General features: G+C 37.0%; 7 protein-coding genes and 2 long non-coding RNA genes across 18 annotated transcripts; 5 read left to right on the forward strand and 4 right to left on the reverse strand.

Annotated features, from left to right (window-relative positions):
• Positions 1 to 9,652: 9,652 nt before the first annotated feature.
• SPRY1 (sprouty RTK signaling antagonist 1) lies at positions 9,653 to 16,505 on the reverse strand. 3 transcript variants are annotated; one of them, XM_007434634.4, is made up of 3 exons: positions 16,297 to 16,505; positions 14,900 to 15,658; positions 9,653 to 11,377 (listed from the first exon to the last, which is right to left on the reverse strand). In XM_007434634.4, the coding sequence occupies exon 3, from the start codon at positions 11,320 to 11,322 to the stop codon at positions 10,360 to 10,362; it is 963 nt and encodes a 320-aa protein (XP_007434696.1). In that variant the 5' UTR covers positions 11,323 to 11,377; positions 14,900 to 15,658; positions 16,297 to 16,505; the 3' UTR covers positions 9,653 to 10,359. The 3 variants fall into 3 exon arrangements, with proteins under 3 accessions (XP_007434696.1, XP_007434695.1, XP_007434697.1); XM_007434633.4 differs by having other exon boundaries at positions 16,250 to 16,505; XM_007434635.3 differs by lacking the exon at positions 16,297 to 16,505 and adding an exon at positions 16,063 to 16,233.
• On the forward strand, positions 15,740 to 48,947 carry LOC148216865 (uncharacterized). 4 transcript variants are annotated; one of them, XM_088132883.1, is made up of 4 exons: positions 15,740 to 15,929; positions 31,053 to 31,170; positions 47,839 to 48,017; positions 48,248 to 48,947. In XM_088132883.1, exons 1-4 carry the CDS (start codon positions 15,893 to 15,895, stop codon positions 48,259 to 48,261), a joined length of 348 nt encoding a protein of 115 aa, XP_087989009.1. In that variant the 5' UTR covers positions 15,740 to 15,892; the 3' UTR covers positions 48,262 to 48,947. The 4 variants fall into 4 exon arrangements, 1 of the variants encoding a protein (XP_087989009.1); XR_015794581.1 differs by lacking the exon at positions 31,053 to 31,170 and having other exon boundaries at positions 47,839 to 48,947; XR_015794582.1 differs by lacking the exons at positions 31,053 to 31,170; positions 47,839 to 48,017; positions 48,248 to 48,947 and adding an exon at positions 16,242 to 16,378.
• Positions 23,882 to 178,964, reverse strand: AFG2A (AAA ATPase AFG2A). 4 transcript variants are annotated; one of them, XM_088132879.1, is made up of 16 exons: positions 178,761 to 178,964; positions 176,736 to 176,860; positions 174,722 to 174,879; positions 172,690 to 172,748; positions 171,344 to 171,979; positions 169,802 to 169,931; positions 169,490 to 169,546; positions 168,169 to 168,292; positions 166,581 to 166,836; positions 152,707 to 152,861; positions 150,134 to 150,343; positions 146,446 to 146,499; positions 145,910 to 145,989; positions 131,622 to 131,748; positions 52,024 to 52,188; positions 23,882 to 28,365 (listed from the first exon to the last, which is right to left on the reverse strand). In XM_088132879.1, exons 1-16 carry the CDS (start codon positions 178,888 to 178,890, stop codon positions 28,189 to 28,191), a joined length of 2,643 nt encoding a protein of 880 aa, XP_087989005.1. In that variant the 5' UTR covers positions 178,891 to 178,964; the 3' UTR covers positions 23,882 to 28,188. The 4 variants fall into 4 exon arrangements, with proteins under 4 accessions (XP_087989005.1, XP_087989006.1, XP_087989008.1 ...); XM_088132880.1 differs by having other exon boundaries at positions 178,699 to 178,833; XM_088132882.1 differs by lacking the exon at positions 174,722 to 174,879 and having other exon boundaries at positions 178,761 to 178,893.
• Positions 82,128 to 115,454, forward strand: LOC148216866 (uncharacterized). Its single transcript, XR_015794584.1, has 3 exons — positions 82,128 to 82,211; positions 82,604 to 82,668; positions 115,102 to 115,454. It is a non-coding gene; the product is annotated as an uncharacterized LOC148216866 (long non-coding RNA).
• A 1,481-nt stretch (positions 178,965 to 180,445) lies between the features above and the next one.
• NUDT6 (nudix hydrolase 6) lies at positions 180,446 to 198,222 on the forward strand. The gene is made up of 5 exons (XM_007431263.3): positions 180,446 to 180,864; positions 183,913 to 184,116; positions 187,708 to 187,763; positions 193,423 to 193,477; positions 197,674 to 198,222. Exons 1-5 carry the CDS (start codon positions 180,633 to 180,635, stop codon positions 198,069 to 198,071), a joined length of 945 nt encoding a protein of 314 aa, XP_007431325.1. The 5' UTR covers positions 180,446 to 180,632; the 3' UTR covers positions 198,072 to 198,222.
• On the reverse strand, positions 197,861 to 216,683 carry FGF2 (fibroblast growth factor 2). Its single transcript, XM_007431267.3, has 3 exons — positions 216,103 to 216,683; positions 200,409 to 200,512; positions 197,861 to 198,774 (listed from the first exon to the last, which is right to left on the reverse strand). Exons 1-3 carry the CDS (start codon positions 216,293 to 216,295, stop codon positions 198,589 to 198,591), a joined length of 483 nt encoding a protein of 160 aa, XP_007431329.2. The 5' UTR covers positions 216,296 to 216,683; the 3' UTR covers positions 197,861 to 198,588.
• A 25,688-nt stretch (positions 216,684 to 242,371) lies between these two features.
• Positions 242,372 to 260,906, forward strand: LOC112541002 (uncharacterized). 2 transcript variants are annotated; one of them, XR_015794585.1, is made up of 5 exons: positions 242,372 to 242,584; positions 245,497 to 245,695; positions 248,068 to 248,186; positions 258,101 to 258,261; positions 260,776 to 260,899. It is a non-coding gene; the product is annotated as an uncharacterized LOC112541002 (long non-coding RNA). The 2 variants fall into 2 exon arrangements; XR_003085040.2 differs by lacking the exon at positions 258,101 to 258,261 and having other exon boundaries at positions 260,776 to 260,906.
• A 1,221-nt stretch (positions 260,907 to 262,127) lies between these two features.
• Positions 262,128 to 273,659, reverse strand: BBS12 (Bardet-Biedl syndrome 12). The gene is made up of 3 exons (XM_007431264.4): positions 273,516 to 273,659; positions 267,334 to 269,533; positions 262,128 to 266,430 (listed from the first exon to the last, which is right to left on the reverse strand). Exon 2 carries the CDS (start codon positions 269,518 to 269,520, stop codon positions 267,349 to 267,351), a length of 2,172 nt encoding a protein of 723 aa, XP_007431326.1. The 5' UTR covers positions 269,521 to 269,533; positions 273,516 to 273,659; the 3' UTR covers positions 262,128 to 266,430; positions 267,334 to 267,348.
• Positions 273,660 to 273,704: 45 nt separating this feature from the next.
• On the forward strand, positions 273,705 to 286,708 carry LOC103053142 (uncharacterized). Its single transcript, XM_007431265.4, has 6 exons — positions 273,705 to 273,768; positions 274,897 to 275,213; positions 276,279 to 276,437; positions 279,009 to 279,137; positions 279,229 to 279,366; positions 279,707 to 286,708. Exons 2-6 carry the CDS (start codon positions 275,211 to 275,213, stop codon positions 279,794 to 279,796), a joined length of 519 nt encoding a protein of 172 aa, XP_007431327.1. The 5' UTR covers positions 273,705 to 273,768; positions 274,897 to 275,210; the 3' UTR covers positions 279,797 to 286,708.
• Positions 286,709 to 288,358: the final 1,650 nt, after the last annotated feature.

Here is a 288,358-nt window from a genome sequence, read left to right on the forward strand (position 1 = left end):
TTAGACATCAGCTGTCCCCAGACCAGTTCTCTCCAGATATGTTGGGTTGCAGTTCCTGTGATTCAGATGCTGTTCGGAGAAGGTTTCCCCAGTAGAAGACTACTAAAGAGCACCATTAATGACATAATATGCTCTATAAAAATTCCATAAGTATTTTTATACATGCAAGTATTATTTATTGTGGATAAATAGACCAATCAGTGGTCTATGCTTTAGTCGACAAATCCAAGAAATGCAATCTATACTTTTTTCTAGCTCAGGAGTACCATAGGTATTTTCAGCCAAATCACTAATACAAATACTCAGCAGCTAAATGAAGGATGTTGTCTAAAAGTCAACATCCTTCATTTCAGAAAACAGAAATTATCACCCACCCACTTAAAAAAAATCAAACCAAAACATAATTTTAAAACTAATCAAACATATCCCTATGCTGGCACGCAGAATCTTCCCCCAGGAGATGAAACAAACAAGAAAAAGAAAATAAATCACACTTGATAGAAGTTAGTCACGCCACTTAACACAGAGATAGGCAGGATCTCACACAGCACTGTTGTGACAATTAAATCCACAAGGAATAGCTAAGATTTTGATACAGCCAGTGCCCTAATCTAGAGCTCTTGGCCTCCAGTTAGTTGATTTTAAACCTGGAAAGAAAATGGCTTATTATCTTCTTTGCTGTCTGATTAAGTTGAATGAAGTATTCAATTTTTTAAAAACAAGGATATTTAAAAGAAATTGAGAAGAAAAAAGGGAGTTTTGTTGTGCTTGAATAAAAAATAATTTCTCCACAACTTTAGGAAAAAGAAAAATATAATGAAAATAGCTCTATGTGGAAAGTTATGTATGGTGAGTTAGATGTTAAATTTACTTAAGGCAAGCTTTCTATTATGAATGTTTTTACTGAACAATGGCCAACCAATCAACTATATCACAGAATAAAAGAAGAGCCCTGATGGAATAGCCAAGCAATAAAATACTTTATTTCAATCTGTTGTTCCAAACCAGCATAATATTTTTGCTTTCTGCTTTATTATTATTTTGCTTTATTATTTTGATTAATATATCATTTTATGCCCCTAGAGTTCTTTGGTAGGGGCTTTTAATAGTTGATTGCAAATTGAGTATTAGCTAGCATTGTAATGTGGCTGCAAAAAAGACAAATGTAGTTTTCTAGCTGCCTCCAGAAAAGTGTATTTTCCAAACCATGGGAAACAATTGTTCAAGGCATGCTGTCTCTTGTTCCAAGTGCAAGAATTTTAATGATGGATTTAAGTTACAGTAAAGCAAATTCCAGCTGAATGATAGAAAAAAACTTCCTAACACTAAGTGCAGTTCAACAGTGGAGTCAATTCCTCAGAGAGTTGGTGGGTCCAGACAACAGTCTATCCCAGTGTTTCTCAACCTTGGCAACTTTAAGATAGGTGGGCTTCAACTCCCAGAATTCCTCAGCCAGCCATGCTGGTTGGGGAATTCTGGGAGTTGAAGTCCACCTATCTTAAAGTTGCTAAAGTTGAGAAACACTGGTCTATTCTGTTGGACTGCATACATGATGAAATGGGAACCAAAACTTGTGCGTAGAGGCTAAGCTTTCTCTAGCCTCCTCTCTAGTGGCTCCTGCTCCAATTGGGTCACAGCAGTTTATATTTTCATTTTTTAAAAACAAAAGCATAAAATAAATTAAAAGCTGGAAAGTGTCAATGAGCCATCAACTACAAATGGCTGCTTACCAGCCAACCAGAGCTGACCTCAGTCTGATGGGTTTTTTTAGTATCATTCACCCCTGTTGGCACCAGGCTGATTTAGTATCTTGCACAAAAATACTGTCAACAATGGTCTGTCAAGTTCCTAAAAACTCCATTAGTTTATGCAGTCCCTCTAATAGTGCTTTAATTTTAATAAATTAAATAGTATTTTATAAAATTTAATAGTATTTTATTTATGTCATTTATAGCCACACAACCCAACAAAGTCGTAAATGGCTTAGAAAGTGATACAAAAAGTGGGAAAACAGCAGCATAAAAAAACAAACTAGATGAATTGCAGTAACAATCATCTTCCTATTCAACTTCACACTAAGGAATGGCTCCCTCAGTAACTACCAAACATCTACAGCAAGAGTGGGGATCCACTATTTTAGCCATCCTCAAAGGCTTTCCAAAATAGAGAGACTTTATGCCAGTGGACACATTATGTGAAGACCCAGATCTCTGGAGAAGGCTTTAATGCTGGGAAAGGTGGAAGGAAAAAGAAGAAAAGGATGGCCAGCAGCAAGGTGGATGGACTCAGTTACAATGGCGATGGGTGCACCATTGGAAGGCCTGAAAGACCAGGTTTAGGGACAGATCATCATGGAGAAAATCTATCCATGTAGTCGCTAGGAGTTGAAATTGACTTGCTGGCACATAATTAATCAATCAGTCCGAGTTGCTGCAGATCTGACCAAAGGACTGCAATGTCTTCTACTTTTTAATATTTCAGGATGGGATGTTTCTTTCATTATCACTAGCTTTTACTACTTTGCTATTTATCATTGTGCTGTTGTATTCTGTAAGCTGCTTTGAGAGAGTTTCTGCCCGAAAAGGAAGCCTGGATGTTTGTTAACTTCAAAACATGGTTAGAATTTGAAATGAGCTTTTTCATTTTTTCAGAAGATTCACACTGCAAAACTGTTGCAGGTCCCACTTGTTTGATAAATATGAGCCAAAACTTTTCAAAAAATTGGAGACAAAGAAAAAAGGCAGGCTGGCTTTCCTAAGATACCCTATGCCTTTACTTTTTCTCCTTGTATGTTTTCAGGCATATGTGGGTAACAAATGCCAAATTATATAATGCAGAAAGTACTAATGCAAAGGAAGGGACTACAGGAAGTTCCTGCAGTCTTTAAACTGGCCTATAGGAAGGTCTTTTAAGCTTTTATCGGGTCTAAAAAAAAAAAAAAAGAGTGGAGGAGGGGAGAAGCAAACATGATCTATTGTTAATTACCTGTAAAGGAGGGCTTTAGCCACTTGTCCTATTCCTAAGAGTTCTGAAGTGAAACCTGAATGAAGCCACCCATTGTTTTCCATTGTGCAAAAGCCAGAAGCAAACAGGGTTCAGATTGCAGCTCTGAAAGGCAACAGGAAATTGGCACACAGCTAATCTGCCCTCAACTATTCATAGTAACAAAAGGCTACATTCCTGCTCAAGCATTCCCCATTACAAATCCAATGCAGATCTGTTGGAAGGACCACCGAATAAATTTGTGGAAATAAAAGCTTTTTAATTTAAAAAGTTTCAGGAACATGTGCATCAGAAAGTAACATGAGGGGTGTGTTACTGTTCCCCACCACCACCCATTTTTTAAAAATGTCAAATTCAGAAACGCTGATTTCGTACACAGTAAACTAAAAACATTGAATCTCATCACTCAGCTTGCTCTCAAGTAACCCAAATACCTCCACTTCTTTGTTAACACTCTTGAGTGTAGGTAAAATGTTCCATTCCCTCTTCAGGTGCATGCAAGAACAGGAACAAGGAGAACCATGGTTTGTCTTCCATTTTCTTAAGAAATTGTTTGGAAATGCTTGCTGTGGGACAATTCAGAGAGCTAATATGCCAAGTTGTATTATTTCATTTTTAATGCAGGATGCCTTTGTACATAGCTCTATAAAGGAAATCATAGGATATGTATTAGCCATTCAAATTGTTCAGTGTCATGGTTTTTAAATTTGCAGACTAGGAAACTCTGATGGTGTTTACACAACATACTTATTAATGTAGTGAATGGCTACATTAATGTGGCGTGCTAAACTTGGTTAGTTCTTTTTTCAGCACGGGAGGAGGGGTGGCTTGATATGTTATATGGATCCAAGACATCTGGTTAGTTTTGGGGTTAATGTATTGTGCAAGCCAAGACAATGAATTAAACAGGTTAAGCATAGAGTATTGAGCATTTTAACTGTGAATTAATGCATGGATTCAGACTCTACAAGCTCTACAAATGGAAGAGAGACAGGGGAGTAAGATTTTATGGCAGGATTTCTCCTTTTCCCTACAATTTCTCTTACCATTCCAAAGTGCACACATACATGCGCCTACTGATGAAATCCTCAAATACAGATTTTCATGAATGAAACTCAGGTGACTTTCTCACAACTGGAGCAAAGTCAGGACTTCAGCCATTACATTTCAGTTCTCTGTCACTATCCACCATAATGCAGTGTTTCTCAACCTCGGCAGGTTTCAGATGTGTGGACTTCCCCAAGGCTGGCTGGAGAATTCTGGGAGTTGAAGTCCACACATCTGAAAGCTGCCGAGGTTGAGAAACACTGCTTTAATCATTTTGACACATACTTTCAGGAAGTGCTGTATAAGTGTGTATGCAGCCAAACTGCTTTGGATCTGTTTAATGTGTCTGTAATTTCCAAAGCTGGATCTGTAATTATAATTCCCATAACTATACCTCCTTGGTATACCCCTATAGTTTAATACTTTTATTCCAGTGTTCTTTGAGTCTGATTTCACATATGTAAATATATATAATGTAAATTATGGAATGAAAGTAATTTTTGAAATGTATTTAAAGGTGAGCTGATAAACACACTTTGTTGTTTGTAAGAATAACCAAGTGTCTTTAATATGTGCCAACAATAATTTTTACCAGACATAGACGCCATGCTGTCATTCTAAGACTTTCATAGGCAATGAATATAGGTTTAAATAAAAACCTCATTATTGAAAATTGTGCATGACCCACTTTATACTTATCTGACAGCCATGGGAAATTATTAACAAAAATGGAGCATCCATAGACTCAATGACTGCTGATTTAAACTAAATAATATAACCACAACTTGGAATTTCAGTTTTCGACTCAGTAATTGATCAGATGAACAGTAGAGATAATTTAGCTGGATAATACTGAGCAGGTTGATAACACTGTCAGAACTTTAATTGATGTTTCAAGTTGTCCCTGTAGCCAATTAAATAATTTATTTCCTCTGACTTAAGAATGATTTGTTGTGGTTAATATATATTATGTAACAATATACTGATTTTAAGATGTGAAAAAGAAAGAATTGTAATGTAAAATTATGAGTCATTTGCACCTTTAGAAAGCAGTAACTGTTTATCAATATAGACACTGCTGCACTGTCTTCTGAGTCATTCACCTCTGAGTCCCAGGATCAATTTATGCATTCCTAAATGGTGTACTGAGAATTTTCTAGAGCTGAGTGCTTGTTGAAGACCTCATGTTACCATTCAGCATATGCTCAACACTCACATCAAACCAGTTTTGCCATCGTACTGCACACTCTGCTAATATGCTTTATCTACATCCTCAGCATGCAAAAATGAGTGTGTGAAACAGTCTGACTGTTTCAAAGGCCAGGTAACTAAAAATTTTAAACAGTATCTTCCAATTGTAACTTTCTCATAACTGCCAAGTTTAGATTTAAAAAAACAACAGATCTAGCTTGAAAATAATTTTTTTAAAAGCTTGATTTCTTAAGAACCTGAAAATCATGTATGAACAATAAATTAAAACATTACTGGGTTGAACCCAATGGTTTCCTTCTTTTCAAATTTCATCTGAAATTTCTTTTCAGATGACAGGATTTTTATATACACACATAAGTGTATTTCAAAACTTAAAAACTGAATCGTATGGATGGCATTTATTTATCTCCTACTTTATTTGATTTGCAATGAGTCTAAAACCACTTCTAGTGTTTTCTAGCATCCCCCACTCATGGTTGTAGCAATTTAAAGCTTATATCATCGCTATTTTAATAGCACAACGTCTAGATGATGTAAATGCTGCTGCAAATCACTAGTGGGGAAAAGTTCCTAGTGTCAAAACAAGATGCACAGTAAATATATACTTGTATTTTTCCATGGACTGCATAATCTTGACTACTTGAAAGATCTCATCCAAGTTTGTGCTTTGACATAAATGTAGTGTGTTTGACTCTGAAGGGACAACTGGAGGCTACCGAAACCTTTTCCTGACAGTTAACGGATGACATAAATTAGCTTCTCTTTAAATGTGGCTTCCTTATACCTCAGCCATCTGAAAATGTCAACCACTATATTTTAAGAGCTTTAAATCATATTCAGTCCATATTGTCCTAAGCAGGTGACAATACCAAGCTGTGGCTAATATCAAAAAAGTAAACATGGTGGGATGTGATTGTATTTGAATGGGGAGGCCACTAGGAAAATTGAGAGAAATAGGCTATAGCATCCTCCTCCCACAACCCCACAACCACCAGAACACAACGGCAACCCTTTTTCTGTATTATTGCCAAGGAAACTATCTAGACATGCCCACCCAGTATTCAGAAGTTGGGCTATTTTAAAAGATCTTTGCCTTACTGTAATTCCGGGCTTTTCAAATTGTGGGTTAGGAGCCCCTGGGAGGTTAAGAGCAACTTTAGAGGTGGGTGGATTTTTTTTCCAAAAAAAAAAAAGTCTTGGTGCTTGCAGACATAGCAGAAACACTGTCAAAACTCACTCTAGACTTTGCTCCTCATGTTGTCTGTGCAAACACTCAGAGGTCAGTTGTGGTAATTCAATGTTTAAGAAGCCCATGATTAAATTATTAAAAGTGGCATATTTGTTTCTTGCCCAACCCTAGCACACAGGAATTCATTAGTTTTATTTGGGGGAGGGGAGTCACACAAACTCTTAGAATTTTAAGTGGTCATAGTACTGCAATGTTGATAACGCTTGCCTTAATTCAATCCCATATTGAAAAAAAACTACTTCAGATCCAAACTTTAAAATGTACATGGGGTTTTTCTCATATTTTAGAAGCTGTATACTTGCATACATATGTTTAGCCTGATATTTAATGGGGGGACATGTTACGTGTTTACTTTTCCAGGCAAAGTAGACTGTGGCTTTGGAACTGGCATGGACATGCCATGTCCCAATACCACTAGCATATAATTTTCCCAACTGTGTAGCTACAACATCATAAGCACAGCACATCACAGAACATTTCAATATTCCATGTACCTAGCTGGAAACAATCATTTGCCCTGAAACAAATCCACTACAAAATTGAAACAGACCTATTTATTTACAATGTATTTAAAGGCTAATTTAGGTCCAACTTCATAATTGTGAAATTAGTTGAATGGAAAGCTGTGTATATGGCAATTCTATCCATACTCAGAATGCTTCCTAGACCAATACTTATCCTCCATTGTAAGACCAGGGCTTCTTTGTGCCTTTCCAAGTGATGGAAAAGGGCAGGATTTTGTGCAAGTTCTCTGTAGCAAAAACAGTAGTGAAAAATCACCCTTCATGATTTCAGATGCAACAGAGCAGGGAAATCATGAAGTATAGAGCACCTAGAATAACAGCCCCTTAGAAAGAATATTACAGATCTTACTTTTTCCTTCTGAAAAACAAAAGCTACTGGAAAATTGGAAATAAGAAGACTGTGTTTATTAAATATTTTGATAAAACCGGGGCACAAAAATTTGTGTGCAAGGGTTGGAATATAATGCAATATCCTACTATATTCAGGGAAAGCGTGAAGGCTAGATCAGTGTTTCTCAACCTTAGCAACTCTAAGGTGTGTGGACTTCAACTCCCAGAATTCCCTAGCCAGCCATGCTGGCTGGGGAATTCTGGGAGTTGAAGTCCATACATCTTAGAGATGCAAGGTTGAGAAACACTGGGCTAGATAAACCAAATATTTTGAGGTGGGATATTTTTTTTTTTCTTTACTCTCTCCTCTGCATGCAGAAACACATCCAAAGGAGCACATCATGGATGGGATCTTGGCTTTGAGCTTGCCTTTGCTAAACTAAAGTGCTTGTGTGAAATACCAAGACAGAGGCAAGTCAAATTATAGAATGTCGATACTCAGTAATAACTGACTTTTCCTCTCACAAAAGGGATACTGAGTGATTAACATACAGTGAGTGTTTTTACATAAACATTTTTAATAAACCAGTGAGCAAGAAAATACCGCAGGAGCCCATGTTGCTTCTATCACAAGAGCTGAATTTCCTCAGATCCTCCCCATGAATGAGGAGCGCAGTGATCAACAGTGCAGTGATTGACACAAACCAAGAAGGAACTATGGTGCAGAAATACGTTTCCTTGAAAAATGTGAAGTAATGAAGGCAGTTTATATAAACACGTCAAATATCACTACATCCCAGATGATACAAATGAATGCTATGTCCTAATGGCTGGCTGTGGCAAAGGACTTAGAACACCACTGAGAGAGGCAGTGGTTACACTAATTATTATTAAAACTTGTGTAATCATTAGGGAGCTAGGAGAGAACCATGAGCCAGAGTTCAAAAACTAGATTTACCTGGAAACTTCAAAACTCACTCTAGTTTTGCCTTTTTGTTTATTTAGAAGCTTTAAAATAAATGTGTTTTATTAAGCTGGTTGAATTACATTGCACATGGTGCAATTAAATAACACAGGATTTCTAAATATGGACAGGCATGCTTGGTATTTTAGCAAAGCAAGCACTTACACTATGGGTAATGATGTTATTTTGAAAACAGCTTGTAAGGAGCTTAGGTGCAAGATTTTAATCATTGTAAAGAACATCTGCTAACAGGTTCAGTGGCATTAATTCAATTAAATCTGTATATTTTATTAATATTGTAAGCATCAAATAGGTCCACAAGTATCATTTATTCTAAATTCTGGAAATAAAATTAATCTTTTGGGAGGAAATCATGAACATAATTTGAAAAATGAGGTATTTAGGAATTCTCATTTTTCTTTCCCAAACTTTTATTAACGTTTGTTACCTCATTTTCACACCTTTAAAAACTGATTTTCTTAAAAACAATTATGTGTAGATAGTCTATGACAAGCTCTATAGCTGCACACATGTAGCTTGAGGTGTGCGTGTTGTCTACCTCAAATGAGCAATATACATCAATGCTGAAAAGCACTTCAGAGCAAAAATCTGTCTTAAAATTATTAAGAAAAGTGACTAGCAGTGATTTCACAGTCATGGAAACTTAAGAGAAAAGCAGCAGTACCCTTACAGTGAAATTTTATACAAGCCTATTCAGAAGTGAAGTCCCACTGAGGTCAGTGGGCCTATCTCCAAGGTAAGTGGCAAAGGATTGTACAGTCTATTTTCTAATACTGCTAAGAACAAACTGTTTTACCAACAAATAAAGAACCCAAGACACTTTAATTAATTATTATATTTTCTGCATTATAGTTTAACATACATACTTTCCTTGTGTCACCCTTATTTTCATTAAGTGTTGATATTTTGTAATATTCAGACAGGAATACATTTTTGGAACAGTTCTTTATAATAAATATCATAAAATAATAGAGATTCACATAATAAATATTCTTTACAATAAAAAAGTTTTAACAGACCTTTGTCTTAAAAATAGTCAGAATTCAACTTTGTGTTTTTACATAAAATATACAAAAAGCACCACAATATGTGGTTAAGGCAATAAAAATAGAGGAGGAAAATTACTGAGGGTGAGAGTTAACTTTTTAAGCCACAGAAATAGAAGTGTTAAGAGATCAAAGAATGTTTATACAACTTAAACTGTATTAAAACCTGTATTACTCAGATGTGGAGAAACCAACAACTTTAGTATCAAAATAAAAGTGATACATAGGGGGGTGTGTGTGTGTGTGTGTGTATATGTATATGTGTGTGTGTGTGTGTGTATGTGTGTGTATATATATATATATATATATATATATATATGTATATGTATATGTGTATATATATATATATATATATATATCTGAAAACAACAGAAGCTGATGAAGAAACCAGTGATGGGGATAGGGCAATTAAGGTAAATATTTAAAATCTGAATTTAAAAAAAAAAACTGCCAAGGAATGAGCAAAATGCAGGCTGGTTACATTTTTTTTAAAAGGGGACCAGGAGACTAGGTTTGCTAAATTCCAACCAAACTTTCTTTCCTTTCTGCTTTGTTTAAGGAAAATAACTGGATTATGCAGCCTTTTTTTAAAAAGGGGAAACAGGAAGACTTGAAAAAAACACTTGAAAGTCATTAAAGTTAGTTAAAAATAGAACAAAACAAAACAGCATCTTTGGAAAGTTGTTTGCAGTATAAAGGACTTCAGAAAAACCCAGTACCCTCACTACTTCTTTCAGGAGACGATTACTCAGAGTCCTGAGATGACTTGCCAAGATGAGAAAAGACGCCAGTACATGAGCCACACTTACCAAAGACCCATGCGCTCAGATTTGCCTTCATTGAGAAAAGCAATGGAAGCAAGAAAAGAACTTGGGCATGAAAGAGAAAAGGGGAATGAAGACCAAAAAGTCAGCCACAACCTGAAAGATGGTGTCTGAGGAACTGAATCTTTCCCTCCAGAAATCAGGAGGCCTTGCCTTGACCCCTCGATGGACAACTTTCCAGCTTACAATAAACCGTATTGGAGTTTTTGCATCGGCATCCTGGACGATTGATCCAGTCGTAACACCCACGACACAGTTTCAGGCATCCTTTCGCAGGAGGGTAACAGAGCAGGCAAGGAAGAAACAAAGCCATGGCCCCCATGCATAAGTACCGTGACCAGCAATGTGACTGGGAGCATGAGCAAGGACTATCCGCATATGAGTCCCCTTCATCATCGTTGGAACAGTGGTAGAAGATTCCTTTGACCAGACACATACAGGTGCTATATTCCACCATGCTCTCTGCTGAACACAAGCACTGCCTGTTGCAGGCCAAGCAAGAAGGCAAGGCCCTGGGTGCTGTGCATTCTCCACATTTGCACTTCCCACACTGTTCACATATGAACTTATGCTGTGTAGAATCCTCTTTCAAAGAACTCTTCAGGTCATCTACAATCAAAGATGATGGCTTGGGTTGCGTCCTGATTGGCCTTTCAGATCTCTGACCCGGGCCCAGCCTTGATGGCGGTGATCTTAACAGAAGGCCCTGCTCTGAAGAAGCACTGCTGTTGCTTCCAGAACTAGCTGCACTTCCAGTGCTTGTAGATCTATTCAACACAGGAACCCTTGAGCTGTGTTGATGTATCACATGTCCAGGATGGCTGGGTCTGGGCTCATAATTATTATTCACATTTATTGGTAAGATTTCATGAGTCCTTTCATGTTTTTCTTGTCTTGGAGCCGTCTGTGGAGCAGACTTTTTCACCACAGATGGGCCTTCAGTGTATTCATTGCTGCCCCTGAGCGTCTTGATCTGGTCCAGTGACAAGATGGCAGTGGGCTGAACATCTCTTTCATAGTCCAACCTTTGCCGGTTATCCAGCAAAAGCTGCTGATGGACAACTAATGAACTGCTGTTGCCATGCTGACCTGTGGACTCCATCGGTAGTGGTCTCTAATTCTGGCATTCACCAGGAACTGGGCATGCATCTGAAATCCTAAAAGAAAGCGGGAAAAATTGGAAAGAGGAGTAAGTTCCCAGAAGCTTTGGGGGAGGAAAAAATCAAACATTTTACAGCAAGCCACAATATTGCCCCAACATCCTAATAGCAACATCTCAAGACAGATAGAGGCATTACCCTGAGTTAGGCACTGAAATGTGCACCAGTTTAGATGACAACATAAACAAAATATACTGAAAGTCTTCTTGCAGTTAAAAAACCCTAAACATTTTCCTTTTTAGTAAATTGTAATGTCATTTCATTTATAAGCATAATATTATGACACTACGCATACATATTATGGTTACACTGTGTTTGATCAAAGGTAGATTCTTCCCTGTCTCACATGCTAACCCAAAAGTAGTATAATTACTTCTGCTCCATTGCCACCAATTATCAGCAGATTGCAACATAAAACATGCAAAGCCACACCAAGTTTCAGGGCACATTCTGAAAGACTAGTAGAACACATTCAAATTCTAAACAAAAGGAGATTTGAAAATTCTTAATTGGATTTTTGGTAGGCTGTTTTACTTGTCAAAGCTGCATACTAAGACCATTCTTTATTTTAAACATTGTGAGCATAGCAGTATTTTTAGTTGTAATTCCATGATGCCTCAAGCCAATTAGCAATGGGAAAAGTATGTGAATTATTTCTGGGTAGTGTGCGTTTATATAATGTATACACATACATACATATAATGTCTAGCGCTTGTTAGAGCAAAACACCAGATGTAAACAACATCCTGTTACACAACGTCTTTCCAAGTGCCCATGGACCATAAGGCAGGGTGTGAAAGGAGGTGGAGAAAGGAAAGGATATCAAGAGAAGAGATAGGCAAATAACCTGTGACGTTTATCAGATCTTTGCAAATATATGTGCAGTTCTTTGGATAAAAGAGGTGCTAGAAAAGAGACACGAGCATGATGAGAACAGCATGCAGTAAACAAGATTCAAAACACTTCTTTTAATATTAATAAAAAGGAAGGTGGATGGGAAACTTGAATCTGTGCTTGCTTTCTTGAGACCATTGTGATAATATTTAAGACAGGTTTGGGGGAAAGTGCTCTGTAAAAAGAGAGAAAACCATTTTTGACAATGGCTACAACAAAACCAATTCTGAATAGGATGCAATCCACGATCTGGAAAATATCCTGAGAATTTCTCACCTGAGTCAATGAAAAATAAGGGATAATGCTAGGCAACACTTGACCAATATGGCCAAAATTTCACAAACTTTCAGTGTGCCAAGATTCTTTATCATACCTCAGCAAGAAAAAGCTGAAAGTCATCTAGTTTACAGCTGAGAAGAAATCTGAACTAAATACAGATCTAAATAAGGAAAATATTTTGCCTTATGACACAAGCCACATTACTTTTTATGTATTTAGTTTCCTGTATCTTATGTATTTTATCTATCATGTTGTGAGCTGCTTTAAAAAAGCCAAAGCAGTCAGAAACTGAGCTACAGCATTTGAAACTGTGATACGTATAATCATTATAAACTGAAGCTTATCATGTAAGAGTTATACAAATGAACTAAGTAACAGTTTGCTTTCAAGCAAAAAATGCTACCCCACCTTCCACACACATAGGGAAACACTATTATTTTTAATATAGACACACACATACACACTCTACAGGCCAGAACACCAATATAATCCATGCAATAACCTTTCCATAAAGTTCTAGAAACCATCCAAAAAATGCTACTAGGATAAAAGTAAAGAGGACCGGAAATTAGGTTGTTTTTTCTACTGTTGTGGGTTTCAGAAGTCTAAGTACACAAGAAACAACAAGATGGAGCAAAATTATTATTTTGCTCCTTCTTAAAAAAGAAAAGAGTTTACTTGGAAGTAAGGTCTGTATGTTCAAGAGTACTTCCTTTCTAGGACAGTGTTGTGTACTACAGCCTGATTCATAGAAGCAGATGGTTGCTGTTTTTTTAACCTAGAGAGTAAGCTGCATAATTGATACCAAAACCCAGGATTTTTTTTATAGCTTTAAGTCTTCGTGGGACTAAGCCTGACATGGTTCTTGATTTCGTTCATTACTAGCCTTCAGCACGTACAGAAATCTGCCTTGCATGGACTTGAGAGACACGGAGCAGCAGGCTGGTGAAACAGCGGCTGCACTGCCCACATGCAACCTGAGCTCAAAGGCAGCAGTGACTGCACGGCTGGATGGAAGAAGAAAAAGTTATGAATGAAAACAAGGGATTTTTTTCACCCCCATTTGCAGAGGAGGAGGGGAATTGACTGAGGTTACTATTACCTCAGGGGGGCGGACTTTTCAATACTTAAAGCTGCACTGCCCTCCCCTACCTTTCAAGACAAATATGGAAGATTTGTGTGTGCTAGTTTGAGCATGCAGGGATTCCCCCCTCCCTTTTCCCTTCAATGATTTCTAAGAAGGTGGGGGAAGGCGGGGAAGCCTTTTTATCTCTGCCTGAAACACCATTTCCTTTTTGTAGCCTCCATGCCTCTTCAGTGACCCACTACAATCTCACCCATACTGAAAGGGAAAATCCCTCCACTACTGACTACACGCAGTTCATGCACAGTATTTTTAAGACCTGCATTCACAGAAAAAACAGTGTCAGGGATTTTGTAGTAACCCATTTGCAACAAACAGTTGACCCTGCCCTTACGTAAAATCCACGGACTTAGTAGGGATTATTATGACATCCACCTGTCCTCAGCACACTTTACATCCACAGAACTGCATGCACCGCAGAGTGGAGCGCAAATTGGTGTGATTAAAAAAAAGAACCAATCCAATCACTTAAAAAAATCTGTTTTCTACAGCATATAAACATATAGCATATGGCCAGCACAAACACACAATCGTAGAGATTCCCTTCTGAACAGCATCTCTGCTGTTGAGAATATACATGGGAACCCTGACAGGGCTGGGCAGAACAACTTCCAGAAACTTCAGGGCCACTCTATGTACAAGCATGCAATACGGAGTAATAGTAAAAATAAGACCCCACCTGGTAACTTATTTCAGCAACATCCTGCCTCGGTAAACAACCCGAAATGATTTCGTTTCAGTGCCACCTATACCAAATGCGATCCAAGGACTACCTTAGAGCAGAGTTAAAGCAACCAGGCGGTCGCACCGGGACCCCCGAACAGATCTAAGGGTTGAGAAAGGGCATTCTCCTCCAGCCGCAGCAGCGGCAGGTCTCAACCCTTGATCCAGCCATCCCACCCTCTTTACAACATGCACGCCTATTCCTTGTCCGAAGCCACAAGTTCAGAGCCCAGCAAATCTCGGCTGGAAGACCTTCGAAGCCGCCGCTCTTTCAGCCGAGATCTCTCCGAACGAACCATCCAGCGACCGCAGCGTCACCCTCGGCTCCCCCTCCCCGCGCTGGGCCCACATAAAACTACGAGGAGATGGAAACGCCAGGGCACCTGCTAAATACCTGAGCGCCACACGTGCAAAAAAGGCAGCGAGAATCCATTTTGCAAGCCAAGTTAGGGCAAGAAAGGGGACGGGCACAAACTTACGTTTTTGAATGGCAAATCCGCGTGAAGGCACCTCCCTGCTAAGTTAGATCCATAAGGTAGCGTGCGAGGATCAGAGAAGTCTTACAGCGCAGGAAAACTCATTCCAGAGGGGAAGACCTTCTCGGCTCCCCCCAACCCTTGCTCTCCAGCTGTCGTCTGATCCGAGAGGCCAAGTTTGCTCCTCTTCGCCTTCCTTTCGATTCGCGCAGCGCGGTCACAAAATCCTGGTCTTCGAGCGAAAGGCTCCCCAACTCGCTCGCCCCCCAAACAGCTCGCCTTCTGAAGCACAAACATTCAAAGGGGTATCTGCTTACATTGCACGTCCCTTCCCTGAAACGAGCTGTTTGGGAAGTTTTCTCCGAAGAGCAAATCCCAAAGAAGTTTCTTCGGTAGTCAGGAGAAGAGGCCGAACTGGTTTTGCAAATGCGAGCTACAGCTTTTCAATCGCACGCCGCATCCACACGGCCCCGGAGAGGGTCGCTCCTCAGCAGCAAACGACTTCGGGGGGGGGGAGAGGAGTAGCCGCCTTTTCGCGAAGCAAGCTTGCTGCGGCACGCTCAATTCTCCCTCCTGCCTTCCGCCAAGTTGGAGTTTTTCTTTTTTTCTTTTCCAGGCGCACGATTTTCCCCTCCCAGTCAAGCGCGCGTGTAGCAGATAAGTCCAACCACTTCCTCGACTCTAACCTTCTTTCCACCACATGGTCCTTGGCCCGCAGCTTTCCGCTCCAACCTTAAGCGAGTCAAAGTGCAAGGGAAATGCCTGGGGGAGGGGAGGAAATCCAACATCAATAAAAAATGCAACCAGGAGGCGCAAGACATCCTCGCGGGCATAACAGAAGAGGCGAGAAGCAAAGCTACCATGTGCTTCTTGGCGCAGCTTGGTTGACAGGCTGACTTCACCACCAACCTCACTGGGGGGAGGAGTAGCCCTCGAGATCCGCTGCGTCTCCGCTCTCCCTCTCTCTCACGCGCACACCCACACGTACGCACACAGATGGTCTTTGGGTCGAACACCCGTGCAACTCGAAAAGGTACAAAGGTTGCAAAAAGATTTCGGCGGGGGGAGGACAAATGGCGAATTCCCTTTTTTTTTCCTTTGGCACCCATTAATTCTCCCAAGAGTTCCTGGGTCTACATTTGAAGCAACTTAGCTACTTTACTTACTATATATAAAGGTGTTGCAGATCGTTAAGCCATCCAAAAAAAAAAAATACTGGTATCAATTTATTTTGAACGCCTCCAAGGTCCGAGAGCATTTAAGCCAGAAGTTGGTTGCACCCAGGACACGCGCGCATTTAATGACGCTTTCTCTTTCTCTCACTCTCTCTCACACACCCACACAGAGCAGCACCTGAGCGACTTCCGAAAGCCTTGCAAAAACCTCCAGATCGTGATTACCGAATGGAAAGGTTATGAGCCGTTTCCGTCTTAATTAAGTCCACGGCAATCGGAATTAAATCCAAGTCGCCTCGCAGTTGCTTGACTTTGCCCGCTGCGGCTATCACTTTGCAGGCTCTTTTGTGCGGCAGCGAAGCTGTTTCAGATTGAGCTAAACTCCGCACGGCAGCATTTCAGCGCAGAGCCCCCACCTCAACCCTTCCTCACGCCTCCAGTGATGTCAATCTGTCACTCAGAGAGCGACCAAAAAAACCCGGAGTGGAGTTTCTTCCCCGCAGCTACACTGTGTTCCTTCTTACTCATTCATGTCTATGAGTTTCTCAGCTGTAATTGTTGTTTACCAGCCTTCTTCATGTTTTTTCCCTTCATGTCACGAAAAATAATAGAAGTGATGTTGCCGTGGCTTGGATTATTAATAAACACGGGTATTATTATGAGTAATAATCTGGAACAGAAAATTTGAAATGCCTCTCTGAGAATATTAATCTTTATTAGCATGTTGTTAATGCATGTATTTGCATTTGTGTATTCTTAGACAAATTGTGGTTGTACTAAACTCATTCGGTGAGTTCAGAAAGGAGAGATGATTCTCCTCACCGATATAATTGTATGCATATTTAAGTAGGAGTAAATTTGTGATGAGCCAATTTGGTGTAGTGGTTAAGGTGTCAAGCTAATCTGAGTTCTAGTCCTGCCTAGGTACAAAGCCAGTTGGGTGACCTTGGGCCAGTCACTTTCTCTCAGCCCTAGGAAGGAGGGAATGGCAAATCACTTCTGAAAAACCTTGCCAAGAAAACTACAGGAACTGGTCCAGGCAGTCTCCTTGAACAGATTTAAAAATAAAAATAAAAATCTGGGATGCTCCAGAGTTTTGCCATCTTAATTCTGATACACAGCGCCTGCTCTGGTAGTTATTCTTAATAAATCTGGAATAAAATAATATCTAATATTATACTCATACGTTACCTTAGCACACTGCTTACATTTGTGGATTACAGACTTATATATGTTTCTTTTTCAAAGGATTGATGTGGATATTTGTTTTATTTATGCATTTTTATCTTTTGTTATAAACAATTCAAAACAAAAATAATGTTTAAAAAAGTAGAATTTTTAATTAAATGTTATTATTAGAGTCATTATATGGCAGCCTTAAAGTCTAGCCTGTGAACTAGTTTCCCCCCAAATACATGTGCTAAACAAACAAGTTTCAATGAGGGCTCTTCTGAATGAGGTCACTCTACATTTATTTATTCAGCTTATAATATGGTTCTCAGAATGGTCCAGGAAAAAAAGAACTAAGAGAAATTAAAAAGAGACAATATATGAAAAGAGCATGAATAACAAAGTCTGTAAAAGGTTAAAAGACTTAATGTACAAAAAGTCTGCAAAAAAATAGCAAAAGGTTTGGAAGTTGATTGTCTGGGTAGGTCACATTATTAGCGTCATGATCTAAGGTTAAGCATCCTCTCTCAGTCTCCCCATTTGTGTGGCCAAGTGCTAAAGTTTAGCAAGGCAGTGGCAGAAGTATATTTGCATTAGTGCCCTTACAATCTCCTCTTCCTCATCTTAAAGCAAGAGCGACTTAACAGTGTTCAAGTCTGTCATGTCCAGCTCCTGTGGATCATTTTGCAAGGCCCCCCTTGCTGAATATTATTGACCATAATTGGTCTATCACCAATCATTATGCTAAAGAATTTTCTCCCATTATTTCTGTTTCCTCTACCCAGGAAAAAAGAAGAAAACATTTCTTCTAATATATTTGTAATGAGAGTTCCCAAAGTCTGGGTGAGAATTTGGTTTTGAATTATTCTGAATTATTTTATGTCCCCAAGAAAAGTAGAAAAGCTGTCTCAAAGACTGGCAGCAAGTCAGAAAAAAAGAAGGGGGATTCTTGTTCTTTTCCTTTTCCTTTCAGTATATCCTCTTCTCTTTATATCAAAGAAACTAAGTCTTCTTTCATCATATCCAGCTAGCTGAAGAGCCCAGTACACTGCCCTGAACAGACGCTCTGTTGGTTTCCCTCCCTGCGAACCCAGAAATCCTTTTCTCAGCAAGAAAGCAAGCTCTCCCTTTCATTCTCTATACTTCCAAGTTAAGGGATGTCCTGTAATGTGGTCAAGTGCCCCCACACTACTACGAATGTGAATGTTACACCTTTTCGCCTTTGCTGTGGCAAGTAGTTTTAACGTTACACCTTTATATTTTGTCTTATTTTTCTTCTTTCCATATCTACAACTGAACTCTGTTTATGTTCCATCAAAGTTAATCACTTCTGAAATTTCCCGCTTTCCTTTCCTTTCTTTGAGGTAGCTCACTCTTTCATTGAATTCAATGTACTAAACTGACCATTCAGAACTCCTTCAGATTTTTGTGTAACTTCCCATTGTAACTATTCTATTCTTGATTCCCTTGTCTCCACTAGTCTCAAATATTCTTTAATATGTAATATTGATTGGTTATTAATTAGCCAGGGGCTAAACATATGTGAACTATGGACAGCAAGTTTCATTTCTGGATTTTTGGAACTCATAAACTGTCTTGTTTTATAAGCTGTACTGTAGAGGGTCCCATTTTATAACATAAGGAGAACAAAGTGCCCCTACAGAGACTGACATCTTAGTTTACTTGGAATTTTCTCCATTTGTTTTTGACAAAAACCCCCAAGCCTTGTTAAGCAGATGGGTATGATATTTATTTTAGATTGTCCCATAGCTTTGTATAATTACTTGTTCTGTAACACTCTTGCTTAGAGTAGATCCACTGGAAAAAGTGAAAGCCATGATAGTCCTCCAGGCCCCTTGAATGTAATGAGATTTACTTCTCCATAAGGATGGGCAGAATTGCCCTCTAAGTACTATTATTTCAATGGGTGAGCTCTAGACAGGAGCAATATAAGTCACAACCCAGAAAATATAGATCAACATCAATACAGTACAACCACAGTTTAACATTAAATCAACATTTCTCTCACAGAATTAGAATGTCAATCATATACATAAGAAAAACAAACAAGAACAGTCCTGCTGGATCAGATTGTCTGTTCTTGCATCGTGTATCGTAGCAGCTAATCAGGTCCATGTTTAAAATCTACCAGCAGGGATTCAGGTGCATTAGTCCCTTCTAACTTGTGCTGCTCCACCACCTGTTATTCAGAGACATCCCCTCTCTCTTAATAATGAACTTACATATAAACTGGCCATTAAACTCCAACTCCATGAAGCCATTTGAACAAATTATAATCTCTACCATGTGGCAGGGAGTACCATAATTTCATTATGCACTTTACAAAGAGGTACTGACATATTCCCCTGAAACTTGTCAAGCAGTCTAACAAAAGTGTATCAAAGCAACACTTTGCAGAAACAGCTGAAGATGGAGCTTTTCTGAAGGTGTCTGGGTGTTGACACCAGGTACTGTTTTGAGACTTGTATCTAGTGTATTTGTTACTATTTGTGATCATGCTATTGTCTTTTTGTGAGCCTCTGAGAGTTTACTTATGATTTCAGCAGAATATAAATTTGATTAATAAATAATTAACAAATCATTTAAAGTTTAGCTTGATGTGAAGTAGGGTACAGTACAAAAGCATATGCAAAACGCTATTGTTAAATATACAGTATATAGTGGTAGTGTGGGGTGTTGGTGTAAGTTATACCAAGTTTGCTGTCTCCATATGTTCTTGATAGAAAATCATCCTTTGAAGAAAAATAGTAGCAATTACAACCCTGAGAACATTTCTTTGATCATCTCAAAGTGATTTAGTGTTTAAGCACACATGTTCAAGAGATTTAGATTATCAGTGCCTTTTTAAGATACATTACAAGGTCATATTATCTGGGGCTGCAAAAATTGGTTAATGTAGTTAAGGACTGCAAATTTGAATCTACTTGTACTGTGTATATGATGAAATGAGCTGGTTCTTTTAATTACATTGATAAAAGTACAAAGAGGATCTATCAAGACTGATAAACAGAACATCACTTCTAAAACAGCTGAGGCTGAAAACTTGTTCATGAAGTAGAAACCACTCCTTAAATATGAACAATATGATTTAAAAAGCAGAGGGTTAGGACTAGTTTAAATAAATTCTTCTTAGATTTGTGAATTGTCCATCTACTTTTAAAGAGCTGGGTCTAGATCTTGCTTAAGAAGCACTTAAAATACAGATGGCATCTTTGAAGAATGTTTTTGGAGGTGTAGACTACCAAATATATATACCAGTATCAGATGAGTAAGATCTCAAATATATTTTTAGGTTCATTCAAACCATCCATTTGCTATATTAATCCAGTCAGCAAATTGGAAGTTCATTGTACATGACAGTCCACAAGATCCTCTTTGGTGTCAGTTTGGTTCAGGAAGTGGATGCAAGTGACCCTATGCCACTTTAACATGTATCAATGTTATTTATGCTTTAGGATGCACAAATAAGAAATAAATACATTTTGTAGGTTTGATTCTGCTGTTAATAGTGTATTTCAATTTGCAATAGACTCTGGAAATAAATAAGAGCCAATCATATGACTGCTAATTCCATGTGTATAGCTTTGATTCACTTAACCCTCAAATAGGGATTCATTCCATGACCACATTTACAAGTTAGGCAACATTCAAGTAATACTTACCAAACAAAAAGCACCACTCCTGTACTGGAGAAATTATTTGTCCATGAAAAGCAGATCGCTCAAGTTTAACTTGATTCAGGGGAGATTCATTCATTCATTCATATCAATTTATGTGGCCACCAGCAATGTACCTCTAGGTGGCTAACAGGAATTAAAATATAATATAAATACAATATATATTAAAAAAAAAATTCCCAGCCAATTAACACAAGGTGGCTCTCAAACATGCCATTCACCAATAGTATTGGCTTGATTACTCTCCTGGCTCCCTTACCTGTGAAGGTCTTCCAAAAAGTAAGCAGAGTTGGGGCCAGCCGAACCTCAGGCAATATGGAGTTCCAGCGGGGAGACGCAGCTACAGAAAAGGCATGCTTTCTGGTCCTGTTAGATGACAATGTCGAATAGATGGGACCTGAAGCATGCCCTCCTGCCTGACCTAATGGGACTGATAGAAAGTATGAGAATAAGGTGGCCCTTCAAATTCCCTGGCCCCATGTCATGTAGGGCTTTATAGGTAATAGCCAGTAACTTGAATTGCACCCAGAAGCAACCTGGAAGCCAGTGCAGCTTGCAAAGGTATAACATAGGCAAAACAAGACACATCCATAATTGCCTAGACCTCTGCATTCTGGACCAATTAAAGCTTTCATAAGTTCTTCAAGGGCAGCCCCATGTAAAGCACATTAGAGTAATACACTTGGGAGGTGACTGAAGAATGAATGACCATGCACAGTGCTTCCTGATGCAGGAAAGGGGGAGTTAGTACATAATACAAAGCTATACAAAAACCACCCGGCCATAGCTGTCATCTGCTCTCCAAACAGGAGGACTTCCAAATTGTGCACCCATTCTGTCTCGAGTAGTGCAGCCCCATCCAGAACTAAGGCTAGAAAATCAGCAGATCCAGAAGGCCCTAACAGCAAAGCTACTCTGTCTTGCTAGGGTTGACTTGAAGCCTGTTCATCTCCATCCAGACCCCCACAGCTTCCAAGCACGGAGACAGAACCTGCACAGCATCACTAGGTCAGTAATGAGTTCATAGGCACAATCCAATCCAAAGCTCCATTAGCCCTCTCATTCCAAGCAGCAACTAAGACTTTGGCTCAATTGTACACCAAACGTTTGGGAACAACTCCAAGTTCCCTCTGGAAACCCTTTGGGTCCATCAGGTACTTGGAGCAGACCAATGGAGTAGCTCCCACCTCCCTGCAGCAGGGAGCAGTCCCAGAACTCTAAGGTGATCAGTAAGTGATCTGATCATGACAGGGAAGTGAGGAACATCTTCCCCAACTTAAAATCATATTGCCATTGCTCCAACAAAATACCAGATCCAACATGTAGCCACTGCTATGTGTCAGGCCCTTGATTACCTGGGTCAGGTCAATGGCTGCTGTGGTGGCCATGAACTCCTAAACTGCTTCTGACTGTGTCTTCAGAGAAGGCAGATTAAAGTCCCCTAAGACCATAAGCCTGGGGGACTCCACTGCTATCCTGGCCATGGAGTCCAGGAGCTCTGGCAGGGAGATTGCTACACAGCAGGGTAGCTGGTACAGAAGCAACAATCCCTTCTGATCCCTAAAGCCCAACTTAACAAACAGTCCACAGTTCACTTCCAGTCAACTATGGGACAGCACCTCTGAATGCCACCAGACTCCTGGATGACCAGGGCCACTCCACTACCCGTCCTGGGGTCTTGGCTGATGCCACACCCAAAACCCAGATGGGCACATCTCTGAGATGGGAACCACTATCTTGCACCCATCCAGGGCTCAGTAATGCATGTCAGGTCTGCCCTCTTGTCCATGATAAAATCATGGATGAGGGAGGCATTATTACAGGCATAGCTGGCATTCAGTAGCATTAGACAAGAGCTTGGGCCTTCAAACGTCAGTGACCAGTGATTGGGGCAGAGCACAAGGGGCCAAAACATAGCACTGCAACTGCACAGCAGCATCATGTTTCCTAAATATACCCCCCACCATCTCTCACCATACTTCCCTTTATCCATCACCACATTGATGTTCTTTCCTGCCTCCATCCTCAGCATTCACCACTGCCTCCACCCTGCTTATCCATCTCTAGGCTAGGGACCCCTTAGGTCATAGCACTGGTTCTGTCTGCAGCACCCAGCAGATCCTACTGACCCAGCCCCCCCACCCACCGCAATCTCAACCCATATATACACACCTGTCCAACCCATCCTGCTTTCCCCAGACTGCCAGGGCACCCTCCATCCCAACACATCCAAGACAGATCAGAGGCAGTCACTTCTCCTCCACCTGGTTCTTACTGAGGCAAGACCCAAGTAGTGCCCCAAATAAGTCCACTCTCCTCACTCAATCTTATGCCATCCAGCCAAGAGTCCGCAGTTCAGAGTCCTCCAGGGCAGGGTTCCTCAAACTTAGCAACTTTAAGATGGGTGGACTTCAACTCCCAGAATTCCCCAGCCAGGGGAATTCCCCATGGTTGGGGAATTCTGGGAGTTGAAGTCCACCCATCTTAAAGTTGCTGAAGCTGAGGAACCCCGCTCCAGGGAGAGATAGAAAGTCCCTGTAGCTGAGCAACCAGCCAAGGACATTTAAATAATTTAAATAATAAATAGTTTTATGGTGTGGAAATTCCAATCTTATCTAAGATTGTCAACCAACCCCCCCCCCCCAAAATTATCCTGACAGGTTTTGGAATTTCTGCTAGGTGAGGGAGACAAAAGTAGTTGTAATAAAATATAAAATTCATGTGGTGCCCATCTTGCCTGTACCACCCAGTAGCCAGACTTGGGAGACCACAGCAGAAAGCACTGCTGTGGTCTCCCAAGTCTGGCTACTGGGTGGTACAGGCAAGATGGGCACCACATGAATTTTATATTTTATTACAACTACTTTTGTCTCCCTCACCTAGCAGAAATTCCAAAACCTGTCAGGATAATTTTGGGGGGGGGGGGTTGGTTGACAATCTTAGATAAGATTGGAATTTCCACACCATAAAACTATTTATTATTTAAATAAAAAATTCTTAAACATCAATTAGTTTATTGTTGGTTAAGTGGCCAGCTTGAAGCTCATGATGAGGCTACCATGTAAAAACTGCCCTTCTCAGAAGAAAACAACTGACCATGTTGAAAACAATGTGTTGCATCAAAGGATTTAGACTTGTTGGGCTAATGCAAGGTTAAATAAGTTGGATATTGCAACATTTTATCTCTTAAAATGCTAAGTGGCTGCTTTGTGTTAATAGCTGGTTTGGGAAGTAGGATGAAGTTAAGTATCCTTTGGTTTCTGATTAAAATATCCTCCTAAACACCCTTCACTCCCTTTTCTTTGCTGTTTTTCTGTTATCTACACTTGTGTACTAGATGTTTATTTTCTCCAATGTTTATCGTAATTAATTGCTTAAAAAGTCAGTGCTACCAACTCAGCAATTGCATTGTCTCCCAGCTTTCTCTGGGAAAAGAGGAGAGGAAAAAAAAAAAATCTAACAAAGGATTCTGTGGTCAATTGTGTTATCAAGGCACTTGGCACTACCAGCTGATTCTGGCTTACTATTAATCTCTCAGGCAAATAAAACACTCCTTTGTAGTTAAATGCCTAACCAGCTACTACTATATTTTTTACCTTAACAAACACACTTTTTCAAAAACTACATAAAAAGCCTGAAACAGAATCAAACCTGCTAACTAGTTGGTTCAAATACTGTAATACTATTAAAATGCAAATTGGCCCAGTTAAGCAATATTAAGCAGCACTAGAGGAGAGCCAGTTTGGTGTAGTGGTTAAGGCATCAAGCTAGAAACCAGGGGACCCTGAGTTCTAGCACCGCCTAGGCACAAAGCCAGCTGGGTGCCCTTGGGCCAGTCACTTTCTCTCAGCCCTAGGAAGGAAGCAATAGCAAACCACTTCTGAAAAACCTTGCCAAGAAAACTTCAGGGACTTGTCCAGGCAATCTAGGAGAATCGGACACAATTGAATGGATTAAAAAGAAAGAATAAAACTTTAATGAAGAACAATGAAGTTTTCTAGAACTGCTTAATTCTGTTTACATCTTAAAGGCATAACTGAATTTAAATCTGATGACATACATTGAATTTTTTTATGTGGACAAAGAATCAGTATATATAATAAACTTTATGTATCTAAGTTCACAGATGTCCTTAAAATTGTATGTTAGGGACAGTATAAATATTTCTAATACTGAGAAGTAATAAACATGGATCTTAAAAATAACTTTTTTCTAAAATTGAGAATTTCTGACTTTAAAATGAAATATAAAGAATAAGTTGGGTGATTTTTTTCTTTTGCGGGGGAATGTTCAAAATGATTTTTTTTTAGTCATTTCTGATTTTCCAGAAAATACAAGCATAATTAAAGAAGAATCAGGGTACGTTCTGCAATGTGGTGAAAAGCATTTGGAAAAGAGAGGCTAGAATTTACTTGTCCCAATCTTAACTTGGCATCTATTAGTTGACCATTTATTGGCAGCATCTGGACTGGAAATATTTTGCACAATGAACAGCATCATCCACTCAAAGGTGTTGAGAGAGAGATGATGATGATGATGGTTTCCACACTTGTAGAATTCTTCCAGTTGAAGTGTGCATTCTATAGGCCTGACCCTACATACACTCCTTCACCTTACAGCAAAATACCATCAAGTACCTAAGTTTCTAATGCATATTGATAATGGTATATCTAGAGCCCATTTGATTATCCCATCATGCAATTAAAAACATTTATTTCTACTATATATCCTGACAATTAAAGTAATATGCAACTATAAATAAATCAGTGAATAAATGAAACCTTTAATAACTAGAAAAGTTGGCATAACTACATAGGAAGTAAATTATTTTCTGCTGAATTCAGAGCAGTCTCTCTTAAAATTAATGTGCTGATAGGAATCATAGGCCATTACTTCACAAAAGGGATGAACAAATTCAGTGACCTTCTAATTAAATGGCATAGGATGAGTATTCTGATATACCTGTGTATTCAGATTTGCTTTCTTCAAATATGGATCTCTAATGGCAAATAGAGTCTCACTCTCAATCCACCTGGATGAGTGGATTTTTTAAAAATAAATTCTCTGACTTCTGAAATTTGATTAAGACTTTTCACCCATCCAGCTAAAAACTTGCCACTATCCAGTTTTCATAATCAGCTTGGCAAGGGATTAGAAAAAGTCATAATCATTCCAATAATTTGTCTTGATCACCAGGAAACAAGAATGCAATAACTACCCACATTTTTTGTTCAAGTTATAAGAACTTGTTATTTCATCAGATAGGAACTTTATTTTGGTTATAACCATGTGCTGGAAAATGCTTTTAAAGTGCTGGAAATTGTCTCCTTAGTATAAATTGTCATGCTATAAAAATAATGAACACAAAAGAAACAGAGGGAGTACTTCCTTGCATAGAAACAATAAATATTAATCAATTTATTTGATTTGCACCCCATCTTTTTGTTCTGGTGAGCAGTCAAAGCAAATAAAACTTGAAACAAAATTTTAACAAGTTAAAAATATAGATTAGAATTAGCAATAAAATACCAATCAACAATTTAAAGCCTGGTTAAAAGATAAAACAACGTAGGATGTAGAAAAGAGAGCACATTCAGTTGTATACAAAAGTTCAAGTACACCTGTACGTTTCAGTATATCCCTAAGTGAACAGAACTTGCACATGGTATAAAATTAACACCATGTTCCTTTTATATTAACAATTTTGTAAAATTGCATACAACTGCATGTGGTGGTTTGAAAACTCAGTTATGAACAAAACATTGTATATAATTGGTAGTTTTAAACTTAAAAAATAGAAACAATAGAATTTTCTAGAGCTTTTTTCCCTGATGAAATTAACAAAAAATCTAGTTCTGAGAATTCTTGAAGAACTTAAATGCTGCTCTTCTTTTCAGCTAGAAAATTTGTCTCATTACCAAAAGGCTAGATAGTTAAAATAATCATTTTTAAAAGGAGATCTAGAAGGGGGATATGGAAATTACAGGCTGAGTAGTATAATAGTTCTGGAAACAGTAGTAAGCATTATTTTAAAAAATTATTAAGAATCTGGAAGAACAAACCTTTCTGGAGAAGGATTAGCATGGCTTCTGCAAAAATAAATTTTTAGAATTATTTGACAAAGTGTTAACAATCATGGGGATCTGGTTCATATACTAGACACTTGATAGACATGAGGCAGATAGCGCATTCAAAAATAACCAACTTTATTTGGGCATAAGCTTTTGTAAGCAGCATCTTTCCCTAATAAAGTTGAATAATCTTGAAGAAGCTAACAGACTGTATCTATTTTGTTGCACAGAATAACAAAGATTTCCATGCACACACCCATCTCCAGTATGGTAGACACTTGGTATTCAAAATGTTTTCCAAAAAGTTTTTTAATCAATGTGATGAGCCATCTTACAGATCAGTAACTGATTAAAGACTGGAAAGGCAGAAAAAAATGAAAGGCAGATAATATAGATGGTTTAGAAAACCATTTAAAACCAATTCTTTGAACTTGTTTAAAATTATCTGGAATTAGGCATGATCCATGAGTTAATTGGTATTACCAATTTTTTTATGCTGGGAAAAACAAAAAAGAATTGTACAGAACTTCAAAGCAATCTTTATGAATTGGGGAAGAATATAAATTAACATTTCAAATGTGATCCAGTATAATTTTAAAGTGATATAACTTGAGGAAAGAGATTTGAGAGTCATGATGGAGAGCTAAAACAACTTGCAATCTGTATACGACAGCTCTGAAAAAGGTCGGAAATTTAGATTATATGAAAGCTTCAGTTGGTTGTAGTAATGATGGGGGAAATGAATTAATAACAAATATATAGTGTATAGTTTGTATAGTTTATAACAGGATATGGGCAGTTGTTTTGTGAACAACTTTCAATTTTGTTTTGTTTTGCCTGCTTAGTGCTGCTATGGCAAAGGGGTAGTACTATGATGTCATCAGAGGGGCAAGTCTGGGATTTTCAACTGCCCCCCCCCCATCTTTTGGCATGATTAAAGCACTATCAGGGTCTGCTTTAGATGTTTCAGACATGTTTTCACACAGTTCTCAACTTTATTTTTATTCAAAACACTTCTTCAGTTTTTATTCAAAAACCTGCATTTTTTTTAGTTCAAAAAAACTATTCATAAAGTTCGTTTTACATATCTGAATTGAAAGAACACATTTCTTTGGGGAAAAAACCCCACTTATTCTCTAGGAATCAAGTTGTGTGCTGTATGATCATTAATCGCTTTCTCAAAGTGAATGCAATCCACTCTGCTGCTGATAGTCTTCATAAAATTTCTGTAGAGAATCTGGAATTCTAGGGGTCACAATCACCATAGCTTGTTGAAAATGCTCCTTCATGATGCATTTGGCCTCAATATCTTCTTGAAGTGCAAGAAGGGCAGCTTCTCTACAAACTGCAGTTATCTGAAAAAGAAAAACACTGATTACTTTTTAAAAGGAATTTTGTTGGTATAATTTGCTGAGAACTAAAGGCTGTAAAGTCACAACATGCAACAGAAGGCCACATTTTTGGCCTAGCTTTCTTGAACATCAGTAGAAAGAGTCCAGCTGCAACGATGTTCAACAAATAATTAGAATGATAACATGTACTGCTATCAGAGCATCATATACCACCACTTTTATGTATCCGAAATATACATATGGCAGATACTCGGTTAAAAAGCTGAGCAGCAAAGAATCCTGTAACTGTACAAGAAATGAGCGAACGATGAAACTATTTCAGGCTGTAATGGTGACTATTTAAAATCCACCTGTGTAACACTCTCACACGCACTCCAGAGCTATACAATTCAAAGAAGAAATATAGGGAGGAGAAAAAAGGCTAGAATCTTAAAGCTGACTTTTTAAAAGATTTTTGGACTTCGGGCAGCAGAAACAGCCTCGTGTTACTTTCCTTCCGAAGGTACATTACTGCAGTGAAAAGCACTGGTGGAATGAGTGACCATTATTTCAGTGTAGGACAGAAAACAGTGATTGATACTGACTGCACCCTTATGTGCGTAAAAGAAAGCACCAGCTGAAATGCATTTGTCAGCCATTCAATGTATGTTCCTTGTTTGTTCACTTGCTGAAAGGAGTTACACTGCTTATGCTGGACTAATGGCTGCCAAAATCGTTTAGGAGCTTTCTAGGGGATTTAGCATGTGTTTAGTAAAGGCTTCTGAGAAGGGAGAAAAAAGCCAGTGCACCAATTTGGATGTCTTTGTCAAGTTACTACAATATTGCTGTTAGTTCTGATCAGTGCTCTGCTGCTGTGCATTTTAATTCTTTACAGCCCACTGAAGATCACTGAGGGAAGGCGGGAGAAAAATTGCACACAGCTATCTTGTAGTTAACATTTTGTCAACCATTGGCAAGATGCACTGCCACCTTAATTCACATTTCTGAAAACAAATACAATTTCTTGGGGAAAAAAATAGCTTTCCAGTCTATTTTCCCAATAGCTGACTGTGAAATCCCTCAGTTGGCACATTCTGCCCCAGACTCATCTCTCTCAGGTACATGGCACGAAAACCAAAAATGGTAGTCCAATTCAGACTTTGAATTAAAACAAATCTTATTGTTGCAAACATTAATTAAAGACAAACAAAATGGATCACTACAGACGCAATTTGAAATCAGACTTGCGAACCTCTGCTGAAAATCCCTCCTGTGGTAATTTCTAGCTAGTTTGCAACAGCTTGTAAGGTATGGCAGAAAGAACTTAAATACATTTGCAAATCTCAAGACTGCATTCTAAACCAGGGTCACAAAGTAATGCGGCAGGAAGGAAGAATTAATGTTTACCTATCTTAGTTTAAATTTAGTCAGTCATATCCTGCATGTAATCACACATAATTAAAGAGTGAAATATTTTTCCTATATGCTCAAATTCCTAACCATATAAATCCAGATCTATTGATAATACCTATATCACAAGTGATTGCAATGCACTCCGTCCTTGAAATGAACACAATCGTTTGTAAATTTGGGGGGGGGGGTTGTAATGAGTTTCTGATGCTTTAAGTCCATTAGAGTTGGGCAGTTAATAAATTCAAATAAATAAATAAATAATAACTGTGTATCATACATGGGTTACTACCTAGCCTATGGGAGTAGTTCTGGGTTATTTGACTGAACTGTGTGATATCATGTATAAATATTTTGTTCGATAACAGGGAACTTGAAAATACATGACATAATCTGTATACCTTAAAGGAAAGCATGCTTCTTTAGATAGGGCCCCTTATTATGAAGATCTATCCTTTTGGTGCCATGTTGAACTCTGTTGCTAGACTTATAAAGAATAACCCAAGTATTTTCAACCAACACTTCGTAGGGAAAAAAAACTCAAGATTTTTTTTTACAAAGAAATAGCCACCTTATTTTGGATTCTCAGGCATACTTTGTGATTCTTCCTTCAACCGCAGGTATTCTACTCAGATACTGAATATTTGGATTTTTTTGCCCAGAGCCAAATTGTCATGAGAACTATGCAGAGTGTATGAACAGAGGTGTCAGAATATCAATGAGGAGTTGTCTATTTATTCTACTTAGTCCTAGAGGACCTCCTACCTATTTTGACCTCAGATTGATTTTAACTATAGATTCCAAAATTAATATTTAGAGAAAGAATTCAGTGGCAATCAGTTGTAGTATCCCAGATGAAAATCCTCTCAGATATAGCCTATTTTATTTCATGAACTACAGGCTTATACACCGATGGCTAATTTGATAAATCAGATAAAACGAATGGCCAATTCACATGGCCTGAGTCAGGTCCTTTGTGATTTTCAGCAGTTACTTTCTTCCAAAGAGCTGAAAATCTCTTTCAGCTTCTTTGTATCTGAAGTACTCAGAAAAAGCTTTAAAGAACCCTGAGAAAGAGAGGGAAAGAAATGAGCTTCTGTGTTAAAATCTTAGGTATTTTTGTTTTAAGTAGCTTCGTTAATGCATCGTCTGCCAAGAACACCTGTTAACCATTGAATTCAGTCAGCTGCAGCTGGAGCTGAGTGTGTGTGCAGGAACTGGCAGCCTGCTAGGCTGGTCTTTTACATTGTGCTTCCTTTTTCCTTTCCCTTTCTTTCAAACTTATCCCCTCCCCCCTGTAGATGGTTACAAGAGACTATGTGAGAAAGAGATTAGGAACCTGGAGCAGATTGGCATCCTGTGGTGGATAGTGAATAGTGCAAACTGTGGAGCTTTCCTGGATGACAACTACCTGCAAGTGTATGTGCGAGCTTGTGGTATGCACCCTCCCAGGCACTTCTAAAAGCAGGATTAGGGAGTGGGAACTCCAACTTTCCCACTCAGCAGGTAGGACTTTGAAAAGCTTCGAAAATGGAGCCTTTTAAAGAAGGAAAAAAGAAAACCCCAAGAGTCAAATCTTTTAAAAAGTATTTACTCCTTTCCCCTAACTTTCTGATGCACAACTCCTACTAAACCAGTCATATATGCCTCCTTAAATCATAAATAAGCCCAACTCACAAAGACCAAAAGGTAACCTTGCATAAAAATATTAAGGCCACCAAGGAACAGTAACTGTAATTTATGTCTCATTCACTACCTGATTAAAAGACCAACTCTAGCTTCCAATTTTTATTTACTTTTCTATTTTTAAATGCTCTGCATATGTGAATCTTGAACCGATTCTAGTAGTCTTAAGTCTGATTCACAAATTAGCTTTTCCTACCCTTCAGGAGTGAGCATATAAATGAAAACCATAGTAAGTTAACACTTTCAAAGCAGCAACAAAAGCATAACCAAGAATCAATAGCCAATTCTTTTTTAGGAGTAATACATTTATCTCCAAAGAGAAATGAATAAAGGAAACAAATGTTGGGGGAAGGGTAAGAGAGAGAAAAAGTTCATTTTACCCTTCTTGAGTGGATTTTTTTTTTCTTATTCTGCCCCCCCCCCAGAACTAGTTTATAAAATTTTCCATTAAGAAAAGGTGTTCATTTATCAAAACTATTTATTGTCCTCAGATTATGTCTAAAATATATAGGAAGAAAACTTTTATACATAGTATCATTATAATTCTTGTCTTATACATAGTTATCAGTATAATGCTGAAAACAAACAATATTTAGTAAAACAATACACCTTTCTGTCTGCAGCGGACACTATAATTTACATTGAAACTGCCTAGGGCCATTCGGAAGTGAATGGCTTATATATTAATAATTTTTTTAACGTCACTACAGGAGGGAGAATGTGGTTCCTTTTTTCCCCCCTGTGGGCTATCCTGTTTATTTTTACAAAGGCTAGTCAGTTAGTTCCTATCCACTACATGGGGGTAAGCCTTATAGGACTGGGAGTCCATGTTTATAGATTAAAAGCAAGGAATTGCTTGCTTTTATTATTTAGTCAGCCAAAGCAAACACTTGGATTTTACAGTTGCAAGTAATGCTTCTTCTTACCCTGAGCAGCATAAAGGTGCTGAAAGAAAGCACTTCATATTCCTTAACCAAAAATAAGAATCAGAATTCAGCACATTAAATTTTCTCTCTCTCCATCCATCCATATAACAAATTTATAGAGCCGCCTATCTACCCAAGGAACTCTGGGCGGCGAAAAGAAATAAAATCTATGCAAATCCATCTATGGATCTATGCAAATCCAATTTAAAAAATCTGGGTCAAGCCCCCTAAAAATTACCTTATCAACATATCAAACAAAATCACACCCCTGCCAGAGCTCTATCAGCATCCCAACCCCATAGCCTTCCAACAGGCTAGCAGGCTTGGGCCAGGGAGGTGGCTGTTCCACAAGACAGGTGTAATTACAGAGATGGTGTGCCTCCCACCAGATGACACTGCTTCATTAATGGGACCAAGAACATGTGCACCCTGCCAAATTTAGTGGATAGGCAGAACTATCTGGTATAAGCAGTCCCACAACTAAGTTGGCCTCATGGCATTTTGAATTGCCCACTGCGAGCCAGTGCAACTCACATAGCACTGGTGTTACGTGGGTGTCTTGTTGTGTATCCAATACTGCATGTGTCACTGCATTTTGGACCAGCTAGAGCTTCCAAATGCTCTTCAAGGGCAGCACCATGTAGAGTACATTGCAGTAGTCTAATTGGGAGGTGACTAAGGCATGAGTGACTGTGAACAGTTCTTCCCTATCTAGGAATGGGTGCAACGAGCACAAAAAAGACGCCTAGAGTGTCGCTGGAGAAAGACAAATAGTAAGGCTAACTGGGCACAGTTCATCTTGTGTACCAATTGTACCCATTCCTGGACTGGGAGGCCTTGTTCAGAGTCACTCACACCCTGGTCACTTCCTAACTGGATTACTGCAATACACTCTACATGGGACTGCCCTTAAAGATCATCTGGAAATTACAACTGGTCCAGAATGCAGCAGCGTGTGTAGTTCTGTGTGCCCATGGTTTGTCTGTATCATACCATTACTACATGAGCTGCACTGGCTCTCAGTTTCTTCCCTGGTTATCACCTTTAAAACCTGAATGGCAAAGGACTAGGTGTAATGGTATATGGGAATGAACTTGGGAGACAGGGCAGAGAGACACAACCAAGGGAATGGTCAGATAAAAGGCAGCTGACCCTGCACCAGGAATGTGGGCGGGGCAGGAGGCTCAGAAGAGACCCTCCCATTTCTTGGGTGGTAAAAGAGATGAGGGAGAGATGTACTTTCAGACTTGCAAGATTGATGTTAGCTTTACAAGATAGACCAGAAAGGAAACATGACCAGATGTTAATGTAGCTTTACAATTAGCTACATGTAGAATTAGCTCATCTGGTCACATTTCCTGTCTGGTCTACCTTGTAAGGCTGACACCAGGTTATGTTTGGGACTGCCTCTCCCTGAGGGTATCTGCCAGTCCCTCCAGACTAAATAAGGTGGGTGCACTCCAGATTCCTTCTCTTAAATGTTGTCATCCGATAGGACCTAGGAGGCATGACTTCTTCATAGCTGGCCCTGCCCTATGGAACAGATTAGCCTTCTCCCTGAGATCCAGAGAACCCCCACACTTTTAGCCTTCTGCAAGGCCATGAAAAGCTGGATCTTCTCCTGGGCACTGGAGTCAGGTGCAAATGGATTTAAAGCTTTCCTTCATGACTGCTACAAAGGAACCTTTTCTGAATATGACCATGGTTTAACATTCATTTTAGCCTGGTTTCTTGACTTTGAATGAAACAAACAATTTACTTTGCAATTTAAAATGTCTTTTTTTTTTTTTGGCTCAATAAAACATGTATTTGGTCTGTCATGATTAGATCAGTGGGAATGCAAAGTTACAACAAAATTTGAATAATATAAACATTAACTTAGGAGGAGAAAACAATGAATATTATTATGACAAAAAATGAACCCCTATTTGAAATTACAAAAAGAAACGAATTCCTAAATTATCAACAGTTATTGATTTCAAAGGGTCTCAGAAATATGACTTAATTTATAGACACTGACATTATGAACAAAATCTTAACAATCTGTATCTTTGAACTACAACTGGGAAGGCTTTGATCCAAAGAAATATTGCAGTATGAATGTGTTTGTAAAGTCAAATAAATGTTCACATGTGCTTTATAAAATATTTTTACAAATATGTTGTTTGTAAATATTAGCATTCAAATATTCACACAATTGTTTACCTTGGATGACTATTTATTTGTTATGTGTTTGCATAGACACAGTGAAGAAGAGAAAGATGAACTTTGTTGTTGTTCAGTTGTTAAGTCGTGTCTGACTCTTTGTGACCCCATGAACCATATCGCGCCAGGCCTTCCTGTCCTTCACTGCCTCCCTGAGTTAGCTCAATTTCATGTTCATTGCTTTGGTGATGCTATCTAACCATCTCATCCTCTGCTGTCCCCTTCTTTTGCCTTCAATCTTTCCCAGCATCAGGGTCTTTTCCAAAGAGTCCTCTCTTTGCATTAGGTGACCAAAATATCTGAGCCTGAGCTTCATTATCAATCCTTCCAATGAGCAGTCAGGGTTGATTTCCTTTAAGATTGACTGGTTTGACCTCCTAGCAGTCCAGGGGACTCTTAAGAGTCTTCTCCAGCACCACAGTTCAAAGGCATCAATTCTTCGGCGCTCAGCCTTCTTTATGGTCCAGCTCTCACAGCCATACATTACTACTGGAAACACCATAGCTTTGATTATGCGGATTTTTGTCGGCAAGGTGATGTCTCTGCTTTTTAATATGTTATCTTTCCTCCCAAGGAGCAAGCATCTTTTAATTTCATGAGCAACAACCATTTGTGTTTTAATGGATTATTCCACATTCTTCTAGTTTTTGCACAGATACACAAATATTTTGGAAAAATTAGATTCACTCACAATCTTCCAACAAGCTCAATTTTCTTTTCTTCTGATTGTCTATCTATTACTAGACATGGTACTTTTCCAAGCAATATATTAAATGTAAACTTCATTTTAACATTTATAACTACAAGTTCAAAATACCATCATTTTCAAAAGTTATTGATTTGATATAGATTCCATTATTCTGGAAAAGACATAACAAGATTATACCTTTAATAAAAGAATCCTCTAACAACAAAAACAAGTTTGCATATGCTAGAAAAACTTTTACACAACACTCTGAACCAAACGCTTGTTTCAAGTATAAGGTGAAAAATAGCACACACATAAACATGTACCATACACACAGAGAAACACCATACACACACACACACGAGGTTCAGCTATATCTCTGGACACTGTCCTTACATTTATATGTTTTGGAGAAAATCTCTACTAATTAGGATCTTTCCTCTCATATCCTTATCTTATTTTAGGATAAAATATCTGGGCTGCAAAAATTCAGATGATATCTAGATAGCAGCAAAGAGATACAGAAAACTAACTCTAAAAAGAGATTGGATGCAGGTCAGATAAAAAAAGCCTGGCTTTCTTTTGAGAGGTTACAATACCTCACGAGTGAACAGATAAATTGGGATTTACTGTTAAAATAAGTGGAGGAACTAATATGAACAATAGCGTTGCTACTATTTTCTGCCCAGTCATGGAAAAAATGTGGAAGACCATTTGGAAAAATAACTGCAAATGTTCAAGTAATGTAGTGATGGTGACTTTAAAGATTTATGTGTATCTTGGACTTCTAAACAATGGATGTTAATAAATTCACAGCAATGAAAATGAAAATGAAATTAGTCTCTTCCACAGAGATACTAATAAAAAAGTAGCTTCACAGGGGTGGATGGTCCTAAAAAGTTAAGAGTAAATAGCACAATGGAAAAAAAAAAATCAGTAAGGTAACAAAGTGGCAGAGAGCAGAAGAACCCAGTATGGCTACCCAAAAAAACTTTGTAAAGATGTGGGGAAAAAAAAAGACAACTGAAAAGATACAGTATGTCACCAAGTTAGAGTAAATACCGATAGTCTGGAATTTTAAAGGTAGGAATTCTAGAATTTTGGGCTGCAAAAATTTTGACAGCTATTCAAATGGCTATATCTCTTTATCACCATCTAGTGGTCATCTGGATTTCTGTAGTCCTAATTATCATATATTGAACACAGACTGAAATCCTATACCAACTTACTTGGAACTAATGCCTACTGTTACCACTGCAATCCCAACACATTTAGAGAACACCAAGATAGAACAGGCTAGTCTGAGGGCACTAACAGGAGCATCATTCTGAATGAATCAGTGTTCTTGATTGTGTTCATGAAGCCAGGAAAAGATTTATGTTACATTTTATTTAATTTTATGGAAGCTAGAACACTACTACATTCCTGCAAGGATCAGTAAGAAAATCCCTGAAACCTATAGAAATTAAAACTAATGTAGTACTTTGTGTGTGTGTGTGCACACATACTGGATCACATACAGTATACTGCCATTAAAAAGGAATAGAATTCAGATGCTGGGAAGTTAGAGGAAACAATCACAAAGTGGCTTAAATTAAGTGAAAATTAAATGAAAAGAGTATCTCAAATAAATACTTGCATATGCATGTCTCCATTGGGGCTACATGAGAATTTAAAAGAAAATATAGTATCAGAAAAGGCCCTAGGATAGTGATCAAACAGAGTGTACAGTTTCAGGTTGGCAAATATCCAACTCATTTATATTTGGTCTACCTAGTTTGGAATGAGGAAAAGTATGGTATGCAGCTATGATCACCTTGTAAATTTCAGTGAGATGAACTCATGACATATGAAGTCCAATCTAGTCTCCAAGGACAACTGGACATGTAAAAGTGCAAAAAGTCTCCTGTGTGATTTTTTTAGTCATATAGTAACAAGGCATTTAGTAATTAGTCATCAGACATATCAATATTTTAACATGTTTGTTGCAAAGCAGATAGTTCTCTTCAGCCAAAGTACTAAAACTAAACTTTGATCTCTGAAATTAATACATTTCTGCTTAAAAGTGTGTGCCATCTATTTTTACTTTAAATGTTAAGCATGTGAGCTATGCTTTAAAGAAAAGGCTTCATGTCTGATACTTAATTTGTGAAAGTAAAAAAAAAAAGCCTATTTGAGTGATTAAATAGTAGTATTTAATAATTTTCATTTTATTAAAATGTATAATAAATTAATATTAACTAGACTAAATTAATTGGACCCATTTGGCCTAATTAAACAACAATAAAAATTAACAACTCCAACCTTATTTGAAGAACAAAGGTATTAATGATAATAATAATAACCTATCAGCAGTTTCCATTTAGAAGATTATTTTTAAAAAAAAGGCTAGGAAAGCCTAGCCTTCTTCCTCCTGTTACTATTTCCCATCAGCATACATTTCCTCTTCCCATCAGTGTATGTTCAGGAAGCGTGAATGGCCATTTTTTTTAGTTGTCATACCTTCATGCATGCTTCATCTCTGATCAGTGCAAGTTGTTTGTATAATCTTCTATTTCCTTTAATGTTCTATTTCATTGCTATTCATGCGTCCATAAATAGAATAATAAGTGAAGAATAATACAGGACTTTCTTTCCCCCTGAAATTAGATTAGCTCCATCCCTTTTGATGTTCCAGAAGTCCCTCAAGGCCTGGTTATTTCACCAGGCCTCCAGGGAACCAGAGACATGCTTAGATGGCTCCATTGCTGAGGTGGCTATTCATGTTCTCTCATTGCCTAGGGTTTGTATATATTTTATTTTTATATTATTTATCTTTTAATTTTGATTCTTATATTTTTATACTGTTTTATATATGTGTTATTTTATTTGATTGTTGTACACTGCTCAGAGTAGCTTTTTGTGAGATGGGTGGTCATACAAATTTGATGGATGGATGGATGGATGGATGGATGGATGGATGGATAGATAGATAGATAGATAGATAGATAGATAGATAGATAGATAGATAGATGATAGATAGATCGATCCTCTCTATGTAGGTATTTCTACCTACAGTGAAAATAATTTACACTACATGATTTTGACATGTAACACTGACATCTAAATGAGCACTGGGTGACCTTGGGCCGTCACTCTCTCTCAGTCTTAGGAAGGAAGCAATGGCAAACCACTTCCAAAAAAACTTTGCCAAGAAAACTGCAGAGACTAGTCCAGGCAGTCACCAGGAGTCAACGCTGACTCAAAGGTACCCCCTCCCCCAAAACAGAGCACAGCATTTGTGATCAGAGATGTCACGCTTTTCCTAGAAGTAAAAAGCAACTTGGGAAGATGTATGTGAAATAAGATCAGGGTGATGGTGTTGAGAAAAGTTTCCCCCCCCCAATCATTCCCCTCTCTCCACCCCGCAGCATCTCATTTTGCCTAAGTTACAGTGGTACCTCAGGATACGAATGCCTCTGCTTACAAATTTTTCGAGATACGACCAGCTCCGGCCCCAAAAATTTACCTTGGGTTGCGAACTCCGCCTCGAGTTACGAACCGGATCCGTGGCCATTTTCCCTGCTGCCACGCGGTCGCGGCTTCCTGTGGGCGAGATCACGGTAGCAAGGAGACGTTCAGTGAGGCTTGTGGTGTGTTTTGTAGTGTTTGGAAGGTTTTTGGTGTGCTTGTCAGCATGGCTCCAAAGAAAATGCAGAGCAGGCTTGGCAAGAATAAGGCTTTGAAGAAAAAAGTGACGATTGAACTTAAGAAGGACATTATAGAAAAGCATGATCATGGTATTCGTGTGACTGATCTGGCCTCGGAGTACAAGATGGCGAATTTACATTGAACCTTATGGGAGAAATTTACCTCGGGGTGCGACCAAATTCAGAGGGCGGGTTAGCCGTATTTATATTGAACCTTATGGGGAAATTTACCTCGGGGTGTGACCAAATTCGGAGGGCGGATTAGCCGTATTTACATTGAACCTTATGGGAAACTTTACCTCGACTTGCGACCAAATCGAGTTGCGACCAGAGTCACGGAACGGATTAAATTCGTAACCTGAGGTACCACTGGATTTGATACTTTTACTTGCTGATAACTTTAGGAAAGAAGGATTTAAAATAGGGGAAAAATGCAAGAATGCCAGAATCCTATCTGTTGATGCTAATGGCAGCTTCATTTTTAAGGTACAAATCCTATCATCCTATCTCTGCTATCTTGTCTAATTTGGTCCTATGATAAATTCAAATGTTATCATATAATAAATGCATGCATCAATTATTTATGTAACAATTGATCAGTAACTAGTTATGAATTCTAACATTAATAATTTAAACAAAAATAGCCTTTATATCATCTTTAGTTCAAACACAATTTCAGTGAAAAGTGTCTTGTGTCAATTTCCCTTAATTCTCTGAAATATCTTTTTGGAGAAAGGTCTCAAAGAAAATGATAAAGTTTCCCAGCAAACATGGTGTTAGGGAGCTGTCTAGTTTTTCAGTGTGTCTCCACTTTGTAGGGACTTCTGTAGCTAGTCGTAGTCTTTCTTGGCAGAATTAATAAAAGTTGTCAAATGTGGACAAATGTGCAATATTGGTTCTAAAAAATCAAGGGCTTTGCAGATTCTTAACTTGCAAGAATTCCTTCAAGAAATAAAACTGGCCACTGTTCAACACTGTGTTATCCTTAGGTATGTAACAAGAAATATGTACTTTGAGTTTGGGTAGATCTGGGAAATCCTTAATGCCTCTTCAAAAAAGGAAAGTGAATCACAAATATATGTTCAGTGTATATCCCACTCATTACAGAAGTTGGGTTTTCTACTATTGTAAGATCAATAAATGTGTATATGTTTCTCTTAAAAATTAGCATAAATAATTATAATCTGGTTACTGATAAGAAAATTAAAAGGGAAAACTGACATAGACGATTTGGATATACTATGGATTCTAAAAACTGATGTGTTCATGCATGGTTTCATCAAGAATACTCTTTTTGATATTTGTTTTTCGTTGTCTCCTATCACATCCAACAAATACAAGTAAGAGAGAAATTATACCTGTATCTTTCCAAACTGATACAGCCTTTGTGTTATTTTTGTGCTAAAGAAATCTGACAATGTCTTTGAAAGGATCAAGACAGTGAGGCCTCAGAGTTTCTGTCGGCTTGTTTAACACAACAATTCAATATTTACTTAAGCTTGAATGTTAAAGTAGCGAAACAAAACCAAGGACTTGCTTAAATTATAAATGTTATGATGCAAGATAGTATTCTGATTCTGCACATATGAAGAATAGATAGATTTTTCCTTTGTAATGAGTTTAGGTCGTGCACTTTGAAAAATAAAGTGAACTACTATAGTCATTTCCATTAAATGCTGCATCCTGCCACTTTTTGTTTTTATGCGGATAAGTGACCATAAGAATAGAGTAAAATAGAGCATTCTGACACTGCATATGGCAGTGAATTCCCACAACAGAATCAGGAGCAAGTTGAGATGAAGAAAATGAAGGAAATACAGATTTCGGTTCTTATTCCAATTCTAATGACTTAAGAAGAATTAACTGAAGATTCCAAGCATTTGCTCTCTCCCCATAACCAATCTCCAAAGTGTGTAATGAACAGTATTGCTATTGAGCAGAACGCAGAAGCAGTTCCTTGGAACCAAAACTTTTTTTTTTTAATATTTCTGTCAATTCTTCTTAACTTACAATCCAGCATCAACAGAAATAAGAGGTAATAGCTTGCAGCAATACTTGATTTTTTCCAGTGTGTTCTATTATTCTACTTTGCATGTTATATATTTACTTCATATGTTTATAGATAGCTTTTCTTGGCTGTCACTGAAGAAAATATATTGCCCTTCTTGATCATGTACTAGTGAGATGAAACATTTAAGGCTTTTAGATGAATACACAATTCCCATCCTCATGACCTTCCAGAAGCAGCTGAAAAGACGAGTCCAACTAAATGATGTACTTTCAAGAGTTAGTTTTGTATTTCCTGACTTTGCTGCAGATGAAGTTTTCAAATAGAATACATATTCATTTAATGGCATACATGCTTGTTGCAAGAAAGCAGAGACATCATATACAGAAACCTCCAGATTGAATTAACAATTGCTATTAATATCAATAGCAAAGTGAGTACCAGAAATTATTGCAAACCCAGAAGGATTAAAGATATAATATAAGGAGCAACAGACTACTTTCAAGATCCGGTGAATTATAAGGAAAGGTGGGTGTTTTATTCATCTTGCACATAAACATAATGATTTTCTGTTCATAATTTATAACTGACAAAGATGAATAAATGCTACTGAACATCACATTCATAACGCACACTTCGTTATCATAGCTCTAATATTAGCATGTGCATATTTGCTTCTGCTGTCAAATGTTATCAGTGTTGTTCTGACATTCAAGGAACGCATGTTCTATACAGATAGTAACTGGTAGGAAACAACTCCAGATTATCTTCTTAACACTGATAAGGTAACATAATACACTATGGATATCAACAGTGTAGATGACGATCATCTGAAAATGCTCAGGAATAGCTGGGTTCAGGCAAACTTTAGTTTCTATCTTCAGATCGGAAGCAAACAGGACGTGGAAGGTCTCAGAATGCTTTGTATTATCAAAATATTTGAGGAATGAGCTGTATTATTTTACATAGGGCAGTACAATTGAAAAAACAATACCTCACATTATCAATCAATAGACAAGTTGATTTGAAAAGACAGATGCCTAAAACAACACAATAAATTACAACACTGCAAAATAACACATCTATTTTACCAAAGAAGATACAGTAATAGTCAGAGGCTATCATATCACTGGTTTACTTCTAGAATTATGACATTCTCAAAAAGATAAGTATTAAAATCAGAAAATACATCCTCCTGCTGCCAATAGTATATCAGGGGCCCTCATTATTTATGGGGGTTCTGCTCTGTCAGGTATGATGTATAAGCACATATACAAATGTATTCTTTTGCACATATATTTACTGCAGGCAGGGAAATCTCCAGGATTAGTTTCAACTGGAATTAACCACACAGCTTTACAAGGTGGAGTATCATGTAGGAACTTTGTAAGTGTTTTATCATTTTTTCAATGTATTCTTTCTTTTGAGAGGGGATCATTTTAAATTCAGAGTAATTTTCCTTTCTTTCCTTCTATCAGTTCTTTTTTCTTTTAAAAATTCTTACTGCCTGCAGATTTTCAGTTTTCTGGATACAGTAATTTCTAGCAATCACTCCAAAATACTTAGCCTGTCAGGCCCAGAATTCAATTAATTATCATTAATTCAATTAAGCTCTAAAATCACTTGAAAATTTCAGTGTTATTCAATAATGATTAGCTTTTAGCTGATACAACGAAAATGTGTTTCATTGCAGCCCTCCCCCGCCTTTTGTTCCTTGGTTCAAACTTTGCATAAAGCCTACAATTAAGAAATATAATTTATACATAAGATGCTCTAGGAGTTTTAATTAAATGCTTAATCGTATGCATTTATGGACTGTTAAGAATTCTAGGCAGTTTATAAAGCAAAATGGAACATTCATAAAACAAGTCCATGTCATGTGATCAGGTGTCTACCAATCCATTTTATGACATTCTCAATCCATTTTACGGATTGGTAGACACCTAATATAATGAAGCTGCTAATCAGCCTTTTCTAAACATTGTTTGGGAAGTCCAGTAAACATTAAAAATAGCATTTCATTGAGATTAAGGTCATAAAAAGAGATGTAACACTTTTTAAGACTCACTTCCATTGATTCACTTATACAGGATTCTAGCAAATAATTAATGTCCACCATAGCAACAGCCTTTAATTGTTTATTAAAAATATCATAGGTTTAGGATGATCTCAAGCACATTCCAATACTGATAAAAATTCAGTATTAGTTTTTAGAATTTAGATACTGCTAATGCAACTGGATCACACTGCAACCCAAATTCCTCCTGAAATAATTCAAATAGTTTGAATAGTTATTGGCAATAAACTGATCTAAAGTATGTATACCCCAGTTGCCAAATTTCCAAAAGGGGGGGGGGAAGGTTTACTCACAGTTTTAAACTGCTATTATCCACGATGTAAGTCTGGGCTGTTGGCTTTCCTCCTGTCCTCAAGATGTTACTATCATTCCTTTTATATAGTTTTTTTATTTTACACCACACTATGGAAATTCTTATAGTTACAACATTAATATTAAACATAGTTTACCTGTAAAATTTGGTGACACAGTAGTTTTGCATTTCACATTAAGTATTTTTATCTTTAGTTTTAGCCAAATTGTGTAAGTTTCTACTTTACTCACTTTTCCCATTATTATTATTATTGGTCACACAGTCAGCCAGATGTTTAGACTGGATTTGGCATTTTTATCCACCTATCGATTTTTAAAATTATTATTATTTTCTTTTTATATATATATATAGCTCAAGGTGGTGAACATACCTAATACTTCTGTCTCCTATTTTCCCCACAACAGCAACCCTGTGAGATGGGTTGAGCTCAGAGAGAATGACTGGCCCAAAGTCAACCAGCCGGCTTTCATGCCTAAGGCAAGCCTAGAACTCACAGTCTCCTGGTTTCTGTATCAGCACCTTGACCACTACTGAACACCAAACTGGCTCTTATAATCTTAATCTTATAATATATATAATTTTTACTGAAAAAGGATTTTACACAAGATTTAAAAAGTACAGAAACTTAAAAGAAAAATAGAAAAAAGAAAAAGATACAAAAGAATAAAAGAATAAAAGAATAAAAGAAAAAGGACAGCAAAAGACAAAGGTAAAAGAAATCTAAAGAAGTGACTTCTGATCTTTGCAGCAGTTATAGACATGATAGTTACCATCTCTACCCTCCCAAATTACGTATCTTATAATATTAATGGTATGAGTATCATAATTTTATAGTCTGCACTACTGATTTCAATTTTAGTCTTTTCTTATAGTATATAGATTTATTATTATCACAATGGTCTGGTTGTAATTTTATTCTTAATAGTTATGTTATGCCAGTCAATGACCAAAATAAAGATATCATTATTTTGGTCATTGACTCGCCATTTAATCAGCAAAAAATTCATCTGAATTCTATAAAGAATGGAAGTCAAAATATATGCCTAATGAGAAAGCTGAAAATCAGGAAAATTGAAGCCATCATTATATGATAATTGTAGTTTATGTAAAAAAAAAATCAAAGGCCTTGTTCTCCCCATAAAGATACTTCTTAGCATCATAATCTGTTTGAAATAATTTAAAGGAATTAAGATAGAAATACTCTAATTAAATATATCAGCCTTGAAGTAATGTTTGAAGCACATAAAGGGAATTAAGTTAATGTTTAGCACTCATAAAAGCTTTATATAATTCTGAGGTACCTTGTCTTACATTAGTTACTCTAAAATTCCTTAACTTTTTTTTGCCAGATTTTCTTGTTTAACTTCATGATTTATCTTTTTCCATGAAGTATAAGTAATTATGCAACCAATTCTTGGCCTTAAAGTTAACCCAAACAACCAATACATTTGCAGAATGTATAATTTTAATTTTAAAAAATATTCAAATTATTATGATAATTGATAGCATTACTTAAGTATGATCTGAAATAGCAATAGTGCTGATATTACACTTACTGATAGACTCAACTAAGGATCAAGATACCAAAATGAGATTTAGTCAAAAATAATGTTGAAAAAAAAAGATATTTCTGTTGTAAAGGATTTAAAAGTTATCATATATCAATCAAGTTAAACTGCAACGTAAAAACTTGCAATTTTCCATACATGAGATTTAAATTTAGGTGAGGTAATATTTCTGATCTAATAAAGAATCTAGAACCTGATTAATAGTCCAGCCATAATTATCTAATCCACAGCCAAAATAAAAAGACATTTAAAATATCTATGGAAAATATTTGGAATATCTTTGTAGAACCACAGTAATTACTAAGTTACCAATGTTATAAAAAAAATTCCTCTGGAACAATTGTTTCATGTTCCCCCAGAAATTCTGAGCAGTTATTACTACATTGAAATTACTAGATCTGTTGCATCTCTTGAATTTCTACTTATATATGCTCGACTAGCTGATGCCCAGAATAAAATGTCCTTCTCTTGTGGATGAACATGAATTTTTTATTTTTATTTTTTTTAAAAAAGACATTTAAAATTACTCAATTTGGTTGCTATCTGCTTTCTTCTAAAGGGTCTCTTAAGGTCTTGTATATTTCACAAAGATAATAACCATATTGATCTAACATTCAAAAAGTTACATATTTATCTTTTTAACTGAGCTATAACAGGGCTAGGGAAAAATAAGAAAAATATTTTTGAATGAGATAAATTTTTAAAAAGTAAATATAAGAGAAAAATATAAAAAATATGTAACATATAATAAAGTAATCCCCACACACACACACACACACAAAACCAGGACAAAAAAAAGCAAAAACAAAATTAAAGAAAAGCTAAAGAAAAAAACAACTGGAACTTCTGAATGGAACATACTTAAATCATATTACATAATCTCTGCTCCAGAAATGTTTCTGTGGAGTATGTTGTTATGATTTTATATTATTTTACCAATCAAATATAGAGACCTTTAATCCATTCAATGCCATACTGAGGCAGTAAGTGGGCTATTTATTTTACAGAAAAATTAGTTTGGTTTAATTTAGAATTAAAATGTGTTCCATTAAGTCTCTGTCAAAACTTATCATCTTAATTGTATTATCTTATCTAAAAGTAAAACATAATGTACCTGATGCTCAAAGGTAAGAGAACTATAGGTTTTGCAAATTGCAGAGATTGATAGACCTGCATTTCACAGAATTGATTGGCTCAGCTGATGACTTCTGCCAACATGATGCCATCAAAAACTTCTATACATACACAGTGGAATGCAAATGAAGAGTGATGAGATTCCAAATACATCCACCTAGTCAGTAAGAGCCTTGAATACATTCAACATTATTTAAAATCTTTCTGGATATCCTATATTTCATAGTCTCCAGATTTTTACTTCTATCTTTGTTGTATTTAAGTATGACTTCACCTGACATACATTTCAATTAACTGGCACAGAACTAGAAATGCAAGCAGAGCAGCACAATGTGTTCATTGGTAGGATTGTTAGTTTGGAATAAACATCCTATCAAAATATTCCTTCAGGGAGTTATAATTTAAATATACCTAATGCCAAGTAAAGTTAAAAAAAAATGTAAAACTCAGTAGAATCTGGATGTTGGTATCCATGTAACACCTTTTTTATGGGTAAAATCTTTTATGGGAAGTGACAGATAGGAATTTTGAAGTCCCCAGCTTATTAAATTCGATTGCAAAAATAGAAGCAATGGAGCTGCCATTTCAGTAACTTTGAATTAAGTAGCTAATGGCATTCAAATCAAACCTAAAGAAAAATATGAAAAATAAAAATTGTTATTTTTCTTTTCAAAGAATATCAGAAACAGTATACTATTAAATGATTCCTACTCTTTTAAGGTAGCAGTAATCATTGTGCTGAGTGGTAGTCTGAGCCAATCACATTCTTGCCCATGTTTGTAAGAATAATGATTTTTTTGGTTTTCTGGGCACCCTCATTTGGTTTTGATTCTGCTTCTTTTCCCTTTCCCTTGTTGGCTACAATCTCAAGCAAGTAAAAGTTCTGCAGGCAAAAAGGTTTGCATAAACTTTAATCAGATTTGTATGGTGCAAGATACCACACACCAATATGCCATTCTAACATATTCTAAGTCACCAACAGTTTAAGATATATAGGGTAGACATCATGTTTTAATTGGAGGCTAAGATATGCAGTTGCAAACTGCCCAAACAGTACCTTTTCAAAGTTAAGAAGAAACACTGATGGAATCAGACTGAGTTTATTTGCTACATATGTATGCTACTACTGAAACTGATACATAAGGTTACGTTAGCAAACTATGCAACTGATCATAATCTTCTGCCATACGTAGGCAGTAAATACATCTATAGTACTTTTCTAAAGACTGCAACTTACAGTGATAACTTAAACAATGGCTTTATAACAACTGTTGGTTGTAAATTGATCAATAAAATTTTAACATCTTATTATTACTTTTATAAGCTTTTGGAACAGTATCAATGACCCACTTTATAAACCAATATTTTGGTAAACTCAGTGGGTTACAGAAATACTTCATGCAAAAATCACCAGGCATTTCAGTATCTGCTGTATCAGCTAAGATTCCAATTCTGTGGTTGTTTATGATGATGCTAATGATAACAACAATAATAATTATAATAATCTTCAACTATAAAATTGTAACCCCAGAGAAAAGGTCTGCCCTATGTAATTTGATTAGGATCAGAATTGTACAAGCCATGGTATTCTCTGTGATATCTATGGAAGCAAAAGTTGGACTTTGAAGAAGCAGGATAGGAAGAGCACTGACACTTTTGAACAATGGTGTTGCAGAATACTCCTGAGAATATAGTGGACAGCCAAGAAAACAACAAATGGCTCATTGAACAAATCAACCCAGAGTTCTTACTCAAGGCACAAATGACTAGCCTAAAATTTTATCCTATTTCAGACACATTATGCGAAGACCTAGCTCTCTGGAGAAGGCTCTAATGCTAGGAAAGGTGGAAGAAAAGAGAAGAAGACGGCAACCAGTAATAAGGTGGATAGACTCAATTACAGTGGCAATAAGTGCACTGTTGGAAGACCTGAAAGACCAAGTTATGGACAGATTGTCAAGGAGAAAATCTAGTAAGATTAGTAAGATCTAAGGTAGTAAGAGTTAATAATGACTTGATGGTACATAATCAAAATCAGTGTAATTTTATTACAATTATGTATGTTTTATTTTAATATAATTTAATTAAGTAGCTACTAAAATTAATTTGTAAAAACAAGTTGTTTAAAGCACATTTTTAAAAACCAACTTGAAGAAACAAAAAAAATTGCAGTTCTCCAAAAGACTTTCTATTTCCTTCCAGAATTAAATTCCTAACTGCAACATGTTTCTCCTTTACTATAAACCACTGCCAAGAAGAGAACAATAAAGAGGTATGACCCCAGGAAAGACTAGAAGGGGAAAAAAGATGGGAAGCACAGCTGGATGATAGAAAGCTACTTGCTCTCTTTCGTAGCTGGTAGGCGACAGTGGCTGCTGTAGTGCTAGCAATGCAGTATCCTTTTTTTAGATACTATGTTGAAGACTTTTTTTTTACAACTCTGTGTGAACAAATGGAGAGAAAATATATGAAATTAAATATGAAATTAAATATGAAATTAAATAAGTGAAGATTTGTGAAAATCCACTAATATGGTTTGGTTTATTTTGTCTATTTTATAGAACTTCTATCAGTTCCTTGACTGATAGGCAAGGATCTTATTAACTCATTGCTGTGGAATAGCAAAGTGTGTGCTTTATGGACTATAGAATAAAGAAAGGTGGAAGCCATATACTTGTGTCAGTTTCAACTTATTTCATGGCAAATTAGGATTATTTGGAAAAAGTGGAGGAGTACCAATACCTTTGTCAGCATCTGTATATCTGTATCTGTATTGTCTGGTGAGTGTTAAAGCCACTGTCCTAGACGAAACCCAGAACATCCAGGAGTACATCAGTAAGATGGCACCCAAAGATGAGCTGCTGAGAGAATGCCTGACGTGGGAGAAAGTTGAAGCGGAGGATGTGCCATGGCAAGGCAAGACCCTGCATGGGATGTACCATCGAGAGATAGCTGAGGTGGCTGACATTGGGAAATCCTACCAGTGGCTAGAAAGGGCTGGACTAAAAGACAGTATTGAGGCACTGATCATAGCAGCACAAGAACAGGCACTAAGCACCAGATCCATAGAAGCAGGGGTCTACCACCCTAGGCAGGACCCAAGGTGCAGACACATACCACCCATAGGGGTGAGAGGGGATTGTTCTTTTACACATGCACACACACTTCTCACCCATATACCTTTCACACACTTTATATGTAATTTATATGTACATATACATACATTGATTTATTCTCATTAGTTGATACTTTTACACAGGACAGTGAATAAATATCTATCAATTTCTATCTCCTGTTTTGACTCCCTTGTTCTCCATGCAATGTTAAAAATGTAGATGAGGCATATTAAAGAAACAAGAAAGAAAGAGGATATAAAGAATGTATATGGAAATAAAGATTGTATGTGTGCACATCTGTTTATATGTCTATATTTATGTATGTGCATAATGTCATATGGATGGAGCACGTTGACTTCATCAACCCTGTGGGGAAAGAAGCATAATATTTCTAGGAGATATTTACATAAACTATTAGTGCACTGTATTGGCTATGAAGGCAGAAAACCATAAATTCAAAACAAGTTTCCAAGATGGCACGATTATCTATGCATTTCAATGTCATCTTTGACTTCTGAGCATGTGAAATGTATTTGTATTAAGGGGACTGTTCAGGAGTCACTTTGTAAGTCAACAGTCAAAGTTGAAGAAAGTTATTTCTTTTAAATCAAGCTGTAAAATTATTCACCTTGGTTACACTGTGAACTGTCTTTCTGAAAACTTTCTGTATATCGTTTTTATGCATCCTCTTTCCTTCTACTTTTGTCAAGCATACTGCTATAGAGTTAATAAAAAAAGAGTAAGGAGATAATGTTCATTCTTTACATTATTCATCAGAAGGCAGTTTTCCATCATAATAGCATGTTAAGAGATTTTTTTTCAGTATGTAAAAAAGTTCTTTTAAAAGGAGAGATGCTCATAAATTTCAGCCATACATTGTTATTTAATATAGACAGCGTTCTTAATTTTATGGTCATGTACATATACAGACATTTGTTCATGAAACTGCACTACTGTACAACAAAATGGCTTATTATTTTTAATTATCATGATTGCAGTTGACAGATATGAATTCCACTTATGGAATTTGGAAAAAAGGAAACACTATATCAGTTAAAAGGAAAAAGATTTTAAAATATTCATATGAAACTGTCAATATTCATTCTATTGAAATCAATAACACTTTCCTTGATAATTTTAGTTAGATGCTTTTAAGATTAAGATTTATGAATTTGGTGTATGGTGTTGCTTAGTTACATTCCCGGGTATGCAAGATTGAAAGTGGTGCAGCTTGAGTGAAGATATATCACTATATATTTTTGCATACTCTATGTCACCTATATGAATTATTGCCTAACAAAAAAGAGAACATTTACACCAAGTCTTCTAGGTATATAAGCAATAGATTTATGGGCTCTTCTCATATTTGGGGGTGGGTGGGTAAACTGGCTATATGATATACCATATAGCACAATGCCAGCTTTGGCTCCATAAACCATCTACTATAAAGTTAAGACTCTCTCATATCTTAATTTTATATGCATGCAAACATGCATCAACACTCAGAGATATTGCAGTTATTATTAGTATTACTGCTATTATTATTATATTATACTTTCTGGATAACAGAGTTTCCAAATGACAAAATTAGCAGCATGACATCTATCAGGATTCATATGATTTCATTTTTTACTTATACAAAATAGATGAATTTGTAATGAATACACAGAAAAGGAGCAGCAGCAACAGCAAGAAAAAAAATACCTTCAATATTCTATGGGCAAATGTGAGAAAGGATTCTATCTATCTATCTATCTATCTATCTATCTATCTATCTATCTATCTATCTATCTATCTATCCATCCATCCATCCATCCATCCATCCAATCCTATCCTATCCTATCCTATCCTATCCTATCCTATCCTATCCTATCCTATCCTATCCTATCCATCAAATTGATATAGTCACCCATCTCACATATGTAACTCATTTGCATGATCTGAAGTCAGAACCTGACAAAATTTCTTTCCAACATTCTGTTGTGTTGTAAAGAATAAAAAAGTATATACCATATCAACTACTGAATACAATCTGTAAACTAGCTTGGCATTAAAGCATCTTAAGAGCACATTGGAAATCACAGCCAGAGGCTAAAATTCAAAGGAGAAATAACTACAAAAGCTTCTAAAACACCCATTTCTTACCACAGATCTGGATATTTTATAATTCAAGTTGCATTTAAAATAGGAAATCAGGTATATGGAAGCGAGATTGCAAATACTGTATTTGATAAATAAATCAGAAGACTCTAGTTTTAAACACATATTCATTGATATAAGAATAATTATTGATAGTGCTTTTTTGTGTGTTTGGTTTGTTTAAAGGCGGGTAAAAATTCTACATTTGTAAAAGACCAAATACTGATTTTTAAAAAATGTTTTCTACCTTTTCTTTAGCACATTATTTTTATTTAGTTTTCCTTTGAAAAAAAGAGGTTATCTTTCTGTTATAGGCCTGTAACAGTCAGAAAACATAAATGTTACATTTGGATGTTTGAAAAAGTGATTAAAGTTATGCACTCCCCACTGAAGAATTTATGCAAAAACTATGGACGCTATCATATGAAATGATCTCACAGTGCAAAGTACTGCATACATACAACATTTGCATATTATATTTCATTTAACTGCTATATGGAAATGCTTTCTATGCAAATGTTTATCAATGTGCAAAACAGTCTTTTGAAGGGAATACTAGAAGCTGAGGTTCAGTTGATTAAATGATGGTAGATTTTACAACAATCTGTTCCTGAATGCACTAATACCCATTTAACTCATGATATTACAAGGAAGAACACAATAAAAATATAAAGGACAATAGATAGTGATGAATTTCAGGTTTTCATTTAAGAAAAAATTTACCTCTGCTCCTGAATACTTTTCTGTTTGTATGACAAGCTCATCCAAACTGACCTCAGATGATACTGGCATATTGCAAAACTGAATTTTAAAGACTTCTCTGCGAGTGGCTTCATCAGGCAAAGGCACATATATAATTCTGTCAAACCGCCCAGGTCGTATCAAAGCCTATAGTAACAAAATCATAAAGAAGACTCATTAGTGGATCAGGAAAGGTTAACAAATAAAATAAAATAAATATTTATACTACTTATAAAAGTATTTACTTTAAAATAAACACTTATGTAATACTTATGTAGGTTAAACACAAAACGATGTTAAATAAAATGCACAAAAGGTCACAAGTATGTATTTTGTTTCCAAAATGCACCTTAGAAAGTAGAGGCACAAAGTGGAGTCAAAACAGACACTTGGAATCTTGGTTTAATTTAATTTAATTTAATTTAATTTTGCCATAGTATTAATTTTTGCATCAATAATCATAAAAATACAGCTGATTTGACACAATTAAAGAATGACAATCAGTCTCCTTATAATGCATAGGCAACTCATTTATTGTTGTTGCATGCACTTCATTGGATGCCACTAAACTCAACATGATTTTCAATGCAATGTGAAATAATCCTTGAAATAAGGCACAGCTACACTAGTGGCAGAGAGAGTTTACACCATGTGGGAAAAGATCATGTAGGAAGAGCCTGTGTCAAAGTTAGTGCTAACTCAGGTTTCACAATTTTTCTTCGGAAAAATTGCTGAACTACTTATTGTTGTTGTTGTTGTTGTTGTAGCATGCCTCCTGACTCTCAATGACTCTCAGCGACTCACAACAATCGAACAAGGGAATTACAATAAAATCAATAAAGCATAAAAGACAGAGTTAAAAAATGTCAAGCACAATGAAGCAAAGGTCTCACTCTCACTCTCCCTTGCCAAAGGCCTGGGTGAAGAACAGCAGCAGAGTGGGGGCCATCTGGATCTCGGGGGAATCTCATTTCAGAGGGCAGGCATTGCTGCAGAGAAGGTGTGCTTCTGGGGTCCCTATAGATGATATTGTTTAATCAAAGGAACCCAGAGCATACCAACCCTGTGGGATTGAATTGGCTGGGCAGTCCTTCAGGTAACCAGGCCCTATGCCATATAGGGCATTATAGGTAACAACCAACACCCTGAATCACACCCAGAAGCAAACCAGCAAGCAGTGCAGCTCATTAAGCAGAGAGATTACATGGGCATACTGAGGCATGCCCATTACTGCTTCCACCGCCACATTCTAAACCAGAGGAAGCTTCCAGGTGGTCTTCAAGGGCAGCCCCATGTTGAATGTGTTGCAGTAGTCAAACCATGAAGTGACTAGGGCATGAGTGACTGTCTGAAGGGCCTCCTGATTTGTGAAAGGGTGCAACTGGTACACCAAATGGAGTTGTATAAAGGCCTTCCTGACCACAGCTGATACCTGCTCTTCAAAAAATGTAAGAGCAACACCTCAGTAGCCTCTATGTTACTGGATCATAATGATTAAAGTCAACAACATTCATGAACGACTTTTTCCAAGGATTCATAATTCTGATAATGAGGAGGAGGAAATCAGGATATGTACTACTGTAGAGAGTAAGGAAATGACCTTGACAGAGATATGCAGGCTCCATTGTCAAGTTAACAAGGGGTATAATACGTTTTAAGTTCAGAATGTCCAGATAATGTTCAGAAGCACCTCAGACACCTCCCTAATTCACTGAACTATAAGAAGGAGGAGGAAATACAACTCAATCAGATTTGCAAGATTCTGTTATTACAGCTGATTTCAATAAAAGTGGTTTTAGCTTTCTTTTGGAATAGTTTTCTTGGTCTGGTCTACCTGGTAGGTCTATCAGCCAGCCTATTCAAAGACTTGGGGAAGCCACAGAGTAAAATATTATTTTGAGTTCATCCATTTTCTTTTCATTTCATCCCATGTCAATGTAATTTTTTTCTTTATTGTTTTAGTCCTTCTAGTGTCCTTGGATTAAATGCAGGGTTGGGAGTAGACCCAAAACACTGAAATACTTGGGTTTATCTTTTAACAGGTGAATTTTACTGCCTTATGTAGAAATACAGAGTTAAAAACGCCTGGTTTAAGGACCACTCATAGTTAAGAATGGAGCCTATTGTAGCAAAATTCGAGTAAAATACACACAGAATGATTCAAGTTAAATACACAATGGTTTGAGTTAATTACACAATACTACTTATACAGTATTGTACTATAATATTGTTCCGGCTTACCTACAGACTTTAGGAATGGAACTCGTTCTTAAACTGGGGGTTACTACTGTAATCAATCCACTTGCTCACTTCAAATGCCAAATAATATTTTAGACAAAGTTACTTTTTGTGTGGGTCTTGGAGCAATTGCTTCCCTTTCTCCTTCTCCCACCAAGATCCTGTTCCTCCAATCATACCCAAATCTAAACCTTTGTGGATTGACAGGGAGGTCCAAACAAAGTCTTTAACAGCGTTCAGTTATAGTGCCAACCAAGAGGATGAAGCAATTGTGGGCACAGGTAGTATTTGCTTCATTCTTTGTACTGATGGATGTGGCTCAGGAGGAGAGAGAATACTGCAATGAACAACAGCTGTACAGATGATGCCAATGGGAATAGTTTCAATTCTTGAAGGTCCAGTTGAGATCATTCAAGTTGAGGGTGAGATTACAAGGCAGGGGAACCAACAAAGATATTATTCACTTTTGCAACAGACTGTCAAGCAAGGCAGAAGATCAAGACAATGCCCTTCTAGACCAGACAATATAACTTTCAGGAAGGAAAGACATAGTAATAATGAGGATGTTCAACTGAGCTAATATTTAAAAGGGACATGTATAGGAAATTAAAGATAGGTCTAATCGCCAAAAAGTTGTACCAGTAAGTGGCTAACATCTGCAGACTAGAAAGCTAAGTGCAAAACAAGGGATTCGGACTTTCAATCAATCCTAAAAGCAACAAAAAGAGCTTTTGGAGTTATGTCAGTAGAAAAAAGGAGGTCTGAATCTGTTGCAAGGAGAAGATAATAAAGGGACAGCAGCGTCCCTCAGTTCCTACTCTGTTTTGATCTTCTCCCCCGCAAGGAAATGTGTTCAAATGGACCTAAGTAAAACAACTGACAAACAAGGTAAGTAAAGGACTTGTGAAGGAACATCTGACTATCATAAATGAACTTATGTACCTAGGACAAGACCAGTTATATCCAAGGGTATTTAACAAGTGTATGAATATCATCTTAGAACCTCTTTCTGTAATATTATGGAGAAAGGATAGTTGTAATGTCAGAAAATTGAAGAAGGGGAAATAGAGAAAGAGAGGATTCAAGAATTTATAGACTGGTTAGTTTAATGATATTACTGGGCAAAATTCTGGAAAAACTATTAAGTAGTCAATCTGTGAGCATTTAGAAAAGAATGCATTGCTTGCAAGGAACCAGCAACGGACGGACGGACGGACGGTCTGTCTGTCTGTCTGTCTGTCTGTCTGTCTATCTATCTATCTATCTATCTATCTATCTATCTATCTATCTATCTATCTATCTATCTATCTAATTTATCCCTGCCCATCTCCCCCTATATGCCAAATCATGCCAAACCAACCTGAAAAACAAAGATCTTTGATATATTGACCAGTTTAACTGATCATGGAAATGCAGTGGACACTGTGTACCTTGACTTTGGCAAAATATCTGACAAGATGTCCCATGAGATTCTAGTACAGAAGATTAAAAATGTGGGCTTATAGGAAAAGAACCAGTTGAAAGATAGTATGCAAGTGTACATCAATGGTTTCTGCAGCAAGCTGGAGGAAAGTTTCAACCGGCATATTAGGGCTCAGTTCTAGGTCCTGAGCTGTTCAACATGTTTAAAAATTACTTAGGTTAGGGGTTAGAAAGTATAATTATCAGATTTTCAGATGACACAAAAATAGGGGAATACATTTACAGAAGGAAGGGTACATCTCCCAATTCAGAAGAAGGCTTTTGAAGGCACAATTTTTTGGACAGTCCACAAAATGTTACTGAAATTTTGAGTTCCACCCATTCAATTACATACCATATTCCTATCACGAAACTGTATTTAGTCCTAAGAATAACACCTAAATATGGCTATATTATTGGCTAATGAAGACCCTTTTTAAATTGTTATTAATATTTATATAACAAAATAAAAATATTTTTAATTGCCATTAAATTGACATTTTTAAACAATGTAGCTTGCATGCAAATTTAGAATTTCTAAATATATTTTCATCTGGATGCATTTAAGGCACAGTATGTAACCCAAATTGTTTTTTATGTTATACTTTTCCCTTAGGCAGTGTAGTTTGAGTTCCAGTTGACTAGAGATATTGCATGGTTGTCCTGGGCTCTCAGCCAATAAGACTTTTCCCAGCCTGATCATGTCAGTGAAAGTCATGCTGAAAAATAGTAGGAAGAAGCCTTCCTTCCTGCACAGCATTGATCAAGTTAACACCCTTCCTTGAGTTTCTTTAAAAAGGCCATTGTGAGTGCTTTCAGGTGGAAAAAAATCTATGTGGCATGCTAAGAAATGTCCTGTTATTTTTAAAACAAAAGCACACGTATTTTCAGTAAAGAAACTAAACAGCAAGAACAGCGTAGCCGCCCATCAGAATGTTTCCTTAAGTCTCAACAAGCTGGAAGATATAACTGCCAGCTCACTGTTCAGTCAGATCACATTTATATCAAGATGCTGCTTTGAATTTTTAAGCACTTTGGGTCTTATCCAGTATCCCTCAAGAAGTATGTTGTATGCTTGCTTCCCCCCCCCCCCCAGCAGCAGCAGCATCTCTGAAAACTTATGAGAAAATCTGCAATTCAGTAGCAGAACATAAACACTGCATACAAAAGTTCTCAGGTTTAATCTCTGGCTTTTAGGGTTGGGAAACAAGCCTGTATCAGAATCAGGAAAACCACTGCCAGTCACACAGTAGTACTGAATAGGATGGACCAAAGGTCTCAGTATGAGGCAGTTTCCTATGGTAGTGCTACTGAATATTGCTTTCCACATGTCCATTTACTCATATAGAAGAAACCATCTTGGGAGCAGGATCTAATTCTAGAAACTGGGTATTTTTGCCCCGTCGGTACACTCATTAACACCAGACAAATAAAAAAGAAAAACTACCAAGGTGAAAACCACACCCCCACTAACACTGACAGGGCAAGCTACTGTATATAAACAGGGAGCAAACCCCACACTCACTAGCACTGATGATGTTACCTAGTTGGGTAATGAAACATTTGCAACCAAACAACCAAGCTCAGGGAGCACCAAGGATTCCACTGTTCAACCCGGAGTTACATATATTCTCTTCTATTGGGATTCACCAATGTCAGTTCTTTGAGGCAGGCCAGGTAAAAAACAGACACTGCAGAGATTCCAGGAATGCTACATTATTGTTGTGTGTTACAATAACAGAATCTTAAAAGCCCATCCAAATTTCTTTCTCCATCTTATACTAATCAAAATCAAGTTGGGATTATTCTGAGTTTCTTTTTCATTATTCTTTCCATTTTTGGACTTTTTCATTATTCTTTCCATTTTTGGACTGCTAAGGAGGGACTTATCCAAGTCCCTCCTTAACAGCTCTTTCATACCTTAAGGTCAGTCCTAAATTCCTTTAGACCTGTTCACTTAAATTTCAGTGGAACCTTGTTGAAAAGAATCCCAGTATCACATTTGCCTTAGGGGCCATCAACCTTCTATATAGCTCTGTTTAATCTAGAGCCAGAAATATATTTTATTCCTCTCAGTGGAATAAATTGTCCTGCTGACAATTGAGACATTTTTAAAACTACATATTATAATGAAATTCCAGCACTAGGCTGGAAATGTTATTTTCCTTTGTCAAAACTCAATTGTCAAAAGGCACCAGTTTAGATTAGCACCAAAGAATAAAACATACAGATACATGTTTTATGTCTAAGTTTTTATTGATTAATCATTAATCAATCATTAACTGATAGCACTGGCAATGTGTATGCACAATAGAGCTTAGGGCCATGGATGGAGAAGAATAGTCTGAATCTAAATCATGTCCCTGAAACTGCTATGAGAGGACAAATTTGAACTCCCAATCACTAAATTACACTAAATCTGACCTTACAGATTAGGCATATGTGACCAAGAAGTAATGCTGATAAATAAGTATTCTAAACAGAGATAGATATAAACTCTACTTTTAAGAATCAGGCTGCACAACATTTCTGTCATATCAGACTTGCCCAAGACCTGAAATGTTGTGCAAGCTGACAAGAAAAGACATGATGAATTTGACAGCAGGTGTTCAGGAAGAATCTGCAATATCAAGTGGCAGTACTTTGTAAGGCACAGACAAGGCAAAAACATTTTATATGGATGTTACCCAAAAGCATTAATAAAGGGGAAAAGAAACAGATGGCCTGAGGTTCCAACAAGATTTGACAATTCAGGAGGAGAGGATATTTCTTTGAAGAGAATCCAGAAAGGTCAACTTTCATGAGATGAATATGAAAAACTAACATATAAATTAAATATAGATTTCTTCTGCAATACTTAAAATCTAAATGACATCTCACTGGAAGGACAAAGGTCTGGCTTGCCTCAATGTAACATGAAAAAAATACTGATTTCTTGTATCTGCATTCAACCTGATGCTCTTCCGATGTATTAGACTTTAACTCACATAATTCTATGTCAACACAACGTTTGACCAGTATGGCCAGGAATTATGAAAACAGAAGATACCAAGTTGGAGAACATTGTCAATATGCACATTTAATCTGTGTGTGCATGTGTGTGTTATGTTTAAGGCAGTGAACATAAGGTCTCCCCTAATTTTATCCTTTCAACAATAACACTGTAAAGTATTTTGGACTAAAGGTAAGTAACTAGCCCAATTCACAGTTGTTACCCCTCTGGTCCAAATCCAATATATTAACTATTATGCCACACAGGTGCTCAAATGCTATAATCAACTGCTTTTCTCCTCAGCTCCAACCAAGAGGCTACAATTTCACAAGAATTGACATTTTTAGATGTTTTTATCCTGCCTTTATTATTTTTATAAATAACTCAAGGTGGCGAATATACCTAATACTCCTTCCTCCTCCTATTTTCCCCACAACAACAACCCTGTGAGGTGAGTTGGGCTGAAAGAGAGTGACTGGCCCAAAGACTACCACAGTCCTTAAAATTGCTTGCTGTTTCACATCCTGAATTAAAAAGGTGCTCAAAAGTTACTAATGCGCTGTTTTTTAAATCTTTGGGACATTTTAATTCAATTTTGAAAAAATGCTTCTTCAGATTACAGGTAATAATTTTGATTTCAAATACATTTATCTAAGAAAGAAACTGCAAGTTTCATTTAAAACACAGATATTTATATGCATTTTAATCTGCTCCTGTTCCTTCACTTCAGTAAATTTTCTCAAAAGGAAGCATAGCAGTACATCACTAAAAACTGAAATGACATGTTAATGTGTTCCTCTTGAATAAAACAGGTGACTCAATCTTAACTGAATTCCTTATACAATCTGTTTGTTTACTCCTTAGTAAACTGCTGCTAATTTGCTGATGGACTAATCTACAGACAGGTACAGCTTATCTAAGCAGCATTTTCCATGCATTTTGTCATGAGAACAAGCATTTTGCAATCTATGTGTTTTGCTCCTCTAACCATCTTAATCATTATTATATACTGGGCAGGTTATAATATTTTTACTCTGGTTGACCAAATAGAATAGTATAATTCACTATAAATTACACCAGTTAAATTCAATTCTGTTGGGAGCTATGGTAAGAGATCAGCCTTCTAGTTCTAAAATCAACTGTGTCACTGGAACACCTGTGCCACCCTTAGTGCACACATGAAGCATAACCATGCATGCGACTTTAAATGTAATATACAGCTAGAAACTATTATTTATAACACCACAACTACCAATTTAAGTGGGTTTCAAAAGCACAGCATTTCTTGTCTTCTTCATTTTCCAAGAATCTTAAAAATTAACCTAGAAACCTCAGTTCATATTTCTGAGAATTCCATATTGGAATGAGGTGTCATTGTCTCTCACCATACAGTCCATTTCATTATTTTGTATCATATAGTAACTCTGATACTTTTCCATCAGTTATACCATAGGCTGCATATTTGCATTCTTATCATCTTCGTTCTCGTCTTAGCCAATTCCTTACCAAGACTTAAACAATGAACATGACAAATCAGTGATTTGACTATATTCTTGCAGGGCATTTCAAAGCAGATTTACCACCCTTTCCTTTTCTTGATTAATTTTGCAAGCTAAAGAATCTCAGAGACTACTTTATTTCCCATGCTTCACCGTGATATTTAGGATCAGCGGACAGCCATGTGACGACAAAATATACATACGAAGGAGTCCTCAGTGGCTACCTCACAATGGAACTCCCTTCCTGATGTGGATTCATTTAAGAATAAGTTTACGCACAAGTGGGACAATTTCAGTTGTACCATAATATCTGTATAGTATAATCCAGTACACATTTATATATATAAAAAAATCCAGTCAAGTTGAGCGAGGGCTTGCTATCTGTTAACTGAATACAGAGTTAAACTGTCAAGTATTTTATAATTGTTCTTTGTTTAAAAAATAAACAAAACTATTGCTACCTGTCACAGTGCTGAGAAATTTATTAGACTAGAATATGAAATAAGATCCTTTCCATTCTCCATTACTCTCTTCCTATTTATAAGTAGCAAAGCAAAATGCTAGTTTAATTAAGTTAATTTACAGTTTAGATGATATGCTTTTAAAAGGGGAATGCTAGGTATAAAGACTATATGTAGGATAGGGAGGGTGGTTGAGCACAGTGCGTCTTTCATTTGAATATAGTGATATATGAATGTGCCATAGGCTTCCATTAAAAAAATGAACCTGTTTTAATAGTCACTTTAATTTGGACTAGCAATACAAATACATTTTCCTAAAGTTCTCTATAACTGGAAGGGATTTTGAATGTTGTTTTGTATTAAAGGAAAACAAAGGCACTCAAAGCCTCACAAGAACACTTGCAGGAACGTCCATGCTGTTGGCCACCACCTGAAATTACAATTTGATCTCTTCTCCACCTCTCCTATCCTATAAGTCTGAAGAAACTTGAGTAAGTCCTTATGCTTCAAAATTGCAGGTGCCAATTGCAAATATACAGGTAACCAAGAAAACCATGCAGATATAAGTGGTCAGTGCAATGCGTAAGTATCCACATTTCCAGGGATTTCCAATTCAGCTTCTTTTAGAGCAATACGGGATGCCTTCTTAGCTAATTATCCTAAGCTGCTTCATTTTAATACAAAGCAATTAATAGAGGAAAGAAATCCCAACTTGGAGTTCTTGACACAAATCTATCCCTGACTTCTCAAAAATGATTTTAAGTAGTTTAAACAAACTCAGTTGGGTGGAAGGAATCTATTAACAGCTAAACAACAAACTGTAAAAAAAAAAAATCTCATTTACATAATAAACTAATTCATCTGGTTTCCTTACAAAGAAATGATAAACCCCAGGATTTTTTTTTTTTTACACTTTTGAGATGGGGGTTTTTTAAAGAACCCCTCTAAGAGAAAGTAACAATTATATGTAATGAAACCTGGAACCAGACTTTTCTGGTAATTAATCACTCAGGAGCCGTTGCAATCCTGCAGGCAGTTTCTGACAGATTCTGAGTGCTTTACAGGAATCACCAAGGATAAGATGTGTCTGGGCTGGCTTTTGACAGGGACTGCTTGCATATAAAGTGCTGAAATTTCAGTAACATGAAAAAGCTAAATGGATTCACAACATACAAGTGCACAGGTACACATATGATCACACATTATAACTGTCACCCAATATCCATAATTATGGAACTCATACTTGCTAAGAATTGTTAAAAATTCTTTTATTTCTAGTAGTAAAAGAGAGTGCCATCATTTAACAAAGATACTTCCTGTTTTCAAGCAGTTGGGAAGGCATGACTTCCAACCCAAATACTTGGTTTGGCAAGCTCCTGCTGTGTTGATAGATGCTTTTATAACCACTTCATTCCACCTGAAGTTTCAGTATAAAAGCATAGTCTTTGCCTTGTCTGTACCTTGAGGGAGGTGGAAAAAAGAAGGAAAAGGAAGGAATAGATCAACCACAGCACGATAATAGAGATTACCTTAGCTCCAGCAATATGTGAATGCATAGTTGCAGAATGAAATATTTTGAATGAGAAAAATTACATCATTTATAAGCAAAGAGCCAACAATACACTGTATGGCAAATACAATTCCTTAAGAAAATGCCATGAGTGTATTAACGCATAAGCACATGGCTTATGATTTTAGACTAATAATATTTGAACTGAATTAAAACACACCAGGATCAATTTGGGCTTCCATATATAAATACTATTTATCATAACTGTCTGTCTCTTTTTCTCATAGGAAAAAACCACTGTAATTTGTAAGAGCTTCCTCTCACAAATCCTCTTCTATTAAAAACAGCACACATTACCGAAACAACTGCCCCTCTTCCCAAACTAAAAATATTTATCTCTCCATTCACCCCTTCTTAAGTCAACGGGTTTGTCCTGTAGAATGCTATGAGAAGAAGATACCGACTGTATTTTTAAAAGCTCAGATACAAATATATGACTAATTCTGTATTTTTTTCAAAAGTAGACAGAAGTCATTCTTGGCAATTGGTACAATTCATTTTGTATGGTTTCCCTCATTTTTCTTTTTTCTGTCTATAAGAACAAAAGGGAAAAGTGTGGTTCTTGCCTTTTCTTTTACTACCAGAAGATACAAATAACTGTACATCCATCAATTTGCTTTTAAAAGAACAAGGAAGGGAACTTTTTCTGATCATTGCCACATTTGGAATTTTAGGAGGATGTTGCATCACCTCAAGAGTTATTCCAGAGGTCCAATGTACAAATTAGCGACTGGCATTCTTAAAGCAAACTTAGGCTTTATTAACACAAGTGAAAGAGATGTGGAGAGAATAGTAGCATATATAATACAATTTCTTGACAAGCTACTTGAGTTAGGTTCTTGTCTGCTACTCTTCATCCTCTTGTAACAGCTTTCTGCCAAATCCCAATTCTGATTTAAGGTTTAAAGTAATTACAGACAAACTTCTTTGATAGAAAGTCTGTAGAGTGGGGATTATTAAGCGTTCACATATACCTTTAAAATACATGTGAAAGGAGTGTACATGTACGCACATTCATAAATACAAGTATTTTAAAGCCACTGCAGTCTTACTGTCTAATAGAATAACCTTAAATTTTGTCATAAGTGCATTCTGGCTATATCCCTGTAGCTTGTAGTTATTCTTGTGGACAAATGTAGGTAGGTAGGTAGTTAGGTAAGAAGGAAGACTGAAGCGAAATTTAAAGTGGAACTCCCAGAAAGATGTGGGAACCTTCATATTCCTAGTGGTGCCTTTGCTTATACTAAGCCGTAATATGGTTTAGTTTGGTTTGATTTAGCAATAAGTGCAAGCACACCTATTATAGTTGTAAACCTTCATTTCTTGAATTGGATATGCACCACTGAATGTTATAGGTGAACTAGATTGTATAATTCACCTGTATCAGTAGGTGCCTGGAGACATTACTTGCATCTGTCTATCCATCTGTGTTATCTGGATATTCTTCAAGTGTAAAAACTCTCTTCAAAACATATAATTTCTGGAAAAAAAGTTACCAAAGTAAGTAGTTTGCATATACAAACTCCATGGAGTAACTTTTATATGTTTTTTTAAATTGCAAATATAATGAATAATTTAGGTCATTAAAACCTACTAGTAATAGAAAGGGGGTGGGGATCACTAATTGTCATACAACTGCTATTCGATAGTGCTATCAAAGCTCTCTCCTGAATATTGATTAATATATTTCCAGAACAGAAAGCTTCTATGATTCTTGTATATATCCAATGACCAGCGGTATGCAAACTTGCCTAACAGCACAAGATTTCACAGGTCAGTAGGCTGAATAATTTTCAAAAGTTTTAATAACTTCTGCATTTCTGTGAGCAGAACATTTCCCAAGACAAAAACAAAAAAAGGGGTGGAGAGGAGGGAACAAATGTTCACATTTGATCCTATAACCTTATGGTTCTCATAAAATTCTACCACCTCCCGATGCACAATACAAGACCTTCACCTGTCGTGCAATATGTCATATTTTATTTCACAGACAGAATTCTGCTGACATCTATTTAATCATATGCTGAAGCCAAAGGGAACTGCCAGAACTACAGCTGTGTATAATAATGGAGTTTTGCCTTGCAAATAAATTTGGACTTTGCTTACAAGACTTTACATTTATTTTAACCAAATAAGAGAAATAAATGGAATCTAAGCATTCACAGCACATCCATACCTTAAGGATTCACCTGTTTTCAAAATTACTCATACTGCTTTACTAACAGTATTTTTTTTTTCTGCTAGGCAATGGAAACTACACTTCCTTTATGTGGTAGCATATGGTAAGTAACTACTGACAGCCTTCTTCTCGAACACACTCATTTACCAACACCACAAGTTGGTTTCATCTGCAGCTGTGGAATTCAATTATTTTGTTTTTGTCTAGAAAGAGCTCTTCCCTCCACTTTATAAGCCATAAATCTGTTGAAACACACCACTTGGGAACAATATGCATTCCAGACAAGAGGAACAGAAGTATGTTCGAAAAGGAAGGGAACAGTTAACATATGCCTTATGATTACTTACCAAAACGTTAACATTATGAAGCATATTATAAAACAAAAATAGCATCACTTCCACTATTTTCATTTTTATGATGTATCTGAGGCATGAGAAAACACCTTATACAACACAAACTATCAAGTCTACAACTGAAAATCAATCCACAAATATTAAAAGTAACTCTTAGCAAGGTGTTAAGTCCCCATTTTAATAAAATCGACAAAGAAAAGAACATTTCCCCCATATAAATAGCTATTTTTTATGACAACATAGAGGAAAGACACATCATGGACACAATCTATTATGATATAAAAATCATGATGCAGTAAGCAAGCTATAACAAGAAACTTCCACACTTTGGCTATTTGTCCTCTCTTTTTTGACAGAGAGATGTAGATGAATATGTGCTTTTCTATATCACAGGTAATGTATTTAGAAACAGGACAATATGATTTATCAGAATGTTTATACTATGTAAACATTGGGCATACATGGTCAACTTTTTTTAGGATTTAATAAAAAACTTGTAAAAAATTATGCAAGAAGCTATTTTTATATGGGTCTAAAAATAGTATATCTTCTTTTATTAACTTTAAATTTATGTAACCAATATACACTGTATTAAGGAGATAATTACCCACTTGCATTCTTTTCAGTAACGCAACTTGAACTGAAGGTGAAATAAAAATGTTAATAGTAGTTACAGCCCTAAAATAAATAAATAAACCTACACTATGGGTTCAGGAAGATTATATTTTAACATAACTTGTCTTATTCTATTATTATCATGCAAAGTTAATTTTCAGCTATTTTATTATTTTTACATTAAAAGTATTTGAAGCTCCCCCCTTTTTAAAGAAAAATATTTGGATTACTCATCTCTATAATTGCTAACCAAAGTTATTTCGTTTATTTAAGTGACTTTCATAAAGCATCAGAAGTAAAAAAAAGCAAAACCATTTAATATTTAAGCATGAATTTAAACAGTACCCGTGGGTCCATATAGGTCTAATGTGAAGCAACTTAAAAGGAAACCCGCAAGAATATTGTTAAAGGAGGCAAATTATCATTGTGAATTTACATTAAGTCATTTTACATTAATTTCAGGTTGGTTGAAAAGTAAAAAAGGCACAATTTATTTTGCAATTTTTCCAAACCAGGAATGCCAAATAAATGGTCTTAAAATATGGCATGACTCTACAATTACATAGGTTCTTTATATGTGCCAAGTATTTTGCATCACACCTAATGCTGAAACCCCTAAGGGCCCTAACATGAACAAATGAACTGGCATGCTAATACTAATTAATTAATTAATTAATTAATTATATAAATAAATGATGAATCCAGGAGCCATGAAGAAAAAAATCAGGAGGAATTTAAAGTTGAAGTGGTTGTTCATACTAGCTTTGGATTTCTATTTTACAAGCTTACCCAAATATCCAAAAGTAGCTCTATCAGCTTAAACATGTAGGAATGGGGAACGTAATTATATAAAAGGTTAGTCAGCATTAGTCCTCTGATCCATCTAAGCCAATACTATCTACAAATTTTGTCTGCTGTTCTCCTAACTGTGCATGAAGATGCTAACAACTGAAACCTTTTTCATGCAAAGTATAGACTCTGCTATTGAGCTACACCTGGTTTTAATAGCAAAAAAGGAAAAAGCAAAAGAACGTGGGGTATGGGTTAAGATTGTACAGTAGTTTTTTTCCCTTTGCTTATCACACTGTAAATCCTTTTCCCAAGTATTTTTCTCCTCAACTATAGCCAAGTTATGATTCCAAATAGCAGAGAAACTTGACAAGAACATTCTAGTCTGGCCTTCTGTCTTTTACAATTTTGCATGCTACAGATTACATTAAGTGATCTAGACCTTATCACAGATCCAGTAATATGGGTAATGGTACACACTCGAAAAGCATTAAAGCAGGTGAATGTGCACTCATACACACAAGTAGCATTGCTTTTCCTATTTGAATGATGCCATTTGATATCTCAGGGTACTGCAGAATTGACAAATGGTTACCAGAAGTTAACATGCATTTGTAAAGAACAAGACCTATCAGACTAACTTTGTTTAATTTCTTGGTTAGATAACTTCCTTAGTAAATTATAGGAGGGTCAGGTGGGGACACATGTCTTGATTTCAGCAAAGGTTTTGATGAGATATGCCATTAGTCACTTAGTTAAATATGGGCTGGATGACATATTTATTAGGTGGATCCACAGTTCTTTTGAAAACAGTACCCCAAAACTGCTTGTCAATTATTTCACATCAAATTGGATGAAGCAATGAAGTGAGGTACCACTGACTTCAATCCTGAGCCTGGTATTTTTTAGCATTTTTATTAATGGTTTGGAAAGTGAGATGGAGGGAGTGCTTATCAAATTTCCATATGATACAAAGTTGGGTAAGAGAGCTACTATCTTAGAAGACAGAAATATTCAAAGCAATCTTGAAAAATTAAAGAACTGAAATGAAAATAAATGAATTTAATAGTAACAAATGTTAAGTTCTTCACTTATGAAACAAAAATTAAATTCATAAGGTTAGAATGGTGATATCTGGTTGATTAACAGTATGTCTGAAAAGGATCCTTGAATTGTAACTGATCATCATTGAATATCATCAGCTTGACAATACCAAATGCAATTTTAGACTTCAGTATTTCAAATGAAATATGAATTCCATGTCATGGAAAATAATGTCTATTCTATTTTCCACTGGTCAAATACTATCTTGAATATTGTATCCTGTTTTGGTTACTACACCTTAGGTATCTAAAGTAGCATATCATAGACCATAGAAAATATTGATTGACTGATTGATTGATGGACACCTTAAGAAGGATTAAGATAAATTGGAACTGGCTCAAAGAAGGAAAATAAAGAATATCATTTTCAGGAACTGAAAATTATGCCCCGCAAGGAGACACTGAGGCAGCTGGCTACGTTAAGCCTAAAGAAAAGGCAGCTGGAGGTTATTTGCTCATTCATTCATCTCATACTATACCTTTTTTATCCTGGCAAGGACTTGAGACATCTACCACAGTGTAAAAAAATTTGGGGGGAATTATATAAGCACATTACAAAAAATTAAATATAAAATACAAAATTCAATTTTTTACAAAAATTAATTAAAGAATCAAAAGCTTAGAGAAAAAGATTTTCCAAATACTAAGAGAATGGGGTCCAAATGCAACTCCATTTGGAGAAAGGCTTCTCCTTCATGCTAGAAAGATGGGCATCTCCTGCAGATCTTAATAGCCAGATAGGTTAATAGCAGGAAAGGTGGTCTTTCATTTAAAGTAAGGCTTCGAAGACTCCCTATAAGTTAGGGTTAGGGTTATGATTACTGCAAGAGTACATCTCTATAGTTTTTTGGGCAAAAACAGGGATTTTTTTCCTATTACCTTCTCAGTTGTTTTCTAGTCTAATCTATGGCCCTGATATTTCCTGGTTGTCTTTCCCCCAGGTACTAACAGAATGCATTCCGTTTACCTTTAGGAGCAGCCAGGGTCAGCTGGATGCTGATAACAGCTGGGCATAACTGTTAGTATCATCCTTGAATTGTGCCTGGTAAGCAATTGGTACAAAATGTAGCAGAGAGAATATGCCAATAGCAACTTCTGGACATTTTCCAAGAGCATTGCAGTAATCAAAATAGGATGTAACCGAAGTATACCTAATCATCATCAAATTAATCTTTCTCAAGAAGATTCACTGCTGCAAACCAGGTGTAATTATGTGGAAATATTTCTCACCAGTTACCACCTACAAATTCAATGACAGCTGAAAATCAAGGACCACTCCCAGACTGCAAATTTGTTATTTCAGTGGGAGGAAATCCCATTCCAATTTCAATCTGGTTTATTAAAAAAATCTCCATCTTTTCTGGATGAATTCCTGCTTGTTCTCCTCATCCATCCTATTATTGGTATTAGAAAATGTGTAAATTATGAAAGCATTTGATGGCAACCTTTCCCATTGGTTCCTGTAGATGCTGAACAGCATCTGAGCAAAATGAACCCTGTAGGACACCTGAGGTCAATGGCCTAGATGTCAAACACTTTCCATGTATTCAAACAGATTCTGGACAGTTAGGAATGCTAATCTGGAACTGGGTTTGCACTCAATAGATAAAGGGTTTTTTTCAACTTTGATACTAAGTGGACATCTGGTTGGGTAAAGATTCCAATTGTTTTATTACTATCAAGATTTGCACAAATGACCTACAGCTATTTTTAGAAAAAGCTTCTTTGTCCTCTGATTAAACATTTCTCTGAGAGTATCCCCTGCACCTATTTAAATATTTTTCCCCAATGGTTAGTGAATATTTACTGAATTATCAAAATGAAGTACAATGTACTTCTTGTGAGTAAAACTAAGTATTATTAATAAATGTCTTTAACAGCCAGAAAGTTAGAGCTTGCCCTAAACAAACAACTGGGAAGCTCATCTGAAAGATGAATTGACAGAACAATGCATATTCTCTCTATTTCTTTTAAAAACACCTAGTTTAATCCTTCAAGGCAAGATGCCCAGCCTCACTGTCTGAACATGTTACTCTAGATACTTAAATGTCTTCCACAAATAACAGAACGATAGGTTAATGTTGGCTACTTGAGTACAGATTTAGGAGCAAGGACTGGGATGCTAGCCAAATACTTTTAAGGCTGAATCCTGAACACATTAAAACATTTCCCACTGCTTAGCATTTGTATGTATGAAAAACTTTAAAAATGTTCACACTGATTTAATTACTGCATTTTTAAAAATAGCATTTTTCCTTCAGGTCCAGTGAACCAGAACACTTTCCTGAACTGTAAATGTGGTAGAATATAGGCTATACTACTGAAACATATGTGACATTTAGCCAGTGGGAATATAGGAATTTTTCTCTTAATTCAAGGGGTCTGGAGCAAACTGGGAAAGCCCAGTGCTGGAGCACTGGGCTAATTTAGTCAGAGTAAATATGAATCCTTAGTTAAGAATAGGTGTTAGGTGGGGGAGGGGAGAGGAGGGGAAATTCTCAGGAGGAAAAAAAACCCCCAAATAATCTGGATTAAAAAAATGGTTTGAATTTCCCTTCTCCTTCTAAAAAGGTTTAATTAATATATGTTGAGTTTCAGTCCGCACAAGGTCCAAGATCATTGTTAACTTACTTTATAAAAATTTCAAATTTTAAATTAACAATAATTACATTTTAAGTAACTTCAAAATACATTCAAAGAAGGAAAGCATGGGGTAAAAATGAAAGAGGGTGATCTAAATGCTTTTTGTATAATGCTTTTCTTTCTTTTTTCTTTTTACATTTTTTTTTATTACAATATTACATTCCTAAGGAAGGTACAAAGGAAGGCGATCCAGGAGCAATGACAGGGAAGACAAATGGATTTCTAGCTAAAGTATTGGCTAAGCAGAAAGAAATTGCTCCTGATAGTAAGTTTCATCATGTTCGCTGCATTATACACCAGGAAGTGTTGTGCTCAAAAGTAGTGAAAATGGAACATATATTGACGTTTTATAAGAAAACAGTGAATTTTATACATTCTTGAGGATCGAATCACTGGCAGTTTTCTTAATTACTCTTGGAAACTGAAAGTGAGCAGGAAGGTTTTATTATACAGAAGTCATAAAGTCTTTAAGTGATTTTGGCAACTTCACCATGAAATCAAAATGTTTTTAGAACTGAAAAGAGAGTCACCAGAACAAGTTAATAAGAACTGGTTTCAAGATTTGGCTTTCACTATAGATATTGTGGGGCATTTAAATGAGTTAAATTTAAAACTTCAGGGTCGAAATCAGGTTGTAATGTTTAGGTACAAACATTTAAGATAAAATATGGTCTTTGGGAAAGGCAAATAAAAAATTGTGATTTGACATTTTCATACACGTAAAAATGATCAAGAGTCATTTGGTTCTTGTAATTTCAGCAAGTATGCCTCAAGTATTCAGACATCACTATTTGAATTTGAAAAGTGATTTGAAGGATTCAAGATACGTGAAAACAACGTTTTACTATTCAGTGCTCCATTTTCTTTTGATGTTCAGAGAGTGAAAAGAAACATTCAAATGGAACTTGTTGAAATCAGTGTAACACAGTGCTAAAATAAAAGTATAATGAAGTTAGTGTTCCAGATTTTTATTCTTACTTGCCAAGGCATTTTGTTGAAATGCACATGTTCACTGCAAGAATCTTAGCAATGTTTGGTAGTACATACTTGTGCAAGCACTTATTTTCACTGTTGAAGATTATTAAAACTGGTCATAAAATCGGGTCTGGTCACATGATTTGTTTCATGACCATCCCACTTAACGACCAATTTTCTGGTCCCTATTGTGGTCATTACAAGTTGAGGACTACTTGTAGTGATATATTTTGTAATGATTTAGAATCTATTCAATATTAAAACATAGAATTGTATTCTTCTTTTTGTCTACAACTGGTTGCTACCTGATTTGGGGCATATACTGCCTGTCATAAACAAACATATATATAAATACACATAATAAAATAAAAATAAAACAAAGAGCTAAATTTGTACTAATAATACATATATTTTTATGTGTTATAGTTAGTTCTTATCTGATTTTAATGTGTTGATGTATTAATAAAAAAGGAAATATATAAGCATGTGGTTTTCTAAATTAATATGTGGCCTGCAGGAATCCTTGTGTACAGATTAGTGGCTCCCTTTTCTATTTGAGTTTGGCACCACTGGTTTACATTATAGGGAAGTATTAGGTCAGTTTATGATTATAATATGATTATGTTCTCTAATTTATTATGTCCACATGGAAATCGGTACATTCACTTCCTCAGTTCCACTGTTGGGACTTAGCTTGCCTCTCACATGCATCTGTACATGTTTTTAGCAAAAGGCAAATTGCCCAGAAAATGGTGTTTTTCCTACTTACTACGTGTTGTCATCATTTTCCTCAACTTAAGTCATCATATTAAATAAGAATTTAATCTGTAGTGTTTTATTGCAAAATTGTTTTTATCAAACCAGGAAAGCCAATATCTAAACATTCATAGAATCTAGATCAGCAAAAGCATAAAACATGAGATATGTTATGATTGCACAAAGGAAAAAAAAACTTTAGAGGGAAATCTTTAAACTGTGGTATCTGTTATTCCTTACTGAGTTCTTCTGACCCATGGGCCTGCTTTCTGAGCTCTCTCTCCATGCCAGTTATAGATACTGTAATACAAGCTTGCATTCTTTACTGGAATCAAACTATATCTTGAAACAGAACAAATTTTACAATGGAAGGATACTGTTCAAATCCTCTGAATTAATAAAATTATGCCTGCATAATTTAAAGAACTCTGCCTCTGTAAGGTACTTATACATTATTAGAGTTCATAAAGAAATCTAATTCAATGACATAGAAGCAGTTTGGCACACAAAACCTGGAACTCTGAATTCATTTCTGTGAGCAAAGTTAACCACCTTTGGATTTAAACTTCTATTTTAATGTACAGAGGTTAACATAGTTCAGAATTTTTTGCTGGTAGCTTTGGAGGGATGTCTGTATTCATCTACCTTTGCATAAGTATCAACTCTGTTGTGAGGCAAAGAGATAATGGGTGTGGATTAATATGGTGAGTCATATGAACACCCCAAGCAAAAAAGTGTTGAGCCTTTATGAGGTATGTGAAGAATTACTCACCAAAGTAAAACAGGTCTCTGTGGCCAGCATCCTGAAAGGTGGAAAGGACACACACCCACTTTTTTAGAATGAGGGCATTAGATAATGGAACAGCATTCAGCAGTAAGCATTCAGTTCTTGTATAGGTGTTTTAAAAGAATTTGGCAACATCCAGGTAGTTGATAGATTGACACAACTACCTATGAGTTAAAAGAACAAAAGCTGCAATCTAAGCACACTAATAGCAAACCTATTAAACCTATGAATAAAAATGCATTATACTGAAAAGGTATTTATAAACTTATTAAATACTTTTTAAAATGTATATTCAAATATTGTCAAAACTGGATAACCTCATCTTGATGTCTTTTCCACAGAGTACTTTATCTGCAATGAAAACATTTTCATCCACAAAATAAACATTTCAGATCACTTCATTTGTCCAAAACACATGACAAATATGCTAAAGGACAAAAGCACAGTCTCCTTGCTCAAGCATATATAGTGAAAAAGGAAACTGCATCACCACAGGTACGCCGAAGAATGTGAATCGTAACTATAGTGCTTTATTTAAAAAAAGGGGGTACTTATATGTGGGTGATGTTTTTCTTGCCAGTTCATGTAGTGCTTGCAACAACAAGAGATCCTAACAGTTGTAACTGGATATTTGTACACTAGCTTACATCTAAAAATCTAGGAAACTGGAATCAAAGTTTCTAACCTTAGATAATACCATTATGACATATGATAAAATACATATGATTTTATGGACATGGATCATTAAAAAGCCCTGAACTAATTAACATCATAGCATAATTTAAGTTCCAAGGTAAAACTTCAAAAAGAATTATAAATCTTTTTAATGCTTCTCATCTGGCATCATGCCTTCTGCAATTTCACAGAAGAAAAACAAATGGTTCTAAGAATCTGCAGTCCTTTCATGCTATTGGCTCAACAAGACCCAACCCCATTCCATAAATAGGTACAAGAAGACTGAACTGAAAAACTTTTGCAAAACATCTACAATTTTGTCACTGAAATTCAATCCTTCATGAACCCATTTTTATCCTTTTTTTAAGAACTGAAGATTACATATACACCAGTAGAATAAATGCACTAAAGAAATACAAAGATTTTGTCTGAATATTTTTGTCTTCATCCCTATAGAAAGACATCATGAATCTCCCTCTCTGATATATTCATAAAGAACTGTAATAATGAAGCTAAACGTTGAGAAATTCAGAACAGCCATTATATACATTTGTGCTATGGATTCACTATCAAAGGTATAGCAATAGATAATATAATATTGCTTTTCCAAAGGAGATGAAGTAAAATAATGTTAGATAAAGCTTCCAGTGGCTACTAATCAGATATTTAAATAATCCCTCTATAGGCATCTGAGTGGTCACCATGGGAACAGAATTTCTATTTCTTTAATCTGTTTAACATACTGTATTTAACTAATCTGGGACTAGAACAATGCTTTTTTTTACACAGTTTCATATCCAACCCCACCACACCCATTGCATTGGTCTATAAATAAACAAGATTCCTCTAAGGGGTAAAAGGCTTCTTCTTGATTCCAAATACAACATTATCAACAAATTTACAGATGACATGTCTATTAAAAGTTATGAGCCATGATACATAACGTTTAGCGAAAGCATACTTCTGAGAGCCTGGTTGGTACTTTTGGAACAAAGAGCTAATATGAACTAAGATTGGTCTTATCTGCTATAATGATTCCCTGTCTCTCACCCAAGCTAATTCCTAGGATCAATTCTTACACAAAGATTAAAATATTTCTAAAATGGAACATATAAACACTGAACACACACACACACCTTATTACATATGTTTTCCAAATGTTGACAAGAATCCATTTTTTTCTAGTTGCTGTTTCTTCTTACACAGTTAAAAACTTTGGTCACCTCTCCCATTCTTACAAGAATTCTTGTAAGCAACAAGAATTCTCAGGTGCCTGGAAGCCACAGAAGTTTGGCAACGAATTTGGCTCTCTTTTAAATATTATGCTGATTATATAAAGTACAGAGAACAAGTTCTACTTTGTAAATACAATTAACAACTGTTAAATACATACCATCGACACTCAAATGTATTACTTTAAGAATGTGCTCTTTGGGTTCTTTGGGGATTCTTAATGTATTTACCAAAGAAGGGAACACATGATAAATCTGCTTCCCATCTTCTTATAATATGTATAATAGAGTTTATAAAGGAAGGTTAAGGCCCTGAAATGTAGAAACTCACATGCAGGTTTAAAACAAGGGTTTAAAGATATAAACACCCCCTATTTTCCAAAGGTGTCATTTGTAACTATGTACAGTGCACCATACACCACTAGAAAATGGCTAAAGCCTAAGCTACACATTAGATCCAGAAAAGCAATAGCAAAGTTTATACAATAATATAGCTGGAAAAGCTATTTGGGCTATAGAGTCCAATTGTCAAGAGTACACACTTGCAGACACAACTACGCATTCAAGAACACAAAACTTCTGTTAATAAATATATATTGTAGAAAATCACATATAGCTGTTATGAAGGAATTCCAGAGATTGTTATACATGAGACACAAACCTGTTTATAATGAAATCAAAGTCTAAATACTTGTGTCTTTTTCTCTTACCTGCAATGTGTAACAGGCTCAAAGCCACGACTTCTGGGGAGAAGGGACGGTTTCCACCTATGTCTTGTTTGATTATAGATTGCTTGCTTATGATCTTGCATGAACACAGCTATAGCCTAATCTGTTCAGGAATCCACATTAAAATAACCCTGATAAACATAAGAGTGGTTCAACAGTGAAACCAATTATTCAGGGAGATTGTCTGACTGCCCTTGCTCCTAGATAGCTTTTAATATATTCAACTTCACTCTGCCTTCTGGCAAATTAGATTCATTATTCTATAAAATATAAAACCACAGAGATCAAGTCTTTGTATGTATTTGAAGAGTACTCTCATAACCCACCTCTTCTCCAGGCTAATCATTCCCACATCTCTTCATAAGATTTAGTTTCTAGTCCTCTTATCATTCTTTGGGTTTTCCTTGAATTTCTTCCAATTTTGTCAATTCATTCATGAAGTATATTGCCCAGAACTAAATAAAACCCCAAGTGGTGTCTGACCAATATTGAATAAAATGAAACAAATACTTGTTGTTGTTGTTATTTTGATGTATCTTAAAATTTGCTTATGCATTTTTTGTAGTCACATCACTCTGACTCAGATTCAGTCTGGATTATTCCAAGATATTTTTGACTACTACCAAACCAGGAATCCTCCATCCTAATCATGGGCATTTGATTTCTCTTTCCTATGTGAAGAATTTTGTTATGTTCAATTTACTTCTTTACCCTATCTTGTTAGCTTTCTTATCCAATCTGTATCACCTGGAAATGAAAGGTAATATAGGGCACCTCCTCCCACTTTAAATTCCAGAGTGAGGGGGAAAGGAAGAGAAGGATTTGGTAGGTGTGGATGGAAAGGTGGGTTTCAAAGAAGCTCAGAATCCTAGCCTAAGGAAATTTTCCAACTGTCAGAGTGACAGGTTTAGGAACAGATATTTATTGTCAAGGGAAGGTAAAGATTATCAGCCTACAGGTACTACCTGCTAGCAATATGAGGCCTCTTAGAAGCTGCTAGATCGCAACCCGTTCATAGTTGCCATTGGCCATGCTAGAAGTAAAAATTTAATAATATCTGGAACACAGAACACTCTATTTATCTTAGCATTATAAATGTTGAGATACCTCTTGTTGAAGCCTCTTTATAGAAAAAGCTATTAAGCAGTGGAACCTAACTCCTGGAGTTGTTGCTGCTCCGTTACTGGGGGTTTTCAAACAAATGTTGGGCAGTCATTTGTCTGGGATAGCCTAATGATTCCTGCCCTTGGTAAAGTAGTTAGACAAGAAGACCTCCAAGGCTGCTTCCAATCCTATGATTCTATTTAACTTGTATCTTCCACTGACCACCATGGAGTTATGAAGGCCTATATTTTGGATTTTAATTTTGCTTTCTTTAGGAAGGAGCCATAATCATGATAATCCTAAAATAATCTGGTTTATTTTAAGGAGATATATACAAATTAGTCCTTTTATTTATACAGTGATCCTGTACATATTTTTGTGGGTTTATGTGTTTTCTGTACCCAAGAGCTTTCCTATGAGTAACTGTCATACATCTTGCTTTATTGCCTCTAATATTCTGGTTACAAGATTTTAACTTCCTAAATCTGTCTGGCCACATTGTCAACATTCCCCCAAACCCTTTTTCAACTATTTTCTTTCAGTTTCACCTAGTTGCTTTGCTTGGACAGGTGTCACACATCCTAACTGTTGTGGGTATCCTTTCTTTCCTATTTTATTCTTCAGAATGTAATCACAATAATCCAGGGAGAGCTTTAGAGGGACTATTGGTTTGTTGCTACCAAACCTTTTCCTGATTTTGAAATTAATTTGTATATTTCCATATGACTGAGGTAATGTGACTTTGTGGAACATGGGAAGGTATAGAAAACCACAGCCATTACTTTTTTATGTTTAAACAAGGAATTAACTTTTGTTATTAATTTTAAAAGGTTGTGAACGTGTTCCTTTAAGATTACAGTTCAAATTAACTTCTTTAGAATATTCTCCCAGTTCTCACAGCAAAATGACTTGGAGTAATTTACATTGTACAAAGGTTTGGGTTTTTTAAATTAATATAGTATTCAAGAAAATATTCAGATGCAAAAAAGGACCCAGCATGTGTTTCTGCATATCTAGTAGCATTTCTTTTTGTTCTCTGAATACAGCATACCTGTAATTTCCACAAAGAAGAGTTGCACTATGTAATATTTCCCCAATCATTACATAATAACTTAATTAACTGCAGCACTGTTACATGTGCCCAAAACTATCTTCCAGCGGTACAATCCCATGAAACAGATACAACATATCCTAGATAAATAAAGTTGGCCAAGGGAGTGATGTGAATTGCTAACACTTCCGGGTTTGAAAGAAGACAGCAACTGTATTCGGCTCACTTCCAGGTCAGACTGGCTGTCGCCACTAATACTGACAGGAAAACAAGCATGATGTTATTTGGGAGATGCATGGATAGATTGACAGAACCAGGAAAAAAAATAGACTGAAGCACTAGATTTGCCATAATCACTTTTCTGCCTCTTTTTAAAGTTCTTGTTCCAAACTATTCATTTTGATTTCAGCATTACCATAGACTTAGCAATTATATAGAGTTGCTATTTCAAACATAGTATGTTGTTAAAACAGAGGGCAATTTTAAATGAATTCTCCAGCCGATTTTTACTCATTTACCCTGAGATTCTTACAGGGTTGATGCCACTAAACACTTCTAATACAATTCCTTCTGACATTTGAGATACATCATCCACTTAAATCAGGTTTTGAACCAAGTGCAGTGGAAAATGTCAGATGAAAAAACTTCCTTTATTACTGAGGAAAGAGACTTGGTTAAAAACATGAGATCTTCTGTATTCTAAGGCAAGAATCTTAACCCTTAAAGGAAAACGTTTCTGAAATCTGTTTTGTCTGCTAATCAATCAAAATGACACTGATAGTAGTGAATGGCCAATTTACCGGAAGTATTTATGGCTGATCTATTTAATAGTAACCTCTGAACTAAACTAGATTGAGAGACTATAAATGCTCAACTTCATGGCCAAGATCTGAACAGATAAAAAAACTTGCCCCCGGAATTCTTTCTTCTATACTAAAGACAAAATTAACAATACTAAGCCTGATTCTTAATTGTGAAACCTATCTGTAATATGTAAATTGCTTTAAGAATATGTTTTTATCTGTCTTTTATTGTGTTTTTACTGGCATTAGAATCATAGACAATGAAAATACATCAAGAAAATACAATTCCAGGAATAAAACTAGCAGTTCAAGAACATAAACTGAAATTATATGCTGATGATATTATCCTCAGTTACTCTACCTAAAAACTCCTTAACACTGTTCATGGAATGTATACAGCAATATGGTTTTGTGTCAGGGTATTGGATTAATTTTTTTAAAAATACACTGACATGAACTTTGGCAGAGGAAAAAAAAGCAATACTTCCATATAGTACTGGGGTTTAATATTACTGCAAAAAATGTTGAATATTTAGAAATTTAATTGACTAAAAATAAGGTTTTATTTTAAAATAACTGCTTATCCGGTTGCAAATGTGTAACAGCAGATATTTGCAGATGGGAAAAAAAACCCTAAACTTTTCTGAGCTAGGAAGAATTGCAGCTGTTAAAATGAATATTTTACCAAGATTTAATTTTCTTTTTCAGATGATTCTAATACGTATTGAAAACAAATATTAAGTGACTATCATAAACAAGTAATGAACTACAAATAGTTTTACTAAAAGAGCAAGGTTTAAATTCATGATTTTTACAGGATTCAAAAGAACTAGGTGGACTAGTGGCTCTGAACTTCAAAGTACATTACCATACTAGTTGCTTAATATGGATTCTAGAGTGAACTGTATCTCATTATGATCCAGTTACTTCTATAGAAGGGGCAGGATTTTCAGACAGTCTGCATAAATATCTCTTGGCTAATACAAACAGAAACAAACAATTTAAAACAGATCATATAATAATAAGTAATGTGTTGAGCATCTGGGATAAATATAGGAAAAGAGTAATCCCAGATTTCTTCACTCTGGTTTCATTGTTAAATGTTGCTTTTTATGACAAGGAAGGCAGAAAGAAATGTGTTCAATGAAGAACTAATAATGTGTTCAGCCTGAAAAATGTAATTATCAATAAGACAAAGATAAAAAGTTTTGAAACTCTTATTTCAGAATGGTCCAGTCTACTTGACTGGTTTCAGTATCTTCCAAAAAGTATACTTACAGAAACAAGAGGGAGGGGTATTGTGAGAGTTGGCCGAATTTAAAAATTTGCTCATCCCATTAAGCCATGATATGTTTAACTATGGATTATTAAGCCATGACTATCCAGATAATAAACCATGATAAATACAGTAGCGTTTCACCAACCATAAGATACAAAGCAAATCTGAACATAATTTCAGTTACAATAATCTACATGTTAGGTTTTAATTCTAGAAAATATGTACCCACGCTTGCCTTTAACCACATCATTGGAATAATAATATAATTCAACTCTGGTTTATCTTTAGTGTGCAATTATATTAATAGGATGGATAATCTTGCTGAATTAAGAGATCATATTTATCTCTGGTTTATGATTCCTTCAAGTTACTTTTATTGGGATGTGTTTATTTCTTATGAGATTCTTCAGCCTGTACCATCAGATTTGAAGAGAACCAAGGAATCAATTAATTGATCTGATTAGGAATTAAATGTAGATAAAACAGATTAAAAAAAAACTTGCCCCTAGAATTCTTTCTCCTTTTTACACTAAAGGCAAAATTAGTAATACTAAGCCTGTTTCTTAATTGTGAAACCTATTTGTAATATGTAATCTGCTTTAACAACTTTATAGATGTTTGTATCAGCTGTCTTTTATTGTGTTTTTTCTTTAAAACAAGTGGATAATTCATAATTCATAACATTAAAGAAGCATGCTCGTAAGAAATCTGAATTGCATTTAGATTTCACTCAGTTGCTTCTTCTTTATCAGCATACTAGGACTTTGAGAAAGACACTATTTGGGTCGGTTATATTTTCATTTTCTGCACTGTTAGCATTTGTTTTCATGGATTAAAAATATGCACATTTTAGAAGTGATGATTTTAAAAGATTTTAGAAAACAGTATTTTAAAAAAAATAAACAATAAAAAATTAAGGATCTCTTGTCACAGCTGTTACCTATAACTTATAGTGATCGTATCAACCAAACTCAACTATAAATATCTTAAATATCTAGCAATTTTATGCTAAGCAGATAGATGAAAGATATAAATCAACACCTATTTTCAGATTATTACTGTTTATTCATAGAGCTAACAATGTTTGATTGTTCACTTAGTTATTCATACCAAAAGGAAAGCTTATGCTATCCATAGATTACCCTTGTATGTGCTCCTAAAGGGAAAAAAAGTGTACATTTACTATTGTATGATTTCAGTAACAATTCTAACTGCAGGTATGAAGATAACAACTAATCCACATAATATTTTAGGTTTGGATTACAAACTTAACTACTATGCTAATAATAAAAAAGCTATAGAATGTTCCAGTATTTTTTCTTTCAGTTGCTACAGCTAAATAACACTAAGATGAATAGATTAGTTTCCTCCATCAGTTTTCTATCCAGATTCACATCTTTCCTGTGTATGTTTAGTAGTCAGTATAAGGGTTCCTTATCCTGCAGCACAACGTAGCCTTTCTCTCTTTGATTAATAGAAGTGGGCTAACAAAGCCTACCTTCACATTAATAAAATGTAAGTGATCCTATAACATTTGGTTTATCCTAATCTTCTAAGAAACATTGGACCTAAATTCTCTCATTCCCAATGTCTTTTAATCTTAACTGTACCCTGCTTTCTGACTGCATGTACTGAAGCTATCCTTCTCTTTTCCCACACACATTATACCTTATTCTTCTCCTTAATTTTTGCACCATCCTCTTATATGTGTTTTTTCTCATCCACAGCCTTTTCATTATTTGGCCAAGCATCTTTTTTTTCATAGTTTCCATTAGCATTGTGTAACTCCACACATTTCTATGATACTTTGTAACATATTTTCCTAATGTTCCCATCAGCTTTTACATCCTCTTTCTTTACATTCACTGTCCACTGATTCTGCTAGAAGAGTAATCTACAGTATATGCTAATGTGTTTTTTCATACAGGATTTGTACTTTTTCCTCCAGCAATCATTCTTTTAGTCTAGTTTCTTTCACTTCTTTTCTTCCATGTTTATTTTGCCCTCCATATTGACTCCTGATACTGATACTAATACTCTGTCCTGCATTCAGAACCTTTCGTTATCTTTGCATCCTTCACAAATTATATCACTGTGTTACAGACTCCATTGATATGGAGGCTGAAGAGAACCTAGTAAATTTTTATTCTGCAGTTCAAGAAGTAACAAGCTGTTAGCCATTTATGAATAACAAGTCTGACTCACCTCAGCCCAACAAAAGCAGCACAAAAAACCATAAGCTCTAAATAGGAGACAAATTTAACATGCAGGGTCATAATGTTAAGTGGGCAATGTCATGCATATGGTGATCACCTTCTGTTTTTCTGATTTTGTGGGTAAGGGTAGAAGTTCTGTGAATTTCATTTCTACAATTATTTTAGGATTTATACATGTGTATTGATATCACTACTTTCTTTGACGCTGTTGTCTATTGAAGGAACTAATATCATGGCAGACAGTAGGAAGCTTCATTTTATTCATTTATTTTATGAAAAGCATGCTCCAAGAACAGTAACTTTTAATGGAGGAATGGAAAAACATAAAACTTATCTTTAGCCCAACTGTATCCTTCATGTGAGATTATAACTGCAAATGAACCTTTATGCACTTTTATATCTCAGCAAGCCTTACAGAACACAGCTAAACTTTCCTTTTTTATTTTTTCCAAATACTCCAATTTCAAAACTAAGAAGAATGAAAATTAATAGTATTTCACTGATCCAAATTGCTTATTATTCTAGTGGAAATCAACACGTGTAATTGTGAGAGCAAAGATATTCTTGCAGCAGATGTCCTTGCTATATGTGTGAACTATGGCCATAAGTCAATTCAGATGGAAAGGCAAAAAAGTGCTGCATGGAGTACAAGGGCAGGAAGGTAACACCCATCTACAACTTCTTAAAACAACGGTGGTTTTTCGTGGCATTATATGGCTGCCCTCCACTAATAATCTTACATGTGGCAAGTTCTGTTTATTTTATTTCTCCACACTGTTGATTTATAGTTCAGCAGTGCTGTGGTAACTCTGATTTTAAAAGCACTTTGAGGTAAATGTCCACAATTCTCCATGTTCTAGTTTGTGAGTTAAATGTTCCATAGTATTCTGCATGCTAAATCTCTAGCACTTTGTCTCACCCCTTTTGTGTAACCAGCATAGATGTTCAGTTCTTTTCACAACTGGAAATGGCCTAGAAAAAACTAATTAATACAATATTGATATGCACATATTTACTATCTACGTACAAACATTTGTTATGTTTTTGTTTCAGTTAAGACAGAATCCTGTATTACAGGTGGGACTGGAACTTTCATCACAATGCAATCCAGTCATTAAGTGAGTTGCACCCAATTTTACGACTTTTGCCATGGTTGTAAAGCGAATCACGTGGTTGTTAAGCAAATGTGGCTTCCCCCATTGACTCTGCTTGTTGGAAGCCCCTGGGAAGGTTGCAAATGGCAATCACATGAACGCTGCAACTATAATAAATACATGCTGGTTGCCAAGCACCTGAATTCTGATCATGTGACCACATGGACCCTGCAAGTGCAGGGACTGATTGTAAGTCACTTTTTAATGCTGTCGTAATTTTGAATGGTCGTTAAATGAATGGTCGTAAGTTGAGGACTACCTGTATATGATTTCTTAATAATCATATTGCAGTTGCAGAGTTTTGTACATTAATGTATGATATCTGGGCAACAATCTAAAGAGAATATACTAATATACACTAGAACTCTGTAGTATATTAGTCACTGGTGATCTAGTTCTGCTGTATGATCTGCTGTATATGTCCTTATATTCTTCTTTAGGAATACATTTTTGAGGATTTCATTAGTTTCCCAGATCACTTGATCAAAAGTCAGTCCAACCGCATATGCAGGAGTTCAATTAGCATTTGTGCACTAGAGGTCGGTATCAAATATGTTGGTTTTCAAAGCTCTTCTTACAGCTGCTATACCTGACAAGGCTCCATAAGTTTTTGCTGTTTGTATTCTTGGTATAACAATTACCTTTTGGACAACTTGGGTCCTGGAATTATTCAAATATTAAATGTTTCAAATATTAAATATTTTTGCATTCTACTATATGCGGATAGGAAATAGTTTTCATCCAATATCAAATTTCATTTTGTAAAACTTTTTTTTTCCAAATACAATTTTTATTAAGAATTTTAATTACAATAGTAAAAACTAATACAAACCAAACTTAGAGAAAGGAAGAATAAAAAGTGCAAGAAAAGAGAAAAAGAAAAAAGAAAAAGAAAAGAGAGAATAAAGAAAAAGAAAAGAAATATGTAAAGAAGTGACTTCCAATCTTCATCCCAACAAGTATAAATAGATTTAATAACTCTTCACCCCCTATAAGGTTAAATAGATATCTCTTCATCCCATATCCCATCCCTTGTCTATAAGCAAGTCAACTTTTCAACCAGATATAACAACTTTTCTCCTTTAGTCCTGGTCGAATAAGCCAAACACGTATTCCTTCCCTGAGTTTTTAAAAATATCTTTTAACCTCTTCAAAAAGAATCCTAGAGCTAGTTTTCTGTTCTTTTGTGTTTCAAGCCAAAAATCTTTCAAAACTTTAGATTTCTTTTGTATATCCAATAAATAACGTTTGCCTTTTTGTTTATCATGTCTAATAAAGTCCTTCAAAACCTTAACAGAGCTCTTTAAAGATTTTTTAAAAAAATTATCCAAGTCAGTTTCCTGGTTCAATATTTGTATATATCCTTTTTGGAATAAGTTATCCATTGATTCCATTTGTGTGCCCATATCTTTCTCATTACTTGTTACATTTAAGTCCCCCTTCAAAGTAATTTCAAAATCATCCATTGCAACTTGTTCTTGTTCTATAATTTCATTACAACATGCTCTGTCAATCTTGTCAAGAAATTCATCTATTTTGTCAAGAAGATTGGCAGATAAATATTCCCAAATTTGTATTATAGATTTCTGCTCCATTTTCCTTATCCTCTAACTCCCTCTAGTGTCCAACCTTCAAAGTCCCCTTATGAAAAACATGAAAAAACTCAAAACAATTGCCATTTATCCCATGAGAAAATTTCATCTAGTTAATACAAAGCTCTTTGTGGGTATTTAAAATTATAATCCAAGTCATCTGAGCCCTTAATGTTGTTAAACTTTCTAAAGTCCATATTCTGAGCATCCTTTTGCTGTTTAATCCAAAAAGTAGTATTTTTCAAAAGGTTATAAAAATTGTATTTAAAAGTTCTTCCTCTAAGGAGAAGGTGACTCACCTGGCAAATACAATATAACTTGCTTAATCTTAATCTTAATCCTTAGTCTTAATCCTTTTAAAGCAACAACTAAAAAACACAAATCAAAAGCCATCAAGAAGTGAGGCTTGGTCGAGCTTAATGTCCTTTAAAAAGGCTGCATTAACAACTGTGAGCAAAGATGGTTCCTCCCATGACTTCCAGCTGCTTCACCCATAGGCAAACCATGAAATGACAATTCCTGTGTCATGAGGAGCAGCAGTGCGGAGTCACATGGGCTATCTCAAAAACCTCTCCTTAATCTGGAGAGCATTTCAGTGGCCAGAATCCTGCATCCTGCATCAATCTCCATTGTAATGTTGTCCCGCTGCAAAAAGGGAAGTTTAGCTCACCATGGCTTTCAACTGGAAGTTGAACTCTGTAAATCTGGACATAGCTAATGGCAAGTTCCTTTTATGCTATCAGCTCTGCAGTCAATGGCACTGCATTTATCAGCTAGTTGAAGTTGAATTACAATCTCCGGATCAGAAATATATAATAGATTCTACTAAGAAACAGTAGTTCTCATGAGTTTATTACAAAACATGGAGTTGTAAATAAATAAATAAATCCACCATAAGACTTTTTTTTTCGTTGTGCAAAATCATAATGCCGAATATATTCCCAGTTGTTGCAATCCTTCATTTTTTGTATTGCGGTGTTCTATTAAAATATGGCTCCAGCATATTTCACTCTTCCTCCTGGTACGCTGAAGCCCTCTCATTATTGTCATTAAGCCAAAGATTTCCAGTCTTTTGTGGGTATTTCATGGGCCAAGTTATGTTCTAATCCATGATCATGTTGAGTTGGACAACAACTTTTCATGAATGTTACTGACAGTGTAATTGCCCAGAAGAAAGGAAATAAAAATAATGTGAAATATATTCAAAGTGTAACTCTTATATAGATGGTGGAAGCTGGATAGGTTCAATATGCTCATATACATATACTTTCAATAAGTCTTTAGATTATAAGAGGACAGTTTGTTTCTTACTACCTGTTGTTTCATCCAAAGGAGACTTTGCATTATCTGCATTAGTCATATCCCATAACCTGTCTTGGTATGCCTCAAGATCATTGACACTATTCTAGCTGGACTTTCTTGTTAAATATTTATACTATATGATTCCTTAATAGAAATATAATTAGAACTGACTTTTCTCATTTCTCAAAACTAAATTAGTCCTTATTGTCTTTTCCAGGACAAGTTGGCTAATCTTTAATTCAACACCTTGGAGGCTGGCAAAAGTTGGGAATCTGGGGTTTGCTCAGAAATAATTTGCCCCTGGCATGAAAGAATTTTTTCTGTGGGAAAAAAGAGTACATTCATTACAAGATATTTGTTTTGTGGTGGTGGTGGATGGCATATTGTTTATTCCTAGCTGTATAAGAGTTATAGTTCACACCAAGTATTTGGATAGCCAGTTCAGAATTTTAAAGTTCATTTTTTGTCTCCATATTTATACTGCTTTCGGGAGAGGGGATGCTAAGGAATACTGAAGTTCACAAAGTACTGTTCTGTGGAAAAGTATTTGTCCACTTTTTGGGTTTTTGAATATCTACATCTCTTTGGTACTGAATGTAATCAGAACTTCATGTGAATCCTACTGAAATATATAGGAAATCTAGGTGAACAAGTAACACCAAAGTTTGACATTTTTAAATTTATTTCATAAACAAAACAATTGTGGTTTTAAAATTACTGCCTGGGATTTTATAACTGTAACTGTGAATGTTCATTGCCTTTTTATTGATGTAATTTATAGTTATAGCGTAGCCAGCATAGGCTGGTTAACCAGGAATGAGTGGGATATAGATAAAAGGCACACAGATAGGTAGAAAGATAGGGAAGCATGCAAGATACAATATGAAAAGTTGCCCACTAGTGTCAGCAACAGTTGCACCATCTTTAGGTACAAGTGCAGTGAGCTGCAGAAGCGAACAGTGAGGCTTACTACAATCAGTCTGTCAGATCATTGTATAGGAATTTTGGCTGATTCCCCTGTGGTATACTGCTTCAGTACAGTAATATTTGAGGGTTTCTAGCATGAATTGCTTGTTTCAGCTCTTGCCACATTTCTGGGTGTTAAATCTAGACATTGACTTGGCAGTTCCAAAACTCTGAAAATGTATTTCTTCATTCATTATCTTATAGTTTGGCTTTTATTTTCAGAATTGCTACCTTGTGGCATAACTCACGTGCAATTTCAGCTGACAGGCTGGAATCTCCTGCAGAATTCTCTCATGCAAAGCAGAATTCATACTTCCTTCAATGGTGGCAAATCATCAAGGTCCTGAAGCAATAAAACATCTCCAAGCTATGACACTACCAATTCCTGCTTGACAGGTGGCATGGGAATTTCATTTCTGCCAGACCTAATGACACTCATGTAGCCTAAAATACAATACTTCAGTTTAGACTCATCCATTCATAAAATTTTCTTCCAGAAGTCTCAGGGGCATCCAGTTGCTTTTTGGGGAATCTGAGATGAGCATCAATTCTTAGTGAGCAATGGCTTCCACCTTCCAACCTCCTATGAATCTCATTTTTGCCCAGGGTTTTTCTGAAGGTGAAATCATGGTCACTGACTTGAAAGAAAGTGAGACAACCTTGTAGAATTTTGGAAGTCGCTCTAGTGGTTTTTTTTTGGGGGGGGGTCACTTCCTGTGACAAAGATTCTGAAGTTCTGATTTCATGAAACTGAGCGGTATGTTCTGCCAGAGAAGGTTACCACTTCTTTATTATTGAAAAATTTGGCATGAATTTTAGAAGTCGCTCTAGTGGTTTTTTTGGGGGGGGGTCACTTCCTGTGACAAAGATTCTGAAGTTCTGATTTCATGAAACTGAGCGGTATGTTCTGCCAGAGAAGGTTACCACTTCTTTATTATTGAAAAATTTGGCATGCAGGTAATTTTTACTGTTCTAGTCACTACAGAGGTATAGCATGGTTTAATTGCAGAATGTTCACAGTGTAATAGATTTCAATGGAGAAAAGTAAATACTAAGTAATAAATGATTTTTGCCACCAATTTGTGGTGTTGAGTTTGGTGGCACAGAAGAATTTAGGTAAGGATCAACTGATAATTTTCAATATGACCACCTCTTACTGTATGTATTACCTCTTACTTAGAATGGTGATCTAGCAGGTGAGGCCAGCTGTGAATGTATTTTAATAGGCTGCTCTTGAATAACATTCATGGCCTGTATGATAGTTTTGTACAGCAGAGCCATAGATTGCTCAGAATTGGTAAAGCGTTATTCTGCAGAGGAAATGTTTCATTACCATAGAATTCATTTTAGCTGTTGTGCTTTTCTGTGTCAATGGTTTGCTCTATCATGTTCCTTCAGATATGCAGCATTATTTATGACAACAATCAGGAAATGAAGTGTAATTTCTTCTTTTTATGCCCAGGAGACCTTTTCTGTGAGCTATGGAAATAGTACCATACACAAAAGTGCTAATTCAAGAAAGTTAAACTCAAAAATTCAGGAACCAAGTATGTTTTGGAATTCTTCTACAGTTTTAGGAAAGACTTTGCTTAATTTTTCATTATAGGAAACTGTAAGGCCTTGAATGTATTTTTTTGGTAAGTTTTGCCTTCTTATACAGTTTTTAAAACAGGGAGTTTCTTTTTGCTCTTGTCTAGAATGATCAGTACTCCAGTTAGACTATGTATCCCAAGATTGCTAGCATGATCTACATTATTGATCATACCTTTCAGGGATCTGTTTAATGACATAACTTCAGGTTCTTCCAGAGGTTTATTTTGGAATCCCTGTGGCTGATCTGAATCTGCAGGGTGCTCAGGTGATTGACTATATACTGTATTTTTAGCTATCTCATTACAGATTTGCTTTTAGCTCATCCTATTACATATATATTATTTGCCACATATTTATGAACACAGAGCTAGAGGTTGGTTTGTTTTTTTTTAATAAAGTAAGTTTTTAACCTGTTTATACATTTCACTTACTCTTTTGTTTGACCCCAGTGTCATTTGTCTGTTGCCACTTTCTTAATAAATCCAATTTGAACAGTTTCAGAAAATTAAACTCGGAAAGGCTGTTGTAATTGGCTAGGATTCAGTTATCTTGAATGAGTGGAAGTGCTTTTCTACTGGTGCAAAGGGGAAAGCTACAGAATTTGCATATTTTTTTCCTCTGCCTGCATGATCAAATTAAGATTTGTTGAAGTACAGAGAACTGTAACAAAAATGGGAAATGTTTGTGAACACTAATTATTATTCTTTGGATTGGAAGGAAGGAAGGAAGGAAGGAAGGAAGGAAGGAAGGAAGGAAGGAAGGAAGGAAGGAAGGAAGGAAGGTTGAAACAAGGAAAATAAGAACGCTACTGTCCCTTGAAATACCTAATCTTACAAGTCAGAGAATCTGGAAACATGAAATGACAATGCCAAGGTTAAAATATTTTAAAAAGTAATCCCAATTTAAATAAACCATGAACAATGAATACAAGGATAATCCAAGTGGAAATAGCAAATTAAGATATAACAACCCTTAGGTATAGTTAATTAATTTAATATTCTGACATAGCATCCAAGTAGTAGGTAGAGAAAGCATTTTAGTAAGCTATTTTTTAAGCTAACAGAGCTTATTAAAAATAGAATTTTGCTGGGGCTTGTTGGACTTCTATGTTGTTTTCAAATTGCAAACATCTTGTCAGTTTAAAGACAAGTCATGTTCCCACATGAAATATTAATGTTCTCATTTTACATTGGTGGGCAAGTTTTATTCCAACAAGCTGCAACATGCTATCCTTGCTCTGCAGGAAAAATGCTTCATTTTTAGATCAAGATCTGAAAGCAATAGAAAAATGCTTAAGGTGGCTTCTATATTCATGGGATTTCCTAAAGCTACTTGACAACAGAAACTAGTTTCATTAACTTTTCAGTGTCACTAAAATCACTGCTGAATACGCCGAAAAAACTGCATTCAGCACATATGATCCTAGTAACAACTTCATAATTGCCACAGCATAGGAACTGTACATAACCATTTCCTTGCTAGACACAAAAGGCAGGAGAAAATGAGACATTGTCATTATTTCAGTTTTAATCCTAGTATATCCTAAATATCTAAGTACTACTAAAACTCTCGTGTCTGTAACATTCAACTGGGTAAAAAGGTGCATCAGAGGGCAACAATTTTTGAGCCAAGGTACCTCAAATGGGCTAACTTAAAGAATGCATCCAAAATCCGGGACCCATTACTTCCATGGGATTGAAATTTGGGAAAGTTGTTGCTGCTTCAGCACTCCTGTGCTGCTGCACTGCCATGGTCCACCCAGGTCACATGATCATCATGGATATATCTCTGACCTCTTTCCCACCTCCCTCTATCCCCTGTGCCTAATATGGTGACAGCAAGGCCCGATGGGTGAGTGGTGATTGGCTGCTTTGGAACTGAGGCCGAAATTTTAAATCTCTTAATGGCTGTGGGCATTGAGGGAAGGATGAGGGAGCAACTTGGATGCCTGTTTGTGAGGTAGGGCTAGCTGAGGGGTGCTGGTGGTTGATGAGTGAGCCCTCTTCTCCCTTGAGGGAGGGAGCCCTTGGGGACACATTGGAATGGGGAGCGGGGATGCACTTTTCCTCATGGTCTGCAGGTCCCTTTGTTCTACCTTCCCCCAACAAAGTGGCAGGCAGTTCCATGGGTGAGCTGAGGAGGAGGAGGAGGAGGAGGAGGCGGCGGCTTCACCAGGGCTCTCCTGAGGGACGTGAGGGGAGGGCAAATGGCACACGCCTATATTATTTTTGGGAGGGAGGGAGGGAAGGAGGGGGAGGGAAGGAAGGATCCCCAACCTCTTTCCTGCCACTCTCTGGCTCCTGGGCCCAATTGGCTGGTGCCAAGGCCTAACAGGCAAGCGGCTATTGGCTGCTTTGGAACTGAGGCCAAAATTAGAAATTTCTTAACTGCGGTGGGCACTGAGGGAAGGATGAGGGAGCAACCTGGATGCCTGTTGGCAAGGTAGGGCTGGCTGAGAGGCACTGGCAGTTGTCGGGTGAGCCCTCTTCCTCCCTTGAGAGAGGAGCCCTTGGGGACACTGGAATGGGGAGTGGGGTTGCAGTATTCCTCATTGTCTGTGGTTCCCTTTGTTCCACCTCCCCCCAGCAAAGTAGCAGGCAGTTCCACGGGTCAGTTGAGGGGGAGGAGGAGGCTTTCATAGGGGCTCTCCTGAGGGTCATGAGTGGAGGGCAAATGGTGTAAGCCTATATTTTATGTGGAAAGGGAGGGAGGGAGATTTCTGATGCTCCCTGCCAGTTCTCACAAGTAAAGTCAATGGGGAAGCCAGCAGCAAGTTGTAAGTCGCTCACACTCCCACTGCTTTTTTGCCTTTGATCATTCTGTTTCTCTGTTTAGTAAGGAAATATCACTGAAATGATGACCCAACGGATCACAGGTTTTCTAGTTGCAATTAAATGCCTAGTTCATTCCTAAGAATTACATAATCTGAAAAGGCTAGATCATGAACAATGGAGGCAGGGAGACAGATGCACTTAGCAAATAAAATCTGTCTAGTTAACTACAGAAGGGTTTGATGTCCAAGCTACAGTTTCCAACTCATGCTGAATGTGAAATACTATCACACATAACATTACATGCCATGTTATTTCTTTCTACAAATGTTCAATGAGTAATTTAGACAAACATGTGAATTAGGATGAAGGTCGCATACAAGGAGCTCTGCCCTTAAACTGTCTGCCTCATTTAGCTCTCTCCATGTGTAGCACAAATCTATGCAAAGAGAAACCCTCACATGTACAGCTACAGATATCAGATAATCAAGCTCTATTATTTATTTATTTTATAATATTTATGACCTGTCTCAATTATGCACAAGAAGCCTATAGTTGCCATGGAAGCTATGCTTTCACAAGCTATAGTAGAACCATCACACAGGACATGGAAGTTGAAATCACTCAAGGCCAAAAGCCCTAGGAACTCCAATACCAGCTCCAAGATAAGATTAAGGGACTAATGGGTAGTCTCTGCTGGGCAGCTACATCACATCAATAGCACCCCAAGCTCATCAAGGTGGCCCACCTTCACACAGATGCCTTCACAATTGATCACATTCAGGCAGTGCTTGTTGTTACTGTGAGGATCATAGCAAGTTCTTCTCCATGGACTTGACACTGAAGCTGTTGTAGGATCTGAAAGTTGGCCTGGCAGGTTTCTGGCAGGACTATATCCCTGTTATTGCCTAGCCATGTCTTAATAATACACTCCAGGTTTGCACATTTGTCTAACATCCTATTATGGATGGACTTATTCCATACAGATCCGGTGTTTACCAACACGAGCTGGATACCAGGATGCCCATCAATTCTGCTATCTAGGCCCAGGACAGGGCCAACTGGCTTAGAAAAAACTCCTTTCTCTTGCAAGAGCGTACACTGCACCCCCCTATGTACCTCTCTTTGGCAATCACAATATTAATTTCAGTCCAGTGAAAGTCCTACCTCTGCAGAAGTGCCATGGATGCTTATAGAAGGGAATACATGATAATCAAAACTTTAGGGCCAAATAGGGGCTTCTCTCTAGCATGCAGGTTCAAATGAACATAGTTTAAGATACTATTTGACTTGCATAAAACTAGAAGGAATTGGATATATCAGCAATTAGATATGATATACATAATAGAGAACATGACTAGAACATTAGAAAGCAAATTGAATAAACTTAAATAGTAAGAACTGTGAAAGAAATAAAATTTATTAGATTTTAAAATTTAAATTTACCTATAGTAGCTTTCTTTTTAATATGCCATGGAACAATCAGAACGATCAGGAACCAAAACACAGATTTATAAATGTTTGTGTCCTATTTTTGGATTGCATATGTGTCTCAAAATTTATAGCAGTGTTCTATATGTTATTGCATTTTCAACTCTCGACTGTTCAAAACCTGAGAATTTAATTATATGTGACTGGCATATTACACAACAGGGAGTTTAATAATCTGGCCTAACAAATTTAACATGTATCAAATACTCCCTGGAAAACATGACCATAAGTAACACAGTAATTGTATTCAGTTATTGGCTGTAGTTCATATTCATTTCATACACACATTTGTTTGTTAAATTTATAGCATATTTTCCATAGCATATTTTCCATGCAAAAATCAGGGTGACCATTAGGTGGGAACAAAGACTTGGAGTTCTGTAACCTTCTTTTCCCATCACAGGCTGTTTGGATTTTCACAGCCCCAATATGGTAGAAATGTGCACCTAATTTCAGAGTAGAAAAGTGGGAACTAGGAAGTGTGCCTTCTCTGCTGTGGCCCCCCTCCTCTAGAATAGCACCCTCCAGAGATAAGGATGGCACCCTCTCTCCTAGGCTTCTGGAAAGCTTTCAAAACCTGGCTTTGGTCCCAAGCCTAGGGTTGATGTTTATGATTTGTTTAAGGCCTCTGTTTTGTTTTGTTTTTATTTTGTTGTTTATCAGATTATTTTAGTCTGGGCTGTCTATTTAATTCTATGTTTCTAGCTGTTTTTATGGGGTTTTTTTCTAGTTTTGTATGCCATTCAGAATCTACTGGAGTTGGATGCCCAAGAAATATAAATAAAATAAACACATAAATAAAGGTGCTTCAAAGCACTTCCTTATAGAAGCTGTACCTTTTCCTGGGCTCACACAGTAGTGATCAGCGTCCAGGAAAATATACCTCTGAATTAAGGAATAGCTGACAGCATAAAACAAAGCTACTACACTTAATACCTTCTTAAGTCAAATGCATATTTTCCTGGGATCAGGCAGCTATCATGAGAGCTCAGGAAAAGGCATGGCATTTTTAAGAACCACCAAGAGGACAGGGAATATACCCACTATTCTGAAGCACCTTTTTCTGATTCAGTTCCAAATAGCTACAAATCCAGGAATGCAGCATCGTGGCTTAATACAAAATAAGAGCAAAATACTAATATGATTTTTCATAATTATTTTGAATTTTCCCCATGCACTTTTTTAAACAGGCAAAAAAACCCCACTTAGCATGTGCATTATTTAACTACAATATTTGCTCAATTTATTTTTATTTTCTATAAGATTCTAATGATGCAATGTGATAGTGAAGACAGGAGATCAACAGCAGCACTATATGGAAGCTTTGATAAAGGCAGAAGGAGAGGAAAGGAGCAATCTTACCAGGCCTGACTTCTCTAAGTGGCTGTTGTGATCCACCATGCCTTTTGCGAGAGTGTCCATAAAAGGGTCTCAAAATTCCAACTGTGCTGACTGGCTTCCCAAAGTTGGAGACCCCTATTGTAAGTAACAGAAGCTATATCCCTTGGAGCAGAAGTCCTTAATGAGACTATAAGCATACTTCTGAACAATTATTTTAGTTATAAGAATTAAGATTAACAGACATATTCTCTTTAGCCACTTTACATAAAAAACCAAAAACATCTTTTATTTGATGTGACTTTACATACTTTTCTATGTGGTTAAGCATGTTTGTTCTGATTATTTAAAAGTATCTGCTGGGGTCACTTTGTAAGAATTTTCAAATTTTTCGCCTTGGGACAGACACGACAACGCATCACGTTTTGCTGTTCACTGATGCAGGGCCAAATGGCTACATACTGTTTATGTACTAATTAGCCTATTCCATAAAGTGAATGTTCCAAAGAAATACACATGGAAATCTGCCACTAATTGGCTAATCCTAAATCCCAACATTACAGCCAGAACAACCAGAGTATTCAAAGAGTTGCTCTTTTATAGCAATATTATTTTAAAAATGGCATTTGAAGCAAAACACGACAGCATGTCACTGCTGAAAAAAAGCATCACAAGGCTTCATATGAGAATCTAAGATAAAATTGCCCAATTGATCATACCTTTTAAATTGTGAAAAAATGTAAGAGGACAAATTTGAGACTACTAGTATATTGCAATCATCTCAAAGTAACTTGCGGGAAAAAATATGAAAAACAGTGCAAGGATATTGCCCAAAGTGCCATAATGAATGGCACTAAATGGCTCAGCTCAGATGATAGTCTAACCCACAGCTTAAATCAATGGTGAAAACTTTTGGCTTCCAGATGTCGCTGAACTATAATTCCCACTCCATGGCTATGATAACAGTGATTGCTTGAACTTGTAGTTCAGTAACAAGTCCTGCACCAAACAGGATCTGTTACTGAGCAGGGGGTAGGGCTGGCTGATCCCTGAGGTAGCTTCAAGCTCAACAAGTCAACAAACTGGAAGGCCACAAATTTCCCATCCCCGATTTATATTATTGGGTTATGTCTATTGTTACTGCTCTCATTTCTTCTATCCCCGTTTCTCCTCCTTTATATTCTGATTTCACTTTTATGCTGTATACAAATTCTTACAATGAAAATGTAAGGCCCAGCTCATTTGTTTCTCCAGGGAAGGGCCATCCTGTTTGCTCATAGTAAACTAGAAAAGCAGAAGCAGCAAATTTGTTTCAATTACCACTGAAATTGAAACTCTTCAATACACAATAAAAAGAATAAATAAATCACAAGTATGAGAAGGCACTGAGCAACTTTATGATTTAGAATTTACTGCAGAATGTTTACTAAAAGACTAATCAGGCTAAGTCTACATCTGCTAAAGAGAGGAAATCAACGTTTCAGCATTTTGTGAAATAATACATGAAAGATAAAAGTATGTTATGTATTCAAAGGCAGCTAAGAATGCATCTTCCTTTTCTGAATGTGCAGTGATATTCCCTGATCACTGCTTGTCCAAACTGTGATACTGTAGAACAATATGCCTTTTGGTCATCTGAAGAAGGTAAATTTGGATACATTAAAAGCCACCAAGAAAAGAAGAGGAATTCCAATGTTCTAGGGTTCTTCCATTTTAATTAATAGAATGATAAGACTTTTCTAATTGATAAAAGGATGATGTGCAGCCTAAGTTATTATTTAAGGGCTCATTTGTTAATGATTACAGCTTATGGAAGAATGGAACCTGTGGTGTAAGGAAAATGGTAAAGAACATGAAGAAATGAAATGTGGTGTGTTTCCGAAACTAAGAAAAAAGAATATCGGAATGAAGTTAATCTGATCTTGTAGAGGGGTACTGATTAATACATGCATAGAAATTAAGATATGGTAGATTTAATTATGAATGAAAAGTCTAAAATATATGAAAGAAAGTGTTATTTATATTGTTCTGGGTGAGTATGAAAATAGAAATTCAAAGTTTTGCATATTAGAATTGCATGTTATGCTCCAGCAATGGTGAAATGAAAGAGATGGGTTTGGAAAGGAAAAATGCAACGTTCTGTATGCATGATTCGGAGGGGGGGGCGGATCTGTTAGGAGACACAAATGAATGGGTTGAATATGATGAAAAAGTTCAGAAATGGTAAACCAGTGGCAAGGCTTTGTACCAGACAGAGCTTGCTTGTTTACTCTCTCTCTCTCAGTTCTGTATTCCCAAGCAGATGCCAGAAAGTTAGGGATGTGACTTTACTGCACATAACAAGGAAGCCACATGAATGAAGAAGTTCTGCGTAGAGGACCACAAAGGAATCTTGCCCTATATACACATCAATACCTGGGCCCTTATCTCCCAACTTTTCACACAGACTTCTTTTGGCTACTCTTTTTTTCAGACTTGAAGCTCTTGGCTATCTGTCCCTTCTTTACAAAGCAGTTCTCTCTGGGATAAGACTCAGTGGCTTTCTCCTCATCAGCTTCCATCCTTATACCAAGAATGAATGAATATGATTCTTTCATGAGTATCTACTTAGGAAAATATCTATTTGTGATATTTTTCCATATGCTAAATGGTTTAGGCATATGGAAAACAAATGAATCAACAAGCCTGAATAAATTAATTTTTTTATGATGAAATTCTGAGAGTATTAGTGAAGGATATGTGACAGGTTCTGAATGTGATATAGATGATTTTTTTTGGTATTATTAACAATAGATTTGAGGAAAATTGGGCATACAATAAGAAGAAAAAAGTGATCGAAACTAGAGTAAAAATAGAACTGCAAGGAGTTAAAGTACAAATCATATATGAAACATACTAGCATATAGATTACAGTGGCCAAGAAAAGCAGATGTGGTATTTGCTTAGAACAGAGCAAAAAGGGTGTGTTTTCAAAAATAAAAAGGTTACCTGGTTGAATGATAAAGTGAAATAAACTGTATGCAAAAAAAAAAAAAAAAAATGGTTGATGCAAAAATGAAGGTGAAAGAAAGATACTCGTATAATATGTATAAAAAGAAAAAGATTGTTCTATAAATGTCAATGTCCAAGAAAAAAAATTATGAAAAGGAAGCTACAGCTGCTGTGAGAAAGTTGAAAAATTGTAAGGTGGCAAATTTAGATGGTGAACTGGAGGAATGTTAAAATAATTTGCATTTGGAGTAGCTATGAGAATTGTTTAGCATGTGTGTAAATGCTATATCTTTGCTCAGTAACTAAGAATGCTGTAAGCATGTACTTTGGTATGAAAATAATTCCTTTTGGCTGAGAATCTAAATCATTTTCAGCAAATGTTAGATAGACTGTATAATGCAACAAGGAGTTTGGATATAAAAATTAACGTATCATAATGTACTTATGGTTATCAGGAAAAGTGGAGTGAACAATTGCAAGTTATACTTAAATACTGATAAATTATATCAAGTAGATGAATTTGTGAATCATCCTAGAGATTCTACTAAAGATAGGAAAATAGATGGAGAAATTTTCAAATATGCAAATGCTGGAAGAAAGGTAGATGATAGTGTTTAATATATTGCAAGGCATGAACATTTGTTGAAAGGAGCAAAAAATGATTATGTGTAAGAATGAGTTTCTTCCCACTTTATTCAGACCTGGGGAAAATGTGAGTTAATGGTTTGCAATAAAAAGGGCTATCTACTTGAAAAAAACAACCCTGATTTATGCACATACATTTTGTTGCTAACAAAGATATCTTTAAAAAAAACAGTGTGTATTGTTTGGACATGAAATCTTTTACTCTTCCATCCACTCGCACAGAGAAGCAGGAGCACTTGATTCCATGTCTTGCTACAGTTTATTCCTAAAGGCCAATGGTCATTTCCATACAATCTGTGATTAACTTCAATAATAATTTTAGTGCAACCATTACTTAGGCACCATACATTAAGTAATTATCAGTTACTTAAATCCACAAAAATGAAAGAAAAAAAGTATTTGTAGGATTAATAAATGTGTATCTTGCAAGATAGGGTCAGAGTAAGCTACAGTAGCATAAAGGTCAATTGTTAAAAAAAAAAAAAAAGGGATTGAACCCTCTTGTAACTTGCTAATATTTAATTTTAAAAGCAATCCCAAAAAGTTGCTGCCATTCTTGTTTATAGCTATGTTTAGTCATATGTCTGGGGTTTAAAAAAATGGAAATATAAGCAACACATGGAAAATAGTACATAATCTAAATATAAATCAGGATAAACAGCTTTTGCTTATTTAATTAAAATAATTAATTAAAATATCACAAAACATCAAAAAGTGCTGGAACAGAGGAGAAATAACAGGAGTTTCCAAGTATTCCTAAAAGAAATAAAATGGCATTAACCCGAGATGTGAAGATCAATTTGAACCACCAACCCTATCAAAGAGATCTACTATCTACTATCTGCATTGACTGATAAGACACTGAGCAAAAAATGGGAACAGATACAATACAGACAGAAGATGGTGCCCTTTATTTCATAAGAGATTTTCATGTAGAGGCCTGAGGAACATTTACCACAAAGTGCACAACTATTTTTTTAGGATACAAGTCACATTTGCCTTTTGGAAGTTCTGCTGGAGCCCTTCCTTTAATGTCATGAAAACACAAAAGTCTTGGGTCTAATGTTATATACTTTGCATCTATCAATACACTATCACAGTAGATTTCCTTTCACTGCACTTCCCATCAAGTAAATTTTCAGTGGCTTGAGAACTCAGACTACCAGAATTTTCTTTTGAAACCACACATAGACCTTTTTGTACTAAAATATGAATTGTACATCTACCAACAGATGACAAGGTATACATCCTCTCTCATCACTACCACGTTAAGACTGAAGTTGTCACATCCATCACAGTATTTCTGCAATATCTGTCAAAAAGCAAGGCATTTACTAACACTGAACAGGATCAACTTAGCTGGGCCTTAAGCTAATGGAAATACTGAATTGTAAACAGGTAGTGCTCTAGGACAGAACATGTCAAAACAGCAGAATTTAAACAATGACATACAAAAAGAAAATGAAAACCTAATCACTTGGAATTAGGTCTAAACCATTTCAGAGATTTTTTTTTCTCCAACAAAAAGAACAAACTTGAAAATTATTATTGCATAGCACTTTCTACTGAAATACAGAGCTGATAATAGCTTTGAAGTTAAACCTTACACAGTACATAAACGTTATGCAGGATGGGAAGAAAACAGTATCATCTTAATATTAAAACAGCATCTGAAGCCTTGATATCAGAAATTTATCCAATTTATCTTGTTAATGTTTGATTACGTGGGAATGTATTTCTCTGATGATTCTGCATGACTTTCCAAACTTCAGGACAGGATTCTTTTAAAAAGAGAGGGAGAGGGAGAGAGAACAAGCTTAAGTAGAATTGAAAAAGGTTAAGATCCAAGCTATCATGTTAGGTTATAAGTACAGTAAATAAAATATTATTTTCTTTTTATACAAACGTTGAAGAAAACTACTACACCATTCAGAATGTTGAAGATCAATAGTAGAAAATTATGTTGGATGTGGATGGCTGTTACAACATAATGATATACAAACTGAATAAAATGCCTAAGAAAATGACATAAAGTGTCAAAACAAAGAAACTTGATGCAAGTAGCTAGAACCTGTTAAACTGTGAATCCTAGTCTACCTTCCATGGAATAAATGCCTTAAGGGCTTGACCATCAGCCATGAAGCATAGTGGTGCCACCATGAGACCATCATACTACCTAATTTGTATTACATTCAATCCCTCCCTTGGGTTTTATAACTTTCTGAATAAAAATTTATCTCTACTCTTTACTCATACTTGCTTTTAGCAATAAAGTATAAAAGTATACTTCTCGTTAATTCCCTCAAATGGCCTTTTGTATATGCTGTAAAACATGCAGAATCTTCACACTACTTATTACAGAAGAAACGTGTAAGATTGCTATACTTGTTCAAAACTGGAATCTTACCAATTTCTTCTCTAATTAGTAGAGGGAAGTTATTTAAAAATATGCTTTGATGTTACTGATATATTAACATGATTTAACAGAAAGAAAATCAAGCTACCAAGCAAACATAAAGACTGCAATAAAAAAGGTGCCACAGTCACTAAAGAAAACCGTAAGAAATTTGCAGTTGAGTTCTAATTAATATTTGTTTATGTTTGTGAATGTCAGTATGGCACCACAACCACAACTAAATTATAAATTACTACCATCTAAGGGGTTTTGGTGGAATTTCATCTTCAGAAGCTCTATTGCAGACACAAAGCTGTTGTAAAATTTCATTTCACTGAATTTTTGTCTAGCACTGAATATGTGTTTCATCATCAGCTTGTACTGCCTTCAGGTACCTATAAATTCCTCTGTCTTTGTATAGCACTTGTCTATCAGACCATGTCATCAGTTTTACTTGAGGCAAAAGACAGCCACACCTCTTCCTGAGACATAGACAACACAACAATTACCACAGCCACTACTTCTTTATTGTTTTATATCAGTTGATCACCAGCTGTTTATCACCCAAAGCTTGCTATAGAAATTATAAACTTTCCTGGATGTCTGTTGATTTAAGCAATGTTTAAATATATTTTACTAATATGAAGCTAAGTAAAACCCTGTAGGAGTATCCACTGTCAAAATGTACAATATATTAAGTGTTAAGGAGCTCCAAAATAGTTTTTCAATAAATATTGGACATGATACAAATCCTCATTACAGACATAAGATTCCTGTTCATGTCTATGAATCATAATGTTCCATATATGCACAAATATTTGCTGGTTTAGAGCAGTGATATTCTTCTAAATTAATTTACTTATTTCTTTTCAGCAACGTTAGGAGAGTCCTGTTGCAAATAACACTACTGCAGCACCAGAAAACATCAAATTTGCATATATACAAACTCTCAACCTAAGAATGTAATCTGTTGGACATGGTATGAACATCAACCACATTTTCATTCCAAACATACCTTGATTTCATACAGCTTAATGAAAAGGTTTAATTATTATTTTGTAAACTAGCTAGTCTAATAAAGGTGTTTTTAGTACATACTGTACTAGGTTATCTATAAACATTCATTTTAAATATGTGCTTAATACAGGTAGTCCTCGTTTAACTATCACTTGTTCAGCGACCGTTCAAACTTACAACAGTATTGAACAAGTGATACTTTCGACCGGTCCTCATAGTTGTGGCTGTTGCAATTCGGTCGCTTGGCAGCTGGCCCACAATTATGACATTGCAGTGTCCCATGGTCACGGGATCACAATTTGTGACCTTCCTTGCTGGCTTCCCACAAGCAAAGTCATTGGAGAAGTTGACAGGAAGTCGGAAGTAATGGCTACATGAAGTCCCCCTTTATGACCCATGTGGTGTCATTTAATGTTGGCAACCGGGACTGCCGGAACTGCTGTCACTAAGTGGCCCAGTCATGTGACATCACGCTTAACAACCGTGCCGCTTAACAATGGAGTTTCTGGTCCCAATTGTGGACATCAAGTGAGGACTATTGTATGTTGTTTACGTTTGTGAATTTCATTTCTAAACTCCCTTTAATTTCAACTGAGCTTTTGCAAGAAAGACCTTAAGTGATTATGCTTGATTTAAAAGCTTGTAAACAACTTTCTGCTTTTAAGAAAAGAAATTCGTACTCAATTCAAGTACAGCAATTTTTGGCCATTCTAACATTTTCATATATACCTTGGCACCACCAGATATCAAGAAAAAATAGAAAGCATAGCACTCAGCAAATGCAGATGCACAGTTCTAAGAAAAGTAGCTGTTTTACAGAATTTATAAAAGCATTCTTGAAAATTCATTGTGACCATGGATCTTGGTGCCATTATTGAAGGAAAAGCCACCTGCTTAATGAACAAAAATCAAACCACATGTATGTAACATGACAGGCCTAATAAAGTCTAAAACATTAACTTTCTCTCAGGATGGGCATGTTTGTTGTTGTTTAGTCGTTAAGTCGTGTCCGACTCTTCGTGACCCCATGAACCATATTGCGCCAGGCCTTCCTGTCCTTCACTGCCTCCCTGAGTTTGCTCAGTTTCATGCTCATTGCTTCAGTGATGCTATCTAACCATCTCATCCTCTGCCGTCCTCTTCTCCTTTTGCCTTCAATCTTTCCCAGCATCAGGGTCTTCTCCAAAGAGATCTCTCTTCGCATTAGGTGGCCAAAATATCTGAGCTTGAGCTTCATTATCGATCCTTCCAATGAGCAATCAGGGTTGATTTCCTTTAAGATTGACTGGTTTGACCTCCTAGCAGTCCAGGGGACTCTCAAGAGTCTTCTCCAGCACCACAGTTCAAAGGCATCAATTCTTCGGCGCTCGGCCTTTTTATGGTCCAGCTCTCACAGCCATACATTACTACTGGAAAAACCATAGCTTTGACTATGCGGATCTTTGTCGGCAAGGTGACGTCTCTGCTTTTTAATATGCTATCTAGGCTTGCCATAGCTTTCCTCCCAAGGAGCAAGCGTCTTTTAATTTCATGGCTGCAGTCTCCGTCTGCGGTGATCTTGGAGCCCAAATAAATGAAGTCTGTTACTGCTTCCATTTCTACCCCTTCTATTTGCCAGGAATTGATGGGTCCAGATGCCATGATCTTAGTTTTTTTAATGTTGAGTTTCAAGCCAGCTTTTGCACTCTCCTCTTTCACCCTCATCAAGAGGCTCTTTAGTTCTTCTTCACTTTCTGCCATTAGGGTGGTATCGTCCGCATATCTGAGGTTGTTGATGATTCTCCCTGCAATCTTAATTCTGGCTTGTGATTCTTCCAGCCTGGCATTTCTCATGATGTACTCTGCATATAGGTTAAATAAGCAGGGTGACAGTATACAGCCTTGTCGTACACCTTTCCCTATTTTGAACCAATCGGTTGTTCCATGACCGGTTCTAACTGTTGCTTCTTGGCCCGCATACAGATTTCTCAGGAGACAGGTAAGGTGGTCTGGTATTCCCATCTCTTTAAGAATTTGCCACAGTTTGTTGTGATCCACACAATCAAAGGCTTTTGCATAGTCAATGAAGCAGAAGTAGATATTTTTCTGGAACTCTCGTGCTTTCTCCATGATCCAGCGAATGTTGGCGATTTGATCTCTAGTTCCTCTGCCTCTTCGAAACCCAGCTTGTACATCCGGTAGTTCTCGGTTCATGTATTGCTGAAGCCTAGCTTGTAGGATTTTGAGCATAACCTTGCTAGCATGTGAAATGAGTGCAATTGTGCGATAGTTTGAGCATTCTTTGGCGTTGCCCTTCTTTGGAATTGGAACGTAAACTGACCTTTTCCAATCCCGTGGCCACTGTTGCGTTTTCCAAACTTGCTGGCATATTGAGTGCAGCACTTTAACACCATCATCTTTTAGTATTTTAAATAACTCAGCTGGAATACTGTCATCTCCACTAGCTTTGTTGTTAGCAATGCTTCCTAAGGCCCACTTGACTTCACTCTCTAGGATGTCTGGCTCAAGGTCAGTGATCACACCAGCGTGGACATCAGGGACATTAAGATCTTTCTTGTATAGTCCTTCTGTGTATTCTTGCCACCTCTTCTTAATCTCTTCTGCTTCTGTTAGGTCCCTGCCTTTTTTGTCCTTTATCATGCCCATCTTTGCACTAAACGTTCCTTTCATATCTCCAATTTTCTTGTAGAGATCTCTAGTCTTCCCCATTCTATTGTTTTCCTCAATTTCTTTGCATTGTTCATTTAAGAAGGCCTTCTTATCTCTCCTTGCTATTCTCTGGAAATCTGCATTCAGTTGCTTATATCTTTCCCTTTCACCCTTGCTTTTCGCATTCCTTCTTTCCACAGCTATTTGTAAAGCCTCATCAGACAGCCATTTTGCTTTCTTGCATTTCTTTTTCTTTGGGATGGTTTTAGTTGCTGCCTCCTGTACAATGTTACAGACCTCCGTCCATAGTTCTTCAGGCACTCTGTCTACCAAATCTAATCCTCTAAATCTATTCATCATGGGCATGTTAATTCCATCTAATTAAGGACTTGCCAGCCACCTATAAGTGTAGCTCACAATGTTTTTATAATCCTACATAAATGAGGTACAACTCCCTCTGACACACATACACAAATAGCACTAAACATTTTTAGTGTTCCAGCAACTGGATTTTTTCTCCCATCTCTAGTAACATCCAACATTTTTTCCTAACCTCTTTCATCCTCCTAGCTGTTCAATCCCATCCATATATGTATTTTGTTTTAGTTTCCTGTGCCATCCACTTCTCTCTATGTAACCAAAGCTTTGATTTGGTTACATAGGAAGGAAGTGATGATAAACCAATCAGAGAACAAAACGTGTGACCAGCTTGGTAGACACTTCCAAAACTACTGATGCCATTCTCCATCCCCTTTACAATCTGCATTTCTAATCTCGATTTAAACAGAAATTAATTTAGTAGTTCCAAGTGGAACACAACATATTGTGGAAATGTTTGACTACCACTTATAATAACCTGCTTGCCTGCCACTCTTCCTCACTGAGTCTTACTGAAAAAAGAATAGGTAGGAAGAGCTGAAAGAAGTAGCAGTGGTTCATTTCCATATATGTAAAGCTATACCTGTGTCTTTCTACATTCAGGATTATTCTAAATATAGTAGAATCAGCCATGGAGGCTATACAGAGAATGAAACAGTCACATAACTGGCAATATGAATAAGATGAAGAAGTTAGGATAATAACATGTCCTTCAAACTCAAACAGGCTAAGGGCCAAGCTTTTAAAAACCATATGGAGTCAACTGTCTAATGTTTCCTAATTCTATGTGGAGATGTCAGAGATTGGAGTATTTATTTATGCATTATTAGATTTATATCCCACCTTCCTTTGAGAAACACTCTTAGCCTTCCAGAAAACTTTAATAACCTGGTTCTTCCCCCAGGCATTGGGCCAGTATAATAGAGAATCATCTTCTGGGAGGTGGAGTGTTACTGGTTGACCCTGCTCATATGTTGTTTGATATATTGGCCAAATTTAGTTTCTTTTGATTTTCTATGTTTTTTACCATGGTTTTTACCATAATCATTGCTTTTTGTTTGGTTTTATTGCTATATACTACCCAGAATTGCAATTAAGATATATGATATAAAGGTCAAGATAAATATAATCAAAACTCAAAATGAGCAACATAGCATTCCTGTCTTCAGTTTTACCTGTATAACAACCCTGTAGCTGGACTGAGAGAACTGACTGGCCCAAAATAAGTTAGTGAGCTTCCATGGGTGAGGACAGTCATGATTTCCCTAGTTTTAGTCGAACACCTGGAGTCCAAAACATATATTCTACCATGAGCTACAGTTCTTCCTAACTTCATTGTTGGGTCAAGTTCTTATATTAGGCACAATAGTATCCCTGGCATTATTTGTGGCCAATATTGACCCCTCCTCTAAATTTGCTGACAAGAGCAATTTTATGGACAGATTTCCCATTGCTATATTGCTTCTTGTACTTGCATTATGCCAGGGTTTTGTCTTGCTTTATTAAGTAATTAATTAATTAATTAATTCCATTTTCTCTTTCCTTTTTTTTTCTTGGACTACAAATCAAGGAAAGGTGGAAGGAAGACTAGCTTTTGTCTAGGTTTTTGATATTTCTAATTCCTCCAAAATCCCAGCAAGTGGGACCGGAACTGCTGTTGCTAAGCAACTCGGTCGTAAAGCACAACAACATGTGACCACATCACTTAGCAACAGCAGTTACAGCAGTCCCCCTTGCCATCATTAAGTGAGGAACATGCAGGTTGTTAAGTGAGGATCTCACATGACCATGACTTCCAACTTCCTGCTGGCTTCCTCACTGGCTTTGCTCGTGGGAAGCTGGCAGGGAATGTCTGAAATCATGATTATGTGACTGTGGTTCACTGTTTATGATCACATGACCGCTGGGATGCTGGGATGGTTGGAACTACGAGGATGTTGGTAAGTCCCCTTTGATCAGTGCCACTGCAAATTTGAACAAGCAAACAAGCAGTTATAACCTGAGAACCATCTGAAATTCCTTTTTAAAGTTGCATCAAGGTGTAAATAAAATGCCAGATTTTTCACCCTTAAGAGAAAGTTCCCTTTTGCTCATCAGAGTTTCTTCAAAGAACTTAAAGAGGCTATTTTTTCTGCTCTGGCAATGTATTGTTGCAGTTAAATCACAAAGAGCTCAACCTTTTAACAATCCTAATTGTATTTTCTAAGACAGGACTGAGATCACAGGATTTTTTTTTTAAAAAAAAATAAGTTGGAAGGGTGAAAAATCTGGCATTTTATTTACACCTTGATGGAACTTTAAAAAGGAATTTCAGATGGTTCTCAGGTTATAACTGCTTGTTTGCTTGTTCAAATTTGCAGTGGCACTGATCAAGGGGGACTTACCAACATCCTCGTAGTTCCAGCCATCCCAGCATCCCAGCGGTCATGTGATCATAAACAGTGAACCACAGTCACATAATCATGATTTCAGACATTCCCTGCCAGCTTCCCACAAGCAAAGCCAATGAGGAAGCCAGCAGGAAGTTGGAAGTCATGGTCATGTGAGATCCTCACTTAACAACCTGCATGTTCCTCACTTAATGATGACAAGGGGGACTGCTGTAACTGTTGTTGCTAAGTGATGTGGTCACATGTTGTTGTGTTTTACGACCGAGTTGCTTAGCAACAGCAGTTCCGGTCCCATTTGCTGTTGTAACCTGAGGACTACCTGTAATTCTTCCACCAAAAGGAAGAAAAGCAAATACAGACAAGTCCTATATAACAACTTTGAAGTAATCCACATAGACTAACTGGCTAACAAAAAGCAGCTCTATAACTTAATGTTTTGGAATTTAGCCATGACAAGTTATCCAGGGATCCTAAGCATGCAGTAATAATTAACTTGCATTAAACAGCTCTGAAATATGCAAAAAAAAAAAAAAAATTCTAGGCAGGTTCAGTTTCAAATGTAAAGCAGTAGCCAATAATCACACAAATTTTTGCAGACTTCTGGGTCATTAAAAGAGAGAAACACTTGAATCACTGCCAGTTCCCAGATATGATTAGATGTAACAGTATACAATTGGGAAAAGTATTGGTAAAATAAACCAAGTATTTCTCACATGTACCTATGTTAGTGTACTTTGCAAGGACTAATCAATTGAAACTAAAGAGCCATGTCAAATCTAAATCTTTCACTGAGGCTATTAAAGCTACATGGAACTATATCCCCAGGCTATTGTGTTCCAGTGGTTCTCATGCCACAACAATAATATATGGAATTGCAATGTTGCAGTTTTAAAGATTCTAGTATTTTATAGCAAAGTCATAATCTTGAGAACTGGTTATGGGCACGCATATTGTGGATACTATGCAGGGAGGTTGCCTATTTACATAATCATCACCATAGTGGGTACCAGAAGATAAATGGAGGGTGCCACCCCACTACTTCTCTCTTCCTCCTAACATCCAGCCTTATTTTTTTCTGGAAATAACAGCTTATTTCCAAATAAAGCACAGGGCTGCAGTCACCCACTATTTTTATTTTCTAATAATGTGTATGGCGTATATGGGATCTACTTTCAAACAAACATGCTGGTAATTGTATTTCTGCTTTGCAGCATGCCAACTTCCTATTGTTGTTGTTATTCAAATTAAATAGAGAATCAGTAATAATGGGAGATAGAGCAAGGATGTTTCTTTTGAGACTATTGCATCACATTACTATTACTAAACAAAACTGAATTTATTTCAAAATATACATGCTTAGTGAACCTGACACAAAAATGTTGATGCACTGGGAAGACATTCTGCTTTGTTTAATCATTTTTAACTGTTCTGCTATAGAGGTATCCACAGGATCTAGACTCTAGGAATTTGTGTGGGTGTGCACTCATGCACACCTATGTAAATATATGTCTATGCTTTCTCTTTTACCCAATTCAAAGCAATACAAGAATTCCAGAGCATAGTTCTTGCCTTCGGATTCCCTATACCTCTTTCCCTGAGAGTAATGCACTGGGATTTGAGGGAATAATTTCTTCCTATTCTATTTATAAAGGGAATAATTATTGTAAAGACACATGTATAAAACTAAACTGCATAAAAATGACCATCTTCCAAAATAAAAAAAATGTAAGATCAGTCTTCATAACAGCTATCTTTTCCTAAGAATTATCTTACTATTCTGAACATAAGATTTCAAAACAATGTTTTATATCTGTACCTTTTTACTGCAAAACTGACAGGAAAAACAAACTGGTTTTTTATTTCCTTTCAAATAAACAATCTGCACTTAAATCACATCTATCATTTAAAACACACATAAGAAAGAGAGGCCACCTCTTTCTAATTATGGACCTTGATAATTACCTGGTGGTTAGCAGCAGATCCATTCTCAATACATCTTCCTGTGTCTCTCCCTTGATAATGTAATCTAATCTCTTGGCTATGCTTTCATCTGGCACCCAGTACTGAACACTGTTTATAAAACAACAATCTCATCCTGGGTAATGACAGAACAAAGACAGCTTTTGTAATAATGCAGCACTTACTACTTCAAAAGTAGCTAAGTTGGTATAATTTACATTGTCGGCTTTTCTTTTCTTTTCTTTTTTAGTTTAAAAATGTCTTGAGTAGGAGAGCTGATCTACATTGAGCCCTTTGCTATACAGGATTTACTACACTATGGTGCAAGTTATTAATTATGTCAGTTAAAGGGATTAAGAGGAAAGAAATTAAGAGGCACAAATATTAAATACACCATATACCATTTGCAAATAGATTTATCCTGCACGATTTTTAATTTTTAGAAATCAGTGTTCAGGGTTATTCAGTCATCATTTTGGCAAGAAAAAGCTACAAACACCAAGATATTACATAGTCACAAATTTCTCATTTCATTAGATAGCAAACAAGAAACAAAGTGTGGTTCTTTTTCTGGCCTAGTTAAGATACTAAGCAAACCACGAACAAGCAATGGTTTGCACAACATATTATACAAACTGCATACTAAATAAGCCATGTTATATTTCATTATTCACATTGTGTTAATAAAAAATTACTGAATAAATTCATATAAATCAAAACACTGCTATTCATTTATTATATTTTTTGCCTACCACAATCCCAAGAATACGGGTGTTTACATATATACTGTATAATAAAACATCCACACTAAGACTGCATAATTATAGTATCATAAAACCAGACACGGTAATAGTTATCGATCCTAGGCATCAGGCATTACCACGGGCCCTTTGGAACAGTTCTTTTCTTTGGTTCCTGGAAGGGCCAAACAGGTGGGACTAACCTCCGTTCAAGAGGGAGACCATTTCAAAGCATAGGCACTGCCACGGCAAAGCAGCCCTGTGAGCCTCTATAGTACATGCCTTGTGGGAAGCAAGTACAACCAGCAGTTTCTCTTGTGACAAATGAGCACAGCAGCTTGATTCTGGTTGGCAAAAGTGGTCCTGAAGATATTTTGCTGCCAAACTACACAACCAACACCTTGCATTGCACTCAAAAGCTAACTGAAATCCTGTACAGGGCTCACAACACAGGTATAGTATGTTCATGGTATCTAACAGAATATGTGGTATATACAGTCCAAATATTACGTTATGCGATGTCCCCTTGTATGAGGTTTTACAGCAACCAGTATTTAAGCCTCATTGCCTATGATTCAGAAGGCAGCAAACATTCATCAATATTAGTTGTAATTGGTAACTTAAATAAATAAATAACATTTAAAAGACATCAGTTCCAACACTGATTCCTGAAGGACCGCACTTTGTACAACTCACCAGTGTGAAAATTATCTGTTCATTCCTACTGTTTCTGTTTTTGAAAAACAATTACTAATCGAAACATGTCATAAGTTCAAAGTAATGTCCACCTATTATAGCTAGTTCCAATATATATTTTTCCTCTCTAATATGGGAGAAGAGACATTATTGCTGATGCATGCTGGATAACTGAGAAAGCCAAAGAATATCAAAAAGTTGTCAATATATGCCTTGTTGATTATAGAAAGGCCTTTGATTGCATTGACCATGTTAAGTTTGGAATACAAATACAATACAAATACTTTAATGACCAAGTATAAAATATACACAAGGAATTTGTCTTCGGTGACGAACAGCAAGATCAACAGTGCGTTTGGATAGCAACAAAAATTAATAAACAGTAACAATAACACTGCCCAATAAAATAACTTTTCCAAAGAAGAAGCCACTGTCCAGTACATATCAAATCATACAGTGTTTAACAGAGCAATGGCACAAGGGAAAAAACTATCCCGATGTCTAGATGTTTTAACATATGGAGCTCTATAGCGCCGTCCCGAAGGAAGAAGTTGGAACAGATTATATCCAGGATGAGAAGAGTCTGCAGATATCCTCTCTGCCCTCCTTTTGACCCTCACAGTATACAGTTCTTCTATAGAAGGCAGACGGGTTGCAATTATCCTTTCTGCAGACTTAACTATCCGTTGGAGTCTGAATCTGTCCTGTTTGGTTGCAGAATCAAACCAGACAGTTATAGAGGAGCAGATAACAGACTCAATGATTCCCCTGTAAAACTGTACCAAGAGCTCCTGGGATAATTTAAACTTCCTAAGTTGCTGCAGAAAAAACATCCTTTGCTGTGCCTTTTTAATGATGGCTGTGATGTTAAACGTCCATTTCAGGTCTTGGGAAAGTATAGAACCCAGGAACTTGAAGGACTCTACCACTGATACTGGGCTGTCGAGTATGGTAAGGGGAGTTTGGAATGTACTTAGAATGGGAATCCCAGAACATCTCATTGTCCTCATGTGAAACCTTTGCACATAACCTATTTATTCAACTTATATGCTGGATTGGAAGATTTTAAAAGTGGAGGAAAAAGCATCAATGACCCGTGCTGTGCTGATGACACTATTCTGATAGCTGTAAATGCAAATGATCTGCCAGTTGTAGTGAGGAAAGCTAAGGAGCAAGGTGAAAAAATGGGACTAAGGTTAAATATAAAGACAACCAAACTAATATAAGTAAATAAAGCAATCGGCCTTAGAACTGACAATTAAAATATTGAAATGGTGGATTGTTTTTGCCAATCAGGATCGACTAAAAGAAACAGCTGTCAAGAAATACATGACAGATTGGTACTTGGTAGAGTAGTCATAAAGGCCTTGGAAAACAACCAGACTGGTATAGTGGTTGAGGTACTGGCCGAGAAACCAGGAGACGGAGAGTTCTAAGCCTCCCTAGGGCATGGAAGATGGCTGGGTGTCATTTTTCTCAGAAGTTTTATCTTTTTGTGGGGAAACCACTCCATTCAAATCCCCAGGAGACACCAATTTTCATACATAAAATCCAATAATTTATTGATAAATCCTTTATAAAGTGTTGTTTTATCTTCATTTGGAGCATAAATTCCCAATATCAAAGTCTTAGCACCCTGTAGATTAACTTCCATCCCAACATATCTGCCATAATTATCGGATAATATAAATTTTGGATATAATTGAGGATTTATATGTAAAACAACTCCATTTTTTAAAATCCTGCTAAAATAAATTCTTCTTGCAAATTTTTGTGACTCAAATATTTTATGTCTTTTTTCCTAATATGTGTTTCTTGTAAGCAAATCATATCTTGCTTTAGTTTTTTCAAATAATGATTTTTTTCTTCTTCTTCTGAGGAGCATTTGCCCTATTTATATTCCAGATTAAGCATTTATAATCTATAGTTAGTCCAAGATTTTAGAAAAGTCAATACCTGTAGTGGCCAACATGGACTCCTCTTCAATGTCTTATAGCTGTTGTGGCATTTGTTTGGTCTTATCTGTCACTGTCACTTCCATTTGTATTTCTTCCAGTTCTTTAAATTTTTTCAAAAAAATCTCTTGCTTTCTGCACAGAGTTCAATCTGAATCTCTGTTGTTTAAAAGTAAACATCATCCCTTTCAACTTACCCCATCTAAATGGAAATTTATTCTGTTTAAGTTTGTAAAAAAAAAAACTTTTTTCTCTTGTGTAGTATTCTAATTGGAATTTCCTTAAGTACAATTATAAGTGTATTACCAATCCTCAATGTAGTGTTAAAATGCTACTGTAAAACGTGGTCCCTGGTCTTCTTCCTGACAAAGTACACAAGGACATCCCCTGGAATATTTCTTAATTTTGCAAAATGTGCATTAATCCTATATACTTTATCAACTTCTGTCTCAGTGTCATCTTCCTCACAATCCATGAAATTAGGCAGAAGTTTAACAATCTTTTCTCTACTATCTTCTCTGCGTTGTTCTGGAATTGCTCTAAATCTTAAGCAAAATTCTTTTTCTCTCAGCTCCAGTAATACCAAGCTATCTATCTCTCTATTTATAACTTCTGTCTTACTTTCCAAAACTTCCAATGTCAGTAATTTGTTTTAAGTCTGCAGCCAGCTGCCCTACAGATTCTTCAATCTTCTTAACTTCTTCTTTCACATCTTTTTTTATCCCTGCAAATCCTTCTTCCATTTCCTTTTTAACCGTTGCAGTCATCTTTTTTGCCAAATTCTACAAACATTTTTTTCAATAAATCTGGTGAAATGCCCTTGTCTGTAAGTTGTTCTAGTAAACCCCTGCATCCTCCTAAGATAGCAGGGTTTTTTTTTTTGTGGTTGCCATGGTAAGAAAGTGAAAGTATAACAATTACTACATTGGAAATAAAGGCAGGCTTCTCCTCTTTTTCTGTTTTGCTTTTCTCTTTAGCACTTTAGTCCCAATTAGCATTCCGTAGTTGCAGTCTCACAGTTTAGCTCATATTACCCATATCTTATTTTGTAATCATTCCCACGAAAGTCCAATCTATTAGTCTAATTAATTTTGCTATTTTCAAAGGCACTTTCATCAGAAAAAAAAATCTTCTTTTTTTTTAAATCACTGTCCCTTTTATCAGTTTAAAACTTTCTTAGATCACAATCTTGTTAATTTTTTTGGTTTTAAATTAAAATCCTTTAGGATAGTGGATTCCCCCCCCCTTCTTAATTTCAAAAAGAAGGGGAAGTGAACATTGGATTTTGAAAAAACAGGATAGGAAGAATATTGACACCTTTGAACTTTGGCGTTATAGAAAACTATGGATAGCCAAGAAAACAAACAAATCAATCATCAAACAAATCTATCCAGAGTTCTTACTTGTGGCACAAATGACTGGGCTAAAATTATCATATTTTAGAAATATTATGCAAAGACCTAGCTCTCTTGAGAAATCTATAATGCTGGGAAACATGGAAGGAAAGAGAAAATGTCCAGTGGCAAGCTGGATGCATTCAATTGCAGTAGTGATGGGTGCACTGTTGGAAGATTGGAAGGACCAGATTGGGGACAGATCCTTCTGGAGAAACTTTATCTATGTGGTCACTAACACTCAACACTGATTTGATGGCACAATCAAATCAATACTGGAGAATGAGTCCTCACCCTAAAAACAAAAGGAAACTCTTCTGAGAATTAATAACCCACATCTTTCCAAAAAAATTGCCAAATACCACAAGATAGAGAATTCCTGCTCCTAGATCTTTCCTTTGAAAAGTATGTGAGTAGGTGGCTATCAATGCACAGGTAAAGTACTAATAGGCACTTATTGTGAAAATAAAGCAATACTTAGAATCAACTTTATTTCAGAGTGTCAACAAAACAATTGAGAAGCTTAAGATTATTAATTTTACTGTTGTAAGATATAAAACCTTGCTTGTATCATCTGTTTTTAAATCCCTGCAATTCATAATTCTCTTAGGCAGTCTTGAAGAAAAACTAAGGCAGCTAATTTCTCCTTCTCTCTTACCCCAAGTTCTGTGAGGAAGTTGTTATGACATAGAACAGATGTGAAATGTTGACTCAATTAAAATGCATAACTTCCCATGAAATGCTTGTCACAGAGAAGTCCATTTATATTGTCTTCTGTCAGGAAGATTGGCAGGAAGTTAAAGAAGCCATGCCACATGCAATTAATCGAGCACTTTGCATCAAATATTCTTTGTGCTCCTTGAATGCAAAGAGAACACACATGCACAGTATTTTGCCATGAGCTAGCTAGTGTGTGCTCTCGCTCTCGCTCTCTCTCGCTCTCTCTGCCATCAGAGATTAAAATGATGATTAGAAAATCACAAAACAAAAATAAAAACTACAGAGAGATGGGTGATACATTTTAGTTATTATGAATACTACTTCAAACAAATGTTTACAAATTTGCAATTTGGGGGGTAAATTTACAAATGGAAAATTACATTTGAGACATAAGTCTCGAGTGCTTTAAACAGAAGAATGGTTTAAGTAGTGTCTTAAATAAACTTGCCATGGCATAAACCATCCTTGCCAGTGTAACCACACTAGGTCCACAAATGAAATTAGTACATTGTGTGGAAAGGGTGGCCTTGTTGGTGGTACTGCCTCGTTTGTGACATTTTCTAAGATTATTTTGCAATAAGAAAACACACTTTTGTTTTGTTTCTTCAGGCCTTTAAACATGAAATGCATACATACAGAGAGAGAGAGAGAGAGAAGGAGACGGAGATGGAGCAAAAGACATACATCTGTTCTATTGTAGGATTGTTTTGATAGTAGGGGAAGAAGGAACCTGCAAAAAACACAAGTTCTTTCTGTTCTTTCTCCAATACAGAGCCATTTAGCTTTTGAAGTTTTTTTTGTTCACAAAGGATCAACTCTGGATCCAACCCAACTGAGCTATGAAGCTCACTGCATGATTCCTTCTAAACTGGCAATCAGTACTGGAAGCCTGATTAACTCTGATTGATTGTAATTAATAGTCTTATCTTCTATGAATATGTTTAAATCCTGTTAAAGCCTAATCTGGTGAGAGCGAGTTTCATGGTTTCAGTATACATTATGTAGATGTCCTACATATCCCATTATTCTTTTTTGGTGGATATCCAAAGTTTTAGCACTATGATGGGAAATAATTCTATTTGTTTATTCTACATCATGCATGATTATACTTGGTTCATGCCCCACCACTTAGCTTTTTTTCCTAAGCTAAAAAGGGCTATGCAGCACTTCAGACTCAAACACAAAAAGCTGTTCCAGAACATGTGGGGATAGGAATGTCATACATGACTGCAGCTTCTTAAAGCAGCCATGCCTTTTCCTTGGATTGATCCCAGGAAAATACAGGTTTGGTTTAAGGAGTTATATACAGGTACTATATTCACTACTCCCATGCACTCCAAAGCACCTTTTGCCTTTAAATCTGAAGTGCTATACTGTCCTATTAAAGTCTCTAATATTGTAAACTTTCTTCATAGGAAAATCTTGGACTATATAGAAGAAAAACTGATGAGGACACCTGAAAGTATATCTCGTCACCAGGCTTCTCAATACAAAGCGCTGTTTCTAGACATAATTCAACCCAGAATTGTTTTTCCAAAATCGAAGAATAATGAATTTCAAAGAATTCAGATACAAATAAAAATGTAAGATATTTCTATAAAATGAATATTTAAACACATGGATTGCATTGAGATGACATAGTAAGCAATACTTGTGAACAGCTGGTAATGCATTTAGATGCTTTTCCATCAGGAACATTCAAATGTAGCATGACTGGTTCTTTTGGAAAGAAGAAATCAGGGAATCAGGGAACCAGAGTTTATCCTCTGTCTTGCTCCACCTCAAATAAGCTATCATACTCCATTTAGAATTTAGGGAACCTTGAAACAAACCACAAATGGGTGGTTTACAGTTTGTTGCCTGGAAGAGGTCACAAGGTATGTTTGCAGTTAAGCCAAAAGACAGCTTGCCAAGTTGCTCAAATGCATCCCTAAAGAGAACTGCTTTTTATCGGAGAATGATTAATACAGTTCTTTCTTCAACATTTGTTTAGAGTAAGAAAATAGAGACACTTGTGCCCTAATCCAGAATCAGGAAGTGCTTGTTTATATAAGCTGGACACTACCTGCAATGTACTGATAATAAATAGAAAATACTGTGAGGATCAAGAAAGGCTGAAAAATGATTTTTTAAAAAATGGAAGAATATCAAAGACAATTCAAATAGTGCTACTGCATCTTTCACTGATAATCTGCTCCACATGCTGATCTATCTCCTATTCTTCTTTCGCCTTTATATTGTGCTCAAATAAACCCAACCATACTTTTACCAAGACAATTAGTGATTACAAGATAAAGAATTTGTAATCATATGTCAATATTTTCATAATTAGCAACAGAAGTAAATATAAATTATATAGTACATATTTTCATTTTAATTACAATATTGTTCATGCTACATTTTTCAGAGTAATGTAAGATAACATTGGAAAATACATATCCTGGACTGCTTTGAGCTGCTTGCAACTGGGAATACAGTATTATAACACAGCTTTGGAAAGACAGGAAACTATTGAATGAACTGGACACAAAGGGGCAGGAAAAAGTAGGGCATTAAGTGATTATTCTCTGGGTTTTCTAATCAGGAAGTCACGGATCATCTAATACAATTCCTTTAAATATCCAGTTACATTCCTGTAACTGTCAGTGCACTAATCCTGTACTCGGTATACCCTAATCTATTTATTCCCCCCAGTTCTTACACTATTCTAAATAAACAATTAGTCCAAGTATGTCCATTTTTTAAATTCAAGTCAAATGTCATTTTAATTCACAACATTACAAAATTCTTAGAACACTAACCCAGTGCAATGAGAACTTAGTCAGGTGCCAGATGAATGGCAAGCCATAGTTAAAGATCAAGTTTGAAAGGTATACAAGTACAGGCTGCAGATGTGAAACTCAGTCTGAGTAATAACTGAGTTAACAACTGGAGAAAGTATATAAAGTAGTAATAAGATAAAAATTTCAGGGGGTTTGCTTTTGGGGGGGTCTGCTTAATGAGAATAACTATTACACTTATCAGTGAATGCTGAACTGAAAGAATTTTCATAATTAATTCTTTATTCTAGAATTTCTGGAAAAATCTGATTGCAAATAAATATTCTATTATTTGTTAATATTTGCATACATGGACTACAATAGGCAGCCCAGCTATATTATGTATTAAATTTTAAAATAACATTTGAATAATATTTATATATTAAGAATGAATTAAACTGAACATTCAAAAACTAATCTAATCTAAAGAGCAGGATTTACTAAATTAGATTTACATACACCTGAATTCTTTACCTTATAAGTGACATCTTCTTCTTGTGAGAATTATCACATATACATTTGTACTTCCTATTTGATATTTACAGATCTTTCTTATCCATCCAACACAGGAATATACTTATAGCCATCAACCTCACATCAGTTAAACAATGTTTATAAAATACAGCCATTTAAAATGGTCTCTCAAAACAAATTGATATAGCTTGGTTTTATGCCATAAGCAAGGAACAGCATTTATCAATAATTTTTTATTATTCAAATACTTATATTAATAAAACTATAACTTGTTCATAAATTGAAAAAAAACTGTTCAAATATGCTTTCTATCATTCCAGTCTTCCAGTCTGACATAGACTCAAGTTCAGATCCCACTTGGCCACAGGCGATTTCCCACTCATTCAGGCATTTGAACCTGACTTTCCCTGAATGGAATGTTATACTGGAAGTCTGGAATCACAGATATTCCAGCCAGCCATTATCTCTCAGACTAACCTACCTTACAACCTACCTATCAGGGGAAAAGAAGGCAGGAGGGACTGCTATATATGCTGCCTTGAGCTCCTAGACAAAAGGATATATATCTGAAGCATAAATAAATATGGTATAATGAAGCAAAATCTAAGGATTTGGGATAGAGCTGGTCATAATACGAAGACAGCTTTGACTGCTTTAATGGGCAATTTACAAACATGCACAAAATACCCTGGTAGATTTTTTTTCTTTTTTTAGAAATTTTGAGCATTTTTTTTACCATAGCGTCTTTTAAGCTATCTAAGTGGGTTTTGGACAAGTTTTTGTACTGATACAGGGTCTTCCTCAATGGACACTGTCAGTTGTACTGGAGAGACTCCCTTTCAGCACCTTGACTACTAAGGTATGGTGTCTCACAGGGTTTTCTTCTACCCTGTGCTATTCAACATCTACAGGAAAGTATTGGGATTTATCTGTTTCTGAATACAATGTCATCATCATGCAGATAATAACCAATGTACTACAGGTAGTTCTTGACTTACAACCACAATTGGGACCAGAACTTCTGTCGCTAAGCAATGCAGTCATTAGGCAAAACATCACGTGACTGCACCACTTAGCGACAGCCATTAGTCCCAGTTGTAGTTGTTAGGTCAGGAAAGTGTCTTTGTTAGACAAGTAACACATGCTTCTCCTGCCCTGCCATGCGCACCTTCGTTCAACTCCCCCCCCACCTATCTCCCCCCCCATCTTGGCCCTTTTGGCTGCCCTGTGCAGCGGCATTCCTCAGCGGCAGCACAGCAGAGCTGAGGCTGAATTGGAGGCCCAGGGCCTTCAGCAGTTTCAGCTGGCTACCACCACACCCAGCCCTCTCCTCCTGTCCCAGCTTCAGAAATCCTTTGGAAAGCTTCTAAGCCTGCCATTCTCCAATTCCCACACCCCTCTCCCACCCTGCTTTGGAAATCCTTTGGAAAGATTCTGAGGTCTTCCAAGGCAGCATAGGCACAGGGCATGCAATTTGGAGAATTGCAGCCTTGCTCCATTCTCATGCTGCCTTGGCAGACCTTAGAATCTTTCCAAAAGATTTCCAAAGCAGGGTGGGAACGGGGCGGACGATTTGGAGAATGGTGTAAGCAGCTTCAGGAAGAAGGGCTGGTGTAGCCAGCATCTGCCTCACATAAGGCAGGATGGGCATGCCTCGTCAGTAACTGGAGGAACACAGTGAAGGTCATCTGGGTGCAGCAGGGCCTGCAGAGCGCAGGGTGGCTGGGGCTTTGTGCTGGGGTGTTGGGGTTGCTGGCCATGGTGCTGGGCTTGAGGTGGCACTCCTCAGCAGTATGCTGGCTGTGTTGGGACTCAAGTAGAGGCCTGGGGGTGATGGTGGCCAGCTGAGACTGCTGAAGGCCCCAGGCCTCTTATTCAGCCCCAACGCTGCCACCATCACCAAGGAATGCCACTGTGCAGGGCAGGCCAAGATGGGGGGAGATAGGCAGGTGGGGGAAGTTGAAGCATCCCTGCGGTCATAAGTGTGGGTGGACTGCCAAGCACCCAAATACTGATTGTGTGACCACAGAGGCACTGCAACAGCCATAACTTTGGATGCCAGTTGTAAGTATCTATCCCAATGTATAGACATTCTGGATTGGTACACACAGTCTATAATGGATTACAAATTATAATTTAAATAATAAAATTTAATTCAGAAAAGGTCAGTATAACAATTAGGGAATTGGTTTTATACTCTCCTGGATCCAATAAGCTGTCAGAATCAACCTTTATGGAGGAACTGTACAATCCTGGAAACAAATGCAGCTACTTTAACGGATCACAGATATATCCTGCAACCACACATAGCTTCACATAGCTTAACAAAGGCAAAAGTAAAATCACTTTTAAAATTCAAAAATGTTTTCCTGAGTGTTAATATTGCCAAAATATTCAGATACATGAATATAGGTATTTGTAAAATGTTCTCCAAAGATATGCTTACCTAACACCAAAACTCTAATTCAAGAGTTGAGAGACAGAACATAAGATTAGTGTGGTTCTCAGTCCTGTGAATTGACTAACATGTGTTAGAGAGTTGAAGGAAGGGAGGGAAGGCCAAGGGCCAGATATCTCTCTCTTCCACAAAACTTTATTACCTCACATACAAGTAGTCTTATATCTCATATCCTTTGGGTCCAAGTGAAGAATCATTTATCCATTTTTAAAGTACTACATAATTGAAAGAGACACTGACTTAGTGTGCCATTCTTTTATTAAGTATATTATTTACTTTGCATCCTAATATCTTGTTGTTGTAGTTATTATTAAACGATTACATCTGCCCATCCCACCAGATCCAGCAGAGAGGGCATCCTGTGGGTCCCATCAGCTAGGGAACTTCATTTGGCGGGTCCTAGGCAGTGGGCCTTTTCTGCTGTGGCCCCCACTTTATGGAACATTCTTCACCCCGAAGTGAGGCGGGCTTCATCCCTTTAAACTTTCCAGAAGTCCCTCAAGACCTGGTTTTGTCATCAGGTATGGAGACCCAGGGGACTGGTGAAATATTCAGATGGATCCAGTGTAATTAACACCTACTCTTCGACTAATATTTTTTACTTTTTAGTTTTGTGCCTTTTATGTTAAAATTTTAATAAATAATCTTAGTACTTGTTTGTATATATTGTTTCTAGCTTTGTTGTACACTGCCCAGAGGTACTTGTTTGTGTGATGGGCGGCCATATAAATATGACAAATAAATAAATAAATAAATAAATTGATCATGAAGTGTCCTCTAAGTTGTCAGACTGAAGTATGGAGCATTTAAAAAACTTATATGCAGAGAGTAGGCTCCTCAACAAATGTTCAGGGCTAAACATTTTCTAATGTCCTATGCACGTTTCACTTACAAACACATTCAGGTCTCACTAACCTTGGAAAGCCTTGTGCTTTTTAAATACATATTTTTTAAAGTTCATACTTTCAAATATGCACAAAAATATTACTTGGAGTATAACTAATACATTAAATAACTTCATTCAATTTGTACTGATTTGTTTATGCACACACTGAATTTTACATACTTGGTTATGTTTATAGTTTTATCTTTTTTACAAAATGTAGGAAAGAATACAGTGAATGCTGTGGTAAAGAGTATCCCCTCACCATGGTTTTTATAGTGTTTTCAAACCAACATAATGAAAGGAGAGAAAACAAATATACAACTATCATTTCCAAGCAATATTCTTATGAGGCTTTAAGGATATCATTTACAAAGCACAAAGATTCCCTTCTTTAGAAGTGTTCCAATACATCACTCTGTTTGTGTTTAGCTCAAGACATGAATGTACTTGCCTAGAATGTAAGTAGGGTATTTACACAAAGGGAGCTCTTCAGAAATTTATTATTGTGAACCCAAAACAGGAAGTACAGTAATACCACCAGTAGATGTTAAATAACCCTTAGTGTAAACTGTGCTATTTAGTTTAATATGCATAACGTTAACCCTTAGGTATAATGTGATGAAGTGTATGCAGTAAACACACTGACTCATTTGAATACCTATAGGATTTCCCACAGTTTTTTGTTCTAAATAGTTTATATGACCCAGCAGCAGAACAGAAGTGAACTACTGATAAACAAATTGAGGAAAATTGAGCTCTGGGTTGTAGCGAGAGTAAATGTACAAGAACTGCAACACTGTACAAAAATATGTTGTGCCATAATAAGAATTTTTTTCATTTATTATTTTAATTCTAACACAGCAACAAGATTATGGGGGGTGGGGATAAGAAAATCCATATGTTTATGCCAGGTATGTATTTTACTATGGCTTCTAGTGGTAAAAAATATTATTTAGTTATTCCACTTCTATTTAAGTGGTAAGTAACAACTTGTTTCTATTTTAGCTGGGTTCTCTTTGCATAAATCATTCTCTAACCTGGTTACCTCCACCCATCTTTAACCTATCTGTAGAGGGTAAGAATCAAGGCAGTCCTACAGTCAAGGATTTATTTAATAACCACTATTTGACTAAGCTACCCTTTTCATATACATCATATAATTTATTTTGAGCTATGGGAGGACATCAGAAAACTTTCTATACATATTGCATTATTATTACTCTGAAGAAGTTTAGTATCAAAACAGGAGCTTAATAATAAACCCAACAATTTCACCATTAGTCTCTCCTTCAAATGCTTTGCATATTGGAGATAACTGCAGTTAGACAAATGTAATCACATAGGCAGACACAGCCCACTCAGATTCAATGAATAAGACATAGCAAGAATTATTAAGTGAAGGCCAGAAGATACTATACTATAAACTCAGTATGGTTTCTAAGGAGGCCTAAATGCTTATAAACACCACAAACTGATAGAGGCACAAGAAAGGGAAAGTTAGAAACCAAATGCCTTTATTTCACTTCGTTGTTATTTTGTTGTTTTTTAAAATGCATAAGCAACAATAAGTAACAATACATTGAAGACCTTAGTGTTAAGTATTAAGCTTAGGATAGAAAGCTTTATTATATAATAAATAATTGAATGTATTTTGCAGTTGCTCATCAATGCCACATACAGCTTTGAATGTAAAATTTAAGTAACCGTATCTTATCAACATTAATATTTTAGAAATCATAATCAATATTGACATCAACTTTCTTTTTCTCTTTATCTTTAATGGTTTAAGTTATGTAAACATCAGAATGTTAATAAACTCCAGTCAACATTGTATAAATACCACTATACACAAATAATATAATGTACTAGTTGGGTTTAATAATAATAAAACAATATAAAAGGGGGAAAAACAGAGTTTAATACAAAAAAATATTTTCCCTTCCATTTAATGAGCGGGTGCTCATCTGAACACTTAATGTGTGAGTCCTGACTATGTTCTCATTTGAACATTAATGGGAAGAAAAGTGTCTGTGCTGTGAAGAGGCAACATGAATGGTGGACCATCATAGCTGAGTATTTTTTTTATTAGATTTTTATCATGTCTTTCATACAGAAACTCAAGGCAATGTACACTGCACTCCCTCCTCCTGTTTAACCCCACAACAACATCCTTATAAGTAAGTTAGGCTGGGAGAGAGTGACTGGCCCAAAGTCACCCACTGAACTTCTGTGGCTGAGGCTTGATTAGAACATGAGTCTTCTTGCTCCTAGCCCAACACCTTAACCACTACACCACACTGGCATTCCTTTCAACTCAGATTGATTGATTGATTGATTGATTGATTGATTGATTGATTGATATATATTTCTATAGCTACCCATCTGCGTACAAGACTCTGGGCAGCTCACAGACCATTAAAAAACAGTATAAAACAGCAACCAATACAATAAATAAAAGCAATTAAAAAGACAATGTAAAACCATATAAAATCATAAAACAAAATCCCAAGATCAAGATTATTTGGAGACAAAATAAGCAGTCTAGACCAGAAAAATCACATTCTCCATGTGATACGGGCAGGGAAAAAGAAACACAAACTTAATTAACTAAGATTCTTCCCAAAAAGTAATGCTTATCAAGGTCACAGAAATGCAGTATCGTGCTCGCTTCGGCAGCACATATACAGAAATACAGCATCAATGATAGATTTATTGTCCTACTCAGGTCTCCTCTGACTCTATATTGTTTTGAATCTTTATCTGCGAAAACAAGATCACTCTCTTCCATCGTTACAACAAACATGGATATATTTTATTCTCAGGAAGAACTATTTTAAAAAATAAAAACTGAGCTCCAAACTTCAACAGACCAAAATCAAATAAAAAACTGCCTTATCATACTGCTTCAAGAGCAACATATCCTATAACTACGTTAATTTTAAGATAAGTACATTTATCTGTTTATAAATAAATACATATGAATTTAACAAGCCTCGCCATTTACCTTATCTGTCTCTGTCTCTTAGAATTCCTGCACGCACGGTGTTTTGTAAACTAAAACCAGTTATACCGGAGCTTGGCTTGACTGCCATCTGCTGATATTACAAGGATTTCTCCAGTGCCAAAATCATTGCTCTGGTTAATTCTTTATAAAATGATCTTTAGTAATAACAAACAACAAAACAAAATGCCTGCAAACAGGCATCCATTTTGCCCCTTGCTATTTTACTTATTGTTCAAGAAATACCAAAGCCATTAAATGAGAAGGATCATTCTTATGTGTTATGTGATTTTCCTTTATAGCTGCATCTACCCATTACTTTCAGTTTTACCTTAATAAAACAAACATTGCAAATTATTAATCAAATAAACTGCCTTCATGTCTTTCCCAGATTTTTTTTTTTTTTAATGGGAATGCGGGGTGCATGGAAAAACACAGACCAAACAGTTTGGATTCCAGTTTAAGCCATTAACCCAGACATGTCTTAACTTGCAGCTATTTTCTGTTAAAAATAAACTGGCTTAAGCTAACTAGGCCCACTGATACTGGCTAAACCCTACTGTACAAATAAATCAATCCCTCCTGCTTACTTCTTTAACTGCTGTTATGAGGCCCTCTTAGTAAGAAAAATTGCCACAGCATCAATATTTGCTTTCATTGTCACACTATCCCTTAAGGTGATCTGAGGAACTGAGACCTTTTTTTCCCCCTCTCCTTGTGGTACAATTTGTGACAACTGAAAGAAGAGAAAGGCAATTGCTTCTTTGGAGTAAACATTTAATTTGTTTGAAATAAAAGTGCATTTAAGTTATTTTAAATGTCGGGAAACAGGCCCCTTTGCACCTCATGATTTAACAGAAGTCAAAGGATTTTGGTTTTTTAAATTTTTTCTTTTTTTAAATGTAGTAAAAATGTTCCAAGGAGTATGCTTCTCAGTTCCACACCCCTCATATGCTGATTGATGAACACATATCCTTGCTCCTGTTGTTGCTTACACAGCCCATGTGCTGGCTTGTGAAGTAATGGAATTAGCCTTGCTTCAGCAAGTTGGCTAAAATGGTCTCTTCTTGCTCTGCAGACTTTCTGAAAACATGCATTGGCGATGAAAAAGGGTGATAGGTAACATCTTTCCCTAAATCATCAGGCTATCTCTTAAATCTAGCAAAACGTAAGAGATTATCCATAACCTGTATATTTCAGAATCTCGTATGCTATGATTACTTCACAGGATGACTACCAGGGCTATGTATTTTATAGCAAGAAAAGACTACTAATATCCATTCATCAATGCACAGGAATACAGTTTAATCCAGATGAAGACCAGAGACTGGTCTTTGTTCAGAGACTGACAGTACTGTGGCTGGGAACAATGTCCTGGTTGGGAATTCTACTTCTCTGAAAGTCAGAAAGGTTTTTTTACATGCTGTCAATTACAAGTTTAATTCAAGGCCTCATATTCTTACATTGTGGATATATATAATAGAGAAACAGTATGACATTTTAAAGACCCAGTTAATGGTAATGTATTCTGTTGCATGTTTTTCTATTTGCAGTTGCCTAAAAATTGAGTTGACTGAAACAACTATAAGCTTTATATGTATTTGTACTAACAGACAACAGTACTACATGTGTTTGTTCTACATAATTAGATAATTAAAGCAAAATATTTAATGTTTCCCAAACTAAACTGAAAGAGAGTACTGTGTTTCTCTGACCTTTCTCCTAGGTGATCTTTAAAAAATGTACTCAGAAAGCATTTGAATCTATTAAAACCAACTATTTTAAACTTGTGAAAATAAATAAGGGAACATTGTTAAGTATGGTATATTTTAGGTAAGTAATTCAATTTCCAATAGATAATGCTATTCCACATTCCCATTTTTAAGGAAATAAAATGGCTTTTCTGTTACAAACAGCAAAAACCAAACCAAACCCTAAGTTTCAAATTTAGATTGCTAAAATGGATTAATTTTAAAAAATGAAAAAAAAAATCTGACCAATAAAAGCAGTTTTATTAGCCACAGCAAAAAAATAATTATCATCTTCATCTTAAACATTCCTCTGCACATCGTAACAATCTGATTATTTTTTCTAATTTCTATCAGTGGAGACCAAATAGTAAGTGATAGTACAAGCATTCCTATAGGTCATTTCAACTTAATGTTATTCTGTACTGGAAAAGCTATTACAAAGAAGCTTCTTGTGGTTTAATTATTTTTAACGTAAGATTAATAAAACTGCCAGATGCATGTCTAAGAATTAAAGAGAAGAAAGAGCAGCAAAATCAGCTTCTTTCCTCTTATATGTCAAAAATACTTTGTACAATTATTAACAGTATATATGTCTTATACTTATTTACATCTAGGAACTTTAGGTCAGGGATAAGGAACTACCACCTCCTCCAGGCTTCAAGTCATTAATAGTATAGAACTGTTGCTTTGGCTCTTGGAGCAATTAAAGTGTACTGTTATGAAAAATTCTCTTCTATAAAGAGTTATCCCCTGTATTTTATTTATATAGGTTTATTGACAACAGCATGACTATTTATCACAGTACAGCTGTGAAAAAACACAACTCAACAAGTTCATCTATGCCTTGTTTTGTCAAGCAAGTAATAAATCTTTAGTGAAAACTCACAGTGCTCCTCAACTGTCACAAACTGAATTGTAAAGGAGCAAACTCAGCAGCCTTAAGGCTGTTTTACCATTCTTAATATTTCCTGACAAATGAAGGGTTGGAAACAAAGAACATTTCAGCACACCTGGAAATATTTATTTACTGTATTTGAGCATTTCAAAAACATCTTGTGGATTCATTTGGAAATAATTCAGATACCTTTATAAATGTCAGCCATAAAATCAATAAATAAAGAACACTGCAGAGGCAAATTTGCCACAATTCAGTAAGGCCACATTACCATCTAATGTGAGGTCCCGAAGGAGTCTTTCACCCAAGACTAGAAGACAATAATTTAATAAACTTAAAGATAAGATTTTGTATTTTAAGTAATTGTTTAATATTGTCCAAACATGATGCATGTTGTCCTAATACATCCCGTATTTTAACTAAGGCAAGTTTTAACTATTTTCTTAACTGTGACCTATTTTTAATTAGAATGGAATTACTTAACTCAATCACCAGGGTAAAGAAGTACGTTTCCAGTCCCCATTCAAGGTACCAGATTTAAAAGGTAAGTTGGACCTAACCAGAAACAAATCTGATCTATATTCTTTTCCCTCAGTGGGCATGGGAAGTCCAGAAGCAGGAGCATTTTCTGTTTGGATACCCCAGCAAAGAGTCCCAAGAGGAGATACTGACAGTGTTAACTAAGCTACTAATAACTTAATTTTATTAGTAAATATTAAAAACATGACTGTTTTTAAAAGTCTTTTAATCTTGTAGAAGCAAATTCCATCAGTATGTAATGTGTAGAATAGTACTTTGTCTATCCTCAATCTACATTCCTGAACCCGAAAATAAACCACTCTACTACATCCTTTTAAAATGTGGCAAACAGTTCTGTACATTCTTTTCCAGATGCAGATGTACCATAAATTTTGGCAGTTTCCTACCATGGAGTTTGCTTTTTTCCTAGCTGCCGCAAACTGAATCAATATCGTCACTGAATTATCCACTATGACCACAAGATATTTTCTTAGGTAGCTGCAGACAGCTCACTCTCCATTATATGTGAAGTGAAAGGTTTAGCCCTGGCGTACATCACTTTATTTTTCTGTTGGATTGATCATTCACTCTGTTTAAGGAAGTCCTTTACAGCCTTACAATTGCCTTTGATTTTCACCAGCCTGAAAGTCTGCTATCTGTTCAGGATGTAATTATCTTCTATACATCTTCTACAATGATGACAGATATACAGAATTCATTTAACTTTTATTTGATAACTGACAATATTTTTTACTGTGCAAAGCCCTTATAGATCTAAAACACAGAAAAGCTACTTGTTCAATCTCACGCCAACTGAAATTCAGAGAAAGGCTGCTTCACTTTGCCACTTTGGCAGAAATGCCTTCTGGTTAAGCATGTACAGATAGTCCTTGGTTAATGATGGTAATTGGGACTGGAATTTCCATTGCTAAGCGATGCAGTTGTAAAGTGTGACATCACATGACCGCATCACTTAGCAACGGCAATCCCGGCACTCCCCACTGCTGTCATTAAGCAAGGATTGTGAGTCATTAAGCAAGCCCCAGGTGGCTTGCAAGCAGGTTGTCAGGCAGGTGAGGCACCACACACAGCGCAAGCACAACAGAGCCAGGGATGTAGCGCTGCCTTGCTGAAGCCTCATTTGCTCTTTCAAGGCTTCATATAGATCTACTGGTTGTCTCATGAAACTTTTTTTATTATGAACTTCCTTGCATAAAGGTCATTTATGGGTTTCTTCTATATTCCTTCTCCATTGGAAAAACAAAAGGTGACATGAAATAGACTTCACTCTAGCAGCACAAACATTAGGAATGCCTGAAATTTTTTACTGCACAGGATGATGCAGCAGATATCCTTCCCTAAATCATGGACAAATATCAAGGACCAACTATGTTATTTTGGCACCCATTTCAAAATCTTGTACAAAAAAAATGTACCTGCCTTCAAAATTGTACTGATGTATTATAGGCTTTTAAGACTACTTAATAGCATGGTCCACACTTTGAAGTTGTGGAACTTAAATCTCCAGCATCGCTGTGAGTATTCTATGTCAGACAGAAATGCACTAGATCCTACTATTCTATGTTGATATTTTTATTAATTTTTAATTATTTTTATATTTTGTTTATGTAAGTACTTCTGTAGATCTACTCCCATGAAAAATGGGCATGGACGAAATTTAAAGCTGTTTTCTGAAAATCACCAGCTGGAAAAAGTAAAAATAATCAATTTCAGAAAGAAAATTGATACAGAATAAGAAATTATTTGTTAGCCTATTTGGAGAGAGAGAGAGAGAGAGAGAGAGGGAGAGAGGGAGAAGGAGAAAAGCAACTTCATGTGTTTAATTTTTAAAAGGCTTTGATCTTAAAAGTGATGTTTTCCTCCTTACGCAAAAGTACATACTGCACCTGGAAGGAAGTGACATGGTACTCTTTTGCTGATTGCTGGAAATTATGACACATGAAGAGCCATTTTGAGATAATGTCTTCTATTACCATCCTTGTATTAATATTCCTGAACACAAACTACTGAACATTCAACCACCTCAGAAAGCAGTTCATTCAAAATAATATCTAGATTGAAAATAGACAAGAGGGCCCTCAAATCCTGATACTAGAACTATAGCTGATGCTTGTTTGTTTGTTTGTTTACATGGTTGCCACCTCACCATAGCAACTCTAGGCAGCTAACAGTACATAAAAGCAACCAAAAAACAACAGCAATAGACCACAATATACCTAACCCCAGATCCATAAAATATATACCTAAATGGCTGCCAAGTTGTAGCATGGGCATACTGAGGTACACCCATAACCACGTGTGCTACTATGTTCTGGACCAGTTGCAGCTTCCAGATGGTCTTCAAGGGCAGCCCCATGTGGAGAGCTTTGCAGTAATGTTATCATCTGTACAAGGCAGTAGCATTATAAATCAAGTCGAGAACAAAGTACCCACCTAATTACAGGCTTTGTTTTATAAAGCCTGTGCACAGCACAGGAGTGTCAAGACAAAAAAGGCAGATAGTTCTAAATAAATTCTACATATCCATTAATTTTTAAGCAAAAGGAAAATAATACACAAGTCTAGATAAAGTTCTCTTATCTCAAATCTCTAGACTACGCCATGTAAAACACTTCAGGAGTGCTAAATGCGTATGGCATCATTGTCTTCCCCAAAGTTCTACTCCATTATATTATGGCAACAAAGGAGCAATCTCGGAATTTTATACATCTTCAGATCACTGTTTTCTATTCAACGAAGAGACTAACCTTTCTCCATACAACAAAAATAAACATTCTGACCATGGGGAAGATAGACTTTTTTGTAGAAAGGGGCTTCAGGAAGATGTTTCCAACTACATTGAATGGCAAGGGTTCATAGACTATATTATTAAAGTTTCCCAAATAATAAGTAATTCAAGATATGCACTTTTCAAATGTCAGTGTATATAAAGATATAAATATTCAGATAAATTGTCTATATAATAAATGTATTCTTAGCTACAACATAATACAAAGCTTTCCTCTTATCTCTAGCATACAAATTTCACCATTTTGAAATTTATCATAGGAGGAGCTTCCAGAAAATATATAATCCCGAATGTAACTAGATACCTAATCGAGAAGAGATGGCCTATAAATTCCTCAGTGTACACTGGATAAACTGTAAACCATTACATGTAGCCCATTGCAATGATTAAAAGAATTAAGTGGGCAGAGTAATTCCTTCATTACAGATCTACTATAATAAAAACATACTGTAACTAAATTCTCAAACCGGATATGGTGTGGATACCATTTAGTCAATACTTATCTTCAGTCACAGATATGAAACTGAAGATCTTGATAGGGATATAAAAAGATGGACCTAGTTCTATGTAAGGATACATTCCAATGTGAAATGTTCACATTTACAAATGGAACATTTGCAAAAGATAGAATTTCTTTTTATGTACTGTATGTTTCTGCTACCTTTAAGCTAAGCCTCAGTCTTGTTGCCATTAGATCTCTCAGATCCAGAACTCAAGATAATATTTTAAAATTATCTATACAAGCTATTCAATCTTTGGAATGGGAAGCTGAGAAGATCATTGCTTTTCCTAACTCATCCCCTCAGTTCTGTTGAACAATGCTCATTTAGAAGTAAGGAAAGAGATGAAACATTTTTTTCCATACAATATTTTTTGTTCATCACTGGAATTTGGGATGAGGAAATGAAGCTGCTGATAATTCGTTATTCAACTGGAATCAGAAGGAAATAGCAGTTTGCTTCATTTATATTTATATATTTTTACAAATTTTAGAAGCTATAGTACCTATAACACATGGTAAAAAAAACTTACAACTTTCAAAGAAATTAGAATATATCTCTGGAAGCCTGGCTGAATAAGTATTCTGAGAATTATAGTCCCAATATTATTGAAATATATAGTTGATACAATACTAATTTATGGTAATCCCAGTACATCTTGGAGGATGCTAGGAAGAAGGATGTTTATGGGATTTGAAAGCATAGAAATAGTGTGATTGGGTAAGTGCAAATTGTTCTGCAGTAGTATTTATTACATCATCTACTTTAAATATTTTATTTCATAAAAAAACAAGTTTTTAAATTAATGCAGATTTTGATTCCTACTACTTTTTCATCTACTGCATGTTCACCAGTTTGCATTTTATACTATGCTGAAGCTTCTTAGTTCTGATGAAAGACAGAATACCACGATCTTAAGTACAATATACCACATTTGCCATCACACCCTCTCATTAATCTTCATTTGTCCAATTGTATCCTTTCATTGTCACGCAAATAGAAGATGAAACTGCTGCACCCTGCTGCAACAAAGAAGACTAAGCCTGTTAGAAACTCCAGGGTGCCATCACAGATCTCAAAGTATCACTTCATTCTCAGCCCTTATTCTTTAGATATAGCAGCTAGTGTGACTGACACTTAGATCTCACTCAGCAGGAGTTAGAACTATCCAATTCCTTAGCTACACATAACTTACTTCCTATTGTGAAACAATCATGGAGCTGTAACAACTTCCTCTGTTCTAGTCTGCCATCACAAATAGAGGCCATGGACCTTCTTGGTGATGGCAACCAAAAACAGAAAATGTTTGCCAGGTGAATTTCTGTTTCCCTCATAGGCAGGAAGACATTCCACTCAGTGATAACTAAAGGACACTCTCCCCAGAAAGGATTGAAGCTGGCAGCTTTTTAAAATGCAAATCAAAACTAGGACCGAACAAATTCAACGTTCAAAGAAGGAATCTCTAACTGATGGAATATAACTTCACTTATAAGAAAGGATTTTCTTTTTTCTTCTCATCAGTAGCAAGTTGGGTTCAGCTTAGTCTGTTGCTTTTGAAATGTAACAAGCCTGGGAAGCAGTTCAAAACCTCAGAAGAGCAGGTGAAAGAATGGAAAAAACACATAATGGTAAAAAGACCACATCATTTGCATGCAACAGGTCCAATAATCAATTAAAATGTCATCCGTCCCTTGGCTTCTATTTTAAAATCATGAATTTTAATTTTAAAAAATCAATTCTCTACTGCTGGTAATCTTAACAAAGTCAAATGATCATAATTACTTTGCACAAAAGTAGTAACATAGGCCACAACCATCACTTACCTTGTCTATCATATCTGGCCGGTTTGTAGCTGCCAAAACTGTCACATCCTTTAACTGTTCTATCCCATCCATTTCAGTCAACAATTGTGCCAAGACACGGTTAGTAACATTCGCAGAACTTGAAGAGCTGATTAGAAGATAATAATAATAATTTTTAAAAAACCCACAGCAGTTTATATTAAAGCACAGAATACTAGAAATCTGTAAATTCTATTCAGATTGATTTGCTCTAATTGATTCAAAGTTCCATGGAACAAAGATACCAGTTACATTACTTTAAAAATGACAATATACTTTGATGATGCTGGAATTCTCTAACTTTTCTCTCAAAAATTTTTGTCACCCAAGGATGGATGGATGGATGGACGGACAGACAGACAGACAGACAGGTAGATAGGTAGTTCTGTCTTGCATAATCCAGCTGTTCTCAAAAGACAAAACAAGAGAGAGAGTTTGTAGCAAAAATTGCTTTAGCACTGTGTTTTAAACTTGGGATGCTACATCACAAAACAGGACTATCCCAATATAGAAATCTTTCGTTTAGCCTGTAGGTTCAGCATTCTTTCAAAACTAAATGACAGCCTGAAGGCTTTGCTTCCTTAGTATCAAAGATGCTTCTCTGAATCTGTACTTTGATTTTATTTTCAAGTCCTGCCATACCATGAAGACACGGTAGCTAATCCTCTGGTTCCTTCAACTTCTGAAATAGAAAGTTATCATTTGTTTTAAAAATGAAATCATAATTACCAAAATTAAGGACTAATCTTGTGTACTTCCAAATGTGTAAGAGCTGAAACTGGGGGTGGAGTCATTTCTGTCTTTTAAGATCCCCAGCCAATATATCTGCAAATATTGCACAAACATCCCATATACCTCTGTGTGTACTTACCCAGAGCCCTCATATTTCTGACTAAGATATCTGCAAACATTGTATAATAGAACGGCTTGTTTAAAGCTTTATTTCTCAGTCCTTATTACAAAATAGTAAATTATAGTATACCTCTAAAGTATCATTTGCAAGTTCACATTCCACAGATAAAAAAGCTAAGTGGTTCAGCAGTGCTGGAATGCCTGCAGTCTTCTTTCACCTTCCGCTATTGCTCTAATAAAATGCTTTCAGTTTCTTTCAGCTGACTATGTAAAATAAATCTGCAAGACACTGATACTTCACTAAAAATTAGTTACAAAGTTTTATTATTTTTGTTTTATAAATTTCTTTTAATAATAGAAATAGGAATATTAATACCCTTTTCCAAAAATAAACTTGAACCTTTTCTTCAGATGCAACATTTCACAAGGAACATTTTGAGAAAGAAAGTATGAATGAATTTAATGGAGAAGATTATTCACATACATTTGGGGCCTGGCTTCTGCTTTCCTTGGAATAAGTGCCCAATTATTGTAGTGTTCCACCTACCCCAAACTTTCCTGCCTCCTCAGGCACAACTAACTCTAGGACTAATAATTATATCACATAAAGTACAATTACCAAGTCAAGCTCAACTCCTGGGGACCTAATGAACACATCCATGTAATATTCTTGTCAACAATACTGAAATGGTTTGGGAGTGTTCTTAATTATTCTGATTTGGTTTTCTTTTTCTTGTTTAGCTACAGCCCTGGTGGCCTCCCATCTACATACAAGAATACACATATTTGCTATTCTAGAGAAATTAGTACAGCAATTCACCGTTTGCCTGTTCTGCTCAAATATTTCTCGTAAATACTGCTTCTCACCAGCACCAGCAAATCTCACTAGACCTGGATAATACTGACATATATACTATATAAGAAAGCATGTTTCCATATTTTGATGCATGATCAATATTGTAGCTTCAGTTACACTTCCCACAGGGATGGGGCTATCATCTGTATCATGCCCCCTTGGATCTTTAGGACACAGTAAAACTAACTCTTTTTACCCAACTATATGCTAGGGTCTTTGAATCATTAAAAGATTTATAAAATATCTTGTCTAAGTAAAATAATCTATTACAAAACAGCTGTTTCAATTTTAGCAGGAAATGAAAGCAGGCAATAGTTTAGTTTCTACTATCAATGCAGACTGGCCTAGATTGGCCCTGTGATAGGTTAGCTTTATACTAGTGTTAATAAAGTCTGTAGCTTTACAGAGAAATAGCCACAGTTTAAGTTTATGCAGCATTAACCTTAAGATACAATTCCATCAAAAAGGACTATTAAGCTTATTACTCCAAAGTAAGATCAGTGGGGCATATGCCACTGATTTTCAAGTGCCACACAAGTATAACACACATATGTAATGGGGAATTAAGTCATCAACTTCAGAACTGAATGGTTCCCTTACTTTTCCAGTTGGCATTATTTACATGGATAGCCTGATGCAAAAAAAAAGAAGAAGAAGAAGAAAAAGCTCTGGAAGAATTCAGGGAAGGATTCCCTCCAAAAGCTCTCTTGAACAACTGTTAAGTAGAGCTGAAAATTTTGAACAGGTGGATAGTGGGAAAGGAAGCAAAAAGACAAGCAGTCACAGAATGTAGTATTCAGATACTTACACATGTCAAAATTCTCAACTGGAGCCAAATTAACAAAAATTACAGAAAGATCCATAAAAATTTAAACTAAATACAATAAAAATAATTTAATTTTTCTTGCTCATGAGTCAGGATCCTAAAATGCAATGTTACCTGTATGATTTTAATTATATTCTATTTACGGTTTCATTAGTTTTGCCTCAAATAACTATCTTCTAGTCCTTGGCTGTGCAAGACTGCTGCTTCTATTGAAATCAAAATAAATTTCTTCATGTTCCCTCAAGCTGTCATGCTTCCCTTTATGCATGGAAGTCAGCTGTCAGATTACACACCATATATAGCATGACTCTTACAAGTAAACAAGCCTTTATGGCTTAACAGGATATCCTATAAAAATGCAGACAGACAGACATTTATAACAGGAGATTTCTCCACCAGCTGCTTCAGAACTGCATCAGCAGCATATGTGCTCAGATGTTTGAGCTGTGCGTAAACTGTTAATCTGCAGGATGAGATATAAGCACACATTTTTTCCATTTTCCCATGATTTCCTAGCAAGATTTTCAAATTAAGCCAGGCAATGCTCATTAAGCACGCCTGGGTTTTTGACGTAAGCATAATCAGAGACCCAAATTATGTTGAACTTTCCAGTCTAATTTACAAAGCAGTATCCAGCCCAGCCATGTTATTTCCTGTACCTGGCCTGTGAATTTTGATGTCATCATCCGAGCAAAACAGAAATAGCAACCGGGCAAACACTGATGCAAAATAATTTCCTGTCAGCAAACTGATTATGTGACAGACTAGTGTTTATTTGGTATCCATACATGCTTATACAAGTGTCCAAGGAAAACAGTAAAAAGCTAAGAGTAATAATAGTTAAGTCCTTTAAAAAGGAGAAGACTGCTACTGCATGTCAATTACATTACGTAATATTCTTCCATCAGTGGTACATATCAAATAATTTGCTACCCATTTTATACATCTGACTTCAGAGTGATTCACAAGTTTATGTTTGTTTGAAACAATAAATAAAGAAAAACCAAACTGAAAACAACCTAGAATAGAATCTGGCTGAACATAACCAGTTTTTTTTTTCTCTTTCTTCTGGTAAATCCTAATGCAAATACATTTTAGAGAGGTCACTGTTTTCCAGTATATTTAAAACTCCTACTTTGATAATTTTAAGAAACTTTCCCCACTCATTTCTTCATAAATGTAAATAGACATTTGCTGTATTCCATTTCTCATATAGGTTTAACCTTTTTTCTTAAAATTTAGCTACGTTTTGTGGGAACTTTAAAACAATGATTAAAAAGCCTTTAACTTGCTATCAGAGAAGTGGCAACTTAAGCAGAGAGCTCTGCAGCATTTCTGCTTTTTCTTGACCCTTTGGAGGTAAAAACATTCCTAAGATGCCGAAGTCCTCTGCCCATCAACCCTCCCACTTAAAGTCACCCCAATCACACCTAGAGAAAAATTTATTGATCTTGACATTTGTGTCAAGCTTTCACAGGAGGAAAGTTGTCAGCAAGGCACACCTGCCAGGTCAGACTTTTCAATCCAACTACCATGGTTGTAATTAATTGTCATCCCATTTCACGTCCTTTTCCTCACAAGTCTGCTGAAATATGTTTTTGGCCAGGCTAGGTTTTCCCATGTATTTATTTCTAAAACTGTGTTTCTGTAATAGCTACAAAATTTAGACATTCATCGAGAAAATAGCTAAGAACATGTTACTAAGCCTTGGCTGTGGTATAATTTTACAAATTACATTTTCCCTAGGTAAAGATATAAGTAGACCTCTTTAGGCCCCAAAAGTAACCGCTCAGGAGGGTTCTCCATCCCAACACTAATCCGCAGTTAAATAGCAAGTGGCTGTGTTTGAGAAAGCAAATCTAGTATGGTGCTTGCACACACAAGATGTTCTTAGGGAAATAGCACACAACAAGCTGGTTGTATCACTACTAGAGCTAGAAGACCTGAGCTGCAAGAATTCAGATAACTACCAGATGGCAACAGAGAGTTCGAATTTTATGATGGTTTTTATATGCTTTTATATTGTACTTTTTCTTGTTTTTAAATTGCTGTATGGTTCTTTTTTGCTGTTTTTATATTTGTTTGCGAGCCATCCAGTGTCTTATTTATTTATTTATTTATTTATTTATTTAGTCCCCGCCCATCTCCCCCCCCAATAGGGGACTCTGGGTGGCTCACAACTCATTAATATATATATATATATATACACACACACACACACATACATACACACACACACACACACACACACACACACCATTAAAAGCCTATACACACAGTTACAAAAGATGAAGGAAAAAGTCCAGGAGGCCGATGGTTCAGGGCAGCAACTCCAGGCCTCTAAGGGGCTAGCCAACCCCACACTTGATGACTTCCCTCCCCGCCTCAGGCCAGATGGCAGAGCCAGGTCTTCAAATCCCTCCGAAAGGCCAGGAGTGAGGGGGCTAATCTCACCTCCAGGGGCAAGCTATTCCAAAGGGCGGGGGCTACAGCAGAGAAGGCCCGCCTCCTGGACCCCGCTAGTCAGAGCTCTTTTGCCAAGGGGGTCTGGAGCATGCCCCCTCTGTGTGATCAGGTGGGACGGGTTTAAGTCATGGGGAAGAGGTGGTCCCTCAGGTAACCTGGTCCCATGCCATGTAGGGCTTTAAAGGTGATAACCAACACCTTGAATTGGACCCGGAAGCAAACCGGTACCCAATGCAGCTCGTGGAGCAACGGTGTTATGTGGGTCCTTCTTCGGGCCCCAAAAATAGCTTGCACAGCTGCATTCTGGACCAGCTGAAGCTTCCGGATACTCTTCAAGGGTAGCCCCATATAGAGCACATTTCAGTAGTCTATCTGGGAGATAACAAGGGCATGAGTGACCGATCGAAGGGCATCCCAATCCAGGAAAGGGGATAACTGGTGCACAACCTGAAGTTGTGCAAAGGCCCTCCTGGCCATGGCTGCCCTCTTCGAGCAGGAGCTGTGAGTCCAGGAGAACCCCCAGATTATGCACTGGCTCTATCTGGGGCAGTGCTACCCCATCCAGCACCAACGATGACAAAGTCCCGGATACAGAGGAGCCATTAACCCACAGCCACTCTGTCTTACTAGGGTTCAGCTGAAGCTTGTTGTTCTCCATTCAGACCCTTACCGCCTCCGGGCACCGCAAGAGGGTAGTCACAGCATCACTTACCTCACCTGGGATGGAGATGTATAATTGAGTATGATCAGCATACTGATGATACCTCATCCCATGATTACAGATTATCTCACCCAGCGGTTTCATGTAGATGTTGAGAAGGAGAGGAGAGAGAACTGAACCCTGCAGCACCCCACAAAGGAGGGGCCGAGGATGGGACCTCTCGTTCCCTATCACCACCGATTGGGATCGGCCCTGAAGAAAGGAGGTGAACCAGCACAAGACTGTGCCACCCACCCCAATTCCCTGAGTCGTCCCAATAGGATACTGTGGTTGACGGTATCGAAAGCCACTGAGAGATCAAGGAGAGCAAGGATGGTCGCACTTCCACCATCCAGCTCCTGCCAGAGATCACCCGTAAGTGCAACCAATGCCATTTCCATAACCAGGCCTGAAACCTGACTGAAAACGGTCCAGATAATCTGTTTCCTCTAGAACCCTTTGGAGCTGTGATGCCACCACTTTCTCAACCACCTTCCCCGAAAAGGGGAGGTGGGAGACCGGACGGAAATTGTCCAATACGGAAGGATCCAGGGAGGGTTTCTTGAGGAGGGGGTGCACCAATGCCTCTTTAAAGGCAGCGGGAAACACTCCCTCCCGAAAGGATGTATTAACTATCGCCTAGATCCAACCACATGTCACCTCCCAAGCTGCTTTCCCATATATGAGATGGGCAGCGATACAAATTTGAATAATAAATAAATAAAGGTCTCAGTGAGTACATGCTGAGACTGCCTGCCACATAGGCCCTTAGCTGCTTCTAAATGCTGCTCCTCCTCCACCCATCATGTTGGCCTAAGCAAATTTATTTCTTTGTTTTTTCAAATGCTTCTATGTCACTTCAATAGGACAATTCTTGAGGAGCTTTCAGCAAAACATACATTACAATAATACCAATATTATCAAAATTACCAAGTATGTAAAATAACAATAGTATTTTCAGTCAGTAGAAGTGCTGTGAACTGTACATTTAAGTAAATATGCCATAGAACATATATACATTGTGATACTTAATATTTTATGGCACATTTAATTTTTGGACAGTTATGTATGACTGCACACCAATCTTGAATGGGGTAGTATATCCCCACCCAGGACTAAGAATGGAAAATCCTCATATTGGACTGGGGGCAGAGGAAATAACCACAACCATTCAACATGTCAGAATTGAGCTTCAGTCTGTTCTTCTCCATCCAGGCTCACACAGCCTCCAGACACTGGACCAGGACACTGACAGCATCATCTGGACAGCCCAGGGTTAAGATGTACACTTTGGTATCATCCACATATTGATAATACTAGATCCCAAACCGACCGATGACTCATCCAGCAGTTTCATGTAAAAGTTAAACAGGATGAGTGAAAATGTCGAGCCCTGAGTCACCCCACAAATGAGGAAATGCAGACATGACCTCTCCTCTCCAGTCAACACCAAGTAGAACTGGACATAGAAGAAGGAGGAGAACCACCATTATACAATGCCACCTATCCCCAACCCCTGCAGCAGATCCAGAAGGATATCATAGATGACAGTATCAAAAGCTGAGAGGTCAAGGAGCACAAAGATGGATGCATCTCCTCCATCCAGTTTCTACCACAGATCATCAACAAGCATGACTAATGCTGTCTCCATACCATACCTCATACTGAAACCCACCTGAAACATGTCCAGTTAATTACCTGAATAATTCCCTGACTATCTTACGTAAATTTATAGCTTTTTGTAAAGGATTGGGGAAAAATCCCACACAATATAACCACCCAGATACTGATGAGCTACCATTAACACCATCCCTTTCCAGCAGAGCCCCCAGTGAGAAATTCTGGGAATTATAATTCAACAATATCTGGAGCAGTCCATATTTCCCATACCTATTTTATATTCAGAAACACATATCATGTATAAAGCTGACCTGAACAGTATATATTCAGAAACATATAGTATGTATAAAGCAGCAATGCATATACTGTAAGTAAACTTTTTTTAAAAAATTGCATTGTCTCTCTTGCTTCTGGTCAGGGATCAAGCCACCTAGAAGCAACAAGGAGAGGAGTAATTATATTTTCTCTGAATTGTCCAAAAATCTTCCCCTGCAATATGATGCAACATTATCCAGAAATGCTTACTGCTATGCAACTCAAGAAAGGGATTTCCTGGGGAATGATTAAAAAAAAAAGGTACTATTTCTCATTTTGTTCTTTCTGAAATTTGTCCATTCAGCATTCTCTCACTTTGGTTTCACCTCAAATTATTTTATCACTATTATTCTTAATTCCTTTCATTCTGCTGCAGGCTTCTTGATTAGGTTTCTTTATCTACTTCCTAAACAAGTTTTTACCTCCATCAGAATTGCTCTATATTTTCTCTGCCTCTTTTAATTTTAACTGTTTCTTGCTCCCTTTGACTATATTTCTACAATTATATTTTTTCTCTACAGTAATACAATACCTTTTTCTCATCCTCATTTTTTACAGCAATGCATCTTTCCTCATCCACAGTGTCTTTTATTTCATCACTCCATTAAGCATCCTTTTTCAAATTTCCCATTAGCATATTTCGACAAACTTCTGTGGCACTCTGTAATAATTCTTTTCACTTTCTTCCAAGCAGCTTCTAGATCCTCTTTCCTTAAGACAATTTTCCATTCATTCTGCCTGGAGCTTATCTTCTAATACTTTCTCATACATGACTTGTAGTTTCTCCTCTACCTTCAGTCTTGTTTCTTTCACCCCATGTCATTTTTTTCCTAGTATCAAAGTTATATGTGAACATACAGTATTATGTGAACTAATGTATCATTGATTGACTGATTATGTGCTGAGTCAGGATCAACTCTTAGCAACCACATGCATAGATTTTCTCCATGAGGATCTGTCCCCAACCTGGTCCTTCAGGTCTTCCAATGATGCATCTATTGCTGTTGTAATTGAGTCTATCCACCCTGCTGCACCACAAATCGCTTTCAATTTGAAGATCAGCTTCTGGAAACCTGCCAGAACAATGCCAGAACAATCCCATAATAACCACATCAGCATGGTCCAGACAAGAAATACAATGATAAATTTTATAAATACCAAAGATAGATTGCAAAGGCAACTCCAAATCTTTTTTGACTGATAAAGCCCTAAATCTCAAGTCTTTAAGAGTCTTAGCTGTCAAACACAAAACATTCAACCTAATTTGGTAGCTAACTGACAGGCAGTGCAGTTGCTCCAACAAAGATGTAATATGAATACAGATAGGTATCTTACTCAGCAATTTGGCTACCACATCACGCCACCAGCTGCAACTTCTGAACTAAGCACAAAAGCATCACTAACAGAGCACATTACTGTTTGAATGTGAGATCAGCAGATGAACTACTGTAGCTAAGCTGTCCCTATCCAGAAAAGAACATAGTTGGCATACTGACTAAAGTTAAAATTAGGCACTCCTAGCAACAGAAGTTGCTTGGGCTTCCAATGCCAATGATGAATCTAAAAGCATCCTCAATGGGAATACAACCCCATTCAGAGCCATAGCCACAAGATCTCTATCTTTTCAGGATTTCACTTCATTTTAAGGGGGCTTATCTATCTTGTCACTGAATCCAGACACTGATCTAGAACACGAATAACCCCAGTGTTATGGAAAAATAAAGCTGAATGAGATCAGATATTGATGACACTTACCCCCAAACTTCTTCCAATGGCAGCATATGAATGCACAGTCATCCAATACTGCTCTGAGGCCATGTTCTCAGGTTCTCAAATTAAAATTGATCCCATACAGTTAGACCAGACAGTGTATAAACACTGATAACAGTCCATACTGAGGTGTCCTAGTCTACATTAAGACAATTTTATCCTCAAAATGTTTTATAAATTTGTCATGGTAGGTTTCTGAGGGCTCTGATATTAGGTTTTCATTGGATTATGTCCAGAAGCCCTTAATTACTCTAAAGAGCTCTGTTGGATGACTACTTAAGGTAAAGCTCTGAGCAATTAAGCCAGTATCCAATCAGTCCTATAGTTAGTCTTACGTCCTAGCCATCTTCTGGCTGGCGTAATTGATCAGTGTTCTCCAGAGCTCTGCAGAGCTTAGGAGTAATCAAATCAATGGCCTATTCTGTTTTTTCATTTCATAAGTTAGCAAGGGTTTGTTGGGTCACTGGCTTGGCCTCTAAGAAATTTCCCCGGAGCATTTAGAAATGATTAGATTTCATAAATCTACATGAGTGGACAATCTTAATGTGTCTTCTACTCTTTTAAGTAGCAATGTCATAAGACCACACTTCACCAGATGATGGTTTAACCATGACATGGTATAACTGCAATGTAACCAAGTATGATCAAACAGACCAACCTGCAGACCTCAAGTGATTCTTGATTTAAAGAATTTCAGGGAGGGAGGGAGGGAGGGAGGGAGGGAGGGAGGGAGGAAGGAAGGAAGGAAGGAAGGAAGGAAGGAAGGAAGGAAGGAAGGAAGGAAGGAAGGAAGGAAGGAAGGAAGGAAGGAAGGAAGGAAGAACAGAGAATTCATAAGAACAGAGAAAAATATTTCAGTTACAGTAACAATAATGACCTCTGAATTTAAATTGCTGAATTTATACATATTCGATATGTTACAGGTGCTAATTAATTATAGCTATACATGAAATTTATAGGTTGGGTTACATAATATTATGCAAAGACCTAGTTCTGGAGAAGGCTACCAGCAGCAAGGTGAGTGGATTCAGTTACAGTGGTGATGAATGCACTGTTGGAAGACCTGAAAGACCAGGTTACGGATACATCGTAATGGAGAATATCTATCTATGTGGTTGCTAGGAGAGGAAAACGACTGGATGGCACATAATCAATCAAATCAATCATGATTTTATTTTTACATTGTGCCACTTTATCATACCAGAAGAGTGTGTGTGTGTGTGTACACACACACACATATACATATACCCATACATAGCTATTCATTTAAAGTATAATCAAATGGTTACCACTGACAGCATATTTATAAGCTATTGCTTCTGGTTTAAAATGGAAATGAGAATCCTTATATAATTTTAGGTCTTCAATAATGTACAGCAAGGGGCTGGATTTTTCAGAATAGAATTTAACAGGAGAGTTCTCTCCAACCTCTTGCCCAAAACTGCTTATAAAAAAACAAAAAAGAACAAACATGTCTAGTGCTCAAACTCCCCACAATCCTACATATATAAACAGCATCTTATTTCCAAAGCACGTAGATATCCCAAGTTCAGCAAACAGACTGTCTGAACAGCATTTACACAGAGCCAGGCTCATTCATCACCTTCAGGTTTAATTACTAAGTCATTTCCTCTTGGCAGCCTTTACTGGTCAGTGGAATTAAGTTTTACATGGTCAGGATAACAAGGAATTATAAGTACCCATAATTCTCTTCAGCTGTACAATTTGTTAAATCTGAAGCTTTGAAAAGGAAAGGATTTTTTTAGAAACAAACATTCCTTCTCTCATATAGTTGCATCTGGAACATTTATGTGGACATGACCTCAAGGGAGACTTCTTTTCTGCAATAAAGTTGAGAAAACACTGCTAAGGAAAGGAAACCTAATATTAGTAGGAGCCACAAAGAAATAGAAAGGCATCCATTTCTTTAGTAGTACAGATTGTACTAGTTGTACACTTGGACTGTGGATTGGCCAGTTACATATAATATATGCCAGATATACCCCTATGTCTTAGGGATTTATTAAATATTTTAACAAATCTTTCTGCCAAACTGATTTTATGGTAGTCAGCAGGAACAACCACAATACTTCAGAATAAAACCTCTCATTTTATTTTCTCCAATCTTTTTTATTAAAATGTGGAAATCATACATAATTCTGTTCTTTCTGTGCTTTTTGCACTTTTCTTAAACCAAAGCATTTCAAATTCTGAAGTAGGCAATCTTAAGGAGGAGCAATCAGTTCCTAGAGGAATAACATACACTCATTCTTCCTATTCCTGGTGTTTCTTAAAACATCATGCTTTGCTATTAAAGTATTTAATGTGAATTAGAAGGGGAGGGAGGAGGGTTATTAACATTGTTTTTCATCTTGCAAGCCAATATGGAGAACTATTATATGAATCAACAGTAGGTCATAGCATACAAACTTCTCTTGGATCACTGATTTAAGTAGACAAAGAAGTTGGAGAAAATAATTATACTGATGCAGGATACAGAGAAAAGAGTCAGGAGATGAAAGGGGTTTAAGCAAATGTTCTGTTCCATGCTTTTCAAAATGTTAAAAGTTTCTGAACCCTGCAGGTCTTTTTCAGTCAAGCTATCTACTCAGGGCAACAGGAACTATAACAAATTAGGAATCTATTTTAGGTACAACTGAAATACTTTGCCCCGTAAGACTTGGGATCAAACTATATATTTCATAGTTAGCAGTTATATCTTTCTCTTTTCTTAAAAGTAAATTTAGGGGATTCAGTTTGGATTAAAATCCTATGGTTGGGGAAAGGTTGTTTGGTCCCAATGCTAAACCAGAGGTCCTTCAATGAAATTGAATCTTGGAAGAATTAGGACAGATAAAGGGAAAAATACACAATATGTAATTAAACTTTGGAATTTGTGGTGCTGGTTACTAGCTTGGTTTGCCTGAAAAAAGTGTTGGGCCGATTCATGGAAGCCGTGGGGATCAATGCTTTGAGCCTAGATCGCAACGCGACTGCCTCTGAAGGCCATAGTGGGCTTCCTTGTGCAGCTGGTTAGCCACTGTGAGAACAGATTGCTAGACTAGATGGACCAGGGGTCTGATCTAGCAGGACACTGCTTATGTTCTTATGTTCTATGTTCCTGGTCTGGATTTTCAGAAAGGGATCCATTAAAAACAATAAATCTATTTTTAATACAGTAAAGTAACTTTAGGGTGAATTGAGAAAAAAAACATAGTAATATTAAGGCATTCTAGCCATTACATTAGGGTCTCCAAAAGAACGATCACCCTTATTTTAGAATAAAGAAGAAATATGCAGCTGCTGGCTTTATGTCAGTATTGTCCCTTACACTACATACATGATGCTTCAATTACAAATAAAATGCAAGCAACTGCTTCATGAGGTACATTTTCCTGTCCTGTATATGAAGATGAGTAGCTAATAAAGGAATTTTACCCACCTCCACCAATCTACATTCCAAACACTTTTAAATGCTGTCAACTAAGTAAATTATAAACAAGATTTTAAACTACATATTATTAGGGAAAAATCTATGGATTGTTTAAAGTGACTGGTAGAGCAAAAAGACTGAGAAACTTGTGAGACAATATTAGCAGGTGTTTCCTTGAAAGTCTCAGTCTGCTTATAGAAAAGGAAAGTGAATCTCTGGAGGCTGCAAATCATTACTATCTTTAATGCATTTGCAAATTCCTACTGTGGAAAATCAATCTGTAAAAACAGTCCATTTCCAATTAGCGCCTCATCTGGTTTCCTACACATTCAATTTCAGATGAATGTTATGAGAAGCATGTTACAGATTTTACCACCCATATGGTTCAAATTTGACAATAAAATATTTGTATCTTGCTCTGCTGTTTTCTATGTCCCCCCAAAACCCAATTTACAGATGTCTTCAATGGAACACGATGACACGAAGTCATATGCCACCTTTAGTACCAGCTAGCAAAAACTTCATTTTCCTTTTTCTCCATCTTATGTCGAAATTAGATAATGGGTCAAGTATATCCAAACAGAAACTGAAACATCTTAAATGTAGATGCCAATGAATATACTTTTTCATTTTTTCATTATATTGGATAGCTTTAAATCTTGTGTTTCATTTAATATCAGTTTTAAGTCTGACCATTTAGCGCTTATTGTGTCCAATTTTTGCTTCATTCAAGCAAACAATAAATACAGATGCAAACCAAAATAATCCAGTTAAACAAGAAGCTCACTGTAGCACTTCCCTACCATGGTTGGTTATCACAATTCAAGGCATGGCATGTCTTTAGTATAAAACAAAAACAGAAGTAGGATATGTATGAAGGTACGTGACTTATTTGTTCTTTTAAAGTATGGAGGGAAGAACTGTCCTAATCTAGATAAGCAGCTGTGCTGACCGAAATTAGGATGATTTCTCCTTCTCATGATGTTTACTTGATCCATTCTTCCCTAAAGTTCCTATCATTCTCACTGCAAAGAGGAAGGAGAGTTGCATAATGAATATATCTATCTTACTATAATGAAACAACCAACTTCATGTAGCAATTTCGATCAGCCAAACAGAATGAGAGAAAAGTTTTAACACACCTCTCCCCAAAAATCCTTGCTTCAATAAAATTAGGAGCTGCCCCATGGCTGTTTTTAAAAGAAAAAAGCTTTAAAGTGTTTAATGGAGAGGATAAAGATCTTTTCCAAGTTAGTGCCAGTCCAATCAATTTCTTATTAATTTTCAGGACAGATAAATAAAAAAGCCATCTTCTTATTCATAAATAATACTGCTTTCATGCAGAAATACAAAGCAGAGAAAGCTTTAGAACCATGGAACTGCAAGTCTCACATAAGCATAAAATATACTTTTTGTAAATAATTTCTCTTACCTTCCCCGTTCTACAGCCAAGGCATCTATTTCATCAAAGAACAATATGGACGGTGAAACAGCTCTGGCTTTCCTAAATATCTAGGGGAAAAAACATGCACCAAGATGACAAAAAAATCAAATTGTTGAAAGGTATACTGTGATCTTACAGAGGCTTAACAAATCTCCCACTCAGCCATCCAACAAAGTCTGCTCTGGTGGCCCTCCCATATCAGTAGATAAATCTGTCAGACTTGCAGTTAGTAAAAGCACTTGGTTGCAAAGCATCAATATTTTATCTATAAAATCCTTAACATCCTGAACCACTTTGGATAACTAAAATGCCTAGTGATTCAGCTGTCAAGGGTGATAGTTTCCAGACCAGGATCAGCAATGGTTCTGACAGGTGATATGGCCTTATAGCTGTTTGATGATGCTGGATACTCATCTATATATAAGTAGGCACACTCTTCTCTCCCATCCTGCAACCCCATGGTTTGCCTACCCCTCCTATAAGTAAATATGATCTGTTGTACTGTTAAGTTTATTATACTTAACCTCTCTGACTGCACGTTCAGATTCCCCAACATATTTGTTCATCAATTCAGGTCCCTGCATGGAAAAAAAAAATCGAACAACTTTCAAGGGTGTTTACTTTACATCATACTTTCTTTTGAACTTAAAAATAATAATAAAGTTCATATAAAACTATCTTGAAAAAAATACTTGAAAGTATTTTATTTATTATAAAAATGCTCGCCACAGCATGCTATGCCCTTGATGATCAATCAGTCTATTACACTGGATTTGCTGAATCTCCACTGACTCCCAAATAATCTTAATTTTCTGGACTCAGCCCAAGCAGTGCTTATGATCAATAATACCTTGAACTGAAATATTTGAAGAACCTGCCATCTACTGAACATCACTTGAGGTCTTTTTCTTCTATCCCTGTCTATTAGGTCTATTTTTATACCCTAATTCAGGGAAAAGAATTGCACCATTTCTGCAAACAACACAGTAAGTAATATAAGGTTCTATCATATAAATATAAATTAGTACTATTAGGCTTTGTGATTCTGAAAAAAAGAGAAAGCAATTACTTGCACATATTTCATTTTTGATATAGCCTACCAGTTAGCTAAAGTGATACCCTACATTACTATACTTTTGCAATCTGGGTAGTATATATGTAAATATCAATACTTAGGAGGATTCTAGAGCAGACAGCAAGTAATTAAACTGTAAGCATCTTGAAAGCAATGCACTGATTACAAGATGACAAGCATGAATTGGTCAGACTAATCTAGGTAATACTGCAGAAGGTAATCAAAATGTAAAAGGATCTTGATAGAGGTGGCTGAAAACAGCAGAATAATATATAAAAGAAAAACATCCTGATTTTTTCCACTTAGAAAAAAGAAAAATGCATACGTATAGGATGAAAGCTACCTGCCTTGTTAACAGTATATGTGAAAAAAATCTTGGAATTATGTTGACCACAAACTGAAAATGAATCAGCAGTAAGACATGGCTCCAAAAAAGGGAAATTAAATTTTAGGCTGTATCAATAAAAATACAGCTTCCAAAACAAACAACGGCAACAGGGACTGCCGGGATTGCTGTCATTTAGCAATGCAGTCACATGATGTCGCATGTTATGACCACATTGCTTAGTGACAGAAATTCCAGTCCCAATTACTGTCATTAACCAAAGACTACCTGTATTTTAATTTGGGTTTCTGTACTCAGCAAAGGATTACATTTATTGACCTAAATGTCCCTTGCAACTCTATGATTATATGAAGATTGTGAAATCTTTTTTTTTTTTTAAGATTTTATCCCATGAATTTCATACTACTATTCAATAAAGAACAACTCATGAGGAATACTCCAAAAATCCTTTGAGAACATTAACCAATCCTCTTCCAGAAACATAATGATAATTACTCATAAAGTCAAGATGCAGGCCTTCCCAATGCATTAATCTATTTTAACCGCTGTAGCCAAAAAGCAAAGAAAAAAAATGGCAAATTTAAACTGGAAAGTATTTTGTTGCAATTGATCCAGATGACAACCAGAACTTAAGCCCATGTCAAGTGCAGTAAACCACAAAGAAATATCTGAAGAAGGATACAGGAAGTTAGCAAAGCCAAAGTGAAGTCAATAATCTGCCAAAAGAATATATTTTTGAAAGTATTGCTAATTGGAAAAAGAAAAGCTAACTGAAACGGCTCATATTTAAGAAGAAAAGAAAGACACTAGGAACATTTTCTACCAAAAGCCTTTACCACAATTGGACATGCCTGAAAAATGCAAATATGTTTCAAGCTGCTGCCTCTCTCTCTCATCTGCATAAATGTGTGCTTGCTCCTTTGAGATTAATCAAGTTTTAAGAGTAATCTTAAAACTACAAAGTTCAAGACTGCTTGACAGTCCTTTAGGACAGAGTTCCTCAACCTTGGCAACTTCAAGACGGGTGGACTTCAACTCCCAGAATCCCCAGCCAGCCTTCTGGCTGGGGAATTCTGGGAGTTGAAGTACACCCATCTTAAAGCTGCCAAGGTTGAGGAACCCTGTTTTAGAAATACTAATTATCTTACCTCTTTCTTTTGAGAACCACAAGCTTGACACATTAAGCCAGGGGTTCTCGAAGTACGGCCCGTGGGCCGGATACAGCCCGCCAGGGTCATTTATCCAGCCCGCCCGCCTGATTGGCCACCGCTGCTGTCTGTCAGAAGCAGAAGTGTCGGGGCTGTGTCGGGAGCTGCAGGCAATGCACGAGGAGGGAGATCGCAGAGCCGGACTATTCTACATGACAGGTATGCCGGGTCCGGTGGCTCTCCTCTTCTCCTCATGTTTTTTTCAAACTATAGTCCGGCCCCCCAACATTCTGAGGGACCGTGAACTGGCCCCCTGCTTAAAAAGTTTGAGGACCCCTGCATTAAGCCATACATTACAAAAAGTTTTTAAAAATATACATGATACAAGCAAGCTACTTTGGGAGGAGCATTCTTGTAAGAAATGGCAAAAGAATACTAATGTGAGTATTTTCTGTGTGCTTCTTCCTCTACTAGTTGCTGCTCACAACATACCAAACTGTTTCTCACTCTGCAAACTTTGAAGGTAACTATACAACTGGAAGCCCTTAGAGGAAGAAGAGAAAGAAACACAGTAGAAAAATAGTAGGCAATGAATGATATTAAGTACTCTTTCTTCCAACTTTTTTTTTTTTGGTGCAGATGCATCCCTTACTCCCAAGAGCCCAGGGTGTAAGTGGCATACAAAGTATTGAAATAAATTAATAAATAACCAAAACTGTTTTTGTTTACAAAAAACTAAGGGCTGGAGTTTGCACAAAACAGTATGTCCTCCAGGAGAAAAACAATCTTATCTCATTTAACCTCAGTGTTTTTTTAAGGACTACACATTCTGAGCTAAGCTACTTTTTCTTATAATAAACATTTATAAAAGCAATAAACATACTGACACCTTTTTCTTAAAACATTGGCAATTCAGCTTTTGATTTGAGATTATGTTTTGAATCTAATTTGGGAAACCTTATTGGAAAGCATTTCTTTTTCATACAAAATTTTAAAAATATGAATAACAATAACGTATTAAGGTGCAGGAGGGCATCTGGTGATTTGGTGATGTAACCAGATGGGACAAGGCTGAAATCAGTTTGATTCGTAGAGGCTTCCAAGTCCCAATGCTTTAATTAAAAAAACAAAGTGAACCCTGAAAGATGTTATCTCAGGCCATTTTTATGGAACATGGAGAATTTAGGGGTGGAAATGGGATCAGTTTGCCCCCCAGAGTCTTTTCACTCTTATTCCAACTTTTTATTTTGTAATACAAATTATATCACCGAATCCAATCATTTTGCCACCAAACTTCAGTGGCATTACCTTGAGGTGCTGTCACTGTCACACAGGCTGCCCTTGTTCTTACTAAATAGCTCTGAATAAACCAGAAATTTAGCTAAGCGAGTACTGTGATTTCCTTTTCTTCTTCTAAATGTACTATTCTCCCCTAGACTTGCAGTGCATACTTAGTTCATAGGTCCTGAGAAGAAAAAAATAAAACACTATGAACAAACATATAAAACAGGGAAGTAAAGCAATGACTGCAATGCCCATCCAGTAGACCCAATATATCTGGAAGGCTGATGGTTGAAGAATGCTATGGAAGTGTTTTTATGGTACTTGATAACATCATGCTTAAGAACATAGTGATTACTAACCTTCACTGCCAAAAAGTTTAGACCACTTTCGTGAGCCAAGGCCTTAGCAATCATAGTTTTAGAGCATCCTGGAGGTCCATACAGAAGTACTCCTTTTGGTGGCTGAATGCCCATTCGAATGAAAGATTCAGGATGCTTCAGTGGCCATTCAACAGCTTGTTTTAATTTCAGTTTGACATCTTCCAGCCCTCCTATGTCTGACCAGGATATCTATAGAACAAATCACTTTCATTAATTAGCAGAAAACAACAGATTCCAAGAACAAAAGTTTACTTTAAAATATTTAGCAATACCTAGCCAACATCATTTAAATGACACATAAAAAAAATTAACTTCTTTAAATCATGTTCTCCACTGTAACTTCATGAATTCTCTAAACAATACTACTAACCTGACAGATAAAGTACATTAATTTGCAGATAAATAGAGTTACAGAATTGTTTCACCCCTACAATCTGGCTTCGCATCTCCTAGCAAGGAATGTATGACAGCTTATGTTGCTGTTTGAGGTTACTCCTAGTACCTGCTTCTAGATGAAAACTAAATGTCTAGATTCTGCAAATATCTGCATTGAAAAACAGCCAAATTGGGCAGTGTTAAGCTTCAGAGTTTAGTGTGATTATTTTTGTGTGTGTGTGTGTACACGCGTGCACATGCCTTCGAGTCAGTTTTTGATTCTTGGTGACTGCCTGGACAAGTCCCTGCAAGGCTCTTCAGAAGTGGCTTGTCACTGCCTGCTTCCTAGGGCTGAGAGAAACTGGTGCAAAGTCACCCAGCTGGCTTTGTGCATAAGGCAGAATTAGAACTCAGTCTCCCAGTTTCTAGCCTGGTGCCTTAAGCACCGCACCAAACTGGGTCTCCATAATACAATGACTATGGTCTAGACAACAGACTTCCTGACATTTTGCCAGCAACTGTGGCTGGCATCTTCAGAGGCAAGGTGATCTGCTATGCAGATCACAGGCAACTAAGCAGAGACAGACTGGGCTTTTGTCTTTATAGCCAGGTGACCTGACATCTCGATTCCAAACTGATTCTCCATTTACATAGAAAACCCTTTATTCTTAAAAAGAAAGGAAAACATTACATTTTAACAATCCAATTTAAATAAAATGTTCCTTCTTCAAAACAAATCCTACCATTTTAATCTACCCTAACATACAAATAACCTTTAGACCATTTTTGCTACATTTCTCCAAATATGGATTTTAAGGATTCCATTATTCTTAAAGAATGGTAGGGAAAGATGGGTTCATCCATAATCAGTGGAAATTCCAATCTGCCAAGCAGCGTTGAGGAAGCATGGGTGGAAAACAGAAGTAGGATTGGTATCAATAGACTTGGTAGTTTTAAAAAGAACAAGGCAAGTTTTTCAAATACCTTTATTACTGATTACAGAAGCTAATGGAATATAAATTTTGCTGAATGGCATAGAAGTGGAGGAGCAATAGCTCCTTTGTCTTACCCCCACTCTTGTTTATTTTCACTTCCTTATGTTCCCTACCTTTCTCTTCCTTATATGTAAGCCAGATCTTTACTTCTACTGAAATAGAGAAGCACAACAGAAGGACCAAATGGTCACCACCCTGCAACATTACTTTTATTCATTTTTGGTAGCTTCTAAGTTCAGCAGTATGACTACAGCATTTTCAAGCAGCTACTGTGAGTTCAGTACCTAATTAGATCTACTCTAACATTGTCTCCAGGTCACTTTTTTTTGGACACACATACACACACACACACCACAATCAGTGCCAAATAAGTGCAGTAATCAGTCTTTATTTCTGGTAATACTGATGTAGTATCTGTCCAGAATACCTTTCTCAAGCTTATTGTTCTACAAATGTGTAAACCACTTTCAGGCTAAAGAAGGCAGTTACGTAAATACAACTGCTCAGTTCAAGGTCACCAAATGCTGCAACAAGAAGCTGCTAATTCATCGGAAAGGCACAAGAAAAAAACAAATATAAACCACCACAAGCATAAGCGTCATTTGCATCCTTTCTCTGGCAATGGTCAATCAATTGATTTGCACAGCTACATTATTGTCTACAATAAAGATTTTTCTTTAACTAAGCTGTGTTCATTAAATTTGTTCATCTTGGATTGAAAGACTTTGCAGAAACAACAGTGTGTGTGTGTTCGTATTTCTGTCCCACCCATATGCCTATCTCAAGATAGTCTATCCCTGCACATTCCGCAAAAATAAAGAATATCAATGTACAGCAATGTGTTATATTTCCACCCTTATGAGAGACTTATGATGTTGGAAAATATGCAAGGTTAATACTGACTATTCACTTGGGCCCCACTCTATTTTTCATAATGATTGATGTTTTCCTAGGTAAGCCTTCTTAACCTCCAGCTAAGCTGGAACTTCAACTCCAATAATTTCCAGCTAGCATAACTAGGAATTATAAGAGTTACAGTTCTAACACATTCCCAAGATATGCAAAGGGAAGGGTTTAAAGACCTCTTTAGTAACTACTGTGATCAGGTGACTGCCTTTAAGCATGGACCTTTTCTTATTCTTCAATCTCTGAATAACAGAATATTGTACAGAGAAATCTTACTTTGGGTACATCAATTGTCACTTCTCTCATGGCACTGGGCCTGACATCATTCATTGCCTGCAGGAAATCACTGCGATTAATAATTACAGATACAGACACATCATCATCTAGGAGATTCTCTTTCTTATGAAGTATTCTCCGCAAAGCATGCATTCCTGTACAAAGGACATAGAATACAAAATAATACAAAGATTTATTACTTTTCAGAGATATTTAACAATACACATACAGTAAATGAAAAATATGAGAAAGTACGAGATTTCTCTTAATTTGATTTTATCAAGCATAAAGAAATGAGTGTTTTAGCATTTATATTACAGTAGTGATAGCCAACCTATGACACTCCAGATGCTGTTGAACAGCATCTTCCACCACTAGCTACCCTTTCTAGTGTAGCTGAAGCTGTAATACATTAGAATTACATCAGAAACGCCACACAATCCCTAACTTTATCTTACAACGTGAAGCATTTATTGGAAGGGGTGAAATACAAAAGACAGAATATGTTGATGCTAGTTGGTACATTGAAAGTGCACTTGTAAACAACGGCTAGTTTGCTTGTTGCTTAAACTAGTTATTGCTTACAAAAAGTCTACCTTCAGGCCAAATACACATCCCTGAGACTATTTTCTAGCTCCCTCCATATGAAAATGATTTAGACTTCTGATCAGTTATCTACTCTCTTCCATAAGCCTACTGCTTGGGAGAAAAAAGGGCATCCAAAAGAGAAAAAAGAGTACCCAATTCACTGTCTGCTTTAGCCTTGCCCATGATCTCACCCATCAAATTATTCTTGAGGAAACACAGCTTTGGACAAAAGAAGAAAAAGGTTGTACAACCTTCAGATAAAATAATGTGTCATCTTCACACTGAGTTATTATACTACAATCTGCAAGTGCTGGAGATCTGGAGATGGCTAGGGGTTGCACAATATTTTGTGATTTCATGGCCTAATAAAAATAACATTTTAAAATGAATTAAAGAATTAAATATGCCAAAATTACCAATTTAAAACGAAGTTGTTATTGTTACCTACTCGATTGAAGAAAACACTTACTTTGTGCACTGTCCAAAGAAAATATATCTTTAAACATTTCTAATCCAAAAAGATGTTCTTGATGAAATCTGGTATATAATAGGGAACATTTCACATAATGTCTTATTTATCATGGCTTATTTGCTATTATACAATGTCTATACTGTCTGCAGTCACCCAATTAAAAAAGATAAAGGAACAGCACCATTAACTAATTGCTAGAGCAAAATAGGACACACCTTCCCCACTTGTTTCCGGGATGGATCCAAACTTAGCATATCTAACTAGAGCAGCGATGGCAAACCTTTTGGGCTTGGCGCATCAAAAATTTGGAAAATGCCTAACTTGACTCTGCTGATGTGTCACCCCCTACCCAAACAAAAGAGAGACAATTCTTTACACATTTGTTTATTTAAAAAAAAATACAGTCCAATCATGTGTGGTGCTATGTATTATATAAAAAAACGTCAAATAATTACAAAAATGACATATGAGTACAACAAACTCAGTTTCTTTGGTAACTCAACAGGGAGAATACTTGTTGGCTGTTGGTGAATGCTGGAGTGTCACCCAAAACGTCATGGTGTGTCACCTTTGACACGTGTGTCATAAGTTCGCCATCACTGAACTAGACCTTTCCATCCATCTCCTCCCCCCCCCCCGCTGCAGTTACTTCTCCTTTAAGATCTGGAGCACTCTGCTATCTCAGATAGGCTATTATGGGACGAGAAAAAGAGGTTCCTCCAAAATCAGGCAATAGCATGTGCTGTAACAGAGCTCTCCTCCACTTGGCTTGGAGATTCCTCAATTAGCCTACTCTTACACTCTGTGCAATATTTGAGAAGGGTAGAAAAATCTGCTTCTTTCCTCATAGTTAAGGTTCAGCCCTACTATTCTCCATGTGGGCAATAAAGCAATTGAAAAACAGGGATGATTAGAATTGTTCGAAATGAAATCTGAAAAATTTAAAGTACACATGTGCCCAAACCATTATGCAGTTCAGCACTTAATTGAAACAGTATTTTACCAAAAAAAAAAAAAAAAAACCAGTAATAAAAGACAGATTGAAGGCAAAACCTTAATCCTTCCTGTTTCCTCTTGTTAGCATCATTTATTCCTGCTGTCCCAACTGACCTTGACCTTAATCACTGGCTGTGTTATTTCCAAGAATGGATCTGGTCAGTACTCTACTAAGAAAATAAATATAACTTCTTTTTCTTTAAAAGAGGAAGAACTTTATGTTATGCGTATGTGTGAAAACTGTGTTCTAACTGTAAGATAGAACGACCTCACCCTTTGATTAAAACTGCATTCCAAAAATAGCAGGCATCTGTCCAACCCAAAGGAAGTTAAAAAACACAGGTTGACTGAGTACATTTTGGATGAGACACAGCTTTTACTCCTGTACTGAAAGATAGCTTGAAACACATGCTTATGCATCAGACAGCACCTTTTTCCACCAGCTTAGTAGACAATCATGTTCCCTTACCTACTGTGTAACTGACTTCTCCAAACTCCTATTCAAAACAAATGATTGTAAAATATTTATGAATCAAGAGCCTAAATGAAAAAAGATTCACATAAAAAGTCCATACAGCTTTTAAGAGTTAATCAATGTCAGTTGCTGTACATTATTGTCTCTATATATTATTTTGAATTTGACTCAGCAGTTGACTTAATCAGAATGGGTAGTTTAAAGGATGTACACATATAGAACAACTTAGTGTTAAATGAAGAGTACATAAGTAAATCTACTCAATATTTAGAAAGGATGTAGCATAGAATAATTACGTACCACCACTATTTTTAGACAGTATTCAAGCTACAGGAATTAGTCTGAATACTATTATATTTGTAATATTGTTTTAGATGTGTACCATGATTTGGCTAATATAGAGGTGGGATCAAAATCTGGGCTTGTGGGTATCAAAAAGAAACCCTGTAATTGGAACATGGTCCTCTGCAGGGACTGCCCACCACTTCAGAAGAAAAAAGAGACCATTTTCAGACCCACTGACCCCGACAGGTCTATCCCAATTCAACTGTGTGGCAGGGTAACTATCAAAGAGAGCTATTCTATTTACTGGTCTCATATCCACCCATAATCTAACGCTCCTGTGTTAGAATGCATAGGGTAATAGGGTAAGTGCTTACAACATACTACTGTGCAGAATGCATTTGTATGTTGTAAGCACTTACCCTATTCTTTTCTTGCGCATGCAGGACTGGCTCTGCACATACTCCTCTTCCCTCTCAGTTATGGATGGAGCAGGAGGTAAAAATTCAGGGGCTTTGGACCACTAGTTTGCCTGTTCTTCTCTCAGAGGGACCCAGTGATAAAGCTGAGAGGATATTATCATTATGTCGCCATTTTTAAACTGATTGTTATTCAACTATCTTGTTCTTTCCTTTCTTGCAATCACATAATCTGGATTTAACAACTGTATTGGTAGAACTGCAAAGAACTTGCTTAAAAGAAAGAAGCTTTCTTTGCAGCACATCAACCAGCAAATAGCAGTTTCCAATTTTTTTTTAACCTCTTTTTAATTTATTTTTGTCTATTTTTAACTGGTGGTTCTGGATCATGGGAGCAATAGAAGTCTAAATCCACTGTAAATGTGTCCTTAATGCTAATTTCCTGTTTAGCTTGCCAAAGAGGAAAAGGTACATTTAAATTACACTACACTCCCAACCCATTGATTTGCATTCATTATCTTTAACTTGTCTTAATTTATTTTTTCTGTACAATTGGTGGCTGTTACAATCAACCAAAGCTAGTTAAAACTGAATTTGAGTGGTTATGCAAGGCAAATCCATAAAGAATTCGTTAATGGTTACATTCTCTATCAGCCTTCTACCCAAACATCTGGAATGCACCAAGTAAGGGAAAGCTGGTTTAGAATTTTGAGGTTTTTCACCAGGTTAATGAGTTCCTTTATCCCTCATAATCTTATGAATTAATTGTATTTTATTAAAGGTCTGCATACTGTTCTGAAGTGCACAGAAATGTAAATATACATACATGCCCATCATACTAAGTAAACATGAAAAGTTTGTCCCTTAAACAGGGCTTTGTTGTTGCCTCCCTCCCCCACCACATATACATATGCAAAGTACAGAAAAAGTAAGTAGTAATAAATAAAATTTAAGGCAGTATAACTGCCTTTTGTACTGCTCACCTATTTCTGTATTCCATTATTTCATTCATCATCCAATTATCTGGACCTCATCTCTTCTTGTTATATCAGAGATACTTCTTTCCCTTAAATTAATTTTTTCTGACATACCCAGTTCTTGCTTCCATATAACAAAATGGAAAGAAGCAGACTCTTACATACAGTAATTTTTGATACTTTTAACAATCATTCATTCCGTGCAGCAGACTCTAATCCTATCCAGTACAATAAATATTTTCATCGTAATTTCTCTACATTTCTCTGCTTCTTTTAACCATTCCTGGCTCTCTTTGATTAAGATAGGTTTCAACGTTTTGTCTCTATACAGTATGTGCACTGTACAACATGCTTTTTCCTCATTTTTTGTATCATTCCCCTATATGATTTTTCTCATTCTCAGCTTCCTTCATATCAACATTTAACCAAGCACTTTTTCTTATTTTTCATCAGTGTAACTCCACATACTTTTGTGGCATTCTGTAATATAATTATTTTCACTTTATTGCATTCATTCTGTTTGAAGATTAACTAATCTTCTAGTATTTTTTTCAAATAGCGCTAGTCCTTCTCTTTATGCAGTCAGTCTACTTTCACTCCTGTTTCTTTCACTTATTTCTTTTTCTTTCACATCCATTTTTTTCTGAAGATCCACTCTTGATAATATCAAATAAGAGTCTGCCCCACTAGGTAGAACCTCTCATCACCTTTACATCTTTCACTAATTATCTCATCTTTACCATAAACAATCAAATCAATTATACTTTTTGATTCATTTCTTTGTCATATGTGTGCATGAACAGGCATATGCTTAAACCACTTTCTTGAAACAAGCAGATCTTTTTCTAAATAGATACATGCCAAGCAATTACCATTCTGATTCATTCTTGGATCTCTGAATTGCCCATTTACTTTTTCTGCACTTTCATCTCATTCCAATGCATCAATTCATGCCATATAACAAAATAACTTTATAACAAAATAACATGGAGATCACATTAATTCTGAATATTGCACATTTTCTATAATACCAATTCATAGTTTCTGACATACATTTCAACCCTTTCCTTCATAATTAAATCTACACTTTTATTTCTCTGCATGTATATATAAACTTCACAAGATCAGACTTATCTTCATTCACATCTTCCCCATTTCTCCTAGTTTCACAAACATACAATTTTCTTTCAATTCATTTACTAATTTATGCTTTTTACCATATTCTCCTCTTTCATTCCAAGTCTCAATCTTCAACATAAAGGGTCCTCCACTGCCAATATATGGCTTTTACATAACGCTTTCTAGGACTGTAAATAAAGAGTAGACTAGGTTACCAGTCTTAATTGTACCCATGATATATGCAGCATTCTCTACTAACCATGAAGACACAATACTGGACAATTTGGGCACAATTGGGCCAATATGCCAGATGCTCAACCAAAGCCGAGTTTTACACCATGCATGCTTACACTGTTCTCTGCAAGTTAGAGAATCTCTATCTGAAGACAACCTTGCAAAACTAACGTACTGTTGCCCAGGTCCCACCAATTAGGAGATACATGACATGTTTGACTCCCTGGAGGTATGTCTGGAAATGTGGTACATGTATTCTTTCTCTACATATGCCAGGTTCATTAGAGAAATCTAGTTTAAGATGTGTTTATAACTTATAATGAGAAGGGATTTGTGTGGTATTATTTAAGTTGATACACTAGCTACAAAAGTAATATAAAATTATTCCTGTTTGTACAAGTATAAGAATTTGGTCCTTCACAATCTGTACATTGCAAGTTCAACTGGGTAAACTATTGCATGGAGGAATGTGTAATTTTCAGTCATTGTGAATGTTTAGCATTTGCTGAAACATGCCTATTGGCCTTAATAATGTTGTGTGGCAAGGCACAGAAAGCAGGAAAAAAATTAATTTCATTTCTAAGAACTCCTCTACATACAAAGTTGTTTCCTCCAACAAGAGTTATTGTATACTTTTGCTTTATTGCCAAGGCAGTGTGTCAGTAGGATTATTATTCTTGATTTAAAAACTATTCACAGCTGTAAATCATACGAAATAAAATGGAAACAATGGAGATAAACAGTCCATTAGCAAATTCTAATAATTAGAGTATAATTCTTTTGTTAAAAGGTATGCAATAAGAATTAGGTTCAGGTTGAGGTAAAATATGCAAGTACTATGCCACCATTAAACAAAGCCTCCATTTCTAAAGCCCTTTTTAGAAACATATTCCCACAATTCTCTTACAATAGCCCTAAATTCTGTCCCTTTGAGGTATCTCTTCTTCAACAGTTGTGGTTTTGCTATAATTTGTTTTATTAAAGTATTACAATATGCTGTTTAAATAAGAGGTAAATATTTTAACAGGGATGATTGAGCAGGATATGGAGTGTTGTAATTGCCCCTACTAAATAATGACGATGATGATAGTAATAATTATTTTGTATTTCCGTACCTTTCTTCCTGCCAAAGAACCCTAGAGCAGGGTACAAGAAGAATAAAAACAATCTTCAATTAAAAACAATTAAATAAACCTGACAATTCTAAAACAAAACAGTAACAATACAAGAATCAAGTCAAAGTTCATTTTAAATTAAAGCTGCAAGGACAAAACTTTGTTTAAATTATAAGAAAATAAAATAGTAAGAGAGGTAAGAGGAAAAAAGGACGAGTTGTGAAAAGAGAGGAAGTGAACTTAGGAATTTGTTAGTTCTTGCTTCTGGTCAGGATTAATGGCAAATTAGATGTTCTTGAAGGAACAAAGCCAGCACTGCGGTGGAGATCAGCTCCCAGATAGTGAATTCTGGTCAGTGCAGTCTCTCCAGAAAAAGGAGAGATCCCTAAGTTGGATTTTGAAACTGAAGTAGAGTTTGCTCTGGATACAGTTGAGTTCCTTAGGAGTTAATTTGCAGTTTGGGGGTGCTCCTTGAGCACTCAGCTGGCAAGTGACAAGGAATACCACTAGTGCAGCAACAGTGACCCTTCCAGAGATGGCCAGACTTAGTAATGGTTACTCATGCCTTGGTTATCACCCATACTGACTAAAGGAACTGAAGCATTACACTTGAAAAGCATTGAGAAATTACAACAGATAGCTGCCGACTGATACAAACCACAGGGATCATATGATCTGCACTGGCTACCACATGTGTTCCATGCACAATTCAAGGTATTGGTATTAACCTTTCAAGTCTTTAATTGTTTGTGGCCAGAAATATCTGTGGAGCCACCTCTCTCACTATGAACTGCCCAGCTACTTAGATCAGTAAAAGCCTTTTGCAAGATGTTGCCAGAAGCTCAAATATCTGGTATCTGGTACTTCCTATGGAGGAGAAAAGGCCTTCTCCCGCATAGCTGCCAGGATTTAACGTATTCCCACTCTCCCAATATTTAAGAAGATGGTAAAAATACATCTATTCCACCAAACTCTTTATTATTAAATTATTTTAATGTTTAATTCTAATTCCATTTCAATTGTATTAATGTTTTAACTCACATTTTGTATTTTCTATCACTCTAACTGGCAATGACTGTTGAAAAAACAGAAAGGTGAGATAGAAATTCACTAAATAATGAATAAAACGTTTATTAAAATGTTTACCATTTAACATGGATTGTTTTTTCTGATTTTCCTCTTAATAAGATAGGTACTGTTAACTATATTTCTGATATTAGTCTGGTTCATAGATTTAAACATCTATTTAAACATTAAATAGTTTTGAAGTACCAGCTATTGAAGATATTTTAATCCCACACAAGCATTTATGTTTAAATAATTTTATGACATTAATTGTGTAATGTGTGAATCCCCAAAAAAATGAGGGAGGCAGAAATGAAGACTAGTGCTTCTTCCATGTTCATTACATGCCGTACTACATGTTCTTCTTTCTGTGACTGATAAATAGCTAAATGCCATATTAAAACTGAACACTGCTTTAGATTCAGAAGCAAACAAGCCTTTCAGAGTTTTGAAAGTGACACAGCCTGCAACTCCTAAGGCAAAATATGTCATTTCTCAGGACTATACTGCAGCTGCAGAGAGCAACCACACAATCCTTGCAAAGGAGATAGTTGTTTTAAAGAGTTGCAGAAGACAAAAAGGTGCTTCAGAATGTGTACATGCAGTGCCTGTGTGCAAGCCTTAACCAAACATGCACAATCTTGGGAAAGGATATATTTGATTAAGGAATTACATACAGGTGCTATGTGTATACTCCTGTGTGGTTTTGAATCCAAAATATTTGACAACTGTATATGATATCAACATTTTACTGGATAAACATGCATAATAACAACTGCAAGACTGTCTGAATTTCACAGATTATCCAGAGCATTGTAATTATGAGGGTGAAACAGTCCATTCTGCTCTCATAAGCTTACTGAATTAATTTTTGTAACTGAATGGCAATTTTAGGAGCAGCTCTGAACACAATAACTTCTATGATAATATATTCATTTCTGACATTGCTTTTTGTATTACTTCAAATACAGTGGGCCCATCATTCCATCACAAAGAAGTATCTTCTCATGATACAGGCGCAGCATGTACATCTCTACCAAAGGTCATATTTGGACATAGGAAAGAGTGCCCATTTCCTGCATGTTATCCATTTAACAATTGGAAACAAAGGATGAGGAAATATTTCTGAACCTAACTTGCCTTACACATATTCCCTCAAGCTTCAACATCCAAATGTAACTAATCGTACATAAAAGTAATTAAAATGCCACCCACAAGCACAAGTTGCAACTTTGATCAACAAAAATATCTTTTCCACTTGAACAGGCAAATGGCAGTATACCATTTCCTAGACAGGAAAACAAAAGATGATACACACTTTTCAAAAATGAAGTGCACTGACAAGATTTTATAGAACATGTTCACTAGTGAATGGGCAGTCAATGAATTGTAGAAATGATTATCTGCTAGTGCTTCTAGGTTTACCTACAAATATTCTAAATAGCCAGCAAGAAATCATAAAACAGGATATACACTGGTACCTCGAGTTACGAATTTAATCCGTTCCGTGACTCTGGTTGCAACTCGAATTGGTCGCAACACAAGGCAAATTTTCCCATAAGGTTCAATGTAATTACCGTTAATCTGTTCTGGCGTGGAGGACAGGGAGGCGGCTATTGCTTGGAGGGAGAGTCAGGGGCAGAAAAATGGCCGCGGACCACGTGTCAGGGGCGGAAAAATGGCCACGGACCATGTGTCAGGGGTGGAAAAAATGGCCACGGACCACATGTCAGGGGCGGAAAATGGCCGCGGACCACGTGTCATGGGAGGGAAAATGGCCGCAGATCCGGTTCGTAACTCGAGGTGGTTTGCAACACGAGGTAAATTTTTGGGGCTGGAGCTGGTCGTAACACGAAAAATTCGTAAGCAGAGGCGTTCGTAACTCGAGGTACCACTGTATAGGCTAAATGGAAAAGCTAAGCTCACAGCAAGCAAACAACAGTAATCGTTCAAAATCTTCCCAAGTAATCCCTAGGAAGTATTACTGTGGATTCCAATTCTTACTTTTATTGCTACAAAGATCAGGATTCTTTTTCTTATTTACATGGACCTTAAACCCACAAAATAATAAGTTTGCATAAAAGCTGCACACTTGATTTTCCTCAGGGAGCTTAATGTGGTGTAAACAGCCTCTTTCCTCCAATATTTCTCCACAACATTCCTATGAGATAGGTTGGGCTGGGAGAGATTGACTGGCCCAAAGACTCTCATGAGCTTCCATCCTTAAGGATGAACTTCAATCTGGATCTCCCCAGTCTTAGTCCAGTCCCTTAAACAATATACCACACTGGGTCCCCTTTGTGATTTCCTTTTGTCAAACTCAGGGGGGAAAAAAACGGAAATAGACTAAGTATATTGACTTGGTGCTAGCCAGCATGATTTCTTTGAAACCACTCACACATTTAACAGAAACAGAGCCATCCTGTTACACTAGTTCATGTCAAGAAGGATAATGAGATGTTTATAAGAATGCTTTTGGAAACAACAAAAGAATGGATGCCACCTTAAATCTATTTTACCGTAAGCAAGTTTCCATTTTTAAGCAACAGCAGGCAGTATGGGCAGTTTATTATTCAAAGCTAGAAAAGCTCATCTTCTTTAGCCAAACATCTTATAGAAGTTTCTCTGTAGATGTGACCCAACCTTATAAGGATTACAAGAGGCAGTTGTAATGGTGAAAAGGCAATGGAGACACCTGCATGCTATCTTGTCCTCTGATATATTCCACACCAACAGTAGTACCACTAACTGAGAATCCTACCCATAATAGCAGTAACATCTGAATAGGCAGGGAAAAATAGTCATTTTGTTCCTTGTTTAACGAGGAAACCTAGCACCACAACTACCACTCCGCATCTACATATTGAGGTCAAAATTCTGAGCTCAATTTGATTGCTATAATCTATAACAATTATAACATGGCTCAAGGCTGATCACCCTTTAAAGTGGTTCATCTTTTTCAAAAGGATAAAAAGCACTTTGTGCTGCTATTTCCTTGGCTTATTCCAGCTATTTCCATACCTTTTCTAAACCACCTTTTTACACTCAGAGAATTTAAAGAAAAAGTGTAGACTCTACAATTCATAGAGAACTGAAGACCCCAAAAGCTTACACCATAATACTACATAGTTGGAAAATGTGCACTCTTCTCTTTGTATGTTCATTTATTCACTTTATCAGCACTGCTAACAGGCAACTGCTAAAGCCTTCCAGAAAAAATAATGAATTCACCTCTTTCTGTCTCAAGTATGTACTATTTCTTTTTTTTTTCATTTCATTCTGCCTTGCAGCGTTTTTCTGTGTTTTCAAGTCTGTAAAATGTAGTCAGTAAAATCTTAAAGATAAGTCTTAACATTTTTAAACTCACTGCTTCCTTCCGTAAAGGAAACGGGCCTTCTCAGTTTTAAAAAATAAGGTCGTATTTATAATCCACCCTGCTCAAGAACTATAAGCAGCCTTAGAAGGCTAAGTTTATAATGAGATACTATATTTGGAAGCCTACATTGCTAAGCATTTTGTAACATTTGACACTGTTTATTTCATTCACATCCTCACTGCCTCCTAATTAACTCGTCATGCTATGTTGTATTTTTTTAATCAATTGGTGGTCTATCGTTATAAACACTTTGTAAAATAAATATTTTCTGGGTAAGTAATAAAAATAGCCATTTAATCCTAGAAAAATATAGACTGGTTTTATTAAATGATTGGTAGATCAAGCAGTTCTGTGCTGAACTCAGAAAACATTGTGTTCTACTTCGGAAGTTCAACTACAGCTAGCAAGCTAGCAAACAAATGGTTGATTTAAAGTAGATGTTCTCATACTGCATAGTAGTTAAAAACCTAGTACTGTTTCCTATTTTCCCTCTCCATTTAAAGAGCTTCAGAAGATAGCATAACACTCTTTATTCATAAAAGACTCTGCTCAGGGCCCTCAAAAACAGTGTTTGATAGACAAGTTTCCACTCATGGGAAGCACTACCCTAAAGCAAATCTTCTAAACAAAATCACACAAGTAAACTTGGACAATGAGTGAAGTACAGTAAGACGTGGGAAAAGACACAGATATTTAAGTATATGTTTAGCGAAATTTACAAGTTCTCTTTTTAATCAAATTTCAGTGCAATGTGCTTTAGACTATTATGTTGCACAATTACTGTTCAACACCTCAAAACCTAATTCATTGCAAAATACAGCATTACCTGCAGAAATATGGACAATTTCAATTAATGAAAAATCAACAGACAGCATCTTGGAAGCATCAATTCTGTGCAACATATGTAGATTTATATAACATAGTGATATCAGGCACATATTATTTCTTACCTAAAAGTTACAGATAGGAAATAGGAAGGATTAACATTTTATACAGGGGTTTAAAAAAGCCAGGAATAGTATTTAACATAGTCCAACTTTTCCATATACAGTGGAACCTCGGGTTACAAGCGCTTCTGTTAACAAACTTTTTGGGTTACGACCAGCTCCGGCTGCAAAATTTTGCCTCGGTTTGCGAACTCCGCCTCGGGGTACGAACAGGATACACGGCCATTTTCCCTCCTGTGACACAGTCCGCGGCCATTTTTCCGCCCCTGACATGTGGTCTGCGGCCATTTTTCCACCCCTGACACGTGGTCCGCGGCCATTTTCCGCCCCTGACACGTGGTCTGCGGCCATTTTTCCGCCCCTGACACGTGGTCCACGGCCATTTTTCCGCCCGACATGTGGTCTGCGGCCATTTTCCCACCCGACACATGGTCCACAGCCATTTTCCGCCCCTGACACGTGGTCCGCGGCCATTTTTCCGCCCCTGACATGTGGTCTGTGGCCATTTTCCACCCCCGACACGTGGTCGTAGGGAGGGGGACTCTCCCTCCAAGCAATAGCCGCCTCCCTGTCCTCCACGCCAGAACGGATTAACGGTAATTACATTGAACCTTATGGGGAAATTTGCTTCGGGTTGCGACCAATTCGGGCTGCGACCAGAGTCACGGAACGAATTAAGTTCGTAATCCGAGGTACCACTGTATTGGTAAGAGGCATAATCATCTGCATAATTGTGCAGATAATTTTATTTCTTAGAGTATGATACATACCAAAAAAACATTAGTAAAACTATCCTTAAAGGTTTCACCTTGTGTCAGTTTTACTAATGCTAACATCAGGTTTACTATTTTGCAGTGTCAAAGCACACTGCATAACTTATCCCGGTGTTTTCAGATCTTATAAACATACTCTTTTTCCTATTTTTTAAAAATGCTCTTAACTCTGACAGGGTTTTCAGAGATTCCTTTTCCATGAAAAACACATTTACAAGTTTTAAACAAATGTACATGAAATCTCATCTACTACCACTAGATGTCAGCTCATTATAGTTGAAGAAATAGTATTTACTGAGCTATTTACTGAATTTATATCCAAATTTTATCTGATCTTGATGTATACTCAAAAAAGGTAATTTGACAAATATGCCACTATCTGACATTATTAAATACATTTTCATTTTAAACAAAATTTTGCTCACTTTATACACATAGAAAACAAGCAGAGTCTTGTGTATATTCACACCGAAGAAAGTAGGAACACAGAATTGTGGCTTGACATAACTTTCTATTCTGTTACAAAATCTATGCTAACCTGATAGCTTACAGACTCTTTAGTGAACAAACTGTGCCCAAAATAAAGTTTTCCACATATATTTTTCACCTATAGCCTGGATATATTGAGCCATGCTGTTGGTAAAATGCTGAACAAGAAACACAAGTTGTGTAAACAGGATACATTCATTCTGCTTCAGCACAGATCAAATTTCATTCAAGTGTTAAAACAGGATTCCAGTGGCTTATACACTTTTTAACTGATTATATTTAAATACTCTTCCACCCAGGATATCAAAAATAGATACCCATGCCTTAGTATATATACACAGATATTAATGATTTATTATTGTAAGTAGATAATGATTTTCTAACTTTTTCCACTAGAGCTGTTTAAAACTATGATAAACAGAAAGCCTTTAATGTAAGCAATATAATATAATATAATCACATTCTTGCTATGATATCTAAACACTAACAGAGTAAATGAAGTCACCTCAAGAACACCAATACTCAATGTGAAGTGTATTTAGCTTACCTGCTTCCTTGCACAGTGCTGCTAGGTCTGCTCCTACATATCCATGGGCACTGTCTGCCAGTTGAGTCAAATCTGTTAGCGTCAATGAATGAGGAGTCTTACTGAGAATCTTCCTCAAGATGTCTAGTCGATCTTGAGAATTGGGAACTCCAATTTCTATCTCTTTATCAAAACGTCCTGGTCTGCGCAGGGCTGAATCTAGTGCATGAGGGCGGTTGGTGGCTCCAAGAACTAAAAGTTGCCCTTCATTACCTTCCTAAATGACAAAACAGGTTTACTGTAAAACAGGCTTACTGTTAGTTGAAGAAATGAATAGCCATGTGGAATGAACATCTGGATAAAGTAAGACACATGTTTCCTTTTTAATGTAGCCATGATATTTCACAAAACATCAGAAAGGACTTCCCACTAAGTCCACAATCGAGAATATATGTAAAGGAATTTGGTTTACTTTACAAGGTAATGCTAAAGTTATAGAAAGTAATGACCTTACCTTCTAAAGAGTTATAAAAAGATTCGTTAAACAATTAAAGCCTCAGGGAACTTACCAACACAGATTTTACACAATTCTTGAAGTCTCTTTCAGAAAACCTCTCTACTAGCTTGCCCTTATTGCCACAGATTAAGACAACCATGGAAATGCAGCATTTTGGATCAGAGATCAAAAAGGTGCTCCAAGAAAGTGAAGATGCACACACTGCAGCTGTCAGTTCCTCCTTTAAAAAAGCTGCATCTTTTCCTAAGATCCCACAGTAGCCACATCATCCCAGGAAAATATGTCTTTGAGTTAAAGACCTGACAACATGGTGTGACAAGGCCTTTTCGTATGGGTATGGTGTCATGGCCTCCTTAACTCATACGTAAATTTTCCTGGGATCTCATGGCTACCAGGAGATCATAGGAAAAGACTCATCTTTTTTAAAAAGGCATGTGCACTCATGCCCATTCCAAAGTACCTGCTGGCTTCAGCTCCAAAGCACTGCAGATACTTAAAACAACCAAGGATGGCCTCTCCTCCATTAAAGGGAAAGCTACCTGCTGGGTTTAACTGGGGATCTAAGTAAATTAAAGATTTTAATAAGATATACTATTCACTATGGCACAGTTTCCAACCATAAAGCACTGCAGTGTCTTCACATAACCAGCTAGTTCTGGACTCAGCAATGTGGCTCAATCATGACATCTTCCATAGTAGGAACAATGTATTAGGCACATCCATACAAATATGCCCTGTAATCTTCCATTTCATAATCTGGGATCACCATTCAAAAATAAAATATAAATGACTCACAATATCTGGGTTAGTTTTCATTTTACCCCAAAGCATTCTGGGGCAGAACTTCCAGTATACATTACCGGCAGCATAAATGACACTGAAAACATTGCAGCAATTTATAACTATTTACAGAATATCATCTTATTAGCTAGAGATGAGAATACAAAGAACTGGATATATTTTAAATATCTTTCCTCCTATATAATTGCAAAATAGTATTCAGAGAGAGACAATTTGTACGCAAACATTATTTTTCATATATACCACTAAATCAATAATTCAACTTCAGAGTATTCAGCTCAGTCTACTTACTGATCCAATGCCATCCATTAGTGTTAACAATGATGCTACAATTCTTTTTTCAACTTCATTCTGGGCTTCTTCTCTCTTTGGACAGAGTGCATCAATTTCATCAATAAATATAATGGATGGTCGCCTTAAAAAATAATGGGAAATGACATGTTTCCAGCAATATACAAATTAAAATAAAAGGGAAATAATGGCATGTTTCTTATGGTATGCACATTAGAATTAATATGCACATAAGACAAAAAGGTAAAGACACCCTCAAATTAAGCTCAACCTCTAGAGACTATATGGGCATGTCCTAGTTTTCAAACCATTACTGCCTTCTTCCAGGATGTTTTTTTCAACCTCCCCATCTACAATCCTGTGATTTCCTGGTAGTCTCTCATCAAATTACTAACCTGGTCAAGCTCTGCTTAACTTTTTCAAGATCAGCCAAAGTCAGCTAGGTGCTGCCACCTGCTATGACACTCAATAATCTCACTGAATAATTCAAATATTCAACTGATAATAGTATTTCATGACACAGAGTAAGATAATTAGATGGTATCTTAAAACAATGTAAATTCCAACACTAAATAAAAAACTAAAATTTGGAATACATGCTGTTCAAACATCACAGTAATAAAGGAAGTGAGACGAGATCACTTATACAGTACTTCTTCAAAACATGAAAGCCAAAATGTAACCCCAGTGAAAATACAAGCCAAGATACAGTGACTATGAGAAAAGTCTGACAGACTGACATTTGTAAATTTCTACCAATTATCTTGGCTTACATATATTTAAAAAGGGTAAGCAGTATGATCCCTATCAGCACCAATCGGCCTGTAGATATCTCACTGATGTCCACCAGCCATGCTGACCCACATGACTTAATATTTTCAAAAATACTATTTTAACCAAAAGTAGTAAATGAGAATCTGGCATTCAGCAAAACAAATTTCAGTCTTTGGCCTCATTTTTATTTAGAATAATGCCTCTGGACTAAGCCCCATGTTCATTTTTTAGAAATGTTGGTGGATGTAGGTCAGTGCTTTCTTTGGAAGAAGCTCCATCTGCCCAGGAAGAAAGACAAAGCTATGTTGAAATACTAGAAAGCATGCTCTGGAGATAGAAGAGTTGGCAGGGAGAAATCTCAGCAGTCTGACTTCCAGGGAATAAACATTTTGTGACTGAACATGCCAGCCGTTTTTAAATAGGCAAGATGCCTCTTTTGGCAGCTATTTTACGAGAGAGCTCACAAGATTCCAAATGTGCCCCTAGAGCTAAAAAGTTACCTACTCCTAGGTTAAACCATAACTTCACTGAAAGAATACAACCATACCGTAAAGTTGCCTCAGAAAATATCTGTCGCAGCTTGGCTTCACTTTCTCCATAAAATCTACAAGAAAATCAAACACGATTCAGTGACAAAAGTCTGACTGCTCTTACAGTTCCCTACATGGGTACATTATTGTATCAACATCTTGCTATAAATACATAATCAATCCTTCATTTCCATTTACAGATATAGCTGTATCCTATTTGCGGCTCTTGGGTAGCAAAGAGGCCCTGTATTTTAAAAATAGCAACAAGTGCACCTCAAATTGAAAAGTAAATAAAGCAAGGCTGAAATTAATCAATGAAGGGGACTTACTTGCTTATTATTTCTGGACCATTAATTGTAGAGAAGTGAGCTTCAACCTCATTTGCAATTGCTTTGGCTAGCAATGTCTTTCCTGTACCTGGAGGACCATATAATAGCACTCCTCTTGGAGGTGGGATTCCTTCAGTCACACATAGAGTAAACAGCAAAAAAATTGCATTTAATTCTTCAATGTTGTATGCTTTTAAAAGTTCATAATCATGATAATAATAAAATTATCCCTATATTGACACCAAATTACTGATAAAATACTGTATTATATATGGAGTATGTCATGATTATTTTTAGAAGCATCCAAAATGGCAGTATTCTAAGGAATTGTGTGTCAACAGCACAATTTTTGTTACTAATAGCCATTTTAAACACACTTTACATTTGTGCCTTTTAATGTAAAATAATTCAGAAGATGCTCTCTGTAAACTTTTAAAAATTTCATTAGTTTTTAAAAACTGCATGAGAATCATTGGGAGTTGGGCAGCATACTGTATAAATTTAATAAATAAATAACGTAATAAAATAATGCTGATAACAGAGTATTCTAACAGCCCTGCAATCAGAAATGCAAATATTATGGAGTGAACCCCATGTAAAATAGTGATAAATCTTTCTGGAAAATAGAACTGCATAACTATAATTATATGCACACTAACTTGAACATAGTTCATCTTGAATTTTGTGTAACACACTTTTGTAGGAATACTTCAAAGTATTTCAGCACTGATTACTAAGTCCCGCTGATCTGTATGACAGCATGGCTACGATGTGTTTACTGAAACTGAATGAAATGAAGGAAGCTTAAAACTGCTTAAAGGTGGGTACTCCAGAACCTCCACAGACCCCATTTTTGTAGCCCTCAGAATAGCAAGTCAACAAAGTTTGGTGGTATGATTTTCTGTATGTTAGGATGACAAAAAGGAGCAATGCTCCTATTTTACATTTTAAAAACTCTTATCCCATTTTGTCCAACTGATACAAGTATTCAGGTGTGCTCCATTTGGAAGTATCACCATTTCACCAGCCACACTTCTGTTCTGAATGAGGACCCTTGAAACAGGAGTTAAACATGGTTGAGTGTCTCACACAAAGCACTGAGATTTTTCATGGGCACAAGATAGTTTACATAGAAAGATTTTGCTATCCTTCCCTCTACCTGAACCTTTAAAGAAAGCCTGAACAGGCAACTATACACAACAAACAAATTGGCAAACATTTAGGAGACTGTCTCCGAAGAGATGCTGCCAAACTCTAAGAGAAGCTTTTTGGAGGTGAAAGCAGGAAAACTATTGGAAAAGACTGATTTAGGCACTATCTCAATCCAACTTATTCAACAAACTATGGTTAAGCAAAACATGACAGAAAAAAGATTAAGTCATTGTACAGCATTTGGGCAGGTAAAACAAAATATCAAAAGCAGCATATGATCTGCCGTTTTAAAAAACCAAATACAGTTAAGCTGTGTCTTGCATTATTTGACAAAATTACCAAGTGAAAAATAGTAAATTGTACCAGATTTATATCTCATAGGTATCCTACCATATTTCCTAAATAGGTCGGGCTGCTTCAAGGGAAGTTCAATCATTTCTCTTACAGTTTTTAGCTGGTTATTGAGTCCACCTATTGAATCATAAGTAACTTTTGGTTCAAGATCGTATTCTTCTGTCACTTTGGCTTGTGGTTGAATGAAACTGATCCTAGTCCTTGAAGATATGAAGTAAAATGTTTCCCAATTCTGTGATAGTCCTGTTTTATCAGCCAAAGGTAGTTCTTCACCTGCAAAACCTTTCTCACCACCTTGTGATATAGTTGATTCAGAATGAAGATTAGAGACGACAGCCACAACACAATCAAGAATCTCTGGTGGATCCGGACTCAATTCTTCATGCCCCACAATATTTAAAGAATCGTTCACAGATATGCTATGATCCTCCTGCTTACATGGAGTACTGGTAGATACTTTATTGTCTGTTATTACTAGTTTTCCAAGTTCAATAGATAAATTGAAATGACTGCTATCTGAATTCTCCAGTGACAATTCCTGTGGTGTCTTTAAAACACCTTGCATTTTCAGCACCACACCATCCATTCCTTTCACCCTTGTAACCTTTAGGTCACAAGATCGGCCATAAAAAGTAATTTGCAGGAAGTTGCCTGGTAATACTATCTTTTCATCTGCAAAAAAAGAGATTAAGAAAACTAATTAGATTTCTCAAGTAGTCCCTGCTTAAAATACATCATATATCTTACACCATAAAATTATCTGTTAATAATAGCAATATATCAACAAACATAATAGCTTTCAAAACACAAGCAATGATCCTGGCGATCTAACTACCAGTTCTCAAATACATAAACAAATTAAAAAATGGATGCACTTTCTGTAGGCTTGACAACTTTTAACAATAAAATAATTGTCAGTCCTTCAAGAGCCCCCTGAAGCAAGAAATGAAATCAAAATGGGAATATCATATCCTCCCCTTATACTTGCTTTTAGCATCCAGAATTCATTTACTGTGATAAATGAATGTTAAGAAAATTAGACTATATAGCAAAGAAACCCAACAGAAATGTTCAGAAAGGTCAGTTTTAACAAAATATTCACATGAGTCTGCTTTGAGGTCAGAACAACCTATTTTAGAATAGCACTCTTCTTAAGAGAATATTCTACATACTTTTAAAAGCCAGCCTGTTCAAACTGGATAGTTACAAAGTTCCAAATGCAGTATTTTCCCCTATTCTTGATACTCTTAATCCAGAGTTAATGTACTGGATCTCTGTAAAACTCAGAAACCCAAAACATTTGGCTACAGGGCAGACAGAAGTTTATAAATGTTTAAGATCTAAAACAATAATACAAACCAGGAAACAAACTAAACCCATACCTAAGTTTCTTAAGAGGCTAATGGACAAATCTTCAGTACTGATACAGCCATCTTTAACCCTAAGAAAAAATAAATTAATTAATCCTTGTTAAAATCTGTTAAGTGTAATTTTATTTTTATTTCAAGAACACCAAATGTACCCCAATGTAAGAACTAAATCAGCCTCCTGCAAAGGTTATAGAAATGTCATACAGCAATCCCCATGCATAAATTTGTTACATGGTCCCTAGCATCACACATGGACTCACAGGGACTAGCTAGCATGCAGTCTCTGCAAATCCAATGCATAGAGTCTGTAAATCCAAGCCCTAAAAAATCTTCCTCTGTATAACGGAAATTACAAAACTAACATCAGTAGGGGGTGCTCTAAACTTGAAATTTATCTACCTACCTACCTACATGAATGGCAATTCTGGGTAAATGTCAAGCCAATCTGAAATCAAGGATGCAAACTTTGCCAATATTCCTATACTGATGATTCTTCTTTCCTTGACATCCCAATAAGACCAATAGATGTTTCACTTATATACTTCTGATTATTTTCTTTCCAAGACAGCCTCTGTTGCAGCCAGATTACTTTGATATAATCTTCCCGTCTTGGGTATCTGTCTGTCTGTCTGTCTATCTATCATATTTATATAGCCGCCCATCTCACACGAGGTGACTCTGGGCGGCGTGCAACAGTTAAAAAAATAAATACATAAAAACAATTACACATAAAAAACTGTAAAAACATACAAAATAGGAGGAGATAAAATTAATAAGGGAGCCATCGTAAAATGTCCCCGGTCCCCTGGGACTCCCAGGCCTGATCACATAGCCAGGTCTTGAGGGACTTGCAGAATGTTAAGAAGGATGGAGCTAATCTCACTTCTGGGGGGAGAAGATTCCACAAGGCAGGCACCATAATGGTCTGGAATTTCTCCTCAAGATAATTTTGGAAGCATTATCTGGGGAGGTTCTAAAGAGGAGATACAAGAAGAGAACAATCTAGGGAATTTACACAATGAGAGAATTTAAAAAGCCATCCAGGAAGCAAATGGAGAAAAGGATAGCATTCTTCAATAGTCAAATAGCAATGTTAATCTAGCAGAAGACTACAAGATATGAGACTCTGAAACCTGTCACCTTCATATCCAAAATGCAGAGGCAAAGCTCAAGAGATGGACACTGCATATCTTGTTCATTAGATTCCTCTCCTTCTATCTTGTTACTTACAAATTTATCTTAAACCCTAGAATTATCTGAACTATTTTACAGATTGCTGCCTTCCTGTTAAATAAATCTTGGTCCTTGTTTCATATGGTTTATAGTATAGCCACTGATTATTTTTTACTTGATATTTTAAGGCACAAGAACCCTTTCATGCCACCAGTGCTTGAACTCACATTCCATGGTTCTCTACACAGCAAGACTGCTTGTATACCAACTCAGTGACATCTAACCTCACCTCGCTGATGCAGATAACTGTGTTGGTGCAGAAAGTGAATTACAGTTAATCTAAGCCATGCCTCCAAATGAGAAGCATTCCAGTTCCTTACAGCAGTTCTAAGAGCAAAGTGCTCTGTGCTTTCCAAAGGGAATTATACTTTACAGAATTACACTACATATAATGCAATGAAATATCAATCAGAAGATCCAGTTTCAAGTGAACAATGAATGCTGATCTATCTATTCAGCAATTCAGATTTGATTCACAAAGGTATTCTCGAGCATAAGAGAGAAGGAACATAGCACAAATATACCTGCTCTTCATATCTGCCAAGGGATCTCAAGAAAAGACAAAGCTGCTTTAAAGTGCTACAACTGTGCCCCCACATGCTCCAAATATCCCTTTCAGAACTCAAATCTGAAGCAGTGCAAATCGCCTGGCATGCAGTACCACAGTTTAAAATGAGGAAAACTTAGGTCTTTAAAATAAACTTTCATTATGACCACACGAAACTCCTTCATCACAAAATTCACTCCAGGTCACAATAAATTGGAAATCTGAATATGGGCAATAATGTAAAATGCATGGATATCAACATACCCCAGCTTTACTTCCACTTCCTCTGCCTGAATTACAGCACCAGTCACAGGCTGGACAAAGACCACATCACCAGGTATCACTTTCAGATTCTTCTGTGTAATTGCACTTAAGCCAATTTTTCTACCAGGGAAGCCTCCAACAGGCCATGCCGTGCAAACCTAGCCAAAACAGTAGCAAATATAACCAACAGATAATCCATCTAGTGTTACCCCTTTCAAGAAAAATAAAAACCATTAGCTACTTTTAAGAAAAACAGCACACTGGTCTGTATATTGCATGCAGTCAATATACAATATATCTTGCTTTGGGCAGTAAGTTACACTTTGAAGCAATAGTTGGTACTGGCTTTCTGATGATAACTGGGACTTAGCATAATGTAAGAATGGGAATGTAGTGGTCTGTTTGTGGATTCCTAGCTTATTCTTGGTTTGTTTTGTACCCTGTCCAAGCCTCTACCTTATTTAATAGCTATAAAGGAAGAGTAGTTAAAAAAAAGGGAAACCTGATCAGGCATAGACAAAACACACACACACACACACACACACACAATTACTTTGCTCACCTCTAAGGCTGACTTAAGGTGTGTGTAGGATTTTTGTTGTTTTTAGAAAATAAAACACAAGTCAGTATTTGGATTTTAATGGCTTAGAAAAGTAAAATAACACCTGTATTCGTGGTCACTTAGTTCTGGGAAGGAGAAAGGATCCAGAAAAAGTGTCTTATCTATTTCACTGTTTGGGTGATGGAGGTAAAAATATATCGCGATTCTATTGTCAACTTAATGGAAAGTTGCAGCAATAACAAGATTAAGACATTAGCTTGGTAAGATTATGGATCTTATGTCACATGTTTCCTTATTCCTTCTATCTCTTCCTGCATCACAACCACTATTTTCTATGAAATTCCAGGAAAGCAAAGCCTTTTATTGGATCTAGTACAACTCTCTCATAAAGGAGACAGAATTACTCTAGTGAGAACAACATTTGTCCACTTACTGCTTAGCCTCAGTGCTGCTTCCCTAGCTGGGCAAAAGGAAGCAACATTCAGAGAGTAAGAGATGAAGGAGCAAGATACGAAGAGAAAAGAGGGATATAACAGGATGAGATCTATTGCACTACAAAACATACAGCATATCAAGGTTCTATTTTGAACCTTGATATGCATCATGATACAGCATATCAAGGTTCTATTTTTGTTGTTGTTCAAATAGATTTCAAGTATGGTTTTAAAATAAGTAAAGAAAGAAAAAATATATATCCATATAGTCCAATAAAAGAGCAAAACACAAAGCACTCCTACAAAAGGAAATAATGTAAATATTTTAAGTTTTTTAAAAGCATTCTCAAATGCTCTCTGATACAGTTCCTTCCCTGTGACACAAAATGTATATCCATGTGTATATATGCAGAGTGGGAATGATACGAACACATTTAAAAAGTGAAATCTACCTGAGTTCTGCAAAACTTATTATTTGGTTAAAAGTTTCCTGTGTCGGAATTCTTTCTCATTAATAGTGTTCCCACGTTATATTGTTTATTTTTATTAATTTTAATAAAAATCATATTCAAGGAGCAGTCAGAGTTCACCCCTCTCTTAGCTGCATAGGCAATGTCTCCATGCTTATGGCGTGATAGTTTAAGAAAGAGACCTAGCACTAAGTGTAATCATTTCCATATGAACTGGAACCTTGAGAGTATAGGATCTCATCTACAGTCACATATATGCAGATGTCCCTACTGAATACAATCATAATGTAAACACAGAGTAGCATGATGAGGAGAGAAAACAGCTCCCCCACACACTTTGTATCACATGTTGAACACATAACAGTAATACTTAAAAGGACTAAGATATACATCTTAGGCACCCTATTCTTCTCCGTAGAATTTTCCTGAAAAGATTATGCCACATCAGAAACCAAAATGTGAACTACCTCTAACTGATTCAGCAAGTATATAAACATCCCATTTGTATACACAGATACAGACACAAATGATAAGAAAACAATCACCACCTCTTGTTTGCCATTTTTACTGGTAAGCAGCACAGGACGCCCTATGCAAATATTTGCCAGTTTCATGTTGTTGAGTGCCAGTTGCACAAGAGATCCTCTGTACATTTTGGGGACTTTGTCATCTTCTAAAATTAAAGGAAAAAATACAATTAAACATGTAGTTGTCATTTGGTTCATCTAGAACCTTTATGGATAAAGTGTAAATTATCCCCCAAAAGTCAATATAAGAACAAACTATGATATGCACTATGATGTCTCTGATTTAGAACATAAATCATGCTTGGACCATTCAATTAACTATTGCAAGAAATGCAACATTATGTTTAGCAAACACTACCAATGTTGTTCTACCAAAGTTCTATTCTATGCTGTCCTGAAGATACTAAAGTGCAAGGAGAAAATGGAATCAACTCTGTCCATTCATTATACTTCTGCATTTTACATTACTGAGGGATCTGATATGGAATCACAGAGGAACAACTTCCAAACCATGGCTCTCATAAAAATACTGGGCCATGATGAATAACACAGTTAACTTTTAATAGAATGAATGAAAAATGTAATGTATGCTCATTCACTGTAACACAATTTATTGTAAACAAGTCAACATACTTAGTTACTATGCACTGCCCCCCTCCACTGCACTTGTGATCACACTAATCAACAAAAAGTGGCAGAATTCTTGTTAATTTCACTCCAACTTCAATATATCCCAAACTGGTAAGTGCTGCAAGCTGGCAGCATCCAGAGTAGTCCATGGAAGTATGCTAGATGACACTGTGGTAGGCAAAAGAACTCCATCATCACCCCAAAGTAATAATAACTATAAAAAGTACAGCTTCATGAATCTACTTGAGCCAGGAGCAGTGGACAGCCTATAAGGTACTCATTGGGAAACAAGAGCATGCTACTGATAGAATCCAACTCTTTTTCCCCCCCTTTTAAAGACAGATTTGGTGTCTTTCAAAAGATCACTATATGTTAGGGCATTATGCAGGCAGATGCATTATGCTGGAGGCAGGGGCCTCATCTCTCAAAGCAGCCCAAGTCAAAATGGCCATAGAGAACAGTGCCCAAGAACTGGAGGACAAGGCAGGGGAGATGCCCGAAGCAACCTAAAGAGGCAAAAAGGATTTTAGCATATCCCAGCCCCTGACCGTTATATCACCATAATTGAGAAATCACAGATAATTCACATGGCATGACTTGTGTTGGAAGAAGGACAATACTATTTAAAACTGGAGCAGCTAATTACAACTTTAAGCCACTGTACTCCTGAACTGGACTGGTGATGAGCTGAATGCAACATTGTGAGGATATCTTCTTTAAAAATGGCTAGCGAGGCAATTTTGGCTGTGCCAACAGGAAGTGAGGATGAGACCTACATTTGTACTGAATGAGTGCCCTAAATTTGTGCTCTGAAGAAGAAAACATTAAATTGCCTTCCGTCTCATGCATTTCCTACTACCTGCAACATTCAGCACAGAAATTAAAGAGGAAGCAATGATGTTACGGTTTGATACTAAGCAATGCAAAAGAAAAAGGATGATCACAAACAAACATGCAAAGCAGCATTTGGGAGCCCCTGAGGCTTAATGGTTAGGTATTTGATTTTGACGGGGATCCCCAGAGTTTTAAGCCCCAACCCAGCCCCCGGGCACACTGAATGAGCTACTCGGCATATCACACATATCTCTCAAGATAATCGCTATTATGTGATGGAGTGATGCTATAACTCAGGGTTCCTCAAGCTCAGCCACTTTAAGATGGGTGGACTTCAACTCCCAGAATTCCCCAGCCAGCATGGGGGGAATTCTGGGAGTTGAAGTCCACCCATCTTAAAGTGGCTGAGCTTGAGGAACCCTGCTATAACGGCTGCAAGAGCCACAGGCCTCTGTTGCAACAACTAGAATGGCTGCCCTATGGAGCATGGACTCCTTGATGCTTTCCCAACCTAGCCTACCTCATAGGCTTGTTGAAAGCACGAACGACCCCGCGAACCGCCGCACGCTACCAGCATCCTACCCTTATCCAGAAAGTCTGCAGCTGACAAACTCAGCCACGCGAGCTTATCTTGGGCTGCGTCCGGTTCGGCAAGAGCGGAGTCCTTTTCTGAAGGAGGCCGCTTCTTGCTTTTCCTCTTGGAAGAGGACATTGCAGCAAGTCAGCGAAGCTGCGAGGCTGAGCTAGCGCCACTTCCAGCGCATTTGGACCACGAGCGCGGCTTCTTCCCCGGAAGGCAAAGGCAGCTCAAAGAGATATGAAAAAGTTGAAGACCTTCAACTTTAGAGCGCCAACAAAAGCCGCTGCGTCTCCCCGCGGCGTTTTAAAGAGGCAAATGCCCCTGATCATAATCTTAGAGGGCATTCGGATTTTAATGAGATTAAATATCTTTATTTTTAGGAAGTTACGCTGGGGCATCTCTCTTAATTTTCCAAGTCTAGGGATGTTCATTGGCCGGGAGCGGATGTCGCTCTAATAATATATCTCTATGGATACCCACAGTTGCCGGTTAGCAAGCGGCTGCGTTCAACGTCGGAAGTCTTCCCGATACGCCGCATCTCTGGGCACACAGCCTTCGCTTCACTTCCCCCAATAGGAGTACGATTGCAATGCTCTCTCTTTCGTCACTTCCTGTCTAAACTTGCCATTCGTTTGTCCCAAGCAGAATATATGGCTTTAAATGAGACTAATTGCAGGTGCTAAAATCCCAAGACCAGCATATTAAATCATCTGATTAGATTCACTGTTCTTTGTGGAATGTGTTTCTGAGTAAACCCAAATAGTATTACATTCCTAAGTTTTAAGAGTATAACCGTATACTGTACGCTCTAATCTGAAGTGAATCTCGAGTTCTGCGACGCTTATTCTCAAATAAGTGGATATTATTAATTTTATCCCCTCCTGTTTTGTGTGCGTTTTTAATGTAATTGTTTTTATGTATTTTTTAATTGTTGCACGCCGCTCAGAGTCACCTTGTGTGAGATGGCGGCTACATAAATATGAGAGAGAGAGAGAGAGAAAGAAAATAAAATTGCAGCCCCGATCTTAAATATTGACTCAGAATTAATTTAACCTAACTATTTCCCCAGAGCTCGGTTCTGATAAATGGATAAAGAATTGCATTCGTGTTTTGCGGCGTTTGTTTTAGATTCGGTTCTCTTTTTTGGTCTGCCCGTTGCTGTTACGTTGCTTATTAGAATTGCAGTATATAAAACAGGCGTCGTAGTGCAAAACTTCCGTCGTGCGTGGAGTCTTTGGTGCTCTCTGCGCTTGGTGGTTTGCCTGCAGACGTTTCGTTTCATTACCCAACTCGGCTGATGATGTTACCAAGCGCTCCACAGTTCAACCCTGAGCTACAGATATTCTCTTCCTTATCTGTGTGTTAGAGGGAGAGCGCACCAGTTTAAAAGTCCAGCTGATTATCCTGTTCATAACCTCAGATACAGAATCTGGCAATACCAGTATATAGAAGGAAGTTAAAAAAAATAAAAAATCAGTGTAGGATATAAGACCAAATCTGGTGCCACCACACCGAGCAGCTTTTTCAGGCTGGCACCGTCTAGAAGCGTTGGACTTCAATTCCCAGAATTCCTAAAGACTGGAAAATGATGGGACCTAAATCTGACGTTTCAGAGATCAAGAGCTCAGCACTGAACTCTGAAATTATAATGTATTTGATTATGAAATGCATTTATTACATTTATGTGGCCGCCCACCTCAAGTCCATAGTGCCTCCTTCCACTGGAGAGAACGTACCGGTGGGAGACGCCTGGAGCCGTCAGAAGAGCCCCAGGCTGAGCCAAGATTTCCAGCTGCAGCAGCTGCACGGAAGTTCGGTCTGCCACTAATTCTACGTCCTTTCCCTCCGCGTGTCTTTGCAGCAACGCCGCCGCCATGGCCGGCTGGGCTGTTGGGTCGGCGTGCAGCCGCCGTCCTCTGCACCTGCGCTGGCGGTTCCTGCAACAGCCCGAACTCCGGGGCGCCGTGAGCGGCCGCCGCCGCCTCTGCGTGGCCGAAGGAGGGCTGCGGCCGCGGCGGGATAAGTTCGGCGGGCTGAGCTTGCACCTGGCTCAGCTGCGTTCTCCTGAGAGCCTGGACGAAGCCGCCTTCGGGCGCTGGCTACAGGGCAAGTGCCTTTTGCTGGAAGCCTGTGGGAAGACGGGAGACGGGAGCCCCAGACGCGCAGTCGAGCCGTCCGGCCTCTGCTCGCATCTCTTCCCAGGGCTCAGCAGCTTCCCCGGCTAGATAAAAAAACTAGCGCATCTGAATATGTATAGAGTTTCTTTCCCCCAATTCGCCTGATAAAACTGCCCGGGCGTGCTCCATTTTCGGAACAAAACGTGTGAATGGAAAGGATGACCTTGAGCGGCCAAGCGTCGCTCTTCCCGGTAAAAGGGAGCAATGCTTTTTGTCAGCACAAGCCAGCAGATACGCTGTATTAAATCGACCAGGTTTAATACTTCTATTTAGTCTACTAAATGATGCGTGGTCCTTATAAGCAGAAAGTGTTTTCCTGATCAGTTAGCCATGACTACACCTACCTGTCCCCAACTGGGATTGATCATGGAGGCAGGAGTGTGATGAATTAGAAATGAACTGAAGCGCTGATGCAATCGTTAGTAGCAAAACAGGAGAATGGTTGTATTAAGTCAGTGAAAGGCTGTGATGTAGAGAACAGAGGCTTTAATCTGCAATTAAACTAAAATTGCTGTTGCTATTGAATACCAAAATAATCAGGTAGTTATGAATAAGCAGAACTTCATAACAGGTTCTTTCTCATTCATAAGCACTCTTATTCAGTACATTATCTTGATTTCAGTGGATCTTAGCCATAGATAGGTGTATATAGCATTGTAGGCTGAGAGCAGTTCTAATGGGTGTTAAAGGGATGAAATCACAAATCATTCCTCTAGTTCCAGACTATTCGTCTTATTCTTGAAATAGTTTTTTTGAACTAGCCTTATTTTTTTTTACAAACAAAAACTGCAGAGTAGCAATTTTTTAAAGGCCTAGTTTGGAAGCACACCTAAGAGTATTCATAATATTGAGAAATATCCAATTTTAAACATCCATATTCAATATTTCTATTAAGATATGCATTTATTTCATTTAGCAGATTTGCACCCCACTGCAATCCCAGGGATTCCCATATTACAGACTGTGATAATCATTAATAATTACTTTGTTAATATAACTAAAAAAGGAGACCAAATACTGGTGAAACAATCCTCAATTAACGTATTGGTGTTCTGTTAATTTTTTAGCCAGTGCTATTCTCATATTTTTAAATGCTGTTCATCAAAGGAAAAACATAAATTAGTTTTCCAGTGATTGCTAACAACAAAAAATAATTGCTTATGTTGGACTGTTTTATAAGTGTTGGAGGAAATTAACAATAAAACTGCACTGAAATAATGTTAGGGCTGTGCTGCACTTCAGACTGAAAACCAAAAGATACTTTGAAGTCCAAAGGGTGTGTATGTAGCAGGTATCTGCAATGCTTTCAACCAGAACATCTTTTCCTAGTATCAAAATGCAGCTGCAGAGGACACTTTGCAACCCCCAGGATAGGAAACAGCTGCTCTAAGCACCTTAATCAAGTGCTACAAGAGCACCCCCATACTGCTTTTGCATCTAAATGCTGCACAGCCCTACAATGGCATAACAAGAGTGGGAGGGTGGAAGCAGTCTGCCCCAGGTTCAGGCAATAAGGGGGTGCATTGTCACAAGGATGTTACCAGAGGGTCAGCAGTGAGCCTGGGGTCGGGGTGCTGCCAGTCAACTGTCTGACGGCCGGTGGTGCAGCACAGCAAGAGAATGGATCAGGGTGGGCTGGTGATGATGTGGTTGGGCCAGCCTGGATCTTGCAACCCTGTTAGCAAATGCTTTCCTCAAGAACCTTCAACCAAAATGAACAACTAAAGGGCTATTGCCATCACAGATGATAATATGTTCCAATCTGATTACAACCCTTCCGACATGGTCTAGAAAATTGCTGCTGATTGATGTAATGCAATTTTAAATTCAGTGCCCTCTATGGCCAATTTCTGATAATTGATAATTATAAAAATAATGATTTTGATATCTTTCCAAAATAGATTTCAGAGGAACCTTGATTAAAAATTCCCAACTGAGTCATCAAATCCCAATTCCTCTTCCTTATTTCATTTGCTATAATAGTATTTTATAATACTGAAATTTAGCAATTAAGGCTCCATGAGAGAAGCAGCCCTCCAGAGCAACTTTGTAAAGCATTTGAGATCCTGTTGCTTATAAGACCAAATCTAAATAGCATGGCATTACCCCCAGCTTTACCCAGACTGGCTGCACCAGGCTCTAGAGTACTGGGGTCTTTGGGCTGGTTGCTTCCAGAATATGCTGTTGTATTCATCAAGCCTATTCTGGATTTGCCCAGACTGGGAGATCCTCAGCTTTTTACTCAGTGCACAGCACATATGTTCATGCAGGAAAGTGTGATCTTAAGCTGTCTCCATCCCACCCTCCGATCACCTGATTTTATGCCTGCTGAGTTTTTCTGGGTGCAACCGTGTGCCCTGGATATGATCTCCAGAGAGCTCTGGGGTGCCTCTGTCACATCCTGTGTCCCTCAGGTATGCCCTCTTTCCAAAACCTCCCACTGAGGATACCTTTATCTATCTATCTATCTATCTATCTATCTATCTATCTATCTATCTATCTATCTATCTATCTATCAATCATACTTATATAGCCACTCTTCTCACATAAAAGTGACTCTGGGCAATGTACAACAATTAAAAAGAATAATTACATAAAAAACAATTACAAGTAAAAATAACTATAAAACACAAAAGCAATATAACTAAATCCTAAAATGTATTTGAAAAATATTAAGACATTTTATAACTGAATACATGAAATACAGATAATTTAAAAGTAGATTACAGAAACATAGAACTGCGTCTACATAATTCAGTTGTCTTCAGTCTGGTATCTAGGTTAGAATTCAAGTACTCAGAATTTTCAAATACTGTAATAGGACTTTGCACCCTCATTATATCTCAGGCTGAGGAAATCTGGACTAGTTTCTTTCTGACAAACAATATGAGAGAAATAAAAGGCAGACAGTCAACTACTGTTTAAAATTTTTAGCACAGAGGTCATCAGTACATTTTGCTGTGTTTTCCCCCTTTAGGTGCTATCAAGCAATGGAGAGCAGAAGGCCACTTAGCAGTTTGGCTGCATGTTCCTATCCTGCAAAGCAGATTTATAGCTGCTGCTGCAGAGCATGGCTTCACTTTTCACCATGCAGAATCAGACTCAGCTACTCTGACTCTCTGGCTAGCAGAAGGACGCAGCAGACTACCAGTTTATGCCACTCACCAATTAGGTGTTGCAGGTAAGCACTGGAAAACATCACACACACATATACACACACACACGAAGAATAAACTTTTACAAAAGTTTGGGATTACAGAATACAAGATATCCACATCTTATTATCCCAAGCATTTTTGGGGGCGGGGGGTCAGGGATATAAAACGTAAGTAAAATGAGCATATCATGATGCAAGCTTGCTATTCCAACATCTTACTTTATTTGGACATCAGGAACCTGCTGTGACTTTGCATAATCTTTTATCCTACCTCCCCCATCCATTGTTGAAATTTCTCTGCCTTCTTCCATAGTTCACTTTCAGCAAGGAGTATGAAGTTAAATGTGCGTGACAAAAAGTTATGGTTAACAAAAATTACTGTTGTGATCAGAATTTGAAACTCACTAGATGCTATAGTTGAATTCCTAAGCACAAAAATACTGATTTCGATTTTAGTACAGCTAAGACAGTAGAGGGCAGCAAAACAAAACAGGCTTTGGATTTCTTTCTAAGGGCATGTTTGAGCATGTTTTCCTAAAGCTTGAGAGATACATTCAACATGAATTATCAACGTAAATGTTAGTTTCTGGTTAGGCATGAATTAGCTAAAGTTCAGCACTTTTAAGGTCTGCCAAACAAAATGGGAGGGATTGAAACAAAAACTTAAATATTATGACACTTTATGGGAGCTGAGAAATTCTGTATCTGTATCTGCTGTGCTAATATGGTCTGGTTATAATAAAAGCTTTAGTTCAAAGATGAGCAACTTGTGCCCTCTACGTGTCTTTGCTAATTGGAGATAATGGAATTTGAAGTCCAAAATACGTAAAGGCATTACACTGCTTACTCCTCTTTCTGATGGTTTTCTGTTGGCATGGTGACTTGTTTAAAAGAATCTAAATTGAAAAGTTTGGATGGCCTGGTGTGCTTGAGATTAAAAAGAATTGAAGAGCCTCCATCATTCAGTTTATTTATTTATGAATGATTAACGTCATTTCCACACTGCCAACTTCCAAAGGCTCCCAGCAGTTTACAGAATTGCATAAAACTTTAAAATAACATGCGAAAAATCATTCCCACTCTAAATGACACTTAATATGAAATAGTGACTTCCTCATCCATTAAAAGCTCTATGGAATTTTTTTGCAAAAGGTCAATCTTCTTGCAAATCTTTTTAAACAATAACAAAGAGCATGTCCCCAATATAAATATAAACAATCTTTGGTTAATAGTACTAATGCCTATGCAATCATGTATTACAGTGAAGAATAGTAAATGGATACAAAATATAAATCCCAAACAAGAAAGTATATTTTCACAAAAAAACAAAAACTATAAGCTTGTTCTCTTCATGCTGTCAATCATGTCCTTATCTTGTAAAATGAACGTACCATCCTTCTGTTCTAATGAATTTCTCAAACTTTCTGGTTCCCAATTTATTTTCAATGTCTTTTTCAGAAATATATTAGTGCAGTGATATAATTACCCTTCTTTCCACTTTCATGTTTAGGCCTGAACAAATGTCTTGTTTAACACTTACTTTCTTGAGTCAATTTCTAGTAACACTTCTTCCTTCCTCAGACTGAATCAAGACATTTTCTTTTAAACATGCAACAGCTTTCTTCCCCAGGCTTCCAAATGTGATGGATTTTAATTCTCATTTATTTTTTTTTGCAGATTCTATGCTGCCAATTCATCTTAGATTAGCTAGCACCCAATGCACAATAAAGTATAAATTAAAACATACTCGCAAACATAAAACATCTCAGCCTGAGATAACCTACCCCAATTCTGATGTTGCGTTCACTTGTGTGGTACCTTTGACCTGAAGGCTGTTTGGAACAGCAATGTCATGAATGTTCTTTTGCAGTGACAACAGGAAAGGGGCTGTCCTGACTTAAGGGAAAAACTATTCCAGAGCAAGAAGGCTAGAACCAGGAAAGCCTGTTTCTAGGTTCCTACCCCTTCATATTTCAAAGGGGCAAAATCCAGAGCATGATTTTTCTTCCAGCATGTATTGGGCAAGTAGATTATATATGGAGTAGACAGTCCTGGAGGTCTTTATAGCCAGGATGGCTAAAGCACAAAGAGTCAACATATTTTAACAAGTTGGGGAAAGCTATTGTTCAAATGAACATGGGAAAGTCATTACTGTGTGATTTATACATTATATAGTCATTATATAGTGTGAATGATTATTTTTTGCAAGTGTAACACAAACAGCCCTATTTCAGGTCTTTCACAACTAAGTACTTGCTCATTGCTTATAGTCTGGTAATGAGGAATAGTGCTGACATGCCCTATAACCTATTACTTGCTAATTAAATCTTAATAGAGTAGTATGCCAAATATGTTGTTGAAATCAAGATACAGTATGTCCGTAACATTCCCACAATATATTAAGGAAATTATCTAATTGAAAAATGGAATAAGAGTAGTCTGGTAAGTTTTGTTCTTGACAAATCCATTCTGACATCTGGAAGTTACACATTGTTTTCAATGATCTGCTGTAGAATCTCTCCAGATATTGATGTTGAATAGACATCTGTAGTTCTCCAGTTCCCCCTTTTCCCTCTTTTTGGACATAAGGAAACATTGTCTTTTCCAGTCATCTGGTACCTTACCCATTCTCCTGTATTTATTAAAAATAATGAATGAAAGTTCAGCCAGCCTGCAAGTAAGCTTCATAATTTCTGCACTTAATTGCTTACTTGCAATACTCATGGACAGGAAGGATGGATAAGAGCACTTCCTGTGCCTCAAGTCCTTGAAATTCCTTCCTAGAGCTTCAAAATCTGAGATGATACAATTTTATTCTTCTTGGTGGTATTACTTGTCCCCACATGGACAAGCCGGAAGGGTATTTCTCAGTGGGCTTGATAGGTTTTAGCAGCTGAGATATATGTTCTTATAAAGAGACTAAATATAGTCTTAGCATAACTACAGACAACTTCAAAGTTAGTCCAAACTTCCAGTTTGACTAGTAAACAGAATTCCACACCAGCTAGCACAAAACAGTCTTATATCAGAAGGATGAAATCATACATATTATAGAACATAGAAAATCGGTGACTACTTTCCTAAGGAATGTCCTTTCAGAAATTTTATTCAGGGTTGCTGTTGCATTTACAAAATATTCTCTCCCACACACAGAAGTGTGATTATTCTGTTAAAGGGGGTGGTTATTTTCAGTCTCCAAACTCATTCTTCAGTTTTTCCTTTGTTTGGAAATACTTTTGCTTGGTATTATTATTATGGGGGTTTTTTTGTATACTTTTGTAGCTGAAATAGCATAGTCTTCAAAAGATTGAACACAGGAAAATTAATCTGCAGGTAACTTACTGAAGTTTACTTGCTAATGTACATACAGAAGCAACCACTTGGCTAGAAATGCTTCTAAAATTGAAGTGAGGTAAAAAGTCAGTGACACAGATATATATCAGTGAAAATAAATTATAGTCTGCCAGGAATTTGTTATGTAGGCCATGTAATTAAGAAACTAAAACTTTGTTCCAGTGGTTTTGAAAGAGAGGAAGTTCCCATACTAGTTTTGAAGTGAATCATGGCATTGCCAGTTGTATCTGATAAAAGAGAAGATATTCTGTCCCCCAACAGGTGCTGTATTAGATGCCCACACTGGGAAAGTATTAGTTGTTCAAGACAAAAATAAAGTAAGTATGTCACATTATTTGGAATTTATTTAGTAAATTTGATTTGGATTAAGAGGTCCTTTCCTTGAGAAAAGGCTTTTACCCTTTTAGACCAAGAACTTTTATGTGAAGAAAAAAGAAAAAAAGACTTGAAATCCAGCAGTGTGCTTTTCTTTTTAGCTCAGGTTGTGATATAATCTCCTGCATAGATTGTTGCACACATTCTCCAGTTATGCATTTATGCCAAGGTAGGGGTATGCAAAGTCTTTGACTAACTCTAAGAGGTATATCTCTAATTCCATTTGTCTAATATGAATGCATATTACATTAGTTAAACAAGCCTATTAATTTTCTTTCTGCATAAGTTCATAATGGTTAAAAGTAAACTTCATTCCATTTCCATCTGCAGTTAAAATGACAGATAAAGTGAATACTTTATCTATGTGGTCATTATTTTCTGTTTAAATCCAAGATCAGTTGGAATAGCAATGAGCTGAAGTAAGATTTCCTTGCCAGCTCAATTTTTAGAAAGTGAAGCTAAGTTCTGGAAGTTTCTGAATGTTAAATTTCACTGAGAGGGTTTTTTTAAACTGAAAGTTGATATTGGCATCCTTTTTGATCAAAGTATTCTCCATAATTGTGTTTTGCTTGAGTTAATTATAGCTTTTGTTGGTTTATTTGGTTTTGTTTCTCAATTTATGTGGGGGTATTGTTTGTTTATTTGGGGGGGCAGTTGATATTCAACCATTTGTTAATATATATCCTGTAAAGTATACATTAGAAACATGATGCATGCCTGAACATAGTGAAACACTTCTGAGTAAACATGCATTGAATCAATGTGAACATTCTTCTAAGTGCCTTTTAATATTTCACTAAAAGGAGTAGAACCATTATATCTGGTTCTTAGAATCAGGGTAAAATTAGATGGATTTTTAATAATCTGCCCTGGAAACCAAAATGAAAATTCTTACAGTATTAAGGTAAATAGAGCAACTTCACTACTTTCAGGAGTTTGGAAAAAACAGGCAACATTTGAGACTTTAAAAATAAGCTACTGGGCGTCTGTTCTAATTTACTTGAAGAGAATTCATTAAAAGTTCTAGCAGACAGCAAGGCAGACAAATGTAGCAGATTCAGAACTCTATTCTGTACACATCACTGTGTACACAGTAACCCATAGTGAATTACACGTGATTTAAGGACACAGTGCAGAAATCAACTGCTTTGGGGAATAACTATTACAAGGCTAAAGCCAGTATAAAGTAGTGGTAACTTGTGCTCAACCATCAATAGATATAACAGAATAATCATAGGAAGAAAACCCTACATAGCAACACTGAAGTCTATACCCACAGCATTACTAATAATTCAACCACCAACTGCCCCCCCACCCAAATCACTTGCATATCTTTGCATAGCTCTCTTTTGCCAAGAAAACAGAGCCACTGTGAGAAAAAAGTATGCCATTCAAGATCCATTATGCAGTAGGGACAATACTCTTACACAAAACAGAGTTGCAGTCTATTCCTATCACTGCATACATGAAGGGAACCAACATTAAAAGTAATCAAAGGTTCACACATAATGAAATACAAAAGTTACAGGAGTCAACACTCGGAAATTTTTAGAAAAAAGCATTCTTTTGGAAACAAGATATAGTGCAGCCTTACCAAACTGACATTCTCCAGGTGTGATAGGGCCACAGGTCCCATAATTCTAGCTAGCATGCCTAGTAACCTTTGATGGGAATTTGGGGTGTTGCAGCATAATATAACTGGTGTCAAGTTGGAGCAGGCTGGCAAAAGGATTTGACCTTGAACCATATATGAGTTGCTGAAAAGACTTCTGTAAATTATGTTCTGCTATCAACAGTAATTTTAGTTGTATTACAAGAGATAGGATGGGAGAAGAAGAAGCAGGTTAGAACCCAAGCTTCTTATTTCAGGAATTTCCTAACCACCCAGTTCTATAAACTAGAACTCAGGGACTCATGTAGTCCAGTAGAACAGCTCAAATGCAAGTGATTCCACAGCTGTGGCTTCAGAAGAAGAAAGCTTTTGACCAGATAATGTAATGGTCTAGACATGCGAGAAAAGGGTTCTCAGTATCAGATAGTTATGACCCCTTGGTGCTCTGGGGGGGCTACATTGAGGAACAGTAATAGGAATGGATAAGACCACACCTGGTAGGGAGATACAGTAGTGCTCTTGCTGAGTTCACAGTAAATCATGACTTAGCATAACTCTCTGCAGTCATTGTTCACATTGTTCCATATCTTATTCTGTGACCCTGAAAGAAAAAAAATCATTACAAGTCCAGTTAAGCAAATAATTGGAATAATTTGTTAGTAGTAATCTGCAACAACAGTTATGCTTTCTGCTACTTTCAGTAAAGCATAATGGCATCTGTGTTTTGCTCATTTAATTCATTCTCATACTTTTATTGTGGTTATGTTTATTTTGTAAGTTATTGTTAGATTTATATCCACCCTTCTGTTTGTATAAACACTCAAACACAGCTTACACAAATTTAAAAATATAAATTCAGTTCCATTAAAGTTGGTTAACAGCTGGTCAAAAGCTATATGAGGAGTATATTCTATAGCCTAAGAACCAAACAGAAGGCCCCGTATAGAGAATTTTTTTCAGTGCTTTAGAAATCTTTAGCAGTGTTCATTTGCTAAATATTTTCCCCTAATCCCTGGATTTTTCAGCTTCTGATTTTATGCTTATGAGAGATAATTGAATACAGATAAAATTAATGACTATTCCTTAAAAATGCTCTAAAACACATTTCTGAATGAAAAAACAAGAGTTCATTGAAAACCATATTGTACTTGCTAAGAATTGGGCTTCTTTTCTTAAAAAATCACTTGAAACTTGCTGAAGCTTTTTAGTTTTAGAAATGTATTTGTGAGTATGTGAGTGTGTATGTGTGTGTTTTGAAACTTTACAGCCTTCCAGGGATGTGGCCAAATGTATTGAAAATTCAGTTAGCTTGTATTTGCATAATAGTGACCTGTACTTTGTCAGTTTATTTCGAGAACTGCTTATGTGATGTCATCATGGCTAAAGCCAGTTAAAATACAGAACAGTTTCCAGTGTCTGAAAATAAAGCCTTAAAATCTTATGAAACAGGATACTTTTTCTGTCAGATGGTTTTAAACGTACATTAGTCAAGAACCCATTAATGTTTTGTGAATGAGGAGCCAGACCAGTGTTTACCGAGTGCTGTCACCTGAGTACAATTTTCTTTATACCCGTTGGTAGAACAGTATATCTCCTGTGGGAAGTCCTCATTGTTTTCCGCAATCTAGACTGTGCCCTTTTCCATATGCAGACACATACTTGCTTATTTCATAGTAGGGATGACTGCAATACTGACCTAGGTGCCTTGCCAAGAATAACCTTCCTTAATGTAGAGTTTTCCAGTTATAGTGAATTAACCTTGCAGAATGGAAGCTGTCGTATCTGGGAATTCTGAGATATAGTCCAATATATCTGGACAGTACCAGGTACAGGAAGGTTGGCCTACAAATATCAACAATGTCAAACCAGTGATACTGTCCTAAAGACATGAATAACTACCATTTATAGAAGGGCAAGTTGAACAGAGGTTAGAGTAAGGACCATCCACCTGCACAGTGAGTTGGAAGCTTAATGAATTCTTTCCGCCTATTATTCCTGGAATAGCATCCCCCCCGGAGGTACATAGGGCTCCCACTCTCAACTGTTCCGGAAGTCCCTTAAGACCTGGCTCTGCTCCCAGGCTGGGGTTAGGGTGCTGATGGAGGTGCTGTCGTGTTTGGTTAATATTTTCTTCTCTGGGCGGTTAAGTTTTGTTATCATTTTAACTGTGTTTTAATTATATATTTGATATTTTGTAAGCTGGCTAGGGTCTTCTTGGAATCAGGTGGCCTTAAAAAATAAAACAGCCTGGTGATTTTTCCCCCTCTGAAGCTGAAAAAATGTCTAAGTTGTATCAGAATTTTTTTCCTGGTTAACTCCATTCTGAAATATCTCTATATGTTTTGTAAAGCATGGTTTTCAAACTTTTTCAGGCAGTGGAACTTGTTAAAAAAAAAAAAAAAGGAATCCCAGAAGCCCTGATCAAGAGGCAGAATTGTAGTGATACAAAACTTGCTATATTTAAGTGAGGGGGGGGGGTTGTTTTTGTTTTTTGTTTTTGCCCTTAGTTTCCCCCATTAACTTAATGGAACCCTATTAAGTTTTTACAAAATCCTAAGGTTGCTCAGAACAGTTTGAAAACCGCTGCTAGAAAGTACTTGATAAGTCCACTGCATTCTAGAAAGGGAATATTCCTGAAGTCATCATTTTCCCCATCAATGTCTCAGACATCTCTTTTTTACACAGTATTTTAACCAGTTAGAACTGGACAGGCTTTTCCTATTCAATTATAGTACGTGTAGAAAGAGGTTTGATTGCTAGATACTTTCTGATTTGCCAGCTAGATTTCTGATATCAGAGATGGAGCGTATCACTTGACTGGATTAAAACAACAGTCAATCTCCCCCAAGGGGTTGGCCTTAATTGGCTGTATTTTCTATAAAACTGTGAAACTGTTACTCTAAAACTAAAGAAACAGAAGAGTCTATCCAGAAGCATCTGTATAAAGGAGCAGAACATTCTCTCAAGATACCCTCTTTGAAATGAACCTTCCATATGTTCTAAAACGCAGGATCCTGATTAACCAGGTAGAATGTATCGACTAATTAGATATTTTACTCAGAATGTTGTGTAATGATTGCTTTTTGTTTTTCCTTTTTCTAAAATAAACATTAAGCTGCACAGTTTTACAACATCTGTGTTTTCAGGATTTTTTAAAACAAGGTTTGTAATTCTGTGCTTTGGGCAGGGTGATCTGTTTCCTTTTTCGTTACAGTTGGGCTGAAGAGAAAGATCTGAAAAAAGGGCTAAGTGTATCTTAGGTGAACAAACTAAGATTCATCCTGATTGGTGTTAGCTTACCATCATTATTTTTTTTACAGAACTCTTAGAAGAAAGGGTACAGCTGTCTCCCACCTCCAGATCCATGACATGCTCTAATACATTGTTTGAAAAATACTTTTCAGGGACAATTACAGCAGACCGATATTTCCATTTTTAAAAAATCTGAATTACAGAATAAGAAATCATGATACACAAGAACCTGTTTTATTTTTCAACCGCATAACAAAAAAGTAATACACTGCACTCACTGATTATAACAGACACAAAAGAAAACTTTATATCCAGTGCAGAATAGAACAGTATTAGAGCCATACATCTCTATTTAGAAAAGGCATGGATGTTTCTGTCAAAAAGGAAACACTGAAGTAGAATGTACATGATTAAAGATTAGATTACATGGGCTCCCATCTAACACAGAGCTATTTGTGTTTATAGATGCATCGCTCTGTTCTGAACATTGGCCACAGAATAAAAGTACTAAGCAGCTTCTTTGATGTCATATTTATTATTTGGACTAGCAGCAAAACTAACAATCACTAGATGAATCAGTAGATGCTTTCTTGCAATATATTATATAGACATTTGTCTTTTATTATCACATCTGCAAAAACAAGTTTATAAATAAAGACTAGTCAACTCTAGTTCTTCTTCCACACAGAAGGAAAAAGTAAGGCGTGAGCTGATGAGTTCATTTTATTTCTTTTAAGACAACAAATGCATGGAAATTTCCAGGAGGCCTATCTGAACCAGGTGAAGACATTGGTAAGTATGTGGCTGTTGGAATAATTACATCAGTTGTGAGTTGGTGCCAGTATCTGCAGACTCGAGAACTTAGTTGTGATTTGGACATTTCAGTAGCAAACTTCAAACAGGCTGTGCAAGTCCTTCAAAGTGGTCATACTCAGAATTTAGTTGAAATTTCCTTATGAAGATTGGGAGCTTCTAACTGTGAGTAAATGGATTAATCTATACTGCATCAAAACAGCTTGTGTTATTATTATTTCATACAAACATGTTAATTTATACATAAAAGGTGGCAGGAATGTACATCTCTACAAGTATATTCACAACTAGTGGAATGCAAAATTTTCTGGCTAAAATGAGCAGAATGAGCCTTCTTAAAATTGGAAGTTCATTCTAAGCTCGAATTGGCTTGTTCTGTGCATTTTGAGCTCAAAATTTTGTACGCCCCATGTGGCAGCACCTAAGTGATCTCAGAAAAGCTAATCAGGGCTAAATTTGGTTAGTACATGGATGGAAGACCACCAGGAGATCCCAGGGTATAAGCTAGACCCAGAAATTGAAAAACATCTTGAAAAAAAGACAGTGGCAACCTGGCTCTGTGTTGTAGCGAAGAAAACAACATGGGCATATGAATTCTGTTACTAGAACTGAAGCTCAGGGCAGACCAGAGCCATTATAATAGCATGTTTCATTCAACATTTCTTATATTTATTTCTATTTTAGTGAATATTTGTTTGCAAGCTATCATTTTTGTCAGCAATGTTATACATACTTTCTCATTCAACACAGTGGGTTTTACTTCTCAGTAGACATATAAAGGATTGTCTGTCATCTCACAAAATATGTTTCATCTATTTTGAAGCACACAGAGCAGTCAACATATGTTTTGCCAATAGATCAGTAATTAGCATACTTTGTACTAGTTGTATTTTCTCATGTAGGATGTATTGTGTGCAGTAGTACTTCTTACTGTTCAAATCTCTTCTCAAGCTAAGTAGCACCTGTGTATAGAACGACATTCTTTAATTACTGAATTAGAAATAGCACTACTAATGTCTGCCATTGTCTTCCTCGCACATTATTAGGGAAATCTCAGTATCACATTTATTTATAAACATAGATATTCAGAACTTTACAGTGTAATGTGATTTATGTTTTCAGTAGATTTGGAAGGTTCCTGGTAACTATAAATTGCATTCATATGTTTTCAGAATGGGTGGTTGGTTAATAAGGAATATTCACTAAAGTTATTTTCTCCAGTATAAATATCTACCATAGATTTATTGCCAGTTGTGAATGGATAGGCAATATCAGTGTGCCTATTACCATGATTCATTGTGCTATATGACCACAAAACCATGTATGGATTGGAAGCACACCATGGATTTTTACAGTCCCTTCATCTCATTCTTGATGTGGGTGTTGTCCAGTTAAATTATAGAGATAGCTGTTATTACATGAAGGCTAAAGAGATGTTTTGGTTAAGTATAGGCAAAACAGCAATTTGAAAAATGGCTTATTATTCAGCCTTTTTAGTAGCGGCTTAGTGATACCATCAATAACAACTGTCCCATTAGTATAGTTCCTAATTTAGCTACCTCAAAAATGAAAGAGAAGTAATGGCACAGAGGAAAAGGGAAACCGTGGTTTGCCAATAAGATCATTATGTTTGTATATGTCTCCTTTATTCCACATGTGAAGGCAGACTGGGGAAATTAATCTGAGGTTTTAAATTTAACAGCTGCTGAATGTTGTCCTCAAATGAACCTCTAAGTACTTGAGACACATGGGTTTTACCTTTCAATAGTGACTTTAAAGCACCCACTCTGAATATAAGCATTGGAGATCATAAATCTTTGACCATACTTAATGTTAATATCATAATATTATGTAGCAAAGGAGTTAAGTCTCTTCTCAATGAAAGTTCACAGTATAAGTCATGGAACACACAGCTTTGTCCACTACTTGGGTTTATGACTGTGGTCCCTCTAGGCCAGGGTTCCTCAACCTTGGCAACTTTAAGACGGATGGACTTCAAGTCCCAGAATTCCCCAGCCAGCCTTGTTGGCTGGGGAATTCTGGAAGTTGAAGTCCACCCATCTTAAAGTTACCAAGGTTGAGGAACCCTGCTCTAGGCTTTCATTTAGCAGATCAGAGGCAAAGCAAAGTAAAGAGTGGCCAGGGAGGGAAAAGAGTAGAGTGAAACATCTGTGGCATCCCAAGCCCTGGTGTTCACACCAGAGAGGATAAAATACATGGGAAGCAGGCAACCTTTGTCATCGTTTTCAAACCAGCCATCTTTGTAGTCCTCAATCCCACACAGCCACCAACTGAACTTGGGAGAGGAAAAAACTATATAGCTGAGGTGTTCCATTTCCAGGAGTAACATGGCTTGCTGGTCCAAACTCTGCATTTTGGGGAAGTAGTAGTTTTCAGTTTGGTAGAAACAATGTTAGAACCTCCCCATCCCATCTCATCCCATTGGGAGAGTTCCCCCCCCCCACATAGTAGCTTTGTACCTGCCCACACACAACAGAGGTTTTTGCTATGGCAAAACTCTTTCTCCCCCCCAACAACATTCCTCTGCCAGCAGAGTAACTCAAAGCCACCTATACTGGGGTGGGAGGATGGCAGTTTTTGAACCACACTATTGTTTTGTACTCTAGGGGTACATAGGCTACCCTGGTATAACATTCTCTGACTGATTTACAATTATAACTTTACTAATTTGAAGAACTTTAAGAGATTGAATACTGGGAAATATGTATCGACTAATTTGAAATGCAAAGCTACTATGGAAAGTAAATAAAATCAACAAGCCTGTTTCCCCAGCTAATTTGGAGGGGGTGAGGCAGTATTCAGGAAGCTGAATCATCATTAATTTTCTGCTTCTTTGTTTTGTAAATGTTTATAACATCATCACTTTGGTAAATATTTCAGAGCCACTGCAAATTTACAGCAGCATTTACACAAGCCCAAATATACTAGTTTAATGGCTCTGTTTGGTTACTCCCAAGTAATATATTCCTGGATAACCTTTTTTGCTATGACCCTGAACATTTGTATATGTGCTGTATTGTAGCTAGTACTGCTCACTCCCCTCAATAATGTATCCTAAATTGAAATGTAGTGGCTTCAATCTAACCAGAAATTGCACAGTTGAGTTTCTCTTGCTCTCCTGTTCCATGCACCCTCCCAAATCTGCTCCAGAGGGTCTCCCAGTCCTTGAGAACAAATCTTGGGTATGGAGGGGAGGCAGACAATTAACATGGTAAATTAAAAGTTTCTGTTTCATCAGTATTTAGGCAAAATTAGTAAAACTCAGGGCTTTCTCCTAAGTTCAGCCTGATGACAATTAAATGAGTGATTGCCAAGTAATAGATTTATTGCCAAAGATATTGGAAAAGGCTGATAGTGTCTCATTTCTTAGTTAGAGCAGTATACTCACAAGTCTACATTCCACTGAAAATTTAAAAAAAAAGGAAAATCATTAGGTTATGTTTGTTAGCACTACATTATTAAGTTTACAAATGGTTAAACAATATTATGGTACATAGGTTTTAAAATGCATAAACAACTTTGACCAACTGTGTTGTGCTAGAAGCTCTCAAATTTCAGATATATATCCTTCTTAAAGTAGCTTCAATAATTATTTTAGAATATAAACAATTGTAGAGGGTAAGGAAGATGACTGCTGGCAGAAACAGACTGCTGACAGAGATATGCAGGAGGCATTGCTTAGGCAAAAGAGGCTGAAGCATTTTTTAAGCCCAGAACAACAAGATAACATTTGGAAGTGGCTCAGTCAGACACTTCCCTAATTCACTGAATTAGGGGGAAGGAGATACATCACAATTAGACTTGCAAGACTGATGTCAACTCCATTTGGTGGACCAGACCAGGAAATTCTACAGAAAGGTTAAAACTATTTTTATTGAGATTGGCTATAACAACAATCTAGGCAACGGTTCCTACGTATCTCGTCAAGGTCATCTTCCTTACTCTCTACAACAATGGAAGTCTTTATAATGATGATCAGCATGAGGGTTTTTAAAAATCCAATTTAATATTTTGAGGGGGGGAAGCTGAATGTGTATCTCCCAGGGTAGAATACAAGATCAGGAAGGATTAGAGAACAGAATGGGGACCATGTTACAAGCTCCCGAATATAATTTCTGACTAAAACTAGCATTTAAGTTCATTCTGCCTCTTAGGGAACACAGCAGTTCGAGAAGTTTTTGAAGAGACAGGCATAACATCAGAATTCAAGTCCATTCTAAGTATGCGACAGCAACACGGGCAACCTGGAGCCTTTGGGAAGTCAGATATGTACATAATCTGCCGTCTGGAACCTTCTTCTTTCCACATCAGTTTCTGCCAGCAGGAGTGCCTGAGATGTGAATGGATGGACCTAACTGAGCTTTCCAAGACAAAAGAAACTACTCCAATCACTAGCAATATAGCTAGATTACTTCTGTATGGATATCGGGAAGGGTTTGATAAAATTGATATAACTATGAGAGAATTCCCAGCTATGTATACAGGCCTTTTCTATAAGCTGTACCACAGAGAGCTGCCAGAAAATTATAGAAATGTGACAGAGTTGCAATAAAATTAATCTTTTTTGTAATCTAAGATTACTTGAAATCAAAGTCTGTGTTTGTGTCATTTGTTCCAGATTAAAATCAGTATTCATGTTTATATCTTTTAAAAAGATCATTATGACCCTTAAATGATAAAGACTTTCCAGACTATGCATATTTTAAAACTTTTTACATTGGATAGCCCAAATCAGAATGTAATGTCTAATTCTATCCCCAAACCATCAAATTAAAGTATTATAAAATCTAACTAGAAATACTTAACTTAAACTGAAATATTTAAATGGAACTATGTCTTAATGCCACATTCACATAAACATGCACACACAAACACACTTATATGTCTGGAGAATGAAAATGGTTCCAGGAATTTTCAATGTTAAAATATACACAGTTCTACACAGTAATAATCTGAAATCAATCAGCAAATGCAGTTGACTGGAAAATGTTAGGTCACATAAATTTGTCTTATGGAGAGGGGAACATCTATTGCTGTTGCACAATATTTTATAAACTCTGCCACTCAAGTCAACTCTTGGCAGACATTGGAAGGAAAAGAATAGCTTTCTGTCCTCGTCCAGTTTTTGGTCCAGGTTTGTACTGACCAGTTCGTTTCAGTGCAATGTACCAATCACAATATTTACGAGACCGATATGTATTATAGTTATTAGATTCCAAGCGTTCAAAGAAGAAGCATTCATCTGTTACATATTTCTGTTAAAAAAAAAAGAGGGGATTATTCATAGCCTTTGTGAAAAAACAGAAGGAGAATATCAGATATGTTCACATATGGCTGATCGGCCATTTACCAAAATGATATAAATCACATGATATAGAAGATATAATCAAATCCATATTGTGTTTAGATCAAATCATAACATTTTAAATGTAGATTTCTTCATTCATCCATCTTTACACACAAAAATAATCATAAATACTACTTAGGTCTAAAGTAACTGCTTTCTACAAATTAGCTTTCTCATTTCCATGTGAAAGATTAACATCCTTATGATTATGAGGTTTTAGTAGGAATACAGTAATGAACTGAAAAAGTTATGGCTGCAAATACTTCTTTTGGAATAATCCTTTAATCCTTTTCTGAATACCGATGTATTGCATTGTGCTGTCAGTCACATTAAAATCCTGTTGAACTTTTAGAACATAAATGATTGGCATTTAACCTGACCTAACATTTAAGAACAACTGACATTTTCTGGATTTGAATGAAATTATTCCACATTTTGATTCATGGATTACTAACCCATTTCATTGATTATACAAAACAGGGGTAGATAGGGTGACTAAAGGACAACAGTCAGCAAGATGGTGATGTAACTGAAGTGGGTAGGGTCAGCATGTGGAGGGTTTCACATATAAACAAAGGATTTATGCACTGTTTTCATTTGTTTTTATACCAAAAATGTTAGGAAACATCGGTTTCTCAGTAATTTGCCACTGAAAATCAGCAGTATGATTTTGGGGACAATGAGAACCACAAAAAGGAACTTCTTTTGCCCATTTCTGATGTATGTATGTATAAATAAATCATGTGAAATATTTGAACTGTGCAGCATTTCAGATTCAAAAGCAAAAGACTGCTTTGGGGTGCATGGAGGAATGCATGTAACGCCTGCTCGTAATGCCCTAAACCCAAAGCTCCTTTTCCCAGGATTGCACGGCAGCTGCATGATCAGGAAAATATGCTTTTGGTTTAAGGAGCTCCAGACAGGTGCTACGCGCACCTTCAAATCTGAACTGCTACAGAGCCGTATAGAATATACATTAGATAACCCTAATTCCCTCATCAGTTTACCCCAGCAAATCAAAAGGAAGCCAAACATGAATGTACTATAGTGAAAACTAACATGATGAAGACCAAAAGAGGTGTTATTGATAAGAACTTTAAAAGTGGAGGCTATTTTAACCCATAGCTTCTTCAAAAATTGAGTATTTTTAGAAAGCATTCTGCAATACCCTAGAAAAGCAATGGAAACCCCGCCTCCTGCGCTCGCCAGCTGGGCTCTGCCCTAGGAAGGAGGCTCTGGCAAACCACTTCCGAAACACCTTGCCTTGAAAACTGCAAGGATTCGTCCAAGCAGTCAGTGCAGGGTCAGCAATGACTGAGCGCAGACTATATATATATATATATATATATATATATATATATATATATATAAAAGCTTTATATTAAAGCGGTCAGCAATGACTGAGCGCAGACTATATATATATATATATATATATATATATATATATATATATATATATAAAGCTTTATATTAAAGCTTCTGTCCTAAAACCTTAATTTAATTATGAGAAGGAAAAAATAAAATGTTGTGACATTTGCTTACCAGTGCTAACAATCGCCCATCTTCATTCATAGCAAGGAAACGGTTTGCACGTACACCTTTGATCGACACTATGCCTCTCTCTTCAGCTTGAAGTATTAACTTGACTAAACAGGGGGAAAAAGACAATCATGATGTTTGAATAATTTATCAGCCTACAAGTTATTCTTCAGTTTGCTTAAAATTAAGGTCTGGATACTTACATGGAAAAATAAAGCTAATTAGGCTTATTTTTTAAGAAAAAACCTAAAAATGTCGTTTAACTTTTTTATAAATAAGATGCACTGTGTACATAATAGGTATTACTAAATTGACTGAATGTCCCATATGAACTGAAATAGAAAGGCTAATAGAACACACTTCCTTGGAACAATATTTTGCATCCATACCCAAAAATCTATGGCAATATTTTGGAATAATCCCAATAAATCATCAATATATTGCATAAACATATATGACTATTACCTTCACAGTTATATTACAAACAGACTGAAGTGAATGGGAGAAATCCCAATACAGGACATTCAAGCACAAAATAGTGGGGGGGGGGGATCTGAATCTGATCTGTCCACCCAGGTAATGGGCAGAGATAATCAAAACTTGGGAAAATCAAACTCTGAACAATAGAATGTGAGTGAGAAGATTTCCCTCTCAGGTGAGATTTTAAGAGGAGAGAAACAGCCCTGTTTTGCTTTTGCCTACAGTCCTTTGTATCCATCAAAGTGTTTCCTAGTGCTGTCTAAGTGCTACTTAAGAAAAGAGACCCCAATCCATGAAATCTGGGTTGGTGATCCAGAACCTATATAGTAGTCTACAGACAAGCTGATTAGCATTTCACTTTTATTTTATGAAATCTGATTTGAGCCATGGTAACTTTATTCTATATTGTGTGTGTGTGTGTGCACATGTGTGCCCATTAGGATAGTGGTTGAGTGAATTCAACCTCTTCAGGATAGTCCTACTTTTCTTTTTCATTAAAGACTTGAATTCATAATGAAGCAGTGACTTTCATTCTGATAAGGACTCTGCTGAGTAAATCGGAGCAGAGAGGGATTTCTTGGAAGAAAAGGAAATGGTTGGCAGCATTGCTAAATAAACAGTCCCCATGAGTAAGGGAGGGAGCAATTGGATTCTCAGTAGAGATTTAGAGATCTCCCTCATAGGGCAATATCCATCATACCTTATCCTGCTGCAAATGCAAATTGACACTGATAATAATTCAGGATATGACACAATTATTCCAAGACTATTATGTTTTCAATGTCTAAGACTACCTACTTGCAAATGTTCCTTTTCCTTGCTAAATGGCTCAAAATGGCATGGGTGTGAATTTCCTCTATACCAGGGAAATCTGTGGCCTTTCAAAAGTTTGTAGATTATAATTCCTATTACTGTACTTCTGATTATGCAACATGCTTCCAGGAGCACAGGGTTGGAATCCAACAGTGTCACAAAAATCTCTATCCCTTTGACATTATATACTCTAAACTAGAATATTTGTTAGGTAAGTAGTCCTGCCTTCCTTTTAAATGAGTGTTATGCCTTCTACTGAAGATGCAGACAAGTATTTAAAATGAGCATATACATATACGTCTAAAAAATTACTTAGAAAACAAAATTGAGAATTGACTTAAATGGCTGAAGACACTAAAGACGGGGAAAAAATCACAGTTTTTACATTCATATATGAGTTCAAAACTAGTCTAAAATAGTTTTATAACCCATGTTTTCCATTTAGTACAGAAGCCTATTAAGTCATAAACAGGCTCTTCAGCTGATTCACCAAAAATGCTTAATGGCCATAGACTATTATGATGGCTTTGATCTCAAAAGTTATAGTAAACCCTTGGTTTAACAGGCTATTAAAGTCAAATGGGATTCTTCAAACCTCAAAACATATGTGAGAAAACCTTATTTTCCAATAACAATGAATAGCCAAGGAGAAGCAGTGAACATTGTTTAAACTGATTTGTTTGAAATTTGGACAACACATACTGTAGATACAGTACATTTAGTCAGTTAAATCTAAAGTCTCCTAAACCAAGGAGCATTAAATTGAGGATTTACTGGAATAAAAACATCATTGATACCAATGACTTAAACCAAATTTGCTCCAGAAATACAAAATACAGCTTCCTCCCTGGGGAAAGTAAAAGTACCTTATATTAAAAAAAAAAAAAAAACCATCCTAAATAGAAATGTTGCTGCTGTATGACAGAGATTTAGTAGTCTGAGGATTACGAATCTCCCTTACACTTTCTATTCAAGACTTAGCATCCCAAGGCTACTTATCATTAAATAAAGCATCTGTTTCATGATACCTGTCGGTGTATTATTAGGTCCCTTATTTACTTGTTTAAAACCTTAGCCTTACTAGCTATATTTTACTATTATTATCAGAAACACCATGTTTCTCTGCTCCCACTAAACATATATAGTAAAGATATAATAAATGAGTAAAAGCCTCTTTCAACATCTGCCTGGAAACCTGAGCCTAATTAACAGGGGAAAAAAGCAAGGCAACTGTTCCACTGATTGGGAATACAATGAATTAATATTTACATGTATTGACATATTTGGTTTCTACCATGCCTTACTAGGTAAAGGTAGATGCTAGAATATTCCCCTCACACCATTTGTAATATATAAGAAATATCTACCAACTCACACAATTAACGTAATATAGCTCTTTGTTCAGAACTGTGGGAAATCTAAGTAAACTTGCAACATTTTATAAGCATTGCTTGGATTTAATTGCATTATAATTTTGGTAATGATAAAAGGGATTGATAAAGTGTGTTCTATAGGCAGTCATACAACAGCATTATTGATATATAACCAAACCTTGAAACTTCTAAACCCTAAAAACTGCAAATAAAATATGTGACTACCTCTTTGAAGTAAATGCCTCTTTTTAGTGTTGTAAATAATGTAAAGAACCAAAAAATCATTGGCTTCTGCAAACTTAAAGACTGTCATTTCATAGAATGTGTTGAATAACGCAGAAGAATTGTAACCATACACATTTTTTGTTTATTTAGTGCCTTCAAGTCATTAGTGGTCATTGTCTGGACAAGTCCATGTAGTTTTCCTGACAAGATTTTTAGAAGTAATTTGCCCTGGCCTCCTTCCTAAGGCTGAGAGAGAGTGACTATCCCAAAGTCACCCAGTTGGCTTCGTGCCTGAGCCAGGACTAGAACTCAGAGTTTCCCAGTTTCTAGCCTGGTGCCTTTTACCACTACACCAAACTGGCTCTCAGTTACGTATTACCAAAAGTATACATAGTATTCTGTAGCTCCAAATTTTTCCAACAAAAAGCCACTGAAAAAATGACCAACAAAAATGACCCACTGAAAATGCAGGCTATTTAAATAGTGGAGACAACAAGGTAATGTCCACCTTTGCTAAGAATTAAAAACGATGTACTATATTCTGCAAACAATCTCCTACAGAAAGTAGAGATGACCAACTTTTTTCCAAAGAGTCAAGTATTAATAGTTTTACACTTAACAGGGAAAAATATATTTGGCTCCAACCCTTCTTCCTTTCTGCTTTTTCTACTGTTCTCCCATTCTCATGGCAGGAATCCCTTCAGCTCATCTGACTGACTTACTACCTGGGTGTAAACTATGTTGATGTTAAGTTTAAGACTGCATTGCAAATATATTATCAGATTTTAAAAAAAAACCTAAATAGTAATCATTTCAAAAGTAAATTTCTATGAGCATGGTGGGGCTGAAATCAGTAGGATTTATTTCAAGTAAATATGTAGGATTGCATTCTAAATCTGATCAAAGCCATAACTGCATATGCTTTGGTTATTGGTTTATCAATAATGATTAAGGTGGTGGCTAAGCTAAGAATCCAAAAGTGAAATAACACGTATATTGAATAGGTGAGTTCATATTTTCTTTCTGTTTCCAGAGAGGAAGTGGTAATGATTTGTCAATATTACAGTTTATACAGTGGATTTTTTTCAGCTTATTCTCTCCTTTAGGAACCAATCTGTATGGAAACATGGGGAGATTTTTTCCCCATGTATACACATACTCTGTCATAGCTATGTATTAATTTGGGTTTATCATATCTGTTAATCATGAGCAATAAGTTCATAGGAATACAAATAGAATTCCAAAGCCTACACACTACTTGCTCATTCACCCCACACACAATTAAAATATTTCTACGTGAGCAGCTAAAAAAGAGTTGGTTTTAAGCCAATAATTTTGTGATTATTTCTATATAAATGCAGGAACCAATATTTTCTGTTATCCAACAGAATGCTATTATCCAGCATTCACAATCTTTTTGTCTTTTTTTTCCCCCCTTTAGAATAATTTCCCTAATAATCCCAGGTCCCAAATATTTTAAATAAATAAAAAAAAAATCCATTTTGCTTAGAACATTGCATAAGCCAGATAAAGTAAACAAACCTTCTCTTCTTCTCTTACAAAGAGAAGAAGGGAGGGGGAAATCACACACAGCATCTGAACCTTTGCTCTCTCTCTCAAGTGCAGCTGATTTACTTCAACTGGCAAAATTATCAGAAGAACACTTCTCATTTTCAGTGTACAAGAAGGCAGCTTGTGTACGCACTGAAAAAACCTCAGGCTGCACGTCTCTAGATCAATGAGTAGCATTACTACCGTCTCCGCTACGGAAAAGCCAATTCCGAGCCAAGAGTTCAAGGCCCATCTCCAACATATTTGCAGAGGCCCTCTGAGGAAAATTCTTTCATGAGGCCCTGTATGACATATTCTGTGGTGAAGTTACTGGGCCAAATCCATATAAGTTAAATCTTGTTACTGCACATTCAAGTACTGCAGGGCAACTCACAGGAACAATTAATCTATAGATACTTTATTAGCTAGGTATCAGAAAACAGCCAAATTAACTTATAAGAATGCTAAAAGAAGTTTCCGGCTTCCCATTCTACTGCAAGTAAAACACTGCCAGTAACTCTACTGCCTGTATTTTACCTCCCTTTCATGAGCTACAGCTTACTTCATCAGATGCATGGGGTAATTAAATTGATACAAGATTTAAATTGTGATAGGAGAAAGAAGGCAGGGTGGTTATGTAGATGCAGGTTACATGTAGAACAGATTACAAGTATTACTTTATCAATTAACAATTATAATGAGTTAAAAAACCCATTCTGTGTGTTGAGACTTCCTGAGATAGCCTGAAACCTTTAACCACGATATGCATCTGAGGAAGTGAGCTATAGGTCATGAAAACCTATGCCTTTTAATAAAATCTGTTAGTCTGAAAAGGTGCTACCAGACGCCTCCTGATTTTTGGCTACCATAGACCAACACGGCTCTCCTCCGATAATACAGGTATCTTATGTGTACCTAAACAACAAATACCAATTCTAGAGTGAATACTTGGTATGGATGCATCCTTGATGACAATCTATCCTATGTCTCTGATAAAAAGAGAAAGATTTCTTGGCTACTTCGGCTGGATGCTAAATACAAAGAATAAACATTTAGATGGCTTGATGGCTTCCCATCCTTTAAGCTGAACCTGAATAGTTACTGGAAGCACTGTAACACATGTGGGCAGGTAAAGCTTCTAAAAATATATGTATAGTCCTCACTTAAAGACCACAGTTGGGACTGGAACTTAGGTTGCCAAGTGATGAGGTCATTAAGCGAATCATCACATGACCAGACCTGATTTTATTACCTTTTTTGTGGCAGTCATTAAGCAAATCACATGGTCATTAAGTGAATCACGCAATTCCCCATTGATTTTGCTTGCCAGAAGCCAGCTGGGAAGGTTGCAAATGGCAATCACATGACCCCGGGACGCCGCAACTGTCACAAGTGCAAGCTGGTTGCCAAGCACCCAGATCGTGATCACATGACCACAGGGCACTGCAACAGTTGTAACTTCAGGCACTGGTTATAAGCGCCATTATAACTTTGAACAGTCGCTAAACAAACAGTTGTTAAGCAAGGACTACCTGTACCTACATCTTATATTCTCTATGCAGTCCAATTTTATAGGTAACTTTCAATAAGCCCTAAGAATAGGTAGCCACAAACTGAAATAAAAATCCTGATAAATATTTTGGTACAGAAGAAGCAGCCTTCTCTTCTTTGCCACCATGGTGCAATCTCACTCAGTTTTGAACTAAGACATGAAAAAGACATAATTTTCATCTCTCTCTCTCAAAAAAAGAGACAATTATTGTAGTATATGCCAACTTTTAAATAGCGCATCATTTATTTAGTCAGTGTCCTATTTTCTGTTCAGGGTGATCCAGGTAGGGAACACTGCATCCCATTGCCTCCACTGCACCACCCATCTTTATAGCAAGTCACCAATGACCCAGTTTTAATTCACAGATTTGCTGTGGCCTCAAGGCACTGGAAACCAAAAAGTAAGCAGGCTTTAACTAGATTAGGATATTTACAAGAAATCTGTTACAAAAAAGATGTGAAAGAAAAACTGACGTAGACACCTCACTGCTTGAAGAAGGCATGATGATACAGGCTATCAATGCTTACTTAGTAGTAAGTTCCCCTGTATTCAGTAGAACTTACTCCTAGGAAACTTTGGATAGGGCTATTTCCTAAATTAGTTCACAGAAAAAAGGATAACATTTAAAATGAGTTTTATCAAGACACTGAATCTAAAATAAGTGAGATGAATAATTTAAAAGATATATAGGCATTGCAGAATCTTGTGTATCCTGTACAGAATAAAGGAATATGAAGATCACCTAAGGCTTTTTCATTAGCAAATGAAATTTCAAAAATGACGGATCAAAATCATGAAATGAAAAGTCTAAAAACTGATACAGGTGGTTATTTTAAAGCCAACATAAAGTCACATGAATACTAGGCCAATAAAGACAGATAAATTTAGTTTCCTTAAAGCATGGGTGAGTAACCCATGATCTATGGGACATATATAGCTTCAAGCACCTTAACACTGTGCCACTGTGGGCTTGGTTTTGGTGGCCTTAGAGAGTTTTTAAGAGTGGAAATGAGAGTAGTTGGTCTCCCAGAGACTTCACTCCCATTGCTTTCTTTAAAATCTTTTTAAAAAGCTGGAATTTGCCTATCTTCTCTTGGAAAGTCACTACCTTTCTGGTTGTGTCACCTGGGCCCTCCTTGCAACCCCTTCCCCTCACCCCATGCCTTAAATCCAATCTGGATAGCTTGATTAGCAATTGTGCAATTATTGGATTTTATCTTAGAGGCAAAACATAGTTCAACTGTAAAGACTAAGTGGCCAATCTTGGGTTAGAAATGCCTGGTTTGTAATATCAAGTCTGAATTCAGCAAAATAAAGTCAGTTCCACATTAAGCAACTTATATAATACCTGTGACAGTCAAGGTATAAATTGTTGGAAAATTCAAAACTACATTCTGTAAAATGTAGAACACTGTTATTGCGTACCATCTCAATAAAAATATAGCTTCAGCTATCCCTCATAAATCTCTGTTTGAGTTGAAAAAGATTGTGTATTTTTTCTTCAATTGATAGGAGGATAAACTTACAGCAAACCAATGTGTACTGCTATTCCATGAAAAAGACTGTTCTTCATTGATGATGGCTTTCTTAGGAGACCAAATGGAACTAATTGAGATATTATCAATTCTACTAAAATATATAAATATATATAAAATTGATAATATCTCAATTAGTGTGTGTGTGTGTGTGTGTGTGTACACACACACACACAAAGATTTCAACAGATGAGGATTTTTAATGTCATGGCTTATGACTACCAAAGGAGTATGTGACATACAGCCAAGTACCTTATGATTCTATTTAAGTTGATTATTTCATATTATAAGGCAACAGTACTACGGGTTTGGAGATGTCCAAACTGGTCCATTTGTACATTCACAGCTCTATTATTGAAACTTTTGCAGTCCCCAACAGCCTTTAAACAAGAGAAGTGGAAAACACCTTTGTATGAAATTATGTATAACCAAATGTAGATTAAGCATTTGTGTCCACTGAAAACTAGAACAAAAACACAACATTAATTCTGAATACTGATGATGGTATAATGATGACTCTCATTATCTGTATTTTCACATAGCAACACCTGGAAAATATGAACTGCACATTCAGGTTTGTGATAAAGGGTTTCACTTATCCATAGTTTTGGAGTGATTTGGGCCATATTTTACTGATATGCAAAATGGTGGATGGACTCTTGCCTACGCATTTTTTTTTTTATTTCATTATCTGCAGTATTGTTATCCATGGCAATTTGGCTGGAATGGAGCACTGCAAATAACAAGGGTCCTCTGTAAATGTATTATGGAATTGTATGTATGTATGTATGTATGTATGTAGAAACTAAGTTAAACAGCCCATCTAGAGGCATCCTCTCACTGTTGCTTTTTGGGGGGATAGGGGGGAATCAAAAGACCTTTATAAACATCTGCTGTGAAACATCAAATACATCACTAAGGATAACATTTTTTCTGGAAATCTTAGAAATGTTAATTAGAATTGGAAAAAATATGACGTTTGCAGGTATAGCCCAGAGACAGAAGACAGGTGGTAAAGAGTAATTAAACAATTAGTTATGTTAATATCTGAACATAATTGAAAGAAGGCAAGAGGAAGCATGAACAAAGGCAAAGCAAAGGTATAAGAAAAAGGACAGAGCAAGAGAATTAGTAGAAAAAAACAGGAAAACTTTAGGAAAATCTGTTTCAGTACTGAAATTGGAAGGAAAACAAGGCAGTGTGCACAGATACACAGATGAGTGTCCTGACTGAAAGTGTATGATGAATATACGTTAACAGAAATTTATACTGAAACAACTCATTTGTCTCCTCTTCTTTTTGCCAGCAAATAAATGTAAAATATGAGAGAATCTTAGATAGCAAAAAATGGAATAGAAAGTATAAAGTTATAGAAAGACAAAAAGGAATTGTTAGTCCTTTGTTAAGCAGAATATGAAACTGAAGATAAGTACCATTACAGCAAAAAATTGAGTAATTTTAATATTTATCTCTAGATATTCAGCAGAGCAGATGGAAGTAGAAACCACTTAAGAATGTAGAGAAGTCTAGAATAGGTTGCAAGTTTTTTGTTTAAAAAAAAAACAGTTCAAATTATGTTCATTATCTTGATGTTAACAACATTAAAGAAACTAGGAAGCAGGAGACATGCTAACAGTAACACAAATGTTACCCAGAATCAGAACTATGAATTCTTTTTTAATAGTAATTTTATTAAAAATTACAATTGCAACAATAAAAACTAATACAAACCAAAAAGAAAAAAGAAAAAATAAGAAAAAGGTGAAGAAAGAAAAAATAGAAAAAATAGAAAAGAAAAAAAAAGAATATAGTAAAGAAAAAGAAAATATATATATAAAGAAATGACTTCCCCCTTCATCACAAGTATAAACAATTTTAGTAACGTCACCTCTTAAAATAAAACAAATTATCTCTTCTTCCCATATCCCATTTCTAATTTATAAACAAATCCTTAAAACCTCGTCATTTCAGTCCTGATGTAAGCAAAAGTCTATTAAGGGTTACTAGAGATAACAATATATCCATTTTAACCTTGATAATTCTATATTATATATTACAGTATTCCCATAGAAATAATTTCCTAAGCATGTCATCAGCACTGTCAAACCGGACAGCACCATCTCTTCAGCATTGTGTAAGCAGTCCCAATCATTTAAACTAATCTTATATGTATATATATTCCAGTACCTGAGTTAAGGTATTTATTCACACAGAACCTTGTTGGATACATGTACTATATCACAATCTACAACAAAAAAAGACGCATACATAAAATCCTCTTATATATCATCAAACAAACATAGATTTGGGAAATATGTTTTACTCTATGTTCTAATTTCTTTCATTAGTCAAACAATATTTAGAATTAACTCAAAGCCTATGTTTAAATTTAATTAGATGGATTAAATGCTTCACCCATGCACTGTTAAAAGGCCTGAAGGACCAGATTAGGGTTAGGACATCTTGGAGAAAATCTATGTCATTGCTAAGAGTCAACATCAACTTCATAATCAATAATACAAGAAGATAAGCCATATCTTTCTTTTGTATTGTGAATCATATATTACCAGACAAATTGCAGTGAAAAATGTTTAAGGCTCACTCAGCAAGATCCTGGACAGTTTGATCTCAAATATCTAGAGACTGTGCATTTGGCCGTGTCAAGGAAGAAAGTAAACTTAAGAGTCTCTTTGGAAATTAAGAACATCTACTGATTCTCTTACGGCATTCTTAATTAATAGTTATTTCCTAAATGGCTATCATTTTATAACATACACCCAGTGACCAGATTCTATTTCATAAAGGTATGCTTTTATAGCTGGGTAGATTAAATTTTTCTTGTCACATAACTTCCTCAATGCAAGAGATCTTACAAGCCCAGAAACCCTGTTTGGTAAACCCAAAATAAAACATGATACAGTAATCAGATTTTAAGATTATTTACCATGATACATTACAATCATTTATGCTTCCCTTGGGACCTTCCTTGATCTGCTCAAGATGAGAAATTATTCTAAACCCTTTGCTTTTTTGCTCACTTTGTTGCTCTTTTAAATTTCTGCTCTAAGTTTAAGGCAATCCTCTACCATCAAATGTGTTGTCTGGGATAGTACCAAGAGTGATGCTACTTTTCAATATTTTCTTACTCATGGGGAAACTAAGAATAAAGCATCACATAAGATTATAATCCCACCCTTGTATTATAGGTGAGGGAGAAGCAGATAAGCCTTAATAAAACCCTCTAGCCACAGATACTGAAGTGGGAAAACCCTACCACTGAAGCAAGTAGTTAATCTGCTACTTACATATCATATGTCTACAGAGATATCCAGCACACAAAAATCTTAGCCCAACCCAAATTTATTTTTCCAGCTGGGTTCACATTTCACATGGTTTGCTTCTATCTTGGTTTCTAGAAAATGTACTAGAGGTTTGATTCACATTAATAATTATTTGCAAACCATATTACATGTTACAGCAGATGTACATAATTCCAGAAGCATACGTGGGTCCCTAGAACTCTGGGTACAGCTACTAAAAAGGTGGAGGAGAGAAGTTATCACTTCAAGGCTAGTTATTGTTTCAGAGCAACTCATCTTACCACAGAAATTTAATAGGGAGCCTATACCAATGCCTTTACCAGAGGCTACTGTTATTTTAATATAGCTTTGCAAGCAAAATATATTAACTTTCATTACAATCTATATAATTTTTAAGATTTAGTGACACTAAGAAATTCCCTAGTCTTACCAAATATGGATGAAATATGAAGCAAAGGAAATGGAAAAAAATAAACATGGATTTGGTGTAGGATGATTGTAAAAAGCCAAATATTAATAGAGATACTGAAAGTATCATTCAACTTTGTGTTGATCAAAAACAAAAGCTTTATAGAAAACATAATAAATGTACTGAGAAAATGCAACCATTTCAAAGAATGTACTTTCAAGAAGACAAAATATCAGTTCAAACTCAGTTTTCAGTCTTCAGAACAGACTACAATTAATAGAGAAAATACAAAGGCCAGGAATATTTGCATACCTAAAAGAAAAAAAACTTATGAATTAACCACAGGACTATTTCCACTTACAAGCCATTTGTGACCATCACCTAACATTTTTAATAAGACTGAGGAATCCCTTTCAGTAATAGGAAGAATAATAAAATCTAGTATTTTTTTTATGTTGACTTCATTCCATCAACAATATGATCTACATAAAAGATATTTTAAATTCTTCTTAAATATGAGACCATGGAACCAGAGCAAATGCTGACACTGTAGAAGGCTGTAGTACTTTTGATACAGCTGAAACCTCTCAAATTACAGGATTTTGTGTTAAAACAGATATTGCTGTTAGTGCATTCCAAAATACACTATATTCCTCTACTAATCTTTAATAAGATTATTAGAGGAATGTAGTGTATTTGGGAATGCAAATGGAGATCCACAGTGGTATGCTACAAAAACTTAGTTTCCAGTTCATCCATTCTGAAATTTAAATACACCTAACAAATTTATTTCAAAATTCAGCAAAAACATTTGGTTATAAATAACATTTTTTTAAAATTTTGTAATTAAAAAAAACAACCAAAAATATCTATAAAATAATCTATAAAATTAAAATAGAAAACCTAGAATTCATTTTTCTTTTCATTTTTCAAGTACAGTTTTCTCCCCTCTAAATGAGTAACTTTTCTGTTCTTTTTTCAGTTTGCTTGATTTGTAATTAATTTGAACAGTGTATCTTCACTAACAGTGAGGATCAGCTGAAAACGATACCGCAGAAATAGAAATCTAGATTTGGTCATCTATATCTGAATCCAACCTATAATCTACCTTTATGAGCCAGTATGCCCCATTGTTAACGTAAAGGTGTTTAGACTACAATCTCAAGTCAATGCTCCATCATGGATAATTTTGGGACAATCAGCCTAACTTACTTGGAAGAAAAACTGTATTATGTATGCCACCTTGAACTTCTTGAAGAAGAGAGGCATATAAATCTAGCAAGAGTCACTGGAGAAAACCCTGATGCTTGCAAAAATGGAAGGGAATGAAAAAAACAGGTTGAGAAGGCAAGATGGCTAGATACTATCACGACACAAACACAAGCTTTTTTCTAAGTGGAAAAGATTTAAGTGAAAAACTAATATAGCTGGAACCAGTGCAACAGTGGGTACACAGCAAACACTACATGAAATAAAGGACACAATTATAGCTGCAGATGCTACAGCAGAATACAAAGTGCAGTACTGAAATGTTGAATCTTTGGTTCAGAGGAGCAAAACAAAACCCCCACCCCCACCAGCACTGGCAAGGCAGGCCACAGCATATAAATAGAGAGCAAACCCCATCCCATTTTAGCACTGAAGATGTTACCTAGCTGGGTAATGAAACGTTTGCAAGAAAAGAACCAAGCTCAGAGAACCCCAAGGACTCCAAAGTCAGGATTTAGTAGGAATAAGGAAATGGTATCCATTATGGAGGTAGAATGTACTGCAAACATGGATCTGGTACTTTAGTCCTCTCATGATCTTAGAATAACAGTAAAAACATACAGCGCTTGATAGCGTAGTGCAGAATGCAAACTATCTGCAGGATTCCTAGTGCCATTAGTTAGGAACAATGATTCCATCTTGCTATCTTTCTTACTTAACTTGGATTTTTTGCATCCATGGAATATAAGTTAAAAAGTTAAGGGGGGAGAGTTGAAAAATACAGTTCACAAAAGGAAAGCAGTGTGTGAATGTCTCCGAACTTCTGTGGTTAAGACACCAGGCTAGAAACCAGGAGACTGCAATTCTAGTCCTGTCTTAGGCACAAAAGCCAGCTGGGTGACTTTGGGCCAGTCACTCTCCCTCAGCTCAACTCACCTCACAGGGTTGTTGTGAGGAAAATAGGAGGAGGAAGGTGTATTAGGTATGTTTGCCACCTTGAGTTATTTATAAAAATAATACAGGTGGGATAAAAATTCTAAAAATAAATAAAATAAATAAAAATAAAATAACAGGTAAACATATTAGGAACAAATTCCAGAGAGCCAGCCATACTTATCAAGGCTTAAGTCCCAATGAGATACATGGAGTTACTTCAGAGTAAACAATTACATGACTGGACTGTTAGAGCAAAAAGCAAAACAGGGTCTTGTGGCACCTTAAAAACAAATTTTAAAGATATATTTTAACATAAACTTCTGTTAACTAATTGTCACTTCACCATCAAATGCACGAAGTGGCTTCTAGACCACAAAATCCTGCATATAAGAAGCTAGAGAGAGGGGATGCCAAAGAGAAGAAAGCTGCATGTCAGCCCCCCAAAGCTAACTGGATTCATGCATTATACTAAACCATGGTTTATTTTTTACTACAGATTCTCAAATCAAAGTGGTATATTCACATCTCATGCTAAATCATAAATCGTGGTTTACAAATCATGATGGTGCCTCATATGGCTAGGGTTACCAAATGTCTGGCAAAAGGAGGGCACGTCCTCCTTCTTATCCTCATGTCTTCCATCCGTCAGGCATAGCCTTAAAATCAAATATTGACTGGTTTTTTGAGTGTCTTGGGGTTTTTGGAGTGGGGGATTGTTTTTACAATAGTAGTCATTCAAACTTTCATGTATTGTGACCTTGTAAATTGTCTGCTTCTTTCTTTCCTTCATCTGTCAACAGACTTGATAGCCTAGATTGATGTTATTTCCAGATTGCAGCAATCAGCTTCAATCCAGCCCCTTGAAATCTATGATCACTGTAGTATGTAGATCACATGACTCATCATACATTTTGATGGTGAAATTTGAAAAGTGCGTTGTCAGCAATTCTATATTATCGCTAGCTTCTTGAGAATAAAGATTTGTTGGAAAAATATTGCAGTTGCTAAACCAGTCTTTTTGATGCTGGAAGAAGTAATGTCATATACATATAGACCTAAGTACATTTTTTACAGTTTTTTGCTGTAATTTTTGTCACAGATGACAAGAAAGGTAAACGGTGTGTCCTCCTTTTCCCATTTGTTCTCCTTTCCAATTGTCTGTGTCCTCCTTTGCCTGTTTAGATATCTGATAACCCTACACATGGCACTAAACCGAAACTGAACATTAATTACAGTTTAGAGCACTAGGTCAAACTCAACTATCATTTAAGAGCCACAGATGAAAATGGGAAGGTGAGGAAAATGCTAGCAGGCACTGGGAGCCACTGCCTTCTGTTTGGACACTGTGGCATACTTTGTGAATGGCACAAGCTGGCATATCTTTATGCATTTACAGAGGCTGTGTGGAACTGCAGTAGTGTTGTTATTTGGAAAATAAATGATGAAGCCACACACACAGATACACAACAGCTACATTTCCCACAGCCAGTTCTCCCTGGCAGAAGAAAAGAATCAAACTGATTTGGGCTGCAATCCTGCTGATTTCTAAGACTTACTCCCAGGTAGACCTGCAGAGGATTGTGCTGCAGATGAGGGAAGGAGTGAGGCAAATTGACAAGGCAGAATGTTTTGTGCCTAAATATATTTAAAGCTTTGATTAAATATATATTTTACAATGCCTTATTTTCGATCAAGAAGACTTAACCAGCCATGAAACTAGTTGATTTTGGATCGGTTACTATGGCTTAGACCAGTTTTATATATTTATTTATTTATTAAACATATATGCCACCCATCTCCACCAGAGAGTGACTCTGGGCAGCTCACAATTAAAATCAAACATTAAAAACAATAAAAATAAATATCCATATTAAATTACCTAAAAAAATAATACTATACAAAAACACTATATACATAAAATGACTATATAATTTAAGATGACGGGGGGGGGCAGAATTAATTACCCCACCAGCCAGTTCCAACAATGGGAGCCCCCATCAGGCCCCCAGGGCGTCTGGCATAGCCAAGATTTCACTCTTCCCGAAGGCCACGAGAGTGGGGGCGTTTTAGGTAAAATCGGAGACATAAGTGCTGCAACAGAGTAAAAACCGAATAAATAAATGAAAGCAATCCCAGCAGACGAGCTATAATCTGAGGCACGGGTAAAGGGAGGGACTTCCACGTCCTGCCACCGCTTGATTAACTCTCGAGGGGTCCGCGCACTCCCCTTCCAGAAAGGCAGCCGCCAAGAGGCCACGGTCGGTCGGAGGCAAAGACTGAAGGCGGCTACTCACTGTGGGGGTCACTCTTCTCCCGGACTCCGTCCACTCGGCCGTCAGGGTTGATCCTCAGGAAGAAGCCTCCGTTTTTGCAGTACAGCCGCTTGGGCTCCTTAAAGTGTCCGGGCGGGAAGGGGCCACCGCTGCCGCCGCCGCCGTCGTCGGGCAAGGCGGGAAGGGTGGTGATGCCAGTAGCCGCCGCCGCCATCCCCGCCGGGCCCGCCGCCACCGCCGAGGGCCCCCCTCTGGGCGCCCTTCCGCGAGCTCTCCCCGCGCCTCGACGGCTACCTCTGCCGCGCCCCCCCAGTATCGCCTCTCGACGGCTGCCCCCGCGGAGCGCCTGTCTGAAAGGGAGGAAAGGTGGCGGGGAAAGGGGCAGGGGGCCGCTCTGCCTACGTCGATGTCCCGCTCCCGTTCTCCCTTCCAAGCCTCTTAATGTTGCTCCGCGGCTCCGAGCTGGACCCTCGGTCAGTCCTTTCGGCCAGGCGCGCAGCGGAGCCCGGCCGGCTGAAAGCTTCGCCGCCTGCTGCCGCCCAGTGCAGGAAGGGAGGGAGCCACTACCGCCTGTGGCTGCCTTGTGCGGCCCGCTCAGTCCGCGCTATTATTTACTTGTTTGTTTCCTCGGCCGCCCCCTGCCCCACCTCCTTCCTGCCCCCCGACCCTCCCCGCCGGTGCTTCCCTGCGCTGGGTTCCTGCCTGTCCGGTAGGAGAGGGAAGAGAATTGCTCGCCCTGGCTCTGCTGCTGGAAACTGGCAAGGATGGAGAAGCGAAGCGGTTCCTTCCCGCCTCCTTCAAATCCCTTCGCGTAACCCTAGCCTGCCCAGCACTCGCTCCGCTTTTTTACGCCGGGGCCCTTTTCGCCCGCGTCTGTACAAGTCCCGAGTGCGGCAGCTGGTCCTGCGCAATCAGACCCTGCCGCTGCCCCACCATGAGACAGACGGGCCTCAGGCTAATCTAGAGGCCCCGGGATGCCCGGTCATCTCAGAAGGAGTAATTCGCAGTTCTTTCGTGACAGCCGACGGGAATGGTTCCAGGTGGCCATCTCCTCCTTCTGCCTAATGATACGGCTGGTCCGCTACTTGGCGATTCCAAAACCAGAACTCTGCTGAGAGATCAAAGTGGTTTGTAGCACTAAGGGCCGATCAGAGTGGATCTGATGTGCCCGTTCCCCATAGGGAGGTTTCAGGGTTCTTTTTTGGTGTGGAGGCAAGGGAAGCGATTATTCTGGACCTATACGTAGAAAAGGGTTTGTTCTGAGCATGGTGCAGTATTTGAAATAACTAGTTGGATCAATGCTTTTTATCCAAGGCAATAAAACTCTTTATTTAAAATACATTCCCAAGTGTTACAGGGGCTTAAAAGATTGTGAACCCTTTTGAATGTTCAATATTTCTGCATAAATGTGACCTAAAATGCAGTCTGTTCTCCACACATGTCCTAAAACTAGATAAAGAGAACCCAGTTAAACAAATGAGTCAAAAGCATCATACTTGTTCATTGATTTCTTGAGGAAGATGATCCAAAGCTACATATCTGTGTGTGGCAAAAGTATATGAACCTCTAGGATTTATCAGTTCATTTAAAGGGGAAATTTGAGTCAAGTGTTTCAATCAATGGGATAATAATCATGGGTGAGCGTGGGAGGTCCTGCCTTATTTAAAGAGCAGAATTCTGGGTATTCGCTATCAAAGTCTGATCTTCACAACACATGTATGTGGAAGTGTGTCATGGCTCGAACAAAGGAGATTTCTGTGGGCCTCCGAGAAACAGTAGTTGATGCTCACCAGGCTGGAAAAGGTTACAAAACTATTTCCAAAGGGTTTGGATTCCATCAGTCCACTGTCAGGCAGATCATATACAAATGGAGGCAATTCAGCACCATTGTTGCTCACCCAGGAGTGGTCAACCAACCAAGAGCAAGGTGTATAATACTCCAGAAGGTCTCAAAGAACCCCAGCAAAGTGTCTAAGGAACTAAAGGCCTGTCTTGCATTGGCAAATGTCACTGTTGATGAGGCCACCATCAGGAGAACATTGAACAATGGTGTGCATGGCAGGGTTGCAGAGACAAAGCTACTACTCTGGATGAGACCAAAATATAATTTTTTGGTTTGAATGGAAAGCGTAATGTTTGGCAAAAGGCAAACACTGCATTCCAGCATAAGAACCTTATCCTATCTGTGATGGCAGTATCACAGTTTGGGCCTGTTTTGCTGCCTCTGGACCAGGATGACTTGCCATCATTGATGGAACTATGAATTCTGAATTGGACCAGCAAATTCTACAGGAAAATGTCAGGGTATCTGTCCATGAACTGAAGCTCAAGAGAAGGTAGGTCATGCAGCAAGACAACCACCGAAAGCACACAAGTCATATGATCAAAAAATGGTTAAAGCAGAAAAAAGTTAATGTTTTGGAATGGCCAAGTCAGTCTTGATCTTAATCCTATAGAAATGGTGTGGAAGGACCTGAAGCAGGCAGTTCATGCAAGGAAGTCCACCAGTATCCCTGATTTGAAGCTGTTCTGTAAGGAGGAATGGGCTAAAATTCCTTCAAGCCAATGTGCAGGCTTGATCAATGGTTATTGGAAATGTTGAGTTGCAGTTATTGCTGTCCAAGGAGGGCACACCAGTTACTGAAAGCAAAGGTTCACATACTTTTGCCCCATGTGACAATTTTGTAGCTTGGAATCATTTTCCTCAATAAATAAATAAATAGGAAGTTTTTGATTCATTTGTTTAATTGATTTCCAATCAGCAATAAACATAGATATTGTCTTTTCTCTGATCAAAAATCAGTTTGACCATCTCAGCAAGTTCTATCATCCTCACCAACCATTCCTTCATTGCAGGTATTGCCAGATCTTTCCATCTTTGTGAATACGATAATCTCACTGCAGTTAACGTATACAAAAACAAAGTTCCATGACTTTTTTCCAACTGTTTGTCCATCTTCTTTGTATCTTTTTTCTTTCTTTTCTATTTTTCTTTTACTTTTTCTTTCTTTCTTGCACTTCTAGCTTTCTCTCTGATTTCTTTCTTTTTCTTTTTTCTTCCTTATTCTATATTAGTTTGTATTAGTTTTTACCTTTGTCTTCAAAACTATATATGTCTTTAAAATATATATATGAAATGTGGGTTGTGACATCATAATACAAGCTCCACCCTTTTTTTACTTGCGTCACAATCCCACATGCAAGTATGTAAGAGGTGGGATGTGTGTCATGACACTGTGATGTGTATTTCATCACCTGGTACTTGCTCTCCCTCCATAAATGCCCATGACCTTGATTAAATCATCCTGGATGAGTCTGGCTTCATAATTAAGGGAGATGATCGATGATTGCTTGTAGTACTTCTTTTTTGCTTGAAAAAGGAAGTAAGAAAACATCTACAGTAGAAACCATTTCTAAAGGAGTACTTGCTTGCATTCACATGCACAAAGATGTGGTGGATTGGCCCTTCTGACTGCTTTAAGTGGTGGTGCCTACACTTTTCCCATAATCCCTACTGTTCCACCCTTTTGCAGTTCTTGAGAGAGTTTATTCAGGCCTGCCATTCTATACTCTTTACAGAGAAAATTTCTCTCTGCACTTTTACTCAGGAAGAGGAGAGTGGACTTTCTTGCCTTCTATTAGCGAACAAAGTGACTAGGATACCTTGTAGGCTTAAATTCTCTCTCAGAATGGAACTACCAATTTCAGAAGAGGATAACCTGGTTTATTACGTAGATTAAGAATAAGGACCTAATTGGGAATTGAAGACAGCAGGAATATTTGTCCAGACACATACAAAATATAAACACAACAAAATTAGGATACCAAGAAACAACTCAGATCAACCCATACTATAATTGCTTTAAAAACATCCTAATTATTACCTAGCTTCATTCTCCTACCATCTTCTGGGTTGGGTGCATTTCTTACCTGGCACAAGCCAGTCTGGGGAGAAATGCAGGGTCCCCATGATGGAAGGCGAAAGAACAAAGGCAAAATGCTGACTGTCCCCTGCCTTTTACCAGCTTATCTGAGAGAAAGGAAAACCTGCTCCTGCTTCATTGCTCGAGTTTGAGTTTCCTGGGCTTTGTTGCCCTCTGCCCACTATTTAGGTAGGCGGATTTAGGTCTGATTAACTTTTTCATATTAGAACCTCTAATATGGGACTGTGGAGGATTGACTATGGTTAATGATGGGCTGGATGAGGGAGAAGAAACTGAAGTTAAATGCAGACAAGACAGAGATTCTATTGGTAAGTGGGAAACTGGACTCTCCCCCTAAAAAGAAGGTTCACAGTCTGGGGATGCTCCTTCAACTTCAGCTGTCAAGGGATCCTAGGGTAGCAGCCTTGGCAAGGAATGCTTTTACCCAATCATTCTCTGTATGCTAACTGTGACCCATCTTGAGCTGCTCAGATCTAGCAACAGTTATCCATGGCTTGGATACATCCTGTCTTGACCACTGCAGTGTGCATTAGATGGGGCTATTCTTGAAAAGAGCTCAAGGTGGCTTAGGGATATCTCTTCATTATACTTCTATAACAATAAATATGTAAGGTACGTTGGGCTGAGAGAGAGACTGGGCCAAAGTCAATTATATGGCTGAGGATGACCTTGAGCTTCATCTATCCTAGTCTGACACATTGCCTACTACAGTATATCTCTGACTTTCTACATCATATGCATAAAAGTTCCCTGTTGCGGATAATTGCATGGTACCCATGTATCACCAGTTGTTTATTGATTTCACAGTTTGGAGAGGAGAAAGGCTGCTCACCACCACTTATGTGTTTAATTTTATACTGGAATATATTGCCAGAAGAGGATTTATCACTCCCAGTTCCATTTCATTCTAGGTAATATTTGAAAATCAGAACTCCCATTCCCAGTGTACCTCCTTTACTTCCTCCTTCTTCAGTGGGTCATAAAACAAAGTTTTACCTTGACAGTGAATCCCGAAGTGGAGCCAGAACGTTTTCACTGTCCTGGATAGCAAATATCAAGATCATAAAAAAAGAGAAGACTGTAGATTTACAGTAAATGGATGGATGGATGGACTGTGATCTTCCAGAACAACCTGAGACTTTTGTGGTTTATTACAAAAGGAAAGGAATGTTTTGCTTTCACTAAATGAACCAATATAAAAACTGTTTAGAAAAAATATCTTTTCTGAATTGAGCTGTTTCCTCCATAACCAATGACAAATTCAGTTCTCCTTTAAGACAGCCTTCTGAGCAGAAAGAGGTATAGATCTTTTCTCAGGACTCAAGGAGAATTTTGCTTGCTACTTTATCTTGCCAGATGACAAAATCTTTACTGCTCTGTTTTTTTAACTGTGGCTACACTGTGAAGCTTTAAATTTCCTAATTAGAATGCCTTGAGTGAAGTTTGGCAACCAGATAAATGTTTGGCGAATGTATGCTGAAGGAACGAGCATGGAATTTTACTTGTTAGGCAACTTTCAGAAGAAATGCTCTGGTTAGTTGGAATGTTGAAGTCCCACAGAGACCCATGAAGAGAGAAGGCATTAAAAAAATCATTATGATCCCAGTGTAGAGTGAATTTCTATTTGGGCCAGCCTGCATTAACCATTAAACAAAATAAGCATATGCTTAGGGCACCAAGGGAAGGGGACATCACAGAGTTTTCCCACTAACTATCAAGCCCTTAACTCTTTCATTGCCACACTTGACACTAGTCTTTTTGTTTTAAATATTGTCCTTATCTGCTGGGTTCGACTTTAATCTGCACTGTTAAAAAAAACATTTTCTTTGGCATGGTGAGTGATTAACGTTTAAAATAGTGGTTTGAAATGTTGGCACATGTCACATTTGTTTCCCTCTCATGGAGTGAGAGTTTCACTTCCATCGAGGGACACCATTGCTGGGCTCAGCTTAGGCATCCCTTGGCCTTAATCCAGCCCTGACCTGCGCATTATATGATGACTGTTTCTAGCTAAGAATATAAGCAACTTGGCTACCATATGACAGAAAAGAATAACCATATGACAAAAAGAAAAAAAAAGATATCTCTCGAAAATGTTATTTTTTCGGTCATACAGTTTGGTGCTTGGGATCCCATAGGATCTTGTCCTCTTTTTAAATTAATGATTAATGGCTGCAGTGTTCTAGAAACTATTTGAAAGTAAGCCCCACTGAATACAATGAACTTGCACATAGGAAAACATATTTGGATTTTTTGTAAGCCTCTTGTAATTCAACCATTTCAGTGAGATGAAAGTTTCACTCTTTTTTTATAGCTATACCCATATTACAAAACAATTTGGCAACTGAAATGTGCCAGAATTCATTTGCTGGATGATAGAATAACTTTTCAAATGCACTATCAATATACATTGTGTTTTACAATCTATGAAGGAATTTTTGCAGGCTAAACTTGATTTGATATTTTAAATAGTGGCTTAAGAGCTATCTGCTTATGATGCTATTTATATTTCAGTCATATGTACAAAAGTCAATCATCAGACATATATAGGAATCCATTACTGGTGACTTTCTGAAACAGTTCTAAAGAAAATGGAAACACTAACAGCAGTCCAGAAAGGCTTCTTTTAAAATAATGGTGCAGTGATAGACTCCTTTGTCTTAATCTTCCCATCCTGAGTGTTATACTGCTAAAATTCACACCTTGCCTCAGTCATTCAACTTAGAGCTCACCTCTCAAAGATGGAGAGCCTGCCGGGCGATCACAGGTGCTGTGCCAACTTTCATGCTGAGCAGAAATGTTTCAATTGACTTCTAAAGTGCTATACAAATAAAGAATTTGGCATATATTCCTATGAAACGGGCAGGAGCCAAATGTGCAGTCATGCTTATTTGCAAGAAATTAAGTCTCTTCTGGAACATAAAATAACTAGAATGGCCAGGAAATGTTATGATCCTGTAACAATGGTGTCTCCTGTTGATTGGGTAATATAACCCAGGGTTATATTAAAACTTAATGTGTCTAAAACTAGGAGAATTATTGTGAAGTGTAGCCTGACATGAATGTAAAGATTTTAATAAGGAAATGGATTGCCATGTAGATAAAATACATATGGAAACCAGATTATTTTTTCATCTTAAAGAATTCTACTAACTGTGAAAATATACTATGTATTTGTGTCCATTTGAAGCAGAAAATGTTCTTCCTGAAAGTGGCATTTCTTTGTAAATGTACAAAGTGAAACATTTATTTTTATTTCAGATAACACAAACTGACATTGCAATATAGCCTTTAAGATGTTATGGATTTGTTTATGTTGTGAAAAATAAATTTGCAAATTTTAAAAACAAAGACCTGGAGTATTCAGGGATGCAGTAAGAATGCTGCAATAAGGATCTTACTATTCTGCCAAGTACCATTAATTATAATTTCATCTGGGAAAATACAGAGCTTTCTAATGCAATAGCAAGAAACATTATTTATGATTTGGTCGATTAAAAAAGATATAGGCAAAACTGGATTGAAAATAACATTACATCATTTTTGGGACTACAAGACTATGCTGTGTTGTAAAAATCATGATGTAAATCTGGCAACAATACAGTGTAACCCTGAAAACACATGGACTTGCAACATCGACTGAATGTTACAGCATATGATTTCCAAGGGCTGCCAGTGTGTCATCATACTGTATTATAAAATATCACATCTGTAACTGCAGTTCCTCATGGGCTCAAGATGTCTAGTTCTTTTATGACTTTGTTCTTAAGTTTGGTTCTTTCCTAGCCAAGTGCTCCCAGTGGATCATAAGTTCAAAGAATTCTGTATTTCACATATTGCACATTTCTAATTAATCAGAAATTTACATGAAATGCTTTTTAAAAATCACAGCATCACAAGAACATCCTGAAAATATAGCAATGAAATATGATCATTACAGACTTCAGTGGCTGTCATGCTAATCAGCTATAGCTAGACAAAGTCCTATCTAACTAAAATTATTTTTGACTCCTCTTCTGAAAGTTAGGAATAGGTCGCCAGGAAGAATTGGTCTGGTGCCTGGTGGGAAGGGTGGTTTTGTTTTTATTCTTGTTTTTGCTGGTTGTGGTGAGCCACCTAGAATTATTGTATGAGATAAGCAGCTGTATAAGTCTATACATACATACATACATACATACATACATACATACATACATACAGTATCTATAGCTAAAGTTTTATCCAGCTAGAGTGTCCAAACATAGCCAATTATATACCAACTCAAAAAGAACACAGAATTGCATATGATTTGAAGGGTTGTCAAGTTTAGATGCAAAGTAAGGAACAATTAGGATCATTTCAACAGAAACAGTTCTTACAATAAAGGATAGCCCATGACTAGGTGTCCTGTATAAATGCTTAGTCTGTGATTCAGATGTTAGGCATTGAACTCTTGTTATTAATTTTTAGCTGTAACTAGATTTGGACAAAAGGGATTTGGATAGTTCTTGAATAGTCTCCCATAATCATGCCTTTTATATGGCTATGAATTTCAACTCTCAGAATTCCCAACCTGCATGACTTTTGGCCCTGATGATAGAAGATAAGAATTGCAGGGCATCAACTGGAGGGCATCATGACTATCAGCACCTAGCCAATTGTGGCTGATCAGCACCTAGCCTATTGTGGCTTAACCTTGAAAAGGTTAAGCAGAGACAGTCCTGGTTAGTGCTTGGACAGAAGATTGCCACAAAATCCCAGAGTTGGAAAGTTAGAAAATCCTATCAGTGTCCATAAAGTTATCAGAAATGGAGGATGGCATGAGGAAATCTTTATTTTACTATACCTGGAGAACAGGTTGAGGAAGTCTGAAAGTAAAGTAAGCTACCCAGCCATCATATAGAACAATCCAGCTGGAAAGGTCACAGACTGGTAGATAAAGTTAAACGGGTCTCTTTGTAAAATCTGTGTATGGATCTGTATGTATTAGTAGGAGAAAAGAGAGAATCATCTAATGGTAAGGTTATTTGGGTATGTATGACTGAAGTTAAGCTATCCCAGTTCACAAAAAGCTACAGCCAGTAAACAGCCAAAGCTGAGCATTTGTACAATTACATCTTCTTTGCTATACCTACATATAAATCTGTACTCAGAAAAGTTATGATTAGAGGACTAAAAGATCAATAAACCATGGCAGAACAAATAGAATAGAAGTACATACAGCCAAGAGATAAAGATTGTAATCCTACATGCTGAAGGTATGCTGTATGCTCAAATCTAATTTAAAAATAAGGAGAACAGGGACCTTGAGCACAAATTAAATAAGTGTAAAGACTGTCTGCTACAATTTTCTTCATGGTGAATATAAAGACTCACCTACGTTGACCTCAGCTCCTCATGACTACATAGAATCTTGGCAACATTAATATAAGTGGTTTGCCATTGCTTTTTTCTAGATTTATTTTTTAATTTCCTAATCAGTCATAGACTGGGCATTTGTGGTTTCTAATTCAAGTACTGTATTAGGTTCAACCCTCCTTAGCTTTGTCAAGATCAGCCAAGCCCTTAGATGTTGCCACCTGTTGAAACTCAGTGAGGTAAACTGTATTTCCACTTAAATTATTGCAATTATTTATATATTTGTTTTTACACATTTAATGAGAATCTCTGGCATTTTTATCATCTTACAATGATGATCATTATAATGATCATACATTTCCTCTTTTTAAATAATGCCTAAGTGCTAAAATAACTTTCTTATCTTAAAAGAAAAGCACATAGTTAATGAGCAACAATTTTTTAACCGTTGAATTAACAAAGATGGGCTAAATTCATAACATTTCCTAAAGTGAAACATTAATCAGTACTATGTTTAAAAAACACACAAGTCACATGAAAGAAAAGAAAAAGTTCTTCATTCCTGATAGTTAGTTTTGCTCTCATTAAAGAGCAGAGAAATAAAATCACTGCTTTCTGCTTTGCTTTCACTTCACTTTACAACTGTTGCCATAAATCCACAGCATGAGGCCCAACAAGGGATCCCTAGCACACAGTGTTTAAGTCATGTTCCAAGAGACTTACAAAGCAAGTGCCACTGAGTACACCAAGATCTCAACAAACAAAAAAACTGTATATAATTACAGTTTATTGTACTATTTGTTTCCCCGCAATCTTTCCAACAAAGCATACAATGAATTTTTATTGTCCTAGTTCAAGAAAAGAAACAAGCTGTTTTATCATTTGTTTCCAGATGTTAATACATGCTTTTAGAATGTTTGTGTGTTTAATTTTCAGTGTTCCCTATGTTAATCCACAATACCTTATGTTACCCCATAGATCTGGTATTTCCTGAAGGAATTTGATTTTGAATTTAGATTTTGAATCCCTCTATGAACAAGAATCCAAAAACAGCTAAACTGTCAAGAAGTATGTGCATTTGTATATGTGTTTGTATATGTGTTTGTATGTGTGTGAGTGAGTGTCCCAACTCTCCACTTCCTTCTCCCATGTCCCCAGTTTTTGTTCTCCTCTTTGTGCTCAACTTAGGATCCAAATGTCCCCAGCTCAGGATCCAGCCTGCCATCTGTTCTCTCCTACCCCCACAACCTAGGATCCAGAGTTTCCCACCCCAGGATCCAGTACTTTTCCTCTCTTCTTGTCTCCCAATTGAGGAATCAGCTCCTTACAGCCCAGGATCCAGCCATCCTCTCCCTTCCTTGCTCCATAACCCAGGCTCCAGTCTGCCTTTCTTCCCCCCTCTTCCTTCCTATTACCATAGGGAACAGGCTGTAGAGTGCAGGGGCGCCCAGGCAAGTATGAATGCATGTGTGCATTAGTAACAATATGACTGTAAGTTTGCATATGTGTGTGTGTGTGTGCGTGTGTGTGTGTGTATCTATCTATCTACCTACCTACCTACCTACCTACCTACCTACCTATCTATTCAAGATAGGTAGTCCCCAGTTTGAGTTCCCTTCCCGAGGTCTGTCCTTAAGTCAAATTTGAAAGTAAGCTGGAACAGTATTATTATATAATACTGTATAAGTAGTAGTATGTAATTAACTCGGGCCATTGTGTATTTAACTTGAATCATTGTGTATTTAATTCAAATTTTGTTACAATATGCTCTGTTCTTAACTATGGGTCATCTGTAACCCGGGTGTTCTTAACCCAGGGACTATATATGTTGCCCCAACTATTGTGGTCCAAGGACAGATCTGTTATATTGTCACTGAACTACCCAACTTTATTTCACGCACCCCTATGTAATCTGTGTAATGGACACCAAATAATCGTGCTATGTTTTACATATTCAACTTGGAAGTATCATCTGTCAGTTTTCTGACTTGGTCATTCAATGAGTATAATTATTACATACCACATAGTATTGTTGGGAAGTTCTAGGTCTTATTGCTGGGAAGGTACATGCAGCCCTCAGATAGATAAGTATTGCTGATTGTGTTTTTTGAGATAGATGTATCTGGACAAAATGTGTTGATTTCTTGGAGGGGAATGTTGAGTCTTTTTTCTTCATGTCAGTTGTGTGCCAGATATGGTCTGCATTTTGCCAAATATGGCATGTCTAATTTTCCAGCCAATCTTCAACTTAGCTTGGCCTAAAGTAATTAAGTTGTAAGAGTGCAAAAACCCATTTAAATTTCTAGGTAGTCAGTGTTTGACCATTTCATAAGTACAGAACACTTTCTATACAAATAAGTATGACGTAGTATTGTCCCATTATGTAAACTTTCTAAGGATCACTACCATTCTAAGGCCAAGTCTGCACTTGAACTTATCCATGATAGCAACATGATCTAGCAATACCAATTTTCCCCCTGACCCATGACATTGCCCTCATCTCACCTCTAAGTCTATGAATGAAACACTATTCTCTCCATAAAGAACTGGACACTAAAGTGCCTGAAATGTCAAGAAAATTACTTGGCATATACTGTTGTCACAAAGAGTATATTGTATCTATGTGGTCGTCAGGATTTGAGTCCCTTCATGTTGGTTAATTATGTTAAGGTTTTTCTTCTGTCTTGCTTCTGAGGGGAGAAAAGAGAGATTCCACCCCACAGTTGTCCAAAAAAGAAAGATATAAAAGCATCTTCTTGTTTTTGTTTTTGTTTTGTTTTTAGCTGAAGAAGATTGAAAAGAAATTTCAAAGCTCAGCACCATAAAGACTTTACGAATCCTTGAATAGTTTATATCATGAAATTTTGTTTTAATGGACCATGTAAGAGGAGGGAACATCCATAACTCCTTAATGTCCATTAAATGTGAAAGTACATCTTTGTGGTGATATATGTCATTTCTGTAATGCCATTGTTATGCAAATGATATAAATCACAACAAATGTAATAGAATTAAGATAATATTAACATACATTTAATTGCATCATTCAGATTCCTTAAATGCAATAGGCTTGCAACTATCCAGACAGAAATGTGGTCTATTGTTTCCAAAGTCTGCTAAATGCCAAATGGGGCTCACCATATCTACTCTTGATATCCATTTCTGCCTTGTCTCTGCACAACCACCACCTTTGTGATATCATAGCCTCTATATCCTCTCTACAGTGGCACCGACTCAGGTCCTCACTGTCTGGACAGTCCTTCAGATTACCATAACAGAGGTAGTCCACTCTTCTAGCCCATAGTAGTCCACAGTTCTAACACTGAAGATGTTACCTAGCTGGGTAACAAAACGTTTGCAAGAAAACAGCCAAGCTCAGAGAACCCCAAGGACTCCACCGTTCGACCCTGAGCTACACATATTTGCTTCTATTGGTAATCCACTCTAGCAGCTAGGGTTTACCAGTTTTGTGAAAGGTGAAATAGTGCTAACAATGAAACAATGTGACTAACTTCCCCTACCCCTTTCCTTGTCTCTTAAATACAATACTATGTAGTAATCAGCATTTCTTGATTACATAAGAAAGCAGGGGAGAACATTTTAAACGAAAGTCTTCTCCTCCAAGAACCACTTCTAGAGGCTCAACTCCATTTGTGATACCTCTCTGAATTTTGGGGGGAGGGGTACTTTATTCCACTTGTGTTATGACAGAATGGGATTTAGGAGGAAGGGTACCTGAAGTAAGCTAGAGCAACCTGACAGAGTCTTCGACCCAGACCCTCCACTTCCTGACTGCAATGCCCTGACTGGTGGATGCTTTACCTACCTGCTGATGAAGATATGAAAACCAATTGTTTGCAACATTGATTCAGAAGCAATACAGTACAGACAAGACAGGGATTGACAATGGGAACCAAAAAAATCATGCACGCATTGTCTTCTGCTGATTCTAGATTGGGTCTATAGGACTTTAACTCAGTAGTGGGGAAAGATGTCCCACGTCAGTAACATTCTAGTTATTCAAACATAAACAACAGCTGAGAACAGATTACTTGCTGGAGAAAAACTGTACACCCTTTTAAATAGACATGCACACATTTCCCTTGTGCATTTAAGGACTGGAGTGCACATTCTTTCTCTCATCCCTGAATTTCATATAAGGCTGTTATTAATACACTCCTGAAGCACCAATATTTCTCCCCAGAGCACTTATGTTCTAGATCAGGATATACAACCTCTTTGAACCCAAGGATTTTATTTTACTTTCATGTCAAGGACTGGACTGCAGAAAGAGAATGGAGCCAAGATGAAAACAAATTTTGATTTAAATTTAAATTGGAGTTAATTCAATTCAATTCAATTACCATTGATAGGTTTGTTCACCATGCAGTTAATAATTAAAAATTAGAATATATCTGCATGTTTATCCCTCAGTTTTGACGATGGCATTTACCTTGGGATCTAAAGCTGTCTGAGCTGAAAAATATTCTCAATCAACAGATGTGGAATTGAACAGTTAGCAATTTGTACATAAAGTAATTGGTATTTGTTTCATTAGGTTAACTAACTGGCTGATCTGAATCCCCTTGAGGATGGCTTTCCTCAAATGATGAAAATGTTAGTAATAATTATTTAATCATTAATAATAATTTAATGATAATAATTAGCCTGATCTTAGCTTAATGCTGTAGTGATTGGGTCAAGCTGGTCTTCAGACTAAAAAAAATACTTTCTCACCTCATCATATTTTTCTTACTCTTTTGTTCCACTTAATAGACTGATCCCTTATCCTCTACTTTATCATCTATGTGTAGGTTGTGAAAGAACCCAGGGAGATTATACTTCTTGGGTGGGTCTATATTTGTTGAAAAGTCACTCCCCAACAGCAATTTGTCTCATTCTTTGTGGTAGTGCACTTCCATTCCAGCCACATGAAGTTAATTCCTTAATCATTTAAACACCAATGTGTCTCTACGAATGCTGGGTCAAGTCTGGCTTGCTGGGGTCATGTCTTATTCAAATAACAGGAGAATATTTTCCTTTTTGGATAAGACATTAGTGGGTGGTGCTGCTGGACTTTCCCTAAGTTATTATCCACAGGATAAATGAACTTGGTATTTGCTAGTGTCATATATTTGCAGCCAATTTCTACGCACAGAATTTGGCTAAAGAGCAGCTAATGACTAACAAGATAATTTAAACAAAGGAAAAGGAAAATGGTGTAAGTTTTTACATCTGTAGTTAAGGTTAAATGTATAATTTCCCACCATTACTTTCAAGTATGCAGAGTTTCTGAGAAGTAGAAAGAAATTCATCTTGGACAAAGAAATACAATGTCCACTCTAAAAGACATTCCAAATCAACAGGTTTTCTCAAACCTTTAAAACACACATTTAAATCAGTTGGAATATTTATAGCTATTTAAGTTATGCCATTAAATATTTATAGTAACACAACCATGGAAGCATCTGTATTTCTGAAAATGCAGCAAATGTCAACCAATATTAACTATCTTCAAGCTTCCCACTAAGGAAGTAGCATATTTATCATTTGTTCAAATATATGTACCATCTAGCATGTGGTACATCTCCAGGTGATATACAGAATTTAAAATATTTGAGTTCAGTAAAATGCAAAGAAGCATAATATAACACTGTCCAAGCTACCTGTGATTAAGACATTTCCAAGAAATTAGAAGCATAACCTAAAATGTCTTGGTTTACACATGACCTGGGTTACATATAATTCATGTGCTTTTTGGAGATCTTTAGATTTATATATCATTTTGTAATCCAAAACAGGTAAACAGATAACACACTTAGAAACATAGCTTATTTTATCAGTTGACCCCAATGAGAAGACAAATCAATAGAAGTAATGGGAGATGTCCACTTGCTGTGCCATACTTTTTGTGGTTGTTGTTGCCACTTGAGCCATAAATAAGTATAGAAGAAAAATCAATACAGCTTACTCCCAAGAAAGTATACAGAGGATTGCACCCTTTGGTCTCAAGTACTTCTAAAAAGAGTGAATATGCATCAGTTTATGACCAATATCAATGAAAGCATAATTTCAGTGTGTGTTGGGGTTTCGAGGAGAGACATAAATCTAAACCAGTAATTAGGCAAGAAAGGAAATGAATGTATAGTTCAAAACTATACGAAGATCAAGGCAATGAAGAATTCCCTACTGCAAAATACATTAGGCTTAGATTCCTGGCCCAAGGTCATCCAGGGATCTCGTGATAAGAGTGATTTCAATCTGACTTTTATAAGAGTCTTCCAAATTCATTCCCAAAACTGATCCAGGAGCTTATAATTTGGGGGGCCGAGTGCCTTACTGGCCTTGAATGATATGCATCCCAATGAACTGGGTATGGCCAAAACAAAAATGTAATATGACGTAATGTACATTTAAATTTAATAACAACTTAATTAAATGGAATCAATATGATTATTTCCCATATGGATAATACTTTTCCCCATGTCATATTAAGAGTTTGAATTTGGTGGCAACTCTTGGGGGGGGGATATGGGGATCTGTACACCAGGCTCCTGGGGGTCCCATGTAGCCCAAGATACTCCTCTGTTGTAGCCATCAGACAAACTGGACACTGCACCTTTCCCTCAATATCCCCCCATATTACTCTTTCAGAAGGGTCTGGGCAGCCCCTTAAATTTACATAGAAAATTGAATGATCTTTTTGTGTGGCTGCCAAATGCACATGCATGCGTAGCACTTTAATATAAAACAGTGTGCGTCAGAGGAATGTGCTATAATGACAGACTAGTTTTACAGTATTAACTGGAAAAGAATGACCTATCAGAGTGGACAGAACTTGCTTTTAAAAGACACACGCACACTGTTCAGTAGTCAAACTGAACTCTGAGTATGCATTTGTTTTCATTTCTTATTTTTATACTATGGCTGCACGAGTACTGCTCTTTTATTATATGCTTAGTGTTATGCTTGGATTAAAGACATGTGGGGTAATTGAAAGCACACTTCTACAACCTCAGAAACATATGGCTCTTTGCAGCCTGGTTAATGTAGGGATAGCAAATAATGTCAAAAGCCTGAGGAGTGGAAAAGTCTGGAACAAAAATGTTTGCAATTAACGTCACTGATGGCATGAAGTGACTAAAATACAGTTCTAAGTTACTTCAGGGAGGAAGCATGTCCAAAATGTTGTAGCCATTTAATTCCACTGCATTTAATAGCTGTCTGAATTGTCATTCGGTTTGTATTCTTGATTCCACTCCAACTGATTTCCGTCATATCTTATCAGGATAAGGCCCTTAATGGTGCACTTAAATCATCATGGGTTTGTGGGGTGGTTTAGTTTTATATTTTTGTTCTACAGCTCTCTCTGAAATTAAATGCAGGACCCATTCAGATAAATATTGCTCCTGTTCTTACAACATACTTAACTGGATAATGGGGCAGGGGTTAAGTGTGTTGTGGGACCACCACAAAGAGGCTGATTAACCCAGTCAACTAACCCTGGTGGGATTAAATTTAACCCAAAACAGAACTCCTTTGATGAGTGTAGCCAGAGAGGCCTTCCAGCAGATGAGACACCAGAGCATTCCTCCTCCTGTTCTCCCACAGTCCCTCCCAATTCTTCAGAATGCAACTCCTGGTTCCCTACAATGAGGTTGAGTAGGGCTCCATTTTCCTTTCACTCTTGCCACAGCAATGTAACATATACCACAGTCATTCCAACTTGTCTTTGTAGGCTCACTTCAGCTTCATGCAATATCTTGGCTTGGGATTTAAGCTGGGGAGTGGGGTTGGGGAACAGATGCTTAAATGCATGCTACTCCTAATCCTGGCTTATGGGCAGAACCAAAAAGCCCAAGCAAGAAGTCCATTAAGCCATGGGAAAGGAAGCACCAGAATTAAACCACAATGTCTATAAAAAGAAATTGCATTTCTTGTTGACAGAAGACAGTCAGCCTTTTTAGTGGCTTTTTCCTAGTCTGCAATAAAGATTCTTACCTACCTGTGTTATTTGAAGGTCTGAGAATCTTGCTGAGTCAAGTGTCTAAAAACTACTGCTAGGTTGTAGGGCAGGTAGAGCATATTGTCTAAGTAGAGACAGGAAACTCTGTTCTTGTCCCCAGGAAGCCCAGGTGTGTAAAGTCCATCCCCGAGAGCTTGTAGTCATGCGATTCACTACAGCGGGCAGCAATTAACAAATCCTGCCCATGAGATTGGCAACGTTCTCTGAGATCTCTTCTGAGATTTCAGATGCTCTCAAAATTTGTTTGGAATTTTCAGTAACTTTTGACATTCTATGATTTTCAGAAAGGAACATTAAAGGAACGTATGCTAATAATTATAACTCATCTCTGACCTCTATATATACCACTAACACTTGACAGTCTTATGGAAACAATAATTGGAACACAAGATTTTTTTTCTGAAACATGTGTTTTTATAATTCCTCAAATGCTATCGCCCCTTGAGTGAAGTGTCTGTTGGTTTATTGTTTGCTGAAAGTACAAAGCTGTCAGAAATAGAGGCAGCGCAGTCAGGTGGAAAAAAGATGAGATCTGAAAGCAAAGAATTTGGCACAAGGTGAAGCACACAAGCAGAATATCCTTCTGTGCTCATAAACATATCAAATGGGCTATTCAGTTTGTTATACTCTGTCATGAATTACAGTTGCTTCTTTTCATCATGCTCATCCATATTTTAGAGGTCCAGACACTTTTTCTTTTACCTCCATTTGAATGCTCAGAATGTCAGCAAATGATGCTTTTGTTATCTGGTCCTTTAGTTATGTACAAAACCAGAGCAATACAAAATTGGCACAGATGCACCGCCCAGACTCGTAAGAACAAACTAGCTGAGTGAATTCAGAGAACTGCCTTAGCACATGAGGTAAGGAAGGGAAGAGAACAAAGGCCAGGAGGCTCTTTTTCTCAATTGCTGCCACAGCATTAGAGAACTATGCCCACCCCCACCCCCAAACAAGACTTGCATTCTTAACTGCTTGAAACAAAACTCTTCCATAGAACTAACTGACACTATATTTTCATTTTGGTTTAATTGTTGGGTTCCATTTTGCTTTTCATTTTGCTTGTGTTATTTATTTTTCCATTGTTAGGGTGGTGGTTGTTATTATTATTTATTGTTTATGATTTTGATTTTAATGATGTTTACCTTGGATGTTTGGCTGAATGTCTTACTGGATAGTTGTAAACCATTGTGAGTCTTTGTGATTCAGTGGTATACAAAGAAGGGAGGAAGAATGGAGGAAGGCAGGCTTGGCCCAGGTCCACGAACTGCAGATTCAGTGGGACAAGTTGGTCATGTAACTCTATCACGAAAACTAGTTAAATGATTGGAAGAAAAATGAGCTATAGCCAGATAGCTTATTATACCTAAACTTCAAGCAGAAGTCCCTTCCTAATGCTGAACTTGGAGCAGTATCCAACTATCCTTGAGTCAGGAAAACGGTTAAGCACAATTTAAGCTTGTCCCATTCATCATCTAGGATGGGGTGAAGGCAGCGTCATGGTGACGTGGCAGGAGAAAGATATTGCTAGCATGTGTTTGTGCTGGGATTGGATACAGGTTGGAAAATGCCAAGGATGAAATAAGTTTCAGCTAGTTCAGCAGGGCCACAAATCTAGGAAAGAACTACAATAATATATTTGGTCTATTTTTGCATCAGACTAATGTTAAGAAGCTGCCTTATGATAATTGGGCCATTTTGAGAACAGCATTGTTAACTCTGGCAGTGGTTCTTCTGGCTTGGGACAAAAATTTTTCCAGCCCTGCTGGATTTGTCAATCCTTGTCAATCCTATGGAAGGGCCTTGTATGCGGTAGATCCAAGATTCAGTCAATCTTGGACTTTTGGGGAGCCCTTCTGTAGCCCTCCCTAAAAGTCACTCAGTGCATTTTGTTACTGCACTAATAATATTTCAAAAATTGTTTTCTAAAGGATGTACATAGGAAATGAAGTCTTTTTTTAACATTGGCATTCAATGAGAAAATATTGGTGAGAATAATAAAAAGAAAAAATAGAATACTGTATTGATATCCTAAAGGAAAATGTGTGATAAATATGTGCTTGAGATAGAATAAGCTACAACTTTTTACTATATGTATACACATTTAAAAAATTATTATTAGATTTATGTGCCACCTTTATTTGCATAAGTTAAGTAGGCGTACATAACGTTGATGCCTCCTATTTTCCTCACAACGATAAACCTGTGAAGTGGGTTGGGCTGAGAGAAAGTGACTGACCCAAAGTCACCCACCCGGTGACTTGCAGGTGTTTTATTATGATTTTTAAAAAATGGAATGCTATAAATGTATTATATTATTTAAGGATTTTTATTTCTGCTAACATTCTGAAGAGCATCAGATGAAATTAACCCACTACACCTTTTGACTCCTAAATAGGGTCTATGAAAATACTTTTGTGCCCAAACTAAAAACCACTGCCAGGCAATTTTATTTTACTTATTTATTTACTGTATTTTTATCCTGCTGTTCAAACAAAATTGTCTGAAGTAATACTTCTTGTCTTTTTAATAGGACATTTTATACCATTTTGCTCCAATAAAGCCTCCAAAACATACAGGACACAGACGTACAGGACTCCAAAAAATACAGGACACAGACATAACACAATATAACAAAAAAAAAAGCCTTAAAATAAATGTAAATCGTACTTTAATCATACTTTTAAAAATAAGGAAGGTACGCCACCTGCCTAAATAGCACCAGAGATGCAGCTTATCCCATAATCTTTGGAGTGTGCTATCCCAGAAAAGGCTTTAGCTCACATTCCCACCACCTGAATTTCTTTTGTGGAAAGACATATAACAGGTCTTCTGAAGGTGATCTGAACTTATGGTAAGGACAGCACCTTAAACTGGAAGAAAAAGAATCAGAAGCAAGTTATGTTGATGTAAGACCACTGAAATGGGAGCTTAAAAATATATACTAGGGAATAATTTGGCTCCTGCATTCTGCACTAACTGCATTTCCAACTCTCAGAGAAGATTCCTCTGCACATTTGTGTCCTGTTCAACTACTTTTATAATTCTACTTTCCTTACTTGTTGGCTTGGATCCTAACGTTTTTAACTATTAATGGAAAAACCCTTCATGAACTCAGCCCCCTTTCATGAATTATAGGCTGCTCTTTTGTTTTACAGAGAAAAAGATTTTGTAATTGGTCCCAAGGTTATCATGCCTTTACAGAATTTACTTTGGTTACAAAATAACCAACATTCCATTTATGGGAAAGTTGGTAGCCTTGGAAAAAGGGACCTTGGGGCAATACAGAAAAGATTTTAATGCATGTACAATATGAGGATGGCCTTTTAAACTTAATACAGTTTACGTTATTGCTTTAGCTCTTGATACATAATATATTGTTCAACCCTATCAACAGAGTGAGACAGTTGTCCTGGGGAGCAGATTATGAGTGTCTGGAAAAGGCAGAATTCTTTAATTAACCGTTATTGAAGTGGGTTTTTTTGTTTTTGTTTGCTAAGTGGGGAAAGAATTATTTTTGGTTTTGGCTTGTTTCGTGTCAAATGGGAAAATTATCTGGCTGGCCTTGGATACACATCAGCCTTCCCCAGCTTGGATGACATCTAAATATAAGGATTTCAATTGCATATTTTTGAGTTAGCGTGGTCATTGTTGAGAAATGACTTAGATAATGGGACAGGATCATCCAATGCAGATTAGAGCCCTACATGGAAAAAGAGATGCCAGATGTTCAAGCTGGTGTTAGAAAAGTCCAAGGAACATGAAACATTATAGCTGATGCCTGCTGGATAATTGAGAAACCCAAAGAATACCAAAAAAATGTGCTACATTGATTATAGAAAAACCTTTGATCATGTCAAGTTGTGGAATGTGCTTAGAAAAATGGGAATCCCAGAACATCTCATTCTCCTCATGAGAAACTTATATACAGGTAAGGAAGCAACAGTAAGGACAGAACATGGTGAAACAGTCTGGCTTCAGGTTGGCAAAGGAATGCAACAAGGCTGTGTACTCTCCCCTTATTTATTTAACCTATATGCTGAGTATATATTAAGGGAAGCTGGATTGGAAAAAGAGGAGTGTAATTTTAAAACTGCAGGAAGAAACATCAACAATCTGCACTATGCTGATGACACTACTCTGGTAGCCGAACATGCAAAGGATCTGCTAGGTCTACTATTAAAAGTCAAGGAGCATAGAGAAAAAATAGGACTAAAATTAAATATAAAGAAGAGCAAACTAATGACAACAGGCACACCAACCAGCTTAGAATTTACAATGAAGTTATCAAAGTGGTAGGTAGCTTCTGTCTTTTAGGATCAATCATTAACAGTAAAGGAACAAGCAGTCAAGAAATATGTCCCAGACTAGCACTTGGTAGAGCAACCATGAAGGCCTTGGAAAAGATATTCAAATGTTGTGATGTGTCTATAATTACAAAGATCAAAATAGTGCAAGCAATGGTATTCCCTGTGACACTCAATGGAAGTGAAAGTTGGACTTTGAAGAAGCAGAATAGGACTATTGACACTTTTGAACTTTGGTGTTGGAGAAGACTCCTGAGAATACCATAGACAGCCAAGAAAACAAACAAATGTATTTTCAAAGAAATCAACCCAGAGTTCTCACTCAAGGCAGAAATGATTAGGCTCAAATTACCCTACTTTGGACACATTTTGCGAAGACCTAGCTCTCTGGAAAAGGCTCTAATGCTGGGAAAGGTGAAAAGAAAAAGAAGAGGATGACCAGCAGCAAGCTGGATAGACTCAGTTACAGTGGTGATCAGTGCACTGTTGGAAGACATGAAAGACCAGCTTATGGACAAATCATTATGGAGAAAACCTATGAAGTCACTAAAAGTTGACACCAACTTGATGGTACATAAATAATCAATGGGACAGGAAGATCCTTTGTTGAACTGACTCAGGCAATAAAATATCATGGCTGTCCCTAATCAGTCTTAACACATCCATTTTCTATGCCAAATGATAGGAGGAAAATAAATTATAATCTATAAATTCATAACCTTAATAGTAACCAACTATATATTTTTATTTTTTTAATTTAATTTTATTTTTTGTGCCTCTGAGTCAGTCTTGACTCCTGGCTGTTGCCTGGACTATATCCTGCGGTTTTCTTGATAAGATTTCAGAAGTGGTGTGCCATTGCCTGCTTCCTAGGGCTGAGAAAGAGGGACTGGCCCAAGGTCACCGAGCTGGCTTTGTGCCTAAGGTAGGACTAGAACTCATGGATTTCCAGTTTCTAGCCTGATATCTTAAGCACTACACCAACTGGCTCTCAAACAGCATAGGGCTTGATTTTTGTGTGAAGTAGTATAACAGGTTTCCTATTATGCCTACATAATATTTCATCTTGGCTAGTTTGTCTCTTTCTTGCTGGCTTTTTCTTCATGGCAGTTTAGTTACAGCTGATCTGCATCTACCACTTGCTTTTTTATTGGCTCAAACACAATATAAGATTTAAAAACAACAAAAGAACACATCGAAGTCAAACATTCACAGATAGGCTTATGAAGTGGGTTTCTAGCAAAATCTGATGCCAAAATTCTTCACAAATGATGCAGAAACCTAACTATAATCCAATATATGTATTAGACCCCTTATATAAACCTAGCTTGAAATATAATTATGCATGAAGACTATCCTAGGGACAGATAACACTAAAGGGTTTGTGCCTTGAAAAGCTCTTGTCTAACAATGAGGGATGTGCATTTAAATGGTTTTTGGAGAAAAAAATTCTTAAAGTTAGGGACAATATGTAAAGATAGGTAATTTGCCCCTATGTTGTCCAGAGAAGAATGTATATCCAAATTGAGCTGAAAACAGCTCTTCTGAGCCTAATACATTTAGATATTTAATGTCATAAAGGCATAGCAAAAGGGTTTATTTCCCTCTTTTCTTCTCTAGGCTAAATAATTCAAATGGAAAGAGCCCCTTTCCATAATTTTATTATTTCCAGTTGACAACCATGAAATATGGAAAGAGTCCACAGTAACAATGAGAGGTAAGAAGGATCCTGTATTATATAGCCCAGTGTAACTGATCTAGAAAAAAAAAATGAGTGCCCTGGCTTTACATACTGCTGGAAAATAACCAATTTCTAAATACAGAACAGACTATGATGCATATTAAGGAACACCCATAACAGCTTAAAAATATTGTATTATTTCCAGCTCATCTCTGATGTCTTGCATCTATAGGGAAGCCCCGTAAAGAAGAGATAAGATCTTCAAATGAAAAACCTGAAGTGCCATGGGAACACACCCCCTTAAGAGTAGTGAAATTGTAGGAGAGCACTTAAAGTATTTCTGGCTAACAGCAGTACTGATGTGTAGGTATCAAATTACACTAAAAATGAATACCTAGATATTTGTATTTATATATCTGCTAAATATATGACTGATCCACTGTCCAGTTCCATGATTTTGCAGAGATGAGAAAATCCTAGAGTCTTAGTTTTTGAATAGTTTATAATTATTGTTATGAGGAGGCCACCAACAATCACTGGAAACCTAGCTGGGCCTGGGATAGCAGAAGAGAGTCATGGCATAAAGAGACATAAAAGAGGCACATGTAGTCAGCCAGCTTAGGGGTATGGAAGTCTTCAGATTCCAATGAGGCTGCCAAGTCATTCATTTAAAGATTGAACAGGGTTGGAGCCAAGGCATCCCTGTCTCACTCCATGTGTAGAAGGGACTGAATTACTTGAAGTACAGTTGGGACTATACCTAATCTGTAGAAGGATTTAAGAGTATAATTGCACTATGAGACAATGCAACTTTATGCTAACTGAGGGTTTCCTCAGCTTTTCCCATTGTATAGTCCTAGAAAGCAAATTGTAAACTGTTTTTAAGCCAATAAAAGCCACAAAAAGATTATGTTTTAGTCCCTATTATTCCCTATTCCCTATTAGGAATATTTTTCAGTGAGATGCAAGGTCATAGTACAGAGCAACCTGCTATGAACCCAGCCTGCTTGATCCCCAAGTTTTTAGAATCTGTCAGCCACATCTCTAACTTATGAGATGCATAACATAAAGTTTGCTGACCACTAATAACTAACTAATGGAGTGATAGTTTGAGGGATCCTTTCTTAAGTATGGGTATGCAATAGATTTTTCCCATAGCTCTGGGATTTCCCTTGTAATGTGGTGAAAAAGACTACCAAGGATTGGAGCCCATCATTTGAGTTGATTTTAATTAATTCTAGAGGTATAGGAACTGGTCTAGGGGCTTTCCCATTTTCAAGTGCTATCAGAACCTCCATTATGGAGATGGGAAGTCACAGTCAAAGCAGACTCCATGGAATGATTTTCATTATAAATTGCAGAAAAATAGTTCTCCCAAATTCTGGCAGAGATTTTACATATGGGATTTTTGGAGTACCTTTCCTGCAGGTTTGGCTGTATTTACTTCTGCAGGCATTTCCAAGCCTTTTCCAAACACATTTATCTTACTTCTTGCTGTGTTAGGCATTTCTTTGGTAATAAATGTCTGGGAGAATCTCTCATTGCCTCCTCTATAGTTTTTGTAAATACTAAAAAGCCAATATCTCAATTAAACCATTGTTTTCATTTTATGAGCTGCTGGATTATAGGTGGCACCATAGGCTTGGAGTGAAGTACAGATGAGTTAAAGTTTTGAAAAATCCAGGATATTAGGATATTTTGATGAATAATCTAAGGAACTCCTTAGCAACTTTGTGTAAAGAAAAATGCTACTATTGCTCTGTTTAAATTATGTTTAAAGGTCAATATTCAACCTTTACAATACCCTTGCACCAAATTGCCAATGAGGTTAAAGAATAAATAAGATGGAAGAAACTAGCTTTGGAATCCAATTGAGCTAGATGACTGGCTTTGGATAGTTCAGAAAAAACTAGCGTATTTATATCAAGTTGTAAATATCAAATAAAATTATTCACCTTCTTTATTGGGCCAAAAGCACAATAATTGGCCAGAGACACATCAAGGCTCTGTAATGAGTCCTTATGTCTTATCATTCCAAGACAGGTCTCTTGAGCTGGTGTGACTTGGCCATGTACTGTATATCTCTGTCTCTATCTCTTGAATCAGTCTTGGGTCACTGCACTGAATCTTGATTTTTGTAGTTAGCATAGTATATGTTTTTAAGGGGTATATCTGAGCCATAGACCAGGACACATCACACTGAAGCACAAATTGGTTTACTGACTCTGCTGGAAGCAGACAGGCCTAAAGAAGGGAAGGGTTTGGTCTCACTGGCCAAATTATTCTTGCTTTATTATAGGCTGGTGTATAAAGGCAAAATGGTCCTCTAATGCTCTCTATTCCACCACAACAGGTACTTGAGACATGCCACAAGGAGAGAAGTCTATAATCTTTAGCTGGCAAAGACTACAGTTATTGTCCTTGCAGGAAACATTTCTTTCTTTGGTATCTTCAAGGGATGGTACCAAACCCAAACTCTTGTAGTTTCCTATTGAATCTTGAGGCAGAGATGTGAGAAGTGCAAAGAAAGAAAGCAGAAGCAGAAAAGCAGTAAAAGGTCTGTGCTTGAATAAAGATCTTCCTTTCCAGGACATTCTCTGTTGGAATGAGAGAGTCCTTGTTTATCTTAAAAGATATAATTAGAAGAATACTTGTTTGCCAGCTTATTGTCTCTTCTTCCCTCCTTATTAATTGGTTGGGTGCCTTGCATAACAATACCAGTTTTAGAAACGTCTCTGTAGATTAGCTTTTAGCAACTTCTCCAGGCCATGGTAAAGCAGGCTTAGGCTATGACCTCCCCGTGCTTCATTAAAATGACTGGGAAAAGTCCACAGCCAAGATAGCAGCACTGAGACTGTAATTGCTGTTTCTATAAAATTAGCAGGGAAGGACTGCAGCTTAAAATACACTTGACCCATCAGTAAAAAAATAAAAATAAGAAAAGCTATTTTTATCTGGTTGATAAAAACACAGCCTCTTACCAGAACACATTTCTTCACAGTGCACTTTTGAAAAACAAAGTCACATGACTATTTGAACCATTGTAGGGTATCTTTTTGCCACTGATGTTTTATTTAGCTACTGTAGTTATTCTGTTTCCAATTACTTTTATGTAGCTCAAACTTGTTCATGTTTGTTTGGTGCTACTACAGGAAAACATCAGAAGAACAGGACATGTAAAAAGAAAATTTGCACAAGCAAAACATAGGTAAGCACAAAATTCAATATCAAAGCTCAAAAAAATCAGAGCTGAATATAATATAACATACTTGCTTCTTCTATGCTCTTTGCTCTGTGGGAATGGTCCTAATGATTTGCTGGAGAATACTTTGATAATTATATATTTTAATGGAACAAATATATTTTCATGTTATTTGTAATATATGGTACATTGAATGATTGGTGAAAAGGGAGCATATAAATAATTATAGCAAAAAATAGTAATGTTTTACCAAACCATATGACAATTATTGAACAAACTGAATTGCAAAGTGGTGCATCAGTAAAGGTTTCTTCATCTCCTCTAAAAATTAAGTTCTGACTGATCCTTTTAGAGGTATAGACACACAGTTAGAATATCATCATTAAAATTTGAACAAATAAAGAGCAGAAGATTATTTCTTAGGATGTTCAAGCCTTTTAATCTACTTCAACTAATACTAAAGTATAATTTAGCCATTGTTGCTATTATAGTCCTTCAAGTCACTCATGACTACTGGTGAGTACATGGACAAGTCCATGCAGTTTTCATGGCAACATTTTCAGAAGTAGTTTGCCAGGACCTTCTCCTGGAATAATTGCCAACTTCCCAGTCTAGGACTAAGAGAGTGTGACTGGCCCAAAGTCACTCAGCTGGCTTCCAGAACTAAGGCAGGGCTAGAACTTGAGTCTCCTTGCTCCTAGTCCTCAATTTAGCTCTAAAGAGGTTCTACAATTTTTTACTTAAAAAAAAAAAAATCAACAAACCACATTAAAAACTCATTTTAGAAACATGCCTGTTTCCTAAATTAGTGTATGTTTCTCTAATTTCTTATTTTAGACTTTGTCTTGGTTCCATGATCAAGAATTTCTTAGTCATTTTAACCTAGAATTTTCCTCTTTCCAGGATCTCTAGCATTTTTAAATCTGGATTTCCTATCATTAAATTTATTTCATAATGTTTAGTTTGTTCCTTTTTTCCACCCTTTCAGAAACTTTATCTGTGTTTTTCTGATCTGTAATCTCTTGAGAAAATCTGTAATCTCTTGAAAATCTGTAATCTCTTGAGAGCCAGTGTGGTCTAGCGGTTAAGGCACCAGGCTAGAAAGCAGGAGACAGTGAATTCTAGTCCCACCTTAGGCAGGAAAGTCAGCTGGGTGACTTTGAGCCAGTCATTCTCTCTCAGCCCAACTCATCTAACAGGGTTGTTGTGGGGAAAATAGGAGGAGGGAGTATTAGGTATGCTCGCCACTTTGGGTTATTTGTAAAAATAATAAAGGCAGGATAAAAAATCTAAAAAAAAAAAATCCATCATCCAAAGTGATGCTTTGCAGCTGTTCTGCAATGACAATCACAAGCTACAGAATTAATGAGAGAGGGCTAGTTCCCACATTCTACTAATCACCAGGTTTTTAAAACCATATTTTTATTGAATAAGACACAATGGCTGGGTTCTTACATAGTGCTCAGCCATAAACCATTGTTTACAAACCACTATAGTGGAGACATTGGTAAGAAAACTGGGCAAATGTCCTTGCCAGCTATCAACCTACTTGCAATTGATATGAAATGGCAGTGAACATAATTTAACATATTTTAGAGTGCATAGTATTGACCCTAGAGACCCAGTTTGGTGTAGTGGCTAAAGGCATCAAGCTGGAAACTGGGAAACTATGAGTTCCAGTCCTGAACTCTTCTAGTCATGAAGCCAGCTGGCGACTTTATGCCCGTCACCTTCTCTCTGCCCTAGGAAGAAGGCAATGGCAAAGCACATCTGGAAAATATTGCCAAGACCCTAGAAGCAATTTACAGAGAATTATCATTACGGCTACGTAGCAAACCAATCTCCCTGAACTCTGTATTCTGTTAGGCATCTTTTTCTTGATATTTTCCCTCTTCAGTCTTTCTTAGTTAATGACTGATATGCTGAACTGCCTTATCCACTGTCATCCTCTGTCTAAATAGCTGTTTAAGGTTAGGTTGACCCTATGATTATGCAGAGAGAAACAGCTGCCTCATGCAGTAAATGTTGGGTATTGTGTAAGGCAGCAAACTGTTATTATATTTTTACTGCCAGCGATGAAGAGAGATGTTTGGGGGTTTTCTGCCATATATTCCAAAATTACTTGATGACTTGAACAACATTCTCCTGATTTTAGAATGAATGGGTGGCACCATTTGCTTTACTGCCTCAAATAGCAGAAATGCCTTTGGCAGTTCTGTAGCTGTTTCTTTGCAAAGAGTTAGGAAGCCCATTTAGAGCAAAAGAGCAAATTATACAAGTCAGTCCACATCTCAGCTAAGGATTATTTCATCAAAATATCACCCTGGCAGAATGTTTCTGTTCAGCTGAATACATAATTAGGTGGCAACCAGACAGCCAAATGACAGGCATGGGGTTATTGAATTCACCTAGCACAAAATCAGCTTTGTCAAACAGCTTTGATCATTTTTGTGTAGTACAACTAGAAATTTAAAAATAATATTATTCAAATCAGTATTTAAATAGGAAAAATTCCACTTGTAGAACTGCCAGATACTGTCTTCAGCTATGAAACAAGAAATAAGAAACCCTTTCTCAACAATACAGTACAGTTTTAGATAACCTATCTAACAAACTGTTCTCTACACAGAAAGTTAAGCTATTAATTGCCTTCAGGGGCCGTCTTCTAATTTTTTTTTTTAATTTTAGATGATCAGAAATGTGTATGAGTGTGCCTACATACATATACACTTATGTGCTTTGAAAATAATTTAAAAGAGAAAAATAACTGGACCAAACTATTGAAAATGTCCACATGAAGATCTGAATAGCAATGTTGCTTGAAGACTCACTTTTCTGAAAACCTGGGGGTGGGGAGCTAATGAAGAGGTTGCTTTATAATTACCTTTCTAATGTGTAAATATTTTTTCCAACCACAGTGACTTGAATAAATTATGATGTAATGTTCCAATAGAAGAAGAAGAGGAGGAGGAGGAGGTGGTGGCGGCGGCTCCCCAAGAATAATGGATAAGACATGAGAAGAAGCTGCTGGTGAAGATGAGGAGACCAAAAAAAACAACCAAACCTTTCCTTCTATTAACTTTTTAAAACCTTATTAAAATCCAAATCCAGTTTGAGGTAATTCTTCCCTCATCCAGCAGTTCTTCATGTCCTACTTTTCACTGTTCCAAATGTCCAGATGTCATTTTCAGAGATTAAAGATGGCTATGAATATAAGGGGGCGGGAACATTTCAATGAGGGGGGGAAAAAGAGCGATACCTGATTAGGAATAATGCAAATGGCACAAATGGAAGGGCAGGCTTTCATGTTCTCCAGATCTCTTCAGCAGGCAACATATTATGAAAAAGCAGGGAATGGGAAAGAAACAAGATGTTCCAAAACTTGAGCCAGATGTTTCTGTCAGTCTCATGCTGGAGATTATAAGCTGAGAACACTTCCATACTACCATTGTTTCTCTTTTTCTACTCCTCAAAAGCAGTTTGAACGCAATCAGTTATCAGCTTCACTACTGCATACCTCAAAACACTGCAATCAAGAAGCAAAAATTTAATTGCCTCACCTTGAGCTATTAGAGGTGCTAGAATAACAAAATCACACTTCACACAAAAAAGGCCTTTATTAATTAAACAGAAAAGACAAAAATATAAATTGCTTGCACTCCCTTAACTCCATATGTATCCTTATTTCATATTGAATCCCTTTGCCTTGTCATACTCCCCAAAATAAAATAACATCTGAGCAATTCTTGTGTGGGGAAGCTGAACAGCCCAAGCTGTATCAGACAGACCACAGCTGAGCACAGTTAATGTCATGGGATTGCAGAAGCCTTGTGCTGTTTTTGAACCAATTCAGAATTTTCATAGGGAAATATCCTAAATACATTAGTCAATGGTTGCTAGTGTCAAGTTACACCTGGTAGTCAAGGACAAAAAAAAACATGATAACCATAAGAACTTTAAAATATTTCATGACTTGGGCAAAGTGCATGGTTTCTGGTCTGGTAGAGAACAGAATTAAAGAATATTATAGTCTTTATAGCAGCAAAGCAGAACAGTAATTTAGAATAATTTCCAGAGCTGCACTAGACAAAGTCAGTTAAGCCAAACTGGGTAATATTACTTCACATTGCAGGGGACTGAACCCCAAAATGTAAAACCATTCCTGATGTTGCAGAATATCATCTGCCTCTGGGGGATTTGGCACTGGATAGCTAAAATTGTTATTTCTCAAAATACATAAAACACAATGAAAGCCATGCTGGTGCATGAAAAAAAAAATGTGTCAGCTTAACATAATAGGCTTCTGAACAGATGGATTGAACTTTCTGTTAACTTTAGGAACAAGCCAGTAATAAATGAAATGGAACATTATCCTGCAGACTTTTATTCCATTAGATGATATAATGGCTTTGGGAGGTCTTCCAAAATTGTGATTCAAAACAAGATATGGATCATCTTCCTTCTAAATAAAGCCTGAAACATTTGGATTTTTTTTACTTAAAAAAAATTAAGAGCTGGATGACTACCTTAACAGATGTTTCTCCAACCTTAAATATTGTGAATTGGCTGAATAGGAGAAAATATTAGTCACTGAATCCAAAAGTCCACTTAGAGAGGTTGAGATGTATAGGAGGATTCTTGTAGTCCTTCACTCCTTTTCCCACTACAGCTCTGCAGCAAACCCAAGAAACCACTTCTAAAACTCTGATGTTTAGAAGAATGCCAATTCAATCCTAAGAAGTAGGGCTGATAACTAAAGGGAAGGTTCTGTTTATGAAGAGGTGGATTCAAACGCACATAAGAAATATTTCTGAGTCTTTTCCATTTTGTGTAGCCCTCCATGTAATGAAAGAGTTTGCAATTCTATAATGCAGGCCTGAACATTGCATCAGATGGTTGATAGTTCGCTCTTCAATATTTTACTGACAATTTTCACAGCCTTATTTCTGAAATGCTTGTTTTGTACTGTAAAATGAAGTCTTTATAATACGCATATTGTATATCTCACACTTCGTTATTCTTCCTCCCAGCAATCAACCAAAACTAGTGGTGTGTGTGTGCATTTTTGCTACAAGGGTGTGCTGGGAAAGGTTACATTTTTGTATGTCTTCAATCAGCAGAAGACTACATTTCAAGATGACTTTTAAAATGAAACTTCCAAAATTCTTTGAACCATAAACAATATTATATTTTTACTAGTATTTGTAGCATTTGGGCTTTCCATTTGGAAAATAGAATTACTCATTTTAACAGACAGACAAGCCTTCCAAAAACAAGCAGACTTGTTAGTCAAGAAATACGTTAAAAATAGCAAATTGAAGAAAATTGATGGGGAAAGAGAAAAGCCACATGAGCAGTTTAAAAATGTGAGGTTACCTGATTCAGTAGAAATAAGCCTAACTAGCATTGTTTCTGAGTTTCATACAGCTTACAGCCTTAATTCTCAGCAGCTTATAATGCTTGCTTCAAATATATGGTCTTCTTTACAGTCCAAAAGTCATGTTCACTTCAAATAATTTGAGCCAAAGATGAAGCCCTTCTATTGTATCCTACTGTCATCATGAATGGAAATGAGAAAGAGTCCTCTATCCCACCTAGTTGGCTAAAGGTAAGTGCTTTGCTTAGAAATGTAATATCCCCATTTTATTAATAGATAAACTACATTTCCCAGGACATTCCTTATATTTGTAGCAGCATTCCAGAGGGAAAGAATAAAGAGGTAGAACTTCCTTTCTTCATCTTATTGCTTTTGCTGGAACATGTTCTGAAGAAAAAGGTAGAAGAAAATTGTGAGGCAAAGGAAATTAGCAGACTTTTTCACCCTCTAGGTAACATAATCAGAGATGCAATTGGGTCCAATTTGAAAGAGGAGGAGAACAAATCCACCCATACAAACAAACACTGGTCTTATAGTACACAAACTACTAAAAAGATGCACACCACTTACCAACATGACACGTATTGTGCAGTGTTAAATATTAAATCCAGTTCTTCCATTACAAGGTTTTCTGTGCTTTTATGACAGCCAGCACAAACCTAGCCATTGTAAGTAGTTTTGTTTGAGTGTTTGTGTGTTTTTTTTAAAAAAAAAACCTTTTGCAAATATGGCTATCCTTTCTCTTCTGCAGAGGGGTCAGAAACTTCATACAAGCCAAGCTAAAAATAGGAAAGTAAAATATAATGTAAAAGAGATCTATATTTTAGCAAATATAGAAAATATAAATAGCAAGCCATTTTACATCAATACCATTTCCTATACCTCTGCATTTAGTGTATTTCTATCCTTACAAACCATCCTTGTTTCCACCATATCATGCACCTTTTCATACTTTGTCATTTGTTCTTTAAACTTCTCACTTTTTTGAGTATCTCATCAACTCCATTCAACCATGAGTCTCATAGTTACTCCATTAGCAAATTATATCTATAATTTTACTTTTTTCTACAACATCTAGAGTTTTTCAGCATTATCTGAGCATTCAAAACTTCTTTTTCTTCCATGTCTTCTTCTTTATAGCACTTATTTCAGTTCTGCTATTCAACATAGTCTCATTGCTATGCAAATCTCTAAAATAATCACTTCTGCATTCTTTCATTTCAGTTTCTTCCTGAATACAAAAAATAATTTTTACTTTTACTTCCATCCATGTTGCTGGAGATTGTTGTTTAGCCCTTTTCAAAACATTGTTTTTATTTCCTTCAAAATTGCTCTTCATTTATTCTGCAGTTTATTCTTAATCATTCCTTGCTTTCTCCGACTACACTCTGCAGCTATCTTTTTTTTCCTATGGATATTATACCATTTTTGTCACCTTCATTTTTTGTAGCGCTGATTCTCTTTTATGCATTTTTGTCATCCACAGCCTCTTTCCCTTCCTCACTAAGCATCCTTTTTCAAACTTCCTATTCACATAATTCCACATACTTCTGTGGCATTCTGTACATCATTCTATTTTGGGGTGTACAAAATAGCTGGAGGAGGCCAAAGAGATTCTAAAATAGGTGATATTTAATAAAGGTCTATCCAAAGCCTTCAGAGGTGTCACAAAGCTGAATTGTCAGGGAAAATGAAAAAATTATCTTCCATGTTCTGTGAAAAAGTCAGCAGTTGGGCCTGATATTGTAGCCAAGGGGGAACAAAGTTATAAACTGCTGCAATTTCAGAACAAAGAAAGTTGTCTCAGCACCACCTTAGAGTGGGGGAAAACAGAGTCTCATTTAGGAACACTAAAGTCCTTAGAACTGATGAACTGAAATCTATAAAGTATCAAAAAGTAATATTTTTATTAAGATAATTATTAATGGAAAAACTAAATGTTTTTCTCCATCTATCAAGGCAAGCAAACATATAGCTGAATTTACACTGAAATTATATTTGCCTCTTCTCCAGCTAAAGCTTCCTTTTTAAGAAATAATTTGGAAGATGAAGAATATGTGAAGTCTGTGGAGTACACTAAATTATTTCAGATGAATGTTGAACACATTTAATTAAAATGACTGCTCTTGGAAAACTTGCAGCACACTTACTTTGAAATTAACATTTGTATTCTGGCTGACCTTTCAGCCTTTGATAGATTGCCCAGCTGTCGGCCAAAGAGAGGGAGACAAAGAAGGAGAGGGAGGGAGAGAAGGAGAGAGGGAGGGAGGGAGGGAGGAAGGAAGGAAGGAAGGAAGGAAGGAAGGTCCAGTTTTTTTGAAACATTAGAGGGGTATGTTTGTGCATGAGTGTGTGTGGAAGGGGGACACTGTACATTTGCCAAATTGTCTTCTGGAACAACATTTAGAAACAGAAGCACACTTATCCATAGGCATAAGCATTGGATATGAGGTAAAAACTCATATGGACATTGTATTCTAGGATTTATAAAAGATTTTTTTTTTCTAGGATATCTGTTTGTAGAATTAGAATATTTCTAAATGGAGATCTAATTTATCAATCTGTGTATACAAATTTTAATCTGAAATGCCAAGACTGAGCTATTTTGATTTTATTTTTAAAAAATAATTTTATTAAAGATTACAGTTGAAAAAACACAAACTAATACAAACTACAAAAAATGTAAGATTAGGGGGGGGAAAGGGAATACAAAGTGTAGAAAAGAAAAAAAGAATAAAAAGAAAAAGAAAAAGGGGAGAAAAAGAAAGAAAATATATAAAGAAGTAACTTCTCCCTTCATCACAACATATAAACAATTTTAGTAACTTAGCAACAACTCTTAAAATACAACAAAAACTCTCTTCATCCCATATCTCATCTCTTAAGTATAAGCAGAATCCAAAAGCCTCATCATTCATTCCATATCAGCAAAAGCCCATTAAGGGTTACCAGAAATAACTACATATCTATTTTAACCTTGATCAAATAAGTCAACTCTATATTCCTTCCCTGTACTTTTAATGATCTTGGTTTTTAATCCTTTTAAATAATATCTTAGAACTTGGTTTCTTTTCATTTTTTTCTTGTCCCTTCTCAAAAAAAAATCCTTCAAGATTTTAACAGAACTCATTTGTACATCCAGTAAGGAAAGATTGTCCAAATCTTCTGGTTTGATACTTGTATGTCTCCTTCTAATATTAAGTCATCAGCCGGTTTCATTTGTATATCTAGTATCTCATCTTTATCCAGATCTTTCTTATAGCTTATCATATTTAAATCCACATTCAAATCAAATTCAGTCTTATCCAGTATAGGTTGTTTTTCTTCTGTGACATCGTTAGCACACCATCTATCCATGGTATCAGATATTCTTAACGTTGATTTCTGAGTCCATTGTTCAAAAACATCCCACAAAATATCCACTGTTAAAGTAATTTGCTCCATTTTTGTTAGCAAGTTGAATTTAAGTATTCTTCTCCTTTAATTGTAATGTTTATTTTCTTTTAGTTCCCTCTAGTGTCCAACCTTCAAAGTCCCATCCTTTCATATATTTTTTCTTCCAATAAACCCAAACAACCAGAGTTTCCCACGGGAAGGATTTTTATAATTAATTTCAATTATTCCAAATCCCTCTGAATGCTTAGTCTGTTTTTAACTTTCCAAAATCAAGATTTTAAACACCTTTTTGTGGTTTGTTCCAAAAAAATAATGTTTTCCCAAGTCCTTAAAATTGTATTTAAAACTTCTTTCATTAAGGAGAAGGAAACTCACCCAATGAATGCAATAAAGACTTGCTGCAATAAAAAAATAATTTGAAAAGTGATTAAGAAATGAGGCTCAGTTGAGCTTTTTGTCTGTAAAAGGCTGCATTATGATTATAAGCTTAGATGGCATCTCTTGATTTCCATCCACTCAACTCATAAGCCAACCACAAAACCTTGGTTCCTGTGTCTACTCACAAGGAGCAGCTGTCTGTAGTGCACATGAGTTATCTCAAGGTTCCCTCCCTTCTCCAGAGAGATTTCACTGGCCAGCATCTAGTATCCAGCTGCTGATCTGTGTTGTAAAATGCCATCCCGCAGGTTGAAAACCCTGAATGACTGTATTAGAGTAAAGGAAAAGTATTAAAGATGATCATATATTTAAAGTGATTGTCCATGTCATTAATTTAAAGCTATCCTAAAATGCAGCTGTGTAGGGATTATTTTTTAAGGCAGCTAAACAATCCTTTTGTATTAAGATTAAAATCCCAATCTACAGTAAGATTATGCCAAGAAAATATTTCTATCTACAATATTTTATTTCCAAGTCATTATCTTTAAGATAGATTTCAGAAAGTAAAGTAATCAGCCATTGTGGCTTATCCAGTAAACCAAAAAAATATCATTAAAAGTACTGTAACAGAGATAGTAAAACTTTTCTTATAAAATGAAAAGGTTCAGGGAAAAGTGGTAGAAATAATTAGAAGAAGGGTGATATAAAACTGGTAGTAACATTTGTCTCTTCTTATAAGTTATTCATTTAACATTTTTATTTATTTTAATCTTGCTATGTGGCCTCTACAGCAAAATTCTAGCTTACAACAAAACACAAGAATATTAAACATAATTCTGCATAAAACCACAATAAAACAGCAAAAATAAAACTACAACTTAAATAAAACCACATTGAAACATCAGATCAACTGCAATAGCTAAACAGCAGCTACAGCAGCTATAATCAGCTTTTAGTATCCAAAGCCTTCCGAAACTAAAAAGATTTTTTAAAATAAACTCTCTGGAGTAATTGCATCTGGCAAGCATACTTAGAAAGGAAATTCCAGAATGAATGAAAAATACTTTTTTTGTAACAGACAGAAAAGAAGGAAAAAGGAAAGATGCTGGTATAAAGTTATACATTTATGTTGCACTAAAATGTAACTAGTACAACAGCTGCTAATGGAAGCAAATAGAACCAGGTTGTTTGCAGGACCACCTTCTCCTGAGGATATCTGCCCATCCCACATGCTCCAACAGGGAGGACACACTCTGGGTCCCTTCTCTGAAACATGGTCATCATGCCTGCCCTTTGAAACAATCTCCCACCCAAAAGATGGTTGGGCCCAACCCTGCAGGCCTTTAGACAAGGCAGTTAAGACCTGGGTGCCTGGGTCAGGATGAGCAGAGCTCCCACTGGGTAGAATACAACAAATTTTAGTTCTGATTGCCATTTCATTATCTTATTTTGTTTTAGTGGCATGTATGGTTTGTATTTTTGTTTAATGATTTTGTACACTGCCCAGAATCATGTTGTTTGAGTTGGACAGCCATATACATGTTCTAAAGAAATAAATATTTGAAAATCTCTAAGAGTTTCATGTAGATGTTAAACAGCATAGAGGGCAAGATCAACTCCTGGCCTTTCATGCAATTTTAGAACTGAATGAGAGAGAGTTCAGAGGAATTCAAAGAAGAGTCACATCATTCCCTTCTAGGGGACTGGGAATACCATTTCCCTGAAAAAAATATTAATGGTGTAATTTTCACATCTGTGTTGAAAGTCCCCATCCTTCTAATCCCAGTGTTGATACTGTGACCACATTCACATGATGTGTTACGTATGGCCTAGCAACAACTATTGGAAAGGCAAATGTGCACTAGGTTTAATACTTCTTCAAAGTATCCCAGAACACTTCCTTTTTTTCCCCTAAACAATTTCTAAAAGCTACACAATGGGTTAAATGAGCCAGAGTCAGTACATGTGGGACAAGGGATGGCTACATCTTCTCTACTGTCTATTTATTTTTGCTTGCCTAGGAAGTAAAAACGCAGACACAGCAGTTGTAGAAACAGTTGCCCAACTCTATCCACGGAGACCAGATACGAACGTTAACCATTGATTAATTTAAATGATTCTCCAGATGAACTTTAAAATTTAGTAACTTAAACCATGTTTAGTTAATACTGAATGCAGCATTCTAGGTTAACTACAATCTACTTTGAATCTGGATTCAGACAGCACACCAAGACAAACCACTCTATGGCTTAGATTCTTGTGCAAACAAGCCCTGTGAGTGATCTTTCAGGGAGCGATTTATTATTAAAAATAAAACAAATAATGTTAAACAATCAATAACATTGATAATACAATGATAAAAACAAAAACATGCATCAAATGTTATCATTCAATATTAGTTGAATATTGACAGATGATATATTAACAATTTATATAAACAGATATATTTATACTAAGTAACCTTATTCATACAGTCAAAACAGTGTCATCTACCATGGTATCCTTCTGAATCGGCTCTGGGTGTTGGGCAGCACTGTGCTATGCTGGTTCCAGTTGGTGTTGATCAGGGGGTTGAGATCCCACTCTTGGTCCCTGCTTTGCAGGGTGCCACAGGCTGAGGTATTTTTTCCACTCCTGTTCAACATCTCCATGAATCCATTGGGTGAGATTTTCCAACAGGGTGACGTACCATCAGTATGCTGATGATACCTAGCTTTACATCTCCACTCTGGGCCAAATAAGTGATGCCGTGGAAGTCCTGTCGCAGTGCCTGGAGGCTGCGAGGGGTTGCATGGGGACCAACAGGTTTCAGTTCAACCCATGTAACACTGAGTAGCTTTGGATGTGGGAGCCCACTGGTTCTGGGAACATTCCACCTTTTGTTCTGGATGGGGTTGCACTACCCCAAACGGAACTTGTGTGCAATTTTTGGGTCCTACTGGATTCACAGTTCCTTTTCAAGGAACAGGTGGCAGATGTGGCCAGGAGGGCCTTTGCACAACTACGTGTTGTGTTCCAGTTGCTCCCATACCTGGATCAGGAAGCCCTGCTCATGGCCACTCATGTATTGGTCACCTGCTGTATAGATTACTGCAATGTGCTTTACATGGGAGTGCCCTTGAAGAGTATTCAAAAGTTTCAGCTGGTGCAAAATACAGTTGTTATGTGCACCCCTTCCTTGATTGGTGCACATTACACCTCTGCTCCCCAGGCTGCATTAGTTGCCAGTTTGCTTTCGGGTTCAATTCGAGTTGCTGGTGATGACCTATAAAGCCCTCCATGACATGGGACTGGACTATTTGAGGGACTACCTCTCTCTAATCACATCTACCCATCCCATCAGGTCTGGCAAGAGAAGCATCTTCTTGGTCCTGTAGGCTAGGGAGTGTTGTCTGGCAGGGTCCAGGAAGAAAGTTTTTGGAACATCATCCCCCCAGAGATCAGATTGCTCCCAACCCTGCTGGCTTTCTATAAGGTCCTGAGAACATGGTTTTACCATCAGGCAAGGGACATCGGAGTGTAGTAGAGCCCATGCAGTGGCTGTATTGATTGTTTTTGATGGACACTATTATACCTCAGCTATGGATTTTGTTGCATGATTTTTATATGGTTTTATTGTTTCTGTAATTTTGGGAGGGGGGGTTATATTGTTTTTTAATTGTTTGTGAGCTGCCCAGAGTCGTATATTTGAGATAGGCAGCTATAGCAATTTAAATAAATAAATACATATATACATACTATGCACAAGAGAAAGCTTTCAACTAGTTTGGCTGAAATTCAATATTTGCAAGAAAAAGATCTTTAACAAGTAATTGCTAAATGAGGGAAAACTTCCAGAAAATAAACAAGAAAAAAAAAGAACGAAATTTTGAATGTGAAGTGTTCCAACTCATACAGAAACAACTGCATGCAGAGTAAGCTGTCCACTACAGTTAACTGCACTGTAAGTGTGCAAACTATCTCATCACCGATGTCATCAGAGCAACTTGAGAAGAAGGGCTGCTCACTACTCCTTCCATTTTGGATTGAAGATATGATGGTAATGCATGAACATGGTTCTTATATCCTGACAGTCTCTCTATCTGAGTCATAACTGAGATAAATTTTCATCCAGCAAAAGCCACAGGCATATCTTCCTTTATTGAAAACACCAGCAGTTTTTGAACTCCTTTCTTAAAAGAATTCCAGGATCCAGAACTGAGCTTATTAGATGACTGTATGAATCTGGGGCTAAAATAAATAGTTGGTTTATTGAAGTAATGAGGGAATGAGAATGCTCATTCTAAAATAAAATGGTGTCAGGTTGAAACTCTGTATGGAGATCTTCTATGAAAACAGAATAAGTTGGGAGCTGCGTCTGGTATTTAAATATCAGAGGGTCTTCTGAGATTTAAAAAAAAAAACTAGGAGCCTGGTAGCATCTTTTATGACTAACACATTTTATTAAATTGCATAAGCTTTTAAATGCATAAGCTTATTAAAGTGCATAAGCTTTTTAATAAAATGCCCTTTAATAAAAAAAAGTTTTATTCTAATAGATTAATAAAATGTGTAGTAAAAAAGATGGTATTAGACTCCTCTTGATTTTTGATACCATAGATTAACCTGATTCTCCTCCTGCAATGTCTGCATTAAGAGATGATAGTGACCTTCTAGAGAACGATCTTATTTAAGAATGGTTGATAACATACAGTCGTGTGAAAAAGAAAGTACACCCTCTTTGAGTTCTATGGTTTTACGTATCAGGACATAATAAAAATCATCTGGTCCTTAGCAGTTCTCAAAAGTAGGTGAATACAGCCTCAGATGAACAACAACACATGACATATTACACCATGTCATCATTTATTTTACAAAAAGAAAGCCAAAATGGAGAAGCCATGTGTGAAAAACTAAGTATACCTTATGATTCAATAGCTTGTAGAACCACCTTTAGCAGCAACAACATGAAGTAATCATTTTCTGTATGACTTTATCAGTCTCTCACATCGTTGTGGAGGAATTTTGGCCTACTCTTCTTTACAACATTGCTTCAGTTCATGGAGGTTTGCGGGCATTTGTTTATGCACAGCTCTCTTGAAGTCCCGCCACAGCATTTCAATTGGGTTGAGGTCTAGACTTTGACTGGGCCGCTGCAACACCCTGATTCTTTTCTTTTTCAGCCATTCTGTTGTAGATTTGCTGGTGTGCTTGAGACCATTGTCCTGTTGCATGACCCAATATCGGCCAAGCTTTTGCTGTCAGACAGATGGCCTCACATTTGACTCTAGAATACTTTGGTATACAGAGGAGTTCATGGTCAACTCAATGACTGCAAAGTGCCCAGGTCCTGTGGCTGCAAAACAAGCCCAAATCATCACCCCTCCACCGCCATGCTTGACGGTTGGTATGTTTGTGCTGATATGCTGTGTTTGGTTTTTGCCAAAGGTGGCACTGAGCATTATGGCCAAACATCTCCACTTTGGTCTCTTCTGTCCAAAGGACAGTGTTCCAGAAGTCTTGTGATTTGTTCAGATGCAACTTTGCCAACCTAAGCCATGCTGCCATGTTCTTTTTAGAGAGAAGAGGCTTTCTCCTGGCAACCCTTCCAAACAAACCATACTTGTTCAGTCTTTTTCTAATTGTACTGTCATGAACTTTAACATTTAACACACTAACTGAGGCCTGTAGAGTCTGAGATGTAACTCTTGGATTTTTTGCAATTTCTCTGAGTATCGCCTGGTCTGATCCTGGGGTGAATTTGCTGGGACATCCACTCCTGGGAAGATTGGCAACTGTCTTGAATGTTTTCCACTTGTGAATCATCTTCCTCACTGTAGAATGATGGACTTTAAATTGTTTGGAAATGGCCTTATAACCCTTCCCAGATTGATAGGCAGCAACAATTGCTTCTCTAAGATCATTGCTGATATCTTTACTCTTTGGCATTGTGTTAACACACACCTCAATGCTCAAGACCAGCAAACTCCTAAAACATCAGCTTTTATAGAGGTAGTCACACTTGCTGATTGCATTTGATTAGCAGCACCTGGCTGCTACTTAGCCTCTTCATACCTATGGAAGCAGTAAGGGTACTTAGTTTTTCACACATGGCTTCTCCATTTTGGCTTTCTTTTTGTAAAATAAATGATGATATGGTGTAATATGTCATGTGTTGTTGCTCATCTGAGGTTGAATTTACCTACTTTTGAGAACTGCTAAGGACCAGATGATTTTTATTGTATCCTGATATGTAAAACCATAGAACTCAAAGAAGATGTACTTTCTTTTTCACATAACTGTATAGCAGTTCTCAGCAAAAACTCTTATGCTGAAATGACGTGTCAGTGTCAGACAGCATAGGAGAAATAATAAGATTGTTGCAATTTTAGGTTTATGTCTGGGATTCAGAACATTGGCCTCTGAACATATATGGCCTTACCAATGGAAGCATGGAAAGGAAGAGGAGAAATAATAACAACTGCTACGGTAACATAGCCAGAGCGAGACTTACATTTGAGAAGGTCATGATAAACTAACACTACATCCTGAGGTATGAAATATTCCCCGTACAAAACTGCAATGTCTACATGTGGAGGAATGATCTTTGGGATGCAGTAGAGCTGTCTTACCCAGTTTCTTTTTCTTATGTCATGAGTTCCTCATACTATAAATGCTAAATATTCTATGCCTAATTCTTTTTTAATTTCAAACAATTCTTCTGGTATGCAGTAGATGATCTATACCACAGATGATTCTTAGAAAATGAAACTGTCATTTGCAGAAGGTTTTTAACTTCCAAATATATGTCATAAAATATTTCTCTTTTTTGGAGGGGGGGGATCTCCTTTTATATGAGCTACTAGAGAGCCCTGGTATAACAGTATGCCAACTTTGATTTTATCCTTATGACTTGTGCAGAAAATGGCCAAAGGAAGGGTGCAACTTTGGTGAACAATAGGAGGGGCTTTGACCCTCTCAGCCAGGGCCCTTGGCCCCATCTCCCTCCTGCCTCTTTCAGCCTGAAAAACCTATTCACACCTAATCTGGGAGTATCGTGATCATCATCACTATTATAATGATAATGATGGTGACGCTGCTGCTGCTAACATTATCCTTCACCCTAATAGTTTAGCCAGAGAACATCAATCCAATCTCCTTTTGAGGAGATGAAAAACATAAATCTTGTAAAATAAAAATAAGTTGTATTTTTTAAAAATTATTAAAAAAAAAAGAAATATCTTCTTTTAGGTTGGGTAACAAATACCCAAATAATTACAGTGGGATGGGATAAAGCATTTAGTTCTGATACAAATATTAGCAATGTCTGAAACATCAGTCTCCCGTTGAATGCTATGAACAGATTGGGGGAGCAGAGCTAATGGGTGATATCTAGGCTCAAATAGTTAAGATGGTACAAAGTTATAAGACCTGAGGTAACACAAAAGACAATCAACTTCTGCTACAAAATTCAGAAGCACATTCCTCAAAATAGTTAACAATCACCTTCAAACATCAGAATCCATGAAGCTGACTAGCATATCCAAAAACAATGTAATTTGAATGCAGATGCTGGCCTAGAACTTTTACGTTATTTCCAAGAGTGGGAATTTTCTCCTAGCTCACTTCTCCACTTAGATGGGCATGACTAATCCCTGATTCTCAGATTGCAACCCTCAATCCAAATCTTAGTAGAAATATTTATCTCCTGTTGATTTCCTCGAGATTTCTGACTCATGTTCAGTGCCTTCTCTCTCCTCCAGTTCCTGTCTTTTCACTGCCCAAGCAGATCTTTGCTGGGGTCCCTGAAGATTTTCTTGGCTTTGAGTTGCATCCTCCTAATCTCTAGTCTCAGAGGTCAGCTTCCCTCCTACCACAGTTCCCCTTGCTGACCTTTCTGCTTCTCATGAAATCTAGCTCACCAAATCCACACAGCTGTTTCCAGTCTCCTCCTGGCTTATATTTTTCAGCAATCTCTCTTTTCTCTTCCATGAGTTCTTCCTTCTTCGTCCCTCTCCCAGGTGATATGCTTCCTTTCAGATCTGTAGCTCTCTCTTTCCCCTTTCCCTTAAGACCAGAGCAGGGCTGAGAAGAACCTGCTTGAGCAAGACCAGGAAAGTTTCTTCTGCCTCCCACACCCATCTCCATCCCCCGAGCCTTGGATTTTGTAGTCAATATGTACTGTATTCTCCTGCCCTTCTGCTCTATTTTGGGATATGCGTATTGACTGTCTGGTTGAAAGAGGAGGAGAGACAAATCTGTCATGCCTTGGCTAAGTGCCAAGTCCTGGGTCCTAAAGCTAATGCCATGTGTATAATCATCTAGAATGCAAAACTCTGTGAGTTCAAATCCCAGCAGAGCGTTTGAACCCTACAAAGTAACATCTGGCTACCCATGTCTGATGAATCCCAAAAATGGTCATCTTCTGGTGGTCACTGAACTGAGTGAATGGAGGTATGCTTTTTTAAGCAGAAGACTGCTAAAAACTAGGAAATAATATGCCAATGCTCTTTGTTACATATAATGTTAATTAAAACAGATCTGAAAATTCAAACAAGAAAGTATACAGTACAAAAATCAGTGGTGAGATGTGTATGACTTATAGGAAACAGAAGGAGGTGAAAAGGAAGCTTGAGAGATGGGTTTATGCATGGTGCTAAACCATAATATGATTTCTTGATGTTAGTTTAGTGTATTGTTTCAACCGAGCCATTGTGGTTTGTGAACAAGGATTTTTGGCTTATTGCAATGCACAAACCCAGTAATTATGTTTTTTTCAAGAAACCATGATGAACCAAATAAGAAGTTTAAATGCATCATGTGGCACAATGGTCCAATTTTTTTATATGACTTAATGTGGATAGCAATTTTCTGAGAATTCAGAAGGTGGTTTCCCAAAAGAAACTTAGAGTGAAAATAATTGCGCAGCTCTATTTTTGTGTAAAGTAAGTGATTCACTGTGCTGCAGAAATAGTGCAAAAAATTAAAAGTAAAGTTCGGTATTAGCTTGTAAACATAAACATCAAACTGTAGCTTTAATTTTTTTTCTCCTCTTTGTTTACTTCAGAAAACTCATCACACAGAAGCCTTGTGTAGCTCCTGTTCATACCGTTGTACACTAGGAGAAACTGGCGTCCTTTTCACAAGGAAAAAAGTTTCAGGAGGCTGCTGAACTGCCTATTTGCTTTTTATCCCCACTGAAAACACATTCAGTGAAGAATCTTTTTTCACATTGCATATTCAAATATACAAATAAAATAGCGGCTAATGGAGGCCAGGAAAGCACTTCATTTTCCCCTATATAACTGTAGTTATATAACTCCGTAGTTATATAAACAAGGAAATTAGAAAGATGTTGATACAGTTCTTGTGCTAGCTTAATAAAATAGTTAACTTCGGCCATTATTTTTAGTCTGCTGGGAGAGCAAACAGACCTATACTGTAATTATTTATGAATTATTTCAGAGTTCTCTAGTATCTATTGACAATTTAATGCCTCGATAGTAACAAAATAGTTCTTTTTTATTCTAACTCCTGGTCACTAAAGACAATGCAAACATTTTTACAAACACAGCAACGTGATTTGGCCAAAGGTAGTAGCACCCAACTGTCCTTGGCCAATTTAGAAAGCTAACCAGTGGTTGGCCCTGATCAGGACATGAAAAAGGGACCGTCTGAGAAGTTGAGGTCTGTAGATGAGACCTGGAGGTCAAAAATCATCCCAGAAGAAAGCAATGGCAAACCACATTTGTACTGCTGCCAAGAAAACAACATGGATGTGCCCACAGTTACCAAAATCAAACCTGATTCAAAAAGGAATTACTTTTTACTTATGACCTACTTTTAAAATTAATTTTTATTAAAGAAGTTTTTTACAAAGTAAAAACAATACAAATTTAAAGAAAAAAGAATGTAAGGAAAAGGAAAAGGAAAGTGATAATTAAATAGAAAAGAATGAAAGAAAAAAGATGAAGAAAAGAAGAAAAAGAAAGAAAATACAAAGAAAAAAGATATAAAGAAGTGGCTTCCAATTTTCTTTACAACAGTTATAAATGCATTTATATTTTATCCTCTCTCAAGGTTACATCATGGCTCCCTTCTTTCCATATTCTACCCTTTCCAATCATCAAACCCACAAATCATAAGTTCATTTTTTCCCCCCATTTCCAGCAAATTCCCTTTATTCATTTGTAACTTTCTTGGGTCAGAATCTTACTAAGCGTTTTGCTGTTAATTTAAAATTCTTGAAATTATTATTTTCCTTTTTCCTTTCTTTAATCCAGAATAAAAACACTCAGTTTTTTTTCTTTATCCTGCTGGTTCAAAGATTTCTCTTTAACTGTAAATTGATTTTATCTGAAAGTAATTATGAAAGTGAGGCTTTGAGTAAACCTAGTGTCTTTAAAAGGCTTCACTGCAGTTGTGAGCATGTTGGCTCTACCTTGACTCCTGGCCACTCAACTCATGAGTCAACTGAAAGAACCAGAGTCATTTTGTGTAAGATGGGAGGCAATATAAATGTGATATATAAATAAATAAAATAAAACGTTCAATTCCTGCAGTCTACTCATGAGGAGCAGTCATCCATAGTACAGGTCTTTCCTCATCTGGAGAGGCTCCGCCGGCCAGAATTAATTGTCTGGTCACCAGTCACTGCCACAGTGCCATCCCTACTTCTTCAGAGACACCTTAGTCTGCCATGAATCTCACCTGGAGGCCCCTATTTTTTCACTTATGACAATGTTCACAAATCACACTAAGCCATAATGTTCTCTGGCTTCAGTTTACCATGTTTTGCAAACTCAGCCAGTGATTTGTCAGCCATGGTTTAAACAGCAGAGCTCTCCAGCCATACAGCTCTCATGTGGAATCAATGCTATTCCAAACATCCCTTCTGCATTATTTTCTAGTCATTTTCATTTGGTCTGATTGAATGAAGAAACAAAATCTTTGTCCAAAGTAGGATAACATTTTGGTCAAAGAAGAGGACAACCAGCAGCAAGGTGGATGGATAGTTCTTGTAGCAATTAGTGCACCCTTGGAAGAGCTGAAGGACCAGGTTAGGGACAGATCATCAAGGAGAAACTCTGTCTATGTGGTCACTAAGAGTTGACAATGACTTGATGGCACCTGATCATCTTCATCTCATGAGCTTGATATGAAATTCTTCCTCTCATAGAGCTATGAATGGGGTGAAGAACATGTGAGTACCTTGCCTTTTGTTATGTGATCAACCCTTCCATGGTCTGCAGTTTTCCACATTTCAATTAAATCCTAAGGAATTAAATTCCTCATTTACAGATCGGGAAGCAAAGGCAGTCAGGGAGGATCCAGAGTGTGGGAGGTGTGAATAGCAGTAACAGCCTTGAATACCTTATAAAAATAAAACAAGCTCATAAGCATCATCTAACAAAATCTAAAGCACCCAAAATAAGGTTGCAAGGCAGAATATTTTTCAAAGGGAACAAATATTTCAGCAAAGTACAATACAGAGCTCATCACATTATGACTGGGTTCATATAACATGTCTAACCTGAAAACTGAATTAACCTATTTTCTGGCACAATTCATTGACCAATATACTAACCAAATGAATTACAATGCACAACAACAATAATAGTATAAACCATGCATAACATGATTTTGTTTGAAAAATGTATATGGTCAACTATATTTTAGAAAACACTAGGTGGCTTTCGAACACACACATAATAAAAACCACAAGATTAAAGCTCTAACATACCATCAATGCCATAATGGTCCTCTCTCAAAAACCACACACACACACACACACACGCTGGGTTCACCTCCCAGCCTGAGCCAATGCCTGAGGGAAGAACCAGGACTTAACAGCCTTCTAGAAGGCAAGAAGGGTAGGGGGCCCTCCATACATCAGAGGAGGCTGTTCCATAGGTAGGTGTGGCTATGGAAGTCTCACTTCCTAGGTCCTGCCAGATTGCAACATTAAATAGAGAAGACCTGGAGCAAGTCCACCATATCCAATTTATGGGACAGGTAGATGTCCTTGGGGACAGACAGTTCCTCAAATAATCTGGTCCCATGCCATATAGGACTTTAAAGGTGATAACCAGCTTCTTGCATTGCACTCAGAAAGACACTGGGAACTACTGCAGCTCAAAGCAGTAGCAGTGTAACATGGGCAAATCACAGGACATCCAAAACTGCACGTGCCACTGCATTCTGGATCAGTTGAAGTTTCTGAGTGTTCTTCAAAGGCAGCCCCATGTAGAGTGTGTTGCTGTAGTCCAAACAAAAAGTGCTTATGGCATGAGTGGCCCTGAACAGGGCCTCCCAGTCCAGGAATAGGCAGTACTGGCATACAAGATGGACCTGTGCAAAGGGCCCCCTAGTCACAGCTGCCACCTAACACTTCAACAGGAGCTGAGAGTCTGGGAGGACCCCAAATTGTGCACCAACTCTGTCCGGGGTAGTGTCAAAGGTTAAAGCAAAAAAACCAAAGACAGTCCATTTTGCTAAGGTTAAGTCACAGCCAGTTCTGCCCCATCCAGACTCTCACACCTTCCCGGCACTGAGTAAGTACCTGAATGGTATCATTTGTCCAGCCTGGGGCAGAGATATACAGCTGAGTATCATCAGCATATTGATGGTACTGCACCCCATGCCACCAGATGACCTCACCCAGTAGCTTCATGTAGATGTTGAATAGGAAGGAGGAGAGAGCCATGCCTAGAGGTACCCTATGTAAGAGGACTAGATTTCTCCCCCTCACAAACATCTATTGCAACCAGCCATGCAGAAAGGAAGAAAACCATTGAAGAATTGTGCCTCCCACTCCCAACCCCCAAACCGTCCAGAAGTCAATAGTATCATAGTCAATGATACTGAAAGCTGCAAAGGGATCCAGGTCTAGGATAGATGCCCCACCCTCATTCTGAGCCCCGCAAAGGTCATCCATAAGTGCAACCAATGCCTTCTCAGTACTATAACTTGGCCTGAATCCTGATGAAAAGGATCCCAATTATCTGCGTCTTCCAGGGCTCTTTGGAGCTAAGCACCTACCACTATCTCAACAACTTTCCCTAAAAAGGAAAAGTTGGACACTAGACGAAAGTTGTCCAAGCTAGTTGGGTCCAAAAATGTCCTCTTGAGAAGTGAACCACTGCCTCCTTCAAGGCAGAGAGAACCACCCACTCCTGCAAAGAGGCATTAAACACTACTTGGATCCAACCATATGCCATCTTCCAGGAGGCCCTGACCATCCAGGAGGGGCATGGATCCAGAACACAGGTGGCAGAGCTTACAGCCACAAGGACCCTGTCCACTTCTTCAGGAGCAAGCAGCTGAAACTCCGCTCAGATAAGTGAACAATGATGTGCTCCAGTCACTTTCATAGGATCTGCCCAGCTGGAATCCAACTCAAAGTGAGTCCAAGTGACTTTATCTGACAGATGCCTGCAATAATCTTTACAGTGGCCCCCCAAGGGTTTCCATGGACCCTTCTTGCCAAGAATGGAGCTGGTCACCTCACCAAAAACACGGCTGCCAGCTAGCTATGTTGTGAGCTGCCCAGTGTCATGTATATGAGATGGTCGGCCTATACATTTATTAAATAAATAAATATCTGTGGACACAATAAAAGTGGAGACGTACGCTCTCTTCACCACTCTTATTCCCACAAGGTAAGTCCTAATGAAGGCTGTCACCTATGTTCAACTGGATTCACTCTTTCTCCAGCAGTGCTCCAGGAATCTCTTGCATAGTTCCACCTCCCAGAGCTCCTCCATAAACCAGGGGACTTTACAGGATCCACAAACACAGGGTGCTTGCACAGGTATGATCTGATGCAAGGCCTTAGTCACATGCTAATACCAAACCATGCACCAGAGCTTCAGGAATAATCCCAAATTCCCTCTGAAGAGCCACTGGGTCCACATGAAGCACCTGGGGTGAGCTGATAGAATAGGCCCTTCTTCCCTGATGATATGCAAATATGGCCTTGATTTGATTCTCTAACTGACCTGTTTTCTCATATTGTGTGAATATAGACTGTGTTAATACAGTTATGTGTGCAACAAAGTCACATTGTTTTTAATTAAAATGTTTAAGGCTCACTATATTTAAGGTAGGAGTACAAAACAGCAGTGCAGGTTGCCATCTGCTGGCTAGAAAGAACAGTAAATTTTTAAAGAATAAAATCCCACTTGTGCATGCTGTGCTTGATGAGTAGATGGAAGATAGTTTTTCTCTTCACTTGAAGGCCTCTAATCTGTTAGGGGTTTAGAGCAGATGTAGAAAGCAAGAGGGCTTCAGGGGGAATAAAGGAAGGGAAAGTTTCAGTGGATGTCTGACCATGTTGTCCTAGAAGTCTCATAATCACAGGTCACCAGGACCATTATCAACATCAGGCAAAATATCTGGATAATTCTCTTATGCATCCCACTGAAATTCATAGGAGCATTGTCACATCTAGAATTTATATGGAGTTTTAATAAATTACATAGGTATTCAAGAAACTTCAAACATCATATTTTATCATCCTTACGATGATCCCATCCCAATATTCTATTTATATCGCAGGAGTAAGCTTTTAGGATTGAAGGAGACCACATCTTATCTAAAGACAATTCATTAGGATCATCCAGATTTGAACCAGGGGCTTCCTGAGTCATACAGACCAGCCTCTTAGCTTACCAGTTGTTTTAGAACCTCACATTGTCTAATCAGCTGTGGCCAGCAGCACCTAAGTCCAGAAAAGAAAGAAAAATGTACATAAAATCCAGGGGGGAAATGGAAGAGGGGGAAGATATCTCTCTAATGCTTCCCCCAACCTTTTCTCAGGATTTTTTTAGGGAAGGGGGCGTGCCTTCACATCTCTTGTTGATCTTGGTGTCATTTAGATATCACAATGCCCTGCAGTGATAGCTCACTAGGAGGGTTATGAGAAAAGATCAGCTAGACTCAAAAGGTGAATGCTGTTGTAATGCCTCAGGCCAGATAAACCTGCCTTGGCACGTTGCCGGTTTGTAGAATGTCTTCCCGGACTTGAAATCGGGCCTGCCTAAGACATTATGTACACATACAGATTTTCTTTTAAGGACAGTGGCAATCTAAAATATTTTAAGTCACAGCAGAACAGAAAAAATGAAGTATAGTTTCTGATGTTTAAAAATATCAAATGTCAGGACTAATTTATTGCTTACATATATACATACAACCATTTTTAAAAACTTTTTTTAAACTATATATTATACCAAGAGGCATTTCTTTAAACAAATTTAATAAACATCTCGATACAAACACTGTTTTTAAAAATACCTTACTTTTTCTGTAGTGTTGAGCCTTTTAATATTTGTTTGATGAAAGACAACATTTTCATAGAATTAAAATGGGTTTAAGTCCCACTCTGAAGAGTGGAAACAGCTCCAATTCAATTTTCATAGGATTACTTCACTGCCAATTAAGGAAAGCAGAGTTATAATTTCAGTTAATGGAAATGAGTCTTTCAGGGACTGAACTCATTCCCTGAGGGTGAACTCTGATTTATAAAACAAAAGTTCAGTAATTCTGGACTGTATTCTCAGAGACATTTTTGCTTCTGACTTTGCCCACAAATACTGGTAACATTCAAAAAATATAACCTTACCAGCAACACAGTGTCCTATAAAAACAAGAAGCCGCATGAGTCCTGTGATTTCAACAGTTCATCCCTCTTTGGGCCTACGATGATTTCAGCATCCGTCTGAAGGACCAAGAGCACCAATTCTAGAGCTCTGCGCCAAGCTTCTATCTTGGCAGTCACATTGTCACACACTTTTAAAGCCCTTCCATCTATGCGAGCATGTTCAGGGCTTCCTCCTATCTTCCCCTTCTTAAATTCCTCCAGGATATAGGCTGATGGTGAACCATACATGGCCGCTCTTCTGAGATGCCGTTGTATGACAGTGCTGGTTTCAAACTCTGATCTATAGTTTGCTGCATTACCCATGACAGCAAAAAGGTACTGGCGCCAACCACGTGCCAAAGCATTAAGTACCAATGATTTATATTGTTCTGAAGATTTTGCAAACCAGGAAGAGGCAGAATGAAACTGACCTGTAGAGTTTGGGATTGCTTTTTCCAGTTTTTCAAGAAAACTGAGACATAGGAGCTCAACTGCACCACCTCCTGGAAAAACAGCTTGATCGAGAAGTGCATGATGCAGACGATACACACAGGTCCAAAACTGATCTTCCATGGCCTGCATCTTTGACATAAATGGGCAACAGAGCACAACTGTTACCAACCGAAGTCCTTCTGCTGTTAAAGCAAGTGGGATTTGGCCATCAACCTCCACCAAATTTAATTCCAGAGTTCCACAGAGACTCATGCATATGCCTTTGCCAATACAATGTTCATTCACTTGACTGATGTAAGTCACTCTCTCAGCTCTGGTAATATTACTAAAAGCCTTCAATACATTATGATCTACATGATTAATTATCACTATTTTATGCAGGAGGCATTTTTCTTCTAGAATTTTACAGGTGTCACCTTGTACCAAAATTAAATTAATATTAGACTGAATTAGAATGTCCATTATAAAATCAACCCATAAATTTGAGCTGGCCTTTGAATGAGACAGACTTTCTGAAAACATGCTCATATTCTCTAACCTGTTGAACCCTAAATGGTGATAGGTTTCAGTTAGGTCACCATCTGCAAGAATAACACGAACAGGCATATCCTGAAGTTGCTTCACAGCAGCGGCTTTTGCTGGACATACTAACGTGATATAGCCAGGATGAACACACGAATGACTTTCAGATATACCTGATAAACAGCATGTCACAATTTCTGAAATATTAAATTGGAAAGGACAGGTATCAGTTTGTTGACTGGCACCTGCAAGCTGGCATCTGAGAATGTCCTGAACCAGTTTCATGGCAGATTCATTTCCATGGCTAAGAGATAATGCTAGTTGTTCCAAATCACTGAGCCTGTCAAAATGTTTTGGGCATCCATCTAGCTGAATTGTTTGTTGTGTTGAATGACAGTTATTTACATTGCTAAAGTATCTACTATGGGTTACTTTTGATCTTCTGTTATAGGTCAATGCATCCACATTATAATTATGCAAATCAGAGTTTTTCTGAATCATTCTCTTGCAAACACTGACAACAAAATTGGTGTTCATTGACTCAGATAGTAAACATGTCGTGCTGTTGATGGTGGGTGTCCCTGGATTCATATCATTTGCTTGCTGGATGGTATGATCTTCTAATTTTTCTTCTGATAGTTCATTTTTGAGCAGATTTAAAATACCAGAGTCAGACTTGCTAACTGTTTTTTTAATGTCTGTAAACTGCCAGATACTAGAGGGGTCAGACCTGTTGTTGATAAGGCTCCTGTCACTACACTCTATAGGAATCTCCATTAGCTTTTGCTGTATGTTGTGTAATGATAATGTAATACACTGCACTTGTTCAATGCAAGAGTTCAGACCTTCAGACATTACAGCTACCATGACTGAAAGTGGGACATCATGTTGAAGGCACTCAAGTATAGCATTGCTCCATGTGCTAACAAGGAACAGCAGAGTGGTCATCCCTGTCTTATAATCTTTGTTCTGTGCTTGGATGGCTTCATTAAGAAGCTGCCCCACAGCACTGCTTAAATCCAAATTTTCAAGAAGTCTCAATGGAGAGTAAATCAACACACCACCAGGAATACTTTCATCAACTATAAATTTGGACAATTTCATGGGTCCTAAAAGTGTCCGTCCAGTAGAAGCCAAAGCTGAAAGTTCTTGCAGTCCAATATGTCTCTTTCTGTTCATGTTTCTGAAAGCCATGTTCCCAGGATAGCTGCAAATGAAACACAGATTTGTTGCTTCTGCCTTTTATTTGTTATGGCTTTTATGTTATCCTTTGTACACTGCTGACATGAATGTTTCATGTCTCTCATAGAGATACAGCTGCACCTAGTTTAGACAGAAATTCAATTCGATATCCCTTAGAAATTAGATGCTGTGGTTGGTGTGGTTGTATACTGGATAAACTAAATGCAAGCTTTAGCATTAAGGAATGAACCTTAATCAAATCTATTAGGATTAGTGAGGACTTAATTGAGAAGATTATTGGTGGAATGATAGGAAACAACAAAGACCAGATTCCACTGCCAGAAATGGACACTATTAATTCAAACATTATCCATTACACTTGAAAAGCACAACCCCTGGGAGCTTAGCTGTACACTTGATCTTTGAGCAACAGGTGGGGACCATATTTCAAAGCAAGGTGGAACCAGGACAAAACTAAATTTGATTTGGTTTTAATTTAATAAGACTAACATGATTATTCCATATGTATTTAATTCTCCTCTTCTGTCACAATTTTTAGTGTCCCTTTCTAACTTTAAAAGGCTCTGGGACTGCATAAGGGATTCTATGTAGTCTTGAGCCACCAATTGTTCACCCCTGCAATATAATAAGCTTTACAGGGGAAATATATGGATGATTATGTTTCTATTTGTTCATGGTTCTCAGCTTCAGGATAATTGGATTTCATTACCAGTTAAACAGTTCTTTTTCTAAGAAAAAGAGAAAGGAAGCTCTACCTCCAGAATTTTGCCATTAAAAAAAAAAAAACTTTAACCAAACAATTTATTAACAAAATATACAGTGCATGGCATTGCAATTAATTCAGGCAAATTAAAAAAGCTGTTCTAACTTCTAGATGTGCTCTGACTAGGTAGGCAAGCAGTTTCTCTTTATACTAAAACCAAAGTTTAGCCTGGAATCTGCAGAGTCTCTTTTTCTACCACTCTTCTGGTAGATGAACAGAGTAAGTTTTATAGAGCCTTCCAAGAATTAGAATTAGAATTCTGCCATGGTAATATCTATTGCATTTTCCAATAAATGCTTTGGAAGTATCTTTAAAGTAATCAACTTCTTTATTAGCTTGAAAGGTTCTTATATAGAAGAAATAAAATAAAAAAGTACACAGCACAAAACTGGTTACTTCTTTTGGCAATTTTTCTTGGCAACTTTCTCTGCTCATAATCTCACCTTGTTGAAATACTTATTTATATAAGTCTTTTCCATGAACAGCTTTTTAAAAACAAAATCACCAGACAATTGTTTGTGGCACCACTCCTGTCCTTATTTCACATAAAAATAATGAAATTGCATTGCTTTTTTTAGAACCAACAAAGAGAACATACAAGAAACAACATTTAAGCTGGGTTCCTACAACACGCTAGGCTGAAATGCAATCGGCTAGTTTGTGGCTCAGTGTGTTGTACAAATCCAGTGTGGTTATTGTATGGTTCAGAGTGTTGGGTAAACCAAAATAATTACATTAATTCAGTAAGCATGGCTTAGTATTTTATGTTAGCATAGCATAAGATAAACTTTCTCTGTGTTGGGGAGAGGCGAATAACTGGAAAATAATCACAACTGACACAATGGAGCAGCTGTGCAAGTGGGCTGCCAGCTGTTGCAAAGGTGCAGATGTTTCTAGATAGGAAGGGTTGGTGTCCTTCCATGGGCATTACACAGGAACATAAGACCTCCCCATCAGCACTTGGACCCAGAGGGCAGGCCTCAGAGTGGCTGCTACTAAGACAGTGGGAGAACCGTGCCCGCTGAAATAGAAGGAGTAAGAGAAAGCCCTTGTGAGTGAGCAAGCAGAAGAAAATTACTCGTCTTTACCTACTCACTCACTGTGGAAGTCAGGAAAGGAAATTAGGGAATGTCCACATCACCAAAATTTCTCCCCTTCCCCCTCAATCCTTTAGAACAGTGTTCCTCAACCTTGACCACTTGAAGATGTGTGGAGTTCAACTCCCAGAATTCCCCAGCCAGCATGGCTGGCTGGGGAATTCTGGGAGTTGAACTCCACACATCTTCAAGTGGTCAAGGTTGAGGAACACTGCTTTAGAACACAATTTAAACCTTACCCATAATTGTCTTCACCCCTGCAGGTCATGAATGGAAAGAACTCGGTGAAATGAGCAGTGCTTACTTTCCTTTTCTCAGCCGATCAATAGAAGATCATTTCCCACTGTCTCTCTCTCCCCTACCATTAGTCCTACAGTAGCAAGAATCTCCTCACCTCCACTCCACACAAAAGAGAACAAATTGATAACACACCTCATTCATGATTTTCAGTATATGTATTTTATTTGTATTTCAGGTCTTATGCCAGCAAAACAAAATCTGACGACCATTATGTTGGGGAGTTTGTGAGGGTTAGTATCTCAACAACCACGCTGAAATATTTCAAAGCCTTCCGTCAGTTGCATTTTAAAGACCTGTGAATTCTGAAGGTGATATGCTAGCATGTTGGCAGTTTTGCAACCAAGTGCTTTCCCTAATTAGATGGGACCATGGCTGCACCCTGCTACAGTGACTGGTTGAGGGGAAGTTCTAAATAAGCCATACAGGAAGAGATCAGATGCTACACTCTCTGGAGAATGGGGGAGAAACAGAATAATGCCTGGATTGAGATCAGGAACAGGAATATGGCAAGACTTTCCACCAAGGGAAATGGTATCATTAAGATCCACAGAACCCCAGTGATTCAGGGGAAACTAGCTTTGCTGTGATTACAAATACATTCAAGCAGAGTCACCAACAAACTCAACATCCCAAAACAGGCAACATGAGATCAAACAGATCTGCAGTAGACCCTGAAGTGGTACAAAGCTCCGGTGTAAAAGTCCCCGGGGAGGTCAGCAGGGTACAATTCTCACTTGCTAAAACTCTTTCTGCTGACACAGCAGGAAACATTTCAGGACTGATCTGAAAAGACTGCTTCAAAACCTTGGATTAGCGAATCTCTGCTTCTGTTTGTTTGATCAGTGGATGAGAAAATGATATTCCTTTTATTCCTTTTGTTTTTCACTGGTCTAGTGATCTACTGGTATGAAAGGCCAAACTTTTTTTTTTTAAAGGTTCAGCAGTGCAAGGACCTCCCCCCCGCCCCCCCCCCGTGAAATTGACAAGAGTTTTGCCTGGTTCCCTTTTTAGCCCAAGTTACAGGAATAACTAACGAATTGGTGCTTTCCCCCACCCTCCTCAAAAGGAAAGTTGAGAGGCCTATAGGAGCAGGGAAGTCTACCAATTAGGGGCTGTGTCAACCGCTATTCGGACGGCACATCTGGCCATCACCATAGCCCAGCTGGAGGAAGGGGCTGAAATCTGGAGAAAGGCTTCTAAAATTGGCTTCACTTCCAGCACGAGGGACAAGGAGCTGCAGGCTGCTACGTGGAAGAGCTCTCAACGCTTCGCCCTCTTGCTCGCCCCGATGAGAAGAGGAGACCGGATCGAAGTCGGGGTGAAGCGCAGCAACACCCTTGCTGGCTGCTTACTCTGCCCCGTCCCGCCGCCGCCGCCGCCGCCAACTCCTTCCTGCCAACCAGAGGCTCAGCGAGACTCTCAGGCTGGCGGCCCATTTCTCCGCACGGCAGCCGAGAAATCCCCGGGCAGCGGCTATTCTGTCCTGTCTCCTCCGCCTTGCCGACCATCTTCCTCGGGGCGGCCAAGTGAAGGATCTGGACCGCATCCAGGCCCGCTCCCAATCCTTGTCCTCTGTCGCCCCAGATTCAGGGTAACAGGGAGCTCACTTTCTCATCCCCCAGCCCAGCCTCTCGGGGAGCAGAGAAAGGGATCCCGGCAGGTCCCCCCGCGCCCCCCAGAGGGAGAGGATAAGCAGCTCCGCCCGTGCAGCCCCCCGACCCCCTTCGCCCAGGAAGGTGGGGCGGGTTGGCAGAATTAGGATGGGGGTCCTCCAAAGGAGTTCGCCGGAGATCTCCTACGAGCTGAATCGGCCTTAAAGCAATTACCTGCTCAGCTTTAGTTCCCTTCTGAGAGGCAGGATCCGCGGCTTGAGCCTGAGAAACCGCTAGCCCTCCTTCCATACGGGCGCTAACCTTGCCTCTCTTTGGGAAGGAGGCGCGCCGTCACTTCCGTCCCGCCCGAGCAATCGCCGCCTCTGCACTGCTTGCCCCGGACGGAGTTGTCTTCTGCTGAGCATGCCCGAGTAGCTCTGAAGCCTTTGCCCGTACTCTGCCCTTACTTGAGCGAAAAGATTTAGAGGTGAGAGGAAGTAGTCAACGAAATAGAAAGAAGTCCGCTGAGACCATGGGAAGCTTTTCGAACAGGAGAATAAATATTAATTCAGTTCGACTGCAGTTTAAGTAAGCTGCAAAGAACAAAATAAAAGCGGGAAATGGATTTTGAGGAACAGAAAGGATTTTTTCTGTTGTTCTGAAAATTAGTTTTGAAGTTTCCTGCAATATGATTTAAACATATTTTGATCACGAACTCAGAAAAAGATTATATTGTTTTTTTCTACTACATTTTAAATGTTAGCTTTAATGTTTTGTTGTGTGGTTTTAATATTTGTTTGAGAAAAATATTGATATGTTCAGGTCAGTTATTAAAGCTCATTGAAAATCATAAATGATGTGAAACAGCAATAATCGACAGGAGGAAGCTCATGAATCACTTCTATCCTGTGACCATTCGACTCCCTCTTAAAATATGCTCTTTGCTTCATTTATCGCTTATTTCATCCAGGAGCTCAATCATGTCAATAATTGTGTCCCAAACCTATTTCTTCTGTCCGTTCAGATATTTCCTTGGGCTTTCCATTACTTCCGATGGTGTTTGGATTTAGTACGATCCTTATACGAAAGTGCAAAGGGCAACAAGAAGCTTTAAAAAAAAAAAGTTACAGAACTAGACAATGATTCTGGAGCGGTTTTATGAGAGGCTTGAGCCTAAGGACTTTTAGAAATAAGCCCCGTGAATTCGCAATAGTTGCTAATACTATTGCTCTGATCCTGATAGTTTTATTTTCACTGTCTAGTTCTGTGGCTAGTAAATAGATCAGTGTTTCTCAACCTTGGCAATTTTAATATGTGTAGACCAACTCCCAGAATCCCCAGCCAGCCTTGGGGAATTCTGGGAGTTGAAGTCCACGCATCTTAAAGTTGCCACGGTTGAGAAACACTGAGTTAGACACTAAGAACCCTGTCACAAACTGCTTTGTTACATTTGCGGCTTTGGCTCATCTTCCTGCTGGACCCACCTGGCTACCTTATTTCGCTAATGAAAAGCATCCCGTGACGTGGTCAAAGCCACACGCATTATTCCTGCCGCAATATTCTCAGCACAGATTAAACCCACCCCGCCACCATGTATTTCTTTGGTTTGTTGCAGAATAATTTTTCAGCCAGAGAAGCCAACGCTCAGCACCCCAGCGCCCTCGAGAGCGCGTCTGGTTACTAGGACGCCGGCGCTCGTTTGTTGTGTATCCAGCAGAAACGGCAACATGGAGTTCTAAATGACGTCACAAAGCCCGGCCGTCACTCGCGTTTCTTGATTGGCCGCGGTAACGAACAGACGCGAGTTTTCGCGGGAATCCTCTCTGTCATTGGACAACCTGGGCACGTAGGGGCGGAACATTATCAATTATTGCAGGTGGTTTGGGTTGTGTGGCTTCTTGAACAAATAAACCCAGGTTCGTTAAGATAATGGTGAGTATTTCTTTCCCCAGCTCTTTGGTAAAGGAAATAGTATCTGCTAATCTTCTTGTAGCCTTTCTCACGAACCCGCCTTTCTCTGGATCTAGTTAACTGAACCAAGTTACTGCGTCCAATAGATCTCTAGTGATTACAATTGCAATTCATCCTGAACCAGTGGCTTTAGGATTACTTTTCACGCCAAATCCAGCATGATGGGCTGTAGTAAATCTTTTCCCCATTTTACTCGCGGATATTTTTAGAACCTGTGCAAGATCGAAGCTGATCAGATAAACAAAAGCAAATCTTGAAACTCATCCTCTGAATTTCCGCTCGGGTGAGAAAAAGGGCGCAGAGAATGGTGCCTTTTGGGCCGGTGAATAGCCGAGTCCTGACTACCGTAAATCGAGAAATGGTTCTGGACGAAACTGTGGAGCCATTTAAATAACTTTTATTCTTGTAGTGATACGCTGTATTTGTTTCCGTGTTTGCAGCTGTAATTTGCTGCTGAAAACACGCGCGTCCTTGTAGCAAAAAGGCACCGCATGCGTGATTTTCAGCCATGGCTTGCTGAGGAAGCTACAGAGGCTGAAAGTCATGATGTATAAAACAGCGGCTGCATTTCTGCAACTCAGTGAATGAAAGCTAAGCATGGCTTAGTACCATGTATGAACCTAGCTTCCCCACTTTTGCTAAAGATGTGCACGTTTTTTGCAGTTTGTTCCCATCCATCAAGTGTTTCTAATTGTTTCCCTTGAGAGGGGAGGCATCCAAATTATACCTACCTGAATACAGGTAAAGCAGGTGTAACTGAAATCTGGCTTTAAGGAAGGAAATCAGTTCTATGTTTTTGATCTACTAATAACATTTTTCCTTGGCATCTGCTTATATCTAAGTGCAGTACAAGTGAACAGCAATATAAATACCACATAGTGCTGAAATATATATATATGTATATATATATACACACACATATACTTATACACAAACACACACACACACACACACCATATTAAGTTCTTCAAAGCAAAGTGGGATATAAATTCAGTGTAATACTATTTTTACTTGCATTTACTGAAGGCATCTGGATACAAAAGACCAAGCTTGGGTAGCTCCCACCGAAGGAGACCTAGTGGGTTGAAACATGAGCTTTCTGAAGATCAGAAGCAGGAGATCAGAGAAGCTTTTGATTTGTTCGATACTGAGGGGTCTGGCAGCATTGATATCAAAGAACTAAAGGTATGTATTCATTTTCTTTGTCTTTTTTTTTAGCAGTTTAGTCTGGTTTGTTGTTTTTTATCCTCCAGTGTTTTCTTATTAAGAAATTACCCAAATTGATCCATTATGGGCTACATCAGAACTCGCTTGCAAAATCCAACTTTGCTGTATGTTTCTCAGTGCCCACTGAAGCCCACCATATAGGTGGCCTTATTTCACTTTGCTTTTTCACTGCTTAAGTGAACTTGGTGTTAACTGTAATAAGAAAATACTGCAAAGTATGGGAAATACATCAGTAAAATACTGATGATACCAAACCCCAAACCGGTAGATGACCTCACCCAGCAGTTTCATGTAGATGCTGAAAAGGAGGGGGGGGAAGAGTAGAACTGTGCGGCGCCCCACAGAAGAGGGGCCTAGGGGACGATCTCTCCCCACCAACCAACATTGACTGGAACAGGCCCTGGAGAAAGGAAGAGAACTGCCAAAAAATGGTGCCCCAAACCCCAACACACAGGCCGGCTCAGAGGGATACCATGGTTGATAGAACTGAAAGCTAAGAGATCAAGGAACATAAGGATGGATGCACTATTACCATCCTGACTCCGCTAAAGGTCATCAATAAGCATGACCAAGGCTCTCTCAGTACTAAATTCCAGCCTGAAACTGGCCTAGATAATCTGTTTCCTCCAGGGTTCTAATGAGCAGCAGACTAATTACCTTCTCAACAACCTTCCCCCAAAAGGGAAGTCTGGAGATTGATCAGTAGTTGTCAGAAACCATTGGGTCCAAAGATGGCCTCTTGAGGAGGGGGCACACCATCACCTCTTTGAAGGCAGGAGGTACTACCCCACCTTCAGAGAGGCTGACACCATGGCCTGAACTCAACCTCAGGGCACCTCCCTGGCTGCTTTTATGATCCAGGAGAGGCCCAGATCCAGGAAACAGGTGGGTGAGCTGACAGCACAGAGAACCCTGTCTACTTCCTTGGGAATCACCAGCTCAGTATTACACATTACACATATATTACACATGGTTTGTTGAGTAAGCTACAGTTATCTGGATTCATTCAATGCACTAAACAATTAGCCATGATTTGCCAATCACAGTTGGTGGATTTATGCAATACGTTATGGCCTTAGAAAATTGATGGCAATGTTTTCAGTCTCATGTTAGAGCTACTTGTTCTTGCAGAAAGGGCCATTCCAGTAAAAGTAAATTCAGTACATGTGCAGCATTGCAAAATAGCTATTTACAAAATCATAATATATCAATGTTATTTCTAAGATGGTTTAATTGGAATGCAAATAATTGAGAAGTAGAACTCAGCTACACATTCCATTTAGTATCATAAATATGTTGAAAAAGCTGTTCAGATCTATTGACCACCTCATTGCAGGGTTACTCCATGAGACTAAAAGTTGTTGGCCTTGTTTTATGTAGTTTCCCCAAAAAGCAGAAAATGGTTCTGCATAGCTTTGATTCCTATCCTTTGATAGCTGTAGTAGGAAACATATCCCTCAAGGGGGTTGATTTAAACTGGAAACCAGAACACATTACATTGGAGCACAAATTGGTTTATCGTCAGCACTGGAGGCAAAGATAAGCCTAAAGAGGGATAGAGTTGCAATCCCTCTTTATAGGTGTATGCAGATTAGAATATATGTGTGATGGGATATAACAGCCAGATATTTAATTGGATATAATATATCATGTGCCTAGTGAGGCCATTAGATTGTAATTATGAGGTAATGAGGCAGGACTACAAAGATAAGGGGGGGTTGAAAAAACAAAGAGGCAGTATTTTGTGAACATAATTTCTTTCTAGGAAGTTATTTTCTTGTGCTTTCCCAGAGCTCTGTTCACCTCCCAGCATCTTTCCCCAGCTCATCAGCATTCCTTGGCCTTCTAGATGTTTTATGGCTGAGCTGACAATTTGGATTTCCCTGAGAAAGTATTTTTGTAATGGGGTAGTTATGCAGTATGATACTATATAGCTAAGCCTGTACTTTGTTTTTCCTGGGAAGATGTATTTTGGTTAGGGGCTTTTAGCTTGGCCCTGCAAAATTTCTTATATAGCTAAATAGTATTACTGTACTAGTCTTGTTATCCAAGTATCATCCTTTTTTTCTGGCTCATTTTTCTGGGCTGGTATATTTTCAAGAGGATAATGTACATTTTGTGCTTGCTGACTCAACTCGTGATTCTTGTTTGAACCTTGAGCTCCACCAGATACAAATAAGTTCAGGAGTGTCTAGAGGAATAGGTAATGGTGGTTCAGAGATGAATAGTTTTTACTATTAATGCCTGGTGATACATGTTGGAGCATAGAACTCTTTATAAAACAGCACGTGGCAAGCATGTGTTTGGAAAAAGCATCCTTTATGTATGAGAAAATAAGGAATCCCTCCTGCACAAGGCTCCAAGCCACTACTTTTATCAGCAGGCATCTTTAAGCTATCGTTTAATGAACAGAAACATATACATGTGACTAACATTTCTTTAATCAGGACTATCCCTTTTAGGCACACACATTCGTAGGTAGTTTCAAGTATGTATTGGATATACAAGTTACCAGCTTTTATATTGCAGGTTGCAATGCGTGCTCTTGGGTTTGAGCCAAAGAAAGAAGAAATTAGAAAGATGATAGCAGACATTGGAAAAGATGGAAGCAACACTATAGAATTTGAAGACTTTTTAGCAATGATGACCACAAAAATGGTAACATATGAGTTTGCTCTAATATAGAGAGTTGTAGGATGCTTGGGGGTGTTTTTGTTTTCTTTTACTTTCATACTTTTGTTTTTGTAAGAATGAAAAAGATTGTAAAGAAGAAATTCTGAAAGCCTTCCGACTGTTTGATGATGATGGCACAGGCAAGATTTCCTTTAAAAACCTAAAGCGAGTTTCCAAGGAACTTGGAGAAAATTTAACAGATGAAGAACTGCAGGTAACTGTTCAGTTTTGCATAGCATACTGGGTTTTTATATCACTCCACCTAAGAATCGTAATTCCTCCTCTTTATAGGTTTCTAATAAATGCATAATTTCGCTTTGACCTTTGATTTACTTTATTGATTGGTCTTTCTGGATGTTGTTTTTCTGTGTTGTTAAAGCTACTGAATCTGTTTTACTTATTTTTTTCAGTATATTTCACCTTAGGTTCTGAATAAGCAGCTAATATACAATTCATAATTTTTTGTTAAGACAATTTTATTATTTTTAATGCTTCAGATGCTTCTAGAACAGTGCCTAATCTTCAGTGGTTCTCTCCTCCCCTTGTTTCCTTAGGAAATGATAGACGAAGCTGATCGTGATGGAGATGGAGAAATAAATGAGGAAGAATTCTTAAGAATCATGAAGAAGACCAATCTATATTAATGGCTCTCTACCTTTAAAAATGACTTGCAAATTACAAATAGTTCAACTTGTTTTATAAAGTGTAGAAAAGGATTCTAGGTTGGGAGGGGATTTTTTTTTTTTTAATATTAAAAACTCAATTGCAGAATTTAATTCCAAAAAACGTTAGAATGATAGAACAGTTGCTACCATTGTGGTGAATTAATGGTTCGTGCATGCTGGAAAGTTTGTTAGGCCTAAGAAAATAGGCCTATTATTTCCCTGAATTTGAAGGGGATAGTGACAGCAAAACTGCTCTGAGAACAAAGTTATACCATAATATACATACATTGGACCATATTTGGCGCTTAGAGCAAATTTGTATTTAACTATATCTGGCCATGAAAAGTTTAGATAATCACTAATCCAGTACTTTTTCTGCTCTGTTGCTATAAGCATCAAAGTCAGAAGTCTAATTCTTTGAGAAAGGATAAATGAGGTGAATTTAAGGAACATTAGGTGGATGGGATTTGTGTGTGTGTGTGTGTGTGTGTGTGTGTGTGTGCCTTTGAGTCTGCGTTGACTCCTGGTGAATGCCTGGACAAGTCCCTGCAGTTGTCTTGGCAACATTTTTGGAAGTAATTTGCTATTGCCTCCTTCCTAGAGCTGAGAGTGAGTGATTGACCCAAAGTCACCCAGTTGGCTTTCATGCCTAAGGTGGGAGTAGAACTCACAGTCTCCTGCTTTCTAGCCTGATACCTTAACCACTACTGGTAGTCCTCACTGAACAACAGTATTTGGAACAGGAATTTTCATTGCTAAATGACACAGTTGTAAAGCACAACGTTATGTGACCGCACTACTTAGCGATGGCAGTTCTGGCAGTCCCCAGTTGCCATCATTAAGTGAGGACCTAACATGATAACGAATTCCGATTTTCTGTCAGCTTTCCCATTGACTTCACTTGTGGGAAGCCAGCAGGGAAGGTCACAAATCACAATCACATGACTACAGGACACTGTGATGGTCAGAACTTTGAGGACCGGTCAAAAGTATCACTCATTCAGCATTGTCACAGTTGTTTGAACAGTCGCTGAATGAGGAGTCATTAACTGAAGGCTATCTGTACCCCAAACTGGCTTTTAGGATATATTAGAAGCCCAACATTTCCTTATGTTGATTATAAAACCAATCAGTTTTATCAGTTTAATCAATGTTGATTATAAAAACCAATCAGTTTTTCTCCTGATGCATCTGTAGCATAGCACTCCTTCATTTAAGATCTTGTCAGCTGCTGTGTAGTTAAAGGATATCAGATTAAGACCTGCAGCATCTCTCATATTTCTGAAATGCTGATAATAAAGCAGCTGGACTTCTCTTGCCATCCATATGGCAACCTGAAATGAGAGTTGTGTTTCCTCTACCCTCAGCTATAAAAGATTTTCCAAGTTTTGCCATATATGTCTGAATAGTCCTCAAGGACCTATTTCAGCTTTATTTGTTCTCAAAAATGAAAACAAACCTCTGACAATTGTGGAGTCAAGTTTCAATGAAAGTATACATAGAGACATTTTGGTCATTCAAGCATCTGTTCACCTGCTTAATGGTCAAAGTGTACCAGATGTTACAGAGAAAGGTCTCTCAACTGCTTAGTTTTTGTTTTTTTTAAAATGACAGGAGAGGCTGTTATTAAACATAATGGCAGAGGGGGTATGCTTGACCCTTCACTTTTTTCCCTGCAAATTGCCTCCCAAGCCCAACTCAAACTGCTAGAGGAAAATTGCTGAAAATAATTTTCAACACCAAAAAACAGAGCTAAACCGTTTTCTGCCTAGACAGTGGGAAACAACCTTGGCCGAGAGAATGATTGGAAAACTGAACTTAGCATATATCCCTTGACTATCTTTTCATTGTGTTCTTTCACCCTATTGACCGATAACTGAGCAGCAAACTTGCGTTACGAAGGATTGCCATTGCATTGTCTTTCTATGGCCCTTCAGCTGGAGATGGGCTTTCCTTGACTTGCTGTAACAATGAAAAAGGACTGTCGTCACTATAATGCATAATATCCTCCAATGATTTGGTAAGATTTTCTTTAAGAATCCCACTCATATCTACTTTTCATTAATGTATTTGATGCCAAACTTTGCTTAATTCTCTCAGTTTGATTTAAGCCACCTTCTGGGTCTTAGCTTCCATGCCATTCCTTATGGAAATTGTACATAATGTTGTTACAGCATTTGAATTTGTAGCATTTTTGTATCTGTTGTCTTTCAACTTGGATAAAAAGTTAAACATGTTTATAGGAATCTTGTTCATATTTCTGATATTTTAATGTTAGATTTTATAGAATTGAATACATGTTTGCTATACAAGATCTTCATTTCTGCAAATACCTGTTGATCTTTCTACTGTAGACTTACCAAAATTAGTATGTAATGACAAACATCAAAGAGTGACATTTAAATTTTTGCTGCTTTTCAAATATGTTCTTATGTCCCTGAATTTGGTTACCAGCATAACAGACCCCTATGCCAAAGAGGCTGCCTCATGACAGCTCTTCCACTGACATGTCAAAAAGAATGTTATAGCGCCAGATAACTGATACTTAGTAACTCATTCATGAATCTTGACACTTCAGAAGTTTAGAAATTCTAATAGCTCTGAAAATATCAATGTAGTATATGATTTACCCAATTCCTTTACTTGAAAATTTCATCAGATATTAAAAAGTGACATTAAAATAAATTAATCTGGCACCTAACCAAATTACTTGGCAATAATAATATAGTATTGATGTCAGAAATGGATGTAATCTGCAATTTGGTATTTCAGTTAATGTTTTTCCGATATCCAATGAACAGTATAATAGATATCGAGTGTGCTTTTTTATGCGGAAAACAAACGTTCAAAACCAAGATCATGTGAATCATTTATTCCATCAGATGTGACCTGCGTACTGTATTTGTAATGCCCACCATATTCATAATTCTTTTGGCTGTTGATACAAATATATCTCACACAAGCGAAACTATTTTTATTTTGTATTATGCCATATCACTACTGTTTTGTTTATCACCGAGGCACACGTAGATTTTCTCATCTTGTGGTGGTCACCAAGGTACAAGAATCATGATCTAGGTTGCCAGAAATTGGTTCCATCTGGGGCAGACTGGAAATCAGATAAGTAGAGATGAAAATGTGGAGAAGAACATGCATCAGAACACTTCATGTGGAGTCATAATAACCAGGTGCTCCAGAGAACGAAGCACGGTACAAGATAAGGACTCTGCCAACAGGGGGAAAGGGGATTTCTACTAATATGGGGCTTTACGTAAGATTAAAGGATATCTTCAGAAAGATGATCCCACCTACATTTTTTTCTTTAAGTTTACAGTAACAATATGGAACATTTTTTAAAGTTCCATTTTACGATTCATAGCGAAACTGACCTTGATTAAAAGTTACGACAGAGTTATGTGCAACTCTGGATTATTTTTCTAAACATTTATTAGCGGTATGAAATCATCAGCTTCATCTTTCAAAACATAAAACATAAAAACCCTCTGTAGAACTATTTGAAAATATTCTGTGTATTTTTACACGCTAAATTAACTTTGATTTTATTCCACGTATGTGTATACCCTTCAGTGTCCTCCTGTTCAGGTTAAGCCATGTCATACAAAGTGCAGAAGAAAAAGTAAGAAATAGAAAGTAATAGAAATGGAAGGCAAGCAATAAGAACAAAGAAAAGGAAATCAACTTAGTTTATAACAACTCCATTCACTGTGCCTTTTCATATCTTTCTATCCTTGGAAATCATCCTTGCTTCTACTTTGTCTACTGTGTCTACTCTGTCCATACATTATATAACCTTTTTGTTCTTCTCACCTCTCTATGATGAGTTCATTAGCTCCATCTAATGTCGTCTTCTCAGTTCATTCACTCTTCATATATTTGTAGCTCAATCATCATTCTCTATATGATCAAGCCACTCAACATAATTCTTTCATACCAGTCCCACCTTTTCACATTTGTTCAGTATCCATTCATTTTTGACTGTATCTCTTCTTGAATTGCCAAACACACTCAAGTAACCTTTCCCACTGTATTCAATTTCTTTATGTCTACTGACATCCCCAACTCTCACCTGCATATAATATAACAGGCAGAACTGCACTCTTACACACAGCTATTTTCACATCTTTTGACAAAGATGCATTCCTTTTAACAAGCTACATACTATTCACCACTGTGCTTCCAGAATTTGCATATCATCAAATCTCTTCACCTATTTCCCATAATTAGTAAACATTCAACTGGAAGTACACATATTTATCTACTTGCTCTTCCTTTTTGCCATTTATGTATAATTTACAGTCATTCACTTTTCCTGTCAAACACAATTATCTTAGTCTTTTGATTATTTTTCAGACTGATACTCCTGCATCAATCTAATGTTCACTGCCAAACATTTCCCCAGGTGTATTTAACAAACTAATCCCTTCTATGGTTTTTGCATACACTGCTATTACCTTTCCCTTTGCAAAATGGAACAGTGGTGGTGTTCTTCCAACCATAGGCACAGACACAGACTTCTCATATATGTCCTACAAGTTGCCACTCTATAAGCAACCACATCCATGAACATTTATCCAGTTACACCACTTACATCTGCATTCTTATTGTTTTTCCAGATTCTCACAGGATTTAGGACTTTTCATCAATTATTCATGGACACTAACATGATAGCATTTATTTCACTTGTACTCTTGGACATACTGGTATCTCTCCTATACTTAAAATACCCTTTCTAGTATTCTCTTGCTTCAGTTTCACCCCCCTTCTCCCCAAATCATCATGTTTATTCTTAATGCCATTCATTCTGCGGAAGCTCCTTGTTTATCCATTTCCAAAACAATTCTCTATTTCCATCAAAATTACTCTTTATTTTTTCTTAACCATGCCTTGATAAAGCAAAGCAAAGCAAGTCCTTTATTTTGGTCATTGACCAGTATTTTGTACAAATCAAATATAAAACACAAAGAAAGATTAAAAAAGAAAGTGCAAAAAATACACTAAAATAATATGAATATAGATATTGAAATACTAAGAAAAAATAAACAATGGCAAACTACCAGGATTTCATAAAATCAGTAAAAATCTAATAAAGGAAAATGAATTCAGTCATCAAACACCTTGTGCTCTTTCATACAGCAGCCCATATCCAACAACCTGCCAGCAAAACAATATAGTCCTTTATTATTTTTATAGCCAAAACCCAATCAAATAAACTTATCAAACAATAATATGAAATCAATATATTATTGAATTGTTTATGACAATATACACAATACAAAGTGGGAATTAAATTATACTCAACTGTTAGTCACCAGCCAACATAATCTCAGTATCGTCTCCTGGCCAACTGCATGCAGTTACACAAAGTTTGCTATGCTATGCTTAAAATTGCTCTTAGTAATTTAGTTTGTTCCATTTCACATATTCATAGTGGCACAAACCATTATCTTGCACTAGTTTATTTACTAGTGTTCTTCACTGCAAAACTAGACAAAGACTTTGAAGACCTAAGGCCAATTAAGTTTTATGACAAAAGCACAATTGTGTCAGCATAAAATAATACATTGTTGTCTGCTAACCTAGACAGATAGTAGTGGACTGTAGCTTGGCAAATATTAATATAAAGTTGAAGAGTAAGAGTCTCAGAATACAACCCTGTTTAATGCTGCTTTGCACAGAAATTGGATCAGAAAGCAAGCCAGACAGATTACATCCAAATCTGAAATAGCTGTTGATATCATCCAACTTGCTGATGAATATCAGCAGCCACTTATTAATATTAGTGGTCTTAAGATTTCCCAGCATCCACCACTGAAGGATAAATCAAAAGCATTTCTGAAAATTACAGAAGCTGTGGACACAGAGGATTTTGGACCCTTTGAATACATTTCAGCTACATGTTGAAGAATTACTGTGATCCATTGTGGATCATCTTACTCTAAACCCAATATGTTCTTCAACTAGGATGCCTTTAATATCCATCCCATCTAGAATTTCCCAATATAAATGGATGGCATAAAGCTTAGTTATAATGCTCAGAAAACTAATTCATTTGTGGTTACTAGGATCATCTCGGCTCCATTTTTAAACACAGGGTTTATAATGGCCATTCTCCAATCATTAAGAATCAGTCCTTTCTTTTCAAAATAAGTTGAATAATAATAATAATAATATTTAATATTCAGTTGTTCAATAAACTGTACAGGTAGTCCTCATTTAGTGACCATTCACAGTTATGACAGTGATGAAAAAGTAACCTTACAACCAATCCTTGCATTTACTACCTTCACGGGTCTGTAAAGCAAAGGGAAGATGAAATAAGATAATAAGTACAGTAGTGGTTTCACGTAGTGACTGCTTCACTTAATGACCAAGTTGCTGGTCCCAACTATAATGACTAAACAAGGACTACCTGTATAATCAATAAGCAAACAGTGCTTAGCCTCCTTGTTCAAATCAAAGGAATGAAAGTGAGCAAATGCTGATATAGTCTTTAATCCCTCAACATCGTGGGGATCATTATATCACTATACAGTACTGAGTCAAACTCTTGAGTAAGTACCTCAGATTTGTTGGGCATAAAACAGGAATGCAGGATATTTATCTGATTTGTTGGTTTTCTGTGTAAATGTAATTGCGTCTTCTCTTGCTTAATTCTTCAGCAGTTGCAGCCCTGGCTGTTGATGTGCCTCTTTGCAGCTGATTCTTTAATCATCTTAGTTACTCCACTGAGAATTTTTTAGATGTTATTTTTAAAATTGTTTTAATCTCTTGGCCTTTGTTAGAACTGTTACTCATCTTAAGGTTTTTAACGCTCATTTTTCTGGATCCACAATCCAGCCAATGTGCAAGTGCCACTCCCAAATAAATGAAATCTTGTGAATTTATTTATTTGTTTGTTTGTTTGTTTATTTTTCATATTTATATAGCCGCCCATCTCACACAAAGTGACTCTGGGCAGTGTACAACAATCACAGACACAGTGGTATACTATGCATACTAGGACTTCAGGGAATTTAACAGCCAGACTAGGCATAAACCATAATAAAGAAGGCCATGCTAATCACTAATCATAGTTAGATACTTAGCACTTTAGGGCTCTAAAAGCAGACATCAAGGAAAAAAGGCATAAATCAAAGAAAGTCCAAGCTTACTGTAGGAGCTCAAAAAGCAGCTGCCATCTTCTTGAATGGACAAAGAAGAAAGAAAATCAATATATGCTAAATCTCTTCATATCAGAACTTCCCATAGGGATATAATTTTATACCACATGAGAAAATCTGCTGTATAAATTTGGGTAGCAATCCTACAGCCAATGATTTCAGAGCAGTAAGTCCTACTCAATTGGATGCGATTATTTCAGAGTAAATTAAATTAGGATTGAATGGCAAGAATAGCATAATTCTCTATGTTTTTATTCAGAAGAAAGTCCTGGCAAGTTCAATGGGATTCTTCACTGGATAGAAAGTTCTGAATGGAATTTCTGTTCATGCTTGTTTGCATGTCAGAACTCTTTCCACACTGGAATTGGAAATATTATTTTTCTAATAAATGCAACGAATATCTTAGACTTTTACTGCTTTTGACAATCCTAAATCAGGGCTACAATTAAGAAATTTTAAAAAGGATTTCTTAAGAAAGAAGTTTAATTACAATTAAACATGAATCATTCAGTAAAGCCTCCAAAATGTTTTCGCTCAACCTGCCCCTTAAAACTTTACTGATTGATTCATTGATGGATTTCTTTAGATTTATATACAACCTTTACCTAGTGCTACTCCTTTAGCAACAACCTCGTAAAGTAAGCTGGGCTGAGAGAAACAGACTCCAAGGCACTCTGTGCTTCTTGAAAGAGTTTTGGGTATAAAAAGAGCAATGCAGGCAACTTTTCAATTATACTGCCTGTCATAAGGACAGTTCTGCTGAATCAGGCTGAAGTCCATCTTAGTGTAGCATTTTGTTTTTCGCACAAGTAGCCTCAGGAGCCATCATGAACAGGAGATGGAGTTATACTTCTCCACTCCTTTTTTTAAATAATAATTTTATTAGACATTACAGTTATACTGGTAAAAACTAATACAAACTACAAAAAACTTCTAAAAGAGTAGAAAGAAAAAATAGAAAGTGCAGAAAAAAAGAAAAAATAATAGAAAAAGAAAAAGAAAAAAGAAAGAAAGAAAAAATAAGAATACAGCAAAGAAAAAGAAAAGAAATATATAAGAAGTGACCTCCCCCTTCATCACAACAAGTATAAACAATTTTAACAACTTATTTATCTTCTCTTAAAATACAACAATCTCTTCGTTCCATATCTCATCTCTTATCTATAAAGAGATCCTTAAAATCTCATCATTCAATCTTAATCAACAAAAGTCCATTAAGGGTTACTAGAAATAACAATATATCTATTTTAGCCTTAATCAAATAAACCCACTTTATGTTCCTTTCTTTTACTTTTATATCTTATCTCTAATCTATAAACAGACCTTTAAATCTCATTATTCAGTCCATGTCAATAAAAAT

This window comes from Python bivittatus, unplaced genomic scaffold (assembly GCF_059951505.1).
Source record: "Python bivittatus isolate LINGU-HERP-01145 unplaced genomic scaffold, Pbiv_v1 ctg000070_np1212, whole genome shotgun sequence".
Classification (NCBI taxonomy): domain Eukaryota; kingdom Metazoa; phylum Chordata; class Lepidosauria; order Squamata; family Pythonidae; genus Python; species Python bivittatus.

Coding starts and splice junctions, on each gene's coding strand:
- SPRY1 (XM_007434634.4), bottom strand. CDS start 11,322: ATGGAGTCCACAGGTCAGCATGGCAACAGCAGTTCATTAGTTGTCCAT.
- LOC148216865 (XM_088132883.1), top strand. CDS start 15,893: ATGGTCTTTGGGTCGAACACCCGTGCAACTCGAAAAG. Junction 15,930..31,052: donor CACCCGTGCAACTCGAAAAG/GTACAAAGGTTG, acceptor TCCCCCCTGTAG/ATGGTTACAAGAGACTATGT. Junction 31,171..47,838: donor GATGACAACTACCTGCAAGT/GTATGTGCGAGC, acceptor ATCCTATTTCAG/ACACATTATGCGAAGACCTA.
- AFG2A (XM_088132879.1), bottom strand. CDS start 178,890: ATGTCCTCTTCCAAGAGGAAAAGCAAGAAGCGGCCTCCTTCAGAAAAG. Junction 174,880..176,735: donor GTAAAAATGGCAAACAAGAG/GTGGTGATTGTT, acceptor TGTTTTGGCTAG/GTTTGCACGGCATGGCCTGT. Junction 146,500..150,133: donor TAAACTTTTTGGCAGTGAAG/GTTAGTAATCAC, acceptor TTTTCCATGCAG/GGACCTGAATTGATGAACAA.
- NUDT6 (XM_007431263.3), top strand. CDS start 180,633: ATGGCCGGCTGGGCTGTTGGGTCGGCGTGCAGCCGCCGTCCTCTGCAC. Junction 187,764..193,422: donor TTGTTCAAGACAAAAATAAA/GTAAGTATGTCA, acceptor ATTTCTTTTAAG/ACAACAAATGCATGGAAATT. Junction 193,478..197,673: donor TGAACCAGGTGAAGACATTG/GTAAGTATGTGG, acceptor TCTGCCTCTTAG/GGAACACAGCAGTTCGAGAA.
- FGF2 (XM_007431267.3), bottom strand. CDS start 216,295: ATGGCGGCGGCGGCTACTGGCATCACCACCCTTCCCGCCTTGCCCGAC. Junction 200,513..216,102: donor GGAGAAGAGTGACCCCCACA/GTGAGTAGCCGC, acceptor CCCCCTGTTTAG/TCAAGTTAATACTTCAAGCT. Junction 198,775..200,408: donor ATGGGCGATTGTTAGCACTG/GTAAGCAAATGT, acceptor TTTTTTTAACAG/AAATATGTAACAGATGAATG.
- BBS12 (XM_007431264.4), bottom strand. CDS start 269,520: ATGGCTTTCAGAAACATGAACAGAAAGAGACATATTGGACTGCAAGAA.
- LOC103053142 (XM_007431265.4), top strand. Junction 276,438..279,008: donor TTGATATCAAAGAACTAAAG/GTATGTATTCAT, acceptor TTTATATTGCAG/GTTGCAATGCGTGCTCTTGG. Junction 279,367..279,706: donor TAACAGATGAAGAACTGCAG/GTAACTGTTCAG, acceptor TTGTTTCCTTAG/GAAATGATAGACGAAGCTGA.